Genomic DNA, 223,084 nt, shown 5'->3' on the forward strand with positions numbered 1-223,084 from the left:
ATATTTGCTTTGGGTAGAAAAAAAAATGCGGGAAGAAAGCAAGAGTTCTTGTTCTTCTGCTTGCTCTTTTTTTAAATTCTGCGTTTGCCTACACGTAACAGGTTGTGTTTCCAAGCAAAGATGGGTCCCTATATTGGACCATAACAGACCTGAAAACTGTCCAAATCCAAAAATTTTGGTGGCATCTGAAAGAGCACATCTTTCTTTATCCATTGATGTAAGTTTCATTTCCATATTTGCTTTGGGTAGAAAAATAACGCGGGAAGAATGCAAGAGTTCTTGTTCTTCTGCTCGCTATTTTTTTGAAATTCTCCGTTTGTCTACACGTTACAGGTTGTGTTTAAGCGCAAAGATGGGTCCATATATTGGACCATAACAGACCTGAAAACTGTCTAAATCCAGCAATGGTGGTGGCATCTTGAAGGGCACATCTTTCTCTATCCATTGATGTAAGTTTCATTTCCATATTTGCTTTTGGTAGCGAAATTACGCTGGAAGAATGCAAGAGTTTTCTTTCTATTACTTGCTATTTTTTGAAATTCTCCGTTTGCCTACACGTTACAGGTTGTGTTTAAGCGCAAAGAGGGGTACATATATTGGACCATAACAGACCTGAAAACTGTCTAAATCCAACAAACTTGGTAGCATCTGAAAGAACACATCTTTCTCTATACATTAATGTAAGTTTCATTTCCATATTTGCTTTCAGTAGAAAAATAACGCTGGAAGTTTCCAATAGTTCTTGTTCTTCTGCTTGCTATTTTTTGAAATTCTCCGTTTGCCTACACGTTACAGGTTGGGTTCCCGCGCAAAGAGGGGTCCATATATTGGACCATAACAGACCTGAAAACTGTCCAAATCCAACAATCTTGGTGGCATCTGAAAGAACACATCTTTCTCTATACATTAATGTAAGTTTCATTTCCATATTTGCTTTCAGTAGAAAAATAACGCTGGAAGTTTGCAAGAGTTCTTGTTCTTCTGCTTGCTGTTTTTTTTAAATTCTCCGTTTGCCTACACGTATTAAACAGGTTGTGTTCCCAGGCAAAGATGGGTCCCTATATTGGACCATAACAGGCCTGAAAACTGTCCAAATCCAGCAATGGTGGTGGCATCTGAAAGAGCAAATCTTTCTCTATCTATTGATGTAAGTTTCATTTCCATATTTGCTTTGGTAGGACAAATAACGCCCCAACGTAGTGTATTTATTTGAAAATGTTAAGTTTAAAGAAGCAGACTCTGTTCTAATAAGATTTCATTCCAACCTCTAAATTACCTGTTACCATCTAATTAAGGGTTTAGAATGTAAACAATACATTGAATTGGATACACTGGGTCCCTTCTCCATACTACCCAGCAAGATACTGGACGGAGGGGTACCCCTTCACATGTTCAACCCCTATACACACCCTAGAGTATTGTTACCTAACTCATCCCCCCTAGCTGTCTGTAAAGAATTCCCGAGATTCCGATTAAACAATGATCAACACAAAGTGGGGGGCTCTCTCCGTCCCATATCTTGCTTCATAATTTGCGTGAATACAGTCTAGGCCATTTCACATGCATGCTTAGAATCAAGTTTTCGCTGGTTGTGTTAGGTGTTAACTTTTGTTGAAGTGCTTGCAGTAAATAGAGTGGCCCAAATTTGATTTCTGAGATTTGATAAGCACCATATCATTAACAGGTTTGATAGTAAATTTTAGGTGATGTTGCTCACAAATTTGAATAGATACCAGTTTTATCTGTTCTTCTTACGGCTGAGTAATCAGGTAGTAAGTTTAAAGGGTAACAAAATAACAATAAAAATGTAACCATTTTTAAAAAGCGTAAATTTAATTTTTACCCTTTTTAATTGTTACCCAAAAATGAATAAAAAGATCCTGCGTTTACCCGCCCACAAAACAATCCCCCTTTTGGCCGTTCGCGCTCACATGGCTAAAGTTTGGACGATTTCATAGCCAGAACGATGCATGCAGTGAACATGCACAAATTTTTCACAGTACAGTACTTGCACGCTTGCAATAGACCGCGTTGTGTTTGATGTTGCGTTGCCCACAAGCAAACACTATTGAAATCCCTCATACATGTCATACCACCCAAGTAGAAAGATATACCCTCCCCCCCCCAAAAAAAAACAGTGCTACATGCTCCCTACAATGCCACACTCAAACATATCAGAAAGTTTTTTCTCAAGGCCAATTGTAGACTGGGACGACCTCCCGACGAACGAATCATCCCAAACTTAATTAAGACTCTCCGATATTTCTCGTCGTAACTCAAACGTTAAACTTCACGTTTGCACTGCACGGGTGTGTATGAAGTCACACAGGAATATGATGCCTAAAAGCGACATTCAGTCAAATATCTCGAATTCTGAAGATGCTCAGGGGGACAAGATAGGAATAGATAAACTGTGTAGGCCTACCTTCATTTTCTCTGGAACGGGGCGTGTGCAAATATTATTGGTATCCTCCATACATAACAGGCAGTAACAACGACGACGCGTCAATGAGTTTGTTGCTATTGTGGCGGGACAACTGACACCAAAGTTTTGTGGCGGACCAGCAGACTGGCCTGATTGGAGATAGAATTAACCTGGCCCTAACCCCACAAATATGTTTATTTAACCTTACGCAAACAATGAGCGGCTATCCAAAACGCAAGGGGGGGATATCAGGTAACGAACGGTTGTACCATGCCTTAGGGGCTGTTCGTTTGGTGGAAGTTTACCACCGCTCTGTGATTAAGTAATTGATCACAATGTCAATAAAGATCAGACTTAATGTCAATACAAGTGATACGGGACTGACTAAATCTAACAGTGACCAGTGATTTCTAAGGCAATTATATGATTGGTTTATTCAATGTCAGTGCTCAGTTATCCGCTATATACAACAGCAGTTAACTATATACAAAATTATCCTCACGGAGAGGTTGTCCTACGTGGTCAACTGCACTACGAACGTGATTAATCAGCCTTACCCTTAACCTACACCAGAATAACCCTCACGGTGATCAGGATAAACCTCACAGCGATCAGGGTAACCCTCACAATAACCAGGTAACCCTCACAGTGATCAGGGTAACCCTCAAGTCTAAATAAATAATCTACTGATGGCTTATAACTGAATAAGTCTTGACCACACAAGCGAATACAATCTTCGTAATTATACAACACAACAGGGTAGACTTATACAACAATAATCTCTACTTCCTTACAAAGCAACACAGTTCCTAAACTCCAACAAGGTTTAAGGTGACTTAAATAACCCTCACCCTTTTCAAGTTATTACCAAAATAACACTAGGTAAGTTGATTAAGACGGGCGATTATAATAGTTCACATTAACTGGTTCACACGGGTTCCCTAACCCTACAATCTACTGCTTCTTAAATAAACGAGACTGTCTAACGATTCCCCAATCTTCAAAGAGATCTGATATAATCGGCAGCTCCGACAACTGAGGGTGCACTGCCCAATTCAAGGGAAATTCTTCGGCAGGCCGAGGCGCTGAAAAAGTACCCCTACAGTTTATTTGGAAAAGAGGAGATTGTGTGGCTCAAGAATTTGTGGGATTGTAAAAGAATGGCCCAGAATGAACTCCCTAGATTCAAGGGCTCCCATCCTAGGGCGAAGCATAGAAAAATGACACTGAAAAATTGTCCCAAGAGCTTGAAAAGGTGGAGGGATGTCATTTGAAAAATGGCCGCTGACAGACTTGGTAACGTTCACTTTTTGGAAGGTGAGTTTGTTTTGGGTGGATAATTAAAAATTTCATTGGTTAACCTACTAAAAATTGAAAATCAATTGAGAGCTGATTGACCCCAGAACACTTTGTTTTTTGTTTGAGAGGCCTGAGGGACTTCGGTTGCCCGCACCGGGGCTGCAAACGTGGTCGATTTTACATTGTCTTCAATGGGGCTTCAATTAGTTCAGTGCACCCCTGAGAACAAGCACCACACTAACCGATCGCACCAGGTACACTTGAGGTAGATCCCCAACCACCAGCGGTCGTACGTCAGATCATGGAGAAATAAAACACATTTCTCCATGGTCAGATTTACACTCGAAACTCAGATCACAACTCCACGGAGCTCTGGTTAGCACGCTGCCATCTTGAGAAGTCCCGGCTTGCCACCCACGCAGCAAGCGTCCAGACCTAAGGTAATGCGCGTCTCTGATTGGTTGCCGCGTGCATGTTTAATGCATGGTTAGACGCGCCTGTATGATGTTTGAAGCATAACTCAAAAGTTTCTGGCGCGAACTCATCATATCGATGCGCCGAATGTGATATATGCGAGAGTGTAAGCACGCATTACGTGTGCTCTGTAAGTCAGTGCAGCGCATAAACTTTTTAAGTCTTTTAAAAAAACTTCAAATGGGCCCACAGCAAATTATGTGGTAAGGAAAATTGAACTTGCTTCCCAGCAAGCGCACCACTGATTTCTACGCGGGCGAGAGCCAACGCGGCGCTATACGATCTTTGGCGAGAACTACTAAGGCCTCTTGGACAAACTTTGCCAATGGGTGGCGCTATATCGTATGCCCTTCCAACCACCAACACATGCATTTCAACACAACATGCATCATTACATGATTTACCAGTACTAACAGCCCAAGTAGCACTCAGGTTACAGCAGCATACCATGGACCCGATATGCCCAAATCTAAAGTTTGTCTGCTTGGATCGGGTTGCTGAGTTTATTGCAAACAATCACATTCAGATTATCAGCTTTCTACAACTACAAGGTATCTGTATTAGTTTTTAACATGTTTAAACGCATGCAATCTTTGCGTTACGAAATGTAACCAGTCCATGGTCATGACAGATGGTATTAACGTTAGGCTGATGTTACCATGTTGGACGTTGTCTTCATTTCATTACGACTAACGTCCCCGGGTATAAAGTTGTGTACAAAACCGACCACAAATTTGGTTCTAATTTGTTCTTGGTTTACCGTGTTGAAGAAACTAATTTTTCATGTTCGGAAAGTCAAGGCATCCGACAGGTGCTGTAGATCTATGCATAATTCATGTTGCCACAGTAGGCTATTGCTTAGGCCATGCATGGAGGAATAAAACACATGGGCCATGAGAATGAAAATTATAGATTTGTGTCCACTGCCCGCATGGTCCAAAACACCCTGCCAAAACGTTCATTATTAAAAAAAAATTCAATATTTTCAGAAAAATGTGGGAATAAAAAATCCATTTCAAATCCTAAATCATACAGCAGTAAAAGGGTCCAAAATCCATATATACGCATACCTACATGTACCGGTACCTACTACACGAACGATCAAATTCTGTAAGACTGTATTATATGCATGCGCGTAAAGCACTGCCCTGGCCCGGCCGGGGAATACATTATGTAAGTATCCACCAAGCATGGACATTACTTTACAGTACATGTACATGTACAAGCAATCCCATTAGCGCTGCAAAGCCGTGCAGCTTCGTCCTGTTGCATGTCGACTTGCCTTGGCCGGCCGCGAGTATACAGAACGCTGCATGATCCAATCAAAACTTGTCAAGTTCTGTTTGCAACCTTGATGACCTCATTCGCCTTATATGGAACGTGAGGTTGTGGCTACTTGCGGCTGGCATGCCAATTATGGAACTGAATATGCATTAAGCTCAGTTGAATATAGGAAGAATTTAGCAGTGTCATCTACCAGGGAATGCAGTATATTGCATATTGCTGTTGATCTTTTGTGAATTCTTACTACGTACATGTACTTTACATATTCATTCACAATTTCATTGCACTTGGCCACTCCGCGTTCTGCACACTGTCATATACAAAAAATAATGAATAATGAAAAAAAAGCCTCATGCTTTTCCAAATGTTCCGGACGCAAATCTAAAACTTTCATTCTCGTGGCCTTAGTAATAAGTTGCACACGAACTTTGCTAGTGTACAGTACGCCCACAGCACGTGTGTGGAGCATGACACAGTGACATGCATATTAATTTTATTCAAATTTAATTTCACCGGTTCGTTCCGTCTGTTATGCAAGGTGTGACAGGGAGCCAAATTTGTATGGTACAGTGTATACCAGAGCACCTATTGGGTTCCTTGAAATCCGACGCAAGAAGCGCTGCTTTCATTTTTTAAATGGTGCTGCCCATGGTCAGCATAGAATTATTACAGGCCCATTTATTAAGCTACCATGCATCGAAAAATATACGGTTTGGGAAAGCTTTAGGGTGTTCATATAAAAGTCTAAACTCTGAGGAATATGCCGGTGTAGGTAACATTGTTGAGTAATTCTCATTTCGGAAGATATTAGGATTCAAAGTTTGTGACAGTCCTGCAGTTTGGATTTCAGGCGTTTAAGACATGCCTTGAAGTAGGGCTGTGGTGGCGATAGAAAAGAGACAGATTGTAAAAGAGAACCACTACAGCCCTATTTGTGAGGCTAGCCTAGGCCTACACGATACTGCCTCATCATGTTTATCGCAAATACTGCTTATGGGTGATTTTGCGCAATGGTAGAAAGGCATTGTGGGAAGGAAAAACGTGCAAACATTGAACCTTTTGCCTTTCCACAATGCCATTATACAATGACTCATGTTGTATTTGCAATAAGGCAGTAACGTGTTAGGATGGTTAGGCCTAGCCCTCGACTGGGGGCCACTCTATTGCACTCCCTCCATATCCTTGACCCCATAACGGTCAATCCAAAAAGTGGAGACACCCGCAAAAATGATTTTCTTTGAATCCCTTTTGCATGTATGGATCACTCACCCCATTTAAGCACCGATCTACATGTATTTGGGCGATTTCCAGTTCTTAGAAGTGTGTGAAATTTTGGTCTCAATTTTGGGCCATTCATTCACTACAGCAATTAACTTCTGATCTTTAACCAGTGCCAAGTATATGGAGGGAATCTGGTGGTTCATTACCATTAGCACCCTGTTCCGTATGATATGGAAACAAAATCCACTTTTTCAAACTAATTAACATGTTTACCTTAAGGAACCATTACTCAATCCTGATAGGCCTAGTTTAGTTAAATTTTGACAATATTTAAGCAAGAAAACTTCAAATTTCTAACCCAAGTTGGCATAAGACAACCACTCAGTCGAATCATGCCATGTCTGGTTACCCAACTCAGGCATTTTGGATTCATCAAAACAAATCTCCATCCAGGCCAAGGAACCAGCCTATATTCGTTAATTTGTCGTTCACAGCTCTTTGGGGCAGTCATGTACGCTGCCGTTTTACCCACAAATTTTGCCGTTTTCCAAAAAAAAGGTGTAAATATTTCCCAATCAGTGTCCAAGAGTCACATTGTTCACATACATGTACATGTATGTGTACTTGTGAAGACAAGCTACGACCCCCTATGAGTGCCTTATGTAGGATAGGATGTGGCTTTAGTCTGCTTCTCACTGTTCTCAGTCCCATCGTTTTTGTTCCGTCATCGTCAGACCCCCTAAAATCTATGCAGTCGTATTTCTATGCACTCACCTTTGCACTCACCAGTGAACAGCCAGCGGTTACTTGTATCGTTTTTCCAGATTCAAAAGTTCGCCTACAGTTCGCCCCTCTGTTGTCTAGTACATGTATGTACTTTTAATGTATCGTGATGTCATTAAAATTTATTGACTCAGGTATAGGATGAGCCTACGAAGGACTGAGTACCAGTGCAAAGAACTCATTTGTGTCAATCAGTGGTGACTAAAAGTTACTGTACCGTTAGAGATTAGGGCAGGGCAGCGTATTAAGGCGGGTATTATCGCAATGCATAAAGGAACTCATTTGGCCTTGGGGGATTATACTCATATATAGTGTGATTCCACAAATCCCTGTTTTAACCGAATAACGGGCCTTGCCATCAGAGCTTAAAACCACAAAGCTAACTTCAGAGTTTATGAGCAGAGCTCCTTACCAGTTGCCAAAAACAACCCCATTTTAACCCCATGTTTTTGGTACCTGTAGTTTAACTGAAAATGAAAATGGTTAAATTGAGCTGACTAGACGGAATACACCAGTTTTAACCAAGAAGCAGCATTTTAACCAAGCGGAAATCCATAGTGTGAGATGTTTCTCTGCTCAGTTGTTTGTACTGATCTGTTAATGACTTCTTCCCATGCAGATATGAGGAGCTTAGTTTTGTCGTTACGTCCTAATTTCCCTGTAAATTCTTAATGATAAAGAACACATTCACAGGGCACTTTTTCTTTCCTGTTAACAGATCAAAACTCAAGACATTGGAGTTGAAGAACACTGATATCAGTTTTCTTGCCAGTTACAAACATCCAGACGTTGGTTTTGGTGCGCTGGGACAATGGCATCCGCTTAGTGATGGTTAGCTCAATAAGTTCTTGTTTGATAATCCAAGCCCTCTGAGTTTGCATTCTACTAGTTTTTTGACTGGTGGGCCCTCTTGAATCCAAACCATAGAGCTGTGTACATTAAATTCATCACTAACTTACTGTGCAAAGTAAAAACCTTCAAGGCACATGTGCACAGACTTGTGGAAAAAATTTTGTTTGGCTTTTGTGTAGCTTCTTGCATACATACACACTGTACATGTATGTGCATCTGTATTCTAAGTGATGCTTCAACAAAGCTGATACACCAAGATCCTAAATGAAATGAGTATTTCGCCGCACTTTTGAATGAATTTTGCTGAGGCTTTCTCATGCAATATGCTATCTATAGAAAGTGCATTTGCATAATAATCATTGCTTATTTCATAAACGTACGTGTACTTTGCCATTGCCAACTACATTATTCTAAATTTGCATTATTTCATTTTGTTATTTTTTCAAACATGCACACCAATTCAAAATACCAGTACTCCGACGACTGTCAAAGTTTCTCTGCATGGGGGAACAAGATGTTAGTGCTCTATAATCCAACCAAAGCTCAGCCCATGGTAATCCAATTGCACATGCTCCAATTGCTCTTTGAACAAAATTGAAACCGCATGCATCAGTGTACAACAGCAGCTTGTGTCTGTAGAGTGTGCTCTAGCAAAATGCAGCAGAATCTGGTAGCCATGGTACATGTAGCCCATTTGGATGTATTCAGGTTCAGGGAAAGCATTTAGGTGGCTTCCAGAGTCAAGAAGGTGCTGCAAATAGGGCTGTGTAAATTATTTGATTATTCTGATATGTGTATCTAGTCGACTGTCAAATATTCAAAACTTGTTTTTGACATTGAATACATGTAGTTAGAGGTGAAAATCAATGGTAATAAGTAAGGAAACAAAGCGTTCTTCATGGTGTCGTGGGTAAACTAAAAGGTAGCTGAATACAAATGCCTTATAGTAAGGTCATAAAAGTCCTTTTGTTCAGATTTTCTTTTTGTAACTTTTAGTGAAACCATGTAAAGTTTTTGGGGTGCTTTGTAGGAATCTGGGGCAACCAAATGTTTAAATTTAATTGTAAATTTTTTGAATATTCAAGTAGACTCAGCCTTAAAAACAAGATATTGTAGTCTCTTATAATGTTTGGCTTTTATCTTCAGTCCCAGTTTTCTCCCATTCTGTGCATGGCTCTTCTGAACAGCTTTTAGTCAACTGAGTGCCATCGATCTGAGCCACAACAGACTGTTTTACCTGGCTTTCCTGGAGCAAGCTCTCACGCAGCCAGATTGCACCATTAAGCTTCTGAATCTGGAATGTTGCGAACTGGGGACGGAAATGCTGGACAGCCTTTTTGTCAGTGCTAAAGGTGACAACTGATTTTGTATTGTTTGTGTTCTGTTTTGTTTTTGTTTGGGTTTTCTTGCAGGGTGGTTTTAGTGATTTTTGTATGTTTGATGGATTGATCCTTCTTTTTATTTTGTTGCAGACAGCAAATGCCTGCGTGAACTAAATGTGGCATGTAACAAGTACTGCCCACACACTAACAGCCGGGCTAGTTTTTCAGGCCTTGCCGAGCTTATACGAAATAGTCCACTCACTAAATTGAATCTCAGTGGATGCAGCTTTGCATTAACAGGTTTGTCTAGATTTTCCCTCCATTTTCCCTCTTTATCTCGAGTTGTGTGAAAATCTGTCAAAATCTGTGGGTATTCTTGCCCTGCTCAGCCCTGTGTTGGTAGTTCCTCCTAGTTTTCATTATCTGTGTTCAGGGGTGCTAGTCAGAAGTCAGCAAACCTGAAACATTATCTGGCCAGAGATCATGACCCAAAGACACATTAGCAGGAAAAGCCAACATGGGGCTGGATAGCTCAGTGGGTATGGCACCAGTGCAGTGTTCCAGAGGTCACAGGTGTAATTTGTTGGATGTTAAATGTATTTATTTTGTAGGAATCCCTTTGTTGAGTTTTTGCTTTGAAAATTTAAGTTTTAAATTAAAAACAATAGTAAAAGTCAAGCATGAATTTGAAGGTATAGTCCTGCAGTTGTTGCTTAATGGTTCACGGAAGTGTTTGTTGCCTTAGTAAGTCACACGATCAATTTAGAGTGCTTTTGTTTGCCGCTGGAGTCATCCATAGGCATTTCTCAGTGAGGTTAACATTGCTTTTAATATTTATACTCTTTTGTAACTCAGGCTGGACCCATGGCAATGATTTTGCAGATGCCCTGCGTCTCGACAGTTCTCTCCATCAATTTCTGCTGGAAAGCAATTTATTGAGTAAGTAACCCCACAGAAAGGACTCCATGTAAAAGGCACTTGCCTTTCAGTTGTTGTTTGATGGAAAAAAAATTATCCAGATTTATCAAATGATGTCTCATGTCGCCTCTCTCTCCATTTATCTGTATATCTGTTGAAGTAGAAGCGTGATTGTCAAAACCCATTTTGAAAACGACTATGTGATATCTGACTGTTGCTATGTTGCACATGCAGTCTGTGGTTTCTCTATTGCATTGCGTCAATACTGTTATTGCGTTGTGTGTATGCATATGCTGTGCACTGTACTGTTTGGCCTTTGATCTTAGGAAGTGTAGGGTGCCAGTCATACAGTACTGTGGACTAGCATTCTTAAGTTTTGTCCTTTGGGTTACTTCACAGCCGACAAATGTCTACATCTGTTGGCCAGTGCCTTTGTGAACCCCCCAACAGACTTGAATGTCCAAGCCCCGCAATTGTGCTTAGACATAAGGTGAGTATGTGGGTCGGGGAGAGGATATCGAGAACGTAATTATTGGTGTGAAAGCTTCCAACAACTTTGACCATAATGCTTTCGCAAGTCATTGACATTTGAAAAACAGCTGCTATCCATGTAACGGCCAATGAGTTAGGCACTTGAGTCAGTATTTCAAAAGTCACACAGCTCAAAGCAGCATGGAATTTCTGGCAAGCATACCATTCCTAGTATATCCAGTGACATTGGTTGAATCTTCTGAACAGTGACATAAATCTATTAAACCCCCCATGTGTTAAAGTGTCACTGTGTGAATGCCAAAATAACATCTGTAATAATTTTTCCCGCTCGAATAGTTTTAACAAGCACATAACCCGCGAGGGGCTGGACACATTCAGCCAAACACTCCAAAAAGCAAGCACAACACCAGGTTACCGAATCACCCCTCCCCGCCACCTTACAATCACGATGGAAAGAGGTGAAAGCAGCACCAGAGAAGACTGGAAGATGGCGGAGTTCATGAAACTGACTGTCAGTCGTAAGGTACCAGTCGGACAATGGTCTAACAGACGTGGGGGTTACAGGAGCCGGAGATACGTCATGAACTGTAGAGACCTGATGATGGAGCATCAGTCACAGATGTGAGGGAGACAACTTCTCCAACCTTAACCCCAGAGGTCACTTTATTTACCACTTTGATTCAGTAGTAACCCTGGCTAGAAAACCTTCGTCATGTATCTTGATTTGACAGAATAACGGCGGCTGAATAATTTGTATCATGTATTTGGTACTGTTAATCCCAACACATGATATAGTATTAATGCTCACTGTGAATTTTTGTGTTGTTTTTGCCTTTAACAATCCCCCATTTTCCTTTTTTGCTTATATTCGTATGGAATGTCAAACTGCCATGCGTGGTTTACAAGATGCTCACTTTTTCAAAAATAATATTTACGGATCCATAATGCTGCGCCAAATTTACCATTTTTACACCGCATATATACACAACTGAACATGGTGATGGAACAGGTAGTCATGAAAACACTGCTTGACACCATAGGATCAAAATTACCTCTTCTCGCATAGAGCTCTGGTTCAATGCTTTGAACCTGATGTTGGGACTAATTTCTGGACACTACAAAGTAATAGTAACATTAATAACACAGCAGTGTCTTTTCTGCCACACACACAAACTGAATGACAGTGCTACATAATCACAAGGTACATATATATTTCACAATGGACACTTGAAATACTGTCTTAGGAGTGTTTGGGTTCTTGAACAGATATTTTCATATCACAATGCCACATTTTCAAACTTGAATTGTTGACATTGTAAATCTGTTATACAATTACTGCAAAGCAAATGAGTTTGCCAAGCTTTAAGAAATTTGTTTTCTTGAAAACCAGGGTGCCGACAAAAGTGGTGAAGGTGTGTGCGTACTGTATTACCATATGTACTACCACTTTTTGGCATACTTTATTAGTAATCAACTCTCCAACCTTTTTCAGTCAAGAAATGTCAGAGTTTACCTTGCAGAGGTTGCACAACGATGTACTTTTTTCATTGGTTATACTTACTGTTGCATTGCTGGCCTGTGTGAAACCACAGGTATGATCCCAGTTGCCTTATGTTACCAGAAAAGTAAATTCAGAGTATTTACTTCTGCGACTCTTGGGGCATGTGTTCTCAACTCGTGGCTGGTCCTGTTCTGGGCTTACCCCCTCGTTGAAAATTGTGCCACTGCCATGTAGAAATCAGTAAAGCAAGACTAATTCTAGTGTAAGAAATTGCAACCTTTGACCCAAACCTCACAAAATATCAAACCCCGTTACCACCGTTCTTGACACAAACAAAATTTCTTGAGGGAAGAATGTATTTAAAAAATCATTAACTTTTATTCTGAGAACCTGATGAAGAGACAAAATAACATGAACCAGTTACAAGTATTATAATGTATTTTAGGGAAGCCATATTTAAGATTTGAAACTTCGTTGATAATAATTCTGAATTGCTGAGTTATTTTTAGGAAGAACACAAATGCATGGGTGGCCTATTCAGGTCTTGGGTTGGGGGGCAGACTTTTTCAAAAATGATCATCAATTTTTTTTCATTCTCAAAAGAATCCTTACCCCCCTTGCCCAAATAAAGGTAGTACATAGTACAGTACCAGTTATAAAATGCTAGCACTTTAAATCCAAAGCCCTCCCCATTATCAAAGACCAGATGGATCATAAAACCTTGAAACAATCACCAAACAATATTGGCTGTCAAAGCTCCCATATGCAAGACTTCAGAAACACATATACTGTACCTGGTTTGAAGTCTTTTGCAGATATATGTATTTGGAATACCTCAGTATTATGACCTCTGTTATTTCGCATCATTTACAAAATATAACATGTACATCCACAACCATATATAAAAGTTCTTACATTTTGCTACTATAAAAAGTTAATGTCACCATGCACCAGGCCCTATACAAAACATTATTTTCAATTAATTTGGACATTTAAATAAAAAAAAATGTTAAATAATCATTTAATTGTTTAATGATTAGGTTTTTGTATGCAATTCCACCAAATCATTGCTTTAGGATCAACAATAAAAACAGCCTTTCAAGATGACTTGTGGCTAGTAAACAAGACGGGGGACATCAAAACCTATTTTTATTATCTAAAAAGATTTATAACTGTTTTCCTGAAGGCCACATTTACATTAATTCTAAACACCTTTTGCTGGAATACAGATATTTTGAGAATAAAGAAACTCTTACAGATCTCTTATGACAAAAAGTTTAGATATAAAACAATTTGCATTTGTATTAAGTTTATAAACATGATGAATATAACTTGGGGAAGACCAGAAGAAGGCATATTTGTGTACAGTACTTTCCATTGTTGACAATGACACCAAAGGGTTTGGTCTTAGGCAAATTCCAACTACAAAGAAGTTCATAACAATTTAAGGTAATTGGTCCTCTCCATTTTTACAGTTGTACGATAAGACCATTTGATTAAAATGATGCTTGGGCTCTCAGGACAAGATCTCATAGAAATAGTGCAATGAGTTGCATATTCATTCATCATTTACCCCTACTGAAATGGCATTGACCCCATTAAAATGCTTTGAAGTAGCACAATGACCACTTGCAGGTGCAAAAAAAGGGGAAAATGGGAAATTCATTGGTATAATAATAACAAATTCCTTTTCATGTTTCCCAACGCAGGCAAGATTTTTACATCTAAAAAGGTTTGCTATGGAACCTTGCCTTCTAGTTGTGCAATCAGAGTCTTGAGATCTTTTCAGACACTGCTGACTGCTGAAAGTAACCCAGATTTTACATACTGTGTGGTGTCCATGTTGATTCTGGAGCGAGGCTTTTGGTGTCTTGTGTCCTCCAGTCAGACAAATGTTGCATCCTGCGTGGTGTCAATAAAGTCCTCTTCCAGCTTGACTGGCACGTACAGCTGGTAGGTGTACCCCTTCAAATTCAGGTGTTTCTGTAAGTTCACAAAAAGAGAGAAATGGAAACTGTCGGTAAGATAATGCTATCATCCACCTTGTACACGTGGGCCTCCATCTCACTACTTCAGATGAACAGATGTTGAGTTGATAAATGAATGGCCTTAGACACAATCATGACAATGGGCCTACTCAGTTGCCAATATGCCTGCATTCAAGTGTGCTACTGACATCAACAGTGGTGGCATGATTTTCAGAGTTAGGGGGTCAGTTGTGAGACCATCCACCATCAACCATTACTAGACTGCTATCCCTGCCCATTGTGTTCTGACCAAGAGTAGGGGTGGGGATTCCCTTTGTCAAAAGGTGTGTGAGGGGCCACTTGCCACCCTGGTTCCATCGCCAGTGACTCACTTTGACATGAGTACACTCCTAGCAAAAGTACTACTCGGTTTGGCACACTAACATGGACATTTTATGGGGGTGAAAACGCTCATTATTTCTGTTCAGCACAATTTTGACTCGAGCACAAATTTACCATACTCTTGAATGGATTATCCAATGAATGTATTTCATTCAAAGGCAAATCAACACAGGATTGAGTATAATAAATTTGGGCAAGTTTTGAGATTGCACTGAACAATCCTATCAAACTCTGTCAAGTTAGTAACTATTCATAGTTCATTCTATTCATTCTGCGAATGTTTTCAAAAATGTCACCTGTGGTGTTAGATTTTGCCTCAAAATGTATGTTTTTCCCATTCCTGTTAAGGAGGGTCATATTATCATGTATTTAGTAGTATTGTTTGGATGTTTTGGTAGTTGCATGAATTTTTTATTTCTTTGTACAGATGGCCATTCAAAGTTTACTCGCCATTGGTAGGCAAAAACATGACTGTGAGCTTCAAAAAAAGAGGTCCGTTGATTTTCATTTTCCAACATTCCTTTAAAAGGCCTGTAAATTCAGAAGTGTCTCTGGAGAGGGCAATGTTTTTATTAGGTTTAGTCACAAACGATGCTTTGAAGGGGCCTTATCTTTACCACTACATAGACAAAAATGAAAGTTTACAAAACATAAAAATGACTATATTAAATGTGTAGACTACCTTAGCCATTGGCTTCATCTTTTTGAGTTCAGTGCACAGCATGTCAAAGGAGGGCCTGCTCTCAGGCCGACGGTGCCAGCAGCGGAGCATCAGATCATACATCTCTGGCGAGCAGTGCTGCGGCCACTCCATGCGATTGTGATCTCGCAGCTCGCTGTACAGGTCGTGAGTCTTGATGTTGTGGTAAGGCATGCCACCTAAGGAGAAAAATATGACTCAAGCATTCCTTACTGATTCCATTTTGAAGCATGAAGCATTGTTTAAAATTTGTTTTTCTCAGGTGGTTTTTAACTGCTTTGGAAGATGCAGAAGTTGTGACATAATTAAGACCAGTTCATACTTTGGGTGAATGTACAAAGTGAATTTGACATTACAGAACATTTGCAGCCAAAGTTGAGAGAGTTGAAACATGTTCATTCTGTGTGAATTCGCAGCAAAGAAATTTAATATGACGTCGCCATTTAATTTGCATTTGTTCACTTTCATGCCAAGTATGTACTGGCCTTTGTTCAAGCTGGTAGGAATATTAGAAGCCATAATAAAGGGTGCAAGTTAAGGACTAGCTTACATGCAAATGCAACCAAATCATTCTCATCAATGGCCTGCCCTGGAAAATATTGAATAAATATAATGCTATGCATGTGATCAGTCCATCCTTTTAATAATGAACATAGCAGAGAACCAAAATAATGCAACTCACCTAAAGTTACGATCTCCCACAACACTACCCCAAAAGACCATCTGTACAGATAGAAAAAAGTGTATCCATGAAGTTTATAGCAACTAAGACACTTGCCTTTATCAACAGGGCACAGATCCAGCAACAACTTTTTTGGGGCCAAAATTGCTTTGGCAGACCCAAAAAATATTGAATTTTTTTTATTAAACGGTTTACAGTCTTTCTAAGGGGCGAGGCTACATTTCTGGACCCAAAAATCACTTTTCAAAATATTGAATTTTTTTTATTAAACGGTTTACAGTCTTTCTAAGGGGCGAGGCTACATTTCTGGACCCAAAATCACTTTTCATTTGGCTCTTTTTTGGGGGGTGGGGTGTGGATCCCGTTACCCACATCAATTTAAAGTGGCACGTCACACTTTTTGAAACTATCAAGAACATTACAGCAACTTTTTTTGCATGATTAGTATTCACCTTATCATCCCTTTAACATTTAGACATGAGCTACCTGTACTTACACATCACTTTTGATGCTGTACACATTCTCCAGTAGGGCTTCATAGGCCATCCATCGTTTAATATGTTTCTGCAATGAGAGGTTCAATACTTTACAAATAAGAAAGGTCTACACCTTAACTAGTTAGCGTCGGGTTTTCTTACCCATAAAGGTATATTCCCTGCTTTAATTCGTCAACCACAGAAACGAGAAAAGACATCTTAAACGAGTGTACCTGTCCCCCGTGGAAAAACCAAGGAAAATCATGTATGTTTACACGTTATCTGGCGTCAGGGGTTAAGACAAATTTAAACTGACCAATGACAAAATGGCAAGGTTTAGGATCCCTCCCAAAAAAATTTTAATGCCTCAGAACAAAGACCAAGCATTGTATTTTCAAACCATTATTCATTGTGGATTTTTCAGACGCAAGTGCTTTCAAGAATTATCAATTCAATGAAAATGAAAATCGGATATATATATCCAGATATATGACCATAGAAAAGAAAACTGCCTTGATCCTTTGCAGTAGTTTGCCTCAAGTGTACGATGGTCGGACTCTACTCTGATTATGAACTGTTTGTAACAAAGTCCAGGGCATGGCCACAGTACACGTTCTCAATAGCTTTATTTCATAACAAAATTCAGAGACAGCATCAAACCAAAATTTGGACAGTCAGTCTAAGTGAAAATGAAGGCTTCATTTTCTCAAATTAGTGGAAAAAAGGGGGGCTGCATCTTAAAAGACGGCCATACCCAAAATGAAGAACCTGAAGATAGGAGCAGGGCATATTGTTAGCAACACTTTCTTTAGTTATTCAACAACCAGTCGAGAAACATGGGAAAAAGGTACCTCCCACAAAGAAGAATGATTGAAAAAAGGGGAGCATCAGGACCCCCCAACACGATCCACTACTGCCAATGGTTTGGACCAGGATCATTTGATTAAAACTTTAATAAGCATTCACAGCACATTCATCCATCCTAACTCATCCATCCTAGAGTGGTTGATGCAGATGACTTACATTTCGGTGTTCCGTGTAGGGTACAAAGCACGAGGTTTCGGGCAGCCCCTTTGCCATGCCAAAGTCTGCAATCTTGGCCTTGTTGTTGAAGGTAATGAGGACATTCTTTGCACACAGGTTATGGTGTACGTACTGTGACATTATAGGGGGAAAGCAATAGAATGGTTGAGCACCAGTGTCAAAAGTGAAATCGCCAGTTGAATTTCAGATTTGGCAGACTCGACTGTGGGAAGGCGATTGATAGAAGCTGTCTTCTTCCTTTTTAAATTTGGATATTGGAATCCAAAGTACAGTAGTGAGATAAAGGTATGATAATCAAAAAAGTAGTGAGGGAGAATTCAGAAATGAGCCCAAACTTTTCCTTCTCCAATCCCCCTCCCCTAAAAAAGTTAAGAAAAAGAGGGGTTGGAATTTCAAAAACAACTCTTACTTTGAGAAGAGTGATGTGTCTCATGCCCTGGGCAATATCACAGGCAAAGCTCATTAGTTCATCCACTGGGGTAGGCGAGTAGGGAGGCTGATCCCTACGCCTGCATCGCCCGCGACGTAGGATGCGCAGCATGTCGCCACGAGCCACATATTCGTTGATTAGACATGTCTGAGCTGATGAAAAGAAAATAAATATATAAAGATGAGATTTATGGAACATGAACATTTTGTTTTAACCAGTGCAGTTATTTTTGTGAATTGCTGTTTTCTTGAAAACAGGTCTGTTATATTTATGGATTTTTGGAAACTACACCAGGCAACTAAAATTTTAACCCTTTTCCAGTCTTGATTTCTAGGGAACACAAGAAAACCCAAGGCTTATTAGAATTAAAATGCTGTATGTTTGCAGAAATTTGTAGTTGGTGACAGTGTGAAATAATTACTTGATTCTTCCAACACTCTGGTGCACATGCCCTGTAGCCAGACAACATTGGGATGACGACCCACGCAGGCAAGCACCTCAAACTCATTCTTCAGCTCATTTAGCGAGTCTTCATCATTCTCATCTGCACAATAGGCACACAAAAAATAAGATTTTTTAAAACATATCTTACTTCAACAATTCCAAGCCAAAACCTATTCTTACACCAGAAATCTTGCAGAGAATACTGTTCAGGAAATTGTTTAAATCACGAACAGGACCAGTCACAAGAAGTATGCAGGTACACTATGTGATTCTTTGGCTGGTAACCAGATATCTTCTGCGCTTAGCAACTGTCTGTGTACAGAAATGCCATGACACTAAGCCCCCCTCCCCCAGCACTTGAAAAAATAATTGTGAAACTGAATCTGTTTCACATTTTGTAACTAACTGGTCACAAGAGCCAAGTACAGCTAGGGTGCATCTACGTACATGTATCGCATGCACAAATGGTTTGTGCAGAATGGAGGTACATGTCTGCAACCAGTTTGTGATAGAATGTACACGAACTCTCTATTCAAAAGGGGAACCAGCTAAGTAATGGGTCCACAAGTTTGAAACTGAATCAAAGTATCCTCCAACACTACCGAAATTAATACGTAGTTTAATGCAGTTGTATATCTGTGTAGATCTCACACAGAGACGAAGTCATAAGCTCATTCAAAATTTCAGATTTCTTGTTCTGTTGTGACTGCATCAAAACACGTCAACACCAACCTCTCAGAAGTTTGACGACCACTTTCTGGGCAGCATCCCGCTCTTTGTCCTTGTACATGCCCTCGCAGATGTAGGCAAACTCCCCACTGTAGATGAGCTTGCCCAGCTCCACCTGTGACTCGTGGATCAGCCAGCGGTCACGCATCTTGTGAGCGCGCATGGAACTACGGCCGTCTGGGATCAGCCAAGACTTGGCATTGCCCATTTTGTACTGAATGTTAGAAAAAGAGATAACTCTATCATGCATGTGACGTTTACTTGGAACCCCAGACTACTAAAATCAAACACTATTCATTGGATGGGAAACTCATGCTGTATACATGTATATGGCATATTCTTTTAGCAAGAACAGCAGTTAATATCACTGTTGAAGCTACAGTATTTCAGGATAATTTTGAAACTTATTTGGGGAGCATGCATAAACCCCTACTAATAATTCTGGATTTCCTTTCTGCCATCAATCTATGCACTAAGTGAAAACCTGTTTGATGGTAGACTTCCTCTAACAAAAAGGATGTATATGTCAAAGTTGGGACAGCAGTTGACTTATGGAAATTGGAATGGTTATCCAATGGATCAAAACTATGAAATCCGACAAGAAATCATAGTGCATAAACAAACCGTTGTGTCCATAACTTAGCCACTGTGCACAAACTATACTTATCTCCATCCTCGGAATAGATACAGTACAAATGAAACTTTTGAATGTTCCAACAGCAAGTTAAAGAGAAAACCACTTGCCCCACCTTCAATATGACCAGTACTGAAGAATTGCAGTTAAAGAGAAAGCCACTGGCCCCACCTTCAAAATGACCAGTACTGAAGAATTGCAGTATTCTTTTCAGTCATACTCTCTCTGACTCTTGAAAATGCTGTTTGAAATACCTGCAAATTTAACAATATTGTGCTTCCCTTTATCTCAGCACGTACCTTTGGGCTGCTGTATTTACTGGCTGCCTCCTCGGCGTACTTGATGCTGTACTTCTTGTGATCGTCGGCGTGCAACTTGCGCCAAGTCGTCCACCAGACTATGAGGCAAATCCATAAACAGAAGAGTGGTGCTGCAAAACATAGGCCAATGATTATGCCTAGGGTTGGCCCAGTCAGCGAAGTATCCTGTTGACATGAAAAAAACACCATCTGTACATGTACGTTACATGTAGTAGGCCATAAACCACACTGTCCGTACAATTTTTAAATCAATATATGATGTATTCAAGTGCACATGCTGACACAAACTACATGTGTTGTATGCAACTCTGTCTGAACCAATACATCAACAACCTGTGTTGTTACCATCCAAAGTGGAATTGCCATAAATAGGTCTGAGGCCTGTTCCAGGAAAGTGTGACCCAAATATCGGGCAGGAAGCTTGGTTGTCATCTGCTCTTAAAGATGAACCTACATGTACATGTAGCCTTACTTGTATGTCTGTCTTGCCCCAACAAAATGCAGAGAGCTCTCTATGCAAGTTATCATGGTTATAAACTGTACAAACAACTATTACAGCTGCATGAAGGTAGCAAAAAAGGTCTTACATGTACGTTCTATGAAGGCCTTTTACTAACTGTCCACATGTATGTGTGCCTCACATACTGCACCCCTCCTAACAAATGCACTGCCTTGAATACCCCTCACAATACTGGGTAAATGGTAGCAATGTAAAGCTTGGCTTGAAGGAACCAATTGTTTGCCTTTTCAATAGCCCTATACCATTCCTTCTTCCTCCAAGGACAGCCTTTTTATGTGGGCATACAATCCTTGCAGAATACAACATTTACTATTCCTTTATCAAATACATTATTAACAGAATTTATATATAGATACCTAAAATAAAATATCACGGTGTCATTATTACCTTCGAATATGTGCTCTGCTAGTATACATGTAGCTACATGTAAATAGTACCATATTTTCTTTGTGTGGAATATGTTAACTGCGAAAATGCTGTGCAAGTTTGGGTGTATGCAGGAGTGTGAGTGGCAACTTAAAATTAAAGCTGAAAACAGCTAGCAAAAAGCTGAAATGTAAAAAAGTTTGCACACTTTTGTACAGACCAGGTGTACAAAAAAGTTGAAATTCAGGGTCAGCTTGTAAACAAAAAAGCTGAAATTACCTAAAAAGCTGAATTTTCACAATCCTGAGCACTGCAACAAGTCTCAGACCTTCTTGCATATATTCATTACTTACTGTGCTAAGTATTGGATCAATTGGCTGAGAGGAAGCCGTGTATGAATCAATTTTAAATGTGGCAGCTCGCTGGCAGTTTTCTGTACTGCACTTGGCTATATGAAGGTGTACAGGTACAGGTATACACACTTTGACATGCCAATGTGGCAGGAAATGGGATAGTTATACATGTATAGCTAGGTACATAATCAATCACCCCCTGTGATGGAGAACCTATGGAACAGGACCAGATTAAGCTTTCACCCCTATACCTGCTATACATCTATGTAGGACGTGGAGAAGACTTGTCTTCAAAAGTCCAACTTATGCAGTTACAGGATTAATTCTGAATCCATGAGGACCAAGTGCTTCATGTGCACACACTGTGTTAGCCAATCAGATACATGTACTAGACAGATTTGAACCACAGCTGTTTTTGTACTATTATAAGATGAAACTTTCAGTCAAGGGGATAATCCCTTAGTGCTGGATGGTTTGGTGAGAGTGGAGAGTGCAGATAAGTTCACTATGTCACGGCCCTTTGTGGGGAGTGAGCCTTATCTTTAGGAGTGATCTCCCAGAATTGCCTTGATTTTCCAATATGAATTATCCACTAACCAGGTGCAGATCTGGAGGGGGGGTAAAAAAAACCTGCTCTGAGATCACAGAAAAGGTAAAAATGGGGAAAATAATGAAAAATAACTACAAATTGTGCACCAATACCATTGTAAACAATACACATGTACAATGTATATGTCATGTGTAATGTTTCATCATCGTTTCCACTTGTCCACAAAATTGAGGCATTAAAAGAAAATCTTCAGTTTCACCGGCCCCCTCATCCCCCCAAAAAATTCCTTGATCCACCCCTGGTACCCTAATAAAATTCTGAATTAAATCTTATTAATGTTTTTACAGGCTTCAGTTTCTAAATGCACCACTGTAACGTGAAAGAAAGTTTCTCTATAAAAAATAAAGCAAAGAAGTGGAGGCATGCCAGTTTGGGGAGAGGGGGAAGGTTGTAAAGGATACACTAAATAAAGCCTCTCAGGATTGCCCTAATTAATTAAACCAATCTACACCCTCATGTATGTGAACAGGGTGTCGAACAGTCTGCCAAATCACATTTTATGCAATGCATGTAGGTCACCTTAAAACAGTAGGAACCAAGTAGGGCCATCCAGAGCAAATCTTTTTTTCAAGGGAATTTGGTAGTTTTTCTGTACAATTCTCTCCCTTGTTTTGGGGTGGTTTTTTTTTTGGGGGGGGGATAAAGGGGGAATAATGGGCTTTGCATAAATGAAACCGTCAACTTTTTGTCTCAACTGTGCAACTGGATTCTAAATATATGTAGCAGTGCTAAAAGCTAATCCAAAGCTATATACATGTACCACTCGAGCATTACAGGCCGGCTATTGACTCTCTGAAAACTCTGGTGTGAATACAAAGGTTCAAAAAATAAACATGAACACTTACCATGGGTACCGTAGTGCTAAGAATAGATGGTTTAGTGCCATTCACCTCGGACCATGGTGCACAACGATAGTGATTGTAGCGATCACTGATGCAGACCATCTCGACTTCATCACAAGGATTGCTCAGGCAAGGGTTCAGGTTAATCTCGCAGGCATATCCTGCAATAAAACCAACACATAAGTGTACAAGGTGGCTTACATGTGATCCATACAAATGCAAGTGTGACATGTCACAAGTTCATAGGAAAAAAACAATGACAGAAAATAAATGTGTTCCACTTTGGCGATTTTGCAGCATAACTTACATGTATAATTTGGCTGGAACGCCAAAAAATTGCATTTATCTTTTTGGTGATAAATACATGTAAGCTCTCTTTATGTTGACATAGCTGAAAAAAATTTAACTGGCTTATAGGTAAGAGTGGGTACAAAAAAGTATAAACTGATTGCTGAATATTAGATGTACATGTGGTATGTAATGAAAAATAGATACGTGTAGCTGATACTTTACACCAAGTACAATTTGGCAAAATATACACAAATGTTCTTGTGTGACTATAACAAACCCTACAACCTTCTATTTAATGAGTGCCTACCTGCAAACCCAACATAACAACTGCATCTGTAGCCAGATGCTGAATTCTCAAGCTTGCATTCCCCGTTTCCCTGGCATGGGTCAGGTATGCATGGTCTGGGATCCAGTGTTGGTCCCCTTGAGCTTGGTACTGGGTCTGTGCCGGCTTCTGTCACAGCAACTGTCCCTACCAGAGTCTCTGATTCTGTCACAGTGCTGTTCACTAGGTTTGTTGCTGTATCTGTGGCTGGGTCTGTCACCGAGGATTTTGCTGTGGTTAAGGGTTGGCCTGGAGTGTTGCTGGCCTCCTGAGTTAGCGTTAGAGATTCTGCAAAATAAAAAAAGGTTAACTGGCTACAATGCACATAATCTCCAAACACCTGTGTGTTTAATATCATTCACAGTACGGTGCCGGTGTTATGGGATTGACCAATCAGATGTGAGAGTTCAAATGTGGCATGATGTTTCTTTGTTAACTTTGGAATATAAATATGGGGGTGTGGTTGGGGGAATGTCATCAACTAGAGGATATCAAAAACCAATAGGACCAATTCAAGATGCGGTGCTCGATCCTCCAATCCTATCACCTACATGTAGAAGGCCTTGCAGGTTAACATCAATTTACAGGATGCTTAGCCTGTTGGTGTGCTTCATAATGGCAATTAACTTCCAGAAGGTGAAAAAAACAAGAGCTGATGAACTAAGGAAATATTTACAAGGATTTAGTTTAAGCATACACAAAATTACTTTGAATTTGACTAGGCATGATGACGATCCTAATGCCAACCTTTTCCAAAACTAGTAACTATACAGAGCTCGCCTAGTTGTGACAGTGTATCAAATCACTTCTTTCAAAGGCCTCCATCCGACATGTAAGTCTGTACACCCACAAAGATGTGCAATATTCTTGATACCTGCATGCACATGCACAAGATAATCACATCACAAAGTGTTTTTCACCCTGTCAAAGTAAATGGATAAAAATGCTGGTACAGCCTACAGGCCAGGAACTATTTTGGTTGAGTAGTGCTGTGAATATGCAGATTGCTCTGACAGACCCATGTACATGTATATACAACTGAACAGAACATAAACAAATTATTATAACTGCAGCTGGCAAACACAATATGCACTACACTTGGTTAATTAAAAGTTATCAATCAATTTGCTGAAAATATTCAAATAAGCTGGCATACATGTAGCAACAAAAAGGCACACAAAATGAAAATTGAAAGGGAAAAAGTATTCAGAAAAGCACTGTATGAAGAAAGCAGTGTTTTGCTTAGGCTTATATATTACAGATAAGATACCTGTGCACATTGTCTAATAGTACTAGTAGCTGATAAAGGAACATGAATCTTCACTGAAAGTACATGGCAATCAATTTTTAAGGGAAAAAAAGAAGTAACTGAGGTATTCATACATGTAGGTGCCAATATTTGCAGTTGAATGCACATCCCATTTACTAAATTAAAACTGCACACCTGTTAAATTGCCCTGCTGAGATAATTTCCTTGCTCATTATTTTACCCACACGGTAATTAAACAATGCATACAGTGTTGCATCCATGTACATGTACATGGATCAATAGATCTTCCGAAGGCTTCCGTGCACACTGCAGGCAGATACTAACACTGGATTCAGATTCTGAGGAAATAATACAATCTGAAAGAGTTGATTGAGATTCACTGGAAAGTGTAAAATATGCTGTGATGGCTTCCATGCATATATCTTTCAGTGGGCAATTCCTGCTGAATTTCATTAATCAGACGAAAAAAATACCTTTTTATGGGCACTTGTTGTACACTGTTAATTTTAGCTATTTATTTGTACAGTACCAACTGCATAATTTCATAAAAAAATATGCTCATTTAAAAATAAACGTGACTAGGAATAATGTACGTATTTTTACATACTGCTTCAGTGAATATTGGTTGTAGTAAATACTGATCAAAAAATAGTTCTCATACAGTATTTGTCTCTGGTGCCCTAACTTGTAAATTCCCAACTGAGGTACATGTACCAGCCCCAGTAATGTTTCCCAAGAATACTTCCTGAAATCTCAAAAACCACTGGTCGGAAAACCAATGGCATTGTTTTTGCACTTTTAAACTGCCAAGATTGAGGCATAAAGGCAGAATTTAATTAGACTCCTAATCTGTCCTCCTCCATCCAGTAGAATTTATCCTCAGAACCTTCTAATGGTTTGAAGGAGCTTGGAACAGTACTACATGTATATGTACATGTACATTCAGTTGGAAAAATGATCCAAAAAAGCACTTCTCTATGTTTTCCTGGATGCCTTCATGTGTATGTACATATGTAATCTGTTTTTTGCTGGATCCAGGCAGGTTACAACATATTCCCATTTCTTCGTTGTCTTTTTTACTCTGACTTCATCCTGTAATTGGCACGAAATGCACTGTTGGATGAACATTATATGAAATGCCGTAACCTTAAAGAGGGCTAAAAACCAAGATGAGCTTCATAAAAATTTTTGTTGGAGCATCAAGATCTCAAACAACTGCAGTCGACATGCAATCTCACCTACTGCCTACATGCACTCATCTATCGCCCACAGATCACCATGACCATGAGTACACGTGCAATATGCTCGCCCACGTACAAGTGAATGAATATGACTCAATCCATATACAGGTAAGTTCTTTTGCTAGTAGTGTATTTTGAAGTTTGTTTTCAACTTATTGTTTTAATCATTTATACTTCAACAGCCCAGGCTAAGAAAAGGCACTGCAATAGGAGACTTTGAGACGCTAGTGGCAGCAGACATACTGTTCCTTTTTCCAAAGTATTGCGCATGATCATATTGCTCATCCTCAGAACTAGGGCCAATATTTGCCACCACCAATCATCTCAAAGTCTCCCATTGTACATTCTTTTGGTTCATTACATGTTTGCTTCTGCAAAATGGATTAATAGGACATGTTGACATGTGAAATAAATTATCCATACATGTAGCATCAACATCTTGGGGATAATATTTTAAAGGTTCCATGCAATGCAGTTGTTTTTTGGTTTTTTTTTAATACAACCCTGGACTTGACTCAAGTCAGGATCCTCTGTGATGTTGTCCGTCTTTATGCTTTAAATTTGGATATGGCGGTGTCGCAGTAACTTGCTTTATGCCCTCGTCTTGTGTCCACCTATTACTGTGACTTTTACAGCACTGCAGGGGGATACATGTTGTACAGTCTTTGATGTTGACCCCGGATATTGCAGAAAGGTTATAAAATGAGGGTCCGCCTTGTAAGAAGTTGTACGAGCAGCCAAGTGCCACCGTGTGTACAGTGAAGGGATGGCTGACTGGGGCAGAGCAACGAAAGTCTACCTGCCTTGATCAAGTACATTACCCTAGAAAACTGAAAGTGCATGCATTTCAACTAACCTTATACATTCAATTTCTGTTTTGCTAATTTAAAAGTACATGCCCTTTTGCTGGTATTGTAAATTTCCATATTCATGAGCAAAACTATGACATTATTTCAGGGAGAAAAACAAAATATTCCATTGATTTGTGCACAAGAAATCAATGGAGTTATTGATTCATGCATGCGTACCCTAACCATCTTTTCTTTCATAATATTGTTGTGTTCATGTACATGTATGCATCCATATGGCAAAAATGCAAACATTTCTCAGAAATATTTTGGGTTCCCAATTTGAACAGAAAATCCTAAAACTGAAAAGTAGTACAAGCCCTCTTTGATTTTGAATGACATCTCACCAACAATACCTTCTGTTGTCCAGAAAAGCAGGAGCAAATTTCAGTGTTTAAAAAGAGCATCCTTTCTCAATTCATTTAAGCCTAAAAAGGTTATCAAATTGTTTTCATGCATTCAGTGAAGAGAATGGATTTCGGTACCATCATTTAAAAAGACCAAAACACAGCTATTGAACCCAATAATTAACCAAAAATCTGATTGTGATCATTAAGTTATGATGTGCAAGTTAAAGAAGTAGAAATGCTGACTACAGTAGATTACAGAAGAGAAAAGCCCACCTACTGTTTTGAAATTGTAGACTTTTTCATGAATGACAAAAATAATCTAAAAACCAAACAGGTTGTTAGTTTGCTGAAACATACTAGTGATGACTTCAGTTAATCATGTTGAGCTGTGAGAGTAATTGCGATCATTATAGTATTTTAATTAAAACTTGATCTTCATCAAGTCCCTTCTTGTTGGTCAGACCATCTAATTAGATAATGCTTATGCTGTAATATACTGTTAGCAGCTTACGTCATAATCAACACAAGCATGTAAATAACTTATGGCATTCAAACTGACTAGTGTCAGTTGCCCATTATGATATAACTAAAAAAATATTTATCACTCTATACATGTACATGTATATCTGTTAGTTTCACAGGAGAGTGAACAAGTACAAGTGAAATGTACATAAAATGATTTGCTCAATATGGAAACTATAATTGACCACAAAGTATAGGATCCCATAGAAATAAAAGGTCAGACATACACAAATAAAGGAAATAGATATGAATAAAGGACTTCAGGAGTTCAAAAGCGTCACCTAATTCACACTTCCAAATATGTTTATATAAAAATTACCTGTTGAGTTCTGAGGCTGAACCACCTGTGGAAGTCGCAAGAAAACTAAAACTATCATCAACACGACCAGGAAACCTACTCTGCCAAAAATCCTCCCTACTGCCATAGTGGTAAACTGAACAGGAATGAGTTCACAATCACAGCAGACACTGTCTCTACCATTCACAGAATACTTCACACAAACAAACTCCAGTCATCCATGGTGTAGCATTATAAACATAGTTCGAAGATGACAGGGAACTTCATAATCATCACTTGAGGCATCACTGAAAGTTGTTTTCAAGGAAGGCCAGACTAACACAGAGGAGTCTGAACAACTGCAGACACACTGACCACAAGCATAGGCTAATTACACCACCTGCTCTTCCAAGTACAAGTAGTCTATCCACTGTCAGTTATCAACAGCCATATTTTCGCCATGCCATTTCAACAGGTATCCTTAAGTAAACAAAGGTTGGCTCAGCCAGGAGGGAACCCAACAAAAAAGAATCCACCTGTGACATTCCTCTGCATACAGGCAAAGTGCACCCTATACACCATCATCCAGCGATCTAACAGGCTATTCATTCATCCCAACCAGCCCATTGCACACTAACAAAGGTGGGTTATTCTTATGCTAATCACTGTACTTTTTTTTTCTTTTTTATGAGGACAATCAGTATTATTTGCTGCCAACGCCTGGGGCAGTTCCATTTGTGACTTAGGGGTGTTTTGAGTTGACAGTCTTGGTTTTCTAGCACACAGAAATCAGTAATGCCCTCTTGTTTGCCTGCTGAGAATATCAATTTGATTTAGATTTGATCGAGCAGTTCAATACTGCTATTTCCTTTGAATTCTATGCATGTGTGTGTCCAGCCAATAAAACAGAAAAATAGGATAGAAAAAAGTTATACTGCTCTTCACATTACTCAGTGATGTACATGGGAAATTTCGGTATGAGTTTTCCGTAAGTTTTATAAACATCATGTTTATGATTCCTGCCTATACCTGCTTTCAGTCCCAAAGAAGCTCTGCTTTCAGAGCAGACAGTTTCAGCCTTATTGAAAATTGCTCTTACAATCTGTAATAAAACCATTTTAGGACCTTTTTAAATGAATTGCAATGTCATAAAAGAATCGTTGAAGGAGAAAGGACCATATGTAAAAATACTGTACCGGTAGGCCGCTTTTTGTATTTTTAGAAAACCAAAAGCAAGTTCGATCTGGGAACAAATGTCAGATATTGCAGTGTTGTAGTCAAGTACTTTTCAGTACTTAGTTCTCTACCAAAAATTTAACTAGTTAGGAGGGAACAAAGCTGTAGTCATTTAATTGATGGTACATGCACAAAGGTAAGATTACAAAGTAAAATGATGACAATAAGAATTAAGTTTTTTAGGACAACTGTACTCAAACAGTACTCAGCCAAGTACTTTCTGAGTACTTTTCTCCGTAAAACTTAAATGTTACAAACTGGGAGGGTCTGGTCTTACATTTAGTATGTAATTTACTTTTGTGCATCGGGTAATATTTGAAATGTGTAAACTTATTCCACCAGCTTTATTCACAACAGCTATATTCCCCATGCTAGAGTAAAAATGGATAGGCAGGGCTTTGTTTCCCATCGCAAAATGGAATTATTGTCCCATTTTCTATCGGCACTGAATTTTACTCTCAAAATTTCGAATCCCACTGCATCTGTTAATCTCCCTGGCTACGTTACTGAAACAGGCCTAAATTAAAGACTTATCCCCAAAAATCTAATTATCAAACAACAATATGCGAAGAATGCATACAAGTACATGTAAGTGTTACATATGAACCTGCATTTTCTTATTGGTCCAAAGCATGGGCATATGCAAATGGCTGAGAATATCCTCACCTTGGCACTCATTGGCTGTTCCCATGGGGAAGGGAAGATAAGACCCAGGTTGCCATCGCAATGCCTGGTACCCTGCCTGACACTGCTCACAGTTCAGTCCTTCAGTGTGGTGAAGACAGCTGCAATGGACTTGACTAGTTGAGTTGTCAAATTTGCAATACCTCCCATGCAGGTTGCAGTCACAACTAAATTATTGAAATGAAGAAGAGCAGGGAGAAACCACTTCAATGGAATTTTTCCTTAGGAAACATGGATTATATGCCAAATGCTGATCTTGTGCATCACTTACATGTATTTTTACAAAAAAAGAAAATGGTTTTCAAAGAAAACAAAGCCATACAACTTGAAGGTTCTGTACTAAAACTACATCTTAAAGGACCTTGAAAATCTGCAAATCAAGGGCAAGGCGGTTTCTTGCTCCAACCTCTTGGCAGCTAGTGCAGAAACTGGTTTATTTCAGAAGAAATCTAGCCCATATCTTAATCGATAGCAAGCATGACTACTTGAATTAAATTAATTAATAAACTAATTAAACTAACTGCATCCAAACTGATATGATGTACTAGTTTTGTCAAACTGAAGTTTAAAAGTTTAAACAATCTGAAATGACATTTTAAATGTAATGAGTGGAATTACAACCTATCAAAATTTAAATTGGTCCATTTATGTAAATCATATTACATACCTTAAATCAGCATCAAGACTATAAATCCCATAATGCAATTTGGGTCCATTACTAACTCCATCAATTGAAGAGCCTGCAGGTCGAATCAAGATCAATCTCAGGTCGGTCAGTGTCAGAAACTCCCAGAGAGGTCCACGCTTCTCAAACTCAGCAAAGAAGGACTCCTGATTCCCTGCCATGTTCCCTATCAGGCCGTTTACCCTTCCCATCAAGTCAAACTTGATTACAGACACCCCCGTTTCGGTCTCAGAGCTGATGTTGTGGTTCACACACGAGGGCTCTAAGATCTCCCCTGGGACTACAGAAATGGAGTTCGTCTCCTCCATCCCAAAATCACCCGTGCAGTTGGTGGAGAAGTACTGGTAAATTGCCCACGTTGTCCCTCCGTCTCGCGACTTCTGTAGCACCATGGCCTCAGGTGCCCTACTCCGGAACCTCATGGTGATGTCGCCCTGCAGGATGTGTATCTTGTTGCGCAGAGACACTGTAACGTAGATGATAAAAGGAGACGGGTAGGCATCCCCCCAGGGGACTGACTGCCAGTATGTGCCGTTGCGAGAGTCTAAGATAAATCCGGGTCGGTGAGCAATGACTGGGTCGGATGCTAGACAGTTCTCACACATCTGAGGGTCAGCCTATGCACAGGAAAATAAGATTCATTTTTTTCTCTCCAACTATAATCATAACAGAAGCATAATGTTAAGCTAATTATTCAGTTGGGAAATATATATGAACCTCTTTAAAAGCCAAAATAAAGAAGAAAAAACAACCAAAAAAACAGTAAACAGATGTAACAAAACAATCATTCCTATAATATTTTGTATTTCATCGTCCCAATACTGAGAATGGCTCATGTGAACGCAGTTAAATAAATACCAATACATTAATTATGCCTAATGTAAATTATCTTTACCAAATACCTGCCTTATATTTATCATACATGTAGTTCATATTTCAACATTTTATTCAAAAGTACACCGTACATTTCATTTTCTTCACATAGGTATTGGAACTTTAAGGGAAAACGAAATGAGTTGTAGAAAAGAAAGATGGTACACTGTAACATCCTAATGTTAAAGCCTATAAGCTTGCTTTAGGTTTACGCACCAAGGAGCAAATCTGTTGCATCCCCTGCATTCCACAGGTGGCATCCTCGGGCACCACGGAAACTGTTGCTATGTCTTGAGCATAAAGTGTCCGCAAAGTGACCGGCTGGGGTGACACATACATCTGCCGTGATTGCACACATTGCGTAAGAAGGGTTGCCAGACTTAAAGCTATGGCTGGTAAAATGTGCAACAGAAAAGGCATTCTGACCAAACACGCTGCACATTGACATGTAAAAAAGTTCAACACCATCCTCAGGGCGTAGAAGAACTCTTTTTAATTGTCCAAACAAACAAAATATAGAGCTTCTTCATTTTTGTCAAAGATTTCAAACCAATTATTCTTTTCTCCAGGATTTCAATGGTTCATGTGACTTAATTTATCGAAAATTCCAATGTTGAAAGTCCCCACAGCTCCAGCAATGCAGCTAGTGACAAAGTTCAGAGGCACACATCTAATCCTTCTCTGACGAAGACTTATAAAATGAAAGCAAGTTGACATCAACTGAGACACTGAACAGGTACAGCTTCAGTAGTCATCATGCAGTTCCACAGAATGCTCCAGACAAGATCATTCCATGTATCCAGTGAGCTTATGTAACCAATTCGTTTGCAGTAACCCAGTTTCCAGCACTTATCCACCAATTCCAGCAAAATACAACATACATGTACACTCTCCACATTATCACTCTCCTTTTTTGCTGTTCAACAATTACTTTATTCTGCATGCACACACCACCAATATCCCTAAAACCAACTGCAAAATCCTTTTTATTCACCACAGACAGCAACATGTGTTTACGATTAATTGTCCCTTTCAAAAGAATCATAATGGAAGGATGGAATTAATTATCTTCTCGAATAATTAGATTGATCCGTAAGCCAAAACAGAGTTTCTAATTCTGCTTCAAGCTCTAATTTCTTTATGAATATGTTGACTGATTTTATGTAATATCATGAGAAACATACAAAAGTGAGAGAAGAGCTTTTTTCCAAATCAGGGTCCCTTTTTTTTTGTAAAGATGGAATTTGATATTGCCATGACGTCATTATATCGACCTCACCAGCTCCACCAACTGGCATATTTCATTAAAGCCCTAAAATGTGGGAGTTTTGCTGTACCTACCAACACACATGGCACAGTGATAAAAATAGCATTGCAAGGCTGAGAAATAATCAAATAAAAGACACCTGTTGCAATAAGCAAACAATGCAGGGCAATTACACACAAAAGAGAGGAATATCTGGTAGTCACGCACACATCTATCTGTCAAAAAAAAGAAAATACTAAAGAGGGCATGATTTTACCTTTAAGGTCGGCAAACTGAAATTGAAATCTGTCTGATTATTAATTTAAACTTAACCATGCCAAATCAGACAAGATTTTACACTAAAACTTATTCTGCAATATACCATTTTGGGGGGGGTTGTTTTGTTTCCAACTGCTTACTTAATATTGTTCATACCATGGTTACAGAGTAGAACATGAAGTAAGTTTTACAATAGTTTGCCTTAGAATGTACAATGTCAAGCAGAGAGATAAAGCACACGTTAAAGAATAACATTTAGGTAAAGGGTGAAGCATAAATTTGCTTCATTCTGAAAAGAAATTGATTTAAGGAAAGTAAAACTTGCTCCTATGATTTCTTTTTCAGAAGAGTGTTTCACCTTTGAATTACAAGTCTGCATAACCATTAGCCTGTTAAAGTTAACCTGGATTCATAAATACCTCGGACACTTTCCCTGTGCAACTTGACCGTGTATTACATTTGATAATGCCCGCTGAGGAGTGTTAATGCCTGCTGCGTAAATCACGCACTGGCACCTGGATACGAAACAGTTTAATCAATTCTGATTTGTGAATATTCTTAGTGTACGCAGCTTGCCACGTGCACCAAGTCCATATAACGAGATTCTTTTGGACAACTATAAAATAAAATGGACGGGGGTGTTTTGGAAATAAAAGTAAAATCCTAGAACAAAATAGTTAGAAATCAGTCGTAGACTTGTTTTGACTCTCTGACTAAAAAAGATATTTATGAATGGGAATGATATGTGCTTGGCTTGTCTTAAAGTAACATTTTAAACAAAGGCTCATGAGACTGACTGCCGATAATGCCCTTGCATGTGGCTTGGGCATTAGTTGCGTCTATTCTCCTGAGCCAGTCTATGAATGTTTAAGACTGGCCAAGTACATATTTATTCCGTTATTAACCACAACATTGCTTGCTTTTAACAACAAAGTAGAAATACATTCCGCTGATGCAAACATAGCAGCAATATATTCACAATGTCTGCCTCAGTGGGAAGACATTCCTGTTTATTGTAGTAACGGCAAATAAACAATTCACACACTTCTTTAAACACAAGACTGTTGTGTTTCAAGCCTGCTCAACATATAATTGCTAAGCAACTTCACTTAGTTAGAATTAACACCATGAACTTGTTAAAGTTCTCAATCAATCAAATCGTATGAGTATTTAATAATCAAATAATTTTTATATATTGAAATATTTCTATTTTAATGATTCACAATACAATAAGAACATATCTTTAGACACTTTTTCTGTATTTGTCTCTGTCCGCACATTCATGTGTTCTGTGACCACCATCTTTCTAAGTTAATCTTGTCGTTGATTTGAAAATCTGCACCTGTTTTCCAATAAAGCAAAAAAAAATCAATGGCAATGCATATGTAGAATTATAAACAAAACATGTGCCTATGATAAATCATTGTGGCAAACAAATTTGTCTTTCTGTTTCTCATACAGTGCACATGGGATGTAAGGCAGTAATGGGGTCAAGCACCTCCACTGGCCAGGTCTTCTCTAATTTTCACCTTACAGTGACATCCCATTAGGTGGACACAATGCATGTGCACACTGATTCCAGTGCACGACAAAAAGTATGCCAAACTTATTTTTCACATTGCCTAAACCTGTAGATCAAACCTGTTTAAACAAAGTAAATACCCACCTACTTCCAGGTTTTGCACATGCAGTGTAAAATGCAGGAGAGTGCATCAAACTGTGGAAGCTCATATGACAAGGGAGGTCCCACATCCCATGTGAAAATTCCATTAGGCATCATACATTCTTATCAACAACAGCAAGATTTTTACAGTTTCCACCCAGTAAGACATGCCTTTAAAAATACACGTTGCTTGCTGTGAGGTCTTAATGTGGATAAGTGTTGTTTTTGGCTGATGCGAGTCAATCACAAGTCAATGCAAGTCCGTGATGGCTCATCCAGTCATAAGCTACCTGTACGGAAGCTACGTACTTGAAATCAAATGAACTGTGACAATTCATTTGTCATTGTTCACCCTATTACATGTTTATCCAGTCTTGTGACTGGAACTCTGAAAGACTTTTGACAGACTGACTACAAGACTGGTGTGGATTACTGACGAGACTGACGGCTGAACGCCACAAGGCACCATCTAAAAATACACTTCATAAAGTTGATCTCCTTAGGAAACTTTATGAAATCTTAGTCACAGTATGTTTATACATGTCAGAGGTATTAAAATCAAAATGTTCTATATTTCTAACCCACTAATGAGTTAGTTATCACTATGCTGCTCAAACACTTACGAAACACTACAAACATAAATTTTGCATCGTACGAATATACAGCACTGAATGTTGTGGCAGCCATCTTTGAGAGTTAAGAAACATATGAGCCACAAAGTGTTATTTGTTCACAGCAATATTGACACACGCTATTCCATCAGTGTACTGTGTATTGAGGTCAGCTAGTGGTGTGAATGCTGCTCACAAGGTGCCAACAGCATCCGGGGTCAACTCAGCCTCTCTCTCCATCAACTGCCAAGGGGGTGCTTGCGCACACACAACGCAAATACATTTGGTTCATTCAACAGCAGGAAGAGGACTCAGCAGTGTTGTAGTTGAGTCCCGAGTCACAAGTCCTGAATCAAGTTGTTCAGCCAATTCGGCTTAGACTTCAGTTTTGCTGGTTCCTGTCAGAGTTTGAACACTGCAGTTTCGAACGCAGCTTCAAAACGGATGGAACCAGCAAGACCAAAGTCTAAGTCGAATCCAGTCATTACGAAAATTCCCATACCAACACCACAACCACTTCACCCAGGCCCAAGCAAGTTCAAACACCCAGTACAGGCCATGCATTTTTTATTTTCATGCGAGCCTCGCCATTTCGCTAAAAGTGTTCATATTTGCGACTTGTGGACGCTGAATATGTACGTCTGTACTTGCGTGTAGATAACAAATGTGTGCCAAGCACTCAGTTTGTTTACCACCGCACAGTTTGTGGATACGGAATATGACATGTCTGGTTGACTCATCAGTGGATATTTAGCTGTACATAAATGGGCAAGGTGGAAAATGTGCGATGCGACGATACTCCATGCATGCAATCCAGTGTGATAGCACAGGTGCATTCAAATTAATTTTTGACGGCATATATGGTCATGAGTCACCAAGCTCAAGTCTGAGTCATCGTGGTCGAGTCTGAGTCATTATCCAATAAGACTCGAGTCGAGTCTGAGTCATGAAAAATGTGACTTGATCCGAGTCTGAGTCCTGGACTTGAGCCATACAACACTGGGACTCGGACATTTAAGGACTACACACACATACTTTCATACATTTATATCCATTTGAGACACTAATGTGTTATTGAACTTGTACATCTCTTCTGAAATTTTAAATATTAAATGTTTAATAGTCAAAGGCACTTTCAATTACCAATTAGTCGATTGATAATTTAGATATCAACATTCTTTATTAATTGCAGGTGTTTAATTTTATCATGTAGTATGTACACCAGCTATAATTATATAAAAACTCTTAGATGAAAGACACGCCAGCAGAACTGCATAAAAACTAAATGAAGAAAAATATTTCAATAGCAACAGCACGCAAGTCTGCAGAAACTAAACAATGGCACAAAAGGTAGAAGATTGTAGATTGGTAAGAAAAATAGAAAAGAAGAGACTACTCTAATGGCAAGGCACTGATGAAGGTATTTGGTTCAGGAAAACCAATTTTACGACAATACACGTACATGTTATGTGGAAAGAAGATGTATTGAAACTTCTAAATATGTACATATGTGAATTTCAGCTCTGCATAGAAGAAAAAATTGAAAAATGTCAGAAAAACTATCCTAATTACAATGTTGTAAGATGGTTCTGAATGGAATTTGTCCCATGTATGAAACTTCAACCAGATACTTAGAGCAAGTGGTTTGCTGGGGTATTATTTTACTCCATGCAAAAGACTGGAGCCACTGCCACAGTGCAAAGTGGCATCACTCCCCTGCGAGTTTTAGCCAATCAATATCATGGCACGCCAGTTGTGTCTTCTTTAAAAAAAATCCTCTTATTAAGAGAGATAGTGGCCACATGCACCACATCATTGGAATGGGGAGCAGGGTCAAAAAATCAAAGAGAGAGTTGAGAAAAGAGTACAATTGAAGAATATACAGGACAAGTGTGATGGGAAGAAAGGTGGAAAACAGAAGAATGTTAGATATCTGATTGTCAATCAATTACCACTGATTTGTCAACTGAAATTCTCTAAATCCAGATGGTGGATGAAACAACATAAGAATCTGAATAAGATTTCAAAAATAAATAAAGAAAGAAAGAAATAATGCTGTTATCAGATGGGAACTCATAATATTTTTTACACTTTGTGCGAAACAGATTATTATACAAGAGGAATGGACAAACAACAACATGAACAAAGGAAAGGCACTTCATTTTCAAAATTTGAAGACTGTGGATGTAAAATGGCCTAAACGGTAAGTGCAGTACTCAGGAGTCTTTTTAACATTATTATTCTACATCCTGCAAAAGTAATACTTTCTAGCACTGTGCTTGTTAGAAATTTCAAATTCTGGAAATTAACAGTTCACAGAATGCTCAGAAATGTGCATACATGAACATGTACTAGCACCTTAAGGCCAGTTCATACTGGAACTTCTGGTGAACAAAAAAGTGAAGCAAACTTGGCATTACAAACTATTTGAAGCAAAATGCATTGAGCTGAAATGTAGCACCTCCTCAAATTGTGTTGATCCACAGTGCAATTTTTGATCTGACATCACAATTCGCATTTGCTTTCAAGCCAAGTGTGAACTGGCCTTTAAAACAGCAAAAGCAAATGGGACTGAGATACTGATGAACAATAGTTAGCAATGCAAGATTAAACAAATTCCTAAGTGATATTGAGCAAATGTGACCCAATCTAACAATAGAGTTGCAAGTCCCCGGGCCATTCTTGAGTTAAAGGCATTTACTGGAATCTGAACAGCTATTTTCACCAGGATGCCAAACTGAGTGTCCCAACAAAAGGATTCAGCTTGCTCATGCATCGCAAACTAAAGTAAAATCACTGGGGGAAAATCCCATTTTGTGGGATTCAGTCACAAAATATGCTTAACTACTATATTGAAATTTCAGTCTTCAATTTGTCAAATTCTTTAACTACATCAAATAACTAAATCTTAGTTGTAATCAAGTCCATTCCATGTCACCTGTTGTCTAGTGACATCACAAGGTCCTGAAATTAAACAGTGACCAAGGTAAGGTCACCGTTCATCTCCTGTTTAATGCTTGTCAATTGACTTGTGACATATGCATGATTTGTCATGAACTATGAACTTCAAGGATATGAACTACAACAAGATCCCAGTAAAATTGTTAATAAATACCCAACTCTATACATACACACAGTGTTTGGAACAGGTATTCAATTCTATCTTGGTTCATGTAAAATCAGGTAAAGTTTTCATAAACACACTCAAGGAAATATCACAAAACAGCCTTGCAATGTACATTCAGTAAATTTTTTCTGCACTGGTAACTAAATTAAAAAAAAATGTACACACAAATAAAGCTTACACGTTCAATCTTATCTTTCACTAATAGACAATACATAAACAAATCTACAAGTAAAATGTGGAAAACTTGTATTATTGCTTTCGAATCTGGACAAAAGCTTCTCCAGAACAGATACATGTACATCAGCATAACAGACAGGACACCATTTGCTTACATTTCACTTTTGACCTAAATCAGTCAGTATAAACATGGGAGAAAAATGAATGTCATTTCCTGACCTATCAAATGGATCATTTTAGCAACATGCATACATGTTATGCACATACACACACACATGAATACCAGTCTGGGAATGTTGGCAGTGGTTACTGCCATATGGTTAATTTGTATGCAGTTTATTGCCGGGGAGTGCGAATTTACTGAATACGTACAAAAGCGTGTGCATGCATAAATCAATTTGAAAATATCTGTTATGATTTGTGTGGATTTGCTTCTTCGATAGACTGATGAGTAGACCAGTAACGAAATGTACATGTACCGGTACCTGAAGGTACAAGCAATGTTCACACATGGACAGTATGGACGGAGCTAATAAATTTCAACTAATGAACACAGGAATACCTCTTTTCAAATTAGTTATGACACAACTTATTTATTATGAAGCCTAATCTCTCAAAACAAGACTTTTTATGTGAAAGCCTCTCTACAATTCCAACGAAAACACTTCCTGTTAGATTTGGAGTAGCCCATTTATGCAGTTCACTCTCCAACTGGTCCACATTGGTATGCTTACCTGGAAACTGCAGTCATGCACTGCAGATGTGGGGGGTCCTTTGGAACACAAGAAGTTTCTTAAGAGGTGTGTTCTTTTGGCTGTTCCCATTCCAGCGGGTCCATTTTAATAACAGTCTCTGAATTCATAATTCCAGGGCTGATCGCCTCTCATTGGAGAAAACCAAGAGGCTACAGTACAGGTCAGAATTTCAGCCTACACACTAACACGATCAGTGGACCTGACACGCTGTTCAATACACGTTTCGCTGTTTTTACAGTGCATTGCTGGTCCAATGCACGATAAGCCAGATCCCGGACCTCATTATTTTGCCAGGGCTTGTGACCGCAGACCGCAAAGGTGACCGACAACATGTAGTGAACCTCTGCACACGCAGAGCCATCGCTCCAAGTTTGTGTATGTATTTATGGCAGTGCACTGAAAAAGTGAATAATGTAGAGTCTGGCCTTCATGAAGTATCGAAATCTGTACAGCCATTTTCCTAAGGTTTGGATTGCAAAAGTTATTCAGTTGGATTACATCTAAAAAATGTCAAATTTCAGTGAAACTGGCAAATAGTCCACTGTTTGTGTGCAGGCCCGACTTCCTGTCTTTCGATATCTTTGCCATTTAGTTTGGTCGTAACTTTGTCACAATCAGGGTGATTTCTTTTGGTAGATTTTCCTGCTCTAGGGTCAAAAACTGATGGGGAAAAATCGTCACCTCACATCGAATTTATATTCACGTGATTTTGAACACACTGAGCTCGAGTGAGGCAAGTACAGCAACAACTTTTTATATGTATGCTGGGATCGCCGCCGTGGGGACTATCTTAACTAAAATTTGGCTAGCTGACCAGAGAGGTCAAAGCCTGTGTATATTTTGTGGATTTCTTATAAAATAGTTTTCTCTAAGTTGGGAAATACTTTGTCATAAAAACTGCCAGTTATAGTTTTCTCAGTTGAAAAATTGATTCACGCTCGAATATTTTTTGTGCCTGATTCAGAAGTTTTTGGAGCAATTCAGACGTAAAACTAAAAATGTTGCCTGCTCCAGTAAACAACGGCCTGGCTGTTCTGGGGTTTGTGTGTAGCATGTATATGTTTATACTCAGCAGATTGGATTGCGGTGTCCGCATTCTCTGTTATGCAGGGGTCAGCGTGTTTCGTGTTTGCGGTTAACTCCTTTCATGTCTGCTGGACTCATTACACGCTGACATGCTAACCATGTTTGCATGTCTGCTAAAATTCTGAACTGTACTGTAGTCCCTCTCCAGATGGCATCTAGGTCACTTGGAGAGTGAGGGCCTCCAACAAATGCTCGATGGACACCCTTCCTTGGGAGAGGTAACAGCTATCAATGCATTTGTCGATGCGGGACTGTTCTAGTCCCAGACGGTAGATCAGGTTGTAGTTGTTGACAAGACTCCGCGTCTCATCCTTGCTCAGGTAACCTGGAAAACAGAGCAAGTCTTGTTGACAAATTAGGCAGCCGGGACATACATGTATCATATCACAAGTTCAGGCACAAATAAGACAATTATAGACAAATTTTCTGAGTCATGTATTCAATTTAGATCTTTTTTTTTAGGTTGGCTCTGTTATAGTCCAGGTTGGTTTTTTTTTTACCTTCATTTTTGTCACACTGGGTTGGATTTTGGGAGCTTTGATCGGTTTCAGGTCGGATTTAGCTCCTATCTACGTTACCGGTTAATATTGCCTGTTCCATTGACCCAGTGCACAACAATACCGCATAGGGGTTCAAACTGTAATGAATTTCACCAATAAGGGTTGCATTCACTGACCAGTATTGGTGCTGTCCAGGTTGTACAACCCTTGAGCCAGGTGCTTGAATCGTGCAAACCATGGCTCATCATCGTCCTTGGCCTTTGCAGCCATTTTGGCTTTTGGAGGCTCCCTTTTGGCCTTGTGTTCCCTGGCCATCGCGGCTAGCTCTGCCCGCTGTGCGTCACTGATGGAGTTGTCCTGCCCTTGGCCGATGGGCGCAGCTTGCAGGCTGGGTGGGGGCGAGTGAGTTGGTGATGGAGAGTCGTACAGTGTGATCTCTCGCTCCACAGCAGTTGGGGATCGGACTCCCAGCCTCTGCGTAACAGAGTGCAATCAAAGATAGGTGATTTAACAGTCTAATTTCTGAAATTTTTTAAAGCCAAATACTGTCACAGAAAAACTAACTATTGCACTATTTTTACTCAGTCAATGTCAATTTGTCACAGAAGAAATCACATAATGAGAAGTGTTCCAATTTACAAAGAGGCAAGAGTCACTTTCCTTTGCTAACACAAGTACAGACAAAATGTGGTTAGCAAACTCAGGTTATCAGCCATAGCTACGCAGACTGCTTGTTACTGGCTCCCTGTGAATTTTTGTTTGACATATACTTGAAAGTATTGAATTTTAATATTAGAGGCTGTCTTACCCCGAGTGGCTTCCTGGTTTCCCAGGGAGGCAGTCCAGGTTCCTGTGAGAGGCCTGTCAGCCCTGCCTTTGCATTGGTCTTGAGGAAAGCATCACCTCTCTGCTTGGGCCAGGTGCTGGGCCGTCCGGCTTCCTGCTTTGCCCCCAGCTCCAAGCCCGCGACAGCCAGGGGCTTGACCCGAGCTAGAAATTCCAGGAAAGCCATCCAACTACGTGCAGAGACAAGATGTGATGAATCACATCCAACAATTTTTTAAATAGTCACAAAACTTCTCGAGCATGATTTGTGGCTCTGAAATAGTTCAATGAGTTTCCCCCACATTAATAAGGTACTGTCATTCCACCAGATCCAGTATTTACTTAATGGCAAGGCACCCAGCATTTAGAAAATGGTGTTTCAACAATGGAAATTAAACCCATACATACTAGCAGGGTATACTTTGATCGCATTTGTGAACAATTCAGCTGTTTAGGTTATTGAGATAACCATTTTAAAAGCAGTAGAATAAACATTAAACAAAGGTAGCCCTTCAAAAAACTTGCCAGGCACCCAAACCCCAGCATTTGCTACTAAATTAAGAGATGTTCTAGTTTGTAGAGTTTTAAAATTGTGGGTTTAAAAGTTTTTTCTAAAAATTTGAATTTAGAGTCCAATATTAGTGGCTAGCAATATACATCTCTTTGAAGGACAAGTGACCCTGACATGATTTCTTGAAGCAGGTTCATGAGAGGAATAATGGTTTGTAGTTAGAGCTATCTTATGAAAAAAATAAAAAGCAGGTGTCAGTGTGATGTTAACAACAATTATCGCACTATGGTGGCTAAATCAATACATCGGACTTCAGCCAACTTACCTGTACTGGTTGTCAGTAGTGTGGCATCGGTTAAGCAGTTTCTCCATCAATGACCCCTGCACAGGGACCCTGTGCTTGAAACACACTTCTTGAACCTGCAAAAAAGACAACATTTTCTAGTTGAAGCTGTGTTCCACGAACAATTCATCATCTAGGCACTCAAAAACCGTTTAAACTCAAACATGGCCATTTTAATTCCTTTTGCTAACATCTCCAAAAAAGTTGAAAAGTATGTTAAGCTACAAGACACTTTTAAGTTTGTGTGCAGGACCCAAATTAACGTCCCTGAACAAAACAATGTTCACCTTGAGTACCAGACTTAGGCTTTCAGTTATCCATTACAGGCTTCAAGAATTACTGCTACAACTGCTGTCTACATGTGCTCACATAATGTAACCCAATGTACAGCCACTGATGTTATTCAGTAATTTTTATTTTTCAGTTTGCATAACAGCAAGCTCTCAGCTTTTTGTTTTGAAAGCTCACTCAGTTTGGCATCTAGACGAATAGGCATTGTGTGGGTAAAAAAAATAGATTCCACTGATTTTCAGTGTGTAAGATTCTTTCAAAGGCCTGTTAATACTCAAAAATTGGCTCTGGTGATCTGTGACTCATTTTCAAAGGGCTGGTCACAAAAAGGTAAGGTAACATGATCTTTGGAGGCAAGTAACCAATGTGGTCTGTAATTCCCTTACTACATGTGTAGGTGTGGAATATTCATGCAACTGTTACGCAGCTGCTTTGCAACCACCTCCGAAGACCAAAGGAAATATCCACCTGGCAAAGTCAGCCACCAAAACACAATGAAATGCACATTGCTTGTGACTGGTTTTAACTTTGTTGCTTATTTTCTTTTTGCACATCTATTCAAAAGGCAACAGTTTCTGCAGCAAGAGGAGTAATCCAGCTCATCTCAAACACGTACCTTTTCCTTGGTCAGCATCCCTTGATCATTGGGGTCTCTATCTATGAAGTCTTTCTTCATGGCGTGCAGGTCAGTTGGCTCCTGATTGCCTTGAATATACTGCTGCTCCACGAGCATGAGCAATTTGGCATCTTGCCGGTCTGAGAAAACCTGTTGTGGTGTCCTAGGCAGTGCGTTTGGAAATAAAAACAGTTTTAGTGCATGTATATAGTTTTCGTATAGGGAAACAAGGGTTGCATGTATGCTTTCCTATGGAGCTTTGAATCAGTTATCACCACCTGGCTCCAATAAGAAAGGAAAGAAAGCATGGCATTATCATTACACAGGCCAATCAAAGTGCATTCATATCTGAGGAGAAAAGTGGTCACGTGCAAGCCTTCTGCAAATGTTAACAAGTACACACACATCATGACCACCTACATTACCTGTACCAAAGGACTCTACCCCTTTGCATTTAACACACAAAATATTTTGACAATTAAAAAAATATGATTAAGCACAAAATATGAGTGACAAAGTTAATTTGGCAATTACTTTGTGAGATCTGCAGCCCCGTTTTCAACTCCAAAACTGAAAAAAGTTAAGAGAAAACTAATTCATATGACTAACATCTCCATGATACTGTAACTTCTAGGCTGTGAAATGCGGTCAGTATAAATGTTTCTGCTGCAGCAAGCACAACTTTTCTGCTGGTACTGACACAGCTTTTATACCGCAATAAGCACAGTTCTTTTGTGGCAGTTACCACAAGGTTTCTGTTTCAGTCAATTCCACTTTTACGCTGCAGTTGGAACAAGTTTCCTGCTGCATTAACAAACCTTTTTTGCTGCAGTTGACACAACTCCTAACTGATAAGCATCACACAATTCTCCTACTGTCATTTGCCCATAATAACCAAATCAAAGAAATCCATCTCACGTCTGGGTCTGGTCCTGCCTTGCAAGTTGCTCCTGTTCTGCTCTCTCCAAGACTGTTCCATTTGAATCGTGATGTTTTTTCCTCTGGCCGTGATGGTGCTGATGCTTCTCCTTGTGTGCATTCTTTGCCTCGGTCTCGTATCTGGCAATTTGTTCATCCAAGCCTTCCCCATCTGAAGGCAGCAAGTCAGGAGCATTCACAAACCTAGGATGGTCCAAAAATATACATGATTCCATTAAATTGTGATTCTGGCTTACTGAGTGCCCACAACAGGCATTTCAACTCCTTTTTGCCAACAAAACAAAATGAAAGAAAGGAATTTGAACCCGGGGCATTTTTACACAACAGTAACTGAGCCTCTAGCCCTTTGTTCCCGTTTTCCAATGTGTTGATGTCTTTGTTAAAGATCTCTCTCTTCAGATGTTATCTTTGTAGGAATATCACAACTGTGTATTCAATGTCATCAGGTGTGTCTGGGCAAAGTGTGCAAATATTCTGTAGAGATATGTGCGTGTTTATCCTTTGAAATCTTTGAAATACGGCATAGACAATGCGTGTCACAAAAATGCCAATGCACTTGGCAAATCTGTAGGAAGTGGTATTATTTGGCGAAATGTATAAGGGTGCTGGCTGGGGACCAAAAAACCAGTACATGCTATGCGTGGCTTAGGTCATGGCTCACACCTATAAGTCAATATGCAAGCAACTTCAACAACTTCAGATACTGTAACATCAGCGGGCATTTGATTTTGTGAAGATATAGCACAGGTAAAAGTAATTGGCTTTGGGGATTACCTGTTGACTGACTCCTGAAGCAATGTCTCAGCCTCGGCAGTGCCCACCTGGGCCCGCGCCAGGTACTGGATCAGCCTCTCGTAATTGACCAGATCAGGGTTGTCATCCTTGCCAAAGCTGGAGAAGAGCAGCCTCAGGGTGTTAGTGGGGAGGGGCAGGTGATGCCGGAGGGCAACCATGTTGGCCTGCGGCTGGCTCACATAGCCACACAGCTTGCGGTCATACTCAGCCAGGTCCTTGTACATGTCCTGGAACCTGTAGGCATCATAGTCCTGCAGGAGCTCACGCAGCTGATCTGTCAGGCTCGTTGCCTGGGCTGGCCGGAGTGTGGGAGATTGGGACGGGGAAAGGGAGAGGGAAGGGGAAGAGGACTTACGTTGGTGCCAGGAATGGCGAGTTGTGGGCGAAAGGGAATTAGGGCTCGGGATGGGGGGTAAGACCCTGTATAAAGATCAAGGATATTCTGTGAGAAACAAGTTCGCATCAAAGGTCGCAGCAGGTAAACTTACAGAACTTTCAATATTGTGTACTGACTGCATAGTTGTATAGTCCACCACAAGTATGTTCATGAGTCCACTCATGAGTAACGGCGAACTATTAAAAGGAATGCTGTTGTAACAATTCATTTGAATAGCACGTAAAAAACCTGTCCATGGGGCAACCCTGACCTGGAGATGGCTGTGTCTGCTGTGTCAAACAAAAAAGATGGTGGGGATTAATGGAAAATGAACAAAAGCACCCAGTATTGCACTTGTAAATGTGTCTACCTACATGTAAAAACACTGCCTCTTTTCAAATGCAGTCTAAAAAAGTGTACACTGCACTCAAAAATTCACAAGGTTATAAATTTTTTCAATCATAATTTTCCCAACATGCAATAACATTCTCAGTGTGAAAATGGAAATTTGTAAGCAAAATTGGTGGTTCTCACGTGAGCGATCCTGGCAAGCTGTTATAGCGCCCTCTTGTGCCATGGATGTGTGAGTTGCTTTTGTCGGCTGGAGCTGTCTGTGAATGGATAACCCCTTCCTATTGGTATTTATTAAACAATGACATTATACATTTTGGTATACAAATTGCACCAATAAGCTAAATTATAGGTTTATATTATTGTTCAAAGAACCCTGTTAACTTGGCAGTATGTGCAAAGTGGCAAAGAATAGCATGGACAGTGTACAAAATGAAAACAGAAATGCACATGTCATTATCCAATGTAAAACTGAGTTAAAAGTTGTTCCTTTATTTTCAAAGAATCCAAACACAATTCAGAAAGTACGCACAAAAAATTACCAACCATCTGTCATGTGAGTCCAAATACAAACTAGCATAAACCAAAAGTGCATTCTAACTTCTGCACATGCATCTCATCTTCCTTAATTAAATACATAGGCGGATTAAGAGCAAATCTTCAATAATTCTCCAAGCATTGTGGATTCATGATTCTATCTGTGTCATAAATGAATATCTTTGGCAATGAAAGCATTTTCCTGAAGTTTTTTATTTGAACCCTAAGGCATAGGTGCAACAGATCTGCTATGTACACTGATGAACTCCCCCTGGGAGGTTTGCATACAGTACTATAAAAATAAGGGGCCGTCCATAATTTTCATCATTTTCATGAATGTACAAACCGTAAAGGGGGAGGGGGTTGCAATCTCGTGGACGTTCTTTTTGAGTACGAAAAATGACGATCCGTCAACTTGCAAATCGGCGGTCACTTTCAAATTTCACGGGTGTTGCTACATATAGCTGGCTCTTGGCCGCAAGCTTCCTTTATGCCACTAAGTTCTGTTCTGTCCTCTACTAGTATCAGTATTCACTGCCTTTCAGGCCTTGACTTTTCAGGTGTTGTTTTAAACAATGTTTTATTTGAAATTGACATTTCTGTTAACCACAGTAGGCCTACTTACATGTATAAGTGCCTTGACTATAGGGGATTTGGCCAATGGTGCTCTCCATCCATCATCATTTTTTGCCCACTTTTGTTACACTTTGGAGGAGGGAGGGGGCAATGAAAAGTCTACTTTTTTTAGGCTCATGAAACGGATGAAAATTATGGACGGCCCCTAGAGATTAAGAACCAAAATACAAAATCCTGAACTCACCCTTTTTTCAGAAAATTCCAGTGGGCGTTTCTTGTTATTGTATTCCTGGAAGGGTGGCTGGATTTCCATGGGAGGGGTGCCATTTGGTCCTTGTTGGAGAGGGGGAAGGCTTCTCTGAGAACTGCCAGCACTGACAAGGGAACAAAAGTAGTGTGAAAGTTTTAGCAGAGCAAGGCCATATAAGTAATTTGGGGCACTAAAATCAGATGCTAATCATAACTGCACTAATTATAAGTGTGTTTTATTAGGCATGTGGCCTGATGGGACATGCGGCCTGATGGGACATGCATCCTAGTAGTTTAGGTCTATAACACCAGATCGCAGGGTTGGGATTCAAATCCAACTATGAGGTACATGTAGGTATGTGTTGTGTATGTGTCTTCACAGAATCATCTGTATACCATAACTGGGCAGGCCCAATTACAGCCTTACAGTTGGGACAGTCCCAATTATAGCTTGACAGATGTGACAGTTGGGACATCACATTACCACACCTGCTTGGGGGAGATTCCACTGCAATCTCGATCTGCTTTCCACCGACGATTTTGATGTTTCGCTTGGGTTGTATGTCTGTGCCAAAGGGGGCATTCCTGGCAGCGGAATCCACCTTGCCTCTGTGACTTGTCATGTTTGTCCTTACTGCTGCTTCCACTCATGAGGACTCTGATTAATTTTATTCCGATGGTGAAAATGAAACGAGTCAAGTTTAATGGCAGATTTAAAAATGCCTGTCTACTTCTAGGCTTCAAAGTGAAATCAGAGTGATTGCAGAATACCCCACCACTCAAAAATACACCTCTGAAATCATTGGTTAAGTGGGTACAAAGTGGAAATCCCCATGAGAACTAGGCCTATGTGACATTTTGACCTCATACTTTAGTCATAGTCAGCTACGAGGTGGATCATGCCGGGTAGTGGGCTATTCTGCAACTGAGCAATGAAATCACTTAGCTTGTGCAAAATGTTGTGCCTAGGGCTTAGCCTAGCTCTACTGAGTATGACCAGTCCCATCCGAAATTCAAAAAGAGGAATAGGCCTATTAACGCCCCACTCAGTAGAGCTAGGCCTAGCCTAAGGCTATGCTCTAAAACAATACTAGAGACCAGAACTTGGCAGGCATGGCATGATGGCAGGTTAACTATCGAAGACCTTGCTTTTGCCTCATTAAAATTGTGCATGTTGTTTCGAAGAATGAGAAAAGATGGCATTGCTTTGCATGTTTTCTGTACTCTCAGTTTCAATCTGTAGCAGCAGGCTTCCAATTACCGTCATCAATCGATGACAGCAGTATCAGCAGCACAGCGCAGTAATTTATTGAATGACAGTGGAAAAAATTAGCAGGCTTGCAAACTTACACTAGCACCCATAGCATCTGCTAGATAGAAATCCGTCATGACAACCAGAAGCTGTACTTAAGTCAATCACAAACAATTTTCCTCAAGTAACGGTCCAAATTAAACATATCGAATTGCCAAAAACTGAAAAACAATATAATGTTTGATTTCGCGACAAAAGTGTTCGCCTAGATCTTTGCTCGAATTCATTTGGCAACCATAAACAAACTACGTGTGGTCTGCACCCGGATATTACCGCCCCTTACTTTATGCACGCCGCAGTCCAATACTAGACCAAGATCAACTCAATTTGCATATCAAATTGATTACAGAGGGCGCACAACGATGTTCGTTAGCTGGATGTTAATCTGGCCAGAGGGTAATCGGAAAAGGAGGTTGCATAGAACAGCGTGCATCATTATGCATTGCGTATCAATGTTTAAACTTTTTAAAAGTCGTTTTAACTTTAATGAATCCACAATGCATGGGCTCAATAAATCAAAAATATTGGTTAGAAAATTTTCATATAATAAACATTTTGATTTGAAGGTAAATGGTCTCTTCGTTCTACGTGACCTTTTCCGACTACCTGATGGATTTGAGGGTTTACCAAGAGAAGAGCGTTAATATAAACAATTAAATTTATATTGTGCTTCCTCGAGGACACTCCTGTTCGTAAGCGCATTACACAGTTAAAATAGTAGCAAAAATTAATATAAAAGACCAACACGTACACAGACCAAAAATGAAGAAAATTACAACTAAAATGAAACAAATAAAGTATCATTAGTTGTTTATAAATATTCTAACTAAAAAGAACCCATGACTCAAGCTTGTAAATACATAGCAAAGAACCCACACAGTATAAATTAAAAACGCATACAAAATGAGCGAATCAAATTAAGGTACTATCCGCCACACAGCACTAGCTCATGAAAATGTGAAATGTAAACTATGGGCATGTATCACAGAACAGCAGAAAAAATGTAAAAACCTCACCGATAAAAAGCAAGACTTGAAAAATCAACTATAAAAGTGCATTAAAAAGAACAACAAAAAACTATTGATATGCCGCACGCAACAGAAACGAACCCTCCCCCATAAAAATGGTAACACAGGTAGTTAGGAAAAAAAGATCAATAACAATTAATTAAAACACGAGAAACAGAAAAACGTAAAAACCATTATTATAAAAAATGGCTGAAAAATATATATATACCAACGAGCAATGGTGAAAATCAGCCGGCTATAAATATACTCAATTCCCATCTTCCCTGATATTAATATTAAGCACAAATTCAAATATTCCAGTTTATTCCAGACAAACAAGCTGCAAAGAACAAAAGATCAAAACAAACAGGAAAACGTGAAAGAACAACGAAAATAGCTATTCATCATATGCCTCGTGAAACAGTTGTTTTTTCAAGCCTGCTTTAAATATACTCAACCTCTCGGCTTCCCTGATGTTAATATTGAGCTTATTCCAAAGCAATTGGCCAATAGCGGAAAACATCCACCAGCTGAGTTCAACTTAGTTCTTGGGCGCACCAGTCTGGATCACTAAGTAGACAAAAGTGTGTTCCTTACAGGTGTCTGAATTTGAAGTAGCTCGCAAAGGTAATCTGGCGCAAGACCACGCAGGCATTTGAAAACCAGCAGACAAACCTTGAAGTTAATCCTGTAACGTATAGGTAGCCAGTGGAACTGCATTAGCACCGGTGTAATGTGCTTATGTTTCTTTAGTTCCACCCAAGAGTCTGGCAGCAGGGTCGAGGCAGGTAGCCCAGCCAGCATTGCTGCGGAATCTTCAATCCTCTGTAACTTAGACAGTTGTCGAGCTGACAATCCATAGAGCAACCCATTAAAATGATCCAAAAATACTGGTATAAAGGCGTGAATTAAATTGTCAGTGGTCTCGGTGATTAAAACTTACTGATGCGTTTTATGTCATGAAGATAATAAATATCCAGCGGAACAAAGTTGGTGATGGATCCGCTAACAGAATTGTATCCAGCGGAACAAAGTTAGTGATGGATCCGCCAACAGAATTGCCAGCTTATAATTCTGAAAAGTTTGAACAGAACGTCCTAATAATTCTGTTTTACAACAAAGCAGCACAGATTTTTAAAATTGCAATGGGTTTCACGATAACGTTTATTCATAGCGCAGGCCCATTTGGATAGAAATTTATGCCAAACTTGATCTTCATTTTCATTTTATGTGTGCTAAACATTTCAAAAACTTGTATAATATGATTTTTAAAAGGGGGGATCATTGCAACCTACATACTGCATGGTCTGCAACCTGTAAAAAAAAAACAACTGATCATAACCATAATATGAGCTCAATGAACAATGCTGTTGTCCTAATCCTTTATTCTGCGATCTACCCACATGTGGTTGACTGCCATCTATGCCCGCATTATCAGCCTTACGGTCAGCCTGGATCCACTGTGCTTACGGGTACTAGACTAGTATAAGCTCTGAGGGAAAGAGACGATCGTTAGCCAGTCAGGCTGGTACAGCTCTAAAGTTTCCCTGTCGTCCCCACTTTGCATGTTGACGAGTCATATGGAGACAATTTTCGAGTTTCCTTTATGAAAAGAATTATGCCTGCGGGCCGTAGCCAATCTGTGGTCCATTCAACCATGGGCTATAAAAAAGGAGCACGTACCATAGCTTCCTTTAATTATTCTTTGAATTTGATGACATACACCAAAAGTGTGTGCTAGCTGCTATTGAAGCTTGAACTCATCCAATGGTAACCACGCAGGGAATGGCGTTACTCCAAAAGGAGAGGAAAAGAGAACGTTTTCAAATGTGATTTGCGTCAGTTTTATTTTCTCTTTCGCCCGAGATGAGCCTGAGAGCGGGTAATAAGTACTAAAATGTTGCCACAACCGTGATGGCCAGAAAAGGTTGTATAAACAAGTTTGCCCCACCCCTCCCCAAGATATAATCTCTCCCCCTTAAAAATTGGTTCATGTTCCCCTTTTGCAGCTGTTGTGGCCAAAGAGTCAAGCTGGCTGTTGTTGAAAGACGCGACGTTTGGGAGTTCGAATCCCCGTGCCGTCTGTTTTTTTATTTAGCGCATGCTACCACATCTACGGAGGCGTAGATAGACGACTTGCACTTAACTATCTCGCCGCGGCGAGTTATTATCGTTGAATGTCTATCTCGTCTGGGCGAGTTACATGATCTTGCTGCGGCGTCAAATTGACATCCCGCCGCGGCGAACTTAGTTTCATAAATCCTATGATGTATCATCAGGGTGGAATGCAGTGAGATAGGGTATCAGATTGCTTAAAACAAAAAGAGATGTGGTATTTCAACAAAGCTTGATTTCCAGCACAAAAAACAAAGGAAAAACAAAAGAAATCTCATTTGGGGGCATCATCTTTGCAAGTGGAGTAGACTACTTCCTTGGTAGACTGCCTGTTTTTATTTGTACTAAACAAATAATCATAAAGTTCACGTATGAAACAGCAGAGGGGGACCCTGAACGAATGATTGAAAAGAAAAACTGCCAAAGATATGACAAATAGATATGAAATACTATCAAAATCATTAATTGGCGGCGCGGCGCATATTATTGTTTTAGCTAAACGGTTTGCCTCTCCCCCGCCGAAAAAAAAATCCTTCATATTTTTAGCCAATGTATACCCGCCGGTAATTTATTTACACGTTTTAGTCTTTCCCGCATTGATGTTCTATGTAACTTCATCGTAAGTAAAATGGGTTTTTTTTGTGCTTTTTAAATATAATGGTTTTTATAATGATTTCAATTTTTAATGATTGTATTTTAATTGAGGGCTCTATGGAAAGCAGAGCTGTGCACTGATAGAGCTTACCCTCATGAAAAAAGACTTAAATAAATAGCTTTGTTTTGAGACTTAATTCTTCTGGACTGTCTTCTGATTTGTTTTAAGGTACGTGGCAAAAACCCTTCCGAAGCCTCCGTCGCGTAGGTATACAATGATTACTATGTATAAAATTTTTAACCCTTGCGAACTAAGCAAACTTATCATGCAGAGCAGATTAGATAACAGCTGAATCGGAATTCTTTTGTCATATAATGTAATTCTTTCTATCATCTGTTTTCATCATCCCTCTTTATATAGTCCGTTTTGCCGTCCCAGTTTGCCAGAGTTGTAATGACAGAGTTGTGAATGACTCGACTCTAGTCGCATTTTTGAGTGACTCGACTCGACTCGAGTCTCTGCTGTGAAATGACTCGACTCGAGTCACAAAAATCAGTGACTCGTTACAACTCTGGTACACATGTACATGTACATACATCAGCATATGTTTGCATGGATACATGGTTTGAACATTGTGGCTATTGTAACCAAGTGTTGGAAACCGTTACTCAATAAAGTAAGGTTGCTGGCCTAAACTCCATCTAATGTATGTTGGTTTTGAATGGTCTTTAGTCGTACATTTTGGTTAGCAAGACAAATACAGAGAGCTTGGGCCGGTGACCTTATTTACTGAGCCACGGTTTTTTGCACTAAAGCAAATGTTTTGCTTTGGCATCTCTATGAAATTGACACCTGGTGAGGCAAATCTCCAGGGCTTTCTCTTAGGATAAGCAAGACTACTGAAACCTGCAGAGTGATTTTATTGAGTGCAGTTTTTTCACACTTAGCAAATGTTGTGCTATGCTCCTCATTAATAAATGCAAAACAGCAAACAAATTCCTGCCTCTTGATGTTTATTTATTATGTGTCCAAATGTTTGTGACTCGAATTGACTCGGGCAAAATAAATGACTCGACTCGACTTCTCAGTGTGATGACTCGACTCGAGTCTCTGCTGTAAAATGACTCGACTCGAGTCACAAAAATCAGTGACTCGTTACAACTCTGCAGTTTCCTTCTTAATCATACTTATCGTACCCTTTGCTGTGGTAATGAAATAGAACAATGAAGAAAAAGGGAAGTATTTTGGTTTTTAGTTTAGTTTTTAAACTTGAAAGATTTATACTTCTCCCAGTACCGTAGTTGAAATTTTACAATCTTTTTGCTAGAAGTTTCTAATCAGGACCTTAGGAACTAAGAAAAGGTAATATGTCTGGGGAGTTACCCTCACCCCCCCATATCATGGTTTGCAAATAAGCGCCCCTCCCTCGCGCTCCCTGACCACAATCAAGGGTTGCAAACAAGTTAACCTGAAGTATTCGACCAAAATGGGTATCGCTATTGAATAAAAACGTGCATTCGGTGTAAATACTTTTAACCGGTACCCGGTAGCTTGATGTACTACATAGACTGAATTTCGTGCTAAAGGGACCAGTGAAACATGTTCTGTATACACGTTTCGCGGGATATTGATGTGAAATGCTTGATGAATGGTGGATCTCGTCGATCGATCAGCGACTTAAATGACAGCAATCTTTCCGCGGAGTGAACTTTGATTCGCCCCGCAGGCACACTATGCATGAGCCATAGGGCTGTTTGTGAGTATTTGTGCCGATTAAGAACGATATTATTGCTGGTATGCGATAGATAACTCATGATATCGGCCGGTCAAGTGGGCTTAATAACACTGAACATGGTGTACAGTTGTCAAGTAATAAAAAAACAGTGGAGGCCACATGTCATGCATTGCATGTGTAGGATGTGTGTTTTTACAGTGCACATACACATGTACATGTTGCCCAGGAAGGCTGTCGAGGTCTCAAGAGTGAGCTAAGTCTGCTTTGAGTTGCAGGCTCAGACAAATCACGGACAAGAGTTACAAACTCAGTCTGTCAATGTCTGTTGTCGTGGTGGTGTCATTCTATAGAATTTGTCAATGCAGCCCTTCCAAATTCCAGTTTTGATTCTAGTGGGAAAAATGCTCGTGACAAAAATCCCACCCTTGGGCAACACAATTTACAAGAATGATGTGGGAGAAACGGTTGATACAACCATAGAGGAATAAAAACACATTCCTCCATGACACACCTGTGTCTTTAAGCAGCATTTTTGTCACTGAAAATTGGGTAGGATGGCAACAGTTAAAGTTTTAGTATCATAGCCTGTAGGTCGCACAGTGTCATGGTTTGTTTGACCAGTGAGCAATTGTAAACCCCAAATCTCAGAGGTTGTACTTTAAACTCATCCAGATCTGCCTTTCGGAGCACTCGGCTAAACAGCTTCATCAGAGTGGCCCTGCATTGCCCAGTATTTTTCTATTGAACTGTTACTGTTGGAGGAACGTATACTGGAGGCCCTACCCGTTGTGTACTGTGTTGGTTGCGTGGGAAGTGTGAAGTTTAAGTAAATCCTTCATAATTGTCAGCTCTTGAGTACCTCCATGTGTTTGTGTATTTTCAGGACCTGGTTGAATGACTTGATGTCATTTTTTTTTTTTTAGATGGTTATCTACCGGCACACGCGTATGGCTTGATCCAGTATCCAGTCTTCTGATTTGCTGGAGAAGATGTCTGCTGTCAGTCGGAGGCTGTTTTCGGGATCCAAGAAGGGGCGGAAGCCTGGGGGGACTGCCAAGACTGGTGCTGAGATGGAACCAGAGGGGGCGGGCTCACTGGATTCTGGCACACGGAATCGAAGAGCTGTGACAATTGCCGGCACGGTGAGTACCGTTACCATAAAGGCTGTGTAAAAATTAAAAAACTGATTATTCAACTATTTGACTGGATGTTCAATTGAATACTCAGCTGTATGGCACATTTTCAGTCAGCCAAGCTTCCAGAGAAGGATTTTTATTGAAATGACACATTATAATCATTACATGTAATTAAGGATTAGTTGGTAACTGGAAGCAGAACTACAATGTTTGTTTTTAAATTTCTGGAATAAGCTGGCAATTTGGTGGCAAAGAACTTTTTCCCCTTTGTTATTTTATTGTATTGCACCCACAGATACTTGGATTGAAAATTAAAAAATGATATTCAATCAAAGATTGAATATTCATGTTTATTTAGCATGCATGTACCGTACATGCAGGCCTACATGCAAGTACTATAAATATCCAATGACAGCACTTTCCTGTCTGAATTTGGCAAAGGATATTTTCCCTTGCAGAAATCTGTCCCAGTGTTTACTAGGCTACAAATGTAATTGGATGAGGGATGTGTGGTCATACCTTCTAGAAAGTTTGACAAAAATGTTCTTTAAGTTAATTCAAAGTGACCAATGTGTCCTAAAGGTATCAACCATATTATGGTTGTACATACTGTACTTGTAGTTCAAGTGTGCTCGAAAATTCAGTAATCTGGTTTTGCCAAAAATGTCTTTTGAAGATTGAGGTTTGTTCAAACAGAGTCCCCATTGCTTTGTACAGTTTCGCTTGATGAGTACATGTCAATACCCCACTTTTGTTGAGTGTACTCTTGCAAAGAAATTAAGATCCACAAAATAAGGGATTTTTGAGGTGTGGAATTCAGAAAGATGGGTCTGCTCTCTCAGTTTGAGGATTTCTATCAATGTTCAAATCAACAAAGAAACCTGGTGAATTTCTGTGCGGAAATGGACCTACATGTAGAGCTGGTAAAACCAATCTGATCTGCATTCGTGTGTTGCATTTGGAATATTTGCAAAAGCAATATTTTTTCGTAATGCCTAGAAATTTGATTTGAGATTTTGCAAAATACGTTTCCAACTCCAGAATACATGTACATGTACCATACCTGTATTTGTTACTGCATTTTCCCCTTTATTTCTGTCCACCATTCAGATGATCATAACACTGCTGTACCAGTAATATACATGTGGCCCTGACCCTCTTGTTGCAGTGTACATGTATGCTTACATGTACATGTAATTTTTTTTATATCGAATGTAACCATTTGAAGTGTCAATGTAATCTACATGTAGGCACTTTACGCTTAAGGGCTCAACCAAAGTCTCCGATCAATTTGTTGTGTCTAGGGTTAGCCAGGCGCCCAACAATTTGTTCCATGTTTGGGAAATTTGACCTTACGCTGGTGATTTGTTGAAGGCAAAAGGTCCACTTTTGTCTTGTTTATAATTCCACTGTTAACTTTTTGAGTGCGACACTCAGTGTGTGTATTGGATCAAGGCTACAAATTGTAGCCCAGTATAGTATCGTACTAGTTTTTGACTATTTAAGTTTTTAAAAACTATACATGTATTAGTACAGTATTGAGATAAACAAGACAGGATGATTGTCTTGGTATAAAAGCTACGTGTACAGTGTACAAGGTATTTTGTTCAAGGTGGGTTGATTGGCTGCTCGTTTCATCTTTGTGCTTTTAAATGTGAGAATACTGAGGCTGACAGTACATGTACATCATACATACACACTGTATGGTTGATCAACCAAGTACACTTAATGATGTTTGTATTCAGTCTGACAGTAGGGAAGAGGGGTCAGATGTGCCCCAAACTCCAAAGCACAGAGTTAAGGTTGTAGATTCCTTTAACATTGCCAAAATCATTTCTCAGGTAGTTTTGAGGACATCTGAACAACATTTCTACAGATACATGTACCGGTAGCATTCATTGATAAAAGGATGGCCATATTTGTGTACATTTGACAATTCATAAATTGAGTCCCATTATCTCTCACTTGGTTGTTAACCCTCATTTTTGTCCAATCTTTCACAGTCAAATGCCCACAATATTCTAAGCAAAAATGCCGTTGTTCGCAGGCAGGGAAATTTTCTTTTGATCAGCCATTTAAAAAGTTCTGATTACATACATGTATTGAAAACCACTTACATGTAACAAAGTCCTGAGCAGTTAACAATTTCCTCTTCCCCAAAATTCTAAGTTGTGTGCCTGGACAAGGTTCAATCTGGCAAATGGTGAAATTAAATTACTGGTAATAGCCAAAGTATTGTCCGAATCACTAGCGCACAATTTTGCAGCCAGACACTTCCTGCTTTTAGAACAAGTTTCCTCTCAGGATTGTGACTAAAACTGTAAAAAGAACCCTTCCTGGATTAAGCTAGAACCTTTGAACAAGATCGAAATAGGTCTGGGAATTAATACATTTACAGACTGGTTCAAGTCTACCGCATTCAGGAAATGAATATTAGAATTTTCCTTAAAACTGTACACATATTACTGGGTGTTTCATATTGTATTCGTACATAGTTTGAAGGTTGCTCAAACATTTTGTTTCATGCTGATATTCTGAGTGATCAAAGCTTTGTTGATAAAGTGTGAGGCTACAGGTGAGTTTATCTCTTTCTAAAATGCTTGATACACATTTACATGTACATAATATATGTACATGTATGTGAACATGAGACATGACTAAACATTTGAAGATTATGTACTCCTTACTGCTAGTTGAAAACCTATCATAGTTTATTCATGAGCCTTTGTGCTTTTGTGAATTATTACATTGTACTTCCTCATTGGTGTGTCACAAGTTTATACTATTTGGAAGCTTGGTGTAAACATTCTTTTTAAATTTGAAACATTGTTGATACATGTACCTTAATAAAAACATTGGAGGGTGCGTACTACCAGTAACTACCGGAACATTTTGTACTCAGTATAAAAACAGGGTTTCCAAATGCATGCCAAAACAAAAGTAAAACAAAGTATTTAATTGACATCTACAAGTACATTTTTTGGTGCAGTTTTGACAATCTACATGTAGTCAACGTACCTGGACATGTACAGTGATGTATGTATCTTGTCTAAAATAGGAGCTGGTTACACAGTTTCACTGACTGAACTGGTTTACAGAGCTTATTGCTAAGATAAAAAGACATGTATATATGTGTATATCAGCACTTACTTATGTGCTCTGGACAGTCAAGGACACACCTCTGGCCTTGCCCTTGTTAAAACATTGGTCTAGAGTATTGTTATGTTAATTGCTGACAGCAGAAAAGGTCTGGCCTGCTGACCGAGGTAATACAGGCAAGGCTGCCTCATCTGAGGCACAGGTAAAAGTTGTTAGATACATGCATATCCACCCACCTACATTGTACATGGTATTGAAATAATATTGAGTGCTTGGGGAATGATTAAATTATTTTGTTTATTATTGTATGTTGTACTCTTAAATGTCACACAGTTGTGGCCTAGAGGGGTCATTTCATCGGGTTGGGGAAAAAAGTGTGAAATTATAGTGAAATTTTAGAAGTATTCAAAAAGTTCATCTACATGTATCATAGCATTCAGATAGGGAATATACTTGTAAATGCAGAAACAATTATATGTTGATAGTGTAAGTAACAATTACTCAATGCACCATATATTGAGGGCTGTTACTTAACATGTAGGAAAAGTTGACACCAAATTTGATACTCTAACAGTATGCAGCTATTCAGTTGAACAATTTTGGAACGTACTGTGAAGTGTTCCCTTTAGGAGAACCTTTACAAGAAATTAATTTTTTTATGGATTGAAAAAGACTTGACAGAAAAATTAGACAAGACAAATGTACTTGTTCAATACAACTTGAACAAGAGTGTTATATTTATTTTTAAAAGTTGTCTTACAAATGCAGCAATCTCAAAGAATGCAGCTGACGAGCTGTAACTTACAGACCATAGTCATCCATCGTCTAAAGGATTGATAATCTCTAAAGACTTAGAGACTTCTGGAAGAAAAAAGGTATTGATAAACTGTTGCAGATGTAACATGGACACCATGTGTATGTTACATCCAAATCTTCTCACCACAAAGGCCAAGTGGTCAAAATGAATGCAAATACAAGACAATAAATACTTTGCAAATTTGTAATCGACTACAGTATATCATTTAATATTGAGATGAACAGATGGAATGTTTTTATATTAAAAAGTTAATATCATGGTGCACAAAATGGGTTCCAACCCAGTCCTAGCTGATTATTGAAAATGCCACATAATGTTCGTACATGTACATGTACCGGTATTACATGTAATTAGCTGTTTCGGGCACGGGCTGAAACAGATACTGTTTTTGTAAATTATTTTTTATTTTGTTTTTGTTTTTTTTGTTTTTTTTTTATTTCTTCTTTCACATCAGATCCCATTCCATAACATGGGTTTTGGTTCTGAGCACGACTTCTACCCTTTTCCAATTTTCGATTGACTTCAAACTTGGCAGGTCTTTCAACCATCATCCAAAGATGGTCCTAGAAGAAATTCACAATGATAACTTAATTACATGTAGTTTAATTATTATTGATTGTTGAATAATTAACTTTTCGGACTGTCTTAAATCAGGCTATGAGGGCGCTATTGCAGAATTATGGTTACACCTGCCTGGTGGGGCTTCAATTTTCAACAAACTGTCCTATATTGAACCATAGATGGTATTGTTGCACAAAGAATGTAAATTCTACCTGAGCTTTGATTTTTGTCGATCGTGTGTGAGCAGTCCTCAACTTCAACTGAGAATTACTACCAGAACGAAAAAGAAATCAGACTAAATTTTCCCTTCCGTTCGATTGCATCTATACCCAAGACTCAGATTATCAAATAATATTTCATAATTTTTTTCCAGTTTAGACAAAAATCAGGTGACAAAATTAAAGGAGCAGTTTTCCTGCATACGTGTTTCTAGCCCGTTGACTTTGTACACGTTTTCGAGCCAGAATTTTGGTGATGTAACTTTACAATGTTTGATCGTTTCCAAAGTGATAGTCCACAAAGACCCTGATGCAAGATTTATTGCAAAGGGATGACATCATGATGACGTCAGCACCTTATTTTATATTGATTTTTGAATATTTTATTTTTCCCCATAGGTTTTGTACACGTTTTTCTAATTACCATGAGTGAACAGGTAGTCCTTTACTACCCGTTCACGATTACTATAAGAATGTGCACTGTAGGAATAAGAACGAAAGAGAAATCGGGTACTTTACGCTCTTGTTATTTGATTTGAAATATGCCTTAGAGTCTGAATACAAAGTAATATTTCATAAAAATTGTTCAGTTTAAGCGCAAATCACGTGACATCAAGTGTTTCTGCAAACGAGTGTACAACCCATTGACTTTTTACACGTTCTCCAGCGACAATTTTGGTAACTTGAAGATGTTTGATTGTTGGCAAACAAAGACCCTGATGCAAGATTTATTGGAAAGGACTGACGTCATGATGACGTCATCACCTTATTTTTTATTGATTTTTTAATGATTTAATTTCCCCGTATGTTTTGTACACGTTTTTCTAATTTACCCAAGTGAACGAGTAGTCTTTTACTTCAGCTGAAGATTACTATACGCTGTTTTCGTGATGTTTTGCCGTTGCATTCATGTTTGAGGTTTCTACATGTAGAAATATATCTGTTGGTTATTTTTGTTTTTCATCAAATCTTGAGTTACAAAATTGGTATTTAGTTTACCCTAAAAGTCGTGAAGCTACTGCTCAGGATCAATCTCTGATGCATGCTGTGGCGAATCTTGGTTGATTTGCAACTATGTACATGTACTTAACCCTAACCCTCCTCAATCCTCCAACAGGTGAAGGATTGAGCAGGGTTAGGGTTAATGTTCGGTAGGTTTTGTGCACAAAATATTGGGAGCCAAGGACGATGTTTGGTACAGCCGAATGTTCGGTATAGCAACGTTCCACTGCACTACAAGTATGTCGTTCCTTGTAAAACATTAACCCTAACAGTCCTAAATCCTCCGAATTTAATATGATTTTGCACACACCCTAGGGAGTTGGGGTTAATGAAGTGATCTTGTTTGCCCTTGAGAACAATGTTGCAGATGTAACATGATGATGATCATGATGATGAAACATTTATTTCAATGCTGTCATTGTTTACAGTGTAACCAAACATGTTCACATTACTTAAGTACTGAATATATCTGGCCATTAAATTGAGTAACATTACATAAAATAGGATTATACATTTGATAAATTAGGCAATAACATTATATGTTTAAGGTTAAGTAGAGAGGCTTTTGTAGCCCAACCTATAAACAGACGACAACCATACAATCATAACATACATGTACACTGTAGGACAGACAAATGACAAGACAAAACAAGTGTGAAACAATGCTGCATTAATAGAGCACAAATCAATAACATTGACACCACACTCATGTAATGCCTGCTTAGTCCATCTTTGGAAAAAAAGGATTATTTAAAGAGTCAACAATGATGTATTTCATACATAATATATTAAAATCCCATTTACAAGCACTAAATAAAGCTATGCAGTCCAGTTGAGGGATGCACTTTCGCATGTCGTTGAGGTACCGGTACCGGTACATAAACATAGTACTGTTGGATCCCCAGGTGATGAATCAATTCCATCAGTAGTAGCCTCGCGATGACACGAAACACAAGAAACAGTGTGGGCATCACTGCAACAGAATTATACACAGCACATAGAAAGAGAATCAATGGTCAATTTTTGTAAAAATGATAAGATAATGAAAAAATAAAATGTAGAAACGATTTCCAGATGGCCCTTGCTCTTTTTCAGATTTCCAACAACCGTTGGTTTTGCACTGTTTAAAGACACAATAATGAAACAGACAAGCTGGATAAGAGTATGCTAAATATTTATGGTGAATTTGTCTCGCAAAGTTTGCAAAAAACTTAAAAAGACTGAGCTGGCATTCTTGTCCATGTGACCTGCATACTTATACCATTACCACTTCACATTTTTTCACAAAATTTTTTATTTTTTTTTACATAAGCTTATCAGTAGGATCAACATGAAGATGTGGATAGTGACTGATAGTCTAATTGTGCAAATAAAGAAGTTCCAATTTGTAAGAATTTTATCAGGCTTATTTTCTGACTGATCAGTCTGCATTTTTGCTTTGTTTCTAAAAAGCAACGAACAAAAAATCCATGTGGCTGCCAATACTAAATGTGTAATATCAAGAGGACAATTCATGTTATATTTTCGAAGTGGTCAGTAGAATGTTCTAGTGCAAACACCAATAACTGAGCAAGATCATGACTTTGCTGGTTCAACCACATACCCCCATAACTGTGGGGTCTGTTGTCCACAGCGGCCACAGCACTCCCACGGCAGATGACCGACCCCACAGTTCTGGGGCTAACTTCGATGAACATTGACACCAAATAAGAAATCCACATAAACAACACTTGGGCTGCCCGTGGAAGGATACATAAATATTTTGAAGGCTACTTTGTGGTGATGCAAACCTACCACATCCTCAGTGAAAACTTCATGTACAAAAAAAATCCTACCTTTGAAGCTTTCCAAGGTACATGTAAATATCACACATTCCGATGTATCGGTAACAAACAGCATTCGATGTAACTTTTATGCCACAACTTTCAACACCATACAAGGAAACAAAATGGAGACCCCTGTGATCGACTGATCCTTAAAGGTACCCTCAACTGAACATAAATGGGGAAAAAATAACTGAAGCTGCATTTCAGGTGAGAAAAACCCCATGACCTCATTATAAATCCTGTCATACATTTAGTAAGGAAAACGGCTCTTGACACCATTAATTGCCAGTAACTTTTTAACATGTTTTTTCAATTCAGTCAAGTTTGGTCTCATTTTAAAGCTTAGGTTTGCCTCCTTTAGATATGCTATAGTTGATTGAGCAGATGCTCGCCAGTGATTTTTAAAGGCAGTTTCAAAGGTTAGCTTGCCCTTCAAACACTGCTTCCCAACCAAAGAGAATGACCTGGAGCCAAATTAAAAGTGTAACACGAACAGAAATTAAAGTACATGTAAACTTAAAATTGAAATTAATTATAAAACAGACCAAAATTTGAAATTTGAATTTGAACCTGTTAAACACATTGTAGGCTTTGTACAAATTTATGGCAGGAGTTGTTTTGAAACGGACCATAAGTCACATCAGAATAAAAATAAAACAGGAAAAAGATAAAAACAATTCTGCTGCTACTAGATTTCCATGCATGTTAGTGATGGTGAATGACCCTGTCATACAAACAGGTTTCCCAGGAACCTTAGTGAAACTGCTACTTTTTCCCCATTTTTGGGGAGGTGAGGGGGAAGAGGGAGTTTCCTGGTACTTGTAAAACAAAGATGGAACAGTATACATGTACATGTACCTCTTTTACCGGTACTTTAGTTTACACATAATGGGTACAAGTACTCATAGAGTACATTGTACAGCATAGCAATGTGGTCTTACAAGGTCCACTGCAAGGGTTTATAAGTCCAGCAAAAAAATGCACAGTACAGGTGCAATTTATTCCACTACATATTGAACTGCAAGTTATCTTGCAATATTTGAACAACTACTGTCAAAATAACCACTAATGTGCTTTTCTGTGGTATAAAACCAACTCCGATAGCAACAGGGGTTTTGATATTCAGACTTTGGAATAATTAATTTCTCTGCTCGGGTAAAGATGAAAACTTGTGCAAGGGCTAGAGTGTTTATTTTGAGGCTAAATAAGCCGGTCAAGTGGAGAATGATAACCCATGCAGTTGTGGTTTCTGTGTATTCATCAGCAAAGTTTTTATGCTCAGCCACAACTACGGTACAATTACATGAACCGGTACATGTACATGATGTACATGTAAATCCTTCCTCATCAGTTTATCTTGCACAACTAAGTTGTGTGCTGGATTTATTTGAAGAGCGCCCTCACTTGCCAATGTAGGATTATTCACAATGCTAGTGAAATGCTTGTGTGTCAACTTTTAACACACTTTGTATTCTTTGAAAGTGAAATTGACACTGAAAACATACCCACTCCAGGAAAAGATGATATAAGCTGCAAAAAGAATCAAATTATACACATGACTGGAAAGCCCAAATTGTAAACTTTCATTTGGTATATGATAGAGCTCCGTAGCCTTTCCCGTGTCGGAGTTATGACACATTTGCATATTAATTAGTTCCACGCAATTGAAATTGCAAAACCTAGAAAACAGGCTTCGAGTTATCTGGCTCTGATGTGGGTTGTTGGCATTTAAATCTTACTTAACAACCAACATGTTCTTGTGTTACAACCACCTTCAAAATTCACACAAGGACTAAGGAATTAGTATTTGCAATGATTTTGTCGGGAAAAAAGAAATTTTCAAATCCAACTTTGAGCGGGTCATTGCTCGTAAATGCATGGTGCGACTTACATCACCTTTCTGGAGCGGGTCACATACATGTATGTAATGCTACACTTGTACATGAAGGAACATCCCACATGAAATAGGTTTTAGAAACAAGGGTTTCATTAATCTCTACTGTAACTTGTGACCTGTGTGTACACATAGAACTCGCATTTTTGTGATTCGCATTGTATGATGGCAAATGCATTAACTTATACTTGATCTTGGAAAGAAAATAATAAAAATAGGTGACAGTCAGGAATTTGTAAATATTAAACAGTTACACATACGTAATTACTGATTATCAAATTAATTCAAATCAACAATTTAAACTTAAAACATGGAACAGTAATCGGTATCATTTAATTTTGAACTGGGTGTTATGGTGGACATCTCTTGCCTGTTAACAATCATGGAACAGCCCCTGAGTCATTCACTCTTCAAGATAAGATTTTGGAATGTTCACCTTCACCAAGACAAGAATCCATCCACTAATAATGAGCCTTCATAATCCAAAATACATGTATATTATTTACATGTATTAGTGGAGGTTTTCAGTAGGAGGCAAAAGGTTATGTTAAATTACATGTAGTTAATTGAAGGTGGTATTTCATGAGCTTTGCTTTACATGTAGGGGTAAGTTCCATTTTTGACTGTCTGTGATGTCCTCAATCCATCTTTTGTTTCCAGCTGTCACTTACACATATCCAGAACCTTTCAACTCCCCTCCCTCATTAATTGTCCCTTACCCTCCATTGATTTTTAAGTTCCTCCCCTGCACAGAGGTGTCAGTTTTTCCAGCTTCTTTGTGACAGGTGTGAGCCTAGATCCCATTTAAGAGGAATTACATCGCTCAAGGTTGTGCCTTTGTGGGTTTTGCAGTTGTGACACATCAGGGACAAAATGCCAATATCTGGTATTGTGCTATGAATCAGAGACTGATGCTGGCTGTTGAGGTTTGTATTGGTCTTTGAATGTGGATGGATGAAAAAGTCTCTTTTTCCTCAGAAAGGGTTTGTTTACTAACCTGTGTTTTGAAACTAGTTCTGAAAATCCTTCTATTCCCTGCTAATGTGGAAAACATTCCATAACAATGCTGTGTTAAAGTAAGTTGAGATCAAACATGCTACACAGCAGAAAAGGTTGTCTGCCCAAGAAAAAGTAGTGTCTGTTACATGTACAAGTTAATGTACATTCAGCATCTCTTTCTCTTGAGAAAAACCAATCACTAAGCAGCAGTAGGATTTGTTTCTTGAATTTGACACCCTGGGGTCATGCTTATGAGAAGAATTGGGTTTTTTTGTGCTTTGTACCAAACCCAGTATACTACAAGCAAGTTGAGGAATGAAAATATAAATGACTGTACCTGACAGGAATGCAACTTAGAAACATTCAAATTCATTTGTCACCCCTCTGATGAGAGGTTGTGATAGAAACATTCCACAGGTGAGAAAATCTGTATTTTGAAAACCGCATGTACCGGAACTTGTCCCTTTTTGCATGGCTGTCATTATTTTGTTCTTGGCAAGAATCTATTGTGGCCAGTTACCAAGCAACATGAAGGGATTGAGCCCCCATGGTCCAACTCATTTTCATCACTGAAAAGGTGTCATGTTTCTTTTCATAACAGTTCTATTCCCAGCCGTTTTTTATTCCAGTGGTCACCAGGGAATTTTATTGCTAATTTAAAAAGTATTTGGAATTGGGTTTTTTCATCTTGTTTTTTAAAAACATTTCAGAGAGTAATAGTCTTAACAGCCAGTCCATTAATCCCATGTTTCCAACATTTTTGGTAAGGTCTGTTGCATTGGTACATAGCAGGAGTTGTTCTTGCCGTTTGACAAAACTGTCATCTTTAAAGTTGGATTGTTTATGAAATTTATATCAAACAAAGGCTCCCTGGTTACTTCCTGTAATTGATCATTTCATTTCCACCAGGAAAGACACCAAATGCAATTCTTTTTTGTTCATAACATGGTAAATGCCGTGAATACAATTTTGAAAAAGGATACTAGCAATGCTATGTAAATTACTTTTTCTATCATATCAGCAGGTTTTGTGAGCACGCAATTTTCAAATTATTTGTGTCAATTTTGTATTCAAACTTGACTTTTCAGTCAGGTTTTTCCCATCTCCTCTAAATTAATGTTTTGGCCAAATTAAAAAGGAATTACTGTTGGCACATGGAACATTACCGATTAAGGTTACCCAGAGTTGCATTTATAGAAACAGTTCTCTGGGAAATCTATTCCACTCTGTAATGAGGAAGTAACTTCAAAGTATTCTAAGGGCTCCAGGGAATGTGGAAGGATGTACATGTGTAATGGTCGGAAGTATTTGTTTGTTGAAAATAGGTTTTTGTCTGATTGCAATTGTCTCTCTGGGAAAATTCTAAGGAAAAAAATGACAACAACAAAACAAAAACAACAATCAACACAATGCAACTCAGCTCTGCTTAGTAAAAAGGAAATGGAACAACTGTTTGCATGTGTGCTGTTATACAACATGTACATTACATCACAGTCTAATGCTGGGATGATTTGACTCTCCACCCCTGCTGAAGTTGCCAGCAAAGGTGTTCAAGCCGTAAATGGTGAAATACATGTACAGTACATGTACCACAAACGATGCAAATTCCACAGCTCTGATCATCCAAACTTTCCTTTAAGTTTTTAGCTTCATGACTGACTTTGAAGTTGTACCTGTACTTTTGAAACCTGGCCATCGAGGAGGTGCCAAGGGGACAAATACCTGGGATATGCCAGTACCCATCCCCAATTCCAGATTCTCTCGGGAACCCAGATGAACTGGACTTGTGTGGTTTCCCCAAATAATAGTCTCAAGAATTCACCTTGCATCAGAACCCAGCCACTTCCCTGTGGGGGATTTGAGCTAATATCCTGTATTCAAAAAAGCTTTTGTTTGTATTTATTCAAAAAGAAGTAGCAGCATGTATATATGAGACCTGCTTAAAGTCAGATTTTTTTAAATTTGAGCTTTTGGTGTTTTTGAAATTTGAAATAAAACAGCTTTCTAATGATGAATAATTCATCGGGGTACGACCCCAACGTCTCTCATTTGAGCCTTGGAAATGTGTTAAGTCTGCATACGTTTTACAGAATAGTTTCCTAGAAAAGAGGCTTCAAAGATGTGTATTAAGAAATCACACAGAATAATGCACATTGAACAACATTTCCCAAAAACATGTGCTAAAAATAAATAAAGCAGGCCGTACTGTAAGCTTTCAGACGATACCAAAATTGTGTGTGTTGGTGTGGGTGAACGGGGTGAAAGTGCCAATCTAATACCTTTTTTTTTCATTGTCTGTGTTTGTGTTTCAAGATTTCTGAAGATAATGAGAATGGTCACCACGATAAAAATGGGCCGAAAGTATACTTTTCTAATTGCAGAATTGTCTCAAAACTATGGAATGGGTAAAAAGTGATGTGTAGATTCAAAAAAATCATAAAAAGCAAAAATTCACCAACCCTTCGATTTTGACTTTGGTCCCCCGTAGAGCGAAACGGTACTGTGTGACTTTACACTCATTTTGGTCACATACATGTGCATGTATGTACATGTACAGGTACATATCGGTACATGTACATGTATGTAGTATACTACCAATTCGGTAAGTGTGGTGAGCAGTATTTTTTCCAGCCTTGGTCTAGTTCTGTCATGTGCATGTATGTGCTTTCCATGACAGCATTTTCTCTAGAGTTTTGCCAAGACCAGCTTGAGAAAATGAATTCTCTGAGGTTGTGATTCAGTAGTAACAGTTTATTTCAGAATATCAAATTGGCCAAGTTCCTTTTGTGAACACTGTTACCTCTTCTACTGTTACACAGTACACACATGTACATGTACATGGAGGTTGTTGATCGCTAAATAAAAATATACTTTTCCCAGCGTTTAAAATTTTCTGTGCTTTTCTAAAGAACAAAAGGCAGGCTGCTTTAATGTCTTTCCGGAAAGATATTGCTACTGTTATAAGTTTCTCTGCTTCAATTGTCAACCCAAGGCTTGCTCATTGGAAGCATTTCTGATGAAGGGATGCTCAGTGGCTTATTGTCATGTACTTGAACAATAAATCTCCAAAGGAAAGGAAACTTGGAATCAGACAAAATCAGAAATTCCAACTATTTCTGTGCACAAATGAAATCAATTAAACATTGAGCTGAAGTTTTTTTTTTCGTTGAATGACTTCACAGACTTTTTGCTCATGAATGAGGAAAATTGTATCAATCAGAATAAAAACCAAAAAGGCACCAAGACACCTTTTGAAAGAAGAAAACAAAAATTGAAAACAAGGTTGTTTGAAACACAAAGGTGCATTTTCGACGATTGCATTAAAAATTGCATTGCATAGACCCTTGTGCATTGCATGGATACCATGATGGGCCTAATTCTCTGAATGTTGAGGTAAGAGATACCAGGTGTTCAGCCTTAGTTTACATGGGACATATTGATCTTTCCAAGAAGCCTGAATGCACAAGGGGGATATGAGACAGCGGTAACATTCCCTGGTATTGTGTAGATAAACAAAAGGTACAGATGCAGGAAAGATAATTCAGGATCATTGTTGTGAGTAAATTATGCAGATTCAGGTCTTTGAATTCAATTACAAAAGAGCTGTGTTTGGCTTTCATAGACCGAATTGCATGCATTTGTAATTCTTATGACTTTGTCAGAAAACAACTTCTTAACAACTTGGAGTGCACCGACTTTACTTTGGGCCCTCCCAAAAGTCTCTGGTTTCTGGTCAACGTGCGCGTCACTGTAGACCTGCGTGTCGGCAATATAAAAAGTTTTTTATTTGATGTACATGTAATACTATGTCCAAAAGCTGCCAAACTTGCTTGATTAACTGGAATCCTGCTACTTCGTAATTTAACGTGTTTTAGATGGGGTAAGGTTGAATAATATGTACAGTAAAGGAGTTGCTCTAGGCCCGCGTACATTTAGTCTGGCACTCTTTTTCATACACTTGTACATATACAGTACATGTAGATGATGCACATTTGAATGTGCTCATAGGCCAACACAAACACTTGGTTTTGAAATGTGTGTGTAAGCTACATGTAACTTGTCACAGTGCAGATTTCACCTGCTGGTCAACAATGCATTATTATTCGTTCAACCATGACATTGGGCACGTGATCAAGGTTTCATTGGAAAGATGACATTCAGGCCTTTCTGGAGATATACTGGGTGTAATGCTTAATCAAGAAATCTGCATTTTTCCTATAAATCATGGTTGTATATTTGAGTTTCCTTTACTTTGGTACACCCTGTATTGTTCTTTTGGAGCACAGACTAATGGATCATTTGTCATGTTTGTGACAAAACATAATATAAAAATGGAAATCAGTATTCAAATTGTGATTCTGACTCTCCAGTTAACACTATTCAGAGTGGTTTGGAATTCTCTGTTTTGAAGAGAACCACTGCTGATCATGGCAGTCTTGATCTGCCTACTGTCACTGATGTGGTTTGTAACGTGACTTTTGTAATGCACTGGTAAGGTTTTCCATTTGTACAAGCACTTTTTAACATAAGTCCACTCGTACCGATAGCTCACCATGACTGGGTACATACCCGTACATGTAATTCAGATGCACTGTATTTTGAGTTGTACCGGTATATCTACATGTACATATACTGTAGATTACAAATTCAAAATTCTTTCGAAGGTATTACTGAGATAGAGGATGGTAAAGGGTGAAAAGCACTGCACAGAACTGCCATGTTGTTCAGCGTGTGGGAGGAAAAACTGGGATTAGAGATATTAGTCACAGTGAATAAGAGACCTGTGCATTTGACATCTTCCAAGGCCTTTCTTGCTCATTCTAAATATAACATAGGACAGTTTTCACCAAACCCTGAAGGCACGTCTTAATTACAACAAGTTATTTGATGCCTCTATATTGATCACCCCCCCATCCAGTGCTATGATCCCTTTTGTTGCCCCAATCCCCTCTAATACCCCCCCCCTTGTTTCCGCCTGGGTGAGGAGTAATCACTCGGTCAGTGAACCGTTTGTTGCTCAAATCCCCTCTCACTGGTATTAATGATTTCTGTCCTTTTACAACAAATGCAGGCCATGGTGTCAGGTGACTGCCACCAGCTAAATATTTAATGAGGTGGCTTTTGTCGCGAGACCCGTCTGGCCATCAGTGTTTTTTCAGCGTGATTCACTGTTGCCGTGTTGCAGTTAGTAATCCAATAATTACTCACAACATATTATTTTTGGGTGACCTTGGGTGGGGAACTTGTTTGGTGGGGGATTTGCAAAGTGCCTGAGGCTAGTGAAGTTGGTAGATTGCGTTAGCTTGCTTAACTTATGTTCTTTTCTTTGGCTCAAATTTTGTGGGAATTGATTATGCAGATATAGTAGGGGGATGCATTGGTCCTTTTCTTCCCAAGGATTCGGTCTTCAAATATTTTTTCCGTGACTTTTTGGACTGTATCAGTTTTATTTGTATTATCTCTGAGTGCCCAAACATGAATGGAGAATGGTGTTGGGAATCAAGTATAGCACCAAGACGGTCGTTTTTATGTTTCAGTACATCATATACAAAACTTCACATTTGCATTTTCAACTCTTCAAAAACTTTGTGTGTCAGCAAACTAATAAAAAGTAAGAAAAAGCAGTGCTTGGTGGTACAGTACATGTAAATCAGGAAATTACTGAAGTTACTTTAATACTTTTACTTTAAGTCCTTAAGAATTTGTAACCAATGTGTTTTCCCGTTTTGCCTGGTATTTTTTGCTTTGATGAAAATTGTGTGCACTCTGCAAGATTAGCTTTAACAGCTGAATTCTGGTCCAAAGTATTTCCATTGTAAAAAAAATACAATCATACATGTATCAAAAAGTGCAAAAGACAGGAGTAGTTTTTACTTTAATAGATCCCAACAAACAACTTGAGGAACACCAAATCATATTGCAGTAATGCGTGCTCCATCAGTCATATATACAAGCATCTTCTTACACACAATACATGCACCAGTACATGTACATATCTAACGATAAGCAGTGTTGATTAAGCAATTAAGATTGTGTTCAGAAGTGTTTGTTTATTCCCAAGGTTATCTGGCACAAAGCTCATATTTGGGTCAAGAACAGGGTTGTAGACATAACATGAAAACCTTGGGGGTTTTTTGCAAGACATACATGTACATGTACACTGTAGATATCCATGAGTAGTTGTATTCAGCGTTATACACATTCACTGAATACAACTTTACATGTCTGTTCTGGAGAAATTGCTTTGAAAGACATGAGGAGACTTGTTACATGTACCGGTAAGTGGAAACTTCCTCATAAGTAATAGTATTTATTTAAAAGACACAACTAACTGAAATAAAACAAACGTAACAGGAATGTAAACAGTGTTGTAACATGTAAAACAAAAGAGGAAGTTGTTATTAAGTATGTTTTAGATCTGTACACCACTGTAAATTCCTTTGCCAAAACTACAGCCTTTTCTTACACAACAACTTACCCTTGAACTTTGCCGTGTTTTTTTCGCCCAGCAATGTTATTTTCAGTCCATCTGACCTTTCCCCAAATTCCACAGATGTGTGGACAGTGTTTAAAACAAGCTACCCCTGGAAAAAAATTGACCGAAAGAAATATCCATGACATAATTAGATTTATAAATAATCTCCTTAATCCTTTGACAGGCTACAGACCAGCTCTCCTTCTTGTAAAATGCCAATGCTAATTGCAGGGCATTCGTTGGTAAGGGGCCGCTGTTAGAAACAGACCCAGGGAAAATTCCAAAAGAGTTGACCACAATAGGGAAGAGTTGCTGTGTACAGCTCTTAGGCAGTTCCCCCCTCCCCTTCCTGACACACTCACACACAAACACACCCAGGAGAGCTTATCCCTTTGGTTCATACCATGCTTGACTAAGTCTTGCGTTGGCGTTGGGGTTCAAAATCAATAGCCCATTACTGTGGCAGGGGCCCCACACCAAGTCCTCACATTGGGGCTGTTGTCAGTCAGGTTCATCAGAAATGTGAAGGACAGACTGGTGTCTGTCTCCCCTCTGGGATTGCACAGCGCTCATGGTCCTCTGCACACACAGGCATACCTACCGGTACCTGCACACTGCTATGAGGTATTTTGGAGTACATGTAGCTGCACGTTAATTCCCAACTAAGGCAGGGAGGTGTTTTGGACAGCTAGTGAACCGGGACGAGAAGTTGTTCGGCAGGGTTCAGTCATGTCGGGGCGGCCGGTGATAGTGTTGGAGTCTATGGGCCCTGAAAGAGCCAGAGTAAGTACATGTACATGTGCAGCATGGAAAAGTTTTCTTATTATTTGTAGCCCCTGCACATGTACATTTACATAACATGTACAATGTACAGTGCATTTATGGTTACAGTACTTCTCACAGTCACAGCCTTGAACATGCTTTCTCCTTTTTATAACATTAATCATTGCATTCACCATGTACGGTAACAATTATCCAAGTTTTTATTACATGTATGTACATTAAACTATTTTGAACAATGTGCCAATTGTAAGTCTTTAGTTTTGCATGCAACTCTAGTCTTCTGCTTCTCCAGTAAAACATACCAGTAGTTAATGTTTGAACATAGTTTGGTATCATTGGATTTGATTTGTAAATGGGGAGAACCTCGGAAGTGTTGCAGACTTGAAAAATATTGGGGCGTTGGCAGTAGGAAATCATTTTATATACAATGTATCATGTGTCCAGGGTAAAGGTGCAGGTGATACCTGTGCTTCTTTAAGCTTCACATAAATGTTGAAAATTCAAAGCTGATTTATTATGGTGTTATCATTTGCAGATGTAATTGGATACAGGTATTTGCCTTGCACATGTTAATTTGTATTGCACTTTATTTTGTGTCCTGTCATCTGATTGGTGGATCGTAATTTTGTTTTTGAGTGCAAACTGCGAAATAATCCCTTGATTCTGGGTACCAGTACCATGCATTGAAGTAGTTGATGTTTTACCCATAATGCATGAATGACCAGCCTAAGCTCGGGCCATAATTCAGTTTGCCAGAATAGTGCATGGTACATGTACCCTTAATCACACAATTCGCTTTTAAGCTTGTGCAGAAAGGGGCCCTGTTTTTCTTTTCTTTTACCTCATGATGTGCTTGGGATTGTTAGGATTAAAGCAATTTTTTAAAGCCTAGCTTGTACCAAAAAGTCTGCTCAGATTAGAAAGTACAGGTAATAGAGCTATACTGATTAAAAGGATTTCTGAAAAAAAAATCTCAAGAATTTAAGAGTAAATGAATTGGGGTTCCTACCATTTCCTTACCATTACTTGCATACAAACATTTATGTTTTTGTACAATTGCAAGAGAATTCCTCCACATACTAGACGATTAAATCTTAATTTATGGGGCACTTTTCATGAAACCTTTGAAAATTGTTTAGAGTTTGAAGCTCAAAAGTTTGCCATAACATTTTGTTCTACCCGAGGTGAATATGGATAAGGAATTAATGGAATTGAAAACCTGTTGTGGAGAGTCTTACCCCTATCAGTACATGAATTTGCTCTTGAGAAAGGTTTAATGTCCTAGCAAATATTTTTTTAAATTTTACTGGGTTGTTTATGTATATTTTTGTGAGCTGAATCTGTATACACATGCATGACCATGACCAACTGACCAAAGACTAACTTGGCCAAGCTGTACAAATAGCCAAGCTCTACATGTACGCATCATGTACATGTTCAGTTTATACATGTACATGTACATGTATGTATACGTGTCTACATGTACATTGCAGTTGAAGAATGTATTCAGGCATGGTTGAGTTTGTGTGCCCTTTTTTGTTCATGTACAGTGTAATGTGGGTGTGAAACGTCTGGTGAGTATTGTTGGAAAGGAAATGTCACTATGCAGTTGTGGAGTTGCCAAGTCAGACAATTTTGTGAGGTTCTCCCCCCCCCCCACCTTCCCCTCTGCAAACAATCAACATTGGTGATTGTAAATACAGGTGGGCTGCCCTGCAGTGGTTCTGGCACCTTTCTACATGTACATGTCTGGAAAATCTATTTACTGACGGGCCCTCTAAATAGGAAAACACCTGATTGTAAAGAAAGACGCATGTTTCAGATCAGGCAGAGAGCGCCATCAGTTGATGCCAAGAGATCTATGATTAAGCATGTACCATATGTGCACATGTATTATTGTAAAGTGCATGTCATTGTGCCAGCTTGATAGCTCCTCTATCTATGCTCATGACCTCAAAATCAATGTGTGGCACCAAACAGTTTGCTGTGTATTCCTTAAAGTTGTTTCACTCTCCCGTCTTAATTTCTGCAAAAATGAAACAAAAACGAGCAAAGAATACCCCTCCAAAAAGTGTGTGACATGAATATTCTCTTTTGGGGTTGGGGATCTTTCTTGTCACCAACTGACAATCAAAAATATTTATTGACTCGGAAAAAACATATTTTGTCTGGTAATTTCTTACCGATACATGTACATGTAATAAGTGTGTTGTTGAATCATTTCATAAAGAAACTCTCATCTGAATTTTTGGGCATGTTGGCCAATTTCAAAAAAGGAAAAACAGTACCGAGATACTTGTTAAATGCCAATTTTACCGGCAGAGTTGGAACAAAGTTGTCAATATTAATTTCTGATATTACAACTGTATGCAAAAACAAAAGGGCCAGCCTACATGTACATCATGTATGTAATTACCATACCCGTTAAAGCGTGTGGATGGAATATTTCATTCTGTTTGGAAGGGGTGATCAGGTTCTCAAGTGAGTAGGTGAGTGGAATAGACTACTAGTAGATGTTCCCATATGGTAACATGGGACATTTTTAAGACAGCATTCCAAGTTTGATTAAATGTGTTTTTAGATATTTAGACAGGTACATGTACATGAAGTGTTCCTGGACTTTGTGAATTTTGATGTATTGCCTAATCTGTTGTTTTGATTCAGGCACTGTCTGGACACAGAGGCGGACATGTTTGGCTTAGATAAAGACTTTGCTCATCACAATAGGGAATATCAGTTACATAGAAGGCCCACTGAAATAACAGCCATGCTAACAGAAAAATGTAATGTAAATATTTTGTCTAGTAACTTCTTACTGATAAGTGTGTTTTTGAATCGGTTTTTAACTAAGCCAAATTTAATTTATGTCTTGTTTGCCTTTGTCATACATACTTACTCTTTGAAAAGTTCAGATGTTTGTTGGAGAAGTATTGCTTAAGTTTGGGGACTTGGACTTTTTGATTAACTCTGATCTATAAAAGAAATGAACTCTTTTGAAAAAAAATAACTTTATAAATCAGGCAGAAATACTGGTACCAGTACATGTACAGTAGTTTATGCTTGTGAGATAGTACTGTACAGGTGTATTTACATTTTTTTGCACATGTTTAATCATAATTATGTACCTGTGCATGTACATGTGCCTTTTGTACATGTGGGTCCACGTACTCTAATGAACTGTACATGTAACTGTGCCTTACTATATGTTTACTTGCGGTAACTTTGCTTGTAAAATACATGTATGTGTACTTAATTGAAAATGTCGTTTTCAGGATTGCATGGAGTGTTGGTACAGTGACAAACTTGGCTTTAACTGTCTTTTATGCATACATACTGGTATTAAAAGATGACTGCTTTTTGATCACTTTTTTGCTGATGAAAGTTTTTTAAAAATTGATAGCTGGTTTTTAAAAAAAATCCAAACAGGTCAAGTCCTTGAAATCCAAGGACTTTGTAATGTACATGTACATTTAGAATCATTCATGCATGAGTCATACTTAGTTGAATCCCAGCCAGATAGTGAAATACCGGTACAGGTACATGTAAACCCAGTGCATTTATGAGGAGACATGTATTGTGGTTCAGTGTGACTACCGCTACATGTCAAGTGTGTATTGTGTGTGTGTGTCACAAATGGAAACACCGTATGGTGTAACTGAATTGACGGCTCAACCATCTGATTATGAATTCTAATGCGTGCACTTTGATATTTAACCACAATCCCCCTCAAAGTAGAGCTCTTTTTTTGTCCCCCTCGTTCGTGCTCGTCCTTTTTTTGTCTTCTTTCCTTCTCTCGGAGCATTCGCACAATGCAGTCACGACTACCGAAGCCAGCCTAGATTTGGATTGAATGATGAATACTAATGAGCCGAGGCACCATCAAGCAGTTTGGGATTCATCCATAAAGGATTTGCTTGTACCCGCAGATGCCAAGTAGAAAAGCCATAAATGTTTCATCTACCGTTTGGCAGACAAACCTGGGATGGTTAGTCAGGGTATTTGAACAGTTTGTAGTAAATGTCTCTAGATGGATATTAAAACAGCGGACAGGAGAAGGACACTGCAGATATTTTAATTGGGCAGTAAGACACTTGCAGGCTGTGGGGGTTGGAAGGTGGAGAGACTGTTGGAGGCAGTGTTGACATAGCCTTCTGACGACTTCTGCTCTTGATTCTCATAATTTGTGCGACTGACAGACAGCCTGAGCTGTACGTTGTTGTTTTACTGCCGCCCAGCTTAATGGCCCCTGGACCTGTTGCTCTGTAAGGTAGTCTGTGCATTGCCCTTCAAGGAGAAATGATTCAAGCGGTGGAGCTTGCTGTTTATTGGGGTGTCACACGGTGACCCATGGATGTTGATTTTTTTCTCTCTCTCCACAATTTACGTGAGGTGTGATGCTCTCGCTTCACCACTTGTTGGACCAGCTGGTGATGAATGGACATGAACAGGCGGTGATGTAAGTTAGCGATTAATGGGGAAAAAATCGGTCAGAATTGTGTACTGATACCACGGCGTTGTACATTTCCAACAGTTGCAAAAGAAAGTGATGTCTGAATTAAAGCATTTTTTCTAAATGTGGAAATGAACATAAACTTGCTTTAAGGCAAAATGGTCACATTCATAGTGGCAGCAGCCAGGCTGACATTACTCTTGTAACATAATAAACCGGAAAGGAAAAAACAAGCTTCAACAATCTGTGATAACCTCATGGGTCAAAACATTGTTTACCTACGCAGCAGAGTGGGACTGATGAACCATATCATCAGCCAAGATAACATGTCCTTGCTTGACAAAATTGATGTTCTGGATCACTGGAATTGTGTGCACTCCCAATCTGGATATTGACGAAAGGACAGACTTTATGTTGCTGATGAACTTCAAGTTTGACCTGTGTAGGGCAGAATTCTTCATCGGAGAGTGAAGAGGTCCATCGGCGGTTGACCAGGCCAGCAGCAACCATACAATACGGCATTGGACACGCAGAAAATTTCATACAGTCTCACGGTACAGGGGCATATGTTTTGATGTTGTAAGGGGACAGGAACTCTGGGAAACCCTGAAAGATGCTGCGATTGTGCTAGAGCATTTTGAGAGCAGTGCGTCTGCACATAATGAGCGGAATTTGCACAGGGCTTAGTGGACTATGACATGGAACTGTCATTGATCTAGGTGATGCGTGTACGTGATATCGACTGGAACATATGGTATACATTGCACATTGATGTGTATGCACACACATATGCGAGAGCAGTGCACAGGCAAGTACATGCACATGCTGAGATAAAGCCAGCGATATATTTTTCTATTCTCTTTGTGGATTGGGCCTGTCTTCGGACATCATCGAGTCGAAAACTGAAGGGCGCAGAGAGGACAACTTCTCAACTCTTTTTTTTCCTTCACAGCCACTATGCGTGACATTGGATTAATGCTAACAATGGGAGGAATACAGCGCTGCAATATTTTATCAGCATCCCAGTTGGAGTATCATCTTCAAATGAGTCCCATGTCAGAAAGACATTGAGTACACGCTGGTACACTTATTCTGAAGTTTGACTTTGTTGATGGAAAAAACATACTTGTACCTGTACAGTAGCTCCAGATTGATAAATATCCAGTATTTCCACAGAAATTGATGCTTTAGTTTCCACCACCTTCTCTGGTTGCAGATCCTTTTGTTGTGATGCAAACATCTACCGCCATTGTCTATTTCAGGATAAACATGACAGTTAGAAATTTGGATGTGCATTATGAAAATGTTTGTTGATGACTTCATCACATGAAAGTTTCCATTTTCCCCCGCCACTTGTGTGGATGTTTTCAAAGCTGCAGCTGTGTGCACTTGATGTCAGGCTCTTTTTACAGTACCCATTCAAGTCATGGCCTGTGCTGTTTGAAAAGCCAAATGAGGTGCGCTGAAAGAAAAGCAGCAAAAACGGCTGTCAACTTTCCATACCAGTGTATACAGGTACATGCTTCTCATCATTGACGTTTCTTGTGTTGGTTTGAATCATCAAAGTGCCGTGACCTTCTGTGGCATTTGATACCCATCAAGTGACTTATTTACATTTTCTATCGTCAACTTGAGCGCTGTCACTTTATTACTGATGCACATATGAAATTGAATCCAGTGCTTTTCTGAATTGTGCAGAAGTTGCAGATTATTTTTATCCCAAACGGATGCTATTTTCTGAATATGCAATCAGACCAAGATGTCAAAATTTGCACATTTCAGGCTTGAAAAAAATCAAAGAGCTAAAATATAATTTGTGATGAAATTGCATTTTCAGAGAACAGTTGTATTGCATTTGAATTTTGAAAGAACAGTTATATTGCAGAAAAGAAGGGAGAAGTGATATTTTGCGACCCCAGTGTCAAATTGTCACCAAATACAAACATCTTTGAAACACTATAAGTGATGACCAAGCAATTCTGAAACAGGCAGCCCACAGTGACAGGAAGGAAGTTGTCGATGGCTAGTGGCAAATCTCTGAAAGGAAGAATGATGAGTGAATTAATTGGCCTGTGATAAAGCTGATACAGATAACCTGGAATTGTTTATGCGGAATTTGTTTTTGCATCAATGTGTTTACAATCGCATTTTTTTTAAAAACAAGAGTCAGTTTCCAGGAAATGTTTTCTCCCGAAACTTGTGAAACATGGAGGAATTGCTTTCAAGTTATCGTGCGCCAATGCTATAGATTGTTTTTGATTTATTTCACCTTCAAATGCGTGGTTGAAGAGAATTTCTGCCCATCTGATGGAAAGTTTTATATTGAACTCACATGCTTGGCCTATGAAACTTTTAGACACAACACAAACTACTCAAAATCAGTGGCTGCAAAGACGCAACTGGTGTGAAGTTTATTCCTCGCTGCCAGCCTATGTTTTTGTCCTTACATTCCTACGCATACTCCGCACCTTCATTTGATACTTCGGTTGAAACGATTGTTGTCAAATCTTCTAATCTATGATAAGAACATGCACCATACTGCAGTGGGTCTGCGGCTTCCACAGCATAACTGTTGAGACACGTTGCTGCTCCCACTTCGTTCTACTGTTACCACTGCTGTTCTTTAGAGGCTGGACATTTCCCGTCAGACAGCAGCAATGGAAAATAGCAGTAGCGCATCCAACATGAAGCTGCACATGAAGGCTTTGATCACCTCGCCGCGTTTCATCCGCAAGCGCTTTGCCAGCTTGCCGTACATCACCGTGCAGCCGGTGAGTTACTCTCCCACTTTACTGGTCACATTGCATGCAGGCTGTTCTTTGAGTCGATATTGGAAGAAAGAGTGATTTCTGACATGAAGTCAGGGATGATCCACTGAAGTCATTTTTGAGTAGAAGTGCAGATATGTATTTAATCCTAATCGTGGAAGTTTGCATAAAGAATGTTTAAACTAAAACCTCTTGAAGGGTCCATGTGATGAATTTTTCGTATTTTCTTAGGCATGCTTTCTTGCATCCTAAAACTCTTCTTAAATGTATGAAAACTATTTGAAGTACTTTTCAAGTCAAATGTACCGTATTAAAAAGTTTGTGTTTTTATTTTAAGTTTTTCTGGACAACAGAGGGCACTTTTGCCTTTATGTTTTACATCGGTTTTTACAGTTCAATATCTGAACTCAAAGTTTGCTCTTTTACAACATTTCTCATGTGAAAATTAGCATCAGCATAATAGCAACATATGCCCCCAAATACCTTAAAAATGACGTAAACTTTAAGATGCATTATCCAAGGGTGTATTGAACAAAATTAATTGCATGGGCCCTTGATATTTTCTGAATAATATTCACACACCCCCCCAAAAAAGTCAATGCTTGTAGACAGCTACAACGTACTGGTAATTATCAGTATGTAGTTTTCATTTTTGTACTCTAAAAAATATTAAGAAAACGAGAGCACCTTCACAAAATTCCTGTTAAGGGTGGGGGTCAAATAGCCTTCAAATACAGTACAGTTATCTCAACGGTCATGTCTCTGCGAATATGTACTGTACGTTGTACATGTTTAATTACTTTTCTGCTTTTTGTACACAAATTTGCTTTTGAATTTGGAATGAGTGTCTCCTCTTCCCCACGGACCTTTGTACAGTACGTGCACGCACACGCCTAGTGTATGTATACTCGTGCAGCGTGTGCCTGCAGAAATGCCACAACAAATTAAATTTAATTGAATTGGCTGCAAAACCAGGTACATTGAAGCTTTGGGGGAAAATGCCATTGCTGCATTCATGAGTAAATGATGTCTAATGGAGACTGAAACCAATTTGCCATGAATAAATTATTACATCGGCCTTTCTAAGGTTTCACATTATATGTACATGTACTTATTGTAGGCGATTGGCGTGAGATCTACCGGTGCCTGCAAAACCACAGACCTGTAGTTTTCTTGCAGAAAGTGTTTTTCTTAATTTCATGGTCTGCATGCTCCCTTTCTGAATCTCATGGCCTCTTCGTACATGTGCAGTAAATGTATTTGGTGGTTGTGCTGTTTCTGTAGTTTTCTTTTAACGCAGATGTTAATTACCGGTAGCTCTCTACCTGTGTGTGACATACATGTAAGAGAGGCTGATATATGAAGATATAAAAACATGAATAAATTTTATTGGCTGTGGTTAATCCGAGCAAAACAAAAAGACACTTGTTTTTCTATGGAATTCTGATGGGTTTACTAGAGTAGGATTTATTTTTTTCCTGTTCGATAATTTCTTTTTAGTTCAGCAGGGTTAAGGTTAGCGCTAGTTACCTGTACCGGTACATGGAACAAAATCAAAATCAATTGGATTTTGTGATGTCAACAAGCAGGGATTCTCCTGGTGAAGTGGGTCGTCTTACATGTAATTTGAAAAGGAAACCCTGTCACCAAGTATAATCAGTGTACTGTTTTTGTGTTAATCATAATGAACCTAGTTTTCATTTCAAATAGAATTTTCTTAGCTTTGTGTTGGCTACCGGTAGATGTTACTTTAATAATGTTGATCCCCTTTTAGGATTTGGAAGCCAATTTTGTGAGTAAGAACACACATGGATGTACATATTATACATGTACATGTACAGTACATGTGAGCTTCACAGAAACTTCCCTGGTAGGAATATCTGTTACATGCAGTATTGAGCCAACAGTTGGGTAACTGTTTTGTTTCACATATGCCCGAAAACTGCTCAAATACCATCACACACCAGTTTTGCCTCTTGTGTTTACTTTCCACTGGGAAAAAGATTAATCAGTTAAAAACAGGTGTGCAGTAATGTCCCTTGTGACATAGAATGATTGCACATGATGCAATGACTGTCACAGAGCTGGGTCAAAACCACTCCAGAGCTGTGACCTCTGTCCTCGTTTCAACTTGGTTAGGGGAATCAATTTGTCACGGGAACTCTGTTTCCAGCTAATCTTTCCCATTGACCTCTGACTTTTGTGTTTGGAAGTGATACCTTGCTCTTTCTTTTATTGAAAGAGGACGAAAACAAAAGAGGCAGGGCAGATGTGGGCTTTGTCGTAAAAAAGATTGCCGAGAAGGGTGAGATACATGTAAATGTAGTATACCCCAGTATCAGTTGCAGATTTACTATGGAAAATCTGACAGTGTGTACAGTGACTAGAGGGTTGGATAATTGTTCATTGAAGTGTGTGAGTAACTCTTGTGTGAGCCCTGATTATCTGTCACTGCTGTTGTTTGTTAATGTTATCGGTTTATATGATCAAGATGTGGGCCATAAATAAAACCACATCAGAAAAAGCTGGGGTGGACTCACAAGGGTCATCTGTGACTGTGTAGGAGTAAATGTTTCTGCTGTGACAGTTGGTTGTCATTAAAAAAGAAAAAAATCCGAAGACTCTGACGTCAGTGGTACCGGTAGCTTCAAAAGAACTTTCCAGCTTTGCGGTCACATGCCGGTGAAGTGGGCACTTCCGTCAGTGACCACGCTCACTCTTGGAAGGAAGCACATGGGTTTTTTATTTGGTGGCAGGTTTCTAGATTATTTGACAAGTCAACAGTGATCAGTCAACACTGGTATTTTTTGTTGGAATACAGAGGCTCTTAAGTATACATGTACATGTACTTTGCAGTGTGTAGCTTAAATGTTTGAACTGTTACTGCAAGTGAATAATCGTGACTGCTATAAGTTTGCTCTAATGCATAGTCAACATTACTGGGACAAAAGATAAACTCCACAGACAAGTGTAGTGCAGATAGCTTATAGAGTGTAGGTTACAGAAACTGGCTGCACTTGTGAAAACTTGATGAAGCTCAAGACAGCCAAACTGCGCTCTAGGAATTCTGGGTCTCCATCCACCAACAGAAAGGTAAGAGGACCTGCCAGCAGATGGCCAAAAATTTCAAGATCTCTTGCACCGCGTTTACACTTGATCCTGCAAACAAGGATCAGATCCGGTGAGACCAATCAAGCGAGGGGGATCAGATCTGTGCCGTGGTTACACTGGATCCTGATCCCGCTTGGCGTCGATGAAGCCCTGCAACTTCAGGGTAATGGTTACACAAACAGTACACTGATTATGCGCACTGGAGCAAAACGGCAGCCAGTATTACGTGTACTTAAGTGCTGTGTATACGTCTCGTTGTCTTATCTCATGTTGTTAAAGATGAAAAATGGGGAAATGGAAGGTTTGGGATGAGCATTATGCATCGGTAACGAAAGCCACGAAGGTGACGTGGAAAAAGCATGGGAATGTGCAAGTACCAGTTTACTACCAACTCACAGTATGAAAGCACATGGGCTTAATTGGGAACAAGCGTAATGCTGGTTATGTACGTGCCGGCCCGGCCAACAGCATATGTATGGTACGTGTACATTGTCATTTAAGTATACATGTACATGACGTGTAGGTCTTCACGATGACACAGACTTGTTTTTCGCTCGCTTCAAAACTTGCACCGGATGTAGTTACGTCAAATTCTGGGATCTAATCCGGATCTGATCTCGTGTTGTGTTTACTCTGATCATGCACACGGGATCTGAACCGGATCTGTTCCTGCATTGCATCTACAAACGTTTTGATCCGGATCTGATCCCCCCGCCGGATCTGATCCTCCTCACTGGATCAAGTGTAAACGCAGCGTTGGAGTTCCAAGGACAACATTCAGCTGATACTACGAGAGTTGGGAACATACTTTTAGTGTGCTTCAATATCTTCAAGGAGTCGCTTTTATAATTAGATAACCGCTTTACCTGTAAGATTGCAAATATATTCACATTGCGTTATCGTGTAAAATTGCTTCATGCACATCATAACATGTACATGTATTCATATGATACATTTCCATGCAGTGCATCCTTCCAGTGCATTAGCAGCGTGGAAGTTTGTCAATTTTCTTTTGACATTTGTCACATTCCGTGTGTTTTACAGCTGTACATGTGCCGATACATTGTAATTCTTACCAGTACTAGCACGTGTCTTAAGGTACAGTAGAATACTACGATGGTGCCCAAGTTCATGTTTATGAACTGCACTTACATGTACTGCACCGACATGTAGATTTGACTCCACAGATGTAGGGAAAACCTTGTCAATGGAACAGTTATGTATATATCACATGTATCAAGGATGATAACTAATGTACATTTAAATATGCATGGGGTGTACATGTATTTGTACCGGTATATTGATATTTGTTGTATCATTTTCAAAGTCGTGCCAAGTGAAGTTCTTTAGCATCTTTGTGGAATCCATAATATGTCCCAAAAAGCAAGGCATTTCTTACAGTGTATCTTTGTTTACGTATCTCACAGGATGCTAGCGGCATGGATCGGCTGAGTCCTGAGGTGTCGTCATTGGACCATGTGCCCCACCAGCTATCCCATCATTCCTCACTCACCGGAAAGGACACTCTCCCACTGCCCGATTCGGATGTGGTCATGCGCTCCCGTGGCCTAAAAGGCGGCAAGCGGGGGTCGGAGTCCAGCGACAGTGGTGGTGGGGGCAGCAGTCAGCGGCCGGCTAGTGTGGCTGTTGTGACAGGATCACCCAAGCTGGGCCGGCGGTCCTCCAAGACGGGCTCGTCCACCAGCCTCAACTCTGACTGCATGGACACGCCTCTTGTCAACCACGAGGAAATACTCCAGCTGACCAAGGACGTCAGGACGTTCTCGGAATCCCTTAGCCGACTGAAGTTCATCTTCAATCCTGAAGTCGGTGAGTTTTTATTACGTCAGCTCATTGTGGTTAGATTGAATTACATTTTGATGTCTCATCGCTCAGAGTTAAATGTATTTCGAAATTTGATTTAAAGTTTAACATATGACTCATGAGTTTAGCCTGATCAAATATTTCTAAAAATTCATATTATCAAATTTTATGAAGCCAGCTTTTCCATCTGGCATATCTTGGAGTTGGTGTACAAGTTTCTAATCAGGATGTTAGTCTTGGTCTCGAAATCATTTTAAAATTTTGAACTTTTACTGGCACCCATCAATTCCATTTACCCGAGCTGCAACGTCAACACGACACATCTGAGCTTGTGCCCTCATACACTATACATGTACACATAATATGAACCTTGTTCCCTGTAACCCCTGCTGTTCAAGCTGTTGACGTGAATACAGATGATGTCTTTTAAGCACTGGCATATGGGAGGGAAATTGCTTGCCTTGCTGGGTCGCGGAATGCTGTGCGACTGTCCCAATAATAAACAGGGAGAGCCCTTGGCAAATGTCATCTTGCCATCATCACTCCTAAGAAGTTGTGTCCGGGTCACAAGCCCTCCACATGTACAACCATGCAGGGTCAAGTACTTGCTGTAAACGATGGTCTGCACATTGTAGGACCATTTTTGTCCTGTATGTCATAAACCACTGATATTTTTTCTTCAAGGCATGCATGAATCAGTGCTGACTGGTCATGCTCAAAGTAACGTATCCCAATCAATTGTTTTTGTAGAATTTAACTGTAGAACATACAAGTGCTGGTGCATGTTCAGGTAATCTGTAATACATGTACCGATATGTAGAATTTGCTGCCACATGTATGGTACGTATCAGTAATTCACTGAGCCCCACATACATAGATAGTACCTACATGTACATGGGCATCAGTACATTCACTGAGCTGTGAAAAAGTAGTCAATTTGTCTGTGCTTCAATGTATTAGTTACACATACATGTACATGTACGTAATACTTGTACATGTACGAGTATGCAACTTGAAACATGAAATTTTCCAACTCCAGGCAACCCTATCCTTCACTACAAAATATGGTATGTGGCGATTGTGGCGCGAGATTAAAAAAAACAACATTGAAGTTAATTACACACAGGTGTATGTGTACCTGTTGTACACACCGGAAGTACCTGCGCCACTCAGTGTAAATGCAACATTTCAGGATCTCAATGGAATACCATTTGAGTTGATGCAATACATCGTGTGGAGACACAGATGCACTATTGTAAATTTGTCAGTTTGTTGGGCAATTTACAAACCAAAATATTTGGATGCAGATGTGATTAGCAAGTGTTGGGGATTTCCGTTTTGTTTTGAGCAGAACATACCAGAAGCAAACTGACATGTACACCTGCCCTGTTCCATGATGACATCACAGCATGAGGTCAAATGTGGGTCAAACAAGAGATGTGCACCCACAGTATACATGTACATGTAGGTGTCCACATGCAATTCTGCAAACACATACTGTAACATCATGTATGTGGTACGTGTACAGTACTTGCCTAGGGCAGGTTTTGCCGTGGTGGACTTCATCATAGTTGTGTGTTGCACTACGGGTACCTGCCCAGGCAAGATCCAGCTCAGTCCTCAAAATAGTATGAGTATGAGTCAGTGAGGAACAATGCCGTCAATTACATGTATGTCCCCAGTGATCCACATGATTTGAGCTACATGTACGTACTATATGAAAAAAAAGGCCTGGGATATCAGTATCATTTCTGAAGGTGTACAGATCATGTCCTATTTTTCAGTCAGTTCATATGTTCTGTAGGTATAATTAGTTTTTGAGCTGTGACCTTGCAAGCCAGTGGTGATCCTTGTCATTGGATGTCATTCATCAATGTCTCCCTCAACAGCATTCCTATCAATTTCTGTCACAAATGCCTTCTACATGTATTTGAGAAGCCACTCCATCACATTGAGATTACAAAAATAACCAAGAATGCTCTTACCATCAAAGTAGTATTAAAAAAAATACCATTGTGAATGGTCATTTAGATGTATGATGAAAATTTTCAAACTGAAACAAAAGTGACATGCTTCTACAGTGTATGTCTTGTACATGTAGGTCAAGAATGATATCAATAATCAAATCAATAATTGCAACAATATCCAGAGAAAACCTTCCTAATTGATCAATTGGAATTGCCCTGTTGTCCCTCCCCTACTCTTGTGAAAAGTCCCACATGTATGTACCGGTACTGGTACCCTTTGGGCCTCATAAGATCACTATCACGCCCCAGTGGTCCTGCCGCGATTCAGACCTTTTTGACAGAGGGGTGTGTTGCTATTCAAAGGCTTTAGAAGCGACCGAGCCCCTGAGGATGAATCCTTATACGATCGATGCTTCGGATCAATGTTTATTGATTAGGAATGGGGAGAGAGAGGAAGGGAAGGGTTATCGGGTTAATGGATGGTGGTTTGGATTTTTGTGGTTTGTGAAGAATGCTCAGAGGTCTGACTCCATGCTAATAAAAACAACTGTTAATCTTGAATCTCATGGAGCTACCCAAAAGCAGTATGTACGTGTACAAGTCCACCATCAACTTTTACTCCCCTTGATTAAGCCCGGAATTTTCTTTGGATGTGCTGTTTCCTTCCCATTGTAAAACTTCCGTTGTCAGTGCCGTGACTTTGGCCAGTTGGTCAAATGATTTTGTGTCATTGAACCTGTTTCACCCACGTGCTGTTTACTACGTACAATGTACATGCAGCATTTTTCCTTAAGCCCCTATGCCTATTGGTAGTGCATCCTGAATCTATCAGAATTCCACAGGCATGTGAAGTTGGCATTTTATAGGGGAAAAAGACCCTTTGCCTTTTATCTTCATGCATTGACAAATGTCTGAAACATTTGTCTCTTGTCAAAGATGGTTTACTCCATGCTGTTTGATGGGGGTATATTGTACAAGGTATCAGTTGAAAATTCCTCACAAAAGTGTCCATTATGGATTCAGATCAAGTTGGATGATTAACATCTTAACAGTGCTTGTTCTAAAGAAATGATTAATTCAAGAATGAATAATCATACTGAAGTTGAGAATAAATCCGTAATTCAGTTCGCACTATTTTTTTCTATTAAACATTGTGCAAAGTGCCAAAATACAGGTTTGCCTAAGAAAACAAACTTGTGTGTTTATACATCCATGTACATGTATGAATGCTTTTATCATGGTATTACAGTGATAAACATTTTCCATTCTGTGAACTTGCAAAATGCTTGTCAATTACGTGCTTTTTTCAGTACCAGGTTGTTGGGTATACAGTTCTGAGATGGAACCACTCTCACTGCCCTGTGTTGTCTACACATAGGCCCCTATATGTTTATCAAAGCCCAAGTCAATTCCAAATTTAGCTGGCATGCCCTCTGCAGTATTTTAGCTACTGGTAATTTTAAACACACAGTCCTGCACTGATTGAGTTTACAGTGCCCAAGTTAATGTGAAAAGTCTTACATGTATATGTACCAGTAGCATCAAATCGAATAAGGATCTGCTTTGATTTCATACTTGTATACTGTACATTGTCACCCATATGCTTGTTTGTCTCATAAATGTTGTAATTTTGTCATTTTGACTTGTGTGCATTTTTCTTTGGGAAATTTGAAGTTTGTGTCATATCCTTATTGTTTAGTGAAAATGTACATGTACATGTAGGGTACTTACTGAAGTGAAGAATGTGCAAAACCTTCTATTTAAAACACATGCATGTACCTGTACATGTAGAACATGTGTTGGATGTTGGATTGTAACAGATTAAGGAAACCTCAAGCCCAAATCCAGGGAGTTTTAGACAAAAATATCCAGTTACATACCAGTACCACAGCCATTTTCTTATTATTCTCATGATTTTTTTAAAAATTCCTTGTCATTGTGACTTAACTGCATTTTTCTGTGGAAAATTTGAATTTTATAAGATACATATTTTTGGGTTTTTATCCAAAATGTACAAGTACATGCTATAACGCTACAGTGACCAATGCCTATTTTAATGCATGTACTAGAACATGTACATGTACATACTGGAACATGTACATATTTGTTGGATTTTCACAGATTAAAGAAACGGCTAGCCCCAAATCCATGGAGTTTCGGACAAACATACATGTACATTGTATCTGGTTATACCAATATATACATGTACATGTAGCTAAGCAACACTTGAAGCCATACAGATGTATTTTTTTTTTAGTGAGCACATACATGTAGATGCATTCTTTACAGTCGGTACCGATATGCTAATGGTTATATTAAAGCTCATTAACACTTATCTCATCAACAGCAGGTGAAAAATATTCGGCATCCAGCAATGCATTTGTTTGGAAAATCCTACTTTAATTAATTTCAGACACACCCTGCCCTCAGACGGAAGGTAAAAAATTGTTATGCTTCCTGTTTCTCAGTCTACATGTAACTCATTTTGACAGTGCAGCCCTAATGTTTTTATGGGGGAAACTTTAGGGAAAATGCAAAATTGAAAAAAGGAAGAAGAAATGAAAATATTATTCATTTTATTTAAAACATTTAAACAAACATGTGCAATTTGTACATGTACATATATGTTACGAGTACCAGTACCGGTCAACAGCCATGTCATGGTGATTGAATAAGCCTTTTGTGAGTGAAGTTTGAATAAAATCTGGTACACCGAGTTCTTTAAATTCAAGTGAACAATTCGAATTGTCCATACTAAAGACACTGCTGCTACTGGTATGTCATGTAGTAGTGACTGTAGTAGTACCCCCTTACCTGATGATTCATGGCAAGCTTTTACGTTGCTCCATTACACTGGAACCTGTCCATTCCAGGGATGGTCGCTATGCCAAAGCTTATATCATAAGATACATGTGCATGTATATACCTGTAGCAACAGTGTCTTTTGTCTAGGGAATTCAAATTGTTAGTTTACAATGTGTGTTCACTTAGCTACATTGTAACTACCAGCAAGTGTACCAGATTTTATTCAAATTTAATCCGTAAAAGGCTGATTGCATTTGGTTTTGTGTCGCAAATCAGACACATGTACCATTACAAAGTACATGTACATGTACATGTAGTTTTTTATCTAAGCAGAAGCACTGCAGTTTTCCCCTCACTTAAATTCCAGTGCACAAATATTTTGATTCTTTTTAAATAGGTTTTTACAAGTAAATATAAACATGTACATGTACTTTTGAGGATAATGGAACCAAATGAAAATAGGCCTACAAGTACATGTACTCAACATTAATGGCTTAATTGGTTGGTAATGAATTGAGAAAACCTCACAAAAGAGACTTCCTCATTTCAGCGAAGAGCTGAAACTGGATATGTTATCTTACACACATACCAGTACATGTATATGTTATGCTGTACTTGCTTGGTACATGTACAAATAGTGTGAGTTGTCATGGTTGTTGAAATTAGCCTTCAAAGTACCGAAATAACGAAAAACAAAACAAAATACTTCTCTCCCTTTAGAAGTTGATGCGTCATTGACTTTGTGTAAACCGAGATTCTTGGGAACAGATATATCCCCGGTCCTGGTTACATGCATGTATACATGTATACACGTTGTTTATAACATTTCCTGGCTTTAGTCAGTATCCCGTATACATGTAGCCACTGCATTGCTGAAGCTCCGGGAATCATGTTACACCAATGTGGTTGACCAACCAGTTCCCGGATTTTCTTCCACAAACCCGTTTTGTGTCAAATGTGACGCATGCATACCAGCACACGTGCTCAGTCTCTGCATATGCGCGGTTACATTTTACGTAAATTTAACAAATGAAGTCATCGAGTACTGCACGTGACACTTACATGTATACACAGTTTCCACTACTGGTACACTTTGTGTAGAACAAAATTCTTGTCTCCTCTTGTTTATTTTGGGCAGCCTGCCAGCTCTTGGCAATATTTGTGTATGAGCAATATTTGATATTTTCTCAACCAGTCTAAGGTTTCTATTTTGTTCTTGGTGCTGTGCTGAGTGCAGGGATCGCAGGGCACGTGGAAAGCATGCCTGAAGTATAGTGATCAGTTGAATGATGGAATGTCTAGCTTTAAGCACTCATTGCAAGGTGTTAGAAGCCAGGAGCATATTCTTTAGCATAGCAGGCATGAAGCCTCATGCAGTGCACGCAAGCTCCATACTATGGTACTGTATTAATACGCTCCTTGACAAATTCTGCCACAGCTTCCTTCTTCTACATGTACATGTACTTGTACCGGTACAGTACATGCATATGTACATGTATGTTCTTAACAAACTCCCAACGGTGATTTGCTAACAGTTGCAGCTGGGTCTGGGTCTGTCAGATTTGGGTGAATAGTGATGAGAATCTCTTTGCTCCTATACATACTGTACTGTACGTGTGCAGCTGTGAAATCTTGTTCTTTGTGCACTATGTACTAGTAGTCAGAGAATGCTTTCCACCATCCTGTCATATTCTGTTTGGGTCCTTGCTTGATTCTGATATTGTGCTCATGTCAAATTTTGATTCAGTTGGGCATCCAGTAAAAATCCATAGGGGTCATACATGTATGCAAAATATTATGTATATGTACAATTGTACAGTATGCTAATTGGCTTCAGTGTAACCTGGGCAACCAGATTGAATGAAGGGCACATTTGTTGTTCTGCGGTTGTACTATTCCAGGCATGTTGTTAGGAGCGTTTTTGAAACGAGGGAATTCGGCTTAGACTTTTGGTTTTGCTGGATCCAGCCATTTTGAAGCAGTATTAGAAACTACATTTTCAAGCTCTGACAGGAAAAGTGAAACTGAAGTCTAAGCTGAATCCACTCACTTTGAAAATGCTCTAAAAATCAGTGTAGAAGGAAGGAGGAGTTTGGATGACTGGGTGGGTGGGTTGGGAACCAGTCCAGAAGTGACTGGACATTGTTGTTACAGACGTTTCATCTACCAGTAGGCTAGCATGATCAGCCTTTGTCATACCTCCTGACTTTTAAAGCTTCTTAGATGTCACACCCAGAGTAAAAGGCCTAGTAAACAGGACCCATCTATAAATAGAATGATGGACATCTACTCAAAAGCTTGCATTCTGACTTCTTGTTCGGTCTTTCAAACTCAAAATCCAGAGACAAAAGCCAGCTAAGTGACCAGTTGGTGTTGGGCATTGTCACCTGTGTCCACTTGTTCAATACTTAAAACAAACAGTGGATTGAGTTCACACCTTGTGAATACCAGCCAATATCTTGTGGTAGAGCCAGTACTGAAAACTAGCCCCCCCCCCTCTGGTTAAGCAGCAGCCTGTTTATTTTACTGGCTTCTGAGCAGAATTGGCTTGAAAGGATAGACCAGGGGGATTACGAGTGTTTGAGCTTGTTATTCCAATCTTTGCAAGCATGGTCGTCTCAATCTATAGAAAGATAATTCTTAGTGCTGGCTTTGGAAGTGGTGGTCTTGGAACATTTACTGGTATATGTATGATGTACATGTAGTTTGCTAATGTTCTGAGACCATTTTTGCGTATGAAACTTCCGCCCTTGAAGCAGACTTTTGGAACATGGACATACATGTAGTTTCTATCGTCGAGATTTCTTTATTCTGTAAGTACATGCTTTGAAATTGTTGAATGTCGAGAAAATTTGGGGCTTCCATTTTAGGCCGATCCCTACTGGTTCTGTTTATTTTCAAGGATGCAGTTTGTATATTCAACTGTACATGTACATATACATTGTACAGTTACTGAGTACAGTATGTACGTATGTATGTAATAACATGAAGCACTTGTGTTCCTGGACATGTACATATACAATATTTGTATAAGTACTGTACATGTACATGTACATTGTGTACATGTACATGTGTAAGTCTGTGCATATATATGTATGTAGGGTACACATGCACACATTTTAAAAGTTAGGTTATGCAGTGCCCCGGTCTTAAGCCTACCTTAAAAAACCCAATGTCTGTCACATATTTTACATCATGTGTATAAGTATAGTGTGACCTGTACACACAAGAATGATAGATAGGACTGACAACCAAACCCTAACCCCGTAGGGTGTACATGTAAAATCATGTTGAAATCAGAGAAGTTGGAACTGTGTTATTAATGTACATGTATTAACGCACAAGTTATGTACAAATTTCCAAGCCTTGTATTGATGCAAGCAGTAATTGGCTACATGTACTACATGTACATGTATATATGGATATGTTGGCCAAAATAAGATTTTAGTAAATTCTGTGTATTATCAGAAAACATCAAAACCCAAAGAATTTTGTATTAGAGTACTGAAATATTGGATAATATACATTGAAACCTTTTTGCTGTATACCATCTTATTTATTCGTTTTCATCCCTTGTGTCAAGTGAAAGCAGTGAGACAGCATGGCATACAGACTGCACTATTAAGAGGAGCGTAAAAAGTAGAAGATGTTGGGAGTTCATACTGTATAGGCCTACCAACTATTCAGTGATTCAAACTATACTTACTCGTACAGTAGTTGCACCTCAGAGGTTGCAGGTTCCCCACCCTTCATGAAGATAAGCAATTATCCTAACCTAGCTTGCGAACAGCATGGAGGAATAAAAATGCAGTGAGGAATCTCTTCAGTCCCAAGCTTGTTGCATTTTTCAATGTTATGGGAAAACTCATGGCCTCACATCACCAAATTTGTCACAGTGTGGTTTATATGTACCTACTTTTCTCAGTTAAGTACAGGTCTGATTCGAAAGTCCACTAAAAGGCCCCCTTTTTATAAGATCTGTTATGCCACTTGTTTTAAAATTTACACGATCATCACGAAGACTAATAATGTAAAAATTCTTGTGGGTATTCTCCATCAAGATGCTGAGCCAAAACTAAAAAATATTAAGATCCGTGAACGTCTCTTCAGGGTAAACCTTCGGTTGTGTACTGTACCCTGTGCGGGTGAAACTGGAAACTTTCCCCAAAAATGAAACAGTGAAATTGTAAAGCTTGGAAAATTGCATTTGAATAACTGAATGTAAGTGTCTAGTGGGAACTCTGTAGTTTGTTAATTGGTTTGAGGAATCTTGCTTGAACAGAAAGCCCAGATTCAATATTAAGGATTACTACGGAGATTGTCTTTGATATTAAAAGTGTACATTATCCAAATGCCCTGGACCTGACTACTTTTATGCAAAAAAAAGAAAAAGAAGAGCTACATGTACCCACTAAGCGATGTGTTTGATATGTGCCATAGACGTGCGTGGGCGTGAAACAAATGGAACAGCCCCTGAAGCATTATGGGATGTTTTTAATTGAAGCTGCACCTTTGCTAGGGAAGAGAACTGGGTCAACAAATTTCCCCACTGTGGTCTGGCTGTTTCATGTTCAACTGGACAGTGTTTGCATATTTTTTCAGCGCAAACAGGGGCCTCCCAATATGGGTTAGGCTGTGTAATTTGTAATCACCCAACATCTGAGAGGGTTTGTCAAGTTGTATAAACATTGTCCCAACCAAATTAGTAACCTCGTTAATTATCAGTTCCTTATGAAAAGCTGTCAGCATGGTTTGTAAAAATAGTTGTAAAGAATGACTCTCAAGTTTACCCAGCTCATCATGAGTTTGTTTATTTTATCGGATTATTTTTTAAGCCAATTATCTCCTCAACCTAATTAGACTTAACACAGCTTTGCAGCAAACTGACAGAGCATAAATTCTTGTGGATTGAGCTCACAGATAGGTTTGATGTGTAGGCCCTACATGATGTACTTACATTGTACATTAACATGCATGCTTGTGTACATTCTGCAGTTTATTGAAGGGATTGTATCACAGTAAGGTTACCTTGTGCTGGGTATTTGAGTCAGGTCAGATTGCAGTTTGAACATGTACAGTGCATGCATGAACCACAAGCTTGAAGCATAACAGAAATACCTCCCTATCACCAAGTGAATGCCAAACCTAGCAGGGGAACCACAGAGCAAGAAACAACTTGTACCTTAATGTACTGGTACAATGCAGTCAGATAGTTTTTACAGCGCTGTACATGCATGTACGGTACATGTTATGGCATGAGCACATTTTTAATCTTTGGTTTGATTGCACATGTACGAGTACTGTGGTTGAATGTCAGTTAACTGGCTACTGAAAGCACAATAGTTTGAAACATACGGTAGGAGTATGTTTGTAGTGCAGGCAGCTTTCTGTGTCAGTTGGAAATGATCAGAATTGGTGGAATTTTCTTGACATAACGAAATTCTGCTATTAAGGCAAACTGGAAGTGTGCTCCAGAGAGAGGCAAACCATTGTAGAAATATTGAATGCCGTCTCAAATGTAATTGTAGGACTTACAGATATTCAAACTCGGGACTAATATTTAGACTGGATGGCCTTTTCAGTTGGCACTGACCACACAGCATGTGCACATGATGAAACCCCAAACATCTCAACTCTATTTAATAAGGGATAACTTGGAGCAAGGATTGTTGTTATTCTTATTTTTCTAATTTGGAGATGGAAATATCAGTTGCATTTGACCTTTAAAAGTATATACATGTTGATGTACATGGCACGTATGTGTGAAAAGCTTTACAAAAAATGGAGACAAAGCTTGAAATGTCAGCGTGTGCATCCATAGGTCAGTCAAGTGATCTCATACTACTGTAGTACTGGTACATGAGCCGATTGAGTTGTAACAATTCTACTTGATAAACAATATGCTCTTTGTAATTTGTGAATTCCTGAAGTTTGCTCAGAGTTACATGTACATCTACATGTAGTTCATTAGCACTCAAGTTGATCTTTGGAAATGTGGTTTGAAAGAACTAATTTTGTTGGGGGGGAAGTATTGTGTTATAAACGTAATTGATCACAAGTGCCTTTTTACAGGAAAACTGTCAAAATACCCTGTATTTTGAAAACTTAAAATCCAGTGTGAATGGGACCAGTCACGTGCAGGTGATTATGTGCGAGTTCTCTATTGTACAGGCATAATTTGTACAGTACTCATATGTGCTACAACATGTACTGTAGGCCTACATGTATTTCAAGTCTAACTGCAGATACAGTCAATTTTATTAGTCTGGAACTGTCACTTGTCAAGAACATTTACTGGGAATATTATTTATAGTACATAAGTATTTCATGTCACATCACTGGGACTGGAAAAGCATCACACAGGCTTTGCACATGCATGCGGGTACACTGGCAGAACTACCGGTACATGTACGTGTATGTACATGTAATACTCTACACGTACATGTACATGTATGTTACTTTTTTACACAGAAAAGCATGGCTTGACATGAAGGGCATTAGATTCATTGAACATCATGGTGAGAATTCAGCTTTTTAGTTGATTTAAGCTTTTTCTGTTTAGATGTTGACCCTGAATTTCAGCTTTTGTCTACAACTGGTCTGCACAAGAGCATTGGAACTTTTAACATTTCAGCTTTTTGCTAACTGTCTTCAGCTTTGATTTCAATTGCCACTCACACTCCTGTACACTTTTCATCCACAGCTGTCAAACCTGTAGTTCATTCAGTGATTGAGTATATTCATTTTTCGTGAATTTGATGTACACATGTAATACATGTAATTGTTGACCTTAGTAATGTGTGGCATTGGTTTTGTTACCCCCAAGGATCCATGGCACCCTGCTAAACAAACATGTACACCTCAGGTTCAATACTTTCCATAGATGTTAAAAAAATATACCAAGCGCAGCATCAGTCAACAACAATCTTCATATGCATGTAAATGTGATTGAAAATGGAAGCTCCGTGTCTTTGTTTCATTTCTTTCAGAGAGAACAGAATCCCTGCGAGTGCTCGCCCACGACAAATTGCGGGATGTGCTCAACATTCTGCGCAACCTGCTGGATAAGTACAGTGCCCTCCGGTCCACGGACATCCACACGGCAGCTGTGTTGCTCATCACTCAGATCAAAAGTAAGTCGCTGGGGTGCTGCGGGTGTACTGAGTAATCATCACTGGCCTGGACCCAGTTTTTCAGAGTCGCTTAGCAGAAATGTATACTCAGCAAATTTGTGTACTCAGAAAGAATCAGGCAAGAGTCACTATCGAAAAGTGTACAGTGTGATACATGTACATTTTTGCAGTGCTGTAACCAAAAGTCATTTTTCTACAAGTCAACTCAAGACACTTGTCATTTTTCATGAGTGAAGTCATAGTCACAAATGTCTTCTTTTTTTTCGTGAGTGGAGTCAACTCACAAGACAATTTTCCTTAGTAAGGTCAACCCACAAGTCATTTTTCCACAAGTCAAGCGCCAAGCTATTTTTTTGCCAAGTCAGTCACGGGTCAATTTTTCCCAAGTCAAGTCTGGAGACCCTAGTCATTTTAAAGTGATCTGCATGTAGTTTATTGTACACATTTTCTGACATCCTTTATTGATGATGTGAGCTTTGATGGTTTGACCTCTCTGCTGAATTTTTACCCCCTTATACAGTGTATTTGACTCACATGCTGTGCTCATATACCGGTATCTAGTGACACAACATCAGTAGAATGAAAACAGACAATTCTGGTTTTTCACATGGAAAGTCATAGAAACATGTACATGCATATGAACATTTTTCCTTTACAGTAATTGTTTCATCAAAAGTTGGCAATATGAACAAGTTAAATTTGTTCATGTTACATTGTACATCATGAGTTATTTTTTCCATGTTACATCAAGTCTCAATACAAAGAAAATTGTGAATGTGACTTGAATCCAAGTCGGCAATTCCACCAAACAAGTGTGTATAAATGTTGCCTTGTAACCCACTCACTAAGCAAGTACCCATAGTTTCTTTCCTTGACAACATTCTGTGTCATGAATGCCATGAAATTGGGCCCTGTTATTTGTGAACATTTGACTGGGGTCATCACATGACATCAACAGGGTGACAGAATCACATTCATGTATCATTTGACCAACCTGTTTTGAAAGGGGCACTTGTAGGAACAAAGGGACAATTTTGTGTACAAAGCGTCAAAATTCTCAGAGGTTTTTGTCAGATTCATGTCAGTATAGACCAGTCACTGTTGCGTATTATATGCATACATGCAGGTACATGTATGCCACATGGTGGTCGACATTCCAGTTTTGTTTCAACCAGTGTTTAGGGAAATTCAGGAAGGTTTCTTGGGAAAAATGACCGAGAGATAAGGATTACAGAATACTGAGTGCCAGTATATCGTACTAATATGAGATGTGTCAAAATTTTGGACAGAATTTTCCATTGCCACGTACATGTATACCGATGTTCAACAGTTTTGGTACGAGTGCAACTTAAAAACTGAATATGAAAGGATTAATTTTATCATGGATTTTTTTCCAAGTAGAGTCTTGTATGCCTACCGGTATTTGTTCATGAATAAGGCCTGAACTTGCCAGCATCTGTGGTGCTGGTATGACCAGTGCCTACATGTACATGTAGCGTACACACAGCTACAAGCATTGATTACAAGTGTCACATTATGTGTCATGAACATCCGTAATCAGCAAATTGTGCCGAGTGTGCAAAATGGCCCATCCCAAAGGGGAAATGCTGCAGTTTTTCTTGAGAGATGCAAAGTGCATGTATATGTATCTGTCAGGTTTTTTGCAGAGCGACATGTACATGTACATGTATGTGGGAAGAGTTGATGTACCCAATAGATCTCAGCAGAAGTGCCTAGGGAGATCATGGTGAAGCATCTCATTGTGTGTTTGTTCAATATTTATCGATTCTCTTGTTTCTCAGATTTGAAGGATGAGACTGAGGAGGAGCGAGTCAAGCTATTTGATGCTATAGATCAGCTGGCGCTTGCTTTCAGCAGCAGGTACAGTTGATACCTTTCATTTTTAAAAGGTTATGTATTTACTCTTTAAATATCATTCTGTTGGATTGAGAAAAATTAAATGGATGTGTAGTTATTTGGACTCATTTTACCAGTATTAGTTGATGATGTTTTTCAATTTCAATTGCATGATTTCATTTTTTTTTAATTATAATAATTGATTTGGCGGTCATAAGTCTGGAGTTATAAACATGACTGATTGATTGTCGGATGGCTCAATCAGCAATAGATAAATTGATTAATCTGTTGATTGATGTATTGACTGAGTTTTTATTCTCATATTGAACCATTTACTGATTGATGATGATTTGCCCAAAAGGTGACCTGGTTGAATTTAAATCCTGTTATAACCAATTGGTCAGTGTTAAGATTATGATAGCAGCATTTTGACGATGAGCTTGCTGTTTTGTCTCTAAGTGCCCTGTTGATTTCTGACTGGTGGTCTTTTTCCCTGTCTCATCTAGTGTGACAGAATTTCTAATGGGCGATGTGGAGCAGGCTAACATGGGGTTTCCCTCCTCAAAGGTAAGGGCTGACTTCACTCTGCATCGTTCATGAGTTTTTGTTTCTCATTATTTTTTGCAATTGCAGGCCACTGTCAAAAACGTTTTCCATGTTTTTCCTCCCAAACGGGATGCATTATATAGAGATATCCAGTATTTGTGGAGACTTCCAAACCCAGTGGTCCAAAATGTTGTTGTGGGTGTTCTTTTTTTTTTGTCTGCCTTATGGATACTTTAGGGAAGACTTGAAACATGTAAAGAGCAGTTCAAAGCATGTTGAATAGTTCCTGGTTTTGCCCATGGCAGTTAACAACATTTACTTCCTCATTTTGGGTAAATGATTGAAATGGTAAATGGTTTTTGAGCCTAAACATGTTGGATACACTGTCACACATTATAGTTGGTATGTAGCTTCTTTCTATTGTTTGATGTACACGTATGTAAGTGATATTTTGGGATGTTGTGTCCAACATTTCCTTTCCAAGTTAGCTTGAGGTTCAGGCTCATATTTTGCACTTCAACAGAGTGTCTGTCAGCAAAATGAATCCTGGCTGCTTGCCATCTTTAAAAAATAGTTTGCAGTGATCACATCTCAGTTACACCTGGAAGCCATTTTTAATTTTCCAGTCATATGAAAGCATATCGTCGATGACGACGAGTTCAGAGGGTGGCAATGCCTACAGTCGGCAGACATCACAAGATGGCAGGGAACCAGGTGAGGTGTTTACCTGTATTCAGGCGAACAATTTGCATATTCTTAATGGGCTTCTTAATTTAGTAATTTCTGAAGTTTGACCTGAAAGTTTGTCACATCAATTCAGTTTGACTTTTCTAAACTCTTTTCTTCTCCCAGGGAGTTTGTCAGCCTCTGAAGTAGATGAAAGCTTGATGCAGTCTGATTGTGGCCTGGAAATGGCACTGGAGCGGGCCAAAGTCTGGTCCAAATATGCCAAAGATGTCATCAGCTACGTGGAGAAGAGGATACACTTAGGTAGGACTTGGTCAAATCAATAAAAGTCAGTTTGCATGCAGAATGAGTGCTGGTTGTGGAGTGACTTTGATGATGCAAAATCTTGTTTGGAAAATGTTGCACCTGTGTAATACTTATTCAACTTCTATGAGCTAGAAGTGGCTCCATATCACAAGCTGCTGTTTGTTGTAATTGAGTGGTTTTATTGTCTAATGTCTTTGCAGAGACTGATTTTGCACGAAGTCTTGCCAAACTAGCGGTCGCAACTCGTACCACACTCAAAGAAGAGGTATGTACCACATTTGTCATTAAAACAGTTGCCCACATGTTCACATGTGCTAGAAATTGGATGGCGGTTATTTTCTTTCAGTTCATTTTGTCTTCTTCTCTATATATGTGTAAAATTTGTCCAGATTTTCCTGGATTTCTAGATTTTTTGGTAAATTTTTCAACTTGAATAACAACTTTTCAGATTTAATATTAAGCTACACATCTGAGTAGGATATTTCATTCTCTTCTCCCATGTTAGACGTTCAAACAATCCATGGTATGTGTGTTCATGTTTGATACAGCTCCAAGCTCGGTTTAATCACAGTTTAATACCTACACACCTCACACTTATGTGCCATTATTGCTTTCATGAAAGACACTTCAGGAAAGATCAGTATTAATCATGCATGCAGTTTGCATAGTTTTACCGATGTCATGTCCAGCTTCTTGCATTAAATCTTTTCAGAAAGTGTAAGTAATGTGCATTGTAGTTTGCAACATCCTAAGTTTTTTTGGGCTACAGTCTTCTTAAGTTGATGTGGTTTGTATAGGGAGTGTTGCCACATTTATGAATCAGACAGACATAAATCTCTCTTGTTTTGTTTTGTTTCTAGTATCTAAATTTTCAGTTACTGCTGTTTTGAGTTTCTGCAGCAGTGTAAATGGAGATAACACTGTCAGGAAATTATTTCAGTTTAAAGTTTCCATATCTTGAATTTTCAGCTTTTGTTTTTCCATATGTCTTTGCAGACGTACCTGCCCTTTCAATCAACGTACCTAACAGCATTGGAACATGTAAGTTGCACAAATTGTTGATCGATTACACACATTTTTGTCTGAATCGACTTCTCTGAATCGACTTGTCTGAATCGATATTTCAAAGTGAGCTATACTTTGTTCTCCTTAATCGTTTACTAGAAAACACGAGTCACCATTTAAACCTTTTGTGGTTTGTTTATTTGCAGGATGTAAACTATGCCCAAAACTGTGATGCCACTCATTTGCACATCCAAGGGCAAAAATTTGTCCAGGTGAGAAGAATACCTGTTTCAATTGCATTGACTGCTATTGACGGTTTGAAAACAAGTGGAAAATGTCCAATACAAAATGGACTGCCTTATGCATATGCATATTGCTTCATGCATATGTACATTTTTCAGTTGAATGTCCAATTTTCTGTTAGAGTTCTAATTGATCAAAGTTGCAAGTGGAATAATGCAAAGGTTGAGAGGCCATTGGGTCTCATGGAAACAAATCAGGGCACATTATCCCTTTACAGTTACATGACATCTTGATTAGGAAAGCAGCTATTGTTTAGAATAACCACCTCAAACTGTGAACCGTACCCAAGATGTCCTCTTTGTGTGAGAAGAATGCACTACATGCAGTCAAGCACTCATCCATTTAGTAACAGTCAAGGTTGACATTGTTTACAAAAGTTGCATTAGAAAATTTTCTTGTGTTCATCATTATCATTGTGGTTTTTGTAAATTCTAAATTCCCTTCTTTTTATCAGCAACTTGAAGCAAGACGGGTAGAGCATGACAAGAGGAGAAAGCAAATACGTCAAACCTGGACCATCATGAAGAAAGAAATGGTATGGTTCTTAGATCTGTGTCATACAGCTGGGCAAATAAATCAGTTCTGGTAATTGTATTAACTCTGGCAGCTTTAACACTGGAGTGTTTGCGTGACTGATCATGAATAGTGTAAAGCCAAGAACATTACAAAATGGTCATGAAGAGGTAATGAAGCATCCTCTGACTAGAAATGAAGAGCTTGTCAGTGGTTGTTATTTGGATTAAATATTAAAGCAAAAGATTTGCAGCAAAATATTTTTCATAGTTTCGGACAATGAAAGTGGCGAGTTACATCTTCTTCCTGTGGCTCTGTACATTCATCGTATTTCATTTTTGTCTTTGGTCTTGCCTCCCTGCAGCAAGACCGCAAGAGCAACCTGGAGAAGTGCCGCCAGCAGTACATGAACCGTTGCCAGGAGTATGAGAAGATCAGCGAGTCAGCAGCCAAGATGGAGACAGAGGTCCTGAACACCAGTGGTGGGTCCAACGCTGGCAAGTTAGAGAAGAAAAAGAAGGCAGAGGAGGAAGCTCTCATGAAGGTACGGCCACCCTGACGAATCTCACGCCTCCTTCGACTTTCTTACTGGTCTCTTTCATTCATTCCAGTCCTGCGTCAAGTTTGTTTTGTTTTGGGACCATCAGCAGAACCTGGTCGATTTTGTAATATCTAGGAAAACCAGGGTTATGGAGGTTCTTGGTCAGACAGGGGAGTCAGGTTGACCAGGGGAGCCAGCAGATTGACAGCAGATTGGCATGAGGATTTGAAACATTTTCAGATCTCTTACAAGAGATTTATCATCTGGACATTAAGGGACATTTAGGCTAGCTGTAGAGTGGGAAATTTCAGCTATACCGTCTTCAAAAGAATAGCCTTGTTAAACAGTATCCCCAGAAAGTTCCTTTCCAAGATGTTCACATTTAAAAGTCTTGATGTTTGTTTCATGTTCAGGCCAAGGAGTCTGAGACGACATACAAGGCGTGCATTGTGGAGGCCAATGCTAAGCGACTAGAAATGGGGACAGCTAAGGTAATAAAAAAGTCTGGATTTGTTACTGGCTTCTTTGACAACTTTGTTTTGAGGGAATCCTAGTTAACAATGAGTTGTACCGCTTTTATTTTGCTGATTGTCTCCACATCTCCATTTGTCACCTCTTCGTGTAAACATTTTTAGAATTACTCCTCTTTTGTTTCATTTTACAGAGAGACCTTTTGGTCAAAGTCCGGGAACTCATCTACCAGTGTGACCAAACGATGAAAGCAGTAGGTTTCTTCAAATTATTATTCTATATGTAATTGTTTAGAGTAGAGTGCAGATTGCAAATGTCACTATGACACTTGCATAACGTTGTATTATTTGCAACCTTTTCAATCCGCATTCTATTTGAGATGGTAATATTAACAAAATAGATGTACAATAATTTTTTTGTTCATTCTTTCATTTATTTTTAGAAAAAAAGAAATACAGTTGATGGTAAACATGGGAAGTTTTGTTGTCAAGGAAACCAAGCCTGGCTCCTTGCCTGCTGATAAGCACACTACTGATACCTTGTGTGGGGTAGGAGTCAAGAAACCCAACAACACTTTTTTTTTTCTTCCTTGCATCTCAGGCAACAGTTAGTTACTTCCAGTTGCAGCATTCACTGTCGGCACCAGCTCCCGTCCAGTTTCAGACCTTGTGTGAGCAGAGCAGGTGCTATGAGCCTGGTGTCCAGTATGCCGAGTTTGTCAAACACAAGTCAAGGGTCAAGGGTCGTGCCGCCAAACATGAGGAAGCCTTTGTGTTTGAGCCTTTTATGTAAGTTTTCATGCATCAGATGGGGTTTGTTGGGACAGGTATGATTGTTTGGTGTTCATTGTTTTTGCCATCGTCTGAAAATGTGCACATTCTTGATGCTTAAATGCAGTGACATGCTTACAGTTGATACAGGCTCTGTCCAGATTGTTTTGCTGTGGCTGGAAAAACATGCAAATGAAAAGAAATGGCCAGTGGCTACTGCCTTTTGCCTATAGATACATATACTACTAGCTACAGCCAGTTCATTCTGACATGGCCTTACGCTTAGATGTCTGTTGGTGCTGCACCAGAACCGAGAAGACCGCCGTGCATAGCGCTTGCTTACCTGCCTTTTACTGGTTCAGGACTGCGGACTGTGACATCACAAAGCACAGGCATCTTTTTACCATTACTCTCGTAGATCCTGCAAAAAAGCATTAGGAAAATTTGTTGCATTTTGTAGGTTTAAGGAGGGTAGAGAACAGAGAATGCACCATTGTGTTTAGTGTAATGGAAAATATTGGAGAGTTGAGGAATATTCTCAGGAAATATTTCTGGGGGAGTCAGAGTTAATAAGTGCATTTTGTGAATGACAGGTCATCAGAGAAACCTCGCAAGCCCAGCTCTCACTCGCTGGACAGCACCGAGGACGAGAGGGTAGGTGCTCCCAACAAGCCCAGCCATGGATCTAGAAGTGGCACCTCACCAGAAAGAACAGGTAAGAACCATCGTCCACCACTGACCATCTTTCACCTGCTTCAGGGCTTGGAGTGTACATGTGAGGGAGATTTTTAGAACACCCTCCTCCTGTCACCAAACCCACCATAGGGAACAATGCAAGAACCAGGAGGAAAAAAGCAGCAAAACTGTACTTTGAAATCACATTCATTAGTCTGGCTATGCACCTGTTATGGCTATAGTTTGACCAAAATTCTCACTTTAAATGGTGTAAATCTCTGTGAACTTGAATATAATTGAATTCGGCTTTGCTTTGTGAACCCTGTACGATCTCCTCTTATCATCTATGACTAAAGCAGTCCTGTGAAACTCCATTTCCTCTTTCTTGGTTTAGTGAGTTGTGATAAACTTGACCGAAACTGTGGTAAATGAGTGTGGGTTTTTAGTGTTCATTTGTAATAACTTGTAATTTGTATTAACTTTGATCAATTCTTCCTGCAGACAAGTCCAAGCCTGTCCACGCCTGGATGGGCACAGCACCTGCCACAACACAGGCCAGCGACTCGGACAGCATGAGCGGCAGCTCCACCAAGTCTGTGGATGCCTCGCCCTCGGCCAGCCCCATGAACGGACACCGAAACCTGATCCGGGAGGCCTCGACAGGGACCATGTCCTCGGGTGATGAACTGGCTGAGACCGACGACAGCAGGCCTGTCCCAACTGGCACAAGTAAGTCCAACGGAAGATTTGATTCTCTGCAGGTGAAAAAATGGATTGTTTGTTGTAACATTAGGGAGAGATGTTGCATTTCTTTTGGCTTGTTAGAACATGTTTTGAAGAAGAGATTTGCGTGCAACATTTAAAGTCATACATTCTAATTGTGTTCCTAAAAATGTTTTGTTACTGTCATGGACAGATGATCAAAATATACAGACTGAAATGTTAAGTCTTTTTTTTTCGCTGTCCTGTTCGTAAAAGCATCTTTTTGATATTCCCAAAGACTTTTCAGTGAGGTGAAAGAAAACACAAGCAATATCAAAGGAATTATTTTCAAAGAGGAATTGTCCTCTTTGGGAAGTGTTACAGGTGGCTGTGAAGAAGTTTTGATGTAATGTGCTTTGTTTCATGTCATTTCTACATGTAATTCTTGCAGAAAATAGTAATTCAGTCTCCCATTCCTGGACAAAATGCCAGAAAATTGTAGGGTCATAATGCATTTTACAGTTAACAGACTGAACTGCACAAGTTGGTGTCATTTTTCTTTTATGGTGTCATTTTTCTTGAATGTAGGAAACAACATTGTTACTTGTACTGAAGCTTTTTTTAAAATGCATTCCCATTGGAGCATTGGTGTTACTTGAGTTCTTTCTCATTGAGTGTCTATTCTGGACTCCACTAGAACTCATTGAGCCCGTGCCCAGCTCCTTCCGCAACCTCTCCTTCACCAAAGCGGCCCAGACCCACCTGATCCGCAAGCTGCGCACCCCGTCCAAGTGCCGGGAGTGCGACAGCTACGTCTACTTCAATGGCGCTGAGTGCGAGCGCTGTGGCCTGGCCTGCCACAAGAAGTGCCTGGAGTCGCTGGCCATCCAGTGCGGTGGCAAGCGGCTGCTGGGCCGCATGAACGTCTTTGGGGTGCAGCTGCGGGACCACCTACGGCTGACAGCGCGGGAGGCGCCTTTCCTGGTCACCAAGTGCTGCTCGGAGATAGACCGTCGGGCACTGCACATCAAGGTGGATCAATTTATTTTGTCTTTTCCCTTCCAAAGGCATGTAAGAGCCACAAAATGTAATTTCAGACCTCAGAGGCCAAAAAAACATTTAAACATGAACATTTCAAAAATATATGGCCCTCTTCTCCCCTGACAATTTTGTTCTGGATCCACCCTTGTGCCCCTATCACACCCTGTTTCCATGCTGGACTATGGTGTGCACACTCTAGTGTGATCGGACAATTCACAATATTATCCTGTATGCACAACCCCAAGATTGCCTCATCACTGTCGGAGAAGTTCCAGACCTTGTGGTTGTCCGCTGCCTGAACAAGGGATTTATGTTCCATCTTTTTACCATTTTTGCCCTCTTAGAGTTGCCATGCACATGCCCTCCAAATTATGCGAAAAGAGTGAAACGTTTGCTACAAAATAAGTGGATAAAATGCCTAAAAATTCACTTTTGTGAGTTACTTTTCCTAGTTCATATTCCCAGTTTTTCTTATTATGTTCTAACACGTTAGCAATCTCAAATTCAATATTAGATAGTCATTATCAGAAACAACAATTTTGTCTACATTTATCTTTTTTGCTCTCCAATTTCAGGGTATTTACAGGGTGGCCGGGCTAAAGGTCAAAGTTGAGAAGCTGTGTCAGACATTTGAGAATGGTCTTGACCTGGTTGACCTTTCAGAGACTCCACCCCATCTCATTACCAGCGTGCTCAAGCTGTACTTAAGACAAGTTAGTACTGTGTACACAGCCCAAATTCTACATGAAATTTTACACCTTTCAGATGTATTGTAATCTGTTTACTGTGTGTGTTATGTTGCAACTCTTGCACCTCTGGGTGATATCATAGTGTTATGCAGTTTCATATCACACAGCATTATATCACATGGTGGCATATTATAAAGTGTTCTTTTGTGGTTTGATATTCTTGATATTGGTCACAGCTCCCTGAGCCTTTGCTGACGTTTAAGCACTACTCAGAGTTCATCAATGTCGCCAAGGAGTTCCCTCGGAGTGTGCTGGAGAGCACTGAGGAGGAGGAGCGATTAATTAGCAAGTTGAAGGGCATTGTGACCAGTCTTCCCGAGGAAAACTTCAAGACGCTGGGGGTTCTCATGCACCACCTCAAAAGGTGAGGCATTAGAGGTGTGGAACTGTTTTTTTCCCTCGGGGATGAGGTGATCAAGTTTTCACAGAGGTTGTTGTCATGGGGATATCTCACAATTCCCTTGGACCACTTCTGCCGGGGATTCCGCATCCAGACACGTATGCTTAATATGTGTGGCCGGGGTCTCCGAACTCGGACAAAGGGAACAGGGGCTTGTAACAAAGACCATACTCCGAACAAAAGACCAAGCTGCTGGAAATTACCAACATTTTTTCACTCTCAAAAGTGGAGAGAAGCCAGCCTTGTTTTGAAACAGTATACCACGGTTTGGGGCATTTAGAGTGAGCAGATTACCACCGGGACAAAAGCGCTCCACCACCGCAGCGATGAGCCACACAGCACCGCTGCCTGCTAATCTGGCCCCTATTGAAAAGAGATCAGCAGCGCACAGAGCGAGGTTTGTGAACAAAAGAAAGTTATATAACACTGCACAATCTGGGCTCTTTTTACAAGGCTGCAAGCCTGGATGAAATACTCAGGCATCAATTGATTTTGTCTGTCAGGCTTGAGTAGACACCAGACAGTCCTTCACGTGTTTGTAAGTGTCCAATAAATGAAGATAGGAATATTTAAAGAATTTTGAAAACAGAAAAAAAAGATAAATAGCCCGCCCCAGCATCATCAACATTGATAACTGGCCCGACAGGAAGTGGTTAACTTTACTTCATGTAGCAGGGAGTTCCAAAAGGAATAGTTTTAAAAGCATAGGGGTCACCTCGAGGGTCTATTGAAGCAAGAATGGGGAGGGGCAAGGCTTGCAGTTTTCTTGGGGTAGGGGAAGTGGTTGAGATCTGTGGATATTGCATGACCGGGAGTTTCCATAGGTCTATTGGACTGTTTGCAGCTCTGGATTTGTTAGACTTCCAAATGCTACTGGCTTTTTATCATTTCTGTAGTTTTGTCTGTGTAGGTTGGGGCTTTTATTCAAAATATTGAATTTGAAGTCACGCCTGTTACAGTTGAGGGAAGCTAGAGCAAATTTTCTGGGGCAACCAGAATACCTTACGATTCCTTGCATTCTCTTAAGATTAATTTGCACCATTTCAGACATTTCAGTTTTCCCAGGCAAAAATGATTACACCAACAGTGAATATTCTCTTAGCATTTCCAGAAACCTGCAGAATGAATCCCTGAATCTCACTTGTCACACTGAAAATCCTTGATCTTGGAACTGCTTTCTTTGTTTTGTTTTTTTCTCTCCAGAGTATCTGAGAATGAAGACTACAATCAGATGTCTGCCAGCAACTTGGGCATTGTGTTTGGGCCCACCCTTCTTAAGCCAAAGTAAATTTCAGCAAGAACTGCTCTTTTTTCTTCTGTTAATGCGGGCCATTGGTTTTAAAGAACAAAGAATGGCAAAAGAAAGCTTGAACATATGGTAGCACTTGCCTGAATTTTTCTGCCAATTTTTAGCCGAGTCAGTTGTTGGTCGTGCATCTTTTTAACCAAGGCTGCATATTTGTAGGTGAGTCAAATCACGAAAGTCTTTGTAATTTATACAGTCAATATTTTCTGTCTTTTTACCAGTGACAATACTGCGTCCCTCTCTGCCTTGGTGGACATGCCCTTCCAGACGAGAGCCATTGAGATGTTGGTTACCTATTCACAGGTGAGGGCACAGAAGTAATAGATTGCATTTCCTGTGTTGTCTCCTGCAATTTTTGTCTTGCTGCTGAGAGTTACTGCAGCAGTATCTCATGACTCATTTCAGTATTTAGTAGTTCAGTTAGCTGTGTAGATTTGTGTGAGGATTACATTTTAATCACTTGCTGCCAGGTGGTTTGAGAAATGCAGCATGGACATACAGGACAGTTTCAAGATTTTCAGTTTTCAAAATTCTTCAAAAATTCATCATTTCAATTAACCTATGCTAAGATACATTGTTGACACAGTTGTCATATCAGTCAAAATCAGTCAAATTCCCCATAGTTGTCTGTGTACTGGGGGAAATCAAGTGAAAGGCATTTTTTACTGTTTTTGACGGTTAAAACAGAAGGAGGGTTAATGGATGTTTACACCCACACAAATGACTGTCTGGAGGCTACTCTAATCTGACAGACAAAATCTATAGACACCCAAGTATTTCAGCCAGGCCTGCTGCCTTGTGAAAAGAGCCCAGATTGTGTGGTGTTATGTAATTTTCTTTTGTTCGCGAACCTGGCACAGTGTGCTACTGACCTCTTTTCAATAGGGGTCAGATCAGCATGCAGCGGTGCTGTGTGGCTCAACTCTGCGGTGGTGGAGCACTTATGCCCCTGGTGGTAATCCGCTCACACTAAATGCCCCAAACCGTGGTATACTGTTTCAAAACAAGGCTGGATTATCTCCACTGTTGAGAGTGAAAAAATGTTGGTAATGCCGAGCAGCCTGGTCTTTTGTTACGAGTACGGTCTTTTGTTACAAGGCCCAGTTCCCTTTGTCCGATTTCGGAGACCCTGGCCTCGCGTATGAAGAGTATGTGTCCGGTACCGGAAACCCCGGTGGCAAGTGGTTAACAACATGAATCAGTAAAAATGAGAGTGCAGACTTCATTGTGAGCTCAGCAGATGAATCAGGTTTTGCCTAGACTGTGTATCATGTAAAAAGTAATTTTTTTTTGCTTTCTCTTCAGGTGTTTGGAAGCAGCGAGACACCAGTGGAACAGTTCCAACCCGAGCCACGGGAACTTTCCCCAGTGCTCCCGGAACTCAACCAAGGTAGGGAAAATAACTGGAAATGAAAAAGAGCAATAGTAAATCAGCGTTGTTCAGCTTTCAAGCATGACAAGGCAGTTGTTTTTCTTAAGTTTCTATCAAAAGGAGTCTTCAAAAGGAGTCTTTTGAAGAAGTCTGCTCACCTCTTTACCCTGAAACAAGTTTGACCTCCCCATTGAACGTGTATGCCACATGAGTTTAAAAAAGTTGGCAGGTCCAATAGACGAATCCAGTGACCAGGGTTAGTGCTTGGTCCAGCCATTTTCAGTGGCCGTCTGCCAGTGGTTGTCAGCAATCTGATACTTTTTTATGGAGCCACTGTTCTGTGACAGACACTCTATAGAAAATCCAACACAATGCTTTCTGCCATTGAAGGGGACCATGGGGAATGCCCAGTGAAATATTGCTGTGTTCGTCTATTGGTTCCCATTGCTCAAGGGTCTGTGACCAAGACAGCGAACTGTGACAACTTCAGACTTATTCTCTACTTATGTACTTTCAGCGATATTGACTGTCTTTTTGTTTGTGGCTGTGTCTTTCAAAGGACCAGTGAGTTACTCTCCCAACAAGAGCACCAACAACTCAACCCACATGACTTCGTCAGGCGTGGGTGCATCACAAGGTCATCGCCAGGGGCCCAGTTTTGCATTGCCAGGCAGCAGTGAGGACAGCGAGGACATCTTGCCATGTCTGGCCCCAGATGTGGGTTCTGGGGAGGAGGGTGATGGGGACAGCTCTGGGAATGAGGGTGAGGCAGGTACGGACAAAACAAGAACTGAACGGTCATTTGCAGTTGCTTGATAAACATACCAAGCCAAAAAAATTATGAAGAACTTCACTTGGAGTAAAACTCACAACATTTCAGTGAAATGACTGTCTTGGATGTTAGCCATCTGAAGAAAACTGTAGTCGCGTGACTGAATCCTAAGAAATGAGTCCAAATCAATTTTAATGTCTTACAAGTTGTGTATGTGTGAGAAAGCATGTACACAACTCCTCACTTTGGTTTCTCAGTCAGTTTGACAACCTGATGGAAAATAGGAGAAATGTTTGTATTTCTTATTAATTCTCAGTAGTGTTGTGTTGGTATTAAACTCACTCGTGGCTGTTGTAACTTCAGACCCTGTTTGCTGTAAAGCCCATCAGGAACAACATTATTGACTGAGAGCCAAGCCTAGTACTGCCTTCAAGTGATCAAGGCTATGTGGTATCTATTTTACCTTGTTGGGGTCATAATTCATATACCAGCTTTGTTGACTCATGTCTCAGTTTTGTAAGATTGGTTCAAGTATCAAGTTTTTCATTTTGCGGTTTGTTTTAGAAGAGGCATCTGCCAGTGAAGACCAACCAGACTCTGATCAAGACACTTCACCATCGGTTGTCCGTCGTTCGGATGTGCCACAGCATCCCCCAGACTCCTCCCCTCAGCCAATCAAACAGACCCTCCTCTCAGTTGCCAACGAGTACCGCAAATCCCAGTCACCGGACACATCTGGACAGACCTTGACCGGCCCGGACTCACCGCTTGCCCAAGAGGGGTACGTCCCCAGCGCGTTCTCGCGCCACTCCCCGCACCGCCAAGTCCTGATGACCGAGGGGGCAGAGGTCATTAAAGCAGCCGGTGGCTCGGTGAAGACGACCGGGAGTGCAAGTTCAAACCAACCCGCTGCCTCATCTGTGCCCACCGATACCGGGGAGCAAAGTAAACCAAGGGAGTCACGCTCAGCTAAGTCACGGCAGCCGCAGTTTGTCTGAACCCACCGATCTGCCTGGAGCATGATCAGTTAATTTTTTTTTTTTATTTATTTAACGGACTGTGGATTTGACTTTCACATCTAGTGCATGGATTTCAACAAGTCTACAATCGTGGTTTGGGCATCTTATACAGTTTATTGCAGAGCCAAACCCTGTTTGTTTGATATCTCGACAATTTTTATTCATCCTTACTGGACCGGAGTGCTTTATAGAATCACACATTGCACCGTTACAAAATTTGTAGTTGCACTTATGTCCAGGCTAGTGCAGGCAGCCGGTTTGTCCTTTTTAGTGAAAGCCCAGGACTGTCTTTGAGTTTGTACATTTGAGCAAAGGGAAGAGTGAAGAATCTATGCAAAGTGTTAAATTTATCATCTTGACGCACACAAACAAAGTATGTAGGCACTGTTGCATGTTGTGGAGTGAACAAATTTCTTGAACAAACACCGCAAAGTTAGTTAAAGTACAGCATTTAAAAGAGGGTAATGAGCACATACTGAATAGTTCATAAAAGAAACACTTATTGTATTTTTGTATTTATACAAATCAATAAATTATATTTATTTCCCATTGTAACGATTGCCATCTTATGATGTATCTAGAAGCAGAATTATTTATCAATGCCTTAACAAAACTTTGTGTATTTTTAAATGATACACTTGCCATGTTGGCACGCGTAATATAAGGTGGAGCATCCTAAAATACATTGCAGTCTTGTATAGCCAGGAGTGATTACTTTTTTCCCCACTACTAAGGCCTGCCTGAACGTGGGAGAATGAACTAAATTTTTTGTTCCCTTAACTATCTACAGACCAAGTTTTGTGGCCGGGGTGATTCCCAACTGTTTCTTTTTTGGGGGGTTAGTATTGTGAATAGGCAGTAGTCCAGGTACCAGTGTGCTTAGCGCTCAAAGCCATTATCTAGAGGTGCATTCAGTTGTGCATTGCATACACCAGCATTGGTGATCCTTGTACTCCTCCATTGTTGAAACTACGTATGTGGGAATGTGTTGCACTCACTAAACTCACCCTGGGTTACTTCAAACATGCTTTGTTAAATAAGAAACATGTTTAAAAACTTTGTAGGGAGTTCCACCGTTGGTGAAAGTTGCAACTTATATACAGAATTTAGAAGAGAAAGTAGAAGTACTTGCAAAATAAAGTAAGCCATAGATGTGGGTTATACATGTTACAGTGACCTGAATACTTGAGGTTTCAGCAAATATTAGACCAAATGTATTGGCATTTTTCTCGAATTACAGTGTCTGATAATTTTAGATGGCACCTATCTGGGCAAGTGCGAGCAACAACAATCTTTTGTCTAGTACCCTGAATATATTTTGTCCACACATGTAGGTTACCAGAGAAATCAACAGTAAATAAATGGTTTAAAAATGAGATTGAACATTGTAGTTCAGCGGCTGTCACTCAAATTGCTAGCATTGAACTAGATATCAAAAAAATGAGGTATCAAACAGATGTGGAAACAAAGCCTCACTGTTGCTTTGTTGACTTTTGGCTCCTGTTTGGTCATTGTAGTGATTTGGAACATAACAGCCTGGGATTATAAAACAGTCAAGACAGACTCAGTTTCATGCACTTCAAAAAGCATTGCGTGCAAATGGCTGATGATTGCGCAGGAAGACATTACTCTCGACTGCTCAGAGGCGAATCTTTGACGTGACCACTACTCTCGTCTGTCCACAAATGGGTTTTCTGTTTTTCCATAAAACTATTTTACACTCTACCTCATGAAGTCTTAGATCAGAAGTTGTTTCAGTGCTTGAAACCTGCTGAAAAAGCCACACAACAATTGCAATAACAGTGGCTGTTTATAAAGTGTGGACACTCAAGACACAGCTTCGTTACCAGCCCTGCTCACCAACCTGCAAAAAGTGGATTCATCTGCCGGTTTTAGGGGTTTCAAAGTCATTTTTGAGCCACGAAAGACTGGAACATATTTCAGAATACACTGGAAGGCAAAAGAAACTTGCCACTTCTGTCAAAGGCCACACATAAAAATTCACTCCATAGATATAAACAATTTTTGTACACAGGTATGCTGCAAATACCCCTTACTAATCACATGCCCAAAAGCAAGTGATTATCTTTTAATATAACAAAGAAGAAATTGACATACACAGCAACTTGGTTACTGAATCAAAAGTCACACACAAAAGCACTCCCCACCAAGCAAAAATGACCCATGAGCGGGCAATATCTTAAACAACCAGTGACAAAGTGAACACCTGTTTTGTCAAAGTGATGTGCATGAGTGGTTTCTGTATAGGGATGCCATCCTTACTGACTAGGCATACACATTATTGAAACTAATGATTGTGACTTCTTTATTTTGTCCTGTGACATTGATTTCTGCGTAAAACTTACAGCTCATTCTGTTACATTCTGTGACTTTTGATTCAGTAACCAAGTTGCTGTACATGTCAATTTCTTCTTTGTTATAAACATATTGCTTTTGGACAAAGGGGTATTGCAGCATACCTGTATACAAAAATTGCTTATTTCTATGGAGTGAATTTTTATGTGTGGCCTTAAACAGAAGTGGCAAGTTTCTTTTGCTGTCTAGTTTAGTTTGAATGTTTAACAAGATGTCCTGAAATCCACTTTTAAGTAGGTGTCTACTTTCCCTTTCACCTGCTCTCTGGCTATTATATGTTTTATCATTGGACAGTATCATCCTACATGTAGCTGCTATATGTGTTAACACTTATTTATAATTACTAGTACCAGTGCTGTTTAATATTGTACGCATCTATCCGAAAAACTGCTGAACTGTCTCTTTATGCGGGCACTTTTTTCCAACCGAAAAATTTATTACAACTCACTTGTGATTTGCTGTGTGCTGTGTACCAAGTCTTCACTTTTGTACAAATTAAGGGGCCATGAGGCTCTGAATTTTTTTATGAAAACATTAATCTTCACTGTTTTTGGTGAATTTCATATTGTGAATGCTTTCCAGTTGTGACTTGTTTTCACTAACAAAAAGTGATGATTTAGGAACCCTAAGACAAACTTTCTTTAGAGGGTAGGTTAATCAACCTTGCCCTTCTTCATTCTGAAAAAAAGATGAAAAATAAAATTATAGAGCTGCAAAGCAAAACATAGTGCTGAGAAAATTAAATTGCTTGAGTATCTAATCGTCAGGCAGAGTACCAGTCAGTTGCCATATACATTACATTATAAAACCCAGGCTACGGGCTAACTTGTCATGTGAACGATATTGCTTTCAACTGGTCCCCTGCTGTTTTTCACTGAAGGTAAATTTGCTAACCAGATACTTCAGTTCACCAACTCCAAATTTTGACATTGGCAGGGGTGGTTTAGGCGGGAAAAAATTTCATAGGCTGGTCAGTACCATTTATGTAACCTGCTGTTTGATCGATACAATAATTGCTCATTTCTAATATCCATGACTTGCTCTCTAGTTCAAACCTCTATGTTTTTAGCCTACCATGGGTTAATATTGTATTGAACAAATATGTAGTGTGTACGGACACATTTACCATTATTTATGTAAAAAAAAATTCATAGAAATATATTGTGAAATAGATGATAACAATAATACAATATTAATTATTCATTTAAATAAAACTAATATTAAGAGATGTAATATGTCCAAAAATAATCATTTCTGAGATGGTGGGTTTTTTGTTTTGTTTTTAAGCCACTGAATGCGTTTTCAGTTTTGTAGCAAGCTGTGTGAACTCAGTCTGACCTTTCTGTTGTGTAGGACTTTCTTACCCGCCAATTTAAGAAACAAACAGTATTTTTCCTGCCACACTCAGTGAGATGTTTATGGGGGGGGTGGTGGTTTGGGGAAATTTGGATTCATGAAATTGTCTACCAGCTGTTCCGCTGTTCCATCATGTATCCACTGAGCTGGGCAAATGAAAAGCTGAGGCTTTTTTAGGTCTTTGATCATTCCCAATTTATTGCCTCTTTAGTTGAGTAAGTTACAATTCATCTGTTCACTGAGGCACACAGTCCCCCCGCACCCCATCCCCAGCTCCGTGAAACCGCACCCATATAATACCTGCACCTGAAGCCCAGCTGGCAACTGAGGGCGCTATGCCAACTTCTTGACTTTCCAACATTAAAAAAATTACAGATTTCAGAAAGATGGAAAAATGGCGGGTGGCACAAGTTGTTTTCCCTGCCTGGCGCCCACAAAGAAGGCCGTTTCCCCGTCTTTTAACATCGTTCATCGGTTGCATATGAGACAGGTAAGGACTTTTTTTCTCTCAGGATACGTTTCACAGATTTTTTAGCTAAATGTTAATTTCTGCAGAAGTTTATGTCCAACAGTTGGATGGGCGCCCGGGCACGTCTGGTTAGCTGGTTCCGGGCTAGCGCTGGAATGTTGTCCATGATGTTGTCGCTCGGCAGTGTACTAGGGCCTATTTTAGCATTACTATTACACTCTGTCATGAAAGCAAAACAGTGCAACTATGTTTATTGAAGCTGATGAGAGTGACGTTGCACAGATATGAAGGGACAGAAGGATCTGCACACTACCAGTACTGCCATTGTGCCAAATGTTTTCTGAATTCTTCGAGTGCAAAGTTAATTTTCGCTTTCCTTCTGTCCTTTAGGGTAAGCCAAACCCCAGAACTGTGGGGTCTGCTCTGCTCCCACAAACCCCGCAGAAAATGAGCCTTTTTCACCATAGGCTCCAGGGCCTGCATGACCATGACCAGACTACCGCTGTGATCAATGCACAAGACACGGAAATCGGCTGCTGCCGCTTTCCGTACATGTGTGTAATTCTTAGCCGCACTGGTTGAATTGACAGTTGGCTGCAGTGCGCTGGGGCGTGGGTCACACTGACCAATCACAGGGCTCCTCATTATTTATGCCTGAATGGTAGGAACGACAAGCAACAGTCGTTGGGTGCCAGTGCATGTGAGCGCCCTGTTGCACTGTGAATACTTTTCTGTTGAGGCCGCATGTGGATGCAAACAAAGATCGCTGCATGTCCGCATCCACATGCAGCCTCTACAGAAAGTGTTCAATGTGCGACAGCTCACTTATTTGCACTGGTACCCAATGGCTGTTGCTTGTCGTTCCTGCAATTCGGGCATAAATAATGAGCCATGTGATTGGTCAGTGTGACCCCCAGCGTGCTGCAGCCAACTGCCATTTCAACCGTTCAGTCCAGTCGCGGCTAAGAATTACACACACTCTTATGGAAAGCGGCTGGATGCAGCTTATTTCCATGTCCTGCGTAGCGGTTGCAGCCGTAGTACACATGTGAACCGCATGACTCTCAGACGTTGATCGGGAAATATTTGCACCTTTTTTTTTTTTTTAATGCATGGTTTTGGCCCATTTTTTTAAAGTGTTGAGGGTCAAAATGAATATGTTTTTACGCGAAGTTATTTTCTTATTATCCCTTTTTCTTTGCGTAAAATATGCCAATGCACACCCTAACGGAAGCCCTGTACTGATTGAGCAATTGCAATGGCAATGCCTCAATGACAAAATGCAAATTGAAACCTGATACAGATTGGCAATGAAAATTGTGCAGTGCCATAACTACAGTATAGAAATTGGAAGTTGCGTTACAGTTACCACAGCTATGGGGCAGTGGGGACATCTGGGATTCTTGCATTAGTTGCAAAGTGGCAGATACCACACTGGCGACATACGCATGCTCCAGCCAGTCCAAGGATCGTGTTACACAGTCTTTTCTTTGATCAGTACGTATGCGCGTGCTCGTTGCAGATTGGTTTCATTGGCGTGGTGTGGTTTGTGAAACTCCCAGATGTCCACGCTGCCCCGCGGCCACTTTGTTAATGAAATATCAGAACATGTATTTATAAGCCTACATGTAGGAAGTAGGCCTAGGCCCAATATAAAAACACGTTAGGCCTACAACAAACATGGAGACCTGTCATTGCTTGGCACAACTTGAGTAATTGCAGAATACCCTGTCGCTGGAACTGTACCCCTTGCAGTCCCTGGCCACAAGGTGGAATTGAGTATGCTTGTACATGTATTTCATAGGGGGTTACATGGGTTGCACTGCATGACTTTGGACATGGCACGTCAGAGTTTTGGATACTTTTGAGAATGAAGCATTGCACAACAAATGCAAGTTATTGAGGAAAAGTATTCCAAGTCCAAATGAACTGTATCCAGCTTAATGGATATGAAGTCAGAGCATATTGAGAATGGCATAGTTACTTTGGGTAGGCAGTCAACCATGACTCCGTAGCCAGCTATGAGATGGGATACTCTGGTGATGGGGTATTCTACATTTGTGCCTTAATTTCTTTGGCTATTTTGTGCAAGTTTTGCTTGCGTAAGGAGCCCAGACAGCCCTAATGCTTACATTGGGAATTTTCATTCGGGTATGTCCAAGGACATTCTTTCCAAGATGTCACTTAGCGTGTCTGCTTACAACTAAGTCTCTTTTTTGTGCCAGTTATTCCATTGCCCAATTCAAAGATTCACTCTGTCCAGAGAAAATTTTCATAGGCATTTATTTCTGTACCCTGAACATCTTCCTTAACAGTTGAGAGGCAGTTTACGTCCAACAGCCTGTACTTATCCGGTCTGCCGCTCATTATTTGGCAAGATTCCAGGCCGCCTTGGCATTCCGCTCAAGAACATCGTGGACACAACCTCGCTTCTTGAGGAAGGGTAATGTAACAACTGAGGAAGGGTGCAATTGTGATGGAACACTGTCCAGCCATTTTCCTTTGATACAAGTCCCAAAAATAGCTGATGACACTCCCCAGTTGACAGCTCATCCGACCTTGATAAATGGCAGACTGAAATGATGTCTGGTTTCATGGTCTGCATTTTCCGTGCAAGGTCATTGCTGTCTCTGAGCCTTAGTTGGCCATTAATGTGCTTGATTATCTCTTTCCTGCAATCTGATTGGTCAGGCTTATAAGTAACCACAGACAATGCCATGCACAACTATGCCAACATATAGCAACATTTGGCAACACAACCTCACACAATGTCGTCATGACCCCATAATCTCTCCCTCCCCCCCCCCAAAAAAAGATTGTGCTACCCAATCTCTTTTTCCAACCATCTGTCCTTGCAACTAGTAAATAGAAGCAGCAAAAATTTTTTAAAAATCAATGCATGAGTTATGTTTCTGACAAATGTCTGTGATGATATTTTCTCTCTCATATTTTTCCTTTTCCTCCTTTTCAGCCATGTGTTTTTAGGCTTCAGCAAAGACGGCCAGTTTGTGCTTTCCTACACGCTCAACGTGGATGCCGATGATGAGTCCTCATTCCCAGTCTATGTCTACCAGCTATACTGGTGGAAGTTTAGAGACAACCAACCAATGTACAAGGTGAGGGGGGACGTTGGGAGAGCCGGGGTTGAAGATGGAGGGAAATTGTGCTAGGAGGGGGAAGGGAAAGTCCCAGTAAACCTTGGCTGTCCACAGTGCCTGCCATATTGGGCTTATCAAAGACATCTACATGGAGAACCCCTGTTCTAAATGGACACATACAGTATCATTCCCACTCTCAATATGTTCCGTCCTGGTCGGCATACATCAAATGTTTTAAGTTACCTTCACCAGAATGTCTAATAGAGCCTGAAAGTTGACCCCTGATGGCGCGTTTCCGGAACCCTTGGATAGGAAAAAATATGTGCAAAGGTTTTAGAACTTGTACTATTTTTTTGTTCAGTGACTTCTCTAAAAATCCTTGGCCTTCTGTTTTTCCTCCAACTTTCTGCAGGTGTCTGAGGTTCGTCTGTTCAATGAGGAGGAGATCCAACAGGATCTGTACATTGCTGTTTGCAGCTGGCCTACGGATAGCTCCAAGGTCCTGGTCTATGGCTGGTTAGTATCATTCAGTCTGTCCATTTGTCCATATACATGCAGCATTCAAGACAAAGACAATTTACACACAGAAGCCCTGTGTAAGTTAATAACAGAAAGATTTGCTAGCTGTTATTTATGAAATTCCTCAAAGTCTAGTTATTTTGTACAATGTCTAGCACAATACTAATGCCATTCCTCCAGGTACATGCCAAGATTCATTGTCATGCTAATCGATGTAGAAACTTAAATGATCTTTCTTCACGGCAGCTGTACGTCTTCCAAGCCACGCACTGAGGAGAAGCTGATGTGCTATGTGACCATCACAGCTGTGCCTTCCCTGACACCTTGTCCAAAGTGCCTTCACCTCAAGTACAGTACTGATAGCGACTACACCATCCACACAGGTGAATCCCATGGTCAGGATGGACTGTGCGTGCCCAGGAGAGCCCAACAGTATTGTTATTTAAGATCCCTCTATCAGCATTGTCGTGGGCACGTTTATGATGTGTTCTACTCATGCGCAACAGCATATATTTGTGCACATTCCATTGAAATTAGTCACACATGTGCCATTTGTACATGTTAACCAGTACACACACATGATGGCCCCCCTTGCTTAACCCTTATGAGTAAGCCAATCTATGCAGTCCACAGTGCCTGCCATATTGGGCTTATCAAAGACATCTACATGGAGAAACCCTGTTCTAAATGGACACATACAGTATCATTCCCACTCTCAATATGTTCCGTCCTGGTCGGCATACATCAAATGTTTTAAGTTACCTTCACCAGAATGTCTAATAGAGCCTGAAAGTTGACCCCTGATGGCACGTTTCCAGAACCCTTGGATAGGAAAAAATATGTGCAAAGGTTTTAGAACTTGTACTATTTTTTTGTTCAGTGACTTCTCTAAAAATCCAACTCAGAAAAGGGGCTTTGGAAAATATTTGCTAGTATTCAATTTATAGAAATTGAAAAATTACCTGACCTAAAAGAGAAATATCCTTCCAAAAATTTACAGAGAACTGTTCAGTGCGGCAGTCTCATACGCATTGACGGTTTGACATTTTATGGCCTTAGGTACATTTTCCCCAGACATGAAAGGTCGAATAATGAAATTAATTTTTTAACCGGGTGACTCAGGTGACTTTTCTAAATATTACTGGAAGACAAAGGTAAAATTCCAACATGAGTTTTTTCATGGGGTGGTTTCAGTTAGGAATTATTCTTCCAAAAATTATTGAAGGTGATATGATGACCCAATGTAAAATCCCCATAGGCTGACCACACAAAGGTTCTGGAAGCTCGCTGCATGACCTTTTTCTTTCAGGGTCTATTGAATTGGACAAGAGACCTCAATCTTTTATCTCTTCAAACTCAATTTGCAGATCCAGGGGTACCTGCAGAACTCCTGGATGAGTTATCGGCCACCTCAGGGGCTGCTGCTCCGCCCTGCTGCCTACAGCACAGTTTTGCCGTCCACACCAAGTACGAGCTGTCGCCCCCCTTTCCTTCCTTCTCCCCTAAGCACAGCCTGGCCAAGGACGGTGTGGTGGTCCTAAACACAGGGGACTCCATTGTAGCCTTGGCAGTGAATGTCGGGGACCAGGACCTGCCCTCAGGGAGCCTGTACTCCCCTCTCCTCACCCCTTCCCGGGGGTCCAGCACCCATCGGTCTAGCTCCTATGGGGTCAGCACACCTCGCCCTGGTGCTGGGGTAGAGCCAGACGAGGACCTGGAGGACAGTGCAGCATACCCCCAGCAGATTGAGAGACACAGCCGGGCCCTGGCTGCCATGGAGCTAGACAGCTACCAGCTCTGCGACGAATGGGACTATCCTGAAAGCTCCCCAGCCATGTTCCTGCAGGACTCGGATTTGGACGACGAGGCTGACAGGGACACAGAAGAGGACAAGCTCATACCCAGGGAACAGACACTGACATTCGGCACGGCCGGCGGTGCTGAGAATTGGAGCAATGTCAACAGCGGTTACCTGAGCAGTTCGCTAGGCCATCAGTCACAAAACCACCAGCATCTTGCAGAACCGGGCCTGCCCTGGTGCACCTCGGAAGATACCGGAGTGTCTTCCTCGGACCCTACATCCTCAGCTGCTCTGCCTGAAATACAAGTCACCGCTCACTCTCCCGAGGCTGCTGACCTGAAAATCTCAGGTGCCACCGGAGACAGCTCTGAAAGTAGTGTCATTAATACTGACAGTTCGGAGGAACGTAACTCCAGAAGACATTCGAGAGGCAAAAGCCATTGCAGAGATGCCGGCCCGTGCAATCAGGCAGAAATTCTGCCCCAGGTGGCAAGCCAAGAACAGGTGCACACCGGAGGAAACGTGGCACCGAAAACAAACCCCATCAGCGGAGACAAGGGCACCCCCACGAACCATTGCCTGGTGGGGCCCTACATGAGCTGGAGTAGTCCACTACGGAGCGGGGGCTACACCGTGTCGGACCGAGGGAGCACTTGCGGGGAGGATGGGGAACTGGGCAGCGAGATTGAGCAGCATTGCCCTTACCACCACCGAATCACGGAAGGCAGCATGCAGGGCAGCCAGCACACCATGCAGGAGTGCACTTGCAGGCTGCAAGGTTTCACTTATTCGGTTCGACGATACGTGGAAAGAGCCCCCTACCATGACTACCTGCAGGCCTTGGAGCAAGACAGTGAGTACCCTCATGTATCATAAAATTAGCAAAGAATGCAGTACGTGAGTGGAATTCGTTGATGAAGAACCCTAGACATTCTTACATTTTTTATAAATAGAATCGAGAAGGGCAATGACAAAAGGTGTTATCTTATGGGACTATGTTCCAATCTGTGCTATTGGCACTTTAAAGACTGTTGTGATTTTAACAATTCTTGTTATCTTAACCCTCAGACATTTGGAGGTTTGTTTTCCAACTTGTACGCATTCTACTTGCAGCTGTGTGTAAATTTCATGTACAAATAGCATCAGTGTATAATGACTTTTGTCTTTCCAGCCTTCGACTACCACAGTATGGTCCCACTGGTTGTGTGTGGTACCAAGAAGTCCCCGATGGTGATAACCAACAGGTGTCTAATCAACGAGGTAACCTGTCTTTTCTAATATCTCCTGTTCTACCTTGTCTGATATGCAGCTGCAGATTTTCAGTGCCAAAACCAAAGTTGCAGTGATAAATTTTCAAGAAAATCTAAGAGAAAAGAGAAAGTGTTTGACAGGAAATGGCCCAAATCAATCCAACACAATTTGATTTACCATCTGTAACAGGCTCAGTTCCCGCCTAATGCCATGTGTCAACTTGTTACAAGGAAGAAGTTGATGTAAAGCAGGTGTGATGTGTAATAATATGTTTTTCTCACCTACAAGGAGTAAGAGTTTGTACTGGCACAGCTGATGCTTTTCTTACAGGGCTACCATGTAGAAGTGAAGCAGCTGACAATGGATGCCGAACACTACCTCTGTGTCACCATACGCACCTACGCCCCCTGGGCCAAGCGTTACATCTCCTTCACAGACTATGATATGCAAATATTGGATGTAAGTCAGGGCTTCATTGGAATAAAGTTCTTATTGTCCCAAATTGCCCTTTGTAGACTGCTGAAAACACTATATTGTGAGTGTACCCGAAATTGAGAAATATCAATTGTTGGCGTATACCCAGTGTTTGAGTTTTGGCCTATTTGCATTGATCTTGATGTCAGAAGTATCTCTCTAATGTGGAATATGTTTTTAAAAAGGATGAACTCCAAATACAACGACGTGTTCTTTATTAGCAACACGGCAGTTTTGGTGATTCATAGTTAGTTGTATGTTTGATTATGACTACACAGCAAACAGCACATCTATAGATGTAAACGAGAAATGTAAAGCAGTGGTCATACAAGCTGGACTTTTGTAATGATGTATTGGACTTGCGATGTTTTGATTGAGTTGGTGTAAAAGAGTTTTGTTTTGCAAACTGGGGAAGTTGATGCTTGCATTATTAAATGGCCAATTATTTATTTGTATTCATGATTTCTGTTTGGTTGACAGGTGTGTGGAGATTCGTGCAGTGTGGTTGTCATGGTGATTGCCCTCATCCGGGCGTGGCCAGAACCAACAGTGCCCCGGGATGTCTTTGAGTTTGATGACGACCCGACAAAGTCAGTCACAACTTCTAATCAACAGCATTTCAGCATTTCAGTTATTCCTAATCCGTCAGGAATGTGTACATGTTTACTCTTCCTGAAATCTACTAATGTGTGTGACAAACCAGTTATATACTCCTGTAAAAGATGGTATTTAAGCCTCATTTTAAAAAAAAGTTGCTGTGCCAAGTTTGTTAAATGCAATGCCAAAATTAATCCTGGCGAATGTTTGCAACCTTTGTGTGGTTTTTCTCAACAGTCATCATTTTTGTAATTTCACAGTGAGACGCCCAAACTTTACGAGACAAGATTCAAGTTCTCCTGGAATCTGAAAACGGGTGAGAAATTTTTATGCAATCTGAGAAAACCCCCTCACACTGTCATTTTGAAAATTTGTGCACAAGATCCCTTACTCTACATGGTTCATTTCAATGGCACAGAATCTTGCTGGATTGAGCTTTTTTGGAGTCAAAACACTGATATAATACACTCCTTTCAAAACAAGAGTTAATCTTTTTACAGTTTTTACAACTTTTTAACTGACCTGTGAACAGGTTTCGCTCAGATGTAAGCACCTTGCTCCTTGGAGCAAAACAGAAAGTAAAATTTCTTGGCACAGGGACAATTTTGAAGGCATTGTCTCTACCAAAGTATTGTCCTGAAAATCCATAACATCGTAAGGCTCTGACCCCTTCTCCTTTGTACTTAGGACCCTTTCTAAATTAAAAAAAATGACCCAGTCTTATTTGGATAGTGACCACTCATTTGTTCCAGGTCAGTACCAGACTATTGAGGTGGGGGAGTTGAAAGAATTCAACCAAGCTGCTCTATGGTAAGGATGCTGTAAAGACTTCAATGCAGATGTTGAGGACGGCAGTGTAAATGCATAGGTCTTGAATTTGTTTCAAGCTAATTGCACTCGTGCCTTTTCTGGCATGTTTCACTTTTCACTTTGTTTTTTTGCTGTGCAGCAAAATGTGGAATCCAGGTCGTGTGCTATGCCAACGGATGCAGCGTGAGTGGGCGGTTCCTCAGGCCCACGCTAGGGGGGTGCATGTTCTTACCAATGAGGCAGTATTTAAAAGTGAGTATTTTTAAGTTCAAACCATGATTTGTGGTGTCCCTGCATGTAGCTGGAATTTTTTGTCGGTCCATAATGGAATATTGAAAACAAACAACTTGTTACAGCCAGCGGCAAAATTTATTTACTTTATATGTACATGAGACTTGTATCATGTTACAATAGGATGAAAGTCCAGTGTCCCCTAACAAGATATTTTGCTATAATAGTCAAAAGTTTTTGAACAATTGAAAGATAATCTTCAATACTGTATACGGAGGAAGTCATTACACAAACCCCAGCTTCGTCTCTGGGTTCAGCTACAGGTTTTATAGTAGCCAACTCCAGAGTCTTGGCCAGTGTGTGAGAAATACATGTAGCTATAAGGAGAAGAAGCCGAGAGATGTAATGTTTTTTTAACCACACAGACAAATCTCTGAGGAAGCTGTTGGACCCTGTACACTACGTAGCCATCGTGCTGACATGATCCATTATGGGACCCACAGACCCAACCTCTGTACCTGCTATGCACAGTCCATGGTGCTGACATGATCCCATGGAGGGACCCACAGACCCAACCTCTGTACCTGCTATGCACAGTCCATGGTGCTGACATGATCCCATGGAGGGACCCACAGACCCAACCTCTGTACCTGCTATGCCCAGTGCATGGAGCTGACATGATCCCATGGAGGGACTCATAGACCCAACCTCTGTACCTGCTATGCCCAGTGCATGGTGCTGACATGATCTACAGAAATTGAAAAGAACTGCTCCCGACACTCGGTATGTAGAAGACACATACACGTCAGGTCACAGCAGTTAACACATACTCCTGTACAGAGCTGAACGTAAATCATAAATAACATTATAACATTATAAACTTTTTGCGTGATCACAACAGTTCAGTTCAGTCCCCACGAAGCTCTCAGAATAAAGTGTACTATTCACAGCATGATACATGTCAGGAGTATGTAGGTCCACATTTTTGTTCAGTTTCTGCATTTTCAGATTGGTTCCTGTTTAACATTGTTAACAACTTGTTCAGTTTCTTGGAGTTTTCCACACTTCCATTTCTTGCTTTTGTGTACACATTCAGTGTATTTTTTCTGAATACAGGCGTCCAGATTTATTTAGGCTGCAGTGCTGTTTTTTGGGTGTTTTTAGTTCCAAAGATTTTTGGAAGTGTATTTGGTTGCTTCACCCATGCTTGTCCCCTTCATTAACCCTAACCCCTAGGGTGTATGTAAAATCATAGTGAAATCGGAGGATTTGGGACTGTTAAACTCTACAATACGTGAAGATGTTACTAAAATTCATTGAAAACTGCAAACAGTACTAAAAGTCTCTTTCAGTGGAAGGCCGAGATCCACTTTTAGCCATTAAAACCAAGCCCATTGTGTGTTCAAATCTGCCTTCGTTTTGAACAGCAGTGTTATCTCCAGTCCATGTTTTTTTTTTACAACAGCCCAACCCTCTTGCTTTCAAATTATCTTCCTGACTAAACTTTTCTGCTGGTTTGTGTCATATCATGTAAATTCCCCCTCACATAAATTTAACATCCTCTCATGTGATAGAAAAGATTTTAACCACTTCGATATATATTGTGCGCCCATGCATTTTTGGTTTAAAACAAATTATGCACGCGAGTTTCTGCTAGAATAACGCATATACTGAAGATCTTAAAAGTAACCAACACAATGTCGTATTTTCGTTGTAAACAACATACGATGGTACCGGTGTTAAGATAAATGGCTTGTGTGTGTGTATATATTATGCAAACTTTCATGTTGCAGGTGTGTGTAATAAATTTATACAGCTTTGCAGTATTTTCATTCATCATTTAAGGCTGTTTATCTGTGGTTTCTGGTTTCCAGTTGGAAGAAAAACCAACGCTATAAAGGTGCATCCTTGAGAGAAAAATGAATTGATGTACATGTACACATCATCGCATTGAACTGATGAGTTCTCAAGATATTCCTCTATCATTGTCATAATTTTCAGTAAATTTTCCAATTTTTTTTTTCAATTAGCCTAAATGTAATGGTAGAGACAGAGGAGATTCAGGTTTGGAAACATTACTCAGGAATTGCCTTTACAGAATGAGAAAATCATTTTTGAATCTGCACACAGAAAAAAAAAATCAAAATTGCAAGGGGGCTGCCTTGCAATTCACCTATGACTGGGCCAGTATATGAATTGTTTCAAAATCAAATGTTTTCAAGCACTTTCAAATGTACTTGTCAACATGGTAAAATTTATTGAAATTTTGAATTTTAACTGGGCCCAAATTCATTTCCTTTGAATCTCTCAAAAGTTTAATTCTAGACAAGACCAGTCATAATTATAGATATTTTCTGGCGGATAAATCACAAAGCTTAACTGTGACATTAGGCTTATTACTGAGGAGATTAACTTGGTCAATATTTTCAAAAAAGGGGAGAATGTAATAATGCAACATTAATTTTTTTAAAATTAAAATTGGGTCAAAAGAAATTTGCCAAATTACCACACCTACATATCTCAATATCACATTGATATTCACTATTAAAACCAGAGGACAATGGAAATTGTACAATCATATGTAATTTTTATTACAGATCTCAAAATGTTTGGTTATTCACAATGGAACAACTGGTTTCATAAACTAGCACAGTGTACAAATAGTGCATGGACGATCACATACAACAGTATTTTTAGGAATGTATTCATTTATACCAACCTGTTCAAATCCAACCTTTAAAAACCTGACTGCAGCTAAATTTCCACCTTGATTTTAATGATTTCAGAATGTGAACTTCTCAACAAAAAATCACCCCAAACGGAAGTTCTGACAGAGAACCAAACTTGATCCAGAATGTTCCAAATTTCAGCAAAAGGAATACTTGTGTCCCTGGGCTCCCTGTGATTCTTGTACTACTCTAGAGCAAAATCAGCCGACATGACTGTAAATTCCACTGTGTGACGGTGTCACACAGCAAAAGTGACCTGTCATAATGTGGGCATCATCTCCAATGTAAACTTCAACAGGATGTGAAAATAAATTGGCTGAAATCACACTGAGTGATCAACAATACTTTCGTGCACAAAAATCAACCATTTGGGGTTGAACAATTTTTGAAACACTTCAGCATTTTTCATGTTTGTGATATTCAAATCTATTTTTTTCTTTAATTAAAACAAGCAATTTGCTAGCGCGGCATTTTTATCAATGAGTTACACAATGGTGCTTATTTGTAAAGCAAATGACAACTATGAACATTAAAAAAAGAATATTAGTCGCAGGCAATAAATGCAATTTTAAGCATGACTACCAGCTACACGCATTGCAGTGGTTACCGGTACATAAAATAACTTTATATAAATATAAATATTCAATTTGGTGGTTGATCAATATATACTTTCTAGTGTTTTTTTTTTGTTTAATGTGGTCAGCACAAATCAAGATACAAACCCCTCTTCAAACACAGTTCCCTTTCTAAACGATTAGTGAGCACCACTTCACTGCAGAGATTTTTTTCTTCATAGTTGGCTAATGCATATGGTTATCTCCCGTTACGAAGAGCGCCACAACTTCAAGTTGATGCACAATCCTTCTGGCATTAAAAGATCAGAACCTTGAGTGTTAGAATACACACTTGATCTTCAAAAAACCCCATTTCCTCACATTTAAAAAAAAACACAAGAAAGAAGGGCAGCTCTTCCCACGGTGTTACCTTCCACATACCTTCTACAACCTTTTCTCTATGCGAGGCGTCATACATTTGTACACCGTACCTACGACTACAATAAATACAGTCATACAGCAAGGGATACCGGTAACTTGATAAATGTAACTTAGAAAAACCGGCTGAACGGGTAACTTCAACAATGTCTCCAAAGGCTTCAAGAGTTGTGTGTAAACAGCACGGGGTGTGCTTTGCACACGTCAATCTAAACAAAAATAGACTGTCCTGTGGTCCACTGATAAGCTGAGTGAACCTAAAAATGAAAAACTCCATAAATTTTTATACAAATCTTATAAGAGATGAGTCAGTAAGGATCTCTAAACTTTGGAGATTCCTATTTCATTTGCAAAAGGAACATGGTGGAGAATTCATGCTGCTTTGTTGAAGTTTTCAAAGTATACACCGACAGAGACTAGTGTTGAGACTTGACAGCGAGTTGCTTTAAGGGAGAGAACAGGAAACATGGAAAATGTGTGCACAGTTTGAACAAAAATGAAACAAAAAAGACACTAGGAAGCAGGAATACTGCAATCAAAATACAAAACAGGTCTACAAAGGAAAACTTATGAGGAATAAGACTTTTGAAACGGAACAAAAACAGGAAAAAACCAAAGAAGAATTTGGTTTTACTTGATATAAGTTTCTGTTGTATAAATAACAGTTTTCAATCACTGTTAGTCTCGAATTGATTTTGAACAATAAAAACGAGTGAAATGCTAATGAAAGATCTGTTTATCAGAAATAAACTATTTAGGACATTCTATATTTAACTATACAGTTACTGAATAGTACAACATTTAACATTAAAGTAACCAGAGGCTGTCTTTTTAGAGTGATAAGGCTCTCTTCATGTGCATGGTATTATTGCAATTACCTTGCTGAACAGAAAAGCCTGTCCTAGTAATTTCCTGTACATTAACATGACTTTTGGAAAATGTAACAAAAAATCTTGCATTGTAATTTTTCTGACAACTGTTCCCCGCTGTAGGTTTTTAACACGGACAGTCATCGCAAGGTCATCGCAACCCTCAAGTTTTTAATGAGCCCAGCCGAGTATGCCTGTCTGAAGAAATTCAAATCACTGCAGGTTTTTCAGTTACAAAAAATTACTCATAAAGGCAGTGGTAGCCTTGACTGCCTACTGGCAAGGGGTTCAACCCAGTCGGAGAAAAAAACACCACAATGGTTTGATGTAACAAATGGGCATGGTAGTAATGGTCAACTTTTACCTCTGAACTTTGCAATCACCCATAATGCACTGCATTATGAAAAACCACATCATTTCTCAAGGCATTTTCCATCTCCATCTTCGGCTCACAAATCATTTTAAAGCCTACAACGTGTCAAACAGAGTCCAAGTTTTATGGGATTTGATGTTCCTGTGAAAGGCACAAGTAATGAGCTGAAGCCCTCCCAATCACTGGCCTGTAAATCTAAAGCCTGAAACCAAAATCAGAGAAAAGCTGAGGTTTGGGAAAAAGCCCCTCATACTGTAGACAGACAGGCAGACGAAGCGGAAATCACAGAGTCTGATTGGGAACTACTTGTATATCATTTTAACAATATTTGGTATTCAATTCTTTTTACTCATACAAATATCCTACTTTCACAATATGAAGGCCTCGTCATTCACCGACTTCACTCCTTTACTTCCTCCTCCCTGCTATTCTGTTCCGAGTCTCCGTCCCCCACAGGGTGGATGGACGGCTCACTGGTCTGGAACAGTGAGTTGCCCACTTCATCTGAATACCTCTTCTCAGATTTCAAAACCCCAATGACCCTCTCCCAGGCGTCCAGACACTGTGGAGAAAAAGCAGACAGGTGAGGCAGAGTGAGTAGGTCTCACACAAGCATGTGGGCAAAGACAAAAACTCCTTGCAAACCCAGCTCTCCCAGGAACTCTGCCCATGAGGGAATGCATTCAATCTTGGCAAAGATTGAAGTCCAACAATCTACATCTTGCATTCACACCAAGCACAAACAACCCTGTACAAGTTTGCACAGTTTATTATGATTACAAAGACTGCTCTATTATCAATGATCAGAACATGTGAAAAACCTACTCTTTTTAGCACCAGCTGCACTTTTTCCAAAATTATGAACAACTCCTGACTTTAGCATTAGACATTTTCATCATTTTTCTTCTCAACACAAATTGACAAGAAAGGACACAAAAGTAGTCCGAGTACAATAAAGCTCTACAACTCTGTGAACGTGGCATACAGATGTAAAAATTAACCAATGACCACCGCTACGCCTGACTGCCAAGACTTTGAGCAAGTTGTGCTTTGTATGTTTTTTGCAACCTAGCAATGAAGTTCCACTGAACCAGGTCTGGGGCTAATTTTGCAAAACTGCTATGCTGGAAAAAAATGCTAAGCAAATTCACGTTCCAAGCAAAAATCAGCAAGGGTACTGGTCTGTTACAATAACAATATACATAACATGTTGGCCGCTAACCTGACTGTAGTTGGCAAAAAGTTCCTTAGTTGCCTAGCACAATTCCATGCTTGAGAGCTATTTGCCCGGTTCCCTTTTTTACCTGCTTGTAGCTCTCCATTTGTCCCTCTGCCAGCCCAACAAACATCGCTTTGATGTCTTTCCTCTTGTTACGATGCCATCGCTCCATGTCTGCCTTCATGTCGGCATTGGCCACCTCGGTCCTATCGCTAAGGAAGTCCACCTGCTTCTGCAGCTGTAAAGGGATTTTTCAAAAATGCCACGGCAGAGAGAATAGACTGCATTCTTGTCATAGGTTAAAAGAAATATTAATGTCAGACTTGGTTAACTGACCTTTATACTGAAAAAATCCCAATTTTTGTGACAATTTTTGTCTCAGCACTGTGCTACATTGTAAACAGTAAATGTTGAAAATTAATGCATGTTTAAGAGAATATCAAAATATTGCATTTGGCTTTTTGAGTATGCTATACCCATAACAAAGGCACAAAATTCTAACAATTTGATAACAAATATGGTGGGATTTCAATCTAAACACTAACCCCAAACACTTGTGCCTTCGTTTCAATTATCAGCTTTATCTGATTAATTAAATTCAATCAAGATACACTGCAACAGCTGCTCTGAAAGTTGACATTTTGTTAATTAAAGCTGTCAGTTCGGTTTGAGGATAGAACAGACTTTGACCAAATGTTACAGTTGTTGAACTGTTTATAATGACACACAGGGATCATCTGCAAAAACTTCTGCTTCTTGTTGGAAAGCAAACAACATCGGTTTGGCTTCTGAGGTCCACTACATCGCTACATCAAACTGCATTAGGTATGGTTTCGTGCAATCTACAAATGTGAGTACTGCATGCAGGGGTGATAGCCAGCACTATGGTTGGGGGAGGGGGGAAGGGATTTAAGGTGGGAGGGCCAAAAACACAACAAAGCTTTGATAGGCACTTCAAAAAGCAGGATTTTAAACCTAGAGCCAAAAACAATTACAGCCACAAAAATGCTTAAAAGGAATAACAACCACTCCACAACAGCCAAAAATTCTATTGAATCTACGGTATTATTTGTGAGTTTATTTCAATGAACAGCTTTGATGAATTACAGTGCAATACTGAGTACTAGTTTAGAAACAACCTGTCTGATCACACAAAGGGGAATTTCAGAAACTACAACAGACTTTGGAATTACACATGGGATTTTAACACTGGGATAGTTGGCCAATTTCCACTAGCTCTTCTGTGAAAAAAATCCCACAGTTTTGGAGACAAACTAAACCAAACCCTCCTGGATCAGGTATCAGGGATACAGTAACAATTAGCAACTCTGCCTCGGCTATCAATTTAAAAAAAGCACTATAAATTATGGGCTGAACAGAAAATTTTCCAAACTAACAAAATACACACGGTCATGCCAAGTTCAAGACAAATGCCACAGCATTCCAAGCACCGAGCGGTTTTTCAAGGGACCCGAGGTGTAAGGCCCAGGATTAGTACCAGTACTTTTTTTGGAATTTGCCAGCTGCTCAAAACAGCAAAATAATTCAGCACATTGTTTTCAACACCTTCAAGACCGGGGCACAGTCTAACCTTTGACCCCATGGACCTTTGACTTTGTGACTAATTGGACATTCCATGAGAACTAAAGTAGGTTCTTTTTTGGTTTATGTACAGCCAAGGGGACGTGCGGTAAGCAAATCAAGCAAGTGCTTGTTATAAACATTTAAAAAATGGAAAAAAAGACCACATGCCCTCTTTTCATGTCTAAGAATGTAGGCAACAGCATATTTCCCATTTAGTATCCATTCTTTATTCCCAAAAGTGAAGGGATGTCAACAGACTGTTTCTTACACATTTGCACACGTTAACGTGCTCTCACCAGAAAGCTGTGTATTTAAGAATCTCAGAAATGAAAACTATAGCCCATGCAAAATACATGGGTTACAAATAGTCTCTTAATGATTTGCAATCTACCAATCCTGGACCCCGGTCACGCTAACAAAATTAAATTAAAAAAAAGATTGGCCAAAAAAAAAAAAAAGGTGGGTACCTTGTCAATTTGGCTTTCTAGCTTGGTACTCTTGGCGTCTTTCACATCTTTGGGGTCTTTGCCCATTATAGCCCCCAGGGAGTAGTTCTGGTCCGAAATTTTCACCTAGGCAGAGAACAACGCCAGGTGGAGCACTATTACAACCACGACAGCGGGAGGAGGGGGTGAGGTGAGAGTGAGATGGGGGTGCGTGTACGTAAGCTTTGACTAGTCCTCTGTGCGTGTTTGCAAAGGGTGCTGTAGACCTTGATTTGTGCTTGCCAAAGTTGTACCTCGTCAGCCAACAGCTCGCGATGTGCCTGACTGATTCCCAACTAGATATGCATGTCATGCATAAATGTAATGGACAGCTAAAATAAAGCACACTACAAAACACCTGCTCGTTTGGAAAAAAAAATTCTCGGTGCGAGATCACGTTTGACAATTCATTTACATGAACGGGACAGGACTGAGGCCTCACTGGTAGGGAAATGAGAGATGAGCAACTCTACATGCGAGAGGCACATGTATGCAACAGTACATGCATGGCACACAAAGAAGTGGGCTTATATTTCACAGCAATCTTGTCAATGTCAGTACTGAGGTCTGATTGTTCTGGTGACTTTTAATAACCAAAGACTACTGCACTAAACAGTGTCTTGTTCAAACTCTCTGTTTCCGTGTACTGTACATGTAACTTGACAGCAATCATCAAATCCCATATACCGTACTTTACCTCTACACCAAACTCGATATAATGGTGTTGGATCTAAAGGTATGTACTAAACCCAGGGATAGAACTCACACAAGGCTGTAGAGGTTGGTCAAGACAGGGAGACTTTCTACCAAGCAGTATACATGTACATGTAGGTGAATACTTGTTTACGTAAGTCTAGCACAAAGTATACACAGACAATCGAGCATATCTGAAGCGGCACCTACGGGATCTGATTATTGTATGTTCTCAATACTTGAGTATGGAGCATACAGCAGTGTTCCCATTGAAGTGCAAGTAACTCATCAGCAACCCAGGTAAATTTAGGTCAACTTTGACATTTAAACTACATGTAGGTGCTACCATGTGACAAGTGTGGTGAGCCCATTGGCTGTGATTGCCATCTGAACTGACTTCAAACTGAGGAAAGGGAAAACACGTAGCAAACGCAAACACAGGTGGCAAGCCAACAGGAATTTGTTGAGCAACCGCAGAGAGCAGAGAGAGGTTTGGTGCAAAAAAAAAGGCAAAAAAAAAAACCTGGTAGCCAGCCAAAATGTCATAGGGTGTACAATGCCTGAGATTAGTTTGCACCCGAGTTTGGCTTGGCTCACATTTTGGCTAAGCAATTTTGATCTGCAGCCAATTTTAAGCCACAGAATTAGCACTCCCCCAGGGACAACCTGAAATATTCACACTTGTCAAAACACTTCAAAATAACATCCGCATGAAGGACTGTCCAAACACAAGCAAACTTTTGAAAATCCATGTGGACAAAACTTAAGAAAAAACAGGATTAATAAAAACCGACTCCCTGACAGAAACTATGGCACGTTACATGTAGCTTACTGCTCACTGCATATTCAGCTCAAGAGAGTCAAAGCAGAATCACGGCTGTTACTAAACATTTTTGCTGGCCAAGCGATAGACAAAATTGACGTGGTAAGCAGACAAAAACAGTGCAAAGCAGACAGGTGACAAAAATAATGACAGAGGTAACGCTATAGACACAATGAAAAAACGTTATAGCTCTCCTAGCATAAAACCCACTAGCCCAAAGTAATCTAGTGATAGCAGCAGTTAACTAATCTTTCCTATGTTTTTGGAAATTGCAAATGGTACTTAGAGCTTTACAGCGTCAAGTCAATTAACAAGGTCTGACCCAAGAAGTTAGTTTTTTGTTTTCATTTAAATTTTTATACAGGTTTTGGGGTAAACTCAGGGGTGTGGATACATACCTGTTCCCTCTCGTTCTTTCTACGTGTGAGTTCCTCGCACGCCAATTCATACTCCATCTGAATAAAGTCTCGTTTTCTGAGCGTGCCCTAAAGACCAGAGTAACAACAGTGGAAATGGTGGCAGAGTAATTCATATCTAGACTGTGATGCTCTTGAAAAACATGCAACTGACACTTAACATGATTCTTTTGAGGCAAAGTTGGCTGTTCGAGTTCACTTTACGAGTGGAAAGGGCATACCAGGAGGTTGAAATCCAAGCTGCATATTCACTTACACTGGCGAGCGAAAGTTTGCCCGCACCCATAAAAAACGTTATGTGCTGTCAGTTTTCAAATAAAACATACTGATTAAATCAAGCAAACAACTCCAGTGTTTACAATAATATGTATTACTTTATATAAATTCACTTACGCTAGAAAAATTAGGTGTTTGGGGTCCCCTGGGTAATTAAAATGACGTTTAATCTTCTGTAACTACACAAAGTAAATGTAAAAATCCAATATGGCGGCGCCCATGCAACGGAAAAGACACGATGAGTGAATCAATGACTCAGTATCGCGTATAAGCCCCACCAGCATCAATGACCACTTGGCATCGTCGGCCCATGGAACCCAATAAATTTGCCAGGATCTGAGGATCCAAGCCGTTCCAAATCCGCTGGAGAATTTCGAAGAGCTGGTCTTGATTTCGAGGGCGAACTTCACGATGGAGTTGCCGCTCGAGCTCGTTCCACAAATTCTCTAGCGGATTCAGATCTGGGCTCTGGGCCGGCCATTCCATCAACTGGAAGTCCCAACTACCCCCCATCTCTCGGACGAAATCTGGGGTTTGATTGGCAAGATATTCCCGTGTAATTCTAGCGGTGTGCGGTGGGGCATTATCCTGCTGAAACAGGAATTCCGTGCCAATCAAACGGTGGGCAGAAGGGAGCAGATGGTTGTCGAGCACGTTGATGTAGCCCGCCGCGTCCATGTTCCCGACGACCCGCACCAGGTCACCGACACCGGCAGAGCTCATGCAACCCCAAACCATGATTCCCGTGCCTCCGTGTTTAACCGATGGGACAACGCAGTTCTCTGCGAATTCTTCATTCGTGCAGCGTCGAACATAGACACGCCCATCAGACTGGAAGAGCTGGAATCGGCTTTCATCAGACCAGAGAACCTTCGACCAGTCGTCAGGGCTCCAGGCGAGGTGCTCACATGCCCAGCGCAGCCTTCGGGCCTTGTGGTCTGCAGTGAGGCGTGGCTTATGCCTTGCAACTCGCCCGTGAAACCCGGCTGCTGCTAGGTGACGAGAAACAGTTGTCCGATGAACTGTAACTCCTGTGGCATTGGCCACTTCCACCGCGAGCTCGGGGGCCGTCATAAATCTGTTTTGGCGGCATGTCCTGATGAGATGCCGTTCAGCCCGTTCACTCAGAGCCTTTGGCCGGCCAGAACGTGGAAGAGTATCCATTGAATTATTCTCTTCCAACTTACGAAGATTATACCTCACCGTCTTTTCATTGATCTCCAACCTTCGGGCAATTTCTCGATTAGAAATTCCTTCCCCATGGAGGGCTTCGATCATCCCTTTTTGGACGTCTGTGAGATGTGATTTTCGTGGCATTGTTGATCGTTAGATTGACAGCAATAGAGTGATTCACATGCAGATATTTTAGCTGAGTAAGCGTATTTACCATATTTATGAATGACGGTGCCATACGATCTGATAAATATTCATTTAGGGCACTGAAAAACTTGTTTGCCACAGCGCGCTGTGAATTTAAATACCCAGATAATGTATTCATGAGCTCATTAATATATTATGACGTCATCCAAAATGGCGTTTCAATACAGCGTTCGGGCTGTTCGTGGATTCTGCGTGTTCTCTGTTAGAATTTGTTCCCATAGACAAGCAAAAATATGGCTAAAACTGAATAAAACAACCATGAAGGACACAGGGAGGGAAAAAAGTTATGTTGGAGGAATTTTTATTAAAAAATGAACTCGAGAAAATTTTCACGGAGGGTGCGGGCAAACTTTCGCTCGCCAGTGTATATTAACTACAAAAAAGAATTGACTTTTCCTTTTTTCAAATGTCATAAGTTTCATGCTTTCAAATTTTAGGAAGTCTTTCCTCAGTTTCCTTTTTCCATATATGCATGATTCTTCATCTTCAGATGCTGAGTACATGTGTGAGTACCATCGGGACAATAAGAGCAAGGATGGCTAAGGCTATGAGCACTGTTAGGACAATAAGAGCAAGGATGGCTAAGATTCTGAGTATCATTAGGACAATAAGAGCAAGGATGGCTAAGATTATGAGTACCATTAGGACAATAAGAGCAAGGATGGCTAAGATTATGAGCACCGTTGAGACAATAAGAGCAAGAATGGCTAAGATTATGAGTACCGTTAGGACAATAAGAGCAAGGATGGCTAAGATTATGAGTACCATTAGGACAATAAGAGCAAGGATGGCTAAGGTTATGAGCACCGTTAGGACAATAAGAGCAAGGATGGCTAAGATTATGAGTACTGTAAGGACAATAAGAGCAAGGATGGCTAAGATTATGAGTACTGTTAGGACAATAAGAGCAAGGATGGCTAAGATTATGAGTACCGTTAGGACAATAAGAGCAAGGATGGCAAGATTATGAGTACCATTAGGACAATAAGAGCAAGGATGGCTAAGATTATGAGTACCGTTAGGACAATAAGAGCAAGGATGGCTAAGATTATGAGTACCGTTAGGACAATAAGAGCAAGGATGGCTAAGATTATGAGTACCGTTAGAACAATAAGAGCAAGGACGGCTAAGATTATGAATACCATTCGGACAATAAGAGCAAGGACAGCTAAGATTATGAGCACCGTTAGGACAATAAGAGCAAGGATGGCTAAGATTATGAGCACCGTTAGGACAATAAGAGCAAGGATGGCTAAGATTATGAGCACCGTTAGGACAATAAGAGCAAGGATGGCTAAGATTATGAGTACCATTAGGACAATAAGAGCAAGGATGGCTAAGATTATGAGCACCGTTAGGACAAAAAGAGCAAGGATGGCTAAGATTCTGAGTACCATTAGAACAATAAGAGCAAGGATGGCTAAGATTATGAGTACCATTAGGACAATAAGAGCAAGGATGGCTAAGATTATGAGCACCGTTAGGACAAAAAGAGCAAGGATGGCTAAGATTATGAGTACCATTAGAACAATAAGAGCAAGGATGGCTAAGATTATGAGTACCATTAGAACAATATTAGCAAGGATGGCTAAGATCATGAGTACCGTTCGGGCAATAAGAGCAAGGATGGCTAAGATTATGAATACCGTTAGGACAATAAGAGCAAGGATAGCTAAGATTATGAGTACCGTTAGTACAATAAGAGCAAGGATGGCTAAGATTATGAGTACTGTTAGAACAATAAGATCAGTAGGCCTATTTGCTTGTCTGTCAGTCTGTCCGTTTTCAGCCTGCCTGCCTGTCAACTTCTGCAATTTCAAGAGAACAAACTGGCTATGTCACTGGCATTACGACCCACAAAATTCAAATAACCAGAGTGCTTTCTTCAAGGTTACCTACCTTGACCGCATCTGCATACAGCATGTACTCTTTGATAGCTGGGAGGAAATTTGTCTCTGTGGATACCGTCTAAAAAACCAAACAATAAATGTCATAAGATTCTAGGTTCGACATGCTCCTCTAGTCATAACAATTGAAGTAAAAGTTCCATTCACTTTCCACCGCTACACTTTATTCACGGGCTAGTCACAGCGGTCAGATCATAATTCTGACTGATCCTGTGATCAGTCAAATTTCATCAAAAGACAAAGCAGGCAACTGCTTGCTTATTGATCATCGAAAGTCGTAGCACAAATACATCACGTTATATTAACAGTCATAGTCAGGCAATTCTCAATGTGTGGAAAGGAGAATCTAAGCTCTACCCAACATTGTACTGACTCCGAGTGGGAAACTTTGTACAGAATGGATGCTTGCATAGGAGGGTTATATCTGCAAATGCAGGATTAAGGATCAGAAAGTGGGCTATGGAAACATCATATTTTATTTTCAATACAAAAATAAGAGAACTAAACCCTACACACGCCCCAGATCCAACAGGGTTTCAATGTGATTTACACTGAACCTTGAGGGTTAGGGCTACTAGTGGCTGAACCCATTGCAGAATTTCTGGTAAGTGGTTTGACCACTTTGAGGATTCCAGTGTAGGGAGCACACCACATACGGGCACCATCACTGCACATGCGTGATCAATTTTCATCTGAATGTGTACAAATGTAGCTTGCTTTACTCTTGTAAAAGAGAAACAGAAGTCATTGCGGCCACAAAAAGTGTGAACGATGCAAATCAGTATGAACCCTTAACCTTATTTGCCCACAAAATGTCCATATTCAGTAGGATCTCAAACTGAATGATAGATTAGAACTAACAACCAAGTTTGTTCTTTCCCGTGCAACCTTAGACCTCAAAAGTGGCTCTGGCACATTCTGACTCATTTTCAAAGAGAGGGTCACAAATTGGCAACAACAGGGTGGCAGTGCATTCACCCATCTGCCTTTATCTTACACTGTCGCAACAAGGGGCTCAACAATCAAAAATACTTGGTCATGCATGGTGTAGAAAGTCTCCCAATTTTCAGTCCAGGCTAAGAAGTCGGTGCACCTTTTGTCCCCGGTCTATTTCCAAACGCACAGCATATGAACCTTTCTACAGTTAGTCACTCACCATGTCTTTGACGGCTTTGGCACACTTGTCTAGACAGTCGCTGAGGCTGCCGAGCGTGTCATCCAGCTCAGCCTCTGAGTTGGCCCATAGTCTGTAGGTCGGCCCATAGGATTCATACTCAGTCCCCAGATCTGAAGATATTATGAGCGTAACAATTGGCAGGTGGTTGATAAAAATATGCACGATGACATAATGTTCCCCATCTGAAAACTGGCTGTCAACTTTTAAACTTTTTCCCAGTAACCTAGCACTGTTTAGCATCATCATCAGTCAATTGATACTGTTGTAAATTCTTGCTCAAAACTTCAAAACAGTTCATTATAAACAGACTCTTCAAAGCTCATACTTGGTCAAACTGTGTTACCCTTTGTCAATCTATACCACCCTCGTACCTGTATTTTAAGTAACTTCCTAGCTAACGCTCCACACTGTTTCGCGAGTCTTATACTTTTTCCCTCTTACTGACATGATTTTCATGAAACAGTTACCAGGATCCCTTTTTTATGGACTATAACGGCATGTAGGGGTAGCTGTGGGATTGCATGGAGATGCCAAAAGATAGAATGCTCAAAGCAATGGCTCTCACCCATCTGCTCCTTGAGAATCCGCTGGGAGATCCTGTCAACCGACGACATCTTATCACCGAAGGTGTTGATGTACTCACTCATGATGGTGAACTCGGGGCTCCTATTCTTCAGCATCAGTGCCGAGGTGGTGGTCTTGATGCTGGAGCCAATGCGACTGACAATGCCTGCGCTGGCCTTACGGTGAGATGTCAGCTCCTGGAGGTGAAAAACAGGTTGAAAAAAAAAAAATTCACATAGTAAGTCGGAAAACTATCCCAGACTCTACAACACCTGTGCAACTTTTGGGGTGAAAAGTGACTTTTGTACGAATGGCTTTGAAAGCTTTTCTGTGCAAAATAATCTGTTTTGGTGCTACTTTCCTACTTGAAAACACAAATTGTCAACCACAAGAAAAAATGAATCTCTGATAATAAGAAGTCAACTTGGCGCTAAAAATATGACATGTGCAGAACTAAAGGCAACTTTCCATGTGTACGTCAACACTTGCGCCAAGCACTACGTATCCGTTAAAACTGCTCTGGGAGTGATTTTTACAGCCAAACACAATGCACATGTATGTTATGTTAATGAAGTCGATTTTTGTGTCCATGAAAGTGAAACGCATGAACGCATCGTATACGCAGCGCACACAAAAAATTTACACATGGAAAGGCGCCTTAATACTGCACTTACCATTTCAAGCTAAAATTGAAGAAACTATGAGAGTAAGATGGGAAAAGAAGTAAAATAGACGAGGGTATGACAATGAAAGAAGCATGTTGGTAAATGATAAAACAAGAAGTACATATATACACTCAAGGCAATAGATTCTGACACAGTGACTCTCACTGTGAGAGTAACTGTGTCAGATGTAATGTGGATCTCTCAAAAGATCCACATAACGGTTATGGAGGTGCACGAAAGACATATATAAACTCATTTAGTGTTTCTGTATGCCATAATAACAGCAAAATTGCAGTACTTGTGTGGAGACACAGACTTTTCAATGAGCTATTGTGAGCAATCACATGACATGACCAGATGACAGATCAGCCACTAGGAATGCAGGGTTAGATATTTTAAATTAAAGAAAGGACAAGAAGAAGATCAAGCTTCATCTCTCGGTTATTGACCAATCAAATATCATAATGATTGCACCAAATGCTTGGGCAATCGTAATACCAGATAGGATAGGACTATGACAACCACTTGTGAAAAAGCGGAACATTAGAGTGACATGTTGAACAAAGGCATGGCATGGTGGTATCTAACAATGACAGCAATAAATGGCATTTGTTTTGCAGGGCAAGTACAGACAAAGAAGTGACAAATTTCCAAAACGTGCCAAATGAGGGGTTACCTTTCCCTAACCGTGACATATGAGAGCACGACAATGGTTAGCAGCACTGCACATCCCACATGATTTAAGAAACACCGAGTTTTACCCATGCCTTGGCTGTTAGGAAGACCTTGAGGTACTCGTTGAAGGAGATGACCGGGTGTTCGGAGATCCGCTGCATGAACTTGTGCAGGGCAGCCTGCCGCGTGATGGCGAACTCTTTGCTCAGCCTGTCCAGCCTCATGCTGTGCTTCTCTGGCAAAGGCTGAAAACAAAAGCAAAACAGGACCTCTCCATGTGAACTGTTACCATAATGTTGGTTCTGCTTGCATGGAACCTTCCTGAATGCTCTAAAATCCATTCCACTGTTCACTGAACCATTGGTAAACTCTTTTTACTTCCGTGAAATCAAGCCCTGTGTAAAGTTATATTGGAAGGGCTATACATCTGTTAGTCCTTCAAATTCTGAGGTTGAGGTTTAAACTTGAAACCCTGCAAGATCTTCAGATCAACAAAATCCAACAGACAGTGCCCACTGAGCACCGAGTTTGGGCTCAAGGTTTCAAAAGTGATTTTAAAAAAGGAAAAAAATCTTTTAAGGGCAGGTTACTTGACAGATGAAGTCACTCTTTTCTTACTGGTATTATGTGCGTTTCTTCTGTTTCTACAAGTTTCTGTCTTAACCAGAGGAAATCTTGGTAACGTCGTCTTACGCTGTACTCAGGCTCATCAAATGCACTTCTTGTGGTCTATAAGATTTTTTAAAAAGAAGGAAAAGAAGGCCAAAATTAAGAAGAACACATCACAAATCTACCTTTACACTATCTATGCACTAAGTATAAAGTTCACTCTTTGAAACATGTAAATACACAATGTATTCAGCCAGACAGCTGAATACATTCTTTTCATATCATGGCTAATTCTACAGGTTGTTGCTTTTCAGGCCATTTGTACAGAAATTTTGTTTTAGTTTGCATAAGACAGAGTAACATGAGCTCTCCATTTTATGTATTACCAAGTTTGGCATCCTGATGTAAAATGGGCATTGTGTTCTTGAGAAATTAGGAGATTTCCTGCGGATCTACTGCCCAAGGTTCTTCCAGACTTTATTAACTAAAAAGTAAGATCTAGTCATACTTTTAGCTTTTATTTCTTACCCTAGTGAATACTCTATAAGTGATGTACGTATCTATTGTAAAGACATGCTTTTGGAAATCATCTACTGTGATGAAGAGGTCTTTGATGTCTGGCTCTTCCTCCAGCTTCATGGATCCTGCGTTGGCAGTGGGCGGGGCTTCAGGACTGGCACCTGGAGCTGGTGCACGGATAACCTATTGAACATGTACACATGTAGGCACACACAAAAAAGGTCAAATTGAAGAATACAATTTTTAAAAAATCAAGTGAACCATAACTGACTCCTAGTCTTTACTGGTAGCTAACCCCTAGGATAGAATAACCTCTGCAAGTTCGTTCCAACCAATTTTAAACTTCTCACAAGGTGTGCATGCCATCAGCCCTTTGCAGTCTTGGAAGTCTTCCTTCTCCACAACTGAAGGATTGAGGAGTTAATATACCGTTAGGGAGACTGTTGCTAGTATAATGAAATCCTTACTAACTTTGCCAAATAAAAACACACACATGTTGTATAGTACCGGGCAGGGTGCTAAACTACATGTAAATGGGCCTAACGTTAGGACTGAGGATTGCTTTAGGATGTGTTTTTAAAAAATGCAGTGGCTATTGTAACGTGAGTTTAGACAGGGTTTTTATCTACTTTCTTGCACCAGACAGGTGCATTGGAAACAGGAACCAGACCAGCTTAAATTAAATGGATCTCAGATTTTGTTTTCCCTTTAAATAAAATCCTGCAGGAGTATGAAGCTTCCAAATGGGAAGAGAAAACTTTCATAAAAAGTAAACATGAAATCTGAGAAAATGAAGAAATAATGAGGGAAATAAAAAGGGAAAAAATTTTGTTGGGAGTGGAGATCAAACCCAGTACATGTGCACCACACAGTGACCTGCGTACTGATCATGCTACTGCAGCCATCTTTAAAGTAAGATCGTTGAACATTACGTCACTTGACCCTTCATCGTCTCAGCGGCTGTTCCATGTCAAGACATATGTAATAAACCGACTGAGCGATAAAATACTACATGTACCAATGGGCTCTTCCAAAACTTTGGCAGCAGTTTAGATGTCTTGACATGGAACAGCCGTCGAGACGATGAAGGGTCAAGTGACGTAATATTCAACGATCTTACTTTAAAGATGGCGACTGAGAGAGCGAGCCCATTAGATTGAATGGATAAAGGCAAAAAGACTGGAAAATACCTGAATAATGTGAGTGAAATCATTCAATAAATGGTTTTTAGAAAGCGGAAAGGTCAAGAATCATGTTCGTGTGCAAAAGAAATTGCGCCCACGATGATAAGTGGGTGCGCCAAAATGTTCAATATGCCGACACAAAATTGCACATACGGATGTGTGGCTAAGGATGGATCGGGAGTGAGAGTCCGTGCCACACTAGTGGGGCTAAGCATGACCACCATGTGACAAGAGCTATGAACAAAATATAGATTAAAACGTTCATATGGATATTTGGCAAGGTATGGGACAGGTGGGCACTGTCCCTAGCCGGCACCGTGCCCGCCATCATGATCTTGACCACATCCCTAGCTACACCTTCAACCTTGTACATATGTACTTTGTTGGTAGGCCAAGGTTCATTTTTAAGTAACTTAAGGAAAACAAAATGGTTCTCTTCAACACATCTGAAATATCAAAATAATTTCAGTAACAGTCGCAAGATACTGCATGTCCGAATTCCTCCCCGGCCTGTTAGTGTTACAACCAGACAACAGATGTCGGAAATACGCCTCTCAAGCCATTCACGTCAGACTGACACAACCGATGGTCCCCTTGTTTTGCTCATTGCCAGTGGCAGGGCACGCATGTGTAGGCTAACTCCCCCAGCATTAAAAACACTTCATTTTAAACCCACCAAATCAGTTTTCCCCAAAATGAAAACATCTACAAAATACAAACAGTCATTCCTCACAGCAATAATGTCTTCTTCATCGTCTGTTCCAGACGAAAGGGGGTTTTGTAATGGATCTTTCTCAGTTCCTCGTAAGTCCGATTTATCAGTTTCGTCCGCCATGTTTGCTGACAAATAGAGAAACTTTAGCCTCTAACAGAAGAATTAATTTTTCGATTTGATTTGATTTGCTTTTAAATGCTATTTCATTAAATACTTTGTTGTACGTAAAAATTCTTCAGATGTTTTAAAGAAACCTTTTTAGCTCCGTTTGTATTTAAATATAATAATAACTCTTCTTGACAATTTGATATTGATTGATAGAGGACAGTTTAGTTTCAGCAAATATGGAGCTGGAAAGTTCTGTATTTCACATTTTTGACTTGGTGGTTTGAACATTTCATTAAAATTGACCTTATCATCAAAGAATTGATATGTCTGGCCCAGGTCCAAGTAGCGGTCAAGGTAAATATGTGATTGTTTGACACATTTTTTTTTTTGCAGCAACTGCCCACTACAATCAGGTGACATTTAAGTTTCCCTGTACTGTAGTGTCAAAAACATCATTGAATGGGAGAAATGGAAAGATTCTATATACGGATGCCGCTTGACACCCTGTGCACAAACCTAGTAAGAGACTGGAACTGGTCTGAAAAATACTTTGTGTATTCTAACAATCTAAGAAAACGACTTGGTTTTCCCTCCTAAATTAAACTTTCTGGACATGTTTTTGTTTTCTGACAGCTAATACATGTAGGTCACTGTATGGAATAATTTCTGGTGCCTGTTAACTCTTCCCGCAGAAATATTGAAAAGCTACATAGGCCCCTATAAAACATAAATAAGCCAGTTCGATGTTTCGGGCGCACAAGGAATTCTGGGATTGAATTTGGATAAACAAAACCCACATGGCATAGGCAGCTGGCGTTTTGAGCATGGGGAGTTGTGCAGAAGCCTGCGCCGAGATCCGTCGATCAGCTGTGCAAAGTAGTTGAACTAGTACCTAATTAAACCAAATTTTCAACTTTTTGAGCTGATCTTTGTCTTACCTTTGATAAAATTTTTTAACAACCCACAAAGTCAGTTTTGCTTGGATCATGGCTTGGACAAAAATACTTTTGTGAGATATTTACAAATGGATCGGCGTGCGTGTTCTGGTCCACGATGTACATGTATGTTACTAGACTGCTGTTGAAATTTTCTCGCGCGTATTTTGTTACGCATTTTACCCGTAAACAGGGCCCAAAGAATACTCTTTATGGGACGAAGGATCTTAATTATGCGCCAATGTACATAGGCCTACAGTGCAGTGTTACGGTATGACATGGGTGTAGGCCTACGAGTACTACGAACGATGTACGAGTTTTAAATTGAGTTATTTTGAACTTTCTGCAGTGATATGAATTTACAAAAAAAATGAGGAGATTATGAGGTCGCTTGTTGTATATATTCAAGGCACACAGTAGCGCGTCCTTTTTCTTTCGCAATTCGATGTGAATGGGAACGGGAATCCGAAAAACTTACTTACTACCCACTGCAGAACGTGCGTTGCTATGGAAGGGTGCGGTTTATTTATCCAAAAAAAGGGTTGTCAAGGCCGGTTGGCACGTGTGCGATCGAAACTTCGAAATGGCTTATATGATGTTTTGATACTATACTGTTTGTTTGTTGTTTCTTCTCATGCACAGGTGGGTGTAGCCTGTTTGTTAGGTTTGCTGTATTATGCTAAACGAAATTATGAAAGTACAAGTACATGTAACTTAATTTGACCTCAGGATCGTATGATGATTTGCTGATCATGGCATGTGGATCTTGATGAATCAAAACATCATGACTTTACTGTGTACCAAGCATGGCACGTGTGCGTGTAGATGTAATCATGTACTGTACATGTACGTGAGCGCATGCAAAGCAGACACAGTGACCATGTTTGACCTGAGTAGCCTCATCATACAGAGAAATAAGTTACTTTACACAAAACTCTTTGCATGCATGTAGTGTATGTTTGTATAGTTGGCCTTATTTTTAAAGGCTTGTGCATGTTATATTCACCACTTTTTAAAAATATGTTTTTAAATTGTTCAGAGCAACAAAATCGTCTAAAAATCCTGGAGGATTTGCAACAGCAGAAGAAGAGACTGCAGATGCAGACAGGTGCACCAGGGTGAGTCACACGAAATCCCCCCTACCAAAGAGTCCAAAATCCATATCAGCCTGCGTCATCTTCGACTGCCCAAATTGGCAAGAATGTCACATTTTCAAGCAACGTCTTCCCCAAAACACTCCCTAATCTTTAAGACTTCTGGAAGCTGCAAAAGTAATTTGGAGCTGATGCATACCTTGTAAGAAGTTAGAAAAGGAAGTGAAAGAGAGATGTGGAGATGTCCTTAAAAGTAAGATTGCAGAAGTTGAGCCTGTGGCAAAGGTAGAAGAAGGCAAAAAAATCACCCATCTGCATTTCTTTGAACTGTGGATGACTTTTTCTTTGTAGGGGGGTGGGGAAACGCACAATTCAAATTTACATGTAAAAAGGGCATTATAAGTTCCCTCTTTCTTCACTTCTGTGTCCATAACATGGCACAATTTTGCAAGGTTTGGCTTCATTAATGGTTGAAGTCCCCAATTTTGCAAATTGTGCTCAGTGTCGGCGGAAGTTTTTTAAGTTTTGTTGAAAGCCTCAAAAACAGAACCAAGGTGTTGGAAATTTATTTGTCATGATGAGAAGTCCTCTGTTTTATATTACTTACATTTACTCATTTGTTACAGAGCACCTTTGCCAACGCAAGCAAGGCCTAAGGAAATGCCTGGTGCACCAGTGAGTATATGCCAGCTACATGTCGCATTTGTGAAATGTTTAAATCTTCATAGCTGTCTGACACAAAGCACATTTCCTTTAAAATATTAAGTAATACCTTTTTTTTGCATCACAGTGTCTTGTCCTGTTCTTACAAAGCATGTATTCTCTTTGCAGTTTCCCAAAATGGTTCATTATGTTATGCCATGCATTTTCTCTGTTATTTCACTTTTTTACTGAAGAATTTTGATGCCTTAACCATTTCCTGCCTGGGACACCAGATCGGGACACGTATGCTTTATATGCGTGGCCGGGGTCTCCGAACTCGGACAAAGGAAACAGGGCCTTGTAACAAAAGACCGTATTCCGAACAAAAGACCAAGCTGCTGGGTATTACCGACATTTTTTCACTCTCAAAATGCGAGATAATCCTGCCGTGTTTTGAAACAGTATACCATGGTTTGGGGCATTTAGAGCGAGCGGATTACCAGTGGGGACTAAAGCGATCCACCACCGCAGCGATGATCTACACAGCACCGCTGCCTGCTAATCTGGCCCCTATTGAAAAGAGGTCAGCAGTGCACTGAGCCAGGTTCGTGAACAAAAGAATATTACGTAACACCACAAAATCTGGGCTCTTTTTACAAGGTTGCAGGCCTGGCTGAAATACTCAGGCGTCTATAGAGTTTATCTGTCTGGCTAGAGTGGACACCAGACATGCCTTCACGTGTTTGTAAGTGTCCAGTAAATGAAGATAGGAATTTTTAAAGAATTTTAAAAACAGAAAAAAAATGATAAATATCCCGCCCTAGCATCATCGACATTGATAAATGCCCCGGTAGGAAGTGGTTAACCCTAACCCCCCAAGTGTTGCTGGCCCTAACCTTCCCCATTCACACAAAGTTAAACAACCATACGGGACTTTGTGCACAGATGCTGTTGGACTTTGTTTTTCTGAGGTATGCCAAACCCAATGTAAAAGCCAGCTGTTATGGGCCTACCAGACCTATCCCCACAGAATTAAACACTTTACTACTGTTTAATTCTGTGTGGTTTGGGAAGGTTAGGGTTAAAAGAAGTTTATGGTCTTACAAAAAAAAGCTGCAATACCATTGCATGGAGAAATGACATCATAGAAGAAAGTCACACAAAATTCACAATCAGAGTAAATTTGCTTTTAAGTTGACTTGATACTGAGGCTAAGAATACTTTGTGTGCGGAAATTGTATCGGTTCTCATTACATTCTGTTGCATATGTTCACTTTAATTTCAGAACAGGGGACCAACAGAGGCAAGAAATTTGGATCAGCGACAAAGACAAGCATTACAGGCAAGCAGAGACTGAACTGGGAACAGTTCTGTATAAAATTTGTTGTACATGTATGTCTGTAACAGAAATAACAGATTGTAACTCACTACAGCACAATGAGGAATGTTCCACAAATTGCATGACTTGTGGGTTTGAATTAAAGATCACATAAAGATGGGTATATTGTTACTGCTGACATAAGTGGTTTGATTTTTCAAAGAAAAGAGAAATAAATTTTACAATAAAACATTCTTATGTCTGCGGGGTCTGGTTTTAATTGTCCTTGACTGATCCATTTGGCCAGGTGTTTTCACTTCTTATGTATTCATACTTACTTGCATGTTCTTATGCTGCAGTTACTTATCAAAATTAGTGTGTGGTATCCGCACTTATCCCCAGTTGTGCGTTCACTTTGAGATAAGCTACTCGCGCAAAAACTCAACTGAAATACACAGAGCTTGCACATATTATTAAAATGGGGCCTTTTGATTGGACAGCGGTGTTGTCAATTGTCAGACAATTGTTTGTCACAAATGCTGGTGTTAAAGAACAGCGTATTTTGTCGGTTGATGCTTGACACGCGTGTACATTCGGATAAGCAGCATTGTGACATGAGATGGAAGCGTTATCACTACTTGCAGAGCTGCTCTGCAAATAGTGTGTGTGGCAGTCGCGGACTTCCTTGAGACATGAAGGAAAGAGGAAGAAGACAAGCTTTTTCCTTGCAGATGGCAAGAACGACAGCAGAGCCAGCACCAGGCGACGGCGGTGAGGAATCGGAAGGCGGAGCTGTGACCGATGACCCCGACCTCGAGCTGCAGAAAGCGCGTAATTTTGACTGCGGCTGCCAGTCCGTCAACAAAGTGGCTTGCATTCGTCAGTTTGCCCCTGAGGAGATTGTCCGCATCAGGTTAGACTTGCGGGAACTGACATCAGGTAACATCAAAAATGTAGTCAGCAAGTATAACTGTGTATTTGTGAAGCTACCTTAAATCGACTTTTTTTACAAAATGTTCTCTGAAATGTTCATTTTTTTCTAGTAATCCTTCCTCAGACCGCTTTCATTAGTATTTAATAACATATATTGTCTGTCAAAATGCTCATCATTTGAAGTGCCTTTCTTAGGTCTTACATCTCCAGTGTCTTACCCTCAGCTAAGAAGAAAATAACTCTTGAAACAGATACAGCATTGCAAAATGAAGCTTTTGTCCCAGACTTACCAATTTTATGAATTTTCACTCAGGCCTATTTATTGTGAGCAAAGTTGAATGAAATCTGTCTCAATGACTGTCTGACATTGACTTAATGTCAACTTCAAGTTCTCAGTTGTAGTGCATATGGATGAGCTCAAAAGGTCACATATAAGTGGTCACGGAAATGAACATTTCCTTCTGCACAGGGGAGAAAGACCTGATCCTTCTAGGAATACTTCACACGTCGATGAACACCAGTAAGACCATCCAGCCCAAAGGCCCCAAAAGGAAGGAGTTGAAAGAGCGCACTCGCGCAAGAAGTACTTACAGCATCCACTCCAAGCGAGTGTGCACCGCCGCCTTTAGATATATCCATGCGTGAGTGCCTGTTGGCAGACTTTTCAAAAATTGTAGGCGAGGGGCTGGGGATACAGTTTGTTTCAGTTTAATGGTAGACACTATGGGGAAGACTGAAGAACATTTAAGTCTCTCACAAACCCGTAGGTGTGCAGCATACCCATGTGTAGATCTGGTAAAGTAGTTCTTTCATGGAGTCCATACCACGTCTGAGTAATTTCCAAAATGTAGAAGCTTCGTGTGTGGAGTGACTAGAATCTGTAAAGAAAAAAATTAGTCAGCGTCAGTTATATTGGGATAAATGGTTTAGTCCTGCCTGTCTGATTTTTTGTTCCACCTTGCATTTTTCACCTTATACTGTATCCATTAGCTTTTAAAACAGTGCACAAATGCACAGGTGGTGTATTTGAGGATAGTGAAATACTTGTTTGGCTCTAAATATTATAAAAGAGCGGCTGTTGTAAAAGTTGTGATCATCTTCATCCAAGATGTGTATTAGAATTTAGATGCTGTGCAGCCAAGCAACCGTAAAAGAAATTAGGCAGTTACACTACATATTATTGGTTTTAGGCTTAAGCATGGTGTAGAGTTATACCAAGTTTCGTGAAATTGGCTGCTGCAGTTCTAAAGACAATGTTGAAACTGCTATTTGTCTTGATGCTCAATTGCTTATCTGTTGATTTTTCTGTTTCCACAGAGTCAGCAGGAACAAACTGAGTGCCGTGCAACAGTGGTACAGGGAGCAGGGTCTGACGCCACGTCGGAAAAAATCCGGCGGCCGGGTGGAGAGTAAACGCACCCTCAAGTTTGAGGACACCAGCCGGACGGTTCATTTCATCCGCAACTTTGCAGAGGAGCACGCACTGGCCTTCCCGGGGCGGGTCCAGGGTGCCAAGAAGGCCGCTGACCGTCGCGTGTTGCCCCCGACGTTCACCAAGTCGGGCATCTGGCGGAACTACTACAAACCGAGTATGAGTGCCCAAGGTGCGATTCACGAGTAAAGCTGTGGAGTTGTCAAGTCTCTGCATCTTGTAAAACAAAAGCACAATCATAAATACTTCTGTTATTAATATGGAAGTATTGATCAAAAGGGCAAGTGTATAATGGGAGAGTTTTCACCATATGAAAAGAGTGAAATATGTTTAACACAAAAAAATTGCCAAGGGAAATGGGTTACCCGGTAAAAAATCATGCAGTGCCTTGTTCTCAGGTACTTTTGTTTAGCACTTTATTTTACCTGAAAGAACAAACACAAGAATTTAGTTGAAATGACTGTGAAGAGATGAGATATGGCAAAAACACAGGGTTCAGTTTTTGAAGTGGTAAGAAAATCCATTGCAATCACATCTGTGCTGTTCGGACTGACACCCCAATCGATATGAGCGACCTGGGTGGGATTCGAACCCAGAGTCACAGAGGTGGAAGGCGAGGAGAGCATCATTTCATCAGTCTGGCTGGATTGTCATTGTCTGATTTATTCCACCTTCGGAGCTCAGTCAAACTTGCGGATATATCGCCTGTTTTTGTGTGTTGCAGGCTACAGGGTGGCCCAGCTCAGCACCTTCAGGAAGCTGTGGCAACAGCTCTGTCCCAACATCGTCTTCAAGAAGGCAGCCAAGAAAGAGAAGCCTGTCCTCCTAACCACTTCGCAAAACTGACGTGTCATACGAGCCAGCAGGGTGCAATGTCTAACTTGGTTGCGACCTCGGACTTCATCAGTTGCTGAAAAAAAGGAGACCCCGAGTTGCTTTTTTTTGTAACAATTGACTGTTGGTTGTGGTTACAAAGTAAAGCTGATGTCTTGCTGTTAGCCCAGTGGGAGATGTTCTTGGATTGTTACCATTCTGCGATGAAATTGGCTCTCAGGCTGTGTCAGAATTACTCGGCTGCAGCTTAATACTACACAACTTTATGGGAAGTGGCTCTCAGCCACAACCATACACTCATGCATAATTTCAACCAAGTAGTTCAGACATGGCCTGGCATTTGCAGTCGGTTGTCTCCTGGTCAACATTTAACATGTACAGGGTGGAGTGTAAATAATTGGAGTTGAGTTCGATAAGGTCCAATCAGTAGGCATTGATTTAGCTCATGACCAGACGAAGTGAAAGTAGGCAAGTGTTTGGTTACCAATCATATGCCTGACATTGTAAACTAGACAGTCGAGGCTTATTTTCACGCAAGGTAATCATGAATTTTTTGTCTGAGGTATGATGCTAATGACCTATGTCATTTATGGTTTTTATTGTACGATGTGTTTCCCCATGTTTTTCTCAGACTTGTTGCCCTTTATCAAAAAGTTTGCCAATGGTGGACGTACGTCAGGTCACATGGGGCAGTGAGAACGCCTTGTCTGCGAGATAGCAGACACTGCCAATAGCTCAACTCTCAAAAGTGCTTTTAGTTGTCAGTCATCTACTTTATTGCTTAAAGCTACCACTTTCTTTGGTGATTCACACAGAAATATGGTAGCCATAAGCAATTTGAAAATGTTTAAAAATCTAAACAGGAAAGGAAGTATTATTTAATCCATTTGAGGTCTGTACATGTATATGCATTTCCTTTGTGTTTGTCAATGTTGCCATTTGCCCTTTTTCTCATCAAGAGTTGCCAAAATTAAATCAGTGTTGGATTTCGTTTACAAGAAAATTGTGCGGTGTCCTTGTAAGTTTCTTGATAAGCTCTTTCCTGCGGAGTTGTTCTGCAGTTGTCATAGGAAAGGGACTGTGAATGAGGTGCCATGTGATGCATCGGCATGTGTTGATTCTTTCCCAGAAGCAGCTCAGAAATACTTCTCTGTGGTCTGTTTCCCCTACTGTGACATTTAACAGGAACAGATGCCCCACAAATGTGGCGGTAGTGTGAATAAATACATCCGTATTTATGAGCTGTGTGGTTGGTTTATCCATCATGGGAAGGCTTGTGGTTGTGTAATTACTGTGTAGAACTCTTCAGCAGAACAAGGGTTTGGACCCTGTCTGGGTGTCAGAGTGCTGGTGTCCCTGAGCAAGGTACTTGACCACAACTATTTTGCTCAATCTAGGGATGTAGATGTGGAACATTTCAGATAATAGGCACTGTGTTGCACTCTAAATATAAAGTGGAGGCCCTTATTAAAACTTTTTCCTCATTGTGCTGTTGTGAGTCACAATTCTGCTTGTATTCTTTTTGAAATTGCATGGTTGTACTCAATGACTCACCAACTTGACTAAATACTAACCTGTTTCTGTGTGTTCTTAACCCAACAATCACAAGAACTCTGACGGTGGAAAGGTTCTTTCCTCATAGTGAATTCAGAGCTTACCACTGTGAACACATTGATTCTGAAATGATCAATGATATTCTAGCGCTTAAATTAATTAGTTTGTTTTTATCTTTCAGCATGCACACTCCACGTCCTCTGCCTACTTCATCACTCAGGATTCCTCCTTTGGAAATCTCATTCTGCCGGTGTTTCCCAGGGTTCCTGCAGACTGAGAGAGACTGACACTTAGCAACTCAGATCAGACAAGAACCTATTACGTGAAAAGTCACTAGCATTCATTGAAATGAATATGGGACGGTTTGAGCCGGTCAGGTAGAACTTTGGAAGTGTGCGAAAGTGCAAAGCAGGAGGTTCAAACTTGCCTGAGAAAAGACTTAACAGTTTGTTTTCAAAACCTGCAATACCAGGATTTAGAACGGCTTGCTGAAATTCAGTTTTGTAAGGTTGACAAGTGGTTTTCCAACAGTGAACTGGAAACATTCTTTTGTAACACGTTACGCCTCACTGTGGAGGATATTCAGCTGTCATTTCCATCGCAAATGTTTATATATTTTTCAACTTCAGTGCTGCTTATCTCAGAACTTGATTTCCAGAATTTACTTGAACCAGTATGCTTTTGCATGAGCACGTAGGGTGCTGTTAACCCTGTAGAGACTACTGAATCAAATGTGTACTGACCCTCTTTTAAACTGGAAGATTTCTAACTGAATTCTGGGTCATTCAAGGCTCCCCCCAACACACGTGTAAGTGGTACTGGTGAAGCACTGGGCAGTTTTGCAGCTATTGCATAGACAAAAATCAGATTTTGAATTTGTGGAGTACCAAAGCTGGTGGAATGCTTGCACTATTGCTGTGGATCTTTTCAGAATGATTACTTGCCAAGATTTGTTTCTGTATGAAGTTGCTTTAGGACACCATTGCCTGCTGGTTTATTTTTAGGGGATTGGGTGGCGAGTGAAAGATTAGTGAGGGATTTGGAAAGGCATGGTACACAAGCGGCAATAAAGATAGAGTGGCTCCATCATTGTTTTGTGGTTGCTGTTTAGTACAGTCTGTCATCTTGTACATTTCGCTCTTTTGAAGCAACGAACACGCTCCAAATTTAAAGAAAGGTGCTTTACAATAACCTTGTGATGTCAGAGGTCAGAGAATGCTCTGTATGCTGAGAAAAGCAATATTTTAGCATCTCAATTTCAAATGCAAAAGTTGCACATAAAGCACCAGCTGGCTGTGCGCTACCGCAAGCTATACGGGCCGCATGGGTGCACTAATGTTCATCCACTGAGAATGTTTACGACTACTCTTGAGAGGAACACAACATGGATTAAGGGGTGTTTGAAACAAATTAAGTGAAACGTTTCAAGAAAAACTTTGGAAATTCATAATTTTTAAACTTGTTTTGACTGTAGTGTGTGACTTGAAGGGTATTTACGAAGGGGAAGAAATGTGCTTGGCCGGTAACATTTAAGACTTTCAGGGGAATGGACACTAATAATGTAACTTGCCTTCGCCTTCGGCATTAACAGCGTCCATTCTTCTGAGCTGGTCATAAATGAACAACTGGCCAAGCACTTTTTTCTCCCCATATAAATAAGGGGGATTGTGTAAAATGCACTTGTAATATTTGGGCTGAAAGTCATGACAAACAACAAGAGACCAAGTTGGGTGGTTCATGCTGTGTGAATATATTTTTTTTTTCTTTCCAATTTTTTTTTTCTTTCTTCTGAGTGAATCAGTGTGACAGGAACACCATATTAACAGGTCACACAATGCTACACCGTAAGGATACACACTTGATGCTTTGCATCACCCACCAATATTTTCTTGACTGCTCCAACTGTACAGATACCTTCGCTTCACTTTCAACCAGTCTTGTTTCAGTACAATGCCAAGACAAGGCAGCTATACATGCTGCATATACGTGGGTACTGCATTTGACGCACAGGTTACTTTGAATGTGTATATGCTCTGGGATTTTAAAGAACAAATCACTTGGGTTCCTGTTAAAATATTTGGGAATGTGGTGTGTTTTGGTTAGTGAACAAGCGCCTACCATTACCTACACATTACACAATACATGTATTCTACCGTAACTTGTTAGTGTACAACTGTAGCCACGGGTCTTTCAACAAACCTAAATCTGCCATTTCGAACATGTTGGATGACCACATTGCTATTTACACAGAAAATTAAGAATTGCATGGACCAACCAGGGCACGGCACCAAGCCATCCCCCAGCATGGAACCACCAAAACCGAGTGATTTTTGTACAATACACAGCACAAAGCTTGAGCCATTACCAAAGGCTGCTGGAGTGTTATGTACAGTGTTTTTATCCAAAGTTTGGTCTAGATTGTCTCATTTTGGTTTTGTTGGCCAGATTACGGCTGGATGAATGTCCGTGCTTACGATTTCAGCCTGGAGTCCAGTCTCAGGCCAAGGCTGGATCCAAAGGCACTGCTTACAGGCCAGTTCATACTTTGCACGCGAGTGAACACAAATGCCGATTTGTGACGTCTTATCAACTATTCGCTCTGTCAATTTGCAAACCTTGAACACATTTCAACTCAAGCAAAATTTTGCTACAAATCTTTCATTACATCAAATTTGCTTTGATTTCACATTCACCCTTAGTGAGAACTGGCCTTGAGTCTGGTCTTGTGGCTCATTTTTCTAAGTTGCGGATCTCCATGAGCATCAGAGCTGTTTTCTGAATGCGATTCCTGGGACTTGGACCGAAACTTGACAACAGCACTACTTCCAAGCACTTTTCTCCCCAGTGGAGTTTATGACACCAAATAGGTGGCAGGCTCTGAACTTACGATAATTGACTGATTCCGCCCCTTAAGTCACGTGACCTATAGCGGGTATAAAATATCAACCAACGTGGCATCCTCCCATCGCAGTGTGTGTTTTAAGTGTTGTTTACCAAAAATAAAGCCGATTACTCAGCACATCAGTAGTCTGAGTACTTAACCGACTGTTGCGGGGGGGTTAAATGACACTCATGACAAACTTTGCTATAGGAGACACCCATATTTGTTGATGTTTGACACCCATTATAGATCAAATGACTTTCTGGACGCAATCGATCTATTAAAATTCTTTCCGCATCCTCAATGAAGATTGTTTCGACTAAGTCTAAGCCCAAATTCCCTTGGTTAAGTCGGAATTGATTCAGAACCACCATGTTACAAAAAAAAAAAATGTAAATTCTACACAGCTGCTTGTGAACAGTAAATAAAGTTTCTCTAGTATGCAAAACCAAAGAAAATATCCGACACAATATGAGCACTTCAGACCCTTTTTACACGTACGTACATGTACCCCCATATTTACACACACACACACACTAATGCCTTTGGCCAAGTCTTTAATTCTAAATGCTGTAGTCTGCCCGGGACTGTCCAAAAAAGCCCGGTGCCAACATTTGTGATTCTTTCCAGTATGAGCTTCAACATGGGTGTATCAGGGAACTGGAGAAAATATTTCCCAAGAAGCAACGCAAAGTAATATAAAGAAGGAAATCTTTTGTAACATGAATTCTACTACTTTCTTAACTGTAGTAATTGCATTCAAAATAGTTTTCGTATTTTTTCCCTTTCATGTTTAGCAACCCCGCCACAAAAAAAACTTTTTCCCTTTCAAAAATGGGAATAACAGGGTTGACTTTCTGAAATAGATATTTACACTGTGTGCATTTTGATATACAAGATCTCTCAACCTCTAAAAAATGTCCTTTCATTTTTGTAAAATTGCAATCAAGTACTCTCTGAACTTCCAACAAAATATGCATTATTTCAAAGCAAAAAAAATGAAACAAAAATTCTGAATTTTCTGATCAAAGTTTGACATTAAGTTAAAAAAAATAAGTACCGTTGAAATAGAAACATTTACACATAAGCACTTCTTCGAAAAAAATTCCTTGTATTTAAACTCGCAATGGTGGAGATTATATTGAAGTGGACCTACAACAGGCTCAGTGACCAGGCACCTCTCCAAAGTGAGAAAAAGACAACAGGCAACCGAGTGGCATTGGTGCCAAGTGCCCGGCACCCATGCGACGATGTTTTGTTTACATTCTGACGAAAAAGTAGTTGTGTGTGCTTCTGCACGATATGCGCATACATCTAGTCTGTTGCACAAAGTGGTGCTCTTACTGCCATTTGCCGTGTTAAAAAGGCCTACTGATTCTTTCGTTCTGTTGAAAGTTTTCCCGTCAGCATAACAAAATGTTTTGCAATATTTCCCACTTGGCAGCTAGGGTATTTTGAAGCTTCCATGTGCAATCATCCTTGGTGCATTTACAATTTTCATATAGCTCTAAATTGGTCTCTATAAAATATTAAATTAAAAACAGATAATTTTTTTCAGCAACTGTTCGACAGTCTTGAGAAATCTTTTAGTGTGAAATTCATGGGTGAACTGTGCACCACACAGAGCAATTTCATTAACAGGCTGAGCACACAAAGAAATTGCTTAACACGAGTGGGTTACCAACCAAAATGGCACACAGTGTATCTTGCTCATGGCTGGTTCCACCAAATACGCATATATGCTTGCTTGACAGCTTTGGGAAGTAAATTTTATCAGTCATTGACTTCTGCTAGCCAGCAGCTTTGCAAAGTGTTGGGCATGATGGCACATCATCTTCGTGTCAAGCCACCTTGACACCAAAACCCTGGTTCACACCAAGCAGGGGACTTTTAAAAGACAGTCTGTTCCCCCTCCCCCCCCCTCCACAAATAGCACATGTGCAAGGCAGCCCTTCCAAAAGACTCCAGAGATTCTCAGATCCCCACTTTCTTTGAATGGTAGTGTCTATGTTTGGGTAGATGCATATACTTGGACAACAAGTTTGGTACAGCCAACTGCTTTGAAACAATTTCTAAACTCCAGAAGGTTAAACACTACAACATACTCAAATATCCAGCTTAACATTTCATATATAAAAACACAAAAATAGTCAAATCCTTTCTTTTGTAAACCTATCATATATAATATAAAGGGTGGTACCAATCTGCAATGGTTTTTGTACAACAGGGCTAAATTCTCAAACATAGAACAGCAACATTTTTCTTATTTTTTGTCTTACCGTATTATATACACACACCAAATACATTGCTCTTGAAAATGCACACGTACATATACCACTCAAATGAACAACAAAAGAGAAGAAAAAACCTATACAATCACATATCTTTACACAAATTTCCATCAATGGAAATGCACACAACTCATTAGTTAACAAACGGTATTACATCGGGTAAAAATCAAAACAGCAACTTTCTTTACCTTTTTATATGTATTTACAGTTTTCATTTGTACAATTATACAGTCATGTTCCATCTTTACAACTATCAGACAAAGTATTCTCATGCATAATAATGTACAAAATGTATATCAACACTAGACAGGATTTTTCTTCACTGAACATTAAACGTGCTCAACAAACAAGCAAGGGATCTTTGTAGTGATAAAGCCACTAACGGAAGGGGGTGAAAACGTCCTTTCCAGCATTTTTAAAGTACAAACACGTTTTGGATAAACAGGACCTCTGTAACTGATTTATTCAGAACATCTGCAGAGAGAACAGGAAAAGACTTGATTTCTTCTCGGAAGAGAGACAAACACAAATTTCTTATGAATTCATAGGATATTTCATGTGTTCTCCCTTCACAATCATGAACAAAACTGAACCCTCCTTTCTCTACGGCACCACCTCTAAAGTAGTCTCGCTACCTCCACCTTAAGCAAATTTGAATCCTCAATGGTGATTGGTCAAACCACATAGCAACAGCCACTTGATACCAGCCCATCAGAATTACTCCGAATAATCCGGATCCAAGATGTCACCTGCGGGTACTGAAATGTCTCTCCATTTTCCGTAAAGAATGACATATCTTCTCTTCTTCTTGAACGCACTGTTCTCTCAAAAAGGTTCTCTTTTCATTAAAAGGCAATGCAACACAGTTCTGAGACCATTGTTACAAATACAATGAACCAGCATGAAACTTACTGCTTGCAATCTTGGCAGACTGGAAATACATGTACATTTTTGAATGACAGACACAGCTAAGCTCGTGAAAACAAGTACCCATTTGCTTGCAAATTTTCATTGCTTGCCATACATGTACATTAGTACTTTGCCAACCCAGTCAAAAAAAGAGAGTCCATTCAGTTCTGAGATAAGGCAAATGGTCATTCCTCGTGACAGTGTTTCCTGATAGGAGACAGAACAGAAATGAAACAGCACATTTCTTTTCGACGTGTGCTTCAGCATCCAACAACGGGACAAGCTGGTACTTTTGTTTTGGTGACAACCACAGGCTCAATGTACCCTTTGTTGAAAAACATTCTCTAAAAATTCTACTGATCAAAGCCATGTAAATTTACCACAGATTTTTTTTTCGTTGTTGCAAAAAAAAGATGCCAACCTTCCCAAGCATTTTTGATGGTTCAAAAATTCACTCCAAGTCAAAAGACTTTATTCTCATACCAGAGTAGAAATCGCAAGCATTGTGGACTCTACACGTAAAATACCGGTGCAGGGCTTGTCCTCGAACAGTCCTAGTTTTAATGAAGATGAAAACTTGGCACACAAAAGGCATATTGTATTCACAATTTGTGTGAGGGTTTTGTGACCTTGTGTTTATTTTTCACTCCTTGTTGCAAGTTTATATTGCAACAGTATTTACATTGCATATTGATGAATTTATGGCTTAAACCAGCATGCCATCTTGAGCCTGGTGCAGGCTTGAGAATGTGAAACTAAGCTGTCACGCAAAAAGCACCTACATGTATTTGCACTTAGAACTTTCAAAAGCTGTGACCCCAAAAAGGAAAAGAGAAATCTTTTCCCACAAATATCAAATTCCCCTTTGCATACCCCTTATGTTTAAAAGTACCACTTTTTAAAACGGACCAATATACCTCTTAAATAGCCATTTTTCTTTGGAAATTCCCAAGCAAGGAATTCCTAGTAAGAAAAGCATGTAACGTTTTTGGTTTCCGAGTCAAGCAAATTTTCATCAGTATGGGTACAAAAATTGCACTCAAACATCGAGTACCAGTACTGCAACACTGACTGTAATGGCTTTTGTCAGCCATAATAAAATCTATGCGTAGCCCAGCAACTGTTAAAAATGTATTTCATGAATGTTTAGACTTCAGTCAAGTTCGTTCAGAACGGGACACAAGGTGTTTGGCGACCACCTCTTCATCCGAAGACAGCAGATATCCCGAAGTGGCCAGAGGATGCCTCCTCTTGAAAAAGTTGGTTGTAAAACAAGGGGAAGTGGAAAACACCCTCCCCTCCTCCCTTGTTCTCTCGGTGGTCTCCCGACCCGGCTACATCTGCTTGCAGGAGGCACTCAGCTTCCTTGGTTTCCGTGACGATTTCTTCTTCTTCTCCTCCACCTCTGGCATGATGGGTTCTGGCGCTGAAATTCTGGTGGCCTGTTCCTCGGGCAACTCTGTTCCAATGGAAAAGATGAAGATTAAAAAGTGAATGGTCCAGTATGAAAAACAAAAAAACAGGATATTTTGACGATTCTTAGTCGTTTAAATGACACAAGGATCAAAATCCCAGGGATCGAATGGTTTACTACATCAGTTATCACTGGATTCAAATATGGCTGGATCAACTTTAAAAAAACACAGAGCCAGAACTTTTTTTGTTGTGTACCATAGTCTCTCCACATTACATTCAAATCACACACTCATCACTAGTCAGTCACAAGTCAACCAACCGCAAGTCAAATCACATGTCAATCACAAGGTAGTCACAAGACCATCACAGGCCCATCACAAGTCCATTACAAATCATCCAAAGTCAATCATAAGCCAATCAACAGTATGGGACTGGTCATAATCACAAATCTGTTACAAGAACATCAAAATCAAACTACAAGTCTATCAAAATCCAATCACAATTTCATCACAAGTCAAAATAAGGTCAATACAAGTCAATTACAAGTCTATCATGAGCCAGTCAAATCATAAGTTAATCACAATCCAATCCCAATTTAATCACAAGCCAATCACAAGCTAATCAAAAGTTAATCACAAGCCAATCACAAGCTAATCACAAGTTAATTGCAAGCCGATCAAGTTAATCACAAGCCAATCACAAGTTAATCACAAGTCAATCACAAGCCACAGGTAAATTACTAGTCAACCAAAATTCACAAAATTAAATCACAGGCCAATTACAAGCTAATCACAAGTTCAGAAGTCAATCATAAGCTAAATACAACCCAATTCCAATCAGTCACAAGGCCAAAATAAGCCAATCACCTGTGCTGTGCGGCCGACTGGTATCTTCAATGTATTGCTGGTAGTCATCGTGGTATTCGTCCTCCACGTAACTTACATCTTCCGATATCGTCGGGTCAAACATCTCAACCAGGTAAGGTAGGCAGGTCATCCGGCGAACATGGTCATTGCTGTCAGGGAGAGGGGGCAGGGGCACACCCTCTCCTTCCCTGGGATACGTTTTTTGTACCCATCTGTGTGAAAAAAAGGAACAAATCCTTCCATTTAAATCAGGGGTTTAGATAACATGCATATTGGCGTATGAACGCTTCCAAACTTGGAAATTTAGTAAAAATACGCAACATAAAACCTCACGCAGAATGTAAAATACAGTGATTTCTACTGTAGAAATAGTACCATAAGTTTCTGTATTTTTTGTGTTTCGTCAATTACGCCCAACCCAACAGCGTAACATTCGTAGCAGACGCTACAGAAACTTATTTGTTCATGTTTGTCTGCGTACAACTTTTCCCACTGCTCCATGCATAACCATGATAAATTATTCAGAAAATTCTGAAATGACGGGAAAGACCCAGCCCGAAGCGAAACGTATTGTAGACTGAAATGGGTTACTGTGCGGGTATTGTGTGCATGGATGTCACCAGGCTCCCCGAAGATACGATGCTGTAAGATTTATTTGTAGCCTGCGGGGACCACACTATTTTCATTGACTTTTGCACAAATGGATAGGGTTTGAGTCGCCTAAATTCCTCATTGAAAGTTCGGCGAAAAAATGTGAAGTTTTCTACTAGTTCTGATCCGCTAAACACGGGCATTTTTTCAAGTGGCATTTTAGAGGCTTTCTGGTATATCTGCAAGAAACCAGGAATCATTTTTGGAAAATTTGTGTCTGAAGAGGTTTAGATCATGAGTGTGGGCGCATTTCACCGCCGAGCGATGAAGTGCACCGTGATTTTCTGAGTGGGTATCGCCGGGCGTGTGCGCACAGCGGCCGGTCAACATGGCATCCTTGCCCGGTAGCCTCGCACATGCCGCCATACACGGGTGGATACGGATATGGTGTCATGAGTTCATGGTTATCACTAAGTGCTATTTTTTTACTGTGTTTTTCAAAAGAAAAACAAGTTTTATTATATTTACTAAGGCAAAAAGACTATAAACTTGCATAATATTGGTAATCAGTTCCTCCACCTTTTAGGGAGTACAGTACTCTCCCTCTCAGGAAGAAGAGTACAATACCAAACAATACTCAAGGCAAAAGAGTACTGTTCTCTACTCTAAGCAAGGAAGTGGATATTTTACTCATGACTTGAAGAAAATTATCTAAACCCCTGTTAAATACAACACTTGCTCACTTTTAAAAAATCAACATAAACAGGAGACAATTATTAACCCCTTCGCACGAGGAGGCAGCTGTAGCTGCCGTAAAAAGTGAGATCCTCAGCCCGCTTTTCAGCTATTATTCTGGGCCCAGCCTCAAGCGAACATGGTGAAAGAAGGCAGACCCCGGCTGTTGTATATATCGTAATTGGTCTTTGTGCGTAGCCCAGAAATGAAAAGACCGATTTTGCATCATAATCACCAGCTTCACAATAGTCCCCACTTTGAAAAGAGGGAACGGGAAGGTGGAAGGGTGAGTGGAGCCCCATGCCACTGAACAATCAGCCTTTTCACCGTGTAATTCAAAGTGTGCAGAGCACGCAGGGCCACAAACCGAGAATTTGCGGTTTGGCAGGTGGCCTTCGTGGCCAAGTGAGGCTGGAATTCTTGGAGTCGGCTTTCAGGAAGAAATTCCCGTCGTCAAGGGGTTAACAACAGAACACTTTAATTCTATTTCATCTTATATATTAAAGGGAACAGGGCCTTCATTTACTTGTTCTAGAGTTCACTGAAACATTCAAATGGCACCTTCCTCCTTGAGTTTACACCCTGTTTAACTTAATGATCTATTTTTCCACAACTATTTGCACAAACATACATGTACATGTAGATACATCCCTCTCATGTTGATGTGTCAAGCAAAAACACGTATCAGCATCTGCATTAACTATCACATGACGTACAACAAACTGGCCTCAACAGGGGATTCCGAACATACATGTATTTATGAGGAGGTGATTTTTTTTTACACTGAAAGCTTTGTCCTTACAACACTGAGTGCACAGTGTTATAAATTTACATGTACACCTTGGCGAAGGGCAGCACTCCCAATGTAAAACTTCATTTATCTCCCTGATGCAAAAATCACATCTCAAAAATGTCTGGTGCACTACCTGCTGCTCACTGAAACTCACACTGAGCAGCCAACCCCTGTGGCAAGCTCAGTTGTCGAGTGGTAAGACATCACCACTAATAAGCAGAAGGTCGTAGTTATGGTAAATGTACGAGTCCCAGCCGAGTAAGCTTGCGAATTTTTTAACAAGCCCTAGGACAACACCAAGTATAGTGTATTGTAAGTGAAACTTGCAATACAAAAAACATACATGCTTCCACAGTTGCATCTTGTTGGCACTTTCTCACATACTCGCAACCAACCAAAACCAAGACCAAGCCCTGAGCACAAGATCTGGAGGCAGTTTCATACTCACTTGTGATCTCTAACTCCTTGCGTATTGAGCCTCTCCTCAGGGTCTTTCTTCAGCATGCCTATTATTTACAAGAACACAAACATGAAATGTGCCACTATGCCGAATCTCATTTAAGGTTCCAAGGGTTCCCAGAATGTCCAGCCAACGTTGTGACCCCTCCAAAATAGTGACAGATTGTTAACCAATGAAACCAAGGATTCCCTCCAAAGTGCCCTAGTCACTTTAACTTCCGAGCCTGGAAAAATCTGCCTAAACAAGAACATGGGGAGTTGTTTTAGAGTTGAGAGGAAAACCCCAGACAAACTGTCTAGGTATTAAATCCCATGGAATCAGGTAGGGACTAAAAACCCAATTCTACATACATGTACATGTATGGACCTGTGTGGGAATTGTACCTGAACACCAGAGGTCAAAAGCAAAGCTAGAACCAATGTGCACACCTCGACCCCTTTGATGACTTGCCTACAAGGCCAGTGAGGACTGTTTGTAAGGGAACTACTGGTAGACTAACTTGAATGTGTGTATGCTACATCAGGAATTCAACTTTTCCTGGGGTTGCAAGAGGAAGTTATTTTTGCTTTCCTTTACGTGTTAGACAGTCAACCAGTGAAATCAGTGTACTGACTAAAAATCTTTGTTACACACAGCACTGCTATAACATAGTTTGAGGAGTAGTTAGTGGTCCAAAGAAACTGCTAAGTGAACTTTCACGTTGACCAATTTGACTAAGCAGTTTGAACCATCAAATCTGGAGGGACTATTGTGTAAATTTCTGCTCATTTTTTTAATTTTTTTCTCCGATAACTGTCAAAGTTTCAAGGTTTCTCAGCCAAGCCTTACCCTGTTGCTACCATTTTGTATGTACACCAATGCATGCCTTGCAGCTAGGCAAGATGTCTGGGATTCAAGCACTCAATCTTTTCTTATAACAAGTAAATGGATCACCGTACAGGCAAACAAGGAGTTTGACATCTGTTGACTTCTCAGCAGAAGGGAACTTCGATGGCCAATGAAACGAACAGACAGGCTCATCAATATGCAAAATGGCTACATACCACTGAGCAGATCGGCAAGAAGCGGCGAGATGTCTTCAGGCATCTTGAAGTGGCCCTTCCCAATGTTCTCAAACAGTCGGTAGATGTTGTCGCCTTCAAAAGGGAATGTACCAGTGATGATATTGAACCTGTAGGAGAAATAAGAAAAAAGTTGTTTAAAATCAACATGGCTTTGTCTGAACTATCTTGAATCCATCAGGCTCCAGTTTTAGATCGTGTCTGATATTGATGGATGTACACCAAAGGCTCTGATTTTTTCAATCGACATGACTTCCAAATTTTGTCAAAGAATAAAGAATGTACCCAAGTTTTGTGAGTTGGTCCCTTGAAAAGGTGTCCCAGTAGCAAGATTTAGGCATCTAGTGAAAATATGGTGCTGTCTCAGATTACAGTAGATGTTTCGCTTGCTATCTTTGCATCCAGTGCACGCAAGCACCTACTTCAGCCTCGCGGGAGCAGCGTCAGAGCAAAGCCTGGCCGCCACAACTGCAGGATCAACTACAGTAGGCTGGCAGTCTGGGAACCAAACCAGAAAGTTTTTATACACAACTAAAAAGTACTGACTTGTGAAATGCCGACCAATACCTGGGATGTACTTGCTCATAAATACGTATGAGATGGACCAAATCTCCAAAGAACCTTCAACATTAACCAGGAGGTTTGGCGGAATTTTGCAAGACTGAGGAGGGCAGAGTTTGACCATTCACTCATACTGCATAAAACTTCAACTGCAATGAACTTCCCCTTGGGTTCCTGCATGGTGGTGATGCTGATTGGAACATGCTGGAAACCTCAGGAAGATTGCTGGCAAAAATGCCTCTCAATTAAAGGTTTAAAAACTTGAGAGTAGTTTTTAGGCAAGGCCTACTCACAGTGTTATACCCGACGACCAGACATCCACCTTGAACCCTGAGAATGATTCCAGTCCATTAGCAATCTCCGGGGGTTGGAAGGCTGGTGAACCCTGGCTCGTCCGACATGTGTCATCTTCGGAGTACAGGTCAAGCAGCTGGGGAAATAACATGGGAAAAGACGGAGAAGTGAAGCGACACGTAGACTCAATAACAAATTGTGGCCAATGCCAATTGAAAACATATTCAAGTAAAATGACAAGCCTGACATTGTGTTTTTCTTTTACCGAATAAATTTGTCTAAACCTCTCTGCCATTTGAGGGCACTGTAATACATTCAATGCATTTTGTTTCGTTAGCCAGTCTCCTACTGACAAGTGTTGCCCCTTCCCAACTTGGAAGGTGCCGTGGCCCCTTCCTGGTAACAGGATGAAATCGCCGTCAGCGTTTACGAATGATCTCCCCATGGACAGGTAGTGAAATGACTGCTGATGCTGCCTAAGTGCTGTGCCCCGCGTCAGAGTAACTCACCTCAGCCACACCCAGATCTGAGATCTTGAGGGTCCCCGAGGTGGTGAGGAGCAGGTTGCTGGGTTTGATGTCTTTGTGTACGATGCCCTGGCTGTGGATGTATTCAAGGCCATTGGCGAGCTGCACAAAATATCTGCACCAGATAGCGGCAAAGAATTGAGAGACAAAGCACAAGAAATTAGGACTTGGGATTTACAAACTTGCAGTTCGTTCTACATTGAGATCAGCTTTCGATTGGTCACATACATGTACCAAGGTCACATGACAACACACTATCTTGGTTTAAATGTCACAAGCATAAAGCTCAGAGGACAAACATCAACAGGATCCTGCTTCAGGGACTTTGTCTTTACATTTACATGTACATTTCCTTTGGAATTTTGTTCGACCTCATCTGCTTTCCGTCGGACAAATAGCAAAAGTGGTCAGTAATCTGCCCTGTCCAACTGAAATTTGATAATCTGGACTTGGGCCAGTAAACCAGTAAAAGTGACTTAAAAACTACATGTACAAGTTAATCCTTATGCCTTTGGGTGTGTGACAAAAATTACACTGAAACTGGAGGGTTGAGGAATGTTGTGGTACTAATATCATGTTCAGCTGTACAATGTACAGCAGTGAAATTTCTGGTTAAATCTAACCATCTTAAATCTACTCCTCCAAATTTTCCAATCATCACCAGATGCTGTATGTACGGTAAATTAAACAAGTCAGGGCAAGCTCTTAATGGTTACGTAAGTAATGCTTGGCACCCATTCAGTATTCAGAATGGATGAGAATGGCACCAAGACATCAGACTATTTCAGCCCTGAAGCCTGTTTCTGGTGTAGAGTTTGCCCCCAATCACAAGATGTATCACACAAATATATGGCAAGTTAAACTTTGATACAGGTTGAATGTTTTCGAAGCTCTCAAGAACCCCATCTGCTGTGCAAGACTCATTTCATGTTCCGAGCATAAAAAAAATCACTTTGCAGAAACACATTTTATTCACAACAACAGGTTACCAGCCAAAATATCATGTGGTATCAACTCCTTGGCCAAAAAATATTGTGCTTCCCACTAGATGGCATCTTGAAACAGGACAGGTACAATGTAGTACAATTCTTTGTGTTTGATTTCATATTCATTCAGAGTGCTAACTGGTTCAAAATACCAGCATGAAAGGTCACATGGCATTTGCTTTAAATGAAATGAATAACACGTTAAAGGGTACGGTACTACTGTAACTGTGAGCAATTGTTGAATGTTTCTGCACCACATTCAAACTACAATAGACACATTTGTTTTCTTTATTTCCAATGTTACATTTTCCCAAAATCCCTCCCCCCCAAAAAAAAAAAAAATTAGAAATTTGGGGTTGTGCTGTAACAGTGGGGAAGGTAGTGAAACAGGAAGCATAACTATTTTTTGTTGGCCTAATTACACAAAAGTTGTAAAAAAATACTTTTGGCTCATGAGTGCCATTAAAGGCATACTCTTTCTAAAATAGCCGAGTTCCCAAGACCCAGCTGATGTAACACGGCACTTGTTTTTGTGCTGACCCCTGGTGACACCACCTGAACCATGCAATCTTATCTGCCATGTGCACATGTTGGCATTTTGTGCAGGCAGAGACATTATATTCAAATCCATGTTCCATCTACAGGTGACGGAGAGAGATCACCATAAACTGAGGATAAAAAAACAGCATGCACGCATGTGTGTATGATATTTACCATCACTTTCAACATCTGTTTAATTGCCCTTTTAACAAATATACAGCAAGGCTCTTCAAAGTAATCCCCACAGTAAAAACTGATATTTTAAAACTGAGATACCGGTAGATGTAGTTACATGTACATTGCTGTTTTTATGATTAACTGACAAAATGAGTATGTTAAGGGATAACTAGAAAAAAGAAAATGGCGTTGGTGGGGCAGAGCACAGGGATGATACATGTATGTACATGTACATGTGCAGTGTACATGTATGCTTAGCCAAATCTAATTTCTACCCAAAATGTCAGGTGATGCGTACCGTGTACTGCTACAGTCTGATTCTCCAGTTTTAGCCCAGCTACATTTTCAGTTAGGCAATTTTAAGGCATTGGGCCTGAGGCAAAGGGCACAGATTTGTTTACTGACTTGGGGGATCATGATACAATAAATTAACAGTGACATGAGTGTTCTTTTATTTTGATCAGACAACCTTTAAAGTCAACCTCCTGGGCACTTTTGCCGGTGAACCTTGTTGAATCTTTCAAAACCTTTATTGTGCAAGAAACCAATGGCACATTCCTTGCCCTTAAACTGTCAAGGGACAGTAAGCCCTCATCTTCATGTGCAAGTAATATCAGAGATCAGGATCAGCATACACATACACATGTACATGTACATTTCTCAATTTAAAAAAAAAATTTCCAAAACCTCCTGGTGGATTATGAAGTGTCTGGGAAAGTTATGGTTATACATGTACATGTGTACTGCAAAAAGTTTCCCTGTTCATTTATCATTGCCTCCCCCCCTTGGAATAATAAGCCCTAGCTGAGCAGACACTTTCATTACCACAAGATTGACTGTTTCCCTTACACGGGGGCAAACAAAGAAAGTGATTAAGCTTGCCATCAGTGAGGACTGGCAAACAGAAATACAAATTGATAAGATCTGATGCACCTTAATAATATACAACTTAATATACAAGTCCAAAATGCTCCTGCTTATTACATAACAATTGCCAATCTCATGCCGATGGACTTGTGCACAGCAGAAGAACGAGACAGAGGCATCTTGTTTAGTTCCCACGGAAACACGAGGACAGGAGGTAATGGAAATTGGTGTCAAGTTGCATGCTTATGTTCCATTTCCGGAGTACTTTTGTCCAATACTTTGTCCGATGTGCAGGTCATAGAATTTAAGGCAATTGTCTAGATTTACTAAAAATCATCGCCTGATTCTTCCTTTTTTTCACCTGACTATACATGAAGTTTAGTTCTAGTGGCATATTTTAGAGATCATTAATTCAGGTTTTAGTAATATTTTTCTTTCCTTTCCTCAGGATCGTTTTTGAAATTCAGTCATAACCAGATGCTACTTTAAGCAGTTGTTACCCATTTTAAATGTCAAAATATATTACCACCTGCATTGTATACTGGTACACAATTCCTTTCTACATCCTCCTTTTTGATTTTCCTAAAAAGCCAGTTTTATGATAAAAAAGCTTTATCAATGCAATATATCAGTATGACTATTTAAAGTATGTGGATCTCCCTAAAAGCAAAATGATTGTATGCCTATACATGTATACGGTAAGTGTTTTTTAAAGAGTGAAGTGCCAATTTTTCAGGAAGCAGCTTAACAGTCGGCACAGAAATTAAAATGGCCCTGTTAGGCCTTGGGTGAGTTAATGAATATCACAGATAATGGACCACATTCCATATAATGAACCTAAACGTACATACATGTACGAATACATATACATGTACATAGAAAAGAGTACCTTGCCCCATGACATACTGTAATTGCATCCACACTCTTGTTGTCGTTTAGTGCTGCATAAAAGGCCCACGTAAGGAAAATAAATTATGGTCTCCAACTTGTCAGCATGTATCTCAATACCACTATGCCCCCCTCCCATGGCACTAATATCCTACAGGTACATGTAGCACTGCACATCTTTTTACCGAGCAAGGAGTATCATTATTTAAATACCTGATTCAATTAGCCTTATTTATTTTCAACAAAAGTATTTAGGATGATCTAAATAGCAGACAACAATTTTTGAAACCAAAGCCATGAAAACTGCCATTTTTGAAAGAAACTCAGGGTCAAAATGGAAAACTGGTTATTGTCCATATTAACAGAACAGTTGCTCCTCTGTAATGAGGGTCATTAAGAAGCATGTAAAAATTTGTCTCAATGTGGCTTCTTAATCAATTCCCTAGCACATATGAAACACTGTAACTTGGTTTGATGTAACTGTCAGCAACAAAATGATACAAGGCATTTGTGCTCTGTGAGGCCTCAATCACTAATCCATGACTGAACATCTAATGAACTTACATGTAACTGGATTTAACACCCATCAGTACAGTACAGTACAGTACAGGTAGAAGATTGACAAGAGCAATAAAAGTGGGACAATCATTGGAGAGTATTTACAGGAACTAATCTGAGTAGCTTTGTGTAATTTTCTTTTCTTGAGTTTTGGCAGAATGGCTCAAGGGATAAAACAGTGCTGATTCCTTCAATTTTTGTAAACCGAAATGTTTTTTCAAAATTGTAATGATCACCACCCTTTTGATGCCTCATAATAATGACATTATTATGCACTGAGACAGGTGAGCCAGACAGTCTCAAACCAAGTCATCAGACACATGTACATCATGTACATGTACCTTTCTCTTTTCCTCTGAGTGGCTGATGAAGTCTATTTAATTCAGTGCTCTAGCGACAGGCTCAAAGAGGAATCTTACCGTATCTCAAGTAGACACTGATAATATTTGCCCAGACTCTTTCTCCCCTTTTCTTAAAGGGAAGGCGTGAGGATAAATGAATGAATTTCCACAAAATGTTGAAATCTACACCTGCATGCAACGTACGTACATGTATGCAAGGACCAGTGCTCACTATACCTGAGTTGTGAGAATTTCAAGTAGGACTTTACCTCCTTCAGAACAGTGCAAGAAAAAAAGATTGCCTCAATTGGATAATAATAACAAGGAACATTTATATTGTGCAGATACTATATAAATATACTCAACTGCGCATAACAATACCCATCACTAGTAGAAATGAAAATCAGGTGTTGGAAAAAGCTTCATGAAAGAGATGAGGTTTTAGAACAATCTTGAATGTGTCGACAGATTTAGCATTTCTTACATGAAAGGGCAGGTTGTTCCAAAGCCTAGGAGCAGCACAAATATGCACGGTCTCCAAAAGTTGCTTTAGTTCTGCGATAGGAATGACTAAGGATTAAACGAAATGAAATGAAAACAAAACAAAAATAGGGCGTCCTCAGATTTGTTGCTGTACATGTAGGTCAATGTCACTTTCTGGTGCTGATCAGCAAACCTACCGGTACAAGTACCACATTCACTGGGATAATATCTAGAAGAGGCTTAAGTTATGCATCCACACTGCAAGTCTACTGCAAGAAAAGCCAGTCAGACTACCTTGGCTGAATGGCAAGCAGTCAAACCAAAGCAACCTAGATACTGTACCTGTGCAAGCTGTGAACTCTATGCAAGCAGTGTTGGAGCATTTTAAGTTACATGTACAAACAGATCTTGGCGTGTACCTGAATGATACCCAGTCGACCAGGCACAAGCAGAACATCTTGTTCACCACTTGCATATTGATTCTTTCCCTAACTGATGTCTTCTACCCTACTGCCTCCCCCTCCCCCCTTTTCAGGGAACAACTCTGGCACGAAGGCAGGCAATAGAGACACGGAGACGTTAGCATCGAATCCCTTTAAAGGGAGAAGAAACGCGCAGGTGGCCCTCAAACAAACAAACAAAAGTGCAGGTGGGGACTTTTGTGGCACTCCCTCAATCAGAATTTTCACTTTCAAAACAACAAAACAGACAGACATTCAACAGAGCAGGGGATGATGGGAATGTGGACTTGGCTAATACTAGAAATCGCACACCAAAAAAAACATGATCGATAGTTACCCGTGGAAATGTGAAATGCGACTCTTTCTCAATCCTCAATGCTACTATGAGAAGTACGGTAACTGTGCAATGTAACATGCCACAAGTCTTCAAAATTCACCTTATTGGTTGTTTCACATTAACCATGTGGCACATACATGGTATATGTGTACTGTACTGTACCCCGTCATTAATCTTCATATATGAAAGGGGCATTACAGAAGGGTAAAAAAAAATCACTTCCCATGCTTGTACACACTGGTATATGCACGTACATGTATATACATAGTGTAGCATTTGTCTAAAAACATAACACGTACATGTAAAACTGCATGCTGCAACTCGGAAGCACGTTCAAAACCGAAAGTAAATATCACACAGTTGGTGTCAAGGACTTTCAAGGTGCATCATACCAGTACATGTGCATTGTAAAACACTTTTTATTTCCGCATGCATGTACATGCAGATGTGGCCCGTTTAATATCAATGTACATACATGTGTACATGTGAAAAAATTGCATGTTGCCACTAGCTCATTCTTTCCGAACCAATACATGACAAAAATAATCCACTATGTATTGTATAACCTATAGACAATGTGCCCGGAGAGCTTAATTTGTCAACTGTCATACATACATGTATGCACCCCTCCAAGCCGAAACTGCACGTGTTAAGATCTGGTCACTTTTTGGGCATCCGGCTGATCCGAATTCCTGTTGTTCCATCGGACCTTATCCAAGAGGAAGCCAATTTCGATCATGTCCCTGAATCCCTTTCAGGTATTTAATGGAATGGTTCCAGATTCTATTTTGAATAGAACGCCTTCCAAGTGAGCCTCCCACTCCTTTTTTTTTTAAATTTGTGGCTTAAGGTCATCACAAATCTTCAAATACTCATCACCGGAGGAAGGAATGAATGTACATGTACATGTATGGATAATTCAAGAAATTAGGGATCCGAAAGTGTGACATTTTTGTGTCCCTGTTACATCTGACCTTTGGTATTTGACATGGAAATATCACCAGAATTGATTTCAAACTATTACTGTTTGTTTGGCAGGTAAATTGCATTAATTCACCACTCTTAGAAATCAGAAGATGTGTTCTGAACTTACAAAATCATATATGTCAGATCTAATGTAACAGGGACACGGAATTACCCATATGTAAACTGAAATTTTATTTCATTGCTGTCATTTCTTATCTGTTCCAAAAACGACCAGTTTTATTCTCTCAGTTTAAAAGTACCATGAAAATCGGCAAAGCAACAAGTGCAATGGGAAAACTACATGCATGTACTAGAAGCATGCCCTTGACAAGCTCCCCATTGTATTAAATCAGTGAATCTTGCTTAACAAGAGATTCAACAATTGACTGCTGTGATGTGGGACGTTACGCATCCTCAAGGATGTCAGAACACCATATCCCTTGTTCAAAGCAGTCACTGTTTTGTTATACCTCTGTCTTGCAATATTTTCCCCTCCCAAAGTGTTATGAATCTAATCGAAACAATGAGTGTCTTGGTCTGTTCATGCACAGTAAGTTGTATGACACATGGCCAGATCAGTATGACTGTGTTGGTTGACATGGCAGCATGTGTCTTGCCCAGAAGCAGTATCTGTACCGGTAGGCCTACATCTTGAAAACCCATCTTGAAGCTCAGCAAACATTATGTTCAGGAACAAAGAGCCAAAATTCCAAATTTACAGTGCTTCAACAGCTGACTGTATTGTCATGCCAGTTTGCAGCTGCTCGATCCCACTACAATGTACCATCGTTAAAGATGACTCACATTAGTAATTCACAATTTCACCTTTTAAGAAATTTAGTTACATGTACATATAAAACAATCTATCATGTAAAAAACTAAATTAAGATGCTACTGAAGTCAAAAGCACACATTGAAGTTCTCCTTCATATCAGGCAAAATGAAAACAAAAGTCATCAGGAGCATCCAAAGGAAGCCTGTTGATGACGTCACACTACGGCTCTGCAATTATATGACTGTTTATAATTTTGCAGCAAACGCACCAGCGTGCATGAGCGCTATGATTGCTCAAACTTAACTGTGAATTAAAAGAGGTCGGACAAAGAGAGCGACTTGGAATTGCGTTTACATTGACAATGTTGATCAGGCAAGTCAAGGTGATGTCAACACTGGATTGTACCCGGTATGATACAGTTGAATCATCCCAATTTAAACCGGAGTAAGGTCCCCATGAAATTCAGGCAGATGGCCGAAGTCATTTGCCGAAAATGACCAGCAAGGAAACAGACATCCTATTATGGCCGCAGGGTCAAGAAACTCGAAGGGATCGAGAGCCGTATTATGGCATCATTTAATTGCTAGATTTGTTTGCCAGCCCCACTGATGCATTTTTTACTCTTGAGTATTCTCGCAGTGGAACTGAACTGCCAAAAGATGACTTTTTCATATGTGAGACAAGAAACTGCCACGTTAGTCATTACCATAGGGGTAATAATGACCACTTCCCTGTTTAATAAACTTTTTGCATAAAAGCAATGTGACTGATCTATAACTGTATATACAGTACATGTATCATGTAGTATGTCCCCATGAATAGACTGGTTATCCTTGCAATAAAGTTTGTAACTGTGAGAGGCTAGGGCTTGTCTATAATAACATGATGGTATATCACTGATGTGTAATATCCAACAGTGATGGTAAAAGTAAGTTTAACTGCCTATTCACATGATCGTTTTGCGCCAATGAAAATACAGTATTCAAGATAGAAATACTGGTACACTGTACATCAAATGTAAGGTGTACATGTTTTTTGCCTTGATCTGAAGATTTAACTTCAGATTGATCAGAGTCAACAGGTACTCTGCAATGGAAATTCTGTTGTGGAATACTCCAGGAATGGTACGTACATGTAGATGCTGTGAACAAGGAAGAATAACTTTTGAGGAAATTGGGGAAAAGCATTTTGTTCTTGTGCTTCGGGCACACTTCAGAAGAAACATCTTGTGGCACAAAATTAGCCAGATAAAAAATAACAGTGTAGTACATGACACTGACACAATGTTTACATCCTCATTTGCAGTAAGCCAATAAACAGCAATAGAAAAGCAAACACACACAAGCTTTCACAACAACTCTCCAAGTCGCAGCTTGTGAAAAACGCAATGCCCCACATTACTGGGTTTTTTTTTTGTCTTTGACCCATGAGATGCCTCAAAGAGACACTGTGTGCCTGGTAAAGTGAAGCACACTGCAAGAGAGCTCTGCTTCCAGAAAAAGTGGACTTGGCAGAATTCCAGGAATCCATGGCTACTACCAGGAGCTAGCAAAGTGCAGATCCTGCTCACCAAAACATTGGTTTTTGCGGTTGCAGCTCTCTGTGGAATCACCCATTAAATTAACACAGAAGCCAACTGGTGTACACATGCTAGGGCAAGGGCAACAACCATTCTTCATTGATCAATAAAAATTGGAACTTGCAACATTTACTGTAAAAACAGGTACATGTGGATTCAATACTAAAATAAAAGACTCTACTAATTGCTCAAGGAAGATAACACAGGATCGTTGCCAGTTTACAGTGTACATGTACCGGTACCTTGACTCTAACACTGCAGCCTTCCAATTTACTTAAACATGGACTATTACAAACACAAAGACAGTAACCATTGAGAAAGGACACAGAAATAACAGAGCCATTGTTCCTTTCTAAAGTTAACAGTCTATGATAAAACTAACTTCCACTCAAACTACATGTATTCAAATGATGTGCCTTGGTATGGTGTAGACCATATACATGTATATCGATGTCTTGTCTTGGTTTATTGTAATTATGCTGGAGGCCTCTTTCCGTTCTACAAAATGTTGACAAAAGACAATTTTGGATGCATTCATGTACATTCTGCCTAACCTTTCTAGAAGATGAGAGTGTTTAAGAGATCTATTTGCAGTGGATGAAACAACAAAATAATTAGTCATGTCTTTGCCTGTGTTGGACTACTGTGAAAAAAAGCAATTTACCAGCATCTGCATTTGCCCCCCCCAAGTACATGTACATGTAGTTACACTTCCTGTTTCACTACCGGGTACCTACAATAGCCTACTTTGATGTTGGGAGCCTACTTTGATGTTTGGACCCTACCATGTTTTTTTTGGGGGGGTATGAAATTGGAAATGAAGAAATGAATAGAAAAAAAGGTTGCCTCTTTCAGTTTGAATGTGATGCAAAAAGGATCCAGGAACGTTTTATGCAAAACCCACCTGACCTCCCTAACTATTGTTGCTTTTAACCAGTTCGCCCTTACATGTAGCTGCACACTGACTGAACCAGTATTTACAAAAAGGTGCCCCCCCACAAATTTCTACCTTCCGTTTATCCATCCAGTTTTCAGACACCATGTACATGTAACTGGAAGCACAACAATCAGTTAACTTTGCTTTTGGGGAGGGCCTTATACCGGTACATGTACATGTAGTTATACATGTACTGTCACTTCTAAATAACACCTTAATGGCTAGCAGCATCATCTGCATGCTGTGACATTTCTCTAATAGCGAGAAAAACTACTGGCACTGCAGCTGCACTTCATCTCCATGTACTGCACTAGAACAACGGTTTTTCACAGAACACATTACAAATGTGCGCTGTGAACATTGAGAATCGAGCCTGTACTTTTTGGAGTGAAATCCATGATTTGGCGGGTACAAAAAAGTGATAGCAAACTGACTTCACCCTGGATGCAGTACTGGACTGTAATGTACATGTACAGTACATGTACATGTACACCAGCAGTGCCAACTTCAGATCCACATTTATCGGGGAGGGGGGGCCAACTGGGCTTCAATAACTTGAGTGTTGAATATGGGGCAAAGGGTAACAGGCATTGATCCTGAGGCATTGAGCATTACCCACAGTTAGCATTAGCTTTATACCCACTCTTGCCACAAGTAAAGAGCAAATCAAACCCTAATCATTCCTACAAAAGTACATGGAGGCTGACAAAACCTACACCAAATGTCAACTCCACATAGAAATCAGGGATGGCCACATTTTCAAAGCATCAAGTAGGCCAATTTTAATACAACACTGTACCAAAAAGGGACCCAAAAAGTGAAGAAACAACTGTTGTGGCTGTTTTGGGAAGTACTGATGAGTTACATGTGGGAAACATTGACTGCATTAAAGTCACTTTAAACTGCATAATTTTATTTGCTATGGAGGTCTTCCAAAGCCAATGCTACAAGTGAATAGGCAACATATCAAAGACACAAAAATGAGTATTCTAAGTACATGTATTTTCTCTGGCGTGATGTTGTGAGAAAACTATCACAGACTACCGGTAGATGACAGTGGATTTCACTGGATTGGCCTCAAGGTGGAAAAACATTTTTATGGAAAGTCTATCTGTTGAATACTGAAGGCAAGACTTGATGTCTCCATGAATTCTGACAACCAAACAGATAATATTATACTTTACCTGTAATAACATGATTCATTTCTAAAGTGGCCTTTGTGCAAGACACAAGATCTCTCAGCTACACAAAAGCCCTAGTCTTGCATAATGTTTTCATTTCTGTGAGACACTGCCAATGAATCAATTCAGAGCACAAAACACCACTGTCAGGGTTTGGCTAAAAATAGGCACGGAGCCAACGTTTCAGTTGTCATGTTGTTCCAGTTTTTGTTATTGTTGTTCCCTTTCTGTGTGTGGTGAGACTTGACTGAGGCGTGTACAGTACAAATGCCTGCACAACCGCTAGATGTAGCAAAGGAGAAGGCCAAAGCAAAACTACATTGTATACAGTGCATTTTTCATTTAATTTGCAGTTAAATCATGAAGCCATCAAGGCAGGCAGGCAAGTTGGAGCTGTTCCATTTCGTGAACTTAATTTGATCACGGTGTTTATCACCAAAGATGCGTGCTCTTCCTTCAGTAGTTCCACATTGCATGATTGTCAATTATCAGAAGGGGATGGAAGCACTGTTGATGGTACCCGGTAGAATGACAGAGACAAATGGTAGATATATGCAAGACAGTGCTTGCGTTTAGCACAGAGGTCCTAAGCCACGCCCCCTCTGAACAACTCCCACTGCTTTATAATACATTGTACTTCAGCTTATCTCTGCCTCCTACACTGTCCTTTTTGTTTACGATGTCTCCACTGCTTACGCTCTCTCTTTGGCCAGCAACACTCTTTTGCTTGCTCGCTTTCTTTATATGTATACATGATTATTAAACACTCCACACTGAAATAAGGAAGCATGCAAGCAAGGAAATGAGGTATCACACAGGCCTCTTGCCAATCAGGTGAGCTTGAGTAATATCTGACTGCAATCAAACCAATAACAAGCCAAGCAAGGAAGGAGGAGCACAGAAAAGCAGTCAGATGCAAGCGAGTGGGCAAAATCCATGACATGGAAAAAATGTGAACAATAATTTGATGGAAGTTCTGGAGAGCACTTACCCATGAGACTGCCAGAGAGGAAACTTCTTTTCTGGTGAGTTCTCCAGCATCTCTTGTAAACCTCCCACACAGTACTCCATAATTATATACGTATTATTCAGTCAAGGAATGTTCACCCCACGGTTCTCAATTTTGGTAAGCATTTAAGTTCCGATGAAAATGAAACAAGTGCTTAAAATGTCGAGGGTTCTGATTACAAATTTGCAGTAATACTCTTGCTGTGTCCAGTATGAGGGAAATGAAGATCTGTCTTTCACAGTACATGTACCCAATTGTAGTTGTTGATGTGAATAAAACATTTTCACTGAAATGGACGTTGTTTAAATTCTAAATCACCAATTGACTTTCACATCTGAGACTCTTGTTCACATGCAGCACACTGATATCCCCACTGCAAAGCCGTCCAATTCAAAAAGAGTCCTTTTATTAAACAGAGCATTAAAAAGTTCATTCCGGTTAGTGCAATATGCAGTGAACTAGCTGGGCAGGCCAGCAGGGGAAATATTTTTCACCCTGAAGTCAAACAAGAACAAGCCCGCCGGTTGATAAGGATTGTCACATCCAATATCACTAGAGGGGTGGTAACAGGGGAGTGGCTGCACGGCTACAAGTCAGTGTAATAGGTGGATGTTTCCTGGGGTAATGCATATAATTTTCCAATCTACACTTGTGCTGTTGATACGAATCGTGTGAAGAAAATTCCCAGTGAAACTTCTACAGATCATGACCGATACTTTGACACATGGAACAAACTGAGTTTATTGATGATTCCAAAAATTATTTCTGAGTTGAAGAATAATTGCAATTACTTCTTTCAAAGGCAAAATATAAACTCCCCTTCTTTTACAGGTTTTGAAGGCCTACATGTAATTGTGTCGGGGGGAGGAGGAATGCTTCCCCCCTTCCTTCCGCCAAAAAAATGTGAAAAATGAAAAAGAGGGAGAGGAGGGATGAGTGAAAGAAATGAAAATCAAGAGATGACAAGGGATGAAAATCCCAATTCACTTGAAATAAAAACACTCAAAAACTGACCCCTCCAGCCATTTATTGGTTATCTTTTCTTAGCCAATGAATGCTTTGCCTCTCCCCCAAAAAAACCCCAAATCTTTTTGTACGTGTGCTGCATAACTGTTTGCACCACATAAGTCTTTTACAAGTTAAATTTGAATAGAATTTGGTACACCGAGTTATCCGATTGCACATAAACATGACAATTTAAATTCCCCAGACTAAAGACACTGTTGCTATACCATGTGATTCGGGGCAAGCTTTTGCATAGCGACCACAATCTCTGGAATGGACTGGTTCCTTTGCGCCCTTCTTATCCATTGAGAACTGTGTATTGTTACAAGGGGTCACTCATGTAATTAAGCAAAAACTTGCCCGAGTCACAAAGAGAATTCAAATTGTTATGTTCACCAAACCAGTTCGATTCAAATTTAACTTGCGAAAGGCTTATTGGGCAACCGAATGATCCTCCTTGCAATCACTTGCCAATCAGATGAATGTCAAAGGATATATCTTCTGCTTCTCCTCACAATGTAGGACATCCACCAGCTCAATCACATTCTTGTGCTTTAATCTCTTAAGTAGCCTAATCTCCCTGCAAATGGAGGGGATGGAAAAAACAAACAGCTTAATACAACAGCCCAGGACACCACAAATACAGTAGGGTCTCAAAACCAGAGCAAAAAAAGTCTTACGGGCAATTACATCTTCAAGGGTTGGGGTTATTTCATCCAACTGCAGTGCAAGACAAAACTGGAATACATGTAGTTGGAATAGATTTTTTTCAAAGACCTCTCCAAACAAATAACCCAACAAATATATATTCATACTTCCGTGATACTGTGACATCCAATTTTCAATTTCTTGTGTGCAACCTTAATTTTTTTTATTCTGTATTTTCTGTACGCACATTAATACCAATCAAAAATCGAACATACATGTACATGTACTGTACATACACTCTGGTGAAATATAAATTTTCATTTTTCAAAAAATTGGAACTTGTTCCATGTGAACAGCAAAAGGATGAAAGGACCATTGTGAGTGAACAAGCCTCATTTCTTGTAAAAAGTTTATGCAATTAAACTCTGCAGCAGGTGTCTTGTTATGCATGTCAAATTAAAAAAAAACAACCATTTTGACAACTGAGGAGGGATGCTACCGTGCATGTAACCCCCAGCTGTGAAAAGAGAAAGTATTAAATTCCAAACATACATATTTCCTGCTGAAGATGCATGTATGTTTGTTCACTCAAGTAGCAAAAAAAGGATTCAACACATCCTCAAAAACCGCAACACATTTTTAAAAAAAAATGGACAAGAAACCAATCAAAGTCAGGCCACTTTCAAGGGATCCAGGGTGTCCAGGTGCCGGTATCAACCATTTGTGTTAGATTATGAATTACTTTTTCATGGCTCTCCTGTTTTAACATAGTGTGCCTTTATATATACATGTACATATAAGGCTGAATTTTCTTTTCCACCACCCTGGGAGTGGGAAGCTTATTACATGAGTACACCAAACACCTTAGATAAACAAACCTTCCCCCCTCTCAGGATCAAACTAGCAACCCTGTGATTGTGGGAGTCGGTGATTGTGGGGCGACTCCTCCAGTGTTTCATCTGAGGCACTGGGTGTCAATTACACAAATCTATCCAGGCTGGCATTCCACTTAGCATTTGTGAGAAACTTGACTTTGGATTTGGAAACAATGACAGTGTGCCTTCAGCTTTGCGACCCAGGGGGTCAAATGGGGGGGGGGACAAAATCTGGCAAATTCACAGGCAAATTCTGAAGTGTCAAGTTCTTAATCTCAATTCAGCATATTGCAGACCCAGACTCTTTTGTTAGAAATCTTCCTGAATCTTCCTAAATCCTTCCCTCTAAACAGGAAATGCCAACTTCTGTGCCCTAAAACATGCATGGGTTACCATCGTGCATGGTTCCTCAATTCTCCAAAACCCCCTGCTGGATTTTGAAGGATCTGGATTGGTAAGGTTTAAGAACTACTCTACACTGTCATTTAAACTCAGAGCCAGCAATACCAGTAAATTACTCCCTTCAAAGAATTTACTTCATCACCGTGTGCCACACACACTGTACATGTACTTCACCTTGCCTGAAATGCATCTTTCTTTGTCATGAACAAATCTGAGACAGAACTTGCATTCAGAAGTAAACCATGAGAAGGTTTGGAACATGTTTTGTCTGGAAGTACAATGTAACCAAAAACTTAAGTTGATGTAATTATCAAACAAGGCAAGATTATAATTTCAGGTTTTTCGGTGAATTCCGTTCATTTCTGCTTGAGCTTAATTAAAAGTTACTGTCTCTTAAAAAAAAAATAAATAAAAAAACAGTTTTGATGTTTGCTTGCATGTTTGCATTTGAAATTTTTAGGGGGGGGTTAAGTAGTATATAAGAAGGCCAAAATTCATTCCCCATCTAAAACAGATTTGCCACTTCAATATCAATCAAAATGTTCAACAATTTACAGAATTCTGGTACAAGTGAGTACCGGTATATAAGTAGCCTAAACCGGATAAAAAACGCAGAATAAAAATGGTGACTGTAAATAATTTTGGTGTTTCTCGGGCTTCAATCTCGCCAACTAAAACTCTGCAACTGCCTCTGATCAACGGCTGACGCACAGAATTACTAATCAGTTTTGGTTCTTTTGGGTCAAGCTGGTAATTCACACTTTACTGACGTCACCAGCAGTGTAGCACATATGAGCATAGCAACTGTTATCCGGGTAAATGTGCATGTATCTAACTGCCAAGCAGATTTATTATCACTGCCACAGTACCGGTAAAATGCCATTACTCAAAACTGTTTTCAGGAGTGTACATTCCGCAGGTTTATGATACAAGTTCACAGTAATTTACTAATTCCAACAAAAATTAATAATAGAAAAGGTAACACTGATTACCGCTGGACTACTGTAAATACAATGTAGATTGCTTTATTCATTTGAAATACATGCACACATGTAGGTTAATAATGCGATAAATAAAGGTGCATACACTGCACATGTACCGATACAACGAATCCTATGGCATAAAGACCAACAATGTACATGTACATGTATATGTATGCAAACATAAAATGTCCACAAAGTTTAGGCTGGAAACGGAGACACCATCAGGATTGGATTTTTTGTGTTATCTCAGTTTCTTGGACCGGCACAAATACATGTACTACTGACAAAACCTTCCACTTAACTTGATAACAAATTTCACATTAATTAACCTGCAATTATTCATATCAACTCATGTACATGTACTGCTGATAATATAACACAAAAGGAATGTCAGGACAGCCCCTAGCTTTACTTATGGTGTAAACAAAAATACTGGATTGAAGAAACATCTTGCAAAGTGTTTCCCCCAAGGTTAACAAACATGACAAAAGTACAAGGGAATCATGTCAGATGGGAGGGTTGGTTAGCATGTGTGGAGAAAAAAATGGTCAGTATTCACACAAACCTTACTATTGTCACATCTGATAACATTTTACAAGCGATGGCCGACAAATTCATGTAATTTACACAAGTTGAAAACAAATCAGGTTTCGTCAGATTACTGAAAAGATGGTCAATCCACTCTGATCTGACATTTTAAGTATCGATCGTGAATCTGACCCAAATCCAAATGAACCATGCTAAATTCGATCCAATCTGTCAGTTTAAGATTGGACTGGATTGGGATGTATACATCTCTAAGAGATGGTGCGTTTCTTAACTCAGCACAGAATGTTTCAATGCAAAAGTGTTACCTGGACATGGAAACTGACATATCGTATTAAGTGTCTCAAATCTTGCTTTCATTGACACTTTTTCTTTGAATTCATTTAACCCTCGTCTCTCTGCGAGGTTGGCCAATTTAAGTCACCTTCATTTACATCACTGATTTAAATCAAATTAATGTTTTTAAATCACTGATTTGATATATCAGTTTGAAAATGTACCAGTATACATATATTGTATAGTACATAGCACACTTGTCAAAGGTAAAAAATAATTTTAAGTATACCCAGTAGGTGCTGTTTATGCACAAAGCACTCCCTTCATTTTTAGCTCTCAGTTTACACTGAAATTGTATTAACGAAACTGCTTTTTACAGACACACAGCCTGGTAAATACCAGCTACATGTACTTGTGTAAATTTCGCACATAAGTGTACAATATGTACAAAATGTACAGTGTTCAATAGGTACATGTACATGTACATGCAGTGGAAAGCATTTTTTCACTCACTGGTCCTTCCGTTTTGTAGCCCTACCCCCATGCCTGTGACTTCTACATTTGCACTGATGTATGTACATGTATACACTGGACTGGCATGTATCTGGGTACAAGTACACACTGTACATGTACATATATACATGTACATGTAGGTGCTACACTATCCCTACCCTGTAGAATCATTGTAAATCTCTTCAATCACATGTCATTTATTTGATTTTTGTTACAAACGAAATAAAAAATTGAAACAAATACATGTACAGCTAAATTTGCTCACTTTGAAACAGACAGTAGGCTGACTAGTGACTTATTTCTAATTAAAGAAACTTACCTAAATCACAAAGATCTGACACTTGTTATGAAAAATCCTTTTTTTTTTCTTTAAAAGCAAATAAACAAAACCCATGGTCTCCCCTAGTCACACAACACGCAAGATCTGCTAAGTATGTATGATTGGGAAACACTCTAAACAAAGTGTCTGGCTACTTACATGTACATTGTTCTTGTACCAACACATATAAATGGGGCTTGAGTAACAATATTGTATAGCAAGAATGTGCCAATAGCAAAGTCAGGAGGTCCCAAACTCCGATTGATTATTGTTTTAACATGCATGGGAGGTTAGTGTTCATAAATTACTGATATGAGACAGTTATTTCTGTTAAGTTCTGCAAAATACATGTAATGGCAGTGATACTCAAGATGCACTTAAAACGTGGACATTCGGCTTCACTTTATTAGAATGTTCTTTAAAAATGTAAATTGAGTGGATACTTCAGTGAAAACAATAACAGACATCTTAGGAGCACAGATCCCTCATGACAGCCATTATACGGGTTTGCATTTTACTGCTTTTGTTCCCTGCAATCAGCGGAATGCGTAGACCACACTACATTCACAGAAACTGAATTCATATAACACAGATACACGTTCCTCAGAAATACCTGCTGTGTGCACCAAGTCTACAAAGGTTGCACATCAAGTGACTGAAGTTGGAAAATGCAGGTACAGGTGCCCAAAAACACAGGGGAACATGCTCCATAGCAACTGCAGTCAAAATTCTTGAATGCACACCCCCATGCATTTAACATTGGATAAGTATTCACGGGGGAAAATGTATAGCTCAGGCACAGCACAACATATTTGCTCCTTGAATTTACATGTACATGTGTAACAGAATTTTCTTCCCTCAAGTTAAGTTCCAAAAAATGAAGACAGAAGTACAGGTACATGTACATATCATGTAAGACATTACATGTTCACTGTAACGTACGGTATGGTCAGTTTTATACCGGTATAAACTGCAACATACATGTACATGTAGTATTAAATGATTTTACCATCTACACGTATTTCCTGATCAGTTTTACATTGATGCTTGTTTTCACAATCCAATTTTTGCATGTATAATGCATTTGGCTAGCCAGACTTTCTTTCTATCACTGTGCTGATTTTGATATAAACAAAAAACTCTGCACCCCCCTGGCAAGGCCATTGCCAGCACAGTTCTAGCACTAGCAAATACACCCTAATAAAACCAGCCCTGACTGCATTATTTGTTCACTGTTATGTAATAGCTGCCTGCAGCTCTGTCCTAGCTAAGGACACTGTCCTTGTGCCTGTACATTGCTTTCCAGTACAGTGTTGCCAGCTGCAATTAGCCATTACAGTGATCTGGGTGCTGAAGCTGTGAAATGTGTACATGTAGGTGCTGTATTTTGAGCCAGGACATTTATAAGCACCATAATAGAATGCTGTTGTACATTTTAAGTATCAACAAAGGCCAAGGCCTCAAGAAATTGTGTTTCTTGGTGAAACTTGCTCTTCTCATTTCAGCAACAAGCAAAAAGGCGGGGTTGATTTTTTTTATAGTAGTCTTTGTTAACAAGGATGTTAACAATTTTCTGTTCATTTTCAAAAATATACACCTGTAACAACTGACACTATTTTGATAAACCTACATATAATCATCTTCCCATGGTCTACATTTCAAATGTCAGGATTTGAACTTGAAGAACCTTGAGAAAACAGATCAACCGCTGAGGAACACCACAGAATAATGGCAACTGTTGGTGGTGTTGTTCATGTGCATTGTACCTTTTCATTGGAACATGACACCAGTAAGTGGGATTTGCAGACAAGGGTTGCGTATGAATACAATAAAAACAATTTAATTTTTTTTGCGTGAAAAGCTGTAGTGCTTGATTTTGAAGCTACATGAACGTGATTTAAGCCACTGGGACGCTTCATACCATGGAGTTCATACATACTGGAAGTGTTGGGAGGCCAGTATGACAGAAGTGCATAACTTTCTGGGTAAAAAGATAAAGTTTTAGTATGTTATCCGCATGTCTGATGCTGATTCTTAGTCAATCAGACTTTACAACTGACACCATGGGATTACCAACAGAGCTGGAATACAAGAAGTCGTTTACAAGTACATGTACCGGTATGTACCAGTATGCATTCACCTGGAAAAACAAAACTTACATGTACAGTACGAAGGCCTAATGCTCAAATTGCATGAATAATTGTTTTTTTCATACAAAACCCACCAGAACAATGATGTACATGTACGTTGACGAGAAAGACTGAGAAACATTTTCCATTTTCCCTTGGCCGACAGGCCAGTAAATCATTAAAAACAATCCCAAGGGCTCCCACAATAACACTCCCCTGGGCTGCAGATTAGGCCTGCTGGCCAGGCACACTAGAAGACCACTTCATCAAGGCCAGTCAAAACAGAAACCAGGTCCCAGGTCCCTCCCAAATCTCTTCCACCTTGGTCCCTGGGAGGAGAGATGATCCATGGCATGGCACAAAACAGGAAAGGACAGCAACACTGTACACATGCGGGCTGGATGTCATTATTTACAATGTCCTTGTGTTTGACAAGCTGGCAAGCTGCCAGATAATACCCAAGCCATGTGATCACAGCCCACAACAGGAATTGGGTCATGTCCATCTGCATACCAAACCTAAAAATAGATGTAAACATTTGCTTAAAGGGGATTTGTGTGCAAACAATGAAGGCTCCAAAGCTATGCCCTCCTGCGAATGTAAATGTACAGTTGTATGCAATCCTGTGCGCTATAGACATAAATGCATTTTTACACTGGCAACCTTGGGACTTTTTACTTTCTGTGCACATGAACGACGATTTACATAATGGTACATGTACATCAGTATGTATACATGTACCTGCCCCTGCTCAAATGCCACCCTTCAAAATTACATGCAGAAAGTGAAAGGTGAAGCAGCCTGCTGACAATTTGAACTGTGTGGAGACTTCTTTTAAATTTTTGGAAAACAGAGAAACTTAAGTTTAACGCTATCATGGGTGCATGAAAGGTAACAAGACAACTTGTGTTTGGCAATGGCACATTCTTTTTCTCTGGAGCGTTACTGATTTCGAAGAGCATTGACTAACATGTTGAGCCAATGTCACCGACCCAGAGAATGAATGATTGTACCCCTAGGACAGGGAGAGAGAGAATCATTTAAATTGAGACATTTTTGGTCCACAATGATACTGAATACAAACACTAAAACACCTGAGGACATAAGTCACTGTTATTCAAGTACAGTACTGGTACATCCAAACTAAAAGCAAGTCTTTGGAAGTCTGAGTTGTTAAATAGAAGGGGGATGTGAGTAGGGGCTGAACATCATTGCAAGAGTAAGCACATCTTCTATTATATGATTATATTTCAAAGTATGAAATTTCAAGTTGATCTCTGATTTCCACACAAAGTTAAATGCAGAAAACATACATATAAGCTGATGAAAGAAGATCAGGAAGGTTTCATGTGGCTATGAGTACAGTTAAACCACTTCAAGAACTCCTGAGCAATAACTGGTATGTAGCTGCAGGGATGCCTCAGTGACAACAGGTGATACAAGTGAATGTGAACCAGTGAGGAGGGCACGCTTACATTGGTTCTATCCCCTCCCAACCCCCTCACCTTTCTGACGTCTCCAATACAATGGGGAGATCAGAATGTAGCCTATTTTGCTGTACTCTCAACGCTCAGCTTAATCTCACTGACCCCAACCAATTTCCAGATGTGAATGGATGGAAAGGTGAGAGGGAGTTAGATGAGGGAAGTCTTTCTTAATTCAAAAAGCAGACTGCACCATCTTTGGTCTTTTTTCTCCCTCCATGACTGTGCAGGCTTGAAGCCTGCAAATTTGAAGCTGATGATGAAATTTTATGCAAAGTGAACATTTTCACATAAAGCCACATACAGTACATTGCAATCCAAAGTTAATCCAGGATTGGGAAATTCTCTTCACACTTTTCCCCTCCCAGGGATTTAATTTTAATTAATTTTCATTTCACAAAGTGTGAAAAACTTTTCCCAGAATGGGAAAAGATTGTGACTCCTTTTAACACAAGTGGAAAAGATTTTAACATTTTCTTACGCAAGATTCTCATATTTTCCAGCTTTTTTGCCGGAGTGGGAAAGAATTTTCCCAGAATGGGAAAAGATTATGACTCCTTTTAACACAAGTGGAAAAACATTTTAACATCTTATGCAAGATTCTCATATTTTCAAGCTTTTTTACCGGAGTGGGAAAGAATTTCCTGCTTTTTCACACATGTGGGGAAATACTTTTTTCACATCTTTTTAGTGGCAAAACATTATCATGCCAATGTAAACTGGAGTTCTGTTCCTGAAATCTCCCATTCACATTAATAGTGTTATATACTGTACTAACACAGTGCTAAATACCGGTCCAATTTTTCTCTCACCACAGGTTTAAAATTACAGCCAAAGTTGGCAAAGTAAAGTTTAAAGTTGGTAAATATATGCATTCGCAATGTGGTAGCGACTATCTACCGGTAGCTGGAACCCTGGGCAGTGGAAACTCTAAGATTTTTTTTTTCTCTCTGTGATGCTAAAAGGCCAAGTGAAGTGATCTATGACGTGCAAAAACTTACATGTAGCAATCTGTACAGTAAATTTGATTTGACAAGGACCACGCACCTGGTCAAATGTGACCTTGCCTAGAGACAGAAGTTGGCCCAAATCCAAGTCCCAGATCCAATCCAAAAATGACACAAGTATCATAGAAGTAAAACGCACATGTACATGTATAGAGGCAAATTTAGACTTTCTGTACGCCAAATGAAGAGAGTAAACAATGCCCCCCCCCCAAAAAAAACCCCAGTATATCATGTTCCTTATTCCTGTGCTTTTATTAATTCTACATGTGTACGGTGTAAATGCTTTGTGGGCAGCTAAAACTTTAAAGAAAGAAAAATCGTATGCAAATTCTGATTTACTGCATGAAGACCAATCACTTCTGAATTTCTGTGTATGTACGTGCACACCAGTTTATTATCCCATGACAGGTCAGGGGTTCAAGAATTTTTCCATATTAAAAATAGACTCCTGTGTTACATGGAAGTGTCGTGTTCACAGTTGCTAAAAGGCCAAGTCTGATCAACCCTGTGTGATACACCCACACACTTACAAGTACCTGCCTAGTAACAACAGCCTCTTGTGACAGCGAAATAAAATGGATTGAAGAATACAGAAAGCAAACTCAAGAAGTTGAACTGGGTACAGACAACACATGGATATCATCAGGCTTTTACAAATTATCTAATCCATTCTGATGCTGTTACTCTTTGGACGGTGCCCGTTTCTGATTGGAAAATTTTTCTGCACTTAGCAAATTTTCAAGCAGCTCTTTGCAATTTGGCCAAAGTCTGTCTGACTTGATCTTACTCCAACCCATGGCAATGCTTCTTAATTAACAGAAAAGATCAACCACAATAGATCTGTAACCTACACATGCAATGCCATTACCCCTTGTTTAAATGTCCGCTTTACTATAGCAGTGTGAAGTGGGACACATCCATCAAGCCCCTACAGGGAAGTGTACATGTAAACAAAGCCTGGAGTCACTATGTTTCAGGTCTTCTTTCTACATCCATCTGAAATGAAACACCCAGAACTGCAGTATTTTGACAAATTACACAGGTACCTGTAGGTGTAGCTTCTCAGCCCTACCAAAATGGCTATGTAAGAGATGGGGGTTGTGCCTTTGATCTCCAAGTTACATGTAGCTCACGGAGGGAAGGGGGCACGCCGGCCACTACATGATGATGGATTTTGTATGGTACACAGAAATTCAAGAACATGCAGGAAGTTTCCGAGCAGGAAAACGGCCTTGAATTTAATGGTAATATCAAGGCAAGTCTGGCAGTCATCACTTTCATGTATGCAATCAAGTACAGTAAGTTGATTCATACATGTCACTCCCAACAACTATGTACAATGATTACCCACACTGTGCAGTGAATTCCCTCCTTTACATACTGTATACAACAATGCGTTCTGTTATGTCGTTCATATGTTGCTTTTCTGTTCAGTTTGTTGCACGTACTTGTGTGCGACTCCATCCAAAATGGATACTGCCTACATGTACATGCACCATGGATGATGCAATTTTACACACTGCACTGAACAGTTAACATTCGTGGGTACTTGGCGAAAAAGAGTTGAAAGGGCACCATTTTTTTTCTTGTCTGAGCTACACTTACTGTAGAGGTACATGTACATGAGCTTGTGTGTGTATGCATTAAAACATTTGTTTGATGCCTACATTTCATAAAACATGCACGTACCGTACATGTATGTAACCATTCCTGATCTTCTCTGTATTAAGATCAACTTTTGCATGCTTTTATAGACCTGACATTTTGAACGCCCTACACAACCAACGGAAATCCCTCCTCTTTATCCGGTGTATATATGGTTTACATGTACAATGCAGCTGGGTAGATTATTATGGGTGTTCCGACACAAATTATGAACTCCAGTAACATGTCTGTCCAAAGGCTCATCGGGTTTGGGAGATCTTGCAGCTGGTCTGGTTAGACAGCGTAAGATGTGAACAGCAGCAGATGATGGCAGTGATGGAAGTTGGCTTACTCAGTTTCAAAACAAACACAAGTGAAGTTACATAAGCCTCTTAGCATGTTCGTGGGACTACACTATCAACATTCTCCAGCCTGACCCCTCCTCCCACTCCTACGACACATATTCTGGCTTTATGTCCAAACGTTACAGTTACTTTGGCCATTGTCTGTCAAAATACACAAACATGTACTGGTACATGAAAACGGAACACAGAGGAAACCCGTACAGACATGACAGAGACTGCATCATCTATTGAAAAGACCTCCCAAAAAAGAAGGAAGTTTTTATCAACACTGTTTAATATATTAGATACAGCCTGCAGAAGATATTGATAAAAAAATCACTTATCAGCCAATACACAAATTTTATTGATATCCACCTTCCAAGTGTAGTACATGTAAACATCATACCCATTAACAATGCAGTGTGGTGCACTGCCACCAAGGAACTTCAGTACTGCATGTATTGTACGCAGTGTACATTTCTCAAATTATGTACTGCTATATGTATACATGTACATCTATGTATTCACACACAAGTTCTACCGAAACAACAGCAGTCGTTTTCACTGAAAACATGAACTACATGTACATGTATAAACGTTAAATATTATCAAAGGTATCACACTCACTTTTTTCCCAATCCCACAATATAGGGGTAAACAGGTACTGTACACCGATACATATGAACTTTGGCATTTAATGAGGAGAACTTGGCTCAGGCAAATGACCCAGGAGATATTTTGAAATGATCTGGGGAGACAGGTCATCAGAGCTTTGCACTTCTGTCACCCGGAGTCAAACCTCACCCAATCCATAGTGGATTGGGTGAGGTTTTACTCCGGGACTCCTTCAGTCCCTACCTTATTCCATTTGCTTACCCCCAATATAATTCCAGGTTCTCTTCCCACCTTTAAAACTGGCAATTTCCTCTCTTCTGTTCCCCTGGCCTCCAAGCTACACTGTACATATACTGAGCCAGTTTGCACAGTACCTTGAGGAACCCTTGGTTCCATTACCACAAAGAATTAATTAATGAATCAAATATCTAAATAAGTCTTCAGAATAAACTTTTTGCCTGTTTGCTTTAAATGAATTCCATTTTTTAAATATTGTCCACACGTAAACGAATAAAAATGTCTAACTAGCTGCAGGTACCTTTTTGTACAATGTGAGTATGCTTTAAAAGTTTAATGCAGGATGGACAAAAAACAGTGAACTCTTTGGTAAAACAAATAATAAAATAGGCCAACAAACATTATTTGGGTTATAATGCATGCCCCTTCAACTTAATGGTACAGTTACTTTCGGTTATGAATAAAGATTATACTGTCCAAAGGCTGCAAAAACTCTCCTTATTTCAGCAAATGGGGTGGGCAATATTATAAAGACAAATAGTAATGCCTGTTAGTGTTACTGGCCATGGTCAAATCATTATGTAAAACAACTAAAACTTTTTGCTCTAGTCATGTGAGCAATTTCTTCAGAAATTTTGGATGGGGCCTGAGGCAAACTATGTTTAAAAGGACAAATCCTAGCTGTTCGACAAAAATTCTGGCAAAATATTTAGGACCAAAAAACTCATACATGTAGATCTATGCATTGATGATTTCCCACCGCATCGACGTCAGCCATGTAATCACACGTGTACATGTACAATCATGGAGCATGGTTATGTGTACGTGCGGGGCCAGCGTCCCATCATGCCCGCGGCCCATCACCGTGCAAAGCGCACTGCAACCGGACCGGCCCTGCCCACTCTTGTTACCGTACCTTTGCACGTTCTGCTCCCCGTTTGGGATCCTTCGAAGCTTCTTTTTCTTCAAGATTTTCACGGCCAGCCGACGAAGGGTTTCTGAATCCAGAACCTCCTTAACTTTCCCATAGGAGCCCTCTCCGAGTACGTCGCCAAAGAGATATTTGCCGACCATTTTCGCCTTTTTCTTCCGCGGCTGATAGATGATTTCAGCGGAGTCCACCCTGTGCGGTAGAAACGGGTGCGTGTCTTCGTCCAACAAGAAGTCCATTTGGTCGACATCCTGCGACCAGTGCCGGTGAATACGCTCTGTGCCATCGCAATCGAGATAATTATCTAATACCGCTTGATCTACCATCATAAGTCCAGGTGGTTTTCGGCAGCGTCGTGGAGAAAAAGAGCTGCATTTGCCCACCTTGATGTCAACAACTAGCACGTTTACGGAGTACACGGCCGTCCCGTCGCCATGTTGTTTATCAAATGAAAACGAGGTTTACGTGCAGCGCGTCATGTGACACTCAGATTTTTCATTCTGGAAAAAATAAATAGGTCATTGATTCCATATTCAAAAGATGAATATTCACATGCGCAATAGGAGCAGGTCGAGTGGGCGCAAGAGCGCGTGCCAGGCAGCTGGCTGGATGCAAATCATTTCCTTGTATGGCCGGCTTTGTGTGCGCGCGTGCCTCGGCGGCATTGTAATGTGAGCATATCCAGCTGCTTTGTGTTCCAGAGAAATTTCAGTCAGGGATCCCCCGTTTGTGAACAATGTGAAGAAAATCATGATTTTCACAAGTTTATTCAGGTGAGTCATTAATTTCAATTTTGGCGATTTTTGAAATGTTGAACATGTAGAAGATGTTTCGAAAATGAGGTGTCCGGCAGACAGTGCTAGCCCTACCCATGGAGGAAGGAACAGGCCTACCAGCATAATTATTTTTTAAAAGACGAGGGCTTTAATGTCATATTAAACGTTCGGAAAATGATCACAATTTTTTGTCTTTGCAACAAAGTTGCTTTATTTGTAACCTTGGGGTATTTTGTATTGGAAATTAATTCTGTTGTCTGTTATCATTTGTGCGTATTTAATTCAGTGTGGCAATTTTTCCTTATGAATACAGAATAGATCACTAGCAGTGACTAGGGACTTTTACTAAGGGTGATAAATGGAGATTTAAGCTTGCGCATTGTTGGTAGGCCTAAATACGTACTCTGTTGCTTATTTTTGTTCAGATTTTTGCCGTAACTTAACATAACTTAATGGCTGATAATGTATTACTGAAATGAAATTAAATATACTCTTCATTTTCTTCAATTACTTTGTATTAATCGGCAGATGACCTTTACATTTGATACTGTAACTGCCCGGTAGTGATACACTTTTTCTCAAAACTTGCTACAAAACAAAAGACTACATCCAGCTGTAAATTGTTGTTTCCTGGATCTGCAGTCTGTGATAACAGCTCGTCGCCCTAATCTTGTGGTTGCAGGAGAATGCCAGAGAGTTGTTTCCTTGTTGCCATTTCTGAGTATTAGTGTGTTTACAGATTTACCCATTTGATCTTTATGCAAGATTTGAACTTTGGGAGAAACAGACTTCTTTTGTGGTTTAGGCCTACATTCAGGTTAAGTTTAAAAATTTAGTAACCTTAAATGCTGGGGGTTTTTTCAGGTCTCTCAGGAGATCTCAACACTTGCCAAATCTAAATCCCTAAGAAATGGCCTTTCTGGTTCTGTGTAATAGATTTTAAGATACGAGTTAAGCTAAGAAATAAAGGACAGGCCAAGTAAAACATTTGCATACATGGATCAAATTCTTCAAGCATGTAAAAATTTCAAAACTTCTGCATTCCTGGGTTAGTTGTAACCGTATACTCATGAGAAACTACTCGGTACTGTGTCCTCAAAAATATGATTTACTTTTGCTTTCACATGAGGTATATGAACAAGACTGGTTTGTGGCTTCTTTTTTTATGGTAAATTAGGCCTAAACAATAACAGTATTTGTTTATATAGCATATTTCTGTTGTTGGTATGATGTACATGTCTCCCGCCCAGTCAACGTCTTTCGAAGAAATTTTTCGTATTTCCCTCCAATCTATCATTAAAATGATTGTACACATGAATTGAATGGTGGGTTTTGTAGGAAGAGTTTTTCTTTTGAAACTAATCAAAAAGACAGTGAACTAACTACAATGTACATTTTCATTTCAGAAGGCCAAACCTTAGCATGTACATGTAGTTTTAAAAGTTTCATTTCATCAAGATGAATGTTCTGTTGTGTAAGATAAAATATTTCAGAATGTCAATGTTACACTCAAAATTTACAACTTTGACAGAAAAATAAGGCTCAGTGGCTACTTTTTAAACATGATGGGGAACAAGTAGAGCTTGATTGGGAGACGCTGGAAGAAGCATTGTTATTGAATTTACATTACTTACATCTTCTGTCCATGTTTGTGCTTGCTCTGTGCATTTTGGCCATCACATTATTTTCTGTGTGGGCAGTATGTTGTCAGTGTTTCATAAAGTGTTGGGAATTTTTCTGAAAATTGACCAAAATATGGGTTCTCTGTCAAGACGAGTGGAAGGTGATGGGTATCTGTTCTAATAAGTTATCTGAATAACAGGAAGACAAATTTTCCATAGATTGTTCATTTCTCACATAAAATAATGCATTATCTATTTTTTCTTTCACCAAGGGTGGGATCTGATTCCTGAACGAAGCCCACATATGGCATAAATGCCTTCAATATTGCCTCTATCAAGAAGGAGGTATTCCAAAAGTTAACTGTGGTTTCTAGAAGCTGTCTTGGTAGAATACCAGTGACTGGCTATCTCCATCCACACAGCAATGGGCAGCTCTTTGTCGGGGCACAAGAGACCCGCCCAGCGCAGAAGCAAGCGAGAGTTTCCATCCAGGCACTGGGTGCCCTACCCTCTGGGGCCCCCGAGGGGGAGAGGCGACCAGTCGGGCCGGGTGGTTAAGGCGGTAGACCTGACCAGCGTCCTCCAGCCCTGCGGCAACTTCTCCCATGTGCCAGTGGTCAGCTGGTGGGTGGACTGCGAGTTCCTGCCTTATGACGACTCCCGGCTGCTGACCTGCATTGCCCTGCACGACCTTGGGGGTCAGGGGTTGCCGCCCAACCTGCCTCCCTGCACCACCAATGGGGTTATTAATGTTTGGAACCTGGGCAAGCAAAACAGTGGTGAGAATCAAGTGAAAAAAATTTCTGGGCTGAGATTTCTATCTGCAAATTTGAATAATTTTTATAAAAGCTATATATATGTACAAATAAGCCAGATTTAGGGTTCACAAATCCTTAATGCTTTAAAAATACTCCTCTTGAGGACTTTGGCAGAAGATAAGACCAAGGAGACATTGGAAAGATACTTAAACAGTTCGTAAAATTTAAGTTCATATATTCATCAGATCGTAGAAAAATTATTGGTTGTAGTTGATTGCTAGTTTTTGTATTTTGCTCTCTTTAATTGTATTTTTTTAATGAATTTGTGATCATTTTTAATTTTCTTTTCATAACCTCTTTATCATTTTTAAATTACACTTTTCAGTTATAAATTTGCAATTTAATTAAAGTTAATTAATGCTAATTCAATTTTATCAATCGTTTGTGATTTTCTTCCCTTTATTTTTTCTTCACAATTTGAATTTTTGTTTCGGTTTTTTAATTCTAATTTTTTATTCTGTTGTTTTCTCTGAAATTACTGTTTTGTTGTTCGTTTACCAAGAAATGAAACAAACATGAAATTTTTCACAAAAAATGAATTAGAGAGGCAAATCCATGCCTCCTTTCTTCTCTCCCAAGTTCCCCCTCCCCTCCCAACACCCAACATATGACCTGCATGTTCTCCTCATGCCAGTTTCTTCCTTGGCAGGGTGCACGACGGAAATCCACCGGAAGAGCAGCCTGCCGCACCCCCACTGTCAGATGGCGCCGGATGGCAGCTTCGTCTGTTACCTGGAATCTGGCGGCGTCATCATGCGCAGCATCAACAACGTGCAGCAGGTCTACAAGCGAGAGGCATTTTTCAGGTATTCCATTTTCTTTTCTCTGTCCATATGATGTAGCAGTGTCCACTTCCTCGACTTAATCTCATTGGGGATGGGCAAAAACATCTAATATATATAGTTAAAGATCCTGATGCAAAATTACACCTTATACAATGCTTGCCACGGTACCCGAGGCTCATCTGACCTGAAATTAACCAACCAACTCCGGCAAGATTGGTGACCGAGCGCCAAGACATCTGCAACAGTGAGCAGGAGGTCTTAGGTTCAAGTTCCACCCAAGTTAGTATGTTTGTGAATCAATCTGTGGGGATCTAGCTGTTGGTTGCCACTCCTGCCAAATGGCCAATATTCACAAACTTGGCCTATAACCCTGATCAGCTGGAGAGAAAAACTGTATGTCTGGAAAAATGTGCATTTAGATAAAACTTTAATTGGCTGCTATTTGGTATTTGTCAGACACAACAATCAGCCTGCAGAAGTGAAAATTTGAAACAAAAGAGGGGAGGGTACTATGGTGCCACTACCTTAGCCAACACCCATTTGCATGATTGTGTCTATGCATGTACATGTATGTGTTCATTCAGTTGAAAGATATGTTGGCACATCACATGCCTTTCATGCTTAAAGCTCGATTTCTGGGTATGTGGACAATTGCATCGACAAGATTTATCTAATTATGCCCGTCGTGACGTGTATAGCACAGCCCCCATTGCAGTTCTAGAGGAGACCCTTCAGACCCAGTATTCTTCTTGTACTTTCTTTTAGAAGAGTCGTACTGGAACGTGGGATATTTTAAGTCAGGCCAATCCTGAAAAATGCTAGGAAAGATGGCTGCTGTATGGTGGTGGGTCGATCTGTTAAGGAGGATACAGCACATAGATTGCTAGAGATTTCTTTTCCTGTTTTTTAAGGAACTAAAATGTTGTCCCTTGCAGGTATGGGATCTACCACTACTGCACTGTGTCTCCTGATGATAAGTACCTTGCTACCATCACAAGACAGAGGCACTGTTTCCAGCTCTACGTCTTCTCCATCCAACACTTTTACTCTTATAAGGAGGCCAATTGCCAAGACATCTTTCCAGAGTTCCAATGGGACAGACACAGCCGAGCTAACAATGAGCAGGTGGAGTGTCGCTTCTCGCCAGACAGCCAGATGATAGCGGTCAGCAGCTCCTCGGGTCAGCTCTTTGTGGCCAGGCGGTCTGGGCTGACCCTGTACCGTGCTGCCCTGCCCGGGGTGTGTGGGCAGCAGGCTAGCCTAGCCAAACCCCGCACCTTTGACTTTGATCCGCGCTTCGGCCATGAGGTCCTGGCTGCCTGCTGGTCGGACCAAATGCTCGTGGTGTGCAACCTCGAACGAGGGACTCTCGCCTGGAAGTCGCACCTGCCAATCTCACTCGGAAGTCCTGACTGTTTGAAATACAACCCAGAGGGCACTACCCTGGCTGTGGCTGGGTCCCAGGCTAAGATTGGGCTGTTCCACTCCAGTAATGGGGAGGCCCTGGTCCTCCTGGACGGGGCCGATCAGTGCGTCCACTTTTCCATGAAACAGCAGCCGGCGTCGGGCTGCTATCCCACAGTTCTGCGGTTATCCTTCACCTACAATGCCTCCCACTTGGCAGCTGCCTCTACGGACGGCTTTGTGCGCATCTGGTGCCTCCCACGTATCTCCTCACTGCAGAGCCTGTGCCGGCTAAAGATCCTAAAGCACGTTCCACTCGATACAGTTGGTAAGCTACCTCTTCCCAAGAAGCTGACGGACTACGTTCTCTGCAATCCCATGTGGTCTTGACCATGGGGCTATTAAACAATCCAACAGCGTGAGAGCAGATGCCACAAAAACCAGCCAGGAAAAGATTCTTGCCATTCATCGAAATTAATTTCATATCACAGTCAACGAATGCATGCAACTTGGTAGCATGGAATGGGGTTTGAAAATCTGGACCAAGTGCGCGTGTTTATAAATTCTCAGCTCCACATTTTCCTGATTTACAAAGTTCATCTATTCTCAAGTCTGAAGAAAAGTCAGACTTCTTCTTGATATTCAATCAACAGTCAATCTTTTTTAGCAGCTGTTTCAGATATCCAGGTTATGACAGGCAGAGAAATGGTTATGATGTGCAATTCCGTAATTAAATACGGGAGTATTTGTTCCCTTTAATGATTGAAGAATTCTTTATGTGTAATATGCAAACATACAGGTATTTGTACAGAAAACCAAATAATGACAGTTTCAGCAGCTTGTATAGTGTACTACTCATATTGTGTTAAGGGGGGTGTTTTGAAACCTTAGAATTTTTGTTCATGTTGCCTCTAAGTTTTTTTAAAAAATTTATAATTTCTTTTAAAGCTTTTAGGCCCAAACAATGCGTGCTAAATACAGCTTAAATATGCAACAGTGGTGGAAGTGAGATACAAACACACAAGGCACAGGTTGTACATTTTCAGAGACAATTTGAAGTACATACTAGTAGTACATGATTGTCAAAAAATAACCTGGGAAAATTTTTGAAAATTGAAACACAGAAGCAAAATTTTGTTACAAAATGTGATGCACTCAACAGTTAACATAGGAAAGGGCCTTCTCCCCTTATATCTAATAACGTGCAATTACGTGTAGATAGTGTACTGTACATTAGACAGGGTAAAAACAATAATGTGCTCCTTGCTGTTTTCTTGAGTGAACTAAATACAGTGTGCAATATTTGAGGAATGAGGATTATGGACCGTTTTCTTGCCCTGAAATGACTGTTTCCGAGTCCATATTCAAAGCATTTAAAATGTGGAAGCATAATACCAATGAGAAAAGAAAAAAAAAGGATTTATCGACATGAAACCAAAACTAAAACAGATTTAAATCCAGCCATCACACGTCAGAATGCAAGTCAACTCAGAACTCACGGTCAGAGAGAGAGGAAGCAATACCTTTTTCACAATTCATTAGATTATGCTTGTGATTCTAGACTGGAGAACATGTGACTGGTGAGCCTGGCAACTGACTTGCAATGCCTTGATTAGACCTCTTTTCGGGAGCAAGACTTGTTCAGTTCAAAGGAAGTTTTTGTATAGAATTTCCATCCCAGGCAAACAAACATGTCCATGTGCTATAAAATGTGCAACACTGGTAATGGATATTCTAAACATGTGTCTAGAAGCATAAATGCACAAATGAGCACACATGCTCAAATCATTATTTTGTGATGTCAATGATTATAATGAATACCTTGTGCAACGACTCATGCCTGTTAAGTGCATGAATTGAACACTTTAACATAAACATGTAGGTCATGAAGCAAGTTTTAATCAAAATGAAGTAGGATATGGGGCACACATCCTCCCCTCCCATGATACTAACATATTTTTTCCAAGAAACCTAGATAAACTGAAGCACACCCCATATGTCACATTCCTGAAATATTTTCCTTTTTTGTCTGACACTGGAAATCTTTCTTATTTTTCATTAGAATGCCGTGTTATCCACAAGGCACTGCCCCAAAAGATAACCTCCAGAAGATTGGATTTCCCAGTACATGTATCTAGTCATTTTCAATGAGGCTATAATTAACAATTGTCAGATGCCGTGATTAGAGATGTGGATAAAGGTTTAACTTGGATGATTGGAACTTGGATGATTGGTTTGCACAAGACAACTAATTGTCTAATGGAACTTATGGATCATTTTTATGGGAAGCTGATCTGTCAGGCTGTTTTGATGATGATTGTAATCCAAACAGCATGACAGATCAGCTTCCTATGAAAACGATTAATAACTGATCAATCCCATAGCAACAGCAGAGCAAAATATTTGCAGTTCTTTTGTGTAATCCCCAAGAAGCTGCATCTGATAATTACACATTTTACAGCTGAAAAACTGTCCCCATTATTATTTTCTTTAAAAAGTAAGAGATGCTAATTATACCGGCTTTGAGACTGATGCTCTAAAGTTTACTTGTACAGTATTAATTGTGAAATGTGGAAAGTGCATTTAGCATGCCACAAGGTCAAACCAGGATGTGGGATAATATGTTCACCTGCTTCGCACTTACGAACCACTCAAAGGGAAATTATTAACTGCATGCAAAAAGCCAGCAAATACAGCACACGTATGTCGTGCGACCAAACAGTACTTCCTCATGTTCAGTTTCAGAGAGGCTTCTCGGTCCAGTTAAGCAACATGTGCGACCATACATCATGCTCAGTGATAAACTATGAAAGTAATGGACAGTGTAGTGATAAATGGAGTATGTGAAAACTGTTCCTAGTGTAAGCCAGCCTGGTTTGAACCCGAAGATGTGATAAATTTATGCAGTGGAATATATGAAGGGACAGACCAGGCTAGTGTATGGAACATGTTACTCATACATTTTTAAGTTCTTTATCAAGGTAGGAACCTTTTTTAAAGTTACGTTTTTACTTGCAAGACTTGTTGCATGCCTAAATGTTAGTCTTCGACCAAAATGTGAACCTGAAATAAAATGAAATACTGGAGAAAAACAAAACTCTTTTTATGTGTCATGTAAAATATATGTCCTTCAGTTCATTGGAAAGTAAACTGTTGAAAAAAAAATGAAATTTGCCACAGGGAGAAAAATCTACTCTCCAAATTTGGGAATGCTACATCTTTACTGGGTAAGAATTCAAAAGTTTCTGAATAGATTAGCAAAAAATGCAAGGTCATCACAAAATGAAACCAAACCACTTGGTCGATGTACACTTGTATGATTACACCCACATTTTTATTTCTTTATTTCCTTCAGTACAACATATTTTACCAACTGTTTTCTTTGCATCATAAACAAAAATATTCTGATAAGCATAAAAGTGCACAATAAGGGTGAATTAAAAAGCAACGGATATGACAGAGCAACGGATATGACTCCAGATTGTTTTTTTTTTCTGTTAACGTTATTTCACAGTTTGACCAAGTACATTCACCTCATCAGAAATACATTACAAAATAGAGTAGGGACAATCACAGATGGATCGGGTGGGGGGGGCAATGTGACCCTCCCCAAAACTTCCTTTTTTTTACAAATAAAGGGAAAGTGGTGACTTGGAGAATGTTTCAATTTCATTTCTTCAAAAAGCGTGTAAAAGCCTTCCAAATGAGGTTTTATTCCTCAGAAATGCCACAAAAAAGTTTCATAGAGAGATTTCCAGATTTTGGTCCTCTGACAATTTGGTTCTGAATCTCCCCCTGGGGACAGGTGCCAGCCTTTTGGTAAGAATGCACATTCACACCTTTTTTAACAAATCAAGATTTGGGTTTGAGACACAGACAGGTTTGCAAGGCTTGTATGAATTTTCAGAGCTCCAGGCCTAACTTCAAGTTGACAAAAAAAGTTCTATGCAAATTGACTCAACAAAAAAAAACAGAGTATAACTGACCAAAAAGCAACAAACACAGCTTGATCTTTCATCCTGCTTCCTTGGAAAACTTTCTGGCACAAGTAACATGGTGTGCTTACAAGCCCTATGAGATATATTCAGGAATATTCTTAGGCTGAGTCTAGATTACTTGGCTATGGCTGAAAGTGATATGTGGCCTATGGAAGCTGCCAGCTAACGGCAAAATTTATTTTCCACAGGCACATGTATTATTCTCATCCTTAGCCAAATAAATTAGTACATGGCTAGACTCTGGCAGGAGAGCAGTGTATCTATAGGGCCCCAAGTAGTCTTGCTTCAAGATGTTATTGATATGATATGTGGTTCACCACCCAAGACATTTTCATCAGCCCCTTCAATGCAAATGTTTGACATAGTAAAGTCACAGTGGCCCCTGGTAGTGATGCCAATTTTGTTGGGTTATCAAATGAACGTACAGCTGTGAATTGAAATAAGACAACACAGCTCTTTCGGGAACAGCCATGAGGTACATGTAAAAGGTTGGCCCGATGGACCCAATTGACAGTTTCAGAAAAATAACATTTTGGCACTGCTCCAGAACACTTCTGGAAACAGGTGATTTCACTCTCTGTATCTGCTTCCTATTTCACTCCTATTCACTAATCATTTGGTGTACATACCTCACAGATTGGCCCACTAATTAAACCAAAATCTTGTATTTTGAATGCTTACATCAGGACTCTGGTTTTGCCATCTTGTCGACAGCACGTACAGAATTACTTGGGAAACCCACACATTTTGATTACTGTCTTGTAGATTTATTTACAATACACGGCTGGACAATGCAAAGCAAACAGATTAGGACACGAATGTTCTTCAAAGTTATGCTTCATTTTGATGGAGTCTTAGGGACAAGCAGCAAAACCAATCTGAGAACAATTCTGATACCACTTGCAAAGCAGTTAGGTGGGAACAGTACATCCTTTCAGGATTTCATTATGGGACGATTGTCCCTGCGTATTTCTGGAAATGCTAGCAGGCCCAATATTGCTTAACATCACTGCTTTGGCTAGTAAATCATCTTTGGCTAGTGAATGTATATTCACACATGATTGGCAAGGTAGTATTAACAACATTTTTTCATCAAGAACATGCAATGGCACTGTACAAGAATGTGCACAGTGAAAGCAGGGGTGTGTGTAAACACTGTCTGGGCCACCTGGTTCTGGAATTGACATCACAGCTGTGTACTTCAACTCTCTAAGTATTTTTCTTCCTGAAACCTCCAAAATCCTCCTCTGTATGGGAAACCAACCACTAAAAATCTTTGTGCTTGCTTTTCAAGAAACATCCAATTCCATGTAATAGTGGCAAGGCTCCAGGAGGATTTTGAAGGATAGCATATGGCCACTGTAAATGAATTGCAGTCCCTTTGCTGACTCTACTGCATGCATCTCAGCAGTGTAACCGCTGATCCGAAGTTGATATATATCAGAAAGGATCGAATTTGAAGCATTCCATACATTTACAACCCAATGTGGTAACCTTATTTCATTCAAAAGATTGGTACCGTACAAGATATCTATACTGATCAGTTTCTTGATGGACAAAAATGCCCACTCTGCAAAAAAATGTAGCTACATCACTGAGTGGGTTGGTATAAATTGATGGCACACACAGTATCCGCTATGAGTGGGAACAATAGAGGGGGTGTTTTTACATTATTAGAAACAAAAGTCCTTAGGTGAAGGAGTCACCACTTGCTTGCACAGGTTTATGCAAATTTGGCACAGCATGTGGTGAGTATTAAGGCACATCCATTTACTGTATGAATGTACATGTGGGGGTCTTCCCATGTGCACCAAGTAATTGCACAATTTGTGATGAAAAACTTCCTACCAACCAGTGTCTTCTGCACCGGCGACGGTTCACTTCAACTTGTCATGGATAACAAAATATATGGATCACAGTTTACTGACCACTTTTCTACAATCGCTCACTTATTCAAATTGCTGGAAATCATGCAAGTGAGCCATGGAAGGCATCAACTGTCAATTTCCCAACAAGTAATCTCAGGTGCCTACATATCAGTATGTCAGATACCAATGTCTAACCTCAATGAATTATCCCACCAAAGGTATTACCAATTATAATATTTGCTATCTCACACAGTGTGTGGTAAAAAGAATCATGTCATGGAACTCTGAGCATAATCAACATTGCCTTTTTGGGGGGTCAGCTCATGAATCTGACACCTCATAGGTCTGACGCCTCGTAAGTGTGAAAAATACGTTTAAAAAAAGTCCATAAGTCTGACGCCTCATAAGACCGACGATTCTTTATGGGTTTATTTCGGCCTATAGATCTGATGCCTCATTAGTCAGAAAATTCAGACTTTTGGAGGGATTGGACTTACATGTACGATACACACTCTTTTTTTTAATCATGTGTCTTAAGCAACCTACCATCCAAATTTGACCAAGTAGACATATGAATGCTGAAGTATCATGTCGTGTAGAAGAACATAACCACACCTCATTATGCAAGAATGTCCTCATTCCCTGGCAATCAACTAGGAGACTCCATCAATTTCTACTACAACTTTTCAATTTTTAAAGGATCTGGTGGTAAATGCGAGAATTTCAAGATAAAAATACCAAATTTTGCCACACAGTGCAACGTCCTTGGCATACCTGTCAGATGGAAAAAAACACATACATATGTAGCCTGGTACATGTACATGTACGACCACAAAACCAGTCGCCTTTCCAAGGTACATGCACATGTGAATGTATTTTTGAAGAAACCCCATCAAAGGTAGCCATGCACAGCTAGCGATATGGAGAGCCAATAAACAATGATGTATTCAAAAGGTTCAAAGCTTTTTTGTCTGAGATATATCTGACGTGCAAATAGTAACAGGGAAACACTGTGAACATTTTAGCATCTTTGACCCAGAAAATATACATGTAGGAGTTGGTGTTTTAGTAATTTGAACATCCACTTCAGAATCTAAACCTCACTGACAGCTTAACCAACAAAAAACAACACACAAACAAAAATTAAAATATTTTTTGCAACTTTGCTGCAAAAGGTATTCACTATTTCAGTCATTTAACTTGTTCAGGCCAGAAGCTCTGCACACTTTGACTTCAATATACACATTATTCATCAAGTCATGCTGCTTGACAAGTGGAATTTTATTTCATACCTGATCTGAATTGCTGGCATTATAAATGATGTAGATTTTGAGAGTTGCATGACTAGACGCCAATGTGCTCTTTGCTACATGCTATTTTTGCCCCCATTTTGACAATCGGTCGTGTAATTTTTTGGCAAAGCCTTACACAATGCAGCATTGTAGTCAAGACTGTCAAAGGAACAGATACGAGACCAGTCACAAGTTAGAGGGAGGAACAATGATGGGGGAATTACTTTTGTTGGAAGTTCATTTGAATGGCCTGTGACTTGAACTCGGACTGGAGGTCTGCATTGGTCTTGTGGGGTCTTGACAACAACACCTATAAATCGGCCGTCACGTCAGGTATGGATACATTCAGTGTCGGAGCAGTTGGTTCTCGCAAAACAGAGATCAAAGGCAAAAAAGGATATGGTGTGGTAAAACTGCAAGGTACATAAAAATGTGCTAAGGACAAAAACAATTCTGATTTACCAAAAAATTTGTCCTGCCTCCTGTTACCAAATATCCGCCAATGAAACTTTAGGGTCACACAGTCAAAACCGGATAGGTCAGGAAACAGGAAGCACGACTATTTTGTTTTTAATTTTTCGCTGTAGCACTTGGCAAGAACGGTTACACACCACAAGTTACGTTGTGCGTACTGCCACTGTTTCTTCTCTTTTGTGCTCAGTGTAGAAACGTGCTTAGCGGAATTTTCCTGTTACGCATCTCGGTGAAAGGCACCCTAGTCAGAGATGGCAACCGTGTGATTACCAGCACACAACCTACAACTCAAAGAACTGGACTGGAAAACACAACATGTTCTGCCAAAAGCCAGACAGTTCTTACCGGATCTTGAAATGAGAATCCATTTGAAATTGGAGCATGATTTTTTTTTCAGTTTATGCTATTAAAAACATCCAGATATCTTTTGAACAATTCGGACTGTATTCTGCCTGTAAAGGTTGATGATTCTGAGGATTTTGTCGAGGATCCTGATCAAGGCAAGCAAGCTCTTGAGCGGGAGATTTTCAGTGAAGGCGCAATGCCTAAAACTACATGTGCATACATGAAGAAGAACGATACCCCAAACTTCAGCAAGCGATTTCTTATTCTGTGTCATCACAAATTTCAAATGGGCATAATTCCACTGGAGAAGGTGTTTTTTCTTTATCAACAATTTGAGGACAAGATCCATATTTCTAACGAGCTACAGAAACCCTACTTTTGATAAGCAGCCATGAAGAACTCGTCTTTGGCAGAACCCATCATGTATCCATGCTGTCCAACAACTTCCATGTGATGCAAACAAATTCACCTCCAACTGACTTGTTGGCAAGCACCATCAGGGGTTAGCTTCATCCACCAGGGTGACACTCCCGCTGTGGCCCGTCTCCACGTCCGACAAGAGCGGCTGGCTGCCTTCCGTGCTGCGGGGGGAGAGCTGGGAAGAGTGGGCAGGGCCCGCAGCACCGGCCCCAACCGAATCAGAAGACTGGATGAAGTAGGCGAAGAGGAGGGCCACAATGACAAGAAAGGCGCCGAAGACAAAGGGCGGGCCAGGTATGACGGAATGCTGCAAGAGACAAATGCTGTCAGCTTATGTTGGTGACAATTTGAAAGGTGTCAGGGCCACGCAATGACTTCAGGGCGATGTTGTAGTCAAGTATTTTTCCGAGTACCAAGTTTAGTGTCAAATATTGAAGTGGTTTGGAGTGAATGAAACTTGAGAACAGGGACAGTGGATGGTGAACGTACACAAGTAAGTTTACCCCCAATAAATCAACAGTTTGTAATCTTACAGTTTTATAAAATTTAAGTTTTCAGGGCTGAAGTACTTGAAGACCAAGTACTTTTCAAATACTTTTGTCTGTGATAATTTGAAGTAATCCATTTATTTCATAAATCATGGATTAAAGTGCACTTAAACTAGGATAAACCATGCGGTACGTACGTGTCCTTTGTGTGTTTCAAACCAGCAAACATTTATGAGCCCATAAGCTGTTTCAAGCAAGGTTAGCCACTGCAGATTCCACTCTTGGCATTGGAAATTCCATGGCTTTTCCATGACCAATTTATGAAAATCAATGACCCAATAACGCAATTTCTTGGACTATTCGTACTTTTAAAGTTGAGAACATCACACATTTTATGCACGTATTTCTGATAATACAAATAACACAGTGTTTGAAAAGTTCTATGACTTTTCCAGGCCTGGAAAATGAGAACAAATTTCCAAGACTTTTTCATGACTTTTCCAGGCCGCGGGAACCCTACGTACAAATATCAAAATACTTGTAGCTAGCAACAATTAGGAATTTGCACCCAGTTGTACAACCTCATTTCATCCTTGCAATTCAAGGACGTTGTAAGAAACACTGTACTCCATCCAGTTGGGTCTACTCGACGGCAAAATTCAAGCAACAACACTGCGGATGGACTTATCATTTGGCAACACCACACACCACACAAACGACACACTGGAGGTTCAAAGTCTACTGGCTACTTACAGGTGAGGTTTGGGGAGTCGGGTTCTCATTGTTCTTCACGTCCAGGTTCACACCAAAGAAGTAGAAGATCACCCCAAAGAGGCAGGGACCCAGACCATTGCACAGGCCCCGGATGCCGGTGACCATGCCCTGCACGACACCTGGGGAATTCAATAATTTACTGAGCTAATAAAGCTGCAAATAATCAGGCTGGCAACAATGGCAATAGTCTTGGCTATGGCTAACAATGAACACATGCAGTTTATGGATGCAGCCAGCTAGTGGCTCTTTCCACCTCTGTAACAAGTATGTGTTAAGAGTTAGCCATAATCACTACTGGACACATCCTGCTCCTCTCTGCTTCTTTTTCAACTCAACCAAACCTTCTTCAATAGGCCAATGTACTGATGTCACACTTTATTCACTAAGAAGCGAGTAGGGGCCCACGGACAACCATAGGAAAGCACACACATAAACCAAGTGTGGCATCATCAGAAACAAGGTCTATTCAAAGTGGAGTAGAGAGGAGGGTGACTTTCAGATTTTCAATCCCTAATCAGTTCTGTGGGTGTCCTATTTTCCATTTGTCTCTGATCATGACATTTCCCCTTATTTTCTCTTGATTCTTGGCTGGTAGTCTAAGAGGGGATGATTCTTGAAGGGTTACAGAAATAGAAAACATTTAGTTCACATGAAGTACCGGTATTTCAAAATAACAATAAATATGCAACCATTTCAAAACATCCTAAATTTCATGTCTACCCCATTTTGATTGCAAAATGAATAAAAAACACTTCATGTGAACTAAACATTTTCTATTTCTGTAACCCTGTCTAGGCTACTAATGACAACACTTATAAATCTCTTCAATCCAACAAAATTCTGCATTTAACCATAAACCCTCCAGTTGTGGTGTGGATCGCATAGACTCTTGATTGGGTCTGACTGGGCTGACTTTCTTTCCATTTTAAAGTTCATTGTGATCTTTTGAAATAAATTTACTTGCCAGAATCGTCCCAAGTTGTTTTTGCAGATCTTCAAATGTTCCAAGTTTCTTCTCAAAACCAAAAAACAGAGAAAAGATAATCTCTGTACAAACAAATATATGAAAAAAAAACAAAAGCTAAGCTGCAGTGGATTTTCTGTGACGTTTCCCGAGAGCAGCCATTGCATCAATAAGCATGTGTTCAATACCAATACCGACACGCTAATATCCACAACCGGGATAACAGCACTCATGTCATCAACAGTCCCTAACCTTGCTTATCAGCGGACGAGCTCCTGCTGACCAACGCGCTGATGGCAGGGTAGTTGATGCTGCAGACCGATGCGATGATGCCGGCCACCCACATCATCCACTGGTGGGAGGCGAACCCGTACCACATGAGCTCCAACATCTCGCAGACCAGTGCCAACATGATAGTGTGCTTGTGGCCCATGGTACGTATTAGAAACCCTAATAATATTGTCTGGAGGCAAACGAGACAAGATGACCGGTCCATGAGGCTACAATGCATTGACTGACTCGGTCAAACGTTGGCTGAGGTTTCTGACATGCGCAAGAAGGAACCGACATGTATGACTAGATCACACTTGGTACATCACCTAATGCACATGGGTCATTCCATGAGGTTGGGGCACAATTTGTGACGGTGTCCTTGTTACATGGGTAACTTTTACCACCTGTTATGACATGGAGAGTAGGTCATTTACTCTGTAAAAGTAACACACACCTTTGTATTCAGCCTTGCAAGATGTATAACAATGTCAATTTGGAATTCACATGAAGGGAAATTACTGTTCATTTTTAAGGAAACCATGTAACAATAGACATCGTCACAAATTGTGCCCCAACCTCATGGAATGACCCATATACAAATTTGTGATGTCGTGCACAATAGACCCCTTGCAGTGGGTACACAATAACGGTTCCGGCAATACAGCAAAGAACCACTGAAATAAACATGAAGTGCAATTCCTCTATTGAAACACTCAAACTATGAACCAATTCAACCTGAGGTGCATTTTGCTGCAAATGTGCCACAATGCCAAAATCATCTTACATTCGTATGGAGTACAGTTAAGGCGAACTCAGTTCAAATCACTGATTATTCAATCAAGCATTTAAATAAAATATACATGCTTTTGACAAAGAACTGAAAAAAGGAAAACTTGAAGGAGAAGCACTTTCTTGGCTAATACTATTCAGCATATGCATCCAGCTGCCTTTAAGTTTACTCCCAACAGCTAATGTTTTGGAAATGCAATTTTGTAACTGAATAACAAAATTGTTTACTCTTTTATTTTTCAGTGATTTTCTCCATTCCCCATTTTCCAGCTTGAAGAACAGAAAAATGATGCATCTCGCATTAAATCCAGGATGAAGTCCAAAGTATACGCATGGGTTTTCAATGCTATCTCACAAGTATAGCTAATACCACTTAACTGATACATTTTAGCAGATTACTTTTTTATCTTCATCTGGGGTTTACGAAGAATATAAATAATCTAATGGGACTTAATGTCATTGCCAGAAGTATAGAAACACCATATGAAGTACATGTACATGTACTTGTCCCTATTTACCCGTTAGAGATGTTAACCACCAAACTATTTTGTTAAAAGTAAGCTACGTATGATACCCTCCTCAGTTTTTAAAAACCAAGACTGCCTAAAACTGCACTTTTCTCTCACAAACTACATGTACCAACCGTGCTGGCACGAGATCAGGTCACATTGGGAGGAATGCACGGGTCTCACCTGGTCTAATACTGACAGCACTCCTACCACCGCTATGTAGGCTGGCACCTGCTGCTCTGAAAAGTGACCCACCTGGATTGAAATAAGGAATAACACTTTCTGAACCACTGGCCCTCAGAAAAAAAAACCAAGAATGGGTTTTCGCAAAACTTTGCCGCAACGTACCAGTATCAACCCCCATTCCCTCACAAAAAAAAACCAAGAATGGGTTTTCGCAAAACTTTGCTGCAATGTATTAACAGCCATTCCCTCACAAAACGATGCAACAATGCTGCTATGAAAGTTGGTGTTGAAGTGCATGTCGCCATCACTGTAAAAATGGCGGGGGGGCATTTCAATCAATAGTTCACAGCCTCACAGGTGTTGGGCCCAGCGCATCAAGCATTTCCATGGGAAAGTTGAAAGGTTTTATCTGACCTGTCACTGAAAAATGGGTGGTTTGTGAGAGCGGTATGTCTGATTTTCACAACATTGGTACCGAAGTGATCATGAGGCATTACTAGAAAACTTCTGAAGGCTCTGTACGAAAAGAAGAAATGGATTGCAAAGATATTTGAGCTCCCCCCTCCCCGCCTCTTTTATGGTTAACATATGCCTTTTCATTATGAACTTACTATTCTAAGGTAGAGGAATATACAGGAGTACTGGCCTGCCTCTGGTAGATAGGATAGGAATACTGCTATACACAACATCAACACGGTAAAATCTTGACCTACTTTTCGTAATGACTGTGGGAAAAACAAATACAGACAAATGACAGGTGTGGTTGTATTTTCTCTACGAGAAGTGGTAAAACAAGAATTCAGCAGCCAATTTCACCAAACTTTACACTTATTCTACTGCATAAGTTGCACAACAAATTATGGCATATTTTACAACAGATATGTACTGCGTAAGTCTGTGAATTTTGTAGATTATTGTGGAATAGTTCAACAGTCCTTTTAGGTGGTGTGTAAGTCACACCAAGCAAACCAAACAAGGAAGATTTTACCAACTAATCATGTTCATTGTTCACTGGGGCAGCCAAGTAACTTTTCATGTAAATGACCTTAAGTACATGTATATTGTGCAGCTACATGTACATGCATGTGTAGTTGTGCCAAGTTTTGTGAAATTGGCTCCAGGCCATAAGTCAACTGAGATCCACTGACCAATCAACATCCAAGACCTTGTTTCTAACCAAATGACTGCAGCTGGGTGGAGCATCGAGTTGAACAAAATTTGCTTGTACGGGTACGGCAGACATTCATTCAGGCTTGGTTGTGTTGTACGGATGATACTTAAAAAACTTTAGAACAGAATTTGTTACAACACCCCCAAATACAGTTGGCATTTGCTATATTTTGCTGTTTTGTGCACAGCCGAAAAACTGCGCCTGCGGCAAACAAAGCACCATAACTGTAGCAAACGTAGAACTAAATGAACATGTCTACTTTGTACAAATGTACATATGTCTAGCAGTTGACTTTATTTGTGGGGACCCAATTTCAGTCAGATTCCCCAACGTAGTATATTCATTTGAAAACGTTAAACTTGAAGAACCAGACTCTATTCTAGAATTTCATTTTGACTCCCCCAAATCACCTGGTACCATTCCACTAGGGGTTTCAAATGATTACAATACGTTCAGGAATACGACTGAAATTGGGTACCGTACCTCGCAAATGCAGTCAATTGGTATTGTTCCGTATTTTGCACATTCTGCGCCGCAGAGCTGGGTTCATACATTTCGTGGAGAGGTAGTCTGGAAAAGTGTTGGTAACTTTTGCACAGATTTCACATTCAAATAGGCTTACCCTTCAGATATATTTAGATCAAATCACTATCAACTGAGATATAAATCAAGCAGAATCTTTGGAAGAGATGTTATCAAGCAAATATTGACTGCTTTACCAGTATCTGGTGAAGAAGTAAAAGTTGGCCTCCCTTAGTGATCTATGGAATGAACTTATTTCACTGGCTTTGCCTCAGGAAAATAGAATGTTTTCCTTGGATCACTTCAGGAGGTTAGATTTACTAAACCACTCGAAGCAGTCAATATTTTTACATTAGACAATGTTTTAGCCAGCATTCAAAAGCTGGGAGCAAAACTTTGCTGCGACTTGAATGGCATGGTGTCCATGTTGCTGACTTTATGTGTTTGTAAAGATTCACTCCAGGAGGTGCCATTGCTGTGAGTGTATTTGTCAAGCCGTAAAGCCTTATTGGTCAAAGAGGCTTTTAAAGCGCATGTACTAGCTGTGTGCAAAATTGGTGCCATTACAGCAATGGTTTCTATTCCATTTCCCTTATTAGTTTATACAAGAAGTATACATGCACTGCATGACCCCTGAAGATCATCATAATCCCTACATGACCATCAAAAGACCACCACAAGACTTCCTGTCTGGATAAAAGTCACAACTTATTTAAACAAACGGCAACAAAAGCACTCTTTTGCAATTGTCTACCCTATAACTCGTGCCTGGTCTTATGTCCGGTCATGTGATGTCTCAACTAAGACACTATCCAAGTTAATCCAAAGATACCCAGACCCCCTCTGGCTGATACCCAGACCCCCTCTGGCTGATACTCAGACCCCCTCTGGCTGATACCCAGACCCCCTCTGGCTGATACCCAGACCCCCTCTGGCTGATACCCAGACCCCCTCTGGCCAACACCTTACTGTGAAAGCTGCCGCAGAACACCCTGAGTGTTCCCTGGTGCCCCGCTGTCACTTACACTGAATGGGTCGGCCTGCTCCCAGGAGATGGCGGCTCCCCAGGAGGCCGGCCGCACCTTCTCCGGCAGCGACTCGGGCACGGCTACCAGGATGAACAGCACGTCACACAGCGCCACCGCTGTCGCCAGGAACACCACAAAGTTGTCGCCATACACACTGCCCAGATAGGTGCCCAGCGCCGGGCTGGTAATGAGGCTGGCTGCAAATGTGGCCGACACCTGTTGGGTTCAAAAATCAAACCAGTCTCAGCAAAAAAAAACACAAAACGGCTCCAAAGTTTAAAATTTCACCTAACCAAAATCAATGTTGAAAATATCTGCCTCCTTTGATGTAACTTTGTATCCCTGGATTACATGCCACGAACTCTAAAAAATCCACCTTTTATGATAAGGCGCAGTGAGAGAAAATCATAAACTGACCTTTGTTTTTGCAACAAGTGAATTTCAAACACTTTTTTAACCAAATTTACTGAGGTGAGCTATAATGTTATGCTCGTGTTTGTAACTGCAATTTACGAAACAAGTAACTGCTGATGTTTCCATACAGATTATTCTACGCAGTAAACACATTTTTCAACATGTACAAATGTATGTATTTCATAAAATAATACTTATGCATGGCCATTACCCTTTTTCCAAAATTCTCATTAAAAACTGAAATTCTATGGGAAAAAATCCTTCAAATAGGAATATTCATTTGGAAAATTTTAAACAGCCTGAATTCCGATTTAAATTGAAAAGGTTTCATTTCGTGGGATTATCGCACAGTGAGATTTGAAAGTTTGCACAGTGGAGGATGTGACGTGATGTGATGAAGCTAGTAGCTTACACTGGGTAGAGAAATATGGTGTGAGTTAGTAAGGTTCTAAAAAGAACCTGGACTGAACATTCTCTGACAGTTTGCTCTGGCCGGCCGTCATCACGAGGCTGAAGGATTCCTATCAGTCTGGTGGTTATACTGTATGTGGAAGAGCTTTGTGAAGTGACGCATGACCCCTGTGTCGATAAAACAAGTATGCGCGTACTTGCTCCATAAATGTGGGGACTACACAGATATGTACATGTTATGGCGACCAACTTGATCTCAACATAACAAAAACAAAATTGTCCCCTTCAGTTGGCAAAGGCCTACCCATGTGGGCTTGCAGTGTATTAACTCTGATGCCTTAATATCTAGAAGAAAGTGAATAAGCCTATGCATTCTCTCCGAATGGTAAAACAGATAAGTATGCAGAGGACACCTGAACTGGGTAATCCATGGTGGGCAAATCTTCTCAGGAAGACTCCCTTTTAGTTTTCATTACAACAGACAACTCACCAAACCGTAGGCAGAACTTCTTTCGGACTCATCTGTGATGTCGGCAACATATGCAAATATGATGGAGAAAGTGACAGCAAACATGCCAGACACTGACAACATGGCGAAGAACCACCTGCAAATACGACCAGGAACCCCGGAAGGTACACTGTCTTATTGCAACTTGTTTGGTACATGTAGGTTTTTCAACATAGGAATCCCTAAACAATCTTCAGTTCCATTCTTTCATTTCATTCATTCTCTTACACTGCACTTCAGGTATTATTTTCTGTATTTCTTGTTGTAGTTTTCAGTACTGTTTCTGCTCTTTTAAGTAACCGTTCATTTACATTTTGCATGTTTCGTCTTCAATTTTATTTCATCTGTTCTACAGATTCTTTCCTTTTTTCTGATCAAATAATTACTGGTATTTGAAAATCGGACCCCAAATTTGCCCTGACCTGATGAGGTGTCCCAGTTTCTGAAGTTTTACACCCTTACATAGGTAACAAAAATTAGGTTTGCCCCAAATGTCCAGTGGTAGCCACATTTGAATGCAATCTCACTCTGTTCTTGTTTTCACTGCTTAACCCTGCTTTCCCTAGTTTGTCATAATTCCAGGGTGTAAATGGTCAAGCTCAGTGCTCTTCAACTGCCCAAGTTGCTGAAGCTGCACAGCGCCCTCATTAGGGTATGCGTGGAGCCCCCAGAGTTTTCAACATACCAGGCACTGACTCTCATGAGGGGTATCGGCATGCAGGTGAAGAACACGGTGAGCAGGAGGAAGGATTTACGCCCCCACACGTCTGACAGGGCTCCTAGCAGGGGGGCACTCAAAAAGGACAAAAGACCCTGGAGATAACAATGAAAGAGAAAACAAAACAAATTGAAGTAGTGTTCAAAAGTTTTCAAGGATGCAGGCCACCAAATGTGGACGAGCATTCAGTCCTAAATATTTCCAAAAATAGGCAAGTCTTTTTTAGAGACAGAAGGATAAATATGTTAAATGAGCAAAGGTACTTGTGTGCCACTTGGTAGCGTTACAAACACTGCCTGAAATTGACAGAGCTGGAAGGTGAAGTAAAAATTAAAAACCAAAAAATAAATATATGTTTGTTGATTATCCAAGGTAAAAGGATGAAAAAACGGAGCTGGTTAGCATTACATTTATAGCAGTGATCACAGCATGTTTGGAGGGGTCTTCCCCACCTGTCCACTAATCGGCTATTCCATGCAAACGTCCTCCTACATTTCAAGTTTTGTTCCCACAAAGACATGAAAGACAATATTGGGCACCGTTGTGAAGGCATGATATTGGCATGGTCCTATCTTTATTATATTCCGGTACTTCATGTATGATTACATCATGTACTTTTTATTTCCAACTTTGGTCAGTTTCCATTCTTCACTTTGTCCCAAAAGGGGTTAGCACAGATGTTAGTCTGTTACACCGATAACACGCGTAGCTTTGCCTGATCCTTGCAAATGCCAAATAAAAAAAAATCTCTATGATGGAGGGACACTTCCAATGACAGAACAGCACTGGAGTTTACATGTGTGTCCTAACTACAACAATATACATGTACCACAATGCACGATAGCACAGGATATGAAACTGTGAAAATCCCTTTCACTATCAGTCTGTCATGCACAGAACTATCCTAAAACATATTGTGTCAGAGGAAAAATATTCATTTTTTTTTCTGAATATAAAAGCCTGCATCAGGTGAAAAAAAAATTATGCATGTTTCATATTACTTAATGCCAACCTTATTTCCCTGTTCCCACTCGTTAATCTTCAGCGGCATTAATTAAAAATTGTGAATATGCAGGTAGTCTTTGGAACAATTTGTAGTTGGAAAGTGCACGCCTACAAATATATAGCACTATTCAGCGGCTTGTTTGATTTGCAAGGTTGATTGAATTATTTGCACCTTTTTGGTAAATACACCTGTACATGAACATGTATGAGAAAGCAATTACACATGTACTAACCTTGACACCTTGGACTAGTCCATTCATCAGGAAGGTGTGTTCTTTGAATGTTTCATCAAGCACCTGCCAAGTATTGGAGGAAACATCTTTGAATTAATTTCATATTTTGCACATCCAGTCCAGCCCTCACATCCTTTTGCAGAGAACATTGATTGGACTGTCACGACTGTCAAAGTTGATGTTCTTTTTTCTGGAGGTGACAAGCTCATCATGGTAACAAAAAAGTTAAGATTTTCACTAACAACGCTCCAATGATACAAATACTGATTTACATTTATGTGCAACATGCGTGATGCGTTACATGCATTACCAACACTTTAGCCAATTTGATAGAAACAACGCATGCACCGGTACGCGTATAAGGCGTGGACATAAATCAAGATTTGTGAACAAACTCCATCAGAACACAGACAAGAGAAGGAGCAGCGAGGACACAGCAGGCCAGAAGCTGCCCTAATCCTCACACTGGCTGAATCTTCCATTCCGCTGCTGTCTGTCTGACCTGGGCAGGAAGTCCCATCAAGACTCTGGTTGTATGAATTGTTTCCTGCGACTTGTTAAACTGCTTTGGGTTAGGCTCCCAACTCTGAAGGTCTTGCGCCTGGCTCATGTATGGCGTGATGATATAAGCTTGTGACTCATCCTTCAAGCCACTTTGTAGGATGGCAGATTTACAGTAGCAGTAACAAATTTTTATGCGTATGTGTCTGCCTGTACATTGTACATACATGTGTATCCGTTTTGTACAAGTGCCATCAAGTAAACTATGTAGAGACACTGATTTGTTACTTGTCATGCTTGTATATTAGTGATTTAACAGCTTCTGACTTGTACAATTCTACAGGTCACAGGTTCAAATCTCACTCCAGGCAATTTCTACATTAAATCTTTATCATTTCACAAGTTTCCCAACAAGCTAATCCAGAGTCTGATTAAACTTTAAAAACAAGCTGAAAATTTTGCTTTTCAAGGTTCAGAAGGTTTACATATTGTGAGAAATTCACATGCATCACAATGAACAGTATTAGTGTTGTCAACTACAAGGTTGGAACATTGCCTCTACAAAGGCTAGCACTAGTACAATTTTCTTTCCAGATCCTGTGCAATGCTGGTAACCCCTACTCCCCAATTTTAAGAGATCTCTGCAACTTGACACAATAGGCCAATCTTGGTGTACATATGAACGATGTCCACTAGGAAAGCCAGCAAGGATACTCACCGTAAGCATTGGGTTTGTGAGCAGCCCCCAGGCAAAGAACTCCAGGAAGATGACAATGAGAGCATGGTAGATGCTAGGCTCGCCAATCCCCTACAAAAGGGCCAGGGAAAAATGAAAAACATGTAACTATTGTCTCCATACAAAAGTGACCCTAAAATGCTGCATAGGTGCCAAGCGCCCCGCTGCCCAAGCAAAGACGAGAAATTATGGCGTGCAATTAAAGCGAAATTAAAATGTATTTTTAAATTCTGTACTGCACAGATAAGACACAGTGTGATATTAATCTGAAATCCACTGGTAACTTATGACAAGTGTAGTGGAAGACATGGAATAGGTTATCAGCCACTTATTGGACCCTTGCCCTTCGATCCCTTAACTTGTGCATGAATCAATCCCAACAACAGCTTAACATTCTTAAGCCACATTCACACTGGGCATTTTTTGGTTAAAACTTGAAAATTTGACAAAATTAAGTACAGTGCGGACACCAGGTAAACTGTCAAATTTGTCAAGTGTCAATCATTGGTTATGGTTTTTACATGCACATTCCTGAGCAGAGGTTTTACACAGCCGACTGGGTCAGGTAAGAATTAAATGTCCGCTTTACATTGCAGTAATGTCCCATGTGGATGGCCACTGTAATGTACATTTGTAAAACCTACATTTTGAATATTTGAATGGATCAGGGCGTACCCCCAGTTTCTGTTGTGTTGTTTACTGCGTGCATCCCCCACACACAGAGAATCAGATTTCTGGAGGGTGCCTTTGTGAGATTCTGAGAAGACATACATGTACCACTGCAGTTGTACATGTAAGTGACCAAGGGGCTTTCTCTAGGTTGCAAGTAATCTCCGTGCTGATGCAGGAAAGAATTTTTAGTCCAATGCAAACACCGTTTTACGTTAATGGCTGCATGATACATGCATTAAAAGTTGAAAGATGAATTAATAACATTAAATTTCTGTCCTATTTGGTCAATTTCTCAGCCGGTCCCAATTCTCCTATTCTGCTTCAACATGCTCATTTGTAAGCAAAGTGTGTATTTTGCCAGCATCCAGTTACATTTTTTTTAACACTGGCATGGAACCGATACAATACAAAATTTACCCTCCGGTGTTGTTGCCAAATGGTTACAGTGTACAGCTGAAGACTTAGCGACTCCTACAAGTACAATGCACAATGTTCTCCTTATCATCTGCAACTTGGGGGATGTTTTTTTTAGAAGTTGTCTTGGGTACGAATTGTCCGGGGTACCAGCTGTCATTAGCCTACTACTGACTACACTTTACATCACAATCATGACAATCAAACAAGTTAAACATCTGAACGCGAGTTCACAAGGCCTGATGTTTTACAGAAACAAGATCTAAATCTAGCTGATCACTTCATCACGTGATGTAGTCATTGCCCAACCCAAAGTTACTGAGTAGGCCCGCGAATGTACAATGTATGTAGCTTTGCCAGTGTCATCGTCTGACGTGTACTTATGCCAACCGTGACCTTCACCAAGAAAAAAGTGTTCACGTATTTCGTCCAAGAAAATGTACTCACTGTTGCACCATTATCCTTCATAACAAGCTTTCCCTTCGAAATCCGTATCTTCTTCCGTTTCTTGGTCATTGTTGTGAAACTACCTGTCGTTTGTTTCAGTGGAAAACTGTAAAAGAGTCACAGCTTTTACAGCCAGTTTGAGACAGATATTAGGCCTACTCATACTAACCGACATTGCACTGTAAATGTACCGATATTATCACGCCATTCTATTGAAGTGGCCTACTTTAAGAGTAGAATACATGCGCTAAAAGGATGTTGCATTATAATTGCTTGAAACTAGTCTGCATTGCAGTCGCCGTTAACTCAGGAAGAGAAATCAGACAAACAGCACAGAATGTTGTCACACCTACTACTCCGACGATACGGGATTATTACTTAGAGAGGAGAGTCATTGTATAGAGTCTTGCTGCTGGCACTGTTAAAATGGTTTAAAGCGAATAAGTTATCCCTCAACATTCAGAAAATCACATGTGTGTTATTTAGTAACTAATCGGGGTTACACCCACCAAACATCTGTATTGATCTGTATCTGTATCAATTTAGGAATTGACATCTTTAATGTACAAGACCAGGAGGTTCTAACTTCCATTTACTTGGTAAAGGAAATTTGTTGTTGAAACTAAGGTAAAAAAAAAGTCTCCTGTTTCTGGTCAGCGCAGCGCGAGCATTGCCTTAAAACTGCGCTTCGGCAAAAAAAAAAATTATTAGGTGTAAGGACGATGTTCAACAGCTGCCAAACTTGCTTGATCGACCGAAATCCTGCTACTGCGTAATTTTAACGTGTTTTGGATTGGGTACAATTGACTAATATGTACAGTAAAGGAGTCCCTCTAGGCCCCTATACATTTAGTCGGACACCCTTTTTCAGATGACACCATTTTCTGCATATTATATTTACATCTGAGAACCAGACAAACGAGGTGAGCTTCTGTCCTATGTACATCTCCAAGCTTTGAACGCTTTTAAAAAGCAATTAGAGAGGGGTCAGTTTATTTCAGTAGCAAGGCCATGTATTATATATAGGGTACAGACCACTAAAAAAGTTCCCACAGACAACAGTGATTAATATCCCATCTTCAAAAAATCAAGGTGTTCGAGACACATCGTCATCTTTCATTTTCCTTTCAATTTTCAGTGGCTTAACCCATGACGTTTGAACCCTCAAAACAGTCACGAGGCCCATCGCCATTTTAAAAACTGATGCTTACACTCCATTGCAAAATAGAGCAATTTGGATGGCCCCGTTTAGTCCGAGACTTTCAGAAATACAAGCTGACAGTCCTGCCCCTGGATTTCATCCACCTTTTTAACAAACCACCCAGTCCACGTACCACGAAATGCTCTAATATCTAGCATAGCAGAGAATTTGACAACTACAAATCCTGATTCGGCCGTGCAGGCAATTTTGGACCTATTTACTGGCCTGTAACCTTAGAGCGCATGTGCGTGTACATCATGTCTTGGAAAAAGCATAGACCTGGAGGAGAAAACAATGGAAAAAGCAAGGACCATCTACTCAAATAAATGAGGAAAGTCGCCGCACCACTTTTGGAGCCAGCCCCTGACCAGAAACCAGAACTTGGGCGGGGGGTCTAATGTGAGTTTTGAAGCACGTATTTTAAGATCTTTCAGAAATTATTAGACGCAGTTCTCAGGGTACTTGACCTTTAATTTGAATGTTTAAAAGCGACTCTGAAACAAAATTGAATGACTTCAATGTTTGATTACCGTCTTCCACGTTGTTCAATTTGGTGGAATTTGGTGGAATTCCTAAGTTTCTATAAGCGGTTGTTCTATTATTAGAAACCGAAGTATCTTTTAACTCAGTCCCACAAAAATGATAGCAAATCAAGCCCAAACAATCACTCGAATTCGCTGGTACAAACTGTCTTGATGTCTATGCTCCGTACCGAGTTGGCTGCAAGGTGCAAAAACGATTCGCTTTATCTGCGAACCCCACGATCTCAGATCAGTGAGCTTACAGAAACTTCTGGAATTGAAGTGCATTTTCTCTAAAGACTCTTACGGCATGGATTCGTTGCATTAAAATGTAAACAAAGACGTGTCCAAAAGTTGTGGCTATGACTCAGACAACATACCCCAACAGTGTTACTTAACACCTAATGGCCGAAGCCTAGCCACTTCTCATTGTGGCCAGTTTGGTGCAAGATAATGCGAGTTGTAGTGCGCCCTCTAGCGACAAGCTTATTCTCGCTCGATCCCTAAGGGTGCAGTGTCCCAATTCAAGGAAAATTCTGCGCCAGGCTGAGGCGCAGAAAAAGTACCCCCAGAGATTGTTTCGAAAAGAGGGGTCTGTTTGGGCCAAGAAATGGTGGAATTGTGTCAGTATGGCCCAGAATCATCTCTGTAGATTCAGGGGCACCCATCTGGGGGCAAAGCAGACAAAAATGGGATTGAAAATTAGTCAGAAGAGCCCCAAGAAGGTGAGGGATGTCATTTGAAAATTGGCCGCTGGGAGGGCTTGGCAACATTCACTTTTTGGGGGGTGAGTTTGTTTTGGGCGGATAATTAAAAAATTCATTGGTTAACCTACTAAAAATTGAAAATCAAATGAAATCTGAAGGACCAAACAACACATTAATTTTTGTTTGAGAGGCCTCAGGGACTTCAGTTGCCTGCCATGGGGCTCCAAACTTGGTTGATTTTACACTATTTTCAATGGAGCTTGAATTGGTTCAGTGCACCCCTAATGATAGTTTTGTTGTTGGGCTGGCCAAAACGGCAGAACACGATTTCTATTGCGCCCTCTCGTGACTTAATTTCACCAATCGACAGCTAGCTTGTTCTACGTACACGTACACCACTTTGGGAATCTCTTACTGGCCTACTTTTCCTCCGGATTTCCGGAGGAACCAATCAGCACCCGGGAAATTCCAGTTAAATCTGCATGTGATGAATATGGATCAATGACCTACATCACGGTCATGGCCTATCAAGCTACATAATGTACATGTACATGTACAAGCTTCTTCTCGTTGTTTTTGTTTTAATGGTGCTTTCAGCATCTCAGGGCTATTTGCACCAATACCTGTACGTTTATTCATACACTTTATTAATCAGCATCACGTTACGGAGTTAGGAAGAAGGTCCAGTTTTAGAGGCAGGAGGAAACCGGAGTACCCGGAGAGAACCTTTTGAGAGCGAGTATGGACTGGAAACCAAATGCACT

The 223,084-nt window shown here is 40.1% G+C and overlaps 10 protein-coding genes across 22 annotated transcripts; 5 read left to right on the top strand and 5 right to left on the bottom strand.

The window, feature by feature from the left end:
* The first annotated feature begins 8,157 nt into the window (after nt 1-8,157).
* On the top strand, nt 8,158-14,199 carry LOC110989675 (uncharacterized). The gene is made up of 6 exons (XM_087144324.1): nt 8,158-8,317; nt 9,526-9,690; nt 9,811-9,960; nt 10,516-10,599; nt 10,978-11,068; nt 11,407-14,199. The coding sequence occupies exons 1-6, from the start codon at nt 8,158-8,160 to the stop codon at nt 11,693-11,695; spliced, it is 939 nt and encodes a 312-aa protein (XP_087000450.1). The 3' UTR covers nt 11,696-14,199.
* Nucleotides 12,930-34,414, bottom strand: LOC110989674 (fibroblast growth factor receptor 4-like). 2 transcript variants are annotated; one of them, XM_022254230.2, is made up of 14 exons: nt 31,909-34,414; nt 30,802-31,436; nt 30,117-30,301; nt 23,689-23,994; nt 23,094-23,251; nt 20,379-20,564; nt 19,449-19,659; nt 18,694-18,816; nt 18,252-18,424; nt 17,822-17,953; nt 16,819-16,886; nt 16,323-16,363; nt 15,623-15,819; nt 12,930-14,554 (listed from the first exon to the last, which is right to left on the bottom strand). In XM_022254230.2, the coding sequence occupies exons 1-14, from the start codon at nt 32,158-32,160 to the stop codon at nt 14,456-14,458; spliced, it is 2,766 nt and encodes a 921-aa protein (XP_022109922.2). In that variant the 5' UTR covers nt 32,161-34,414; the 3' UTR covers nt 12,930-14,455. The 2 variants fall into 2 exon arrangements, with proteins under 2 accessions (XP_022109922.2, XP_087000358.1); XM_087144232.1 differs by lacking the exons at nt 30,117-30,301; nt 30,802-31,436; nt 31,909-34,414 and adding an exon at nt 28,257-28,692.
* A 2,112-nt stretch (nt 34,415-36,526) lies between these two features.
* On the bottom strand, nt 36,527-49,120 carry LOC110989676 (uncharacterized protein C1orf87-like). 2 transcript variants are annotated; one of them, XM_022254235.2, is made up of 11 exons: nt 48,896-49,120; nt 48,035-48,203; nt 47,541-47,670; nt 46,367-46,443; nt 45,436-45,876; nt 44,641-44,844; nt 43,723-43,885; nt 42,798-42,892; nt 41,945-42,152; nt 41,313-41,610; nt 36,527-40,961 (listed from the first exon to the last, which is right to left on the bottom strand). In XM_022254235.2, exons 2-11 carry the CDS (start codon nt 48,166-48,168, stop codon nt 40,792-40,794), a joined length of 1,920 nt encoding a protein of 639 aa, XP_022109927.1. In that variant the 5' UTR covers nt 48,169-48,203; nt 48,896-49,120; the 3' UTR covers nt 36,527-40,791. The 2 variants fall into 2 exon arrangements, with proteins under 2 accessions (XP_022109927.1, XP_022109926.1); XM_022254234.2 differs by having other exon boundaries at nt 46,367-46,464.
* Nucleotides 37,592-115,836, top strand: LOC110989672 (rho GTPase-activating protein 45-like). 7 transcript variants are annotated; one of them, XM_022254223.2, is made up of 27 exons: nt 37,592-37,694; nt 43,672-43,791; nt 55,233-55,451; nt 84,876-85,278; nt 97,034-97,177; nt 98,980-99,058; nt 99,541-99,601; nt 100,207-100,294; nt 100,433-100,570; nt 100,774-100,838; nt 101,570-101,614; nt 101,785-101,850; nt 102,336-102,416; nt 102,759-102,938; nt 103,349-103,426; nt 103,600-103,659; nt 104,007-104,194; nt 104,770-104,891; nt 105,353-105,580; nt 106,251-106,585; nt 107,170-107,307; nt 107,520-107,707; nt 108,947-109,027; nt 109,271-109,352; nt 110,355-110,439; nt 110,981-111,193; nt 111,758-115,836. In XM_022254223.2, the coding sequence occupies exons 3-27, from the start codon at nt 55,299-55,301 to the stop codon at nt 112,189-112,191; spliced, it is 3,735 nt and encodes a 1,244-aa protein (XP_022109915.2). In that variant the 5' UTR covers nt 37,592-37,694; nt 43,672-43,791; nt 55,233-55,298; the 3' UTR covers nt 112,192-115,836. The 7 variants fall into 7 exon arrangements, with proteins under 7 accessions (XP_022109915.2, XP_022109916.2, XP_087000357.1 ...); XM_022254224.2 differs by lacking the exons at nt 37,592-37,694; nt 43,672-43,791 and adding an exon at nt 54,177-54,330; XM_087144231.1 differs by lacking the exons at nt 37,592-37,694; nt 43,672-43,791 and adding an exon at nt 54,994-55,135.
* A 470-nt stretch (nt 115,837-116,306) lies between these two features.
* dcaf15 (DDB1 and CUL4 associated factor 15) lies at nt 116,307-127,026 on the top strand. Its single transcript, XM_022254242.2, has 13 exons — nt 116,307-116,434; nt 118,729-118,856; nt 119,385-119,529; nt 119,924-120,027; nt 120,277-120,413; nt 121,398-122,684; nt 123,003-123,091; nt 123,413-123,541; nt 124,037-124,146; nt 124,414-124,469; nt 124,906-124,963; nt 125,103-125,215; nt 125,620-127,026. Exons 1-13 carry the CDS (start codon nt 116,339-116,341, stop codon nt 125,676-125,678), a joined length of 2,511 nt encoding a protein of 836 aa, XP_022109934.2. The 5' UTR covers nt 116,307-116,338; the 3' UTR covers nt 125,679-127,026.
* A 735-nt stretch (nt 127,027-127,761) lies between these two features.
* LOC110989682 (sorting nexin-7-like) lies at nt 127,762-145,202 on the bottom strand. Of its 3 annotated transcripts, none has more exons than XM_022254244.2 (11): nt 145,067-145,202; nt 143,159-143,332; nt 142,640-142,750; nt 142,114-142,266; nt 140,683-140,878; nt 140,097-140,227; nt 138,933-139,001; nt 135,360-135,446; nt 133,428-133,532; nt 131,462-131,614; nt 127,762-130,719 (listed from the first exon to the last, which is right to left on the bottom strand). In XM_022254244.2, exons 1-11 carry the CDS (start codon nt 145,166-145,168, stop codon nt 130,558-130,560), a joined length of 1,443 nt encoding a protein of 480 aa, XP_022109936.1. In that variant the 5' UTR covers nt 145,169-145,202; the 3' UTR covers nt 127,762-130,557. The 3 variants fall into 3 exon arrangements, with proteins under 3 accessions (XP_022109936.1, XP_022109935.1, XP_022109937.1); XM_022254243.2 differs by having other exon boundaries at nt 142,108-142,266; XM_022254245.2 differs by lacking the exon at nt 133,428-133,532 and having other exon boundaries at nt 142,108-142,266.
* Nucleotides 145,203-145,347: 145 nt separating this feature from the next.
* On the top strand, nt 145,348-154,987 carry LOC110989680 (SOSS complex subunit C-like). Of its 2 annotated transcripts, XM_022254240.2 has the most exons (8): nt 145,348-145,510; nt 147,131-147,209; nt 147,812-147,860; nt 149,113-149,169; nt 149,877-150,084; nt 150,548-150,719; nt 151,396-151,682; nt 152,235-153,347. In XM_022254240.2, exons 1-8 carry the CDS (start codon nt 145,480-145,482, stop codon nt 152,354-152,356), a joined length of 1,005 nt encoding a protein of 334 aa, XP_022109932.2. In that variant the 5' UTR covers nt 145,348-145,479; the 3' UTR covers nt 152,357-153,347. The 2 variants fall into 2 exon arrangements, with proteins under 2 accessions (XP_022109932.2, XP_087000460.1); XM_087144334.1 differs by lacking the exons at nt 149,877-150,084; nt 150,548-150,719; nt 151,396-151,682; nt 152,235-153,347 and adding an exon at nt 154,080-154,987 and having other exon boundaries at nt 145,351-145,510.
* Nucleotides 154,988-155,624: 637 nt separating this feature from the next.
* On the bottom strand, nt 155,625-193,793 carry stk11 (serine/threonine kinase 11). The gene is made up of 9 exons (XM_022254239.2): nt 193,312-193,793; nt 180,870-180,953; nt 179,351-179,440; nt 167,266-167,398; nt 166,756-166,892; nt 165,884-166,011; nt 164,829-164,886; nt 162,262-162,473; nt 155,625-161,438 (listed from the first exon to the last, which is right to left on the bottom strand). Exons 1-9 carry the CDS (start codon nt 193,653-193,655, stop codon nt 161,314-161,316), a joined length of 1,311 nt encoding a protein of 436 aa, XP_022109931.2. The 5' UTR covers nt 193,656-193,793; the 3' UTR covers nt 155,625-161,313.
* A 128-nt stretch (nt 193,794-193,921) lies between these two features.
* LOC110989678 (uncharacterized) lies at nt 193,922-201,828 on the top strand. Of its 2 annotated transcripts, none has more exons than XM_022254237.2 (4): nt 193,922-194,099; nt 195,997-196,503; nt 197,177-197,348; nt 198,263-201,828. In XM_022254237.2, the coding sequence occupies exons 2-4, from the start codon at nt 196,149-196,151 to the stop codon at nt 199,119-199,121; spliced, it is 1,386 nt and encodes a 461-aa protein (XP_022109929.1). In that variant the 5' UTR covers nt 193,922-194,099; nt 195,997-196,148; the 3' UTR covers nt 199,122-201,828. The 2 variants fall into 2 exon arrangements, with proteins under 2 accessions (XP_022109929.1, XP_022109930.1); XM_022254238.2 differs by having other exon boundaries at nt 193,923-194,099; nt 197,192-197,348.
* Nucleotides 201,829-202,038: 210 nt separating this feature from the next.
* On the bottom strand, nt 202,039-220,110 carry LOC110989677 (solute carrier family 71 member 1-like). The gene is made up of 11 exons (XM_022254236.2): nt 219,892-220,110; nt 218,341-218,430; nt 217,122-217,184; nt 215,851-215,978; nt 215,148-215,262; nt 213,830-214,048; nt 211,723-211,836; nt 211,109-211,180; nt 209,607-209,817; nt 208,370-208,509; nt 202,039-207,435 (listed from the first exon to the last, which is right to left on the bottom strand). Exons 1-11 carry the CDS (start codon nt 219,958-219,960, stop codon nt 207,205-207,207), a joined length of 1,452 nt encoding a protein of 483 aa, XP_022109928.1. The 5' UTR covers nt 219,961-220,110; the 3' UTR covers nt 202,039-207,204.
* Between the last annotated feature and the right edge of the window lie 2,974 nt (nt 220,111-223,084).

The sequence above is a fragment of the Acanthaster planci genome, linkage group LG12, assembly GCF_054643075.1.
Source record: "Acanthaster planci isolate LZ-2023a linkage group LG12, COTS_SCS, whole genome shotgun sequence".
NCBI classification, from domain to species: domain Eukaryota; kingdom Metazoa; phylum Echinodermata; class Asteroidea; order Valvatida; family Acanthasteridae; genus Acanthaster; species Acanthaster planci.

Bases quoted from the DNA above. Each gene is read 5' to 3' on its own strand.
- LOC110989674 (XM_022254230.2), bottom strand. From the start codon at position 32,160: ATGGTGTTGAACTTTTTTACATGTCAATGTGCAGCGTGTTTGGTCAGA. The intron at 30,302-30,801 runs GTATGTAATATG...TCAATAATTTAG, and splicing joins AGTCTTGATGCTGATTTAAG to TTGTGACTGCAACCTGCATG. The intron at 18,817-19,448 runs GTTGGTGTTGAC...CCTATTGTGCAG, and splicing joins GGTCGTCAAACTTCTGAGAG to ATGAGAATGATGAAGACTCG.
- LOC110989678 (XM_022254237.2), top strand. From the start codon at position 196,149: ATGGGCAGCTCTTTGTCGGGGCACAAGAGACCCGCCCAGCGCAGAAGC. The intron at 196,504-197,176 runs GTGAGAATCAAG...TCCTCATGCCAG, and splicing joins CCTGGGCAAGCAAAACAGTG to TTTCTTCCTTGGCAGGGTGC. The intron at 197,349-198,262 runs GTATTCCATTTT...TGTCCCTTGCAG, and splicing joins AAGCGAGAGGCATTTTTCAG to GTATGGGATCTACCACTACT.
- LOC110989680 (XM_022254240.2), top strand. From the start codon at position 145,480: ATGTCTGGCCCAGGTCCAAGTAGCGGTCAAG. The intron at 150,085-150,547 runs GTAACATCAAAA...CCTTCTGCACAG, and splicing joins CTTGCGGGAACTGACATCAG to GGGAGAAAGACCTGATCCTT. The intron at 150,720-151,395 runs GTGAGTGCCTGT...CTGTTTCCACAG, and splicing joins GCCTTTAGATATATCCATGC to AGTCAGCAGGAACAAACTGA.
- LOC110989672 (XM_022254223.2), top strand. From the start codon at position 55,299: ATGTCTGCTGTCAGTCGGAGGCTGTTTTCGGGATCCAAGAAGGGGCGG. The intron at 100,571-100,773 runs GTAGGACTTGGT...ATGTCTTTGCAG, and splicing joins GGAGAAGAGGATACACTTAG to AGACTGATTTTGCACGAAGT. The intron at 103,427-103,599 runs GTAATAAAAAAG...TTCATTTTACAG, and splicing joins TAGAAATGGGGACAGCTAAG to AGAGACCTTTTGGTCAAAGT.
- LOC110989676 (XM_022254234.2), bottom strand. From the start codon at position 48,168: ATGACAAGTCACAGAGGCAAGGTGGATTCCGCTGCCAGGAATGCCCCC. The intron at 47,671-48,034 runs GTGTGGTAATGT...TTCCCTTGTCAG, and splicing joins GTGGAATCTCCCCCAAGCAG to TGCTGGCAGTTCTCAGAGAA. The intron at 46,465-47,540 runs GTGAGTTCAGGA...AAATACCAATAG, and splicing joins TGGAATTTTCTGAAAAAAGG to GAAGGGGTTATCCATTCACA.
- LOC110989682 (XM_022254243.2), bottom strand. From the start codon at position 145,168: ATGGCGGACGAAACTGATAAATCGGACTTACGAGGAACTGAGAAAGAT. The intron at 140,228-140,682 runs GTGAGAGCCATT...TAATATCTTCAG, and splicing joins GATTCTCAAGGAGCAGATGG to ATCTGGGGACTGAGTATGAA. The intron at 133,533-135,359 runs GTATGTATCCAC...TTCTCTGCCTAG, and splicing joins GAAAGAACGAGAGGGAACAG to GTGAAAATTTCGGACCAGAA.
- dcaf15 (XM_022254242.2), top strand. From the start codon at position 116,339: ATGGCGGGTGGCACAAGTTGTTTTCCCTGCCTGGCGCCCACAAAGAAG. The intron at 123,542-124,036 runs GTAAGTCAGGGC...TTTGGTTGACAG, and splicing joins ATGATATGCAAATATTGGAT to GTGTGTGGAGATTCGTGCAG. The intron at 124,147-124,413 runs GTCAGTCACAAC...GTAATTTCACAG, and splicing joins TTTGATGACGACCCGACAAA to TGAGACGCCCAAACTTTACG.
- LOC110989677 (XM_022254236.2), bottom strand. From the start codon at position 219,960: ATGACCAAGAAACGGAAGAAGATACGGATTTCGAAGGGAAAGCTTGTT. The intron at 218,431-219,891 runs GTGAGTACATTT...GCCCTTTTGTAG, and splicing joins TGAAGGATAATGGTGCAACA to GGGATTGGCGAGCCTAGCAT. The intron at 215,979-217,121 runs GTTAGTACATGT...TGTTATCTCCAG, and splicing joins GACTAGTCCAAGGTGTCAAG to GGTCTTTTGTCCTTTTTGAG.
- stk11 (XM_022254239.2), bottom strand. From the start codon at position 193,655: ATGATGGTAGATCAAGCGGTATTAGATAATTATCTCGATTGCGATGGC. The intron at 166,893-167,265 runs GTGAGTTACTCT...TTATTTCCCCAG, and splicing joins CAGATCTGGGTGTGGCTGAG to CTGCTTGACCTGTACTCCGA. The intron at 161,439-162,261 runs GTGATTGGCTTA...CCATTGGAACAG, and splicing joins CAGTCGGCCGCACAGCACAG to AGTTGCCCGAGGAACAGGCC.
- LOC110989675 (XM_087144324.1), top strand. From the start codon at position 8,158: ATGATAAAGAACACATTCACAGGGCACTTTTTCTTTCCTGTTAACAGA. The intron at 9,691-9,810 runs GTGACAACTGAT...ATTTTGTTGCAG, and splicing joins CCTTTTTGTCAGTGCTAAAG to ACAGCAAATGCCTGCGTGAA. The intron at 10,600-10,977 runs GTAAGTAACCCC...GTTACTTCACAG, and splicing joins GCTGGAAAGCAATTTATTGA to CCGACAAATGTCTACATCTG.